Source organism: Colletotrichum fructicola (assembly GCF_000319635.2).
Source record: "Colletotrichum fructicola Nara gc5 chromosome Unknown KSG_Nara_v1_contig01, whole genome shotgun sequence".
In the NCBI taxonomy this organism is placed as follows: domain Eukaryota; kingdom Fungi; phylum Ascomycota; class Sordariomycetes; order Glomerellales; family Glomerellaceae; genus Colletotrichum; species Colletotrichum fructicola.
This window is the reverse complement of record NW_027094051.1, coordinates 552783-823226: the sequence shown is the minus strand read 5'-3', so window position 1 is coordinate 823226 and position 270444 is coordinate 552783. Positions and strand designations below refer to the sequence as shown.

At 52.3% G+C, this 270444-nt stretch overlaps 82 protein-coding genes across 82 annotated transcripts in view; 45 read left to right on the top strand and 37 right to left on the bottom strand.

Annotated features, from left to right (window-relative positions):
• Positions 1-749, bottom strand: part of CGGC5_v000249 (putative transporter) — a gene marked incomplete at both ends in the record, with an annotated part of 1697 nt that extends 948 nt beyond the window's left edge. Inside the window, 4 exons of the mRNA XM_032036806.1 lie at positions 1-94; positions 150-333; positions 384-470; positions 523-749. The exon at positions 1-94 is cut by the window's left edge and continues 296 nt beyond it. Of these exons, the coding sequence (XP_031884365.1) occupies positions 1-94; positions 150-333; positions 384-470; positions 523-749 (592 nt within the window). The remainder of the gene's footprint in view (positions 95-149; positions 334-383; positions 471-522) is intronic.
• A 2854-nt stretch (positions 750-3603) lies between these two features.
• Positions 3604-4933, bottom strand: yxjH-1 (Uncharacterized protein; the record flags this gene model as incomplete). The annotated part of the gene is made up of 3 exons (XM_032036804.1): positions 3604-4030; positions 4082-4223; positions 4273-4933. 3 exons carry the CDS (start codon positions 4931-4933, stop codon positions 3604-3606), a joined length of 1230 nt encoding a protein of 409 aa, XP_031884363.1.
• Positions 4934-6328: 1395 nt separating this feature from the next.
• CGGC5_v000247 (uncharacterized protein) lies at positions 6329-7586 on the bottom strand (the record flags this gene model as incomplete). The annotated part of the gene is made up of 4 exons (XM_032036803.1): positions 6329-6453; positions 6520-6975; positions 7044-7237; positions 7300-7586. 4 exons carry the CDS (start codon positions 7584-7586, stop codon positions 6329-6331), a joined length of 1062 nt encoding a protein of 353 aa, XP_031884362.1.
• Positions 7587-10568: 2982 nt separating this feature from the next.
• On the bottom strand, positions 10569-10822 carry CGGC5_v000246 (uncharacterized protein; the record flags this gene model as incomplete). The annotated part of the gene is made up of 2 exons (XM_066150649.1): positions 10569-10746; positions 10800-10822. The coding sequence occupies 2 exons, from the start codon at positions 10820-10822 to the stop codon at positions 10569-10571; spliced, it is 201 nt and encodes a 66-aa protein (XP_066009767.1).
• A 1299-nt stretch (positions 10823-12121) lies between these two features.
• Positions 12122-14613, top strand: CGGC5_v000245 (putative oligopeptide transporter; the record flags this gene model as incomplete). Its single annotated transcript, XM_032036802.1, has 5 exons — positions 12122-12455; positions 12514-12825; positions 12880-14064; positions 14119-14439; positions 14501-14613. The coding sequence occupies 5 exons, from the start codon at positions 12122-12124 to the stop codon at positions 14611-14613; spliced, it is 2265 nt and encodes a 754-aa protein (XP_031884361.1).
• A 1712-nt stretch (positions 14614-16325) lies between these two features.
• On the top strand, positions 16326-18428 carry freB-8 (Ferric/cupric reductase transmembrane component B; the record flags this gene model as incomplete). The annotated part of the gene is made up of 3 exons (XM_066150648.1): positions 16326-16810; positions 16862-17034; positions 17092-18428. 3 exons carry the CDS (start codon positions 16326-16328, stop codon positions 18426-18428), a joined length of 1995 nt encoding a protein of 664 aa, XP_066009669.1.
• A 379-nt stretch (positions 18429-18807) lies between these two features.
• Positions 18808-19159, bottom strand: CGGC5_v000243 (uncharacterized protein; the record flags this gene model as incomplete). The annotated part of the gene is made up of 3 exons (XM_066150647.1): positions 18808-18825; positions 18883-18904; positions 18954-19159. 3 exons carry the CDS (start codon positions 19157-19159, stop codon positions 18808-18810), a joined length of 246 nt encoding a protein of 81 aa, XP_066009766.1.
• Positions 19160-23690: 4531 nt separating this feature from the next.
• Positions 23691-24752, bottom strand: acdS-1 (1-aminocyclopropane-1-carboxylate deaminase; the record flags this gene model as incomplete). The annotated part of the gene is made up of 1 exon (XM_032036799.1): positions 23691-24752. One exon carries the CDS (start codon positions 24750-24752, stop codon positions 23691-23693), a length of 1062 nt encoding a protein of 353 aa, XP_031884358.1.
• A 1222-nt stretch (positions 24753-25974) lies between these two features.
• Positions 25975-27078, bottom strand: gloE-3 (2-oxoglutarate-dependent dioxygenase gloE; the record flags this gene model as incomplete). Its single annotated transcript, XM_032036798.1, has 3 exons — positions 25975-26637; positions 26691-26757; positions 26807-27078. The coding sequence occupies 3 exons, from the start codon at positions 27076-27078 to the stop codon at positions 25975-25977; spliced, it is 1002 nt and encodes a 333-aa protein (XP_031884357.1).
• A 1113-nt stretch (positions 27079-28191) lies between these two features.
• Positions 28192-29313, bottom strand: vrtI-1 (Oxidoreductase vrtI; the record flags this gene model as incomplete). The annotated part of the gene is made up of 3 exons (XM_032036796.1): positions 28192-28848; positions 28895-28961; positions 29039-29313. The coding sequence occupies 3 exons, from the start codon at positions 29311-29313 to the stop codon at positions 28192-28194; spliced, it is 999 nt and encodes a 332-aa protein (XP_031884216.1).
• Positions 29314-30272: 959 nt separating this feature from the next.
• Positions 30273-31654, bottom strand: apdF-8 (Aspyridones efflux protein apdF; the record flags this gene model as incomplete). Its single annotated transcript, XM_066150646.1, has 2 exons — positions 30273-30788; positions 30839-31654. 2 exons carry the CDS (start codon positions 31652-31654, stop codon positions 30273-30275), a joined length of 1332 nt encoding a protein of 443 aa, XP_066009884.1.
• Positions 31655-32598: 944 nt separating this feature from the next.
• Positions 32599-34005, top strand: carA (Carbapenam-3-carboxylate synthase; the record flags this gene model as incomplete). Its single annotated transcript, XM_032036794.1, has 1 exon — positions 32599-34005. The coding sequence occupies one exon, from the start codon at positions 32599-32601 to the stop codon at positions 34003-34005; it is 1407 nt and encodes a 468-aa protein (XP_031884220.1).
• A 4649-nt stretch (positions 34006-38654) lies between these two features.
• CGGC5_v000237 (uncharacterized protein) lies at positions 38655-39565 on the top strand (the record flags this gene model as incomplete). The annotated part of the gene is made up of 2 exons (XM_032036793.1): positions 38655-39389; positions 39512-39565. The coding sequence occupies 2 exons, from the start codon at positions 38655-38657 to the stop codon at positions 39563-39565; spliced, it is 789 nt and encodes a 262-aa protein (XP_031884221.1).
• Positions 39566-42482: 2917 nt separating this feature from the next.
• Positions 42483-44425, top strand: CGGC5_v000236 (uncharacterized protein; the record flags this gene model as incomplete). Its single annotated transcript, XM_032036791.2, has 5 exons — positions 42483-42561; positions 42632-42874; positions 43066-43296; positions 43544-43873; positions 43929-44425. The coding sequence occupies 5 exons, from the start codon at positions 42483-42485 to the stop codon at positions 44423-44425; spliced, it is 1380 nt and encodes a 459-aa protein (XP_031884219.2).
• Positions 44426-47098: 2673 nt separating this feature from the next.
• On the top strand, positions 47099-47533 carry CGGC5_v000235 (uncharacterized protein; the record flags this gene model as incomplete). The annotated part of the gene is made up of 2 exons (XM_032036790.1): positions 47099-47205; positions 47398-47533. The coding sequence occupies 2 exons, from the start codon at positions 47099-47101 to the stop codon at positions 47531-47533; spliced, it is 243 nt and encodes an 80-aa protein (XP_031884224.1).
• Positions 47534-48505: 972 nt separating this feature from the next.
• Positions 48506-49477, bottom strand: tcpN-1 (N-methyltransferase tcpN; the record flags this gene model as incomplete). Its single annotated transcript, XM_032036789.1, has 2 exons — positions 48506-48794; positions 48864-49477. The coding sequence occupies 2 exons, from the start codon at positions 49475-49477 to the stop codon at positions 48506-48508; spliced, it is 903 nt and encodes a 300-aa protein (XP_031884225.1).
• A 913-nt stretch (positions 49478-50390) lies between these two features.
• On the top strand, positions 50391-51738 carry CGGC5_v000233 (uncharacterized protein; the record flags this gene model as incomplete). The annotated part of the gene is made up of 2 exons (XM_032036788.1): positions 50391-50579; positions 50638-51738. 2 exons carry the CDS (start codon positions 50391-50393, stop codon positions 51736-51738), a joined length of 1290 nt encoding a protein of 429 aa, XP_031884222.1.
• A 1229-nt stretch (positions 51739-52967) lies between these two features.
• CGGC5_v000232 (uncharacterized protein) lies at positions 52968-53543 on the top strand (the record flags this gene model as incomplete). The annotated part of the gene is made up of 1 exon (XM_032036787.1): positions 52968-53543. The coding sequence occupies one exon, from the start codon at positions 52968-52970 to the stop codon at positions 53541-53543; it is 576 nt and encodes a 191-aa protein (XP_031884223.1).
• A 262-nt stretch (positions 53544-53805) lies between these two features.
• CGGC5_v000231 (uncharacterized protein) lies at positions 53806-54798 on the bottom strand (the record flags this gene model as incomplete). Its single annotated transcript, XM_032036785.1, has 2 exons — positions 53806-54280; positions 54332-54798. 2 exons carry the CDS (start codon positions 54796-54798, stop codon positions 53806-53808), a joined length of 942 nt encoding a protein of 313 aa, XP_031884083.1.
• A 3289-nt stretch (positions 54799-58087) lies between these two features.
• CGGC5_v000230 (uncharacterized protein) lies at positions 58088-60499 on the top strand (the record flags this gene model as incomplete). The annotated part of the gene is made up of 1 exon (XM_032036784.1): positions 58088-60499. The coding sequence occupies one exon, from the start codon at positions 58088-58090 to the stop codon at positions 60497-60499; it is 2412 nt and encodes an 803-aa protein (XP_031884082.1).
• An 806-nt stretch (positions 60500-61305) lies between these two features.
• CGGC5_v000229 (Cis-3-hydroxy-L-proline dehydratase) lies at positions 61306-62415 on the top strand (the record flags this gene model as incomplete). The annotated part of the gene is made up of 1 exon (XM_032036783.1): positions 61306-62415. The coding sequence occupies one exon, from the start codon at positions 61306-61308 to the stop codon at positions 62413-62415; it is 1110 nt and encodes a 369-aa protein (XP_031884085.1).
• A 4286-nt stretch (positions 62416-66701) lies between these two features.
• Positions 66702-67374, bottom strand: CGGC5_v000228 (Protein CAP22; the record flags this gene model as incomplete). The annotated part of the gene is made up of 2 exons (XM_032036781.1): positions 66702-67027; positions 67086-67374. 2 exons carry the CDS (start codon positions 67372-67374, stop codon positions 66702-66704), a joined length of 615 nt encoding a protein of 204 aa, XP_031884087.1.
• Positions 67375-72022: 4648 nt separating this feature from the next.
• On the bottom strand, positions 72023-72719 carry CGGC5_v000227 (uncharacterized protein; the record flags this gene model as incomplete). Its single annotated transcript, XM_032036780.1, has 4 exons — positions 72023-72174; positions 72229-72429; positions 72482-72547; positions 72602-72719. 4 exons carry the CDS (start codon positions 72717-72719, stop codon positions 72023-72025), a joined length of 537 nt encoding a protein of 178 aa, XP_031884086.1.
• A 1286-nt stretch (positions 72720-74005) lies between these two features.
• CGGC5_v000226 (uncharacterized protein) lies at positions 74006-74414 on the top strand (the record flags this gene model as incomplete). Its single annotated transcript, XM_032036779.2, has 3 exons — positions 74006-74040; positions 74100-74235; positions 74292-74414. 3 exons carry the CDS (start codon positions 74006-74008, stop codon positions 74412-74414), a joined length of 294 nt encoding a protein of 97 aa, XP_031884089.1.
• A 1888-nt stretch (positions 74415-76302) lies between these two features.
• On the top strand, positions 76303-77304 carry CGGC5_v000225 (putative 4-hydroxy-2-oxoglutarate aldolase; the record flags this gene model as incomplete). Its single annotated transcript, XM_032036778.1, has 1 exon — positions 76303-77304. One exon carries the CDS (start codon positions 76303-76305, stop codon positions 77302-77304), a length of 1002 nt encoding a protein of 333 aa, XP_031884088.1.
• Positions 77305-79235: 1931 nt separating this feature from the next.
• CGGC5_v000224 (putative transcriptional regulatory protein) lies at positions 79236-81236 on the top strand (the record flags this gene model as incomplete). The annotated part of the gene is made up of 6 exons (XM_032036777.1): positions 79236-79264; positions 79319-79343; positions 79399-80224; positions 80279-80495; positions 80546-80854; positions 80918-81236. 6 exons carry the CDS (start codon positions 79236-79238, stop codon positions 81234-81236), a joined length of 1725 nt encoding a protein of 574 aa, XP_031884091.1.
• Positions 81237-81335: 99 nt separating this feature from the next.
• Positions 81336-82601, bottom strand: CGGC5_v000223 (putative aminotransferase; the record flags this gene model as incomplete). The annotated part of the gene is made up of 1 exon (XM_032036776.1): positions 81336-82601. The coding sequence occupies one exon, from the start codon at positions 82599-82601 to the stop codon at positions 81336-81338; it is 1266 nt and encodes a 421-aa protein (XP_031884090.1).
• An 820-nt stretch (positions 82602-83421) lies between these two features.
• Positions 83422-85235, top strand: CGGC5_v000222 (putative amino-acid permease; the record flags this gene model as incomplete). Its single annotated transcript, XM_032036774.1, has 4 exons — positions 83422-83786; positions 83847-83997; positions 84052-84949; positions 85006-85235. The coding sequence occupies 4 exons, from the start codon at positions 83422-83424 to the stop codon at positions 85233-85235; spliced, it is 1644 nt and encodes a 547-aa protein (XP_031884230.1).
• A 259-nt stretch (positions 85236-85494) lies between these two features.
• On the bottom strand, positions 85495-87360 carry GIT2 (Glycerophosphodiester transporter GIT2; the record flags this gene model as incomplete). Its single annotated transcript, XM_032036773.1, has 6 exons — positions 85495-85790; positions 85848-85907; positions 85971-86331; positions 86390-86773; positions 86845-87114; positions 87205-87360. The coding sequence occupies 6 exons, from the start codon at positions 87358-87360 to the stop codon at positions 85495-85497; spliced, it is 1527 nt and encodes a 508-aa protein (XP_031884231.1).
• A 1943-nt stretch (positions 87361-89303) lies between these two features.
• On the bottom strand, positions 89304-90089 carry CGGC5_v000220 (uncharacterized protein; the record flags this gene model as incomplete). Its single annotated transcript, XM_032036772.1, has 2 exons — positions 89304-89944; positions 89999-90089. 2 exons carry the CDS (start codon positions 90087-90089, stop codon positions 89304-89306), a joined length of 732 nt encoding a protein of 243 aa, XP_031884236.1.
• Positions 90090-92744: 2655 nt separating this feature from the next.
• On the bottom strand, positions 92745-94537 carry CGGC5_v000219 (putative carboxypeptidase; the record flags this gene model as incomplete). Its single annotated transcript, XM_032036771.1, has 2 exons — positions 92745-92899; positions 93001-94537. The coding sequence occupies 2 exons, from the start codon at positions 94535-94537 to the stop codon at positions 92745-92747; spliced, it is 1692 nt and encodes a 563-aa protein (XP_031884237.1).
• Positions 94538-95417: 880 nt separating this feature from the next.
• Positions 95418-100428, bottom strand: CGGC5_v000218 (WSC domain-containing protein; the record flags this gene model as incomplete). Its single annotated transcript, XM_066150645.1, has 6 exons — positions 95418-96076; positions 96128-96182; positions 96230-96309; positions 96360-98853; positions 98907-100256; positions 100348-100428. The coding sequence occupies 6 exons, from the start codon at positions 100426-100428 to the stop codon at positions 95418-95420; spliced, it is 4719 nt and encodes a 1572-aa protein (XP_066009879.1).
• Positions 100429-104297: 3869 nt separating this feature from the next.
• Positions 104298-106519, top strand: CGGC5_v000217 (uncharacterized protein; the record flags this gene model as incomplete). The annotated part of the gene is made up of 2 exons (XM_032036769.2): positions 104298-105713; positions 105761-106519. 2 exons carry the CDS (start codon positions 104298-104300, stop codon positions 106517-106519), a joined length of 2175 nt encoding a protein of 724 aa, XP_031884239.2.
• A 1457-nt stretch (positions 106520-107976) lies between these two features.
• apdF-7 (Aspyridones efflux protein apdF) lies at positions 107977-109508 on the top strand (the record flags this gene model as incomplete). The annotated part of the gene is made up of 3 exons (XM_032036768.1): positions 107977-108223; positions 108326-108701; positions 108755-109508. 3 exons carry the CDS (start codon positions 107977-107979, stop codon positions 109506-109508), a joined length of 1377 nt encoding a protein of 458 aa, XP_031884232.1.
• A 1091-nt stretch (positions 109509-110599) lies between these two features.
• PRR1-0 (Pinoresinol reductase 1) lies at positions 110600-111652 on the top strand (the record flags this gene model as incomplete). The annotated part of the gene is made up of 3 exons (XM_032036767.1): positions 110600-110629; positions 110698-111126; positions 111200-111652. 3 exons carry the CDS (start codon positions 110600-110602, stop codon positions 111650-111652), a joined length of 912 nt encoding a protein of 303 aa, XP_031884233.1.
• A 537-nt stretch (positions 111653-112189) lies between these two features.
• SRT1 (NAD-dependent protein deacetylase SRT1) lies at positions 112190-113638 on the top strand (the record flags this gene model as incomplete). Its single annotated transcript, XM_032036766.1, has 4 exons — positions 112190-112337; positions 112412-112614; positions 112688-112760; positions 112818-113638. The coding sequence occupies 4 exons, from the start codon at positions 112190-112192 to the stop codon at positions 113636-113638; spliced, it is 1245 nt and encodes a 414-aa protein (XP_031884234.1).
• Positions 113639-116566: 2928 nt separating this feature from the next.
• On the top strand, positions 116567-117881 carry metE-0 (Methionine synthase; the record flags this gene model as incomplete). Its single annotated transcript, XM_032036763.1, has 4 exons — positions 116567-116816; positions 116879-117202; positions 117255-117470; positions 117523-117881. The coding sequence occupies 4 exons, from the start codon at positions 116567-116569 to the stop codon at positions 117879-117881; spliced, it is 1149 nt and encodes a 382-aa protein (XP_031884102.1).
• A 2915-nt stretch (positions 117882-120796) lies between these two features.
• CGGC5_v000212 (uncharacterized protein) lies at positions 120797-122072 on the bottom strand (the record flags this gene model as incomplete). The annotated part of the gene is made up of 5 exons (XM_032036762.2): positions 120797-120963; positions 121021-121083; positions 121299-121452; positions 121669-121754; positions 121814-122072. 5 exons carry the CDS (start codon positions 122070-122072, stop codon positions 120797-120799), a joined length of 729 nt encoding a protein of 242 aa, XP_031884101.2.
• An 880-nt stretch (positions 122073-122952) lies between these two features.
• Positions 122953-124981, bottom strand: CGGC5_v000211 (uncharacterized protein; the record flags this gene model as incomplete). Its single annotated transcript, XM_032036760.1, has 2 exons — positions 122953-124848; positions 124910-124981. 2 exons carry the CDS (start codon positions 124979-124981, stop codon positions 122953-122955), a joined length of 1968 nt encoding a protein of 655 aa, XP_031884164.1.
• A 3983-nt stretch (positions 124982-128964) lies between these two features.
• CGGC5_v000210 (Transposon Tf2-9 polyprotein) lies at positions 128965-133859 on the bottom strand (the record flags this gene model as incomplete). Its single annotated transcript, XM_066150644.1, has 3 exons — positions 128965-130110; positions 130609-132676; positions 132718-133859. The coding sequence occupies 3 exons, from the start codon at positions 133857-133859 to the stop codon at positions 128965-128967; spliced, it is 4356 nt and encodes a 1451-aa protein (XP_066009877.1).
• A 3945-nt stretch (positions 133860-137804) lies between these two features.
• On the bottom strand, positions 137805-138617 carry P4H3 (putative prolyl 4-hydroxylase 3; the record flags this gene model as incomplete). Its single annotated transcript, XM_032036759.1, has 2 exons — positions 137805-138345; positions 138397-138617. The coding sequence occupies 2 exons, from the start codon at positions 138615-138617 to the stop codon at positions 137805-137807; spliced, it is 762 nt and encodes a 253-aa protein (XP_031884096.1).
• Positions 138618-143023: 4406 nt separating this feature from the next.
• CGGC5_v000208 (Transcriptional regulatory protein moc3) lies at positions 143024-144687 on the top strand (the record flags this gene model as incomplete). Its single annotated transcript, XM_032036757.1, has 2 exons — positions 143024-143713; positions 143770-144687. The coding sequence occupies 2 exons, from the start codon at positions 143024-143026 to the stop codon at positions 144685-144687; spliced, it is 1608 nt and encodes a 535-aa protein (XP_031884100.1).
• Positions 144688-149908: 5221 nt separating this feature from the next.
• Positions 149909-150370, bottom strand: CGGC5_v000207 (Antigenic thaumatin-like protein; the record flags this gene model as incomplete). The annotated part of the gene is made up of 1 exon (XM_032036756.1): positions 149909-150370. One exon carries the CDS (start codon positions 150368-150370, stop codon positions 149909-149911), a length of 462 nt encoding a protein of 153 aa, XP_031884099.1.
• Positions 150371-151658: 1288 nt separating this feature from the next.
• On the bottom strand, positions 151659-152504 carry gtaG-1 (GATA zinc finger domain-containing protein 7; the record flags this gene model as incomplete). Its single annotated transcript, XM_032036755.1, has 2 exons — positions 151659-152147; positions 152289-152504. 2 exons carry the CDS (start codon positions 152502-152504, stop codon positions 151659-151661), a joined length of 705 nt encoding a protein of 234 aa, XP_031884165.1.
• A 1612-nt stretch (positions 152505-154116) lies between these two features.
• CGGC5_v000205 (putative feruloyl esterase) lies at positions 154117-155907 on the bottom strand (the record flags this gene model as incomplete). Its single annotated transcript, XM_032036754.1, has 2 exons — positions 154117-155372; positions 155490-155907. 2 exons carry the CDS (start codon positions 155905-155907, stop codon positions 154117-154119), a joined length of 1674 nt encoding a protein of 557 aa, XP_031884098.1.
• Positions 155908-162029: 6122 nt separating this feature from the next.
• Positions 162030-164034, top strand: vpl2-0 (Versatile peroxidase VPL2; the record flags this gene model as incomplete). The annotated part of the gene is made up of 2 exons (XM_032036751.1): positions 162030-163364; positions 163417-164034. 2 exons carry the CDS (start codon positions 162030-162032, stop codon positions 164032-164034), a joined length of 1953 nt encoding a protein of 650 aa, XP_031884251.1.
• A 601-nt stretch (positions 164035-164635) lies between these two features.
• On the top strand, positions 164636-165701 carry CGGC5_v000203 (uncharacterized protein; the record flags this gene model as incomplete). The annotated part of the gene is made up of 3 exons (XM_032036750.1): positions 164636-165353; positions 165416-165612; positions 165699-165701. The coding sequence occupies 3 exons, from the start codon at positions 164636-164638 to the stop codon at positions 165699-165701; spliced, it is 918 nt and encodes a 305-aa protein (XP_031884249.1).
• Positions 165702-167005: 1304 nt separating this feature from the next.
• Tf2-8-4 (Transposon Tf2-8 polyprotein) lies at positions 167006-170957 on the bottom strand (the record flags this gene model as incomplete). The annotated part of the gene is made up of 7 exons (XM_066150643.1): positions 167006-167058; positions 167117-167226; positions 167686-168680; positions 168808-168820; positions 168874-168988; positions 169043-169845; positions 170161-170957. 7 exons carry the CDS (start codon positions 170955-170957, stop codon positions 167006-167008), a joined length of 2886 nt encoding a protein of 961 aa, XP_066009651.1.
• A 1968-nt stretch (positions 170958-172925) lies between these two features.
• Positions 172926-174365, top strand: CGGC5_v000201 (uncharacterized protein; the record flags this gene model as incomplete). Its single annotated transcript, XM_032026512.1, has 1 exon — positions 172926-174365. The coding sequence occupies one exon, from the start codon at positions 172926-172928 to the stop codon at positions 174363-174365; it is 1440 nt and encodes a 479-aa protein (XP_031877085.1).
• A 4203-nt stretch (positions 174366-178568) lies between these two features.
• Positions 178569-179776, top strand: CGGC5_v000200 (Heterokaryon incompatibility protein 6, OR allele; the record flags this gene model as incomplete). Its single annotated transcript, XM_066150642.1, has 3 exons — positions 178569-178679; positions 178749-178798; positions 178966-179776. 3 exons carry the CDS (start codon positions 178569-178571, stop codon positions 179774-179776), a joined length of 972 nt encoding a protein of 323 aa, XP_066009865.1.
• Positions 179777-185988: 6212 nt separating this feature from the next.
• CGGC5_v000199 (Calcium-transporting ATPase 2) lies at positions 185989-189393 on the top strand (the record flags this gene model as incomplete). Its single annotated transcript, XM_032026507.1, has 2 exons — positions 185989-188472; positions 188524-189393. 2 exons carry the CDS (start codon positions 185989-185991, stop codon positions 189391-189393), a joined length of 3354 nt encoding a protein of 1117 aa, XP_031877046.1.
• A 491-nt stretch (positions 189394-189884) lies between these two features.
• On the bottom strand, positions 189885-190462 carry CGGC5_v000198 (uncharacterized protein; the record flags this gene model as incomplete). Its single annotated transcript, XM_032026506.2, has 2 exons — positions 189885-190023; positions 190080-190462. The coding sequence occupies 2 exons, from the start codon at positions 190460-190462 to the stop codon at positions 189885-189887; spliced, it is 522 nt and encodes a 173-aa protein (XP_031877026.2).
• A 766-nt stretch (positions 190463-191228) lies between these two features.
• CGGC5_v000197 (uncharacterized protein) lies at positions 191229-191898 on the top strand (the record flags this gene model as incomplete). The annotated part of the gene is made up of 3 exons (XM_032026505.1): positions 191229-191347; positions 191404-191676; positions 191739-191898. The coding sequence occupies 3 exons, from the start codon at positions 191229-191231 to the stop codon at positions 191896-191898; spliced, it is 552 nt and encodes a 183-aa protein (XP_031877055.1).
• Positions 191899-192069: 171 nt separating this feature from the next.
• Positions 192070-194901, bottom strand: CGGC5_v000196 (uncharacterized protein; the record flags this gene model as incomplete). Its single annotated transcript, XM_032026504.1, has 1 exon — positions 192070-194901. One exon carries the CDS (start codon positions 194899-194901, stop codon positions 192070-192072), a length of 2832 nt encoding a protein of 943 aa, XP_031877022.1.
• Positions 194902-196079: 1178 nt separating this feature from the next.
• On the top strand, positions 196080-196583 carry CGGC5_v000195 (uncharacterized protein; the record flags this gene model as incomplete). The annotated part of the gene is made up of 3 exons (XM_032026503.1): positions 196080-196246; positions 196320-196461; positions 196530-196583. 3 exons carry the CDS (start codon positions 196080-196082, stop codon positions 196581-196583), a joined length of 363 nt encoding a protein of 120 aa, XP_031877049.1.
• A 1935-nt stretch (positions 196584-198518) lies between these two features.
• Ari1-5 (Aristolochene synthase) lies at positions 198519-199612 on the top strand (the record flags this gene model as incomplete). Its single annotated transcript, XM_032026502.2, has 3 exons — positions 198519-198786; positions 198863-199136; positions 199195-199612. The coding sequence occupies 3 exons, from the start codon at positions 198519-198521 to the stop codon at positions 199610-199612; spliced, it is 960 nt and encodes a 319-aa protein (XP_031877023.2).
• A 1664-nt stretch (positions 199613-201276) lies between these two features.
• plyA-1 (putative pectate lyase A) lies at positions 201277-202542 on the top strand (the record flags this gene model as incomplete). The annotated part of the gene is made up of 6 exons (XM_032026501.1): positions 201277-201431; positions 201484-201659; positions 201709-201815; positions 201876-201994; positions 202044-202220; positions 202275-202542. The coding sequence occupies 6 exons, from the start codon at positions 201277-201279 to the stop codon at positions 202540-202542; spliced, it is 1002 nt and encodes a 333-aa protein (XP_031877056.1).
• Positions 202543-203302: 760 nt separating this feature from the next.
• On the bottom strand, positions 203303-204577 carry OCH1-1 (Initiation-specific alpha-1,6-mannosyltransferase; the record flags this gene model as incomplete). The annotated part of the gene is made up of 1 exon (XM_032026500.1): positions 203303-204577. One exon carries the CDS (start codon positions 204575-204577, stop codon positions 203303-203305), a length of 1275 nt encoding a protein of 424 aa, XP_031877024.1.
• A 1531-nt stretch (positions 204578-206108) lies between these two features.
• On the top strand, positions 206109-207626 carry CGGC5_v000191 (uncharacterized protein; the record flags this gene model as incomplete). Its single annotated transcript, XM_032026499.1, has 1 exon — positions 206109-207626. The coding sequence occupies one exon, from the start codon at positions 206109-206111 to the stop codon at positions 207624-207626; it is 1518 nt and encodes a 505-aa protein (XP_031877035.1).
• A 1245-nt stretch (positions 207627-208871) lies between these two features.
• CGGC5_v000190 (uncharacterized protein) lies at positions 208872-210278 on the top strand (the record flags this gene model as incomplete). The annotated part of the gene is made up of 1 exon (XM_032026498.1): positions 208872-210278. One exon carries the CDS (start codon positions 208872-208874, stop codon positions 210276-210278), a length of 1407 nt encoding a protein of 468 aa, XP_031877025.1.
• Positions 210279-213587: 3309 nt separating this feature from the next.
• Positions 213588-214914, bottom strand: ERG6-0 (Sterol 24-C-methyltransferase; the record flags this gene model as incomplete). Its single annotated transcript, XM_032026495.1, has 4 exons — positions 213588-214172; positions 214234-214555; positions 214616-214650; positions 214705-214914. The coding sequence occupies 4 exons, from the start codon at positions 214912-214914 to the stop codon at positions 213588-213590; spliced, it is 1152 nt and encodes a 383-aa protein (XP_031877066.1).
• Positions 214915-217940: 3026 nt separating this feature from the next.
• Positions 217941-220044, top strand: CGGC5_v000188 (General alpha-glucoside permease; the record flags this gene model as incomplete). The annotated part of the gene is made up of 4 exons (XM_032026494.1): positions 217941-217998; positions 218046-218081; positions 218149-218897; positions 218956-220044. 4 exons carry the CDS (start codon positions 217941-217943, stop codon positions 220042-220044), a joined length of 1932 nt encoding a protein of 643 aa, XP_031877059.1.
• Positions 220045-220509: 465 nt separating this feature from the next.
• On the top strand, positions 220510-223054 carry CGGC5_v000187 (uncharacterized protein; the record flags this gene model as incomplete). The annotated part of the gene is made up of 2 exons (XM_032026493.1): positions 220510-221431; positions 221481-223054. 2 exons carry the CDS (start codon positions 220510-220512, stop codon positions 223052-223054), a joined length of 2496 nt encoding a protein of 831 aa, XP_031877060.1.
• Positions 223055-224258: 1204 nt separating this feature from the next.
• Positions 224259-224918, top strand: CGGC5_v000186 (uncharacterized protein; the record flags this gene model as incomplete). The annotated part of the gene is made up of 2 exons (XM_032026492.1): positions 224259-224606; positions 224736-224918. 2 exons carry the CDS (start codon positions 224259-224261, stop codon positions 224916-224918), a joined length of 531 nt encoding a protein of 176 aa, XP_031877057.1.
• Positions 224919-226232: 1314 nt separating this feature from the next.
• CGGC5_v000185 (uncharacterized protein) lies at positions 226233-226475 on the bottom strand (the record flags this gene model as incomplete). The annotated part of the gene is made up of 1 exon (XM_032026491.1): positions 226233-226475. The coding sequence occupies one exon, from the start codon at positions 226473-226475 to the stop codon at positions 226233-226235; it is 243 nt and encodes an 80-aa protein (XP_031877058.1).
• Positions 226476-228483: 2008 nt separating this feature from the next.
• liz1-3 (Pantothenate transporter liz1) lies at positions 228484-230421 on the bottom strand (the record flags this gene model as incomplete). Its single annotated transcript, XM_066150641.1, has 8 exons — positions 228484-228577; positions 228635-228755; positions 228814-229116; positions 229198-229420; positions 229474-229562; positions 229611-229842; positions 229893-230163; positions 230213-230421. The coding sequence occupies 8 exons, from the start codon at positions 230419-230421 to the stop codon at positions 228484-228486; spliced, it is 1542 nt and encodes a 513-aa protein (XP_066009755.1).
• A 567-nt stretch (positions 230422-230988) lies between these two features.
• JLP1-0 (Alpha-ketoglutarate-dependent sulfonate dioxygenase) lies at positions 230989-232223 on the top strand (the record flags this gene model as incomplete). The annotated part of the gene is made up of 4 exons (XM_032026489.1): positions 230989-231075; positions 231131-231519; positions 231577-231651; positions 231701-232223. The coding sequence occupies 4 exons, from the start codon at positions 230989-230991 to the stop codon at positions 232221-232223; spliced, it is 1074 nt and encodes a 357-aa protein (XP_031877064.1).
• Positions 232224-232827: 604 nt separating this feature from the next.
• On the bottom strand, positions 232828-234692 carry CGGC5_v000182 (putative secreted lipase; the record flags this gene model as incomplete). The annotated part of the gene is made up of 3 exons (XM_032026488.1): positions 232828-233613; positions 233670-233931; positions 233989-234692. 3 exons carry the CDS (start codon positions 234690-234692, stop codon positions 232828-232830), a joined length of 1752 nt encoding a protein of 583 aa, XP_031877061.1.
• A 1072-nt stretch (positions 234693-235764) lies between these two features.
• dtxS3-1 (Aldo-keto reductase dtxS3) lies at positions 235765-237019 on the bottom strand (the record flags this gene model as incomplete). The annotated part of the gene is made up of 4 exons (XM_032026487.1): positions 235765-236096; positions 236159-236569; positions 236621-236798; positions 236855-237019. 4 exons carry the CDS (start codon positions 237017-237019, stop codon positions 235765-235767), a joined length of 1086 nt encoding a protein of 361 aa, XP_031877062.1.
• Positions 237020-243036: 6017 nt separating this feature from the next.
• On the top strand, positions 243037-243334 carry CGGC5_v000180 (uncharacterized protein; the record flags this gene model as incomplete). Its single annotated transcript, XM_032026483.2, has 2 exons — positions 243037-243183; positions 243245-243334. The coding sequence occupies 2 exons, from the start codon at positions 243037-243039 to the stop codon at positions 243332-243334; spliced, it is 237 nt and encodes a 78-aa protein (XP_031877033.2).
• Positions 243335-244939: 1605 nt separating this feature from the next.
• CGGC5_v000179 (putative MFS-type transporter) lies at positions 244940-246663 on the top strand (the record flags this gene model as incomplete). The annotated part of the gene is made up of 2 exons (XM_032026482.1): positions 244940-246416; positions 246467-246663. The coding sequence occupies 2 exons, from the start codon at positions 244940-244942 to the stop codon at positions 246661-246663; spliced, it is 1674 nt and encodes a 557-aa protein (XP_031877032.1).
• Positions 246664-247921: 1258 nt separating this feature from the next.
• Positions 247922-248323, top strand: yjgH-1 (RutC family protein YjgH; the record flags this gene model as incomplete). The annotated part of the gene is made up of 1 exon (XM_032026481.1): positions 247922-248323. The coding sequence occupies one exon, from the start codon at positions 247922-247924 to the stop codon at positions 248321-248323; it is 402 nt and encodes a 133-aa protein (XP_031877031.1).
• A 537-nt stretch (positions 248324-248860) lies between these two features.
• Positions 248861-249356, top strand: CGGC5_v000177 (putative cytochrome b5; the record flags this gene model as incomplete). Its single annotated transcript, XM_032026480.1, has 3 exons — positions 248861-248973; positions 249024-249159; positions 249210-249356. The coding sequence occupies 3 exons, from the start codon at positions 248861-248863 to the stop codon at positions 249354-249356; spliced, it is 396 nt and encodes a 131-aa protein (XP_031877030.1).
• A 614-nt stretch (positions 249357-249970) lies between these two features.
• aldA (Aldehyde dehydrogenase) lies at positions 249971-251597 on the top strand (the record flags this gene model as incomplete). The annotated part of the gene is made up of 3 exons (XM_032026479.1): positions 249971-250098; positions 250164-250559; positions 250616-251597. The coding sequence occupies 3 exons, from the start codon at positions 249971-249973 to the stop codon at positions 251595-251597; spliced, it is 1506 nt and encodes a 501-aa protein (XP_031877054.1).
• A 52-nt stretch (positions 251598-251649) lies between these two features.
• CGGC5_v000175 (uncharacterized protein) lies at positions 251650-253005 on the bottom strand (the record flags this gene model as incomplete). The annotated part of the gene is made up of 1 exon (XM_032026478.1): positions 251650-253005. The coding sequence occupies one exon, from the start codon at positions 253003-253005 to the stop codon at positions 251650-251652; it is 1356 nt and encodes a 451-aa protein (XP_031877029.1).
• Positions 253006-253542: 537 nt separating this feature from the next.
• Positions 253543-254893, top strand: Marc1 (Mitochondrial amidoxime-reducing component 1; the record flags this gene model as incomplete). The annotated part of the gene is made up of 3 exons (XM_032026477.1): positions 253543-253707; positions 253771-254794; positions 254847-254893. The coding sequence occupies 3 exons, from the start codon at positions 253543-253545 to the stop codon at positions 254891-254893; spliced, it is 1236 nt and encodes a 411-aa protein (XP_031877028.1).
• A 490-nt stretch (positions 254894-255383) lies between these two features.
• On the top strand, positions 255384-256232 carry asqE-1 (Short chain dehydrogenase asqE; the record flags this gene model as incomplete). The annotated part of the gene is made up of 1 exon (XM_032026476.2): positions 255384-256232. One exon carries the CDS (start codon positions 255384-255386, stop codon positions 256230-256232), a length of 849 nt encoding a protein of 282 aa, XP_031877027.2.
• A 465-nt stretch (positions 256233-256697) lies between these two features.
• Positions 256698-259427, top strand: bglK (putative beta-glucosidase K; the record flags this gene model as incomplete). Its single annotated transcript, XM_032026474.1, has 5 exons — positions 256698-256809; positions 256857-257463; positions 257511-258552; positions 258599-258990; positions 259046-259427. The coding sequence occupies 5 exons, from the start codon at positions 256698-256700 to the stop codon at positions 259425-259427; spliced, it is 2535 nt and encodes an 844-aa protein (XP_031877067.1).
• Positions 259428-259556: 129 nt separating this feature from the next.
• On the bottom strand, positions 259557-261968 carry CGGC5_v000171 (putative transcriptional regulatory protein; the record flags this gene model as incomplete). Its single annotated transcript, XM_066150640.1, has 4 exons — positions 259557-260628; positions 260682-261350; positions 261402-261805; positions 261888-261968. 4 exons carry the CDS (start codon positions 261966-261968, stop codon positions 259557-259559), a joined length of 2226 nt encoding a protein of 741 aa, XP_066009947.1.
• Positions 261969-262570: 602 nt separating this feature from the next.
• Positions 262571-264319, top strand: fmqE-0 (MFS transporter fmqE; the record flags this gene model as incomplete). The annotated part of the gene is made up of 5 exons (XM_032026470.2): positions 262571-262949; positions 262999-263105; positions 263160-263294; positions 263349-263722; positions 263785-264319. The coding sequence occupies 5 exons, from the start codon at positions 262571-262573 to the stop codon at positions 264317-264319; spliced, it is 1530 nt and encodes a 509-aa protein (XP_031877082.2).
• Positions 264320-265432: 1113 nt separating this feature from the next.
• On the top strand, positions 265433-268110 carry dymA-1 (Dynamin-A; the record flags this gene model as incomplete). The annotated part of the gene is made up of 6 exons (XM_032026469.1): positions 265433-265738; positions 265801-266076; positions 266129-266352; positions 266404-266527; positions 266585-267781; positions 267850-268110. The coding sequence occupies 6 exons, from the start codon at positions 265433-265435 to the stop codon at positions 268108-268110; spliced, it is 2388 nt and encodes a 795-aa protein (XP_031877083.1).
• Positions 268111-268248: 138 nt separating this feature from the next.
• On the bottom strand, positions 268249-269661 carry CGGC5_v000168 (O-methyltransferase; the record flags this gene model as incomplete). Its single annotated transcript, XM_032026468.1, has 5 exons — positions 268249-268565; positions 268617-269053; positions 269109-269232; positions 269285-269420; positions 269485-269661. The coding sequence occupies 5 exons, from the start codon at positions 269659-269661 to the stop codon at positions 268249-268251; spliced, it is 1191 nt and encodes a 396-aa protein (XP_031877084.1).
• Between the last annotated feature and the right edge of the window lie 783 nt (positions 269662-270444).

Genomic DNA, 270444 nt, shown 5'->3' with positions numbered 1-270444 from the left:
AGAAAGCTTGTGCGAGAACAAGGCCAGAGTAGAGGAGTGCGGTACGAAGGGCGAGTTCTCTGCGGGTATACCAACATGACATCAGATAGACAGCCTGCACCAGAGTCAGTACTAAAAGACCAGACAAGTGGTGACTTGTCATGACGTACCCCAGGAAATAGCGGTGCCTCTATGATTCCGAGAACGAACTGAACGGCGAACAGCTCGCCGGGGCTCGACACGCCTGCAGTGGCGGCTGAGACGCCGGACCAGAGAATTGCGCAAACTGGAAGGTAGACAGCTGGGCGAACTCTGGTGATGAGCATGTTTGAAGGCAGCTGCGCGAGCATGTATCTGAGAAGGGTCAGATAAGTTGGCGCGCTGCAGCCATGGTGTTCACTTACCCAACAGTGAGCAGGGCTACCGCGGTGCTGTAGTCAGTGTTTCCTAACTTAAGGGTAGCCTCAAAGTCATCATCAAGACGAGCCTGGCTATTTCTCAAAGTCAGTTTTTCGAAGATCTATACCGGAATATGGCCCATACGCGATGTTGGTCCGGTTCAGGTAGTTGAACATGTAGAGGATCCACAATTGAGGGAGCAAGGTCATGTCCAGCGTCCGGACGATCTTGCTTTGTTTTGCTTCCCAGTCGGGGATGCCCAGCGCTTCAACAGCGTTCCGCACACAAGCTCCTTTTCCGTTCTCGGATTGCTGAGTAGGTACGCTGTGGAGGTTGACAGCTTCGCTAGTGACTTTTTCTGAGGCTCCCATGACGTCTCGGGGATCTTGGCCCGCAGGCGGAGTTGGTGAGTTATCGTTGGCCATCGGAAAGCGCTACAAAGAACACAAACAAACAAGGACAAGACAGAGGGAGAGAGGGAGTAAATGGACGACCGAAAGCCATGAAAGTTGAGCAGTCCATCTTTGCTACCTTTTTAACCTCTCAAATTTTCCCCACACAACCCCAGATTGCCTCCGCACTCGTCTCCGCGTGGTCCATCTGCGTTGGAAGATTTCCATCTCAGATATGAGAATATTATTCGCTTTCAAAACATTGGCGCCTTTGCAGGATTGCTTGGTTTGGCTTGGGACTTTGCGGGGTTTTCCTTGGGTATTCTTGGTACCAACACCAAATTTTCATGGGCACGAAAATTGGGATGACATCACGGCATTGTGAGAACCTCCGTTGCATTCTCGCCCAGGAGTTGACAAGAGTTGGCAAAGGGGTTTGTGGACACGAGCGAGTCTGGGGTGCGGGGTGTTTGCATGGTGTTGTTTGGTCAGCCAAGAGACCAAGACTCTGAAGTCCCAACCAGGGATGATGCCAAGGGGGCAAGGAGCCTCATGTCAGCCGCTGACGTGTAAGGTGCGGTGAAAAGCATCTCCGCAAGAATCGCAATACACTGAATAAGGCACATACGCTGTCAAAAGCAATAAATAAGAGCGTTATCTGGGGATAACGGCAAGCGATGAATGTTTTCTGAGAATACGAATGTGACAGAATACATCTTATCAGAAGAAGCTCAACTTTCGCATTGTACCTACTGCATAAGAGGGAGATGCCCCTGTCCCCTGGCAACTCGCGCCCTCTTCACATATCTCATATGTGGCCAAAAAGGTTTCTCTGTGACCAAGGCCATCCCAGCCTTCGAATATTTCCTCGTGAGAGATACGGCAGTCAAAGAGGTGCGCCTACAGGCGGCAAACTGCGAAGAAGAAAACTTAGAAGGGGAGAAAGATCAGTAGCGTGTCTAGCTGAGGTTTCTTGTGGGTAATTGTTAAATGTTTTTGGGGCCGCTTTCCGTTGGGGCCTGGCGTGTTAGGTGTTAATATCTTTCCTCTTGGCCCTGGGGAAAGTTTCGATGATATCAAAAAGTTATCGGCCGTCTCTTGTCTAACACATAGACAAGGGACATTAGCGAGGAAATAGATATCGTGGATATCGTGTCTCTCTAATTAGATTATGAATTCCTCGGGCTCATAACTTGTCAGCTTAGGTAAGCGTTGGATACGGCACAGAGGAGCATCTGTGGCGCTAGTAGGTGCGGCCCTTCTTCGGAGTCGTGAACGTAGCTAGGTAGCTGCGTTCTTGAAGTCATATACATGTTAGTTGCAATAATTGTCACGGCCCGTCTAGCCACTTTAGAAAAGCCCTCTTGTATTGGTCTCAACTACCCTGACTTGTTCCCGATGTGCAACCGCGTGGACAGAATGCTTTCCTAGATTTTGGCGGGCACGACCAAGCCTGAAACAGCCCTCTCGTCGGCGCAACTGGACATCGTCGGACAAGTGGATGCATGATCGACGCATCCTTTAGGGGCATCCAACCGGGCACTGTGAGGCCATTAATATTTGTGTACTAAAACTTTACGGCTAGGGAAGCTATGACTTACGCATGAAGGCTGGCAGACACCAGGGGTAGACGAGCAGCAGCTAGCTCCAGAGCCGGGGTTGTTACCCTTGGGACGGCCAACGAGCTTGGGGTGCTCTGAGGAATCGGACTGCAGAACAGCGGGGTTGGCCAGCGCCATGGCGGCAAAGAGGGCAGTAAGAACGATCTTGGCGTGCATGTTTAGTATGACACAAAGTGATAATTAGATAGGTTTCTTGATGGATTGGATAGTGTGCGTGAAGAGCTGTTCTTGATGCAAATGAATACAGTCTCCCAGCTCGCTGTCTTTTATGTCTGCATCTCCGGCTTCCTCGGATGAAAATGATTCCCGCACTTGTCTTCAATTGTGCTTAAAGTCCATCAAAATCACGCATTTCGTTTCTGAAGTTGAATGCGAGTCTCTCGGGTCGACGATATCCACAAATACACAACGTTGTGGGTCACGGAGTTTCGTTGAGCAAGTCCGTCAATATAATTGAGTTTTGAAATTTCCCAGACGCGGGCATTCGTAGTGTGAATTATGGCTGATATTCTATTTTACTTTGGTTCGATCAGACTACAGTCTCTCTCTCCTGATACAAGGGACTTGTAAAGAAGCGATACGTTCGAATGGGCCAATCATCAGTCGTCCTCGAGCTTCTTGTCGTATGACTTCAAATTAAGTTCAATTTTCATATTAACTAAATTATGTATTCCATTGATAGACGAGTTTGGAAGCTGAAGCGCCGCTTGAATCGACTTCGGCACCAGATGGCACCGGAACGTCCCACATTCGGTCTCCGCGGAGAGCTGGGTTGCGGATCCACCAGTTGCAGTGCCGGTAGGCGTAGTTGCGCAGTTCAGAACCAGGGACAACAGCAATATTGTTGGAATCTTTGCTGCGTTTTGTGGTTGTTTGCAATGTACTACTCAATATAGTGGGGGCGCAGTTTGTCATCTTTTCCGACTTCTGGTTGGAGGGGCATACGGCACGACGATTCGCCCTTTGTGCGAACATTGCAACACATACACAAGTGTGAGATTAATGGCATAAGGTAGAGCTCAGACCCCTCATCGAAGTAACAGCCTCAAATAGCGTTGAGGCTTTTAAATATCATATCCTGAAATAAGGCTAAATCGACTTTTCAAACACGCTCGCAATATTCTACAGCTCATCAGTTCATGTTGAATGTCACAGTACCCCCAGCTCCACGATCCCGAAACACTCGCATACAATCGTCATGCCTTACCAAATCAAGGCTCGCCCCAAATCTCGTCGGCGATCTGCCTCACCAGAGATAGCTTCTTCTTCTCGCCCTCCAGGCTTAGAGGGTATCCGCTCTCATGGGTGCTGAAACCGCACTGAGGTGAGACGCAGATACGCTTGAGCGCCTCCTCCTTGGTCTCGCCGCTTCCCTTGGCGACAAACTCAGCCGCCTTGTACACGCGAGCCTTCATCTCCTCCTTGTCCTCCAAGGCGGGCACCTTGGTGCTGATGATGCCGACGACAACGTTCTTGTTTTTGGGGAGGAACTGCAGGGGCTCGAAGCCGCCCGCGCGCTCAGTGTCGTATTCAAGGTAGAAGGTGTTGACGTTGAGGTTCTCGAAAAGCTTCTTCGCGATGATGTCGTAGGCACCCTCGGCAAAATGGCGTCCGCCAATGAAGTTTCCACGGCACAAACTTCACCTCGTTAGTACTGGTACTGTCTTCTCGCTACTGAAGTGTACTCACTGGATGCCGGTGTGCATGTCTTCGGGGAGCTTGCTGATGCTGTCATTGTAGAGCTTGATGTAGGCGTCGAGAAGATCTTCGACGGTACCGTCGTTGTCCTTGTCCTCCTCCCACCCTTGGCGGAACTTTTGTGAACAGAAGTCTGGACGAAGTCAGTGCAAATCAACGTTTCTGAGATCCCGGTTACTTACAAGCCATGCCCGGGTCATCGAACTGAACGTTACGCAGGCCAGCCTTGTAAAGCACCGCGAGCTCGTCCTGGTAGACCTTGGCCACGTCCTGGAAGTACTCGGCATCGTTGGCGTATGCCTCCTTCGTGTAGGCTCGGCCTTGCTTGTAGCGCATATGAAACCACGCAGGCGTGATCATGGTCAGCTTGATGTTACCCCATTCCTCCTTGGGCAGTGCGGCCTGAACGAGTTGCAACTCGTGAAGGTTGGACTTGGACTTCGCGGCGGAGTGCGCCAGCTTGGCGCCGGCAATGACAGAGTCGCCAGGCATGACCTTGCGGTCCTTCTCGATGAGGCTCACGACGTCGGGGTGGTAGAGGCGGAACATGCTGGCCTCAGCGTCTTGAAGCCGGGTTGTGCCCTCGAATTCGTCCCACATGAGACCCCAGAAACGCGTGCGGTTGTACTCGCCCGAGGTGACACCCTTGATGCCTAGGTCGCGCTGGAGCTTGACAACCTCGGCGACAGACTCCTTCTCGACGGCGGGAAGGCCAGCCTCTTCTTCGGACATGCCCTGATCGCGGATCTTGCCCTCGCGGATGTCAAGGAGCTTCTGGGGTCGGAGGAGGGAGCCCATGTGCTCAGCCCTGAAGGGCGGTGCCTGGTGAAGCTTGGAAGACATGTTGGCGAGCTTCAAAATGAGACCGGTAATTTCTGAAAGATGTTGTCTCTTCTCTCTTCTCTCGTCGCGAATTGGCTCAAGGTGAAGAATTTGAAAGTCGTGATGTCTCGGTAGGTGGCCGACTAAACGCTCGAGGCGGGGCAGGGGATTTTAACGGCGGGGCAAATGAGGGGTCAACTCCTGACCGATAGCTGACGAAGGGTGCGAAGGTCCGATTGAGGAGGGCTCAGCTATGAGCTAGCCGGCCTTAGTCCAAAAGATAGCTCATGTCAGCCGGGAATGAACCCAATTCGAGAGGACCGAGGGGACATGGAGCTTCGCCCCAAAGATGGTGGTCCCAACTCCTGTCGGCAGGGCGCCACGCGCGTGGCTGGAAGAGCCGACATACTTCTGGGGTGCATTTGCCCCTCCTTGTTTTGTCCGAAGAATGCTCTTTTGCCCCTCATCCCCCACTCGCCCGGCACCAGCGCCGTTGCGTTGACGTCAACGGGATTGGCCGAGTCGGCAGTGGGACAGGGGAGTTGGGTAACGGCGGGCGCGGTCAAAGAAGAAGCGCGACAAGCCGGTGTTGTTGATGTTTCACATCGAACTTCCACCGGCAAAGCCGGCCGCGGGGTACGGTCTCCGGCCAGGCCCGGTATTGATCCGCAATTGCCGTTTCCAACCGGTGGGAGGCTCAGGAGACCATGAGGCATTGCAAAGTTATAATAGGCCGGAGAACTGAAATCAAACTGATCCGTTGCTTTGTTGTCCAATATCTCGACTTGGCCATGGCCACTGTCGATCACTGCCTGTGGGAATACGCAGAATTGGTAATTATGGCTCAAACGATTGGGTTTGGCAACGTCCAAAATTTGGAGCCCGCGGCAGAAAGCTTCCAGAAACACTGTGGGTTCGCCGGGCGGGGCAAATACTTGTCGGAGACAAAATTCATGCTGTCAAGTCTTATTCCTCCATGCCTATTCGCCGTGCATATCTGTCCCGGAATTTCGGATTTGCGGAGCGGACTTACAAATGAGGATCCACGCCATGGCACCAACCATTTTACAAACTTCTTAACTTTGGGATTGAATGAAAACAGCAGTATCCCCCCATTCACGATTCTGCGTAAGCTTTTCGAACTTTTGAAATGGCGTTTACCACGTGAGATGAGACTGAGGAACGAACATTTCAATATGAGTCCTAAGATTGAACCTGCCATGCGGGAAGTGATGATATCAGTTGCCAAAGAGGTTGCGAAATCAGACAATGCCATTTCATGTTGAAAGGACGAGCAGTACAAAAAATAGGGCTGAAAAGTAATACAAGATACGACCTCCCACAACAGGAACAATCTGGCCTGGAATCCTGCGCATATCACCTTCTTAACTATGTGTGTTACCAGGAACCGTCGCATCAAGCGTCCATAAGCGATCTAGCATCTGTCTTCTTCATTGCATCATATCCCGAAGCCTTCATCCCCCACTCAAAGCAATCCGCCCAATATCGCCCACCGTATGAGACGCCAGGCGGCGCTCCGCCTAATTCATCAAATGTCAGCAATGTCAACTCCAGTCATAATGAATTTTCTTGAGGCGGCCACTCACAAGCTTGATTTTCCGCCCAATCCATGTTGGAGACACACTGGTCAACCGTCATGTTTGCGACCTCGTCGTCCACTTTCCTGTTCTCCGGGCACGTTGATCCTTGATCGATGTTGCTCTTGATCCAGAAATGCACAAACCCGACATCATACAGCTTGGCTTTGCTATCAGGAGCCCAAATATCTCGGTTGTAATCGGTCCAGTAGTAGCCGACTTTCGTCTGGTCTTTGCCAAAATGATTGTCTTTATCTACCACGTACCTGACAGCCTCCTCACAGAAGCGCCGGGTGACATCCTTGTCAGGCTTGTATGATGGAGGAATTGGCTCGTTCCAGCAAAGTGATTTGCCATGTTCGAGTGTCGGAGCTCCAATATCGAACTCGAGATTGTAAGTCGCGACGCCGCAGCCGTCAATAACAAGGCGACCCTTCTCGTTCATCCAGAAGCCCTCCTCATGGCCTGGAATCGTGTCAGTTCGATGTTGCTCATGTTTTGATGGTTTGCGGGTGATGATCTGATGCACTCACATGAAGGTTCCGTGACAAATCTGTTGAAAGCTGCAGTACAGGTATCTTGGCAGCCTGAGCCGTCGCCCTTCGGTTGCCATTCCATGGTCACGTTTCTGGACTCCCCAACGATGGCCTCACCGCGCTGCCACTGTCCTATAAAGCCGCCCTTGTCGAGAGTATTGTTCGTAAATGCGCACATCTCATTTACGGTACTCCGCAATCGTCAGCATGACCTTTCTCAAGACAGGCAAGGCATTTTCGGTAGAAGACTCACGGCCACCAGTTGTAGAAGTATGACCAGTACGGAGCGGTACACTTGACCTTGAATTTGGGAGGGGCTTTTGCGCTTGATGATGCGGTCGAGTCCAGGTTCTCGTTCAGATTCTCATCCCTGGGAGTGATGTTGTTGAGGAAACGGAAGTGACGGGTGACTTCGTCCTTTGCTGGAGTGACTTGGAGGGTCTCGGAGGATCTTGTAGGGTCTTTCTCGGTTGGCAAGGCGATCCCGAGAGTGAAGAAAATAGTTGTGACAAGGCAGACGAGGTCCTTTGAGAGACGCATGATTGTTTGGTCTGTTGGTGATAGCTGCGTTCGGCAGGATGAAGAGAAATCTGGAGCTTCTCGATGTTGTACTTTGATTGATGCGCGTCTTGTTGTTGGCATAGAACATCAATGAGATATTGGGCCCTCTACCCCTCAAGTATTTATATACACTCGTATAATATGATACATACCATTGCCTGCCTCACGATGTGGCATGATGTTCAGAATATTTTCGCGAAAATGATATCAGTGTAACTTCACAGGCGCGTTGCAGTCAACAGAACATCACTTCAGAAGCAACAGAGAGCCTCATCGAGCCCTTGATCATCGTGAGTTCTGACGGTGAAGGTCCAATCGGAACACTTTTGAAGTAGCCGGAACGCGGTGAAACCCATTGTCCAACGTCACAACTTTCGGCTATTTTGCGAGACAATTTCACTTCTGCGTTCCATCATCGCTCGTACACAATCTCCTGATGCTATTTCTGAGGGATTTTGGTTACCCTTTAGAAGGCAAACATAAACCAGGTGATGAAAATTTGCCAGCTCAACAATGACGCCATTTGGGACTATTTCCCTTCCAAGACCGATTGGCATTGGTGTTTCAATAGAGTTAGTCGAATCATTTCGCCCCAACTCGTTTGCCCCATTGGTCAAACATACGGACCCAAGTTCTGACGGGCCGTGGCTGCGAACATAGCCGAGGCCGGGGGTGGATATCTGCGCCATCGGTATCCCGAGTGAAGGGTCGGTCGCCTTCCGAGCTTTCGACTTGGGTATTGGAATGAGTAAGCAATGCTTTGTTTTTGACAAACCAAGAGACCTTTTTTCCGTAGGTGGACTGTCTGCTCTTTGATGTGGCTCTGTAGTCCGACTGCTGTCCCAATGGCTTTGCCATCGTTAGCAGAAATTGCATGTTGGCTTTATGCCAATGTCGTGTCCGCCTGTTGTCCAACCGGCGCTGGACTGCACCAGGTCGTGCGCATCGCCACGTTTCTGATATCTCCAATCCAAATTATCACAACGGCGGTGATCATGATACACTGTCTCGGTGCAAAGTGACCATGGATACTTATTTCTGCCTGATATGGTTGGTGCCTCAAACAACTCGGGCTTTGATCTGTACCTTATCGATCGCATCTCTCTGTGCGATTCTTGTGATCTGGACGCAGAATTTGATGCGATTTACGCAAGTGAGAACCTATGTAGCGGTGCGATGAATAACACCATGAGCAACACCAGCGACTCGGTTTCTCTTCCGCCTCGTTCGAGAGTCACCATGCATATTTATGTGGGACGAACTATCGACAAACATTGTCAAGAACATTCAGAGCATAGCCTTTGTCGTCGTACAATCTCGGTCCGAATTTGACTGCTGATAGAGGATATCTGAACAGCTTCATGTTCTGAACGATATCCTGCTTGTCAGGGGCAAAACTCGAGTCCTGGTACAAGCCCCGTTGAAGATGCGGGTGGTGGCATCTAGATGTCGCCTGACCAAACAAATTTGACCGGCTGTTTCTCCGCTTTTCATCGATAGGGTTTCGGGCACCAGAATGTCATGCCATACAACAGATGGGTTCCGGAAGAGATGTGTATTCAGGTGGAGTGGCTATTGGTCTCTGTGCACATTAGTTTTGAAGGCAAGGCATACGCTGAATCCCATCTACATTACAGACATGAGCAACAATGCAAGCGCGCGAAGATAGATGAATAATATAATGAAGCGGGTAGTCAATCAGCAAGTCTCTTTCTGATATCAGAGCGATGGGCGTATGGGTTTAGTTGGAAGTGAAAGGTGCGAATGAGGAAAAGCTTATGATATCGGTTTGAGAACAAATGCTAGAGTGATCATCCATCTGGCAAGACACTCCCGCCACGGGTGGCGTGCAGCCTGTTTCGTTTTCCAAGACAAGCAATAGCAACTGATGATGCGATTTTTGGACATGCCATATCATTGCTGAAACCATCAAATGGGAGGAACAATGTTGGAAGTGATCAGAAGTGAAGAAAGTCAGCCCTTTTGCCACGGGTGGCGTGACGATTGTGATAAGATCTGAACCGACCCAATGGCGAACTCCCGAGATGCAGCCTATCGCTTCCCACCGGCTGGAACCGACCAACACTCCACTCAACATCCAAGACGGGCACCTGCAATATGCAGTGATCTATTGTCTCATGATGGGTGGTTCGTCTCATCCTGACGAGCCCAGCCAGCTCAAAGTTCGGGCAGGGCGTCTGACGGGCGAAGATGGTGGCCACCACTTCGCAAAGTTGCCTGCCCTGGCAGTAGACACTCAGATCGTTTACTTGGACCAACCAATTCGGATACGAATCACCGAGGCAGTCATGCATATCTCATTGTTCAAGCAGGCAGCCAGTCGAGTGCCCGCACATCGCCAAGACGTTGGGACTTTTGCAGATCTTGGATAACCATAACGGGCAAGGCTATCATCGCGACCAATCACCCCAGAGCAGAAGGCGAATCCAGATGCCGCTTGCTGACTCCCATCATGCCCAAAGGGACCTGCGCAAAAGCGAGCGGCTGAAGTGCAGGGCGCGCGCATCACCTACCCTTGCTGGTATGGAAGTCCGCATGTCACGAGCTCACCTGCACAGATGGCGGGCGCGTGTGGTGGTGTGGGTTTGTGTGTGCACTTTTTGATATGATCCCACCTGCCGAGGGAATTCGAAAAAAGCAAAGACATCCCCTCGTTGAGAGCAAATCCCCGGCCTTCCAGCGCGGGCCATATGGGCCGTCTTGGCGGCAATGTCGTCCAACCCGCGCTGTGACCCAACCAACACCCCTTGATCGGGGCAAACCGCGGGCCAACAACAAGCTTGTGGGCCTACCTCCAGATAAGGACGGAATGGTGCATTGGCTGCTGTTCTCGTTTGCCTGCCGTCAGATGGGGGCGGGATTCTGAAGGAAGCCCCGGCCTGGTGTTCAGGATGCGCACAAGCAGGGCATTTCCAACGAAACGGGAATAAGTGGGAATTGTCAGTTGATGGTCACTGTGTAAGCCCCAGGTTTGAGATAGAAACGCCCGTCGACCGTCGTCTGGAATCGAGATTTGCAGGGAGCCATCAGGCAGAACACAATGCGGTAGTAGCGCCATTTGTGGAAATGTTTGTCGGTCTCTGCATTCAACACGTCCAACAGATGGGTTCCAACACGGCTGCTGAGATCAGCCGGTGCTCGCAAAAGTGCCGCCGGGGGTGCGACCTGTACCTTGAGTAACGTTCGTTACTCATCTTATCCGCAATCGGCGCGTAGTATTGCTGTGGGGAATTCTCGGAACTCTCCCACTTGTCGGCCGTTCTCCGATTCCCGCGAAGGAAAACACAATGGCCAGCCGCAGACACTGAGCAGCAGCCGCAAACCGCGACAAGCCTTTGCCAACCGCTTCAAGAGATCCGGCCGAGAGGTTGCCCAGACGGGCGCGCTGCAAAAGAACCTCTGGTCGAACTTTTGATTCTCTTGGTAGGCAAGGGGGAAATGGAATGCCAACATGGCGTCGCAACGGCCGCCCTTCCAAGAGTGCTTGACATGTCTTGCCATTCTGCGCCGAGCTGTGGCACCGTCGAATGGCGAAGAGGCACTTCGCCGACAACCACCGCTCACTTGACGAGTTGGAGGGGGAGAACCACAATATATAGGCGGCTTGGCGGAGCACTTGGCGGCATGGCCAAGACGTCCGAGTCGGGGGTTGTCGCCGGGATATTGCAGCAGAAGCGGAGCCCTCCTCCGGGGCCACAGGTCCATCGACCTCTCCTGATAAGGAAGCTGGTTGACGCAGGTCGACGGGACCGACCAACCGCGACGGCGGACGGGAGGTCGACATCGCGCCGCCCAGCCCTCCATTCTCGAGCCGATTCTGTGATCCGGAAGGGTGGCCCCAGGACCTTTTGATCTGCGACGTTCGCGCCGCAGGGATGGGGACGGGTTGTTCGACAGAGACATGTCCCATCCCGATTCCGTGCCTCCTGACTGGTCGTGGGCAGAGAGTCAGGACACATCAGGTTATTGTTCTGCCAATCGATGAGGTGGTTCTTGGGAATTGAATCGACTCACAGATTACCCAGCAAATAAACTATTCGACAACTGGGGAACACATTGGCTCCCCCTCTGCTGATCGATAACGGCCTTGGCACGCCAGGGCCCTTTTGCTCCTGGGATTTCGGCCGGCCGTCCAGACTCGGTGATTCCCCAAACCACCTGCGGAATCTGGTAATCGCCATTACGATCGTTGGTTGTCGTCGACGCCCGCCATGGGTATCAGCCGCCACCCCCATGAGAGGCAAAAGTTCCATGGCCCTGGTACCCTAGAAGGGTCGGATGGTCAGTTGCTGCATGGCGGCGGTCCCCGGTATGCGTTCGGAGCTCCAACCGTGAATTCTTAAAAGAAACCCGCAGACCACCGCCACCGTCGAGGGCTTCCGCTTCTCTTTTGACATCAAGCCAGGTCTCTCTTTGCCTAGAGCCAGCCAGCACAGCCAGCCGGTGTGCCGACTTGAATCCGACAAGCACCAACCTCGACGAACCTCGTCAACATGGTGGCCACGAACCCCATCCCCGGGCCCATCCAGGCCGAGACGCAGATTCCATCTGTGGATCCTGCTCACGACCCCAACATCGTCACCGAGAAGATCCGTCACTCTGAGCAGATTGACGATCTCAAGAGCGAGCTCAGCGATGGCGACCAGATCACGGATCTCTTCAGCCCGTTTCCCGAGGTCAAGGGTATCGAGCCTGAGGAGAACCCCTTCACCATCCGTGCCGTTCTGACGGGTATCATCCTCGGTTCTCTCGTCAATGCCTCGAACGTGTACCTCGGTCTGAAGACCGGTTTCTCGTTCACCGCCACCATGTTCGGTGCCATCTTCGGTATGTCTTGCCGTGCAGGTGATGCAAAGAGACTACTCGACTGACACACAAACTCTAGGTTACGCCATCGTTCAAGTCCTGGCCAAGACGGTCCCTCACATGCCCATCCTCGGAGGCCGTTTCGGCCCCCAGGAGAACTCCATCATTCAGGCCTCTGCCACCGGTGCCGGTGGCATGTCCGGTCTTTTCGTCGCGGCTCTCCCGGCCATGTACCAGCTCAACCTCATGTCCGACAACCCCCGTGAGGACTTTGGCCGCATCTTGACCATCACCGTCGTCTGCGCCTTCTTTGGCCTGTTCGCTGCGGTGCCTCTTCGCAAGTTCTTCGTCATCAACGTTGCTCGCGAGTTGAACCTTGTTTTCCCCACACGTAAGTTGGACTCACTGTGCTGAACTCCCAAGCATCCGCTGACAAGAGCGACAGCGACTGCGACTGCCCTTACTATTCGTTCCATGCACGCCGTCGGCAGCGGTGCTGCGGACGCTGTCAAGAAGATCAAGACCCTGGGATACACCTTCGTTGGTGCTCTGGTTCACATTGTCGTGTCCCAATACGCGGATGGCATCCTCCACAACTGGCACATCTTCACCTGGTTCTACATCTGGAGCGGCTACAAGAACTGGGCCATGAACATCGAGAACTGGGGCTGGTACATCCAGATCACCCCCGCCTTCTTCGGCTCCGGCATGCTCGTCGGTCTGAACGCCGCCTGGTCCTGGTGGGGAGGAACTTTCTTCGCCTGGGGCTTCGTCGGTCCTCTCTTGGTCAAGTACGGCGAGGCCGTCGGTGTTGCCCGAGCTCCGGACGATCCCAAGTGGCACGACAGAGTCGCCTTCAACGGCATGACTATCAGCGACGAGCCGGGCTGGGTTCCTTCTCCCCGCTACTGGTTCTTGTGGCCCGGAGTCATGGTCCTGGTGTGCTACTCCATGGCTGAGTTCGTCCTCCACATCGGTGTCATCCTCGACGGTGCCAAGTTTGCCTTCCGATCCGGCGCGAGAAGCATCAACAACCGCCTCCAAGCCAAGGGAAAGTCGAACGAATTCCTTGCCAAGCATGCTGCCAAGGCTGATGCTGCTGATGGTCTTGTTGAGGACTTTGCTCCTCCCAGCCAGCAAGTCCCGGCCTGGGTTTGGGCTACTGGTACTCTTGTGTTCGTTGTTGTGGCCTGCATTGTCTGCCACATTCAGTTCCACATGAACGCTGGCCTCGCCATCCTTGCCTGTATCCTGGGTCTTCTTTTTGCTTTCCTCAGCATTCACGGAGGTGCCGTCACCGACTGCACTCCTTTGACTGCTTCTGCCAAGGCCTCTCAGCTGGTTTTCGGCGGTGTCACAAAGGGGCAAGGCCTTGAGATGCACAATGCACAGCGCATCAACCTCATTGCTGGTGGTATTGCCTCCGGCACTGCGGATGTGGCAACTGCTCTTGTCAGCGACTTCCGTGTTGGTTTCCTTCTTCGCACCCCGCCCCACTTGCAATTTTACGCACAGGCCATTGGTGCACTCGTTAGCGTGTTCTTAGCGCCGGGAGTGTTCGTACTGTTCATGGCTGCATACCCATGCATCTGGCATGAACTTGACGCAACAGAAGAATGCGCTTTTCTCGGTAAGTTTTCGCCCTCATTTTTTCTGCATTTTCAAGCTGACCCGGTAAACGCAGCACCTTCGGTTACGGCTTGGCGCGCCGTGGCGGAAGCTGTTACCCTTCCTCAACTTCCTATTACTCGTTCTTGTGGCATTTTCACGATCGTGATGGGTGTGGTGTGTGTCCTGCAAGCCGCCCTCAAGAACTTCTACCTTGTGGGCAACCGCACCAAGTACAGGGACTACCTTCCCAACTGGATGTCCATCGGTGTTGCCTGGGTTCTGGGACCCGATTCTGGCTATGCCAATGCCATTATGTTCGGAGCCATCACTGCTTGGTGGTGGCGCAAGTATTTCCCCAAGAACTTTGAAACTCACTGCTTCGCGGCTGCCGCAGGTAAGATAACTCCAAACACAAGTTACTCACGTGAAAAAAACAAGGCTGACTCTCAAATCAGGTCTGATTGCCGGAGAAGGCTTCGGTGGTGTGATCAACGCCGCGTTGGAGCTTGGTGGTGCCTCAGGCGCTTTTTACGGCACTGAGATCGCAATCCCCGGTGGAACATGGTAAACTCTGGCTCCTTAGGCCACTCCATAATACCATTCATAAACCACCTCAATAATATCTACGCTCTCTAATTCATTATTCATTCCAAACATGAACCTCGTGAAGTTGATCGATGTTCCGCTCGTAAGAGTGGGTCCCGGAGATCGTTCCGGACTCCAGCCGCTGTCTCCACCACCGGAGCGAATCTGGAAAGACCCGTCACTGCCGCCGCTGCCGTCTCCGGTGCCTTTTTTCCTATCCGCAACCTCCTTCCTGCCCGCGGCCTTCTTACTCGCCCGGAAGGAAGCCTCTCTCCTACCTCTTACCCTTCCAGCACTACATCGATTAGCCGCCGAAGGGTACCTCTCGAGAGCATAGATAAGCACAGATGGATGCACCAGGTCTTCTTCTCGTAGGGTCAACGGATGATCTCCAAAGTGTGAGAGTTGAGAGTCTCGCCGATGCTTGCAAAAGTGCTGAAAGGACAGGTTCTCTTCATACTCAAATGGTTTCATTGGATGTCATCAACCACACTTAAATGGAGAGGTCTTGGTCTCTGGCGGCCGGCGTCGATAACCAATTATCCAATTATTATCATGAGGTAGATATGGCTCAAAGGTAATGGGCGTATGATGATGCAAAGCGTCCTCGATATCGACTGTGAGCGGTATCCTCGCTGTCATATTAAGTTTGCTAGATGGGGTAGATATGCGGGCTGAGGTATACGGTGCAGCTTGCTTTCCTGACTCGGATACGACAGGCGAAGAGAGGTAAGTACCCGTGTTGACACTTTGGGAGGCTGTAAAATATCTGCAAAGTTTCTGCAAGTTTTTTACTAATCAATTTCTTTACTAATTTAACCACCTTGTTACATGAGCCAGACATTTATGTGATGTTGGAGGTTGGTTGCCTGGCTGTGGACGCGCGGCTGACGGCGCGCATTGAGGGTACATCTTCATCTGCACAAGTCACTCCTCATCACCTGAACTAGCCGAGAATCTCACCAAAAACCGATAGAAGGCTTTGAAGGACTTGGAGCGACATGCAGCTTCAAATTGTTTTGTTTTTCTTCCATCGGCCGTCAGCAAGGGGGTCGCAGAGCAAGACCTTGAACTTACTGCAACTCTGACTGCAAGTGAACAAAGCATGGCCTTGTCACATGGGTGCGTTCTTTCCACCTTCACCGGTTTCGATCTAAGCATGATCATTCTGCGTCTCCAAACGCCACGAATGAGCTGTTTATCTTGAAATGATGACAAGATACCGCCGAGAGCGAAGTTTGGTCTGCGGGGCGGATCGCGGAATATGGCACAAAAGTCCCTGAACCCTGCGAGCCGTCACCGTGGCCCCGGGTTCTAGCCGCTGCTTGTGGAATGATATTTAAAAGCGAAATTGATCGAGACCTTTGTTTTGAGGTATGAACCAATCATGCTGCGCGTATTACTGCTCAGGTGGCGGCGAAAACGAACGCAGTGTGAGAGAGTTTGAGCAGTTTTCCCGATCTAAAACCCACTAGACCTTAATCACCCAAATCCTAATAGCCAGCTCCGCATCAAATGCAACCTCCTCGTGTGATTCGCATTTGTATAACTAGGAAGCGGGTATCTGTTGATGCTGTATCAAACGGGACACCTGCAGCCTTGGCGATCTAGCTTTATCATCATCATCTACTATCTTCAACATCACCCATGAAGCTCCATTCGTTCGTCGTCCTTGTCGCGGCGGCCAGCCGTACGATGGGCGCCGGACAAGGCCTGGTCGGTTACGGCATCACCATGTACAAACCTCCTTGCGCTTTTGCATGTCGCGATGCAATCTCTGGTGCAACTTTGAACTGCTCGACCACCGGTTCAGACGATATGGGCGGCATGTCTGGAATGTCGATGAGCGGCATGGTGATGACAGACCCGAGCTGCTACGCTACCGACGACGCATTCCTGCAGACACTTGCTTGGTGTGTCTCGACTCGTTGCAAGAACATGCCCACCTGGAAGCTTGAGAAGTTCTGGCAAGAGAACGTGGCCGGCACAGAAGCCGTTCAGCCGGACCCGAAGGAGACATACCAACAGGCGCTGGAGAAGATCAGCGGTACTCCAACTGCTTTATACAACGCCACTGGGTCTCTGAATCAAACGAGCCTGGTATCTGAAGACCTTTGGTTTGCGGCTTACAATACCGATACGATCTTTGAAAATCAAGAAAGCCAGCAGGAAGGATTTGGGTGAGCAATACAACACTCCCTCAGACATGAATTGAGTCTAACAATATGCAGTCTGATTATACTCCTCTCAGGCGTCGTCATCCCCATCGCCGTCTCGCTCCTACGCTTCGTCCCCTTCCCGACAGCTTGGCGCACCAAGTTCAACGCGATGATCATCGACCCACCTCTATTTGGCCACCGTCATGACACACCCGTCTTCTTTGGAATTGCCCTCATGCCAAAGCGTGGACAAGCTCTCTTCATTTTATACTTCATAGTCATTAACACCGTACTATCGGCAGTCAACTATCAGTACGCCGACCCGAACACCTGGTATCCTGGCGACGGCTGGCGTTGGATGTGCATGTTGATATCCAACCGTCTTGGACTGCTAAGTTTCGCCAACCTGCCGCTGGTATTCCTGTACGCTGGTCGAAACAACCTCCTGCTTTGGGTTACAGACTGGTCCCACTCGACGTTTCTCTTGGTGCACCGATGGATAGCAGCCATAGCAACCCTGCAGGCTATCCTACATAGCATCATCTACCTGGATGTTTATATCAAGAACGGCACCCACGCCACCGAGTCCCGAGAACCATACTGGTACTGGGGTATCATTGCGACGTTGGGTCTGGTCGTCATGTTCCCGTCTTCGGTCATACCCATCCGCAGGAAGATCTATGAGGCGTTCCTCGCATGGCATATTGCCGTGGCTATTCTGATCATCGCGGGCTGTTACTGGCACATTGTCTTCGAGTTCAAACACCAATGGGGCTACGAGGTATGGATTATCGTGTGCATGGCGATCTGGGCTTTCGACCGCGTGTTTCGAGTCCTGCGACTCCTACGCCACGGCGTCAAGACGGCTGATATTACGGCCGTCGACTCAGAGTATGTTCGCGTTACCGTCTCAGGTGTCTCCGCATCTGGCGTTGCGTACCTATACTTCCCAACTCTTACTTGGCGCATATGGGAGAACCACCCCTTCTCAATTGCTTCCGGCATTTTGTCTTCAACTCGCTCCCGAATTGAAGTCGCCCAGCAAATTGACGGCGACATCGAAAAGATCTCCAACAGCAGCGATCGGGCCGCTGATAAGAGGTCTGCAGTCAGCCACCGTCCCGTCAGCTCGTCACAGACATCAGACAAGCCACCCGAGATGGGAATCACATTCTACATTCGGACTCAAACAGGTTTATCCTCACGTTTAAGCACTCGCAGCACAATCCCTGTGCTTGTCGAGTCTGGATACCCATCTCACGCGCCTCTGTTTGAATCACCACACAAAGCCCCAACGCTGGTTGCAATCGCTGGTGGGGTGGGAGTAATTGCTCTTCTGCCCAGTTTAGCCGGTCACCCTGGCCGCTCCAAGCTGTTTTGGGGATGTCGATCTCAGGCATTGGTGGATGATATAGAAGTCTCAGGCTCGCTGTGGAGGGTTGAGAAGGAGCTCTTCATTGGGAAGAGGATGAATGTGAGAGACGTGCTTGAGAGCGAGCTAAATGCCACGAGCGAAGTTTGCGTGATGGTTTGCGGGCCAGAGGGATTGAGCGACGAGGTTAGAACCGTCTTTTCGGAGGTTGTGCGCAAGGGGAATGGAGTCAAAGCAAGGCTCATCGTGGAGTCTTTTAGTTGGTAATATTGCAGAAGGCATCATTTGGAACTTTTGCGATTAAAGGTCCCAAAGCCATTTTGCCTTCAGATTGATACCCCAAAGGTTTACGTGCATCCAAACACCGCCGTAGTCCGTCTTTTCCCATTTGTAGAGTGACCCCAGTTGTGAATTCCTCGTATTTGGCCGGTCGGCATTCGGTATTGAATGTCCACGATGTGTCCTCGAATACAAAGTGTTTCGTTGCAGTGGAAGTGTTGATAGCCAGGTAGAGATCAGAATAGTCACTCGCCAATGAATAAAAGCTCTCGCGCCATGCATATGATCTAGGTTGTTGGATTTATTATAGTTAAGGTACTGTTTAGTTGGTATCATCTAATCCTCATTCCCTCATTGCTCTCGCTGTTTAATCGGTCCTGCGCCACTGTTTCTGGTCAGTCAAAGTCACTAGAGGTAAATGTTTGGAGTTCGTGGTTCATACCTTTGGTTTACTTAAGATAGCACTGCAGGGCACATCTGTCGCTACCCCAGTAGTTGGCGACGTGAACAAACTTGCCGCCCTCGTTTCTTCCGGCTCTAGCGCAAGGCAGATCGCAGTCTGAGTCCTTGTACGGGTCCTTGCCGCCGTTGAAGTCGTTGCAGTTGTGCCATGCGGCGACACTGAGCTTCTCGTACTTGCAAAGCGGGTTCTCGCTGATCAGCTCCAAGCCTTGGACGGCAGCGATGCCGGCGGCGAAAATGATAGTGGTGAACTTCATGGCGATTGTTGGTTGAAGGAGTTGTAGTCCGATGATAGGCGAATATTTCCACCTACAAAGAAGTCGGGGAATAAAAGTCGACTTTATATAGCATTCAGCGACGTCTCAGATCGAGCTGGCTGCTACGCATTATTGTGGAAGTTCACCGCTGGTAATAGATCACGAACGTTGATCAGCGCGCCTCGACCCGTCGATCAAACTCAAATAAAGTAAACCGGGATCCAATGACAAAGATGCTGGCATTTTGTCGCGAAGCCTCGTCCTGATAGGGACGAGACAGGGATCACGAGTCGTTAATAATATCCCGAGTGGAACTACATGGCGAATGGAGCCAATTGCCCCGTCGAACACGATATAAAATCAGCTTGGCTCTCCCGCATACCGATATCGAAAGCAGAAATAACGTGGTCCGACTAATAATAACATCAGGCGGTGGCAGACAGGAGGTTAACACTAGAATACGAAGAAGCACACGGGACCCGCTGTCGTTCAACTTTGGGTTTGCGATCAGAGAAAGCCTTTCAACGGAACCCAAAACAAAAGAAAAAAGGCCAAAGTAGGGCTCTACACATCACAGAAATTGGAGTTTTCGAAGCTCTGAGGGCTTGCTGTGCTGGACCAGTTCGTCCAATGGGTGGCCTTTCTTCCCAAACGATTGGGTAGATGGGAAGACAGGGACACAAAATATATCAGAGGACCTCTTAACGTTTCAAGTTAGTAATCCAGGCCACCCTTCAGGACCTCCAAACACCAACATGAGTCGTTTGCGCGACTTGTGTTCACTAAATGAATGTTTCGAGGACATGGACCCATCATTGCGGGGCCGATCCGAAGCGGGCTGAACATAAGAATGCCTCGCTCCCCCACCCCCATCCGGACCATAACCCAGACGAGAATCACCATATACATAGTAAGTGTGAACGTGCGGTGTCCGCCATTTTCCAAAGATTGACGCCGAGACGACAAATCTACCGCAGCTGAGCACCGTCGTCCAAGCAAAAATTATTATAAGCTGCAACAGGATTAGAGCCTGAAGTTGGGTTCTATCTGCAAGGTTCGATGATGGCTTTTCACCGTAGCTCCCGGTATGCTACACTTGACATTCGATTACGAGAGTGTCTCAGAGGCAGAAAAAAGCCAATTATTACTTTTATTGAGCGAGCGTATCAAGTTCAAGAATATCCCCAGGGTCCAAATCCACGCCTGACACTAGGCTTTGAAGACACTTCCTGCCAAACTCACAAATGGCGTGGTGTCTCTTGACTGCTTGATGAAACCACTCCATATCTGTTGCTTCGACTTTTGCGATAGATTTGATGTTGCTAACGCCGACAGCCAATAAACAAATAAGTCCAACATTAGGTCCGCAGATCTTTTGCAACTGACGTCCCAGTTTAACTTGTTGTCTCAACTCAGCGCGGGTGCGTTGATTGGTTGGCAGGCCTTTGCACTGCAAAATTTGGTCATAGTCGGCGCTGTCGACTCTCTGTCTCGCGGTTTCCATTCTCCTACGCTCAAGCATCTCTGCTATCTTAAGAAGTCCATAGAATTTGCATATTCTTATGTATCCGGAACCATGCTCGCAGTTGTCAACAAAGGTGCTAATTGTAGAGACAGACCGGTAGACATTGTCGCCCTCGGAGCTAAGATCGCAGAGCCCTGTCTGTAGACTGTCCAATTGGCCTCGTGAAGCAGCAACTTCCACCAATTTGCGTAACGTCTCCTTGCTCGTTATCTTCTGTAGCAAAGACTCCGCGGCACTTTTAAATGTTTCCGGTCCGTTGCCACGACGGTCGCGATTGGCCACTGCCTTTGATTGACGCTGGCTGCACGTTACCGAATCCATTCGATCAGTCTCGACGGTCTTTCGGCTTTTTTTGGACCGATTAAATAGGTCTGACGAGCTAGAATCATGTTGCCGGGACTTGGACACTTGACTCGGTTTCTCGGATGTCTCATGGAACGTAAAGTGTTCCCTATCTTCCCCATCCATGGAGGCCGGCTCCACTGACAATTGACTTTCGAGTTCGACTGCTTGTGTGATGCAGATCATGGCTCTGTTTAGAAGCTCTCTGGACTTTGGATGGTGACTTTCCAAACGCCCGAGCTCCGTTTTGAGTGTCGATAGAACATCTTGTGCCACCGTCTGAGAGCCTCTCGGGTCAGTCGATTTAGTCGAAAGGGAATGTTCGCCTTGCACATGTTGCAGAAGATCTAGCGTCCTGAACGAGCAGAATGGACAGAACACAAGCCCGTGCTTGTGCTCCAAGTGACTGCGCAAGTCCTCCAAGCTCATCTGCTGTTGGCGGCATATGTCGCATGCAGGATGGTCTTCTTCATGGTCTTCAAGAGCGTCTTCGTCAGGTTCTGATGCGCCGCAAAAAGTGCAAACGACCCAATTGTGCGTGAACCGCAAATGTGGCTGCATTCGTTCCTCTGGAAGGTGAGTTCCACACTCTGGACATCGACTCATTTTGTGTTTCTCGAACATGTGTCTCATGTCGAAGGATGTTTCGGACGGGCATAATGAGCACGTACGTATTTCGTGAATACCAGTAAGATGATTGTGAAGTAGTCCTTTCTCCAAGTATATTGTTTCACAGAAGACGCATTGATCCCAGGCGTGGTAAGGTGAAGAGGTAATGTGCGACCACAATTCTTCGATGGGCGTTTCCGAACCCCATGTTTCGCATTCGAGGCACCATGACAGACCATGTGAAGACCGAAGGTGACCTAACAGGCCACAGTGAAAGATGATCTCATCACAGGCATGGCATACTGAGTGTGGATGGGCCCTGATGATATGAAAGACTGGGTTATCGTTGTGACAGTCATCACACCAGTGGAGATGATGCTTGGCCTCCATATGGCCTGTGATGGCATCCACCTGTAAACCATGACAGAAAGGGCAGTTGTGGTATTTGCTCAGGTGATCTTCATCCTTTTGTGGGCTGAGGATCTTCTTGCAAAGCTGACAAGGTCGGAAACCGTGGACTTGGGTGCAATGGTTTTCAAGACTATCCAATGCAAGTCTGCTACCACATACGTCGCACATCGTCTCCCCATGCTCTTTGAGATGCCCATTCAAATCTCTGAGAAGCATGACCATGTTGCAGATGTCGCATTGCTCAAAGTCCACTGGAAGGGGACGAACAACCGCAAAGAAAGGAGGTTTGCTAGGGAAGAATGTTCGCGGGAACTTGTCGAAGTGACCCTGCGCCATGAGCTGAGACTCGCGATCCATGAGACAGTCCTTGGCCTGCTCCAAGTGATAGATTTGAGGCCAACGATTATGTGCGACTCCATTCTGCAGCCTTTTGTCTGGGTGAACTGCCAGCGCGGATCTTCTATAAGCCAGTTGGATGTCTCGGCTCTCAAACGGACACTGATCTGGTTCAAGCCCAAGAGCGTCAAAGGGGCTGAAAAGCATTATTTGCTTACTTGAGTTTTAGTTTTGAAACTTTGATTATCTTGGTGTCTTCTTACCTGGCTGTTTGAATCTCAGTCGCGAACACTACAGTTACGACTGACTCGTGAACTTCGAACCTTTGTTGCACTTCTAGAGAATGGAGCCTTGAGTAACTCAAGCAGCAAAGTTCTGCATACCATTTGTGTGATCATAAGAATTTTGAATGCTTCGAGAACTAGGTAAGGTAGGTCTAAGGGAAGCCAAATAGCATGAAAGTACTTGGAGTTATGTTTCTCAACTTCCTCGCCTCTCAACCTCCATCGAGCAAGGAACCGAGTCGGCAACTTAAGCACGGGCCACAACGGCTCTTTCAACCCTTGTGGCCCGTGCATACCTTGATTCTGGTTCTCACTTTTAAAGAATCAACAAGACTGGTTCCACGACTCTCCCAAGTTGATGTAGATCGGTACCTCAGTGACGAGACCTGCATAGATGCTCCGAGAATGATGCAAAAGTCCTTCGCTGAAGCTGCGGGCGCAAGCGAACTAAGCGTTACCGAGAACGAGGGTCTGAATCGCCCCATCAACAACGTGGCTGACGCCGATTGAGACGTAAATACCTCTCTTGTCCGAAAGTAGTGTTAGTGCCGAGGTCTTTGTTCAAAGACATAAGCTTCACCGTCCTGGAGCAAGTTCTCGTCTTCGGCGGGGAATAGCGGCATCCCACCAGCAGAACCGTCATTCGAACCCTGTAATGACGCCTTGCATCTCGTGAAAGTACAGAAAGCATGTTTCGATTGTGGGCTTGCCTAATGAGGGAAGGATTCGACGGCGGTCCGTCGGGTCCGGATAGGGTCCCGGGTAAGGGTGTAGGCTTCGGCGACGTCGCCGAGCAAGGGGTTGACTAACTGTGCAGTCTTCACTTAGACCTCTTTCATTAGCAATTTTGACACCTCGCGAAATTGACATTGGAAAGGTCGTGGAATTGATGTTCTACAGGCAGCATATCAGATTAACAGCCTTTTGTCGCAGAACGAGTTCCAAAGCGTGAATATTGGTCTTGCGAGTAGCTCAGAACTTCGGCCTGAGTTCCCTATGAATTGAGTGTTACCATATTGTTCCCCTAAATCATGTTGGGAAAGGCTGCCAAAGCAGCTTGCCCACCCGTGTGTACAAAAAGCACATTCTCTCCTTCAGCAAATTCCCCCAATTTGGCCTTGTCAAGAATCGCACCCAAAGCGCGTCCAGAGTAAATTGGATCCGCGACAATTCCCTCCGTCCGACCCAACAGTCTAACAGCTTCAGCTGTCGACTCACTCCAGCCCGAATGGGTGCCAGCGTTGTATCTGGTGTCCAGCACAACATCTTCAGGCTTCACAACTCCATCCGCAAGTCCAATGAGCCGAGCAGTTCTCTGAGCAATCTCGAGGATTGAAGCTTCAAGAACGCCCGCCGGCTTGTTGTACGTGTCGATACCAATGACCTTGCGCTCACGAGTCTTCTTGGCTGGGTCGTTGGACGAGGAAGACTGCAGGCGATCCGCAAGCTTGAAACCGGCCAGCATTCCACCGAGAGTCCCACCCGAAGCGACGGGAACGACCACAAAGTCAAAGAAGACGCCAAGGTTCTGCTCCTGCTCCACCACTTCGAAAGCCCAACGTGCAAAGCCCAAGCCGCCGTACAGATGAGATGAGGCACCGGAAGAGATGATGTACGGCTTTTGACCACTGGAACGAAGGCTAGCGGCGGCCTCCTCGAGAGTGACGCCTGGCGCAGTGTACTCCGCTCCAAGGATCTTGTTCACCTGCACGTTGCCGCTCACATCGTATGCCTCAGGGTTGGACTTCGGTGGGTTCTGGGGCACCAACACTGTTTTGAGACCCAGGCGGTTCGCAACGGCAACCACTTGTCGCATGTGATTGCTCTGCACCCCGCCAGTGGTGACGATGGTGTCGCATCCGTCATTCAAAGCGGAAGGAAACACGTACTCCAGCTTTCGGACCTTGTTGCCTCCTAATCCAATCCCAGATGAGCAGTCTTCCCGCTTAATCCAGACTTGAACCGGAGCGGGGCTGCTCTTTTCAACATTCCTGGACAGGCGCGGCAAGAGATGAAGAGGAGATGGGTGATCAAAGAGAAGAGGAACGCGCTCGAAAGACGCCAACGGCTCAGGTAAGTGGACCATGTTGAAGATTGCTATGAAGAAAATTTGGAATGAATTCTGAAGAGTTGGCTAATAGTCAAGAGACATGCGAGGAGAAACCTGAATCCAGAAAACGAGAAATGGAAGTCCAAGATATTCCTTCGTTATCCCATCAAATCACTCTCGGGTTACCAATTGCAGTGTAGGACGTACTCTTTCGTCGACGTTTCTTCGACGCCCTTCTTTTGTCATATGCTCCATGTCAACTGCATCGTAGCATGCAGATGACGAGATTGCCTCAACCTATGGCGCTGCGGATGATATGATTCAGGTTTGTGAGCGATCTTTTCTGACCTAGGCTCAGGCCGGTTACATTCGGCCTTGTGAAGCATCTGCCGACTTCTTTCGCCGTCTTGGTACTGCTCGGCCATTGAGTCTTATCCCACATGACTTGCATTAGGCGTGTCCGCAGTCGATCAAGGAGAACTTCGGCTTTCGTCCCGGCTCCGACGGGCTGAAGTCGCCAAGGGTTCGTGTCAGATTCAGCTTCCATCATAGGTAGGGCAAGGTGCGGTGCGGGAGATCCGGCTTATCATCCCCGGAGTCGCTTGTCTGCGATTCATGACGCTGCGTTGTCTGTCAACCACGGGGTCTGCCCCAAAAGGGATCACACGCATCTGGCATAATTAGCAAGGAGCTCAAGACACTAGCTCCATGCGAGCGCAAACCTTAATTTTTCTTCAGACTCTAGGCCGCTCCATGCACCGATGTGCAGATATCACATTTGATCGTGGGACGCTGAGGCTCCTCATCTGTCCTACCCTTGGACCCCAATGACCCCGGAACTAACGTGGTAACCATAGTGGGAGCTTATTTCCACATGATGCCTTTGCTAGCCGAACTGCGTAACGGTTCGGGCCGTTGAAACTAGAATGTGAGGGCTTCCTGCACAACCCCCTCCTGCTCTTGGCGATTCAAATGGAGTCAGAGTGGGAAAATTACATGCAGTTTATTTCAGCCAAGACGCAACTACTATGCTGGAACAATTGAAAACTCTTGTGAGACTACACACAGCCCCACCTTTTCTTCAACAGGATCAATGTTTTGCCCATTATTTGGAAGTGTCTCCGAAGAATTTCCCGAATGATATGATTTGATTACTCTCGCTCAAATTCGTGAGGATACACAAAGGACATATTCAGCCAATGATGATACTTCCAACTAAGCTAGTGACAAGGGAAGATTTGGCTTCTGCAAGGAGACATCAGATAGCCACTCCAAGATCCCTTTCCATTCCTCCAGTCGCAACAGAGTCCAAGCGCTGCTCCTGCAAAGTCTTGTTGAAGCTCTGGTACTTGCTGAGAAACCATTCCTCTGCCGTGACCGACTGCCCGTTTATGCCTTGAAAGACGACACTGTCGCCAGCCCGTAAGAAGTAGGCTGTAGAGTACCTATCCTGAGACATCTTATTACCGTGGGGCAGCACACGATGCATCGCCGACCGGAATCGTCGCTTGGACATGAAACGAAGCGTGTCGGCCACGTTGATGATAGCATGTCCTGGCTTTGGGGCCACGTACTCCCAGTCGTTGGTCGTGGGCGAAACAACCTGGAGGCCAGGCTGTTCGTTGAAGAGAAGGGTGAAAGACCCGACGTCAGTGTGGGCATTGTGGCCCCGAGCAGTCTTGTCCTGGAGCGCATCACTGACGGGATGATGCAAGAAGAAAAGCGTGCTCTTGGAAGTTATATCGTCCGGGTGATACTCCTCGAAACGCTCTTTTCCCTCTAGGCCCACTGCATCGGAGAGGCGCGTAAGCAACGTCTTCAACACGAAGTGGGCCGAGAGTTGGAACGTTTTGAACAAGTCAAAGTTCTCTGCCACCACGCCAGGGAGATGGCTGTGGTTAAGCAGATGAACACGACTGATCTGGTTCATAATTAGTGCCTTCTACTGGGACAAAGCTCTCATTCGAAACGTACCCTCAAAGCTTCAAAACCATCGCGTGTATTCTCGTTGACACCAGACTGCACGCCAGGTGGTTTGTAACTTGAATCGTCAGCATGGATGAGACAACTCGTAACGGAAGCGACCATACCCATGAGCGTCAGAGATGGTCTCGGTTCTCAATTTTTCCTCCAACGGCTGGTTGAACCATTGCTTCATGATCTGGCCAGCAGACTCGTAGTTCTTGAGCATGGAGCCAGATTCCCAGTCTCGAAGATCAAGGTAAAAGAAGCCATGATTCTCGCACGCAGACAGCAAGGTCGAAAGTGACTTTTCATTCTTGTTCACAAGAGAACGAAAGTTCAGCGTGTGGAGATTGGCTTGCTCCAGGCCAGAGTTGTTGTCGAGAGTTACAGCAGGCATGATGTTTGTTTGTAAGATACGGGTAATTGAAATTGAAGTAGTTTAGCGTGCGATCAGAGGATTGTGTGAAGCCGGCGTTGTGTATGCGTGAGTCTTTCTACCCTTCAAGACTTTAAATATCAGGTCTAAACAAACGTCAACTCAGGTTAGATGATTAAGAATTGTTGACAAAGCTGCACTATCTGGTTGGCGATTCGGTTAATGTTTATGAGTCTGAAGATGGCCGGAACTTCGCGAGTCATGATTATCCTTCATGTCAAGGTGGGGTGCAACTGCCAACTTCAACCTACCTAACTCAAAGTCATTCTAACCATGAGCTGCTCAAGCAATGTAACACTTCGGTTTCTCGGCGTACGATGACAAATCCACGATATTCTGAGAATATGTTCGTTTCTTTTGTGATCTGTGGTTACGTAGGCCCATGTACTTGGCAACATGGGGTCGCTCCTACCCTGAAGTTGATCGAGCCCAACAAGGCTCGCAATTATGATCCCGCAACAGAACAAGGTCTTCAGCAGCCAAGTAGAAGGTTGTATCAGCGGCTATGCAATTAAGTATCTCAAGGTACAATGTAACTATGCGCAACCTCGTCTGATCATTGCGTAACTAATGCTTGGCCTGTCCTTTCGGAGGTTGTATCGATCCCGGGACTCAAACTGCATCAACTCGATCGAGATTAGGCAAAAGTCTTGACAACTCACCATAGGGTCGTATCGGTGTGGCGATCTCATATCCTTGACTACGGTATTTTCTTCTGGTAACTTCCATATCCATTTTCCATGATGCCGCCATTGCCGCGTACAACGGCAACCCCAGATCGTCTCATGAGGAATTGAGTCCTGCTTGCGGCAAAGAAACCTTATGCATGAGGAAAGACTTGCATAACACATTTTCAAACTCAATTTTTCAAACTGAATATACAAATCTGGGTAGATCATGACTTGATGATGAGAATTGTGCTAGTGGCTTACGATTGTCATTACTAGTGGGGAATTGCAAGATGAAAGATGAAAGAAGGACTGTGTTTATTTCTGCGCAGATAGGTAATGACTGACTATCAAATCAAATGTGCGTTGCAATACCAGATGCCAAACAACCCGGCAGTGATTTAGTTTAGAACGATGCCCTCAGCTCCTGTGCCATTCCGCCAGACAGAACCGTTTGCTGTTTCTGGATAGCATGAGGCAACTCGTACATCTCATACTTCTTCAGATACCACTGCTTTGCATCTGACTCTTCTTCATTGCTGTCCTTGAACTCAGTCGAGTCCGTGGCCCGCAAGAAGTAAGAAATAGAGTAGCGATCCTCGTTCTGTACCCCTCCCAACGGCAGCACGCGGTGTAGGGCCGAACGAAACCGCTTTCTGGAAAGAAAGCGGAGTGTGTCACCGACGTTGACAATAGCGTGTCCGGGTCGCGGCTCGACATACGTCCAGGCTTCATCAGACGGAGAAAACACCTGCAGGCCCCACTGCGGAGCAAACAAGAGAGTGAGAGTACCGATATCTGTGTGCATATTCTGTCCAACGTTCTTGATGTCTTGACTTCCAGGAGGGTAGTGAAGGAAGTAAAGAGTGCTCTTGGATCGACTGTCATCACGGTGACTGGTGTCCAAACGAGCCTCACCCTTAAGCTCCAAGCCATCAGAGAGACAGTCAAGCAGGAGCTTGAGAATGAAATGGCAAGAAGCAGTGAATTGATCGAAAAGCCTGAGGTTGTCTTGAACAACCGAAGCAAGGGCCCAGCGGCCAGTTAGCTCGTGTCGTCCGATCTTACAAGTCAGTCACACGTTCCCCTTTCCTTCTGCGGATACGTACCTTAAGGGCCTCAAACCCATCATGATGTCCCTCAACGGAACCTGACTGGTTACCCAAGGCCTTGAATCTAGTTTCAGTTAGTCAATGCTGCTCTTGTTTTCTTCCACTCTGATAAAGGCTTATTCAGGAGTGTGGACAACTCACCCATGGGCAAGAGACACTGTGGGAGTCTTGAGCTTAACCTCAGTAGACTGTGAGAACCAGTTCTTGGTGACTTCGTCTATCTCCTTCAAGTCTTTCCAGAATTTCTCAGATCCGGTCGCTTGAAGGTCTAGGTAGAAGAAACCGTCTGTTTCACAAGCCTTGATCAAAGCTTCCAGGGAGTCATGGTCCTTGTCGAAGAGGCTTTCGAACTTGATAGTGCGCAAGTCGGCCTTGGGAACATCCCTGTACAACTCTGAGATTGAGGAAGAGCTCATTTTGACGCAAATTGGGTAATTGATTTGAAAAAGATTTTGAATGGAGTTGGGTTTCTGCGACGGATATCTCTTCCTCCGGAGGAATCCCTTCATATATGTGCCAGTGTCTGAGGCGCGTAACTTGGCCAGGCCTTCTTGGAAACATCAAGGGGCATCGACGACTCCTGTCAACTCCGGCAGTCAATCAAAAAGTCTTCCTCAGGACTTCAGAACTTGTGAACTTGAGTTGCCCTGTTCTGAGAGCGCACAAAGTCTACCGAGGCAACTCGACCGATCCTAGTTGCATTGGCCCTGGGAACGGCCTTTGAATGACTCGATGTCTACATGCAATACAACATCATTTCTGGCGACATTGCCCACCGGCATTCTATGGCGGCGAGAACAGAATCTCCAGGGGTCGAATCTTGTACGCGTAACTCTCACGATTTTCAGAGGTCGTAATAACCCCTGCTCATACCGCCACAGGTGCATATGGGCCGGGCCGCCGAATGCAACCATAACTTCGGGGGTTTTGTCCGCCCACCACCTCCCCAGCCCTGCTCTTCAGCAACCGAAATTTGCCAAGGGCATTTGCCAAGGGCAATGCAAATCGAAGGTTCCAATGGGGATCTGCCCGGAAGCTCGGCGCCAATCTCGTCGCAACCCGAGCAACATATGGCTCAATCTTCGTTCTCCGTCTCCTGCGGGTAAAACCTTGCGTCCGGAGATATGACCCTTGCCAATGAGTGGCAGGTACTGCTGGTTGTGTCAATGGCCTCATACTCATAACCGCTTATGCGCTGATCTGCAGTGAGGTGCCCATCTTCGGACTGAGCTCGGCGGAGGAGTATATCCTGGGCGCATTAGCCGCCGTTGGGAGAGAGAGACGACGTGGAAAGACAGATCACGAGTAAGGACAACCTTTCGCAATGCAATGGTTAGACTACGTAGATTCGACTAGGTTTGATACGTGTGTGCTTCTATTTGCGCAAGTGAGGCAAAGAGATGGCGCCATCTGAGATTGCAACCGCGAGCAGAACCAAAGTCCCTCCCATGAGAGCAGATCCCCCAAAGACTTGCGCGTACAGGAAGTCGCCATTGCCCCTCTCAATGAGTGCACCAGCCAGGGGAGGACCTGTCAAACAAGCAACGGAAACAACAGTGAACACCATTCCTGTTCTCATACCCATTTTCGTCAAGTCCGTTGTCAACCCAGAGCAGGCCGCCGGGAAAACGCTCTGAACCCCTCCAGCGAAAGATCCATAGATGATGCAGAACGCAAATAGCCGGCCCTCTGAGTTGACTGAAACCCAGCAATAGAGTAGGAGCCCCGAGAAGAACGTGGTCAAAATCAACGTTCTCATTGGTCCAATAAACTTGTCCGACAGCACAGCGAGAAGTATGCGTGCTGGTATACCGACTGCATTCATAACAAGCAGAAGTGTTAAAGAGGTCGTGGAGGAGACACCAATCACCGTTCGGCCGTACGTGGGGACCTGCAAGATGTTAGATTCCTGGTTAGATGCGGGGAGCGAAGTGTACTTACGTAGTAGAAAGCGAAGAAGATTGCCCAGAAGCTCAGAAACATACCAACGCAAAATAATGCGTAAGGAAGTTCTTTGAAACTTGACCATTCAACAATTGGTCCCAATTTCCTCGGGGGCAATCTCGTTCTAGCCAAAGCGAGAATGATGACTGTATTGAACAGCATCACGAATCCCATGACCCTGACCGTCCAGCCAAACCCAATCTTGGGCAGCAATTGTTGGGCAATCAGAGGAAAGAATATTCCACCACTGCCAGCACCTGAAGCGTTTATGGCAATAGCCATCGATCGTCTCTTGACGAAGTACGTCGCTAGAAGCGCAATCGTTGGGCAAAACGTCAGTCCATCGCCAAGCCCTGTGCAGATTCCTTGGGCGAGAAATAACTGCCAGTACTTTGTCGACAACGACGTCATGAACACTCCGAGAAGCTGAAGCAAGAGTCCGGCCACTAGAACCTTTCGGTAGTGCCCAGCGTCGGTGGCGCGTCCGGAGAAGGTGCCGACGAAAAAGATGAGGAAAATTTGAACGGAGCCGACCCAGGAGATTGCGGACGGAGAAACGCCTAGCGCAGAGACGTAGTAAGATTGGAAGAATCCGAAGGAATTGATGTATCCCCAGGAGTTGAACATGACCAGATGAGCGACAACAGTCTGAGACCACGCCTGGAAGCCTCCGTCTGGAGGAGGCCCCGGGTCGGACGCGTCGTGCTGTGCCGCATCATCGTGGCTTTCGGTGCTGTTGCTGTCGGGAATCGAGCTTGACAGGCTGTTGTCCACTTGTTGGAGAGGCTTTTCGTTTGCGGTGGCGGCGGTCATCGTTACGGTTGTCCAAAGATTCAGATAATACAGAAAGAATCGATAACTATTGCTAGACACATTGTCTGAAGCCAAACATCCAGAGAGCCAAAGTCGAGAAATACAGAGGTTACCCTGACGGGCGGCTCCGATCGAGGAAACTGCATTGGGAACTCAAAGGGCGCGATATTGACATGTTGCCACGGGCACTTCCAAGACCGCGTATACCCAATTTCCCCACCGGATGCAACTCAAGACATACAACGCACTGCCAACAAACCAAGCACCATTTGTAAGCTGGTCTCGCTTCGATTGCGACAACAAAAAATGTGATTGCACCATAGCTGAATCCTAGACAGATCAGCCGGCAGAAGGAATTGGGGTCCGCGACAATTGGAGCGAGTCATGTCAATACGCAATGCAATGAAACTCTCCTTTTGTTGATCACAACCACCGTCTACCAACCCCTGAACGGACATCAGACCTAGTACTATCCATGGATGCACATGTTTCAATCAGGCCTTGTAACTTAATTGAGTCTTGCTTCTGAGTTGGGAATGTAGCAGAGAGTTCTGGCGTGCCGAGCATGTAGTGCATCGATGCAAGAGTTGTCACACTCTTAGAAGGGGCATGTTGCGAGTTGTGCTTACTGCACAAGACTAAGCCTTGCCTGCGCTGTAACCCTACTGGATCTCTGCTGTGATAAGAAGCGCCGAAATACACTCTGTTGCTTGGCAATTCAATCCGTCGATGCTTCTGAATGATGCAACCGCTGCTGTACGAAATGGTTGGGTCCATGAAGTCTGCTTCTCCATGACATTCTACTTGGAATCGAGTATATGTATTTGACTCAACCATCAGTTGAAGTTCAACACCACAAAGCAGAACGTAGTTGTCACACGCATTCTAAGTCATATTATTGTTTTCTACTTGTCAAGCCTTCATATCAACTCCCCAGATTGAAGATGGCTGTCACATCTTCCAATGGTGCCTCAAGCTCAGATGCACAGCCCGTTCCATCTTGGATCTTGCTGAGCAACCTGGCGGTTGCATCTCTCGAAAAGTCACATCAGCATACCACTCACTCAGGTGTACGAGTCTACGGGCAGGGCACAGCTCTGACTTCCGGCGCATACACCTGGCTGGATGGTGATGCTTCTCCCAGACACTTTCACCAGTGGGCCACTTCCATAGAAGTCAAAGGCGATCTCGTTCGGTTTCAAACGGCAGCCATGAACAACCCACCTCTGTACGCCGTACAAAATACAACCACCCGGGCATGGGCTGTTGGCAGCAACCCTTTCATCTTGAATGTTGCGCGTTCGCAGTGGGGGATGCCCATTGGCTTCGTCGATCCCACCGTGATCAACCGCGACAGCACTACGAGTTTTCAGGGAGTATCTCAACTGCCTCCGCATACCCATTTCGAACTCAAGAAAGATGAAAGTGGCTGGCTTTTGAGCACGCAAGAGCGCAGAGACCCTCTATTCTCTGCCTTGAGCCCCAGAATCACGGACTACGACGAAGCCGGTTCCGCTTTTGTCTCCGCCGTGCAGAAGGCAGTCTCTGAGATCACCAAGTCCGACAAGGAGGTTGCCTCTCTCCTCTCGGGAGGTATTGACTCAGGCGCTGTCACTACCTTTGCTGTTCGTGCCGGCCTGAAGGTGACGGCCTATAGTGCCGGCTCACCATGGGGAAATGAGCATGAAGAGGCTCAAGAGCTCGCGGACTATCTGGGTATTCCCCTCGTCCGTCTTGAGCTTTCAGCAAAGGATCTCCTCGACGCGGTTCCCGAGACCATGCGAGCCTTGGGTACCGCAGAGAGAGAGCGAGTGGACATCCAGATCACTCTGACGGCCTTGATGCGCAGCGGTCTCATCAAGGAGAAGCACATCCTCACAGGCTACGGCAACGATCTCATGCTGATTGGTTTGCCACCCGACTCTACCGACGCCGACGTCTTGATTCGAGACATCATCACCGAGGTTGACCTTGCGCGTCACAGCGGCGAGTTCCAGGACTTTGTCGCCGGAACGTGGGGAAAGAAGCTCTCTCACGTGTACTGGCATCCGGATGTTGTTCAAACAGCCTTGGATATTCACCCGTCTTGTAAGGTTCATGGTGGTCGTGAGAAGGCGTTCTTCAGAGCTGCGATGGAACAGTTCATACCAAAGACTGCTGCTTGGCGCAAGAAGATCGGTATTCATGTCGGAGGTGGTATGCAGGGTGGCCTGGACGCTGTGTTTGGGGGGCTGGATGGGAAGGTTGAGGTGTATAACAGAATCTTCCGCGCACTTTCTGATCAGACTCTAGATGATCCGTTTGGGTCCATCGACCATCTTGCTCCTAGATCGGAAGAATCCGGAAAATGAGTCTAGATAGATCAAAGACTTGCATTCACTTAGAGATGACAGGATAGCAAATTAGAACATCGTGCAATGATTTAAATGCTTGCAATTCTGAGCTTCCAAGTTTTGTTAGTCTGTTCCATAGTCTCATCCCAGTAGGGGCCTAAATTCTGCCCGTTGAAACTCAAAGTTTCGGGGAAATAAATTGGCAAAAGCGCCAAGACCGATGCTTTAATGGCTGACCGACCTATTCAGAAATACATGTTAATTTAACCTGTTCATCATTCGAGCAATTCTTTTACTTGGCAAATTCTCCCCTTGGTGAATAGCGCCACGCTTGAGATGAAAACCTGCGAGCCCTATTGAGGTTGGGTATCGTCAACTTGTGTGTTGGACCTCAAAGTAGCGTCTGGACGGCCGAAAAGTAAAATAGATTGTGCAAACAGATCGACATATTCTCCGATCTGTTCTTAAGTCTAGGCAATATCTTAGAGTTTGGGTAGGGCTTGTAAAACATCCCACGCGGGCCGTGATGATGGGGGCATCTGCCAAGACGGCTTGAGTGGGCAGTTCCGCCATGATGGAGTCACCCGCAGAAACCACGGATGACTCCGAAAGTTAAATCGAAGAGCCTTTCTAATTGAACATAGGTAGGAAGTAGTACTCAAGTTAAGGTTATCGACTTCCTCCGATATTATTACCAGGCGGCTAGTCTACTATGCAGTATGAGCGATAGTTTATCTCTTGGAGGAGTACTTTTACCTGGGATTGGAGCTATCAACAACGAAGCACGGCCGACGGATGCAGTACGATATCTATTCGTAGGAATATACGATGAATCAGAGGTATGATGCTTTGATTCTAGTTAGCTTCGCTCATGATTCATGTTACATTCATGAATCCAGACGTTGCGATAAGACCAGAAATGAAATCCTTTGATGATTCTTCTAGCTAACCGGGAATAGAACTCCTGGCCTAACGGTTAATACAATCTTCTGTTGATATTATGATTTCTTCCCTAATATCTATGGTGGAGATGATTTGTACTGTTATCATCGCCGTCTTCGTCGTCCCCGTTAGTTTAGTCACCCCTCATATCAACCCCGTAACCCCATCATCATCCCATTTGTCGTTCATGCCTTTTACCCGCCCGAATAGCAAAATTCTCCAGGAACGGGGTTGGTCTCGCCAAAAATGACTCCATGTACACGTAAGGAATGCGCTGTACGTTTGTGTAAGGATATAAGCCTAACACGGTCATTAAACACATAAGGTACTCCACCTCAATTCCAACTCAACACCGCGAAGTTCGCAACTAGGCAGGGAGGTGACTATGGAGATTCATATTGAGAGATGTACCCGAGACTAACAAAAATGGGCAATTTGCACCCTTAAAATCATCTAGCAAAGTACTTTACCCTTTGAGAAGGTTGAGAAAGCTTCAGTCGACTAAGATCTAATAGAGGCCGTGTCACTCGAATACTCCCTTCCTAGGCGCTCCAAATAACTCGCCCGGCAATTAAGGTCTCCATATTCCCGGCCAGAACATCGATTTGAAAGCTCGTAACACGCACAGCAATTGCCTCCGAAAGGATTGGCTTACGGCCGAAGAAACCACGCAGCTTGCCCCTTGGTGGGGTGGCAGCTGCAGAAGCGATGTCAGAGAGATGGTGTTTGGTTCGGGTGACGCGGCGGCTACAAGACGGGGCCGAACCTGCGGCCAGTGAGAGAGACACGGTCCCGAACCCCGCATGTCATTCGGTGTCTGCGGCGTTGAGCGGTTTCGATATAGTAGGGGCTGCAGATGAGACGATGGTCTGCGGCAGGGTGAGTACGGATCCGCTGAGGCGTTGTGTGGCTGGTGCCCAGCAACATGTCGTGTCACCTGCTCAATGCCGGACACGAAAACTGAAATCTCAGAAAGCTTTTTATCATTTTGCGGGTTGAATTTCTCTTAAAAACATGAAGATGTGCAATGAGCGACGCGATGGGCAGAAAAAGCTTCTTTGGAGCTAAGCTTTTGGCAGTCAGTGCTCTTCCTTGACAGTTAATTAAGATGGCTTGGGCTTGGCCGTCTTGGCGAGAGGATCTCAACAACGACAACTTCACCCAATAACTCTGATCCCATCAGTGAGTCTCATAAAAACATGTATTGATGATAAGAAAAGGTGCCGATCTGAAGGAAAAAAGAAAGGTACTGTCTATTTCAGACATTGGTCATGATTGGCCTAAGTGAACGCTACGCACTGGTTCATCTGCACACGCCCACTATCAACTAATCCATCTCCAGTTGGGACAACATATCGAATTCGAATTTGTTGTTTTCTGAATATTCTCTTTTTTCCACGTCTTCCGTTCTCTCGGCCTGCCCGAAGACCAAACTTGCCATATCGCCGAATGTCTGCTGGTTGTATCTTCCGGATACTCATTGCCGACCGCCGAAAAGTAATGGAAATCCCCATGGCGTCATTCACCCCTTAGTACTCGGCCGATATGATCGGCCGGCAGCCGATTTGCGCGGATCAGAAAATCTTTTACCGGGGGCGGCGAGCATTTCCATTTATTTGTTCAAGAAGGATCCATCTTCATCCCATAAATTTTAAAAGCCTTTCATCTCCCACACTCTCCGTCGCATAAACCGCTGGAGCCTGCCCTCCTCCCCATGATTCATCCCTCCCCCTCCTTCCCGATTTTCCTCGCTTCCCCCTTCTCACCTGAAGGTAAAAGATTAAAGAGGCCCAATCTTACGGCTCAGGAGGGAGGCTGACTAGGACCACTGGGGGGCCGCGCTACGGTCGCAGGGTTTAGCGCCCTTGACCCTGCCGAGGATCCACGTTGTGGGCACGGGGGTGAGTTTCAATGTGTTCAGTTGATGATCGGACGAAAAGGGGAACTTGGAAGAATGAACAAACGAGAATTTGAGAGGCTGCCTGCGCACTCACTCACTCACCTTGTCCAACCAGCAGCCAGCGAGGAGCTCACCGATACGATCGGGCCTGGACCTGGAAGGCCATGTTCCCAACCTGCATGCCATAACTGGGACGAAAAAGTCGAGAACCGCTGGAGATGTGCGTTTTTATGACACGCGGTATTCCTGGTTAACAGCCAACGAAACGGAAGCCAGCGGAGTATGCCCCAGGCGAAGTCCGGTCTGAAGTTGATGATTGATGGTGCGCTGAGCGTCGGCAGATTCGTCGAGAGGCTGAAGAGGAGCAATTGTGGGAGTCGATCACAGATGGAACGAGGTTGCAGCACGGAAGGATCTCGTTCTATCTGAGATGCCGTCCGGCTTGTACATGCGTGTCTTTGGGATCGGGCAGATTACTCATTCGGCAGTACGGGTGAATTTGTATCGCCGGTGACCAGGGCGGCGCCCGGTCTGGATGCCGCATACGATGTGGTCGCCCGTTGCAGTTGACTGGCCATAGCAAACGGTGCCTGGGCAAGCCAGCGGGTACGAATAAGCGACTCACGTCACTCCTGAATGTGCGTCCCAAGGGAGAAACTTCTTGAAACAGACGATTACGGCAACCCAAATTTCCAGATGATGAACGTGGATGCAACAAACATGATCTGTCACCCGCACTGGCAGCATCTTCCCTTCACCGTCCGACCGTCCATTTACCTCCGTCAAGGAGTTCCCAGGCGTCAAATCTCCATCGCAAGGTCATCGAAGATGAGAAAGCCGAGGACCGACGATGGGATGGAGTAAGAAGTAGGCTCAGCCGGCGCGATGGGGACTTGGAGACGGACGAGGCATCGCGAAAAGGATGTGTTGGTGGGGGTCACTCGGCGGAGCCGCCTGAAAGATGCGTGATGGTACCGTTTCAGCGACCCCAGTCAGGAGTAGGACGGACAGGGATCATATCATGACGGACGCCTCGTGGGCGTCTGCGCAGGGACACCGACCAAAGACGGGCAAGACTCGGTCCAACAGGAGCCCACCTAGCCTCACTCAAATTAAACAACTGGGCGACTACAGCCAAAGACGGGAGCCCTGTCCGCGCCTGGGCCAATCGCTGGTATTCCCTCGGTCGGATGGTGTCCGGGGTTGTTGGTCTGCCATGTCCAATGTTCCAGGACCACGGATGGATCGCATCTGCGCGAGTCTGGGAGCAATTGGGGCGTCTGAGTCTCCAGAACTTCTTGGAAGGTTGTTGGACCACGCGGTGAGCAGCTCAACCCCTCGAGGGTGTGTGCCTGTCTTTCTTCTTTCGTGCCTGGTCAAGCGCTGGCCTGGGCTTTCCGTCCCTCGTCCGCTCCTCTCTATGAGTTCCTATCCCCTGAAAGCTTTTATCGCTACAAGCCGTCACGAATAGATTGGATCCCGATCCCTGGCTGGGTCCGGACTGGGCCGTCCATGACACCAGCGCAGTGACGACGACCGCTCGCATAGGGGTGCGATGGGTTTGCTCACCATCCATCCGTATAAGATCCTACTCATGCCACACCGGTTTTCTGCTCGTCTTTCTATCTGAACTCTGCGTCTCATTCCATCCGGTCAAATTCCATTCACGTTCATTCTTTCACACTCTCTTTACAGCTGTGCTAGCCACAAGCCACTCTTTTTGAGCTTTTTACAACATCGCAAGACAAATCCCAGTCTCTCACTCGCTTTTTTGAAACGACAACCTTCGCTTTCGTCGAGTTTATCAACACCGAAATCTTTCAAGATGCAGTCCAAGATCGTCACCGTTCTCTCTTTCGTCGCCGCCGTCTCGGCCCACGGCAAGGTCACCTCGCCCACTCCCCGTGTCGCTGGTGATGCCTTCAAGGAGGCTTGCGGCACCACCATGTGGAACACCGAGCAGTCCGACCCGTACGGCAACATCCAGGGCCTCGCCCAGCAGGCCGGCAGCAGCCTCGACGCCTCCAAGTGCGAGCTCGCCCTCTGCAAGGGTTACAAGTTCGCCGACAACACCAACATCCAGAGCTACTCCCCTGGTGAGACCGTCGACTTCAAGGTTGAGATCCGCGCTCCCCACACCGGTGTTGCCAATGTCTCCGTCGTCGACACCACCTCCAACTCCGTCATTGGCGAGCCCCTGATCTCCTTCACCAACTACGCCTCCACCAAGACCGGTGTCGCCGCCAACAACACCGCCTTCTCTGTCACTCTCCCCGACTCCCTCCCCTCCAACTGCGGCACCGCCGGCAACTGCGTTCTCCAGTGGTGGTGGGACTCTGCTGAGGCCGGCCAGACCTACATGTCTTGCGTCGACTTCACCTCCGGCTCCGGTTCCGGCTCCGGCTCTTCTGGCTCTACCACCCCCGCTGCTTCCGCGGCTCCCACCACCCTCGCCACCGTTGCTACTCCCAGCGCCACCCCCTCCACCCCGGCCTCTGGCAACTCTGGTGCCTCTGACGAGTCCGCTGCCACCCCCAGCGCCACTCCTTCCGCCCCTGCCGTAAGTCATTCCAATCCTTTAACGTCCCATATGTCCGAGGCTCTGCTCTTAGAGTTCGGATTGAAACCGTTAAGAAAGTTCAAAAGAGTTCGTTGTGCTGACCACGAAACCTTGACATACAGTCCTCCTGCAACAAGCGCCGCAGCTCGAAGCGGGCTCTTCGCAAGCGCTTCTAAACAGGAAAATAGAGTTTAGAGAGACGTCGGAGTCGCATCTGATACCCGGTCAGCCTTGAGACGAGATGACTTGGAAACCAGACCTGAAAGTTTCAAAAAGGGCTTGACCCCGCAATCTGGGATTTGCAATGTTCTTGTACAAAGTTCATACCATTCAATGTTCAATACTTATTCTTCGCCCAATACTTGACTGACACCTGTTGTCTACACACCGTAACGATGTGCGTCGTGACGTGAAACGTGATGTTCCGGTACATGAAGATCTTGGCTTATGCGGGGAATTTTGGACGAAAGGCACTCTCCGAGCAGTCCAACGGCCTCGCGAATGCTCGTATCCTTCGTCTGAAGGCAGGCCTTAGAAGGCGGTCTTATCGCGCAATTTGTCAGCTGAACATAATCATCACGCAATGTGTCTGGTCGAGAATAGCATCCCATCTTCCATCCCACCATCATTTGTTCACTGCACGTGTAGGAACTGAACCTTAGCAACTCATTAGATTGTCCAATGCACGACACCAAGTCCGAACTGCTCTAGTCGTCGTCTCTTTTCTGAACGACGTCGTCAACGGCAGCTAAGCCAGAAGAGTCCATCTCTTATGATGTTCAGCTAAGATCCTAGGATCGGCTCATCCACCCGTGAAGCGAACGATCATTTATCCACAAAGGCTGCAAATGTCTTCGCCAGTTGTAACCTCAGAGCCCAAGCAGACCCCTCCACCCCTGTAGCGATCCGCCAGCGCCCAGTGCTACGCTCACCAACTGCGTCGCATTCGTCAATCCGAGTCCTCCACCAAAAATTCATACCGATTGATGGCGACTCATAGCGGTGGCGGCGCACACGGCGGGAACGGAAGCAATTGCTGTCCCCGGTGCGCGCACCTTGAGCCCGTCACTGCGTCGTCCGAAACGAAACAACATCGGAGACTGCGGCGACGCAACCTTCCAAAGACCGGACGGCAGGCATCCCCTCGCTCCACATCCAGGCACAGCAGCGGCCGCCGATGCCGCAGGATAATCAGGACAGCCAGCAGCGACGTCCTTTGCAAACGCCGCGGGATCTGAATGGACTAGCTCATCGGCGTTCGGTCGTCGTCCCTTCATCTGCCCGTCGCGCCGAGTCAGCTGGCCCAGCCCTACAACATGGACTTTGGGCTGACGGACGTTTTTGCAACCGGATCAGCCGACACCCGCCTGGGCGGCGCACATGGGCGAGCTTACTTCGTCTGGAGGCAACGCCGCGATAACATCGGACGGTAGATCGGAAGCTGCGGACGACGGATTAAGATCGCAATTATTCGCCATCCATTTCAGCCAGGAGACTGTTGAGACCTGGCAACTCCATTTGAACCAGAGGTCGGCGCCTTTCTCAAGAAACGAAACGGAAACATGCCTTTAGGACGCCCTTGCTCATATCGCCGGCGGGATAGAGCATGAGTCAATGTCACCGAACAGCGATGACAAAGTTTGCCACAAGAAAGACCAGCTTGACGCTGTGAGCGCCAACGTTGCCCCTTCTGAACTCAACGTCGAGCAACTCGCCCGCCTAACCATTAACACCAAATCTCAAGCGACAGGGGCAAACTTCCCAGCCTGGAAGAACGAATACGCGGCTGTCGGCAATGTCTGCCTGCCTCTTCATTATGATGATCTTGAATAAGTTGTATTCACGGTACATGAAAAAAGTGTGTCGCGAGTCTGAACCATGGATCGGATTGAAAACCCGAGAGTCTGGACAAGAAACCCGGACGTCGATCAATCACGACATGGATCGACCGGACTTACTGCTTGTACTCCCGTGTTAACGACGACATTCTGTGACCTAATGCGGTCAAGGCATCTTTAGAAACATGCGGACGCGTCCGGACCGCTCGTTCGTCACCAGCAGGAAAGGAGTACATGCGGGTGCGTGGGCCCTCGACGCTACGAATTGCGTTTATCCTTCATCTGTCGCAGCAGTTGTTGCAGCATACGAGAGCATTGATGAGGGCCGTTGACATGACCTTACTTTCAAGCTCATCTCTGCGAAAGGTAACTTGGTGAAGCCAGGACAAGGAACATGTTCAATTCCCTTCCTATGCTCTAACATCTCAAGACCCTTTGACCCGCCTGGGGTACCAATCATCCGCAGGAAAGCGGATTCCGGCTGTTCGTTTCGCAGGTTTGCCTTCACGATTCCCGCCGGGCAGAATGGCGAAGTCTGGTGGTGGCGAGTCGGAGGGTCCCGCTCCATGGATCTTGATCGCAATCTGGCCGAGTGTCCAGCATCTCCACCCCTGGATGCATCAAGCAACAGGGATCTTCCGGCGTTGTGGCAGAGTGGTCTAATGCGCAAGACTAGAAATCTTGTTCCTTCGGGAGCGTCTGTTCGAATCAGGCCAACGTCGAATTCTTTTGCAGCTTCGGAGCAGCCGAATTTGTGGCAAGGATACTTTTTGCAACGGTTTTTTGCACCCCAATCGTCCCTAAAGTTTCAAGATTCTACACAGATTGAGAAGCCGAACATAGATACCTGTCTCTATGTATGAAAACCTGAGTTTCTTGAAGGAAGAAATTCTTTAGTGACGGAGCCAGCACCCTCGCTGTAAACCCGCATTTCGTCGTGACTTTGGTAGAATTGGCCAGTTAACTTACCGAATATTCATTCCTTCGGTGAAACATGTTTTACGGGGACGTTGTATTTCTGATGGCATTCACTGGTTGTTAGTACAATTGACCAAGACATGGCTTGTCTTCAAGTCAGAAGGGTGATTGTAAATTCCTGAGCCTGCCACAACATGGCAACCAGCCAACACAATGTCTCTCAATTACGGACAGACGAAGATTTAAGCCCGTAGTATCCCCACTAGCTTGATTCGCGAATCTGCGTTGAAGATCAAAGTTTCCTTAGCGCATGCTTCAGCTCGTTGCACTACACGCGATGGTATCAGCCGTGGCTTTTGCAGCATGCATTCTAAGCCTCCCGTTCGCGCATGCCACCAACGACGGTGTGTATGAAGGTACGTTTATTCCGGGTTTTAAGGGAGTGTGTAATAGTGAACTTGAATTATTGATCCTGTTTCCACAAAGACAATGAGCTCACGCAGCACTTCGGTAATGGCTTCCGCTCAAGCCGTATGCCGATTTTCAAGCGTCAAGCTACGGCCGGTGTCGAATCTCCTGTGCCCGTCTTGCAATTCGTCTTGACCATCATGGACTTCACTAGCTCCGTTCCTCCAGCCACTATTTCGGAAATATTTCCATCGGTCTCTTCGCGCAACACGATTATCTCTTCGTCAAACGCCTTCTCATCAGTGGCTTCTCCGACCACCGGTTCGGGGATACCTACGCCGATGGTTTCGAGCAGCAATGCTGTCACTTCATCAATATCTTCAGCGGCTGCTATTCGTCCATCTCAGCTGAGTCCGGAAACTGTTGTAGCCACTGCATCTCCTCAAACCCCCAGTTCTACAATGAACAACCCAGGACAACCATCATTTCAGACATCCAACGCCAATTCACAGGCCCCTATGGCATCGATATCTTCGACACAGCCCTCATCTCATCCAAGCACACCATTCTCGGTCGTAACGAGCTCCAGATCATCAAGTCCCTTGTTTTCGAACACCTCGTCGACTGCTTCTACAAGAATTGTAGACTCACAAACAAGTGCTCAGGCTCAAAGCTTCACATCAACCTCCACGTTGGGCATTGGATCCCTGAGCTTGAGCACAACCCCGACTACGCAGAATTCGGTGAATACATTCACAATCACCCGTTCTAGTGCGCCATCGTCTGCTCAAACACAGACCACCAGTTCGACGGCATTTCCTTCTGAATCTTCCGGTACTACATTTACTACAAGAACTTCACAAAGCACGAGTACAGCCAGTGAAACAGGAAGTAACACGGGCATTACTACAGAGTTCACCAGTTTTGATATCGCTACGAGAACATCGTCAACACAGACATTCATGACTAGTCCGACATCACTTCCCACAGCGATTACATCAACATCTTCCACGATAGGATCCTCCCTGACCGCTTCGTCAGCTGATAGCTCCACAAGTGAGCCTAGTACGGTCACTAGTAGTAGTGCGAGCGGCTCTTCTTCAACTTCCACCAGCACCAACAGTGGTCTGTCCACAGCCAGTACCAGTACTGCCTCGCCCACCACGACTACCAGCGTTGTCTCGTCCACATCAAGCACCCAGAGTACATCATCCTCCAGCACTAGCGGCACGTCAACGAGCACCAGTAGCATATCGAGCAGCTCTGGAATCAGTACCACATCGACCCAGTCAAGTACTACGGCCTCTAGTTCGACCACAGGTATGCCCTTCTCGATAGCACGCCATTCGGGTTGAAGAAAAGCTAACACGCGCAGCTCCTACTTCCACTATAATACCCGCCCAAAACGTATGCCTCAAAGTGACGAGCCCAGCGTCTCTACAGGGTTACAAAGTGACTCTTGGCACGAATCGCTTCGTTCTCAAAGCCGGGAATGACGCCACACCAGCTGCATTGTTCGACATAAACCTCACCACCGGCCAGGTCTTTGAGAGTACCGGCCAAACAGTTGCTCTAGCTGCGCCTTTCGCCATGGATACGAGGCCCCTGAATGGGTATTCGCCAGCTCAGGCCGCTGCACTTACGTTGGCTCCTCTAATCTGCCAAACGAGCTCTTCCGGCCTTATTTCTGGTGCAACGCTTGCCTGCTCAGCAACCGACAATGATGGGCAGAATGCCGCAACATACACCAGGTTCTTCTATATCACAACGGATGCCAATGGTACGATTCGAATGGCCATCGCTAGCCGAGTCTTCACCGCCACGCAAGTAGAGTTCACACTAGCGCCATATTCTGGCGTTGATTGTACTTGATTTCCGAGCAGGGGAGGCTTTCGGGATACAACAGTGACCACCGAAGGATCGGGGCGTCCATGGCCAGCTGACTGTTCATCTCCGCGCCAGATACATTGGCTGGAAAATCTGGTAAGGCTAGAGACGATGTTGTATAATGAAGGGTGATTCACGGAGAGAGACGTTGGCCCTTTGAGTAGCTATCATCCAAAGCCGGCCAGATAACTGCAACAGGGCTGTCACAGCGTTTATTTATCCTCGTTCTCTGTTGTTTGGAAACCACATATAACATACGCTGCTGTGTCACTGGTTTCAAGTTGCTCCCTTGATAAATGAGTCTCATAAAACAAGTGTGAAATACACAGAGCCATGTGGACAATGAGCCCAAACAGTCCGACATGGGTCAGAATTCTAAAGAAAAGTGTCGAAAGAAAACAGGCTGGTACTTGCTCCTATCTGGTATCTTCGAAAGAATAAGCAAAATAGGGGCTTTTTATGTTTACTTTGTCAAGTTACTTGGCTTCTTTTCTTTCCTGTCTGTAATTGAAACTAGAATGGGAGAATGCAGTTTCTAGGTAAAAGAGCCCCTTTAAAAAAGGTTTGACCATGTCTTTGCGACTTTTCAGGCTTGACTTCATGTCGTCCCTACTGAATACACTTGATACATTGTTCTTTCGGACTTGCATGACATCTAGGTGCGCTCAACCATCTCTACGCGCTTGCAATGCCCAGATGTCGTTGAGAACACAGCCAACCTTATATTTTTACCCCATACTCCCATGATAGTCTTCACGGGGGCATCAAGCAGTCGTGTCAGTGCTCTTAGAGTATCTCTTGCCTTCTGAGCAGACTGAGCCCTCGCCCTAAGTCTTTATCCCACGCTTGAAGGATCTTTTGTGTCCCTGAACATTTATACCAAGGCCCAATTACATCCTTTTCTTCCACTTCCACCTTATTGCAACTACAAATCTCCCTCTCCCCCTCACCTCCATATTCCATCTTCCACTCAACTTTGCATCATCAGGCTTCAACTCATCAGAGCTCACAGGCAGCGTCACCAACGGAACCACGCTGTCATCAACTGCGTAAGTAACCCGGCAATTTCCTTCCCGAATCTTCCCTCGCGCGATGATGATATTTTCTCATTCCAAATCCGAGGCTGCGTCAGCGGTCGGTGCGGACCTTCCATCATACAACTGACCTTGCGCTTTCTCCCCCACGATCTGATTTTCATCCCCAAAGAGTTCTTTCCACTGACGACCTTGAGATTTTAGGATCGATATCGTCCTCACCCGCGTCGATCGAGCGTTCCTGCCTCTTCGACAAACCTTTCGGCAACCGCGCCCCGAACTCCTGACCTGTTCGCTGCCGCCTATCGCAGCATCGCAAGGCAGCTCGGCGTAAATTGCCGGTACGATTGCTATGGTATGTTCTTCGTCATGTTCAACACTTTGGTCGCCGATTGCTGTGGTGATGACATCGTCGAGTGATGGTGGTCTGATCCATGCTTGGGAGGGCAGGATGATTGATCCCTCTCGTGTCTGAACAGCGCTTTCCTCTTTCATACAACTCCCATGCACATTTTTCTCGAAGTCTGGCTAACCAGGATGTGTCGTGTCACAGATTCTTACCATCACCTACCGCCTGTGGCAGGTCCTCTGGTCGCTCCTGCCAACCAGTACCACCCCGGCTCAGATGCGAGAAATGCTACCTCCCGACAGCTATTTGCACCGTAAGCACACTTGTTCTTCTTAAGATCTTACCAGGATGATTCTGTCATGATGACAACCCGGCAATGGTGCCCTGAAACCTGCTTGGTGGGCAGGATGATTGCATTCTCAGGTGTCTGAACAGTCACGCTTGCCCCGAACAACAGTCCCACCGTCTGGATCTCTGCAGCGTCTGACCATTTTCACAGAGCAAGTCTTCTGGATGCCATTGGGGCTGATCCTCATTGTCGAAGGCTGCCGTTTTGCCGATGAGCCCTTGATACCGCGACGTCTCAGGCGAATTCGAGGGCTCCATCCCATAACGCGCCGCGCCGTGACCCAGCTGCCATGGTGAGAAGGACCCAAGAAGCTTAGCTTGATCGACGGAAGTGCTCCCTAGGATAAAGTCGAAGCGTGATGGCGATTTCATAAACGGCAAAGGTTGCCGCATTTGCAACGGGTAAGTTGCCATTTCTCATCGTTCCCATTCCTGCCAAGCCTCTGTGGTGATGACAAACTTCTCGCGATGCTGATCGCTGGTGCGAAGCGACCATGATTTCTTTTCAAATTGTTCTGAAACTCTCCATCTCCCCTTCAGTTTACCAAATAAAACTGCTAAGAATACTGGACTAACATTCATCTTTACAGGTCTCGATTCCAAGTTCGTCTGCAACACCACCTTCGGGGTTGAGTAACACCTCTTACAACACTCTACCGCTTAGACACTTGGAAGATCGCGATGTGGGGCCCTGGATAGAAGAATATCATGGGTGGCTTGCGGGCTTGGCCAATCGTGCCCTCAGCACGTGCGCGATATATAACACGCGCCTAGCCGGATTGAGCCTCGAAAATTTTCGGCAACCTCCCTTCTGCATCACCTCCAAAATCTGGTCGAGAGTTGTCATGAGGCTCTCTCAGCGAAAGACCTGAGGAGCGGCCGGCAAGCTTGGTGTTCACCCAGGAGCGATGCGTCTGCTCGTTTGAGATGCGCTGTCATACTAACTGCAGCATCTCTGGCACCAGCCAAGTGGAAGGAACAGAACGCGTCGCCATCCAGTCTCGGCGGTTTGACGCGATAGCATCGCGGAACAGGTAAGCCCACTCCCCTCTCCATTTCTCACTTCACTTTCCTGCCTCGCGTGATGTTTTCTCAAATTTAATTAGACGTCGAGATCCAGCCTACATCTGGATCTTTGAGATCAAAACCTAGAGCCTGACACCTGGCCTCAACTCTCATTTGAATGAATTGTCGCACTCATGTCGAACCCAAACTGACATGACCAGTCACAGGACCGCCATTTTCATGGGCTCGATCAGGCAGCGGGCAGCCGGACTGCGGGTGCGGAGGATATTTCGAAGCAGAACAGATCAATTGACTTCAATCATCAACCCGATTTTCTTCGCTTGTGCTCCATCGTGATGCGAAATGAGTGTTACCCACGAGATGGTCCATCAACTACGCCAATCTCATTTATGCTCCCGTTGCACAGATGTGAACCACGCCGTCAACGATCGAAGCACACGCATCTTAGAAATGCTTGCCACTTCACTGCAACGTCGAGAAAGTCTGATCCTGTAGGAGTCGAAGTTCCACATGAAGAGGACGATCCTCTGTCGAGGTGTCCCTGCAGAGGCTGTTGAGGGACCCATGGTGCATCTTGAGCTTTGGCTTCTGGCATGAGCCCTGTGCGTTCTCGGCTTGAGCGATGGACCCTTGGTTTCACCTCGATAGCCGTTCGCTGGATTCTTCGACTTCATCATCCGCTGTTCTACGTCCCCGCCTCCCCTGTATCACAATCGAAGCTAACATCTTCGAACAGGTCCTCTGTCCACCCCATCTCTCCGCCAGGGACTACCCCGTGATCCATTTCCCCGGACGGAGCACCGCGCCATACGCGACTGGACCATCTTACCTTCAACATCAGATGACGGCGTGCACTGATACATCGCCAAGTCGAGACCTGCGGTGACGGCGCGGGGTCGAGTCTTGTTCGTCAGCATGAACATGGGACCACATTCTTGCCGTCATCAACCCCACGGTCCCCACCTCCGCTGAACCATCCCCCGCGGGGTAGGCGATCGCGAGCCACGCAGTCGAGACCGAAACGCCGGCGTGAGCTGCGGATAGTCTCTCCATTCTGGACAGGTCTGCGTGACGCAGCAGTATCTGGTGCCCAGGAGCCGTTCTTGTCATGACCCAGTCATGAACACAGTGCTGTTAGATCGCTCCGCAATGCACAGCCAACACAGATAGACAATATCCTGGCAAGCGCGCCGTGATCAAATGTTCTAGACCTGTGTTTACAAGCTACGTCCTACTTGTCAGCGTCTCCTCTCCGACTCATCTCGACCAAGGCTCGACATGCACCAGCATCTCTGTCCATCGTCTAGTTCAGGGATGCCGCGCCCAGACCCAACTGTAGTAAAACCCAAACTTGACCCCGCTCTCCTCCACATCACGACGTATCTCCTCTTGCAGCCTATCAATATCTTTCTCGGACTGCATTGTCTCCAGCCCGCCGTCCTCGAGCACGCAGAGCATCACCGGCCGGACCAGCTCTTTGGAGATCTTGAGCATCGGCTCGTGCAGCATGTCCCTGGTGCCGAAGGAGTTGAAAATCTTCTCGTCCACGTCCACAAACCCTGCGTCTTGGACGATGAGCGGCAGACGGGCGGGCATACTGCATGATAGTCAGTCAAACCAAAGTTTCTCTGGTATCGCAGAGCACATATTCGAGAGGGTGACGTACAAGGGATCACGTCCGACCTTCATGGACCACAACGTCCCAATCCTCATCCACTCGTCAAAAGCCTTGCTGGGCGGAATAACCCTCCACACAGAATCCCCCACCTCCTCCCAGTGCAAATAGCCACCCGGCCGCAGCAGCGCATACAAATGCTTCGCCACAACCGCCCAGTCATCCTTCTTCATCCCCAACGATATCAGCCTCACGTGCACCATATCAAACGTCCCGTGCATCTCCTGCGGAAACGGCTTCAGCGCGTTGTGCTGCATCATCGACATGTTCTTCGGCAGCTCCGACGCGGGCGGGAACTTGGTCGTGTCCATGTCGATGCCGCGCAGCTCCGCCGTCGAGGGCAGCTGCGCCGCCATGTCGCGCAGCCAGATGCCCGTGCCGGTCGCGAGCTCGGCGACCCGCGGCGCCGGGAGCTGACGCAGATGTGCGAGGATTTGGGGCGGGCAGAGGCCGCCGCAGAGAGGCAGCCAGATCTTGTGGTGGTTGTACTCGAGGCGCGCGCGCTCTTTGGCGACGTCGCCGCGGTTGAGGACGTAGATGCTGTCGTCGTCGGGGTTCCAGCGTTTGAGGCCGGAGTCGAAGTGCGGGCGGGAAACAGCGGCCATGGTTGCTTTGGTTTTGCTTCTATGTAGTTGCTAGTGTTACGTTTGCGCACCTTCGCCCGGGGAGCAAGCAAGCTTGCCTCTAGACTGAACTTATAATCGCTCACTCTGCCGGGTTCGCCCCGAAGCTGTCACCTCTCGGCGAGATTGAGTTGGAAGCTGATGAAGTCTCGCCCTATCTCACCCAGGATCACTTATCACCCCCGAGCTTCAACAGCTCCTTTGCCTTTCGGCATTCTCTCCCCAAGCCCACCATTGGCGGGAGCTGTCCGCCAAGATGGGATCTAGATTCAGGAGAGTTCAGCTCAAACCCGCTTCATATGGCTCGTGAACCCGACGAATCCGACAGTCTGGCGGGCTGGGAACTCTGATTCTGATTGAGTTTTGCGACGCGGGAAACATCCGGAGCTAAGGTGGGGGGCCCGGAGCGTGGTCGCCCGGTCGGCGCGGTCTAAAGCGGCCGAGTGGGGTTCGGAAGACGACCGGAGCTTGATGGGCTCGGAAGTCAGCCGCAGCTTGACGTGCCTTGGAGTCCTTCACGTGGATGGCTTTTGGGTGCCCGTGAAAACGGCGGGATTGGCATCGTCTGCCAAGGACCTAAGTCAGTTGATATTTGAAATGGACGAATCATGAGGCCCGATATTTGGAAAGCTGTTTCTTTGTGTCGTCAAGCTCGTAATGAGGTTGGCGGTGGCTTGGGCAAAACATTCCGAAGCCGGCTCCATGCCAAATTCGGCTCCCGATCAAGTTCTTTGAGATATGTCTCTGGGTCCAGACTAGCTTATCTAGCCATGATGACCAAATAAATACAGAGCCACTTGTCTCATCCAACGTAGCCATGTCGACCTTCAGCTTACCGTCGAGTATTGGCACGAAGCGAATTATTCGGGGTTGAGGGCTTCATCAGAGATTCACCATGCCCATCGTCGGAGAACATGCATTCTCACGGGCCAAGAACTACGCTTACCCCGAGGCCTTGATCGACTGCGTCAACCAGGGAGACAACGTCACCTACAACATCGACGCCAATGACTTTGACTGTAGCTACTTTGGCTTCTGCAGCTGTCCGCGGATGACGGCTGAGCCAGACATTGCCGGTCGGGGTGTAAGTCATTGATTCACTCCCACGCATCTCTTCTCCGTTGACCCCCATCGCGCACCAGGTCATCTTCGCTTTCGTCTTCACAGCCTTCGTGACCCTCTTAACAACAATATTCTGCCTCGTAATCGGCCGAACGAACGAAGAGCGCCAGACCATGAACCCGCTCGACCGCTTCTTCCGGAAACACGTCTCCGCCCCCGCGCGCAACCTCATGCACCGGCTGCACATGAACCCAGACCTGCAAGCCCTCGTCGCGTACGACCTCGTCAACACGCTGAGCGACCTGCAGCTCGTCACCGGCATGGCCATCCTCGTGGCCGGGATGAAGCAGCTCTTCGAGGGGACGATATCCACGTACCACTTCATGATCGTCACCGACCTCGCGTGGTTCTGCTCGAATACGCACCTCTTCTCGCTGCTGGTCATCACGAGCATGCGCGACAGCGTCAAGCGCACGCACCCGGAGCGCTACAACGAACAGAACATGGTCCTGCCGCGGCGGATGGCAAGGGCGTTACGGATATTTTTCATGGCCACCACGGTTGTGCTGCTGCTCTACGCTCTGTATGTTGGTGGTTACGCCGAAATATACGAGCCCGGTCAGTTCCGCTGTCCCATGAAGTGCTCGCTGGGGCTGCCCAAGGGCGGCGACCCGGCGAACCTCATGATCGTCAACATGGTGATGATGGGGTACTTTTACGGCGTCAGGATCTTCATGAGCTCGCGCACGGGGCGGATCTTCTGGATGGACCACGTGCGGAGCCGGCTCATCGACAACCAGACCCAGCAGTTCAACATACTGCAGCCCGAGGCGGTCTTCGTCGCGCGGTGGACGGAGAACACGGCGTGGCGGTGGTGCAAGGCGGCGTTCCGCGGGGTGTGGTACTTCTTCGCGTCCGAGGTCGAGACGATCGTCGGGCTGATGGCGTACTTCAGCTTCGGGATCCAGGCCGTGGTCGACGACCGGCGCATCGGGCACTCGGAGATGGAGCAGGACGAGAAGGACGAGGAGAACAGCCTGATGTTCAGCCAGCTGGTGCCCATCTTCCTGCTGATCATCCCCTTCATGGGGCTGTTTGAGTCGTACGCGCGACACTCGGTGGCGGACAGGGAACGGCGGTCGAAAGAGCTGGACGAGCTTGGTGCGTCGGACGGACTTTGACATGGGGGCACGGGTTGTTTGGATGGGGGGCAGCAAGAATGACGTATGATGAAAAGCGATTTCGGGTGCAGAAACTCTCAAGATACCAGGAAAGAAATGGAAAGGGCATTACACATTTAAGCCGAACATCGGATGAGAAGACAGTTTTGAGTTGGGCGACATGGAAGCATGTGCTTCGCTCAACAATGCGAGTGCGGCGCAAGGCGCGGTTCGGTTCATCGCGAGTCCCCTTCTCGTGCAGGGATGATGACGAAAGACGCAAACGAAGAATAATGGGTTGCCTCTTCCCGAGCTGACGGGCCTGTCGAAACATTTGACACATCGACCGCCATCAAAGACCATCATGCATGCATCGTCAAAAGGAAAGACCCGCGGCCACAGACATTCCCCAACGATGACCTGGATCTGCCAGTGATCGGTAGCCCAACGCCAAGAGAAGGCCTGTCAAGCCGCTCCTACAGGGCTCGAATTGCTGCCATTTGAGCCCTCCTTGGCCCGTCGACATGCGGGAGTGTCTGAACCCGTCCCCCCCCTAACGCAAGACATTTGCGGGAGCCCAATGAACAGGCTCAGTCAGTCAGTTTGCTCTCTTAGCCTTTGCCGCTAGTACCCCCATCATCACGCTCTCGGCATAGCGGTGGCTGAGCGAAGGGGGCGCTCTCCCGTGAGATCTCGACTAGCTCTGCGGGTGATTTGAGTGAGGTGATTTTGAAACGATGCCAACGGGTGGTGAGCCACCGCCATGAACATTTCAAGAGGAATAGCAGGATGATTCTCGTCACCATCTGGAACAGCATCATGCGGGCTTCTTAGGCAGCCACATTAAGCGAAGCCAGGGGGCGGCAAGCCGGGGGGAAGACAAACGAGAAACATGGAGCTCGCCCCACGATGTAAGCCCACGAGCTTGTTTGGAACCCATGTTTCTCCCCTCGACATAGGATGGTGAGAAAACTCCCGAGATCCCAACATCACGGGTGCATGCTGCATTCTGCACTCTCAGACCTCGCCGCACTGAGGACGCATTCCTTCATCATTGAACAACCCGTCGTCATCAACGCCTTCACCCGTGCTTGCGCAGGACACCCGCCCGGGACATAATAAGCCAGGCTCAACCTGTCCCACTGCCCCTGTCACCATCTCCGCTCTCTACCAATACAAGAGATACCCATCTCACACAAGCCAAACTACACCACATCACCTTCAACCTACCCCCTCTTCAACTACACACTATGCGTTACTCAATCCTCTTCGCCGCAGCCGGCGCCTCAGCTGCCTCGCTGGAGATCATGACGGCCCCCAACGCCGAGCACATCGGCTCGCCCGTCCGCCGCGACCTCGCCTCCTGCAACTCCGTCGCCACGGCCGTCCTCCCGCGCATCACCGACGCGGCCCCCACTCTCCCCGTCGACGTCGCCAACTACCTCGCCTTGTCGGCCTCCGTGACGGACCCCTGCTCCGACCCGACCATCACGGGCTCCATCGGTTCTGCCTACTCGACCTACGCCAAGTCTTTCACCTCGTGGAAGGATGCGCACATGAGCGACTTCCGCGCCGTCTGGCAGGCCTGCAGCGACGTCCAGGGCGTCGCGACCGTGTTGCCGCTGGGTACGGGCCAGTGCAGCTCGCTGGTTGCGGAGATTACCAGCGCCGGACCGGTAAACCCTGGCGGCGGCAGTGGAGGTGGACTTGGTAATGGTAATGGAAACGGAGGCGGCCGGTCTGGTAATGCGGCCGGGCCGAGGGAGACTGGTGCTGTTATGGCTGCTGCGGCTGTGGCTGGCTTTGTTGTTGCTGCTATCAACTAAGGGACAGATGTGGGGTTAGGTATGGATACATGATGGACATGGGCATGGACGACATTATACCAGCACCGGCGTTATGAATAGTTTATACAGTTTTAATACAGCTACTCGTTTCTGATTAAACGTTGTCTCGTTCACATTGCTCAATGACGGTGACATATCTGCCCTCCCCTGTTATATGTTTACAGTTGGTATCAAAGCTAGCCTGACAAGGCTAACACATTATCATTATTACCAAATATCTACATGAACACACCCTCCACCCTCACTGCAAGATGGCAAAATTCCACCCTTCCTTCGCGCTATGCAAACTCTGCAAATTCCGCTTCAACCAACACCTCAGCTCCGTCGTGCCCTCGCCCGTCGTGACGTTACCCCAGCCGGCGCCGGTGCACTGCGCCGTCTTGGAGCAGATGTCCATGCACTCGCCCATGCTGCTGGCCAGCATGTTGGACATGTCGATGGCCTCGTTGTCGCCCGAGTAGTCGACCCCGCAGACCCGCAGGAACCGCTTGTCCGAGCCGACGGGGCTGTAGAACGTGTTGGCGGCCTCGGGGCACAGGGCGTTGGGGCCGGTGGTTGCGGTTGGTGATGACGATGAAGTAGAGGACGTCTTGGTTGAAGTGGCGGGCGTCGTTGATACGCTTGACGCCGCGGAGGGGGATGATGCTGTTGGGCTGGACAGAGGTGTCGTCGGGGAAGCGGCGGCGACGCCAGTCGTTGGTGTAGGTGTCGCGGAACTAATATACAGTCAGCAAATTCATCTTCATCATCCATCAAAAAGGTCATACCTTGTCCGCGCCGCGCTCTCATCCGACTGATTCGCCTTTGACGCACCCAACCCCACGCCAACACCGACTCCAACACCCACGCCGAGCACCACGAGGATAATGAGGCACACAAGGAGCCAGAAAACCCACATCCTCAGCCCGCAGCACTTGCGGTTCCTCCTGTCCTGCCCGCGCGCCGCCCGCCTCTCCTGGTCGTACAGGCTCAGCCCGCGCTGGCGGCCGCCGCCCTTCTCGCTCGGCGGCGGGGTGCCCTCGCGGTAGAAGGTGTACTCCTCGTTGCCTCCCGGCGTCGGATCGTCGCCGGCCCAGTACACGGAGGGGATCGAGGCCTTGCCGAAGATGGAGCCCTTGCCGCTCCGGACGGTGGGCGCTTTGCGGGGCGACGGGACGATGCGCTTGGCCTTGATGTCGCGGGGGACGATGGGGACGGGCTCGTCGGGCGGCGGAGGGAAATTGAACCCGTTCATCTTTTCTTTTGTTGGTTGATTCTGTTCCAGCACTTGGGCAGCAATCGAAATGATCCTTCAAACTCTCTTTTTGGGCGTGTGTTTGCTGGCGTCCCAGCTGGCTGGGAAATTTTGGGTTTCTTCTTTCGCTATGCCAAACGTTCCAGCGCCACCATCATCTCGGTCCTCCCGGGATAACACGGATAGCAATCCCTCCTTCCTTTCTTCGTTAAGCCTCTGTCTTTTCGTTGATGCCTAACCAGAGCGTGTAAGACAGTTGATTTTGTGAAAAATAAGCGAGCGTGTGTTGTGTGAGTGCGACGTGGTTGTTCGCGTTGCTACCAAGCGAGTGCCGATCGTATGTGCGAAATCGTAATTTGGGGGCGGGAGACAGATGGACAGATGGTGTTTGGGGCCAGGCGCAGCAATGCGATTGCGCGCGTTCGCTGGGACTCTGCCGCGATACCTTTACAACCCAACAGTGTGCTGTCCCGTTCAACGTTCAGAAAACCAGTCCCCGGAGCGAAACGAGTGACGCCGGTGATGGGAAACGAACGACTGAATGAGTGAACGAATGGAAGGGGAATGAATGAATGGATGGGATTGCGGGGTGTGGGAGGCAGTAAAGCAAACGAAAAAGAGTGGACAGCGACTCGGACAGAGAGGAAGCACTGATAGAGAGTTTCAATCGCAACCCATGATCCCTTCTCCGTTCGGAACTCTCTTCCTGGCGTGGCCGTCTCCCCCCCTCGTCCCCTGGGGCCCTTCTTGTGTCATAACAGAGGGTTTTAAGACTCGTAGAGTGCTGAAAGTGGTGGTGCCCCTGTTGTGATAATTTCCCGCGCCTGGGGGATGATGTGACGGACTAAGCCGCTTTGGCACGTCCAAGCAATCGGCACCATGGAACGGCGTTGGGGGGTTCCGCAGGGATCATATCAGCAATGCGACTCTTCGAGGCCTGAAGGGGAAACTCTGGGTGCAGCATCCTTCGGTTGGTTTTGCTGTGCTGTTATTCAGGATGGAGCGGTTGAAGCAAAAAAAGACAGTTGGTTGGATGTTTCGTTCTCCAATTGATGTTCAACGGGGATCGACACTGATGACCCAAGACATGGAAGATCTGATTGTCGGTTTGCCATTTCTTCCCGCCTACCTCAACTGACAAGACAGATCTGGGCTTAAACAAGCGTGGCTCACCTGAAGAGATGCGATGTCACTCGACCAAACAAAAACCACCCAACCAACCAATTCGCTACCGAAGAGGAAGAACTCCCCCTGGAACGATACGTTCGGCGGGATGTTTTCCACGATAAGAAAGGTCCCATCTCCCGCTGACGAAAAAAAGGGTCTTAGCGCAAGGGTTGAGAAACTAGAGCAGCAGCCCGTTGCAGTCAACACAACGACGGCGCATGTGCGGCAAGCCACCCAGCCATTGGATTTGGGGGGGACGCCCCCGAGATTGAGAAAGGTGACGCTGGAGCGCGACGCGAAGGAATCGCCCTTTCGCGCAGGCGAGGGTTTGGGGTTCTGTTGGCGCCGGAGGTTTTGCCATCTGTTCCCCCTTCATCCTGGCCTTCTTTACGGAGAATCTTCTTACGGATGCAGACCCCCGAAGAATTGGCGAGTCGATTTCCCTTTCCCGTCGTCGCACGGGATGGGCCTTGCTGTGCATCCGGTCCAGACCCCAGTAGCTCGAACATCTGTTCTCCTTGGCCTTGCAACTGTGCGATTGCTGTGTCTGTGGGCATGTGAATGAGTAAGTGAGTGGAAGTGTGAGTGTGAATGATGCGCTTCGATCGCTTCCGCCTTCCCACCAACGGCTGCAGCGCTACACGTCGCACACAGATCCCGCGCCCGCCGCGCAACGCAACGCAACGCAAGCACGCTGGCCGCTGGAAAGGGTGGCGTTGCAAGCAAGAGCCTCACAGATATTGGTTGGCCGAGTCACTTGATCCAGGCTGCGGCAGGGTAAGGTGAGAAAGGAGCAGCGACCAAGGAACCAAACAATTGAGTCAGTATGAGAGGAGCAGGTTTTGTGGGAGCGAGTGCTTTTTAAGTGAGGAAGGGAGGGAATTACGCTGCGGCGTGGGTGTTTATGTTTGTGGCTAAGAAAAGATGGTCAAACCAGGCCAGCGCCTCGAGTTTACGACTCAGTGGGTGGGAACGTTCATCTCAACTTTTCGTCCCAACGGTGTCCCTGCGAAAGAAGTGTGCGAAAGAGATGAGCTGCCCAACCTGCCACACGTTCCTGGAGCTGTCCTAAGTCCTGACGGGATCCGCGTTCTCGGGGCTGTCTGTCTGTGTCTCTTCGAGCTAAGAGAGGCAGAGAAATTTGAAAATTCTGGCCCTGCTCAAGGCTAGAACACGGGAAGGGAAAAACAAGGAAAAACAACAACATCACCTTCCGTATTGGCGCCCGATAATCAAACTGTCAAAGCCCAAAGCAGCCATTCTCTCTCATTTGGCATTGCATTCCAAGGCCAGAGCCCTTGTCAATTGGGAGAGAAGAAAAAAAGCCCAGGCCAGCGGAGGGCAGAAAAGAATTCCCCGACGCAGGCCACGGCAGGCTGCAGGAAAGGAAGAAACATGCCAACGCGGGCGGCGCGCAAAACACGGTACAACCTTCCAGAAGGAAAACATCATCTGCCGGGCATAAACAAGAGAAACAAGCAGGTCTTTTTTCCCACGGGAAATGAGAGAAGCTGGACGGACGGGGGTGCATCGTTTACTCGTGTCGTCGCATCCAGGGAACATCTCTGCAAAAGGCCATCAAGTTCGTGCTGCCCATGCTTGCCCTCTTCCCTTCCCGCGGCCCGCCACCGGTTCCAGGCTGATCGCTGCAAGTCGGGCGTAAAGTGGTGTGGATCGTCTCCACGGATGACCCGGCATTCCGCCCATCGGGCACCAATTAAGCCAGCTCGAGGCCAGTCTGCTCGCCTTTCTGCGCATCCCTTGGGGATTGACGTCTTGCCTTTAAACATGACCGACGTCCCGGATGCGGATAGAGGTTGCATGCACTCCCGCAAGACCTTTCCTTGCTTTGTTGTTGTGGTTTGGCATTGAATTGCATTTTTCGGCGGTTTTCTTTTATTGTTGTGTTGATTGATTAAACGGCCTGTCCTTACCGTCTTCATTCACCTCGTCCCACACTGCACCACCCACCCACCCATCCAGAAAAAGAAGAAGTGTTTGAAGCCATCGTCACTTTGCAGCTCCCAAAGAAGAAGTCCGTTGTGGGGTTGCGAAGGGAATCAAAGTGTTACTCGACCTGAATCTGCGACTGCTGCGACTCTGAGCCGCGCTGCACTGCAACATGTCCTCCACCCGGAGCTCACGGCCCCACCCGCCGAAGGGCGCCGACAAAAAGGCCCCGCCCTCGGAGCCGACCTTCGCCGCGCCGAAGCCCGTCCGCCCTGCAAAGAGCCTGCTGCAGGCGCCGGCACCACAGTGGACCGACCGCCCGAGCCCGCCCGGCTACACCAGCTTTCCGCCACCACCAAGCCCGGCACCGGCCTCCGCTAAGGGAGGCTCACCAGCGCCGCGGGGATCGGCCACAGGGTCTTCTGCAGGAAACAACGGCACCCGCTCGAACGTCCGCAGTCCGGGGCCGAACGCGTTGACGAGCTTCCCTCCGCCGCCCCCGACACCGCCGCAGACCGATGAACCGAGCTACTTTCCTAAGGGCGCCGTTGCACCGGCCCCATCCAGCCAGCTGAAGAAGTCTACTTCCGCCTCTGCCACGACTACATCAAAGACGAAGAGCCAGACCACCGTGTCCCAGACAGAGCTGCGTCCAGGCCACTTCGACATCGACAACCTCGAAGAAACCCTCCAAAACCTCCGCTTCGCACCCTCGCCCATGCTCTCTACCATCTACTCCGTCCCGTCCACACCGCGAGAGGAGATTTCCACTCCCGATTTCACCGCCAGCACAACGTCCTGCTTCACCCCTCCCTCAACCAACCCAACCCCGGAACCAGTCGTCCTCACTCCCCGCGCACTCCCTCCTCAGGAACCGCTCACCTCGCCGACCCGTCCCCGCGCAAACTCCCGCAGAGCCACTCCCCCCAGCCGGAAGCGCGGCCGCGGCGTCGTCGCCTGCATCGACACCCCCGTCACCTTCCCCTCCACCTGGTACACCCACCCGACCGCCCCCGACTTCCCCATCTGCTCCCGCTGCTACGAAGACCATCTCCTCGGCACCCGCTTCGAGAACGACTTCCGCGGCAAGCTCTGCGAGGACAAGAAGACCCGCGCGTGCCGCTTCAGCAAGCCCCGCGTCAAGGACCACCTCCTCCAGCAGGCCCTCATCACCGGCCGCATCGACGACCTTACAGCCTACCTCCGCCTCCGCAGCGCCGTCCACGACTGCCGCGGCACCGCCGGCGTCCCCGGCTCCGAGGGCACCAAGTGGCTCCGCCCCAAGAACAACGCCGTCCCTAACATGGTCGTCTGCCGCGCCTGCTACGAAGACCACATCCAGCCCTTCCGCTGCGCCGCCAACTTCGAACCAGCCTCGCCACAGCCCGCCTCCGACGTCTGGGCCTGCGATCTCGCCATCCCCTACATCCGCAACATCTACAAGACCAAAGCCGCAGACGCCCACGACTGGAAGGGCTTCACCGCCGCCGCCTCTTCTCGCATGGCCATCACCCCCTGCGCCAAGCGCCAGAAGGTCGCCGTCGGCTCCCGCGAATGGTTCACCCCTTCCACCGGCAGCATGAAGGGCGTCCTCATCTGCGCCGCCTGCTACCACGACCACGTCCTGCTCTCCGGCGAAGAACACCGCTGGCGGCCCGCCGGCGACAACCTCGCCTCCCGCTACGGCAGCATGGTCCACTGCACCCTCGGCCACTTCAACATCGGCATCGCCATGTCCCGCGCCCAGGAGACCCGCGACTTCGCCATCTTCTGGAAAGCCCTCGACACCGCCGTCCACGCCGACTTCTGCTCCCCGGCCGGCATCCGCGACGGGACCTGGTACACCTTCCCCTCGCACCCGCCGTCCTTCTCCATCTGCGCCGCCTGCGTGGCCACCGTCGCGGAGCCCCTCGGCCTCGCCGCCTCCCTCGTGCCCACGTGCGGCGTCGCCCCGGGCACCACGCACCTCTGCGCGCTCAACCCGGCCGCCTCCCCGCGCTTCGCGGCCTACCTCGCCAAGCTGCTCGAGGGCTTCTTCATCGCCGACACGCGCCCGCTCGAGACCTACGCCCTCGAGTTCGCGAGCCTGCCGCTCTGCCCGCGCGACGAGGACGCCCAGAACCGGCGATGGTACGGCTGGAAGGAGTGCACCATCTGCCCGGCGTGCTACCACGAGTTCGCGCGCGGGACCGCGCTTGCGCCGCGCATGCAGCTGAAGGGGGAGACCGCGCCCGTGAGTTTGATGTGCGAGATGTACTCGCCGCGCATGCGCGCGCTTTACGTGGAGGCGTGCGCGAAGGGGGATCCCGCGGAGCTGTTGAAGACATCAAGAAAGAGGAGGGAGGTGTATGTTGAGACAGTACCTGTGATCCGCGAGGCGATTGATGAGGCGCAGATGGCGCTGGGGAGACGGCGGTTGTCGAATGTTGCAGGGTCGCCGACTGGGAGTGTGCATGATATCTCGATCAAGGGTGCGTTTTCAGGCACAAGTCAGCAGCCTGCGTCGCTTGCGGCTGGGTTGGTTTCTGGGTCGAAGGCGCTTGTTATTGAAAAGCTGGAGAAGAGATGGAGGGAGGTTGAATGAGGCGTTGGTAGGACTGTTACTGTTTTTCATTTGTAGTTTGTGTTTGCAGAGATACCACTTTTCGAACATTATACTTTTAAATAGACCAAAAACTTCACTTTAACATTTGGCCTGTCTCATCTCGCGATATTGCAGATAAATAGTATGAGGAATGTACTGCTCGTAAGAAAGATTATATTAAACATATAACCCTCAGTATAATGCCTAGAATTGCTATTCTAATTATGTAAATAATGATTAGTTCCAAAAGAATCTCCAAATACCTATCTATTCTAAGTGAGTCCCTATTGATCCTATGTTTCTATGGTGTTAATGCTCCATCCTAGCCCCCCAATGCCTAAGCGGGTCGTTTAGTTGTTATTCTTGCTAACGGGTTATAACACTTCTGCACGCGGTAACATCTAGTCAGTTCTCCGCGCCGTGACGAAGGTCCCCGAGCCGGTTCTCCGCGCTGAATCTCCAGTCCCCGCGCCGTGATAACGGGACGACTCCCGCGGGAGGACTCCCGGTCTAATGTTTCAGCGGTATCAGCTCTGGCCAGCAACTTCAAGAGGTAACGGACAGTGATCCGAGTCTATGACCAATCCATTGTAGGCCTGAAGCTTGTGACCACTCGGATTCGCATTCGCGTTTGGAGGACTTGCAGCCGATGTCGGTTTCATAGGACCGTGGCGACGTTGAAAATAGTAACTATAATATGCAAGACAACTTCATGCTCATATTATTTGTCTCCTGGTTGAGCATTCTCTCGCCATCCTCCCAACGACATAATCAAGAAAACATTCTTACTCCCACCGCCCGCAACCATGAAAATCACCGACATAACTGTATACAGCTACCATGCTAAGTACCAGTTTGGCACCTACACGATGTCTGGCGGCAGAGCTGAAACCGGCTACCCATCCATCGTGGTTCGCATGCGCGTCGACACAGGTGTCGAGGGGTGGTCGGAGAGTGCCCCTTTGGGTAGTGATTATCTCCCCAGCACTTTCACGGGAGAGCTCGCTGCACTGAAAGAGGTTGCTCCACACGTCCTCGGTTTAGACCCACGGTCACCTGCTTCAGTTGTGGAGAAAATGGACAGCATCATGCTCTCCGGCAACGCTGCCAAGGCCGTGATTGACTTTGCCTGCTGGGATATTTTTGGAAAGTCCGTCGGCTTGCCAACATACAACTTGCTCGGTGGGAAGCTCTGCGACTCGGTGCCCGCCTTCACTGTTGTCGGACTCGGCACCCCTGAGTCTGGTGCTAAGAAGGCGATTGCCGAGTATGAGAGAGGCGTGTGTGCCCTTCAACTGAAGGTCGGAGACGATCCGGTCAACGATGCTCGACGCGTTACGGCTATTCGCAAGGCAGTGCCTCCCGAAGTCGTTTGTTTCGCCGATGCCAACTGCGGCTGGAACTTGGAGCAGGCCCTGATCTACTCCCGTTCTTTGGGGGATGGTATCTGTGTTCCGCTAGAGCAGCCATGCCGTACCTTGGCTGATTGCGTGGAAATCGGGAAACGATCTGGGCTCCCTATCATTCTTGACGAGTGTGTCGTTACAATGGCAGACCTCGCGGCTGCGCATGCAGGCGGGGCCACTGGCATTAACTTGAAGCCGTCTCGAGTTGGTGGCTTTACAAAGGCCAGAGCCATGCGCGATGCAGCCGTTGCACTAGGCATCACTGTTACCGTTGACGATACATGGGGCTGCGCATTGCTGACGGCTCAAAACGTGGTTTTTGCCGCTGGCATACCGTCTGGCCGACTGCGCGCCGTAGATGCCTATGCCGAATGGACAGAACCGATGATTGCGGACTGCCCACGCATGGGGACCAACGGCCGTCTCGTGCCCACGAACCTGCCTGGAAATGGGTACGGACCCATCGAAATGGAGCTGCTGGGTCAGCCGCTTTTCGAAATCAAAGTTTAAGTCCTGTGCGGGTGATTGGCGATTTTGGCAAGGATGAGGGCTTCTAGTTTGCCTACAAGTCTAATATACGCCCTGTGCCGCTGAACATAAGCCTCTAAAAACAATTAGTGAAGTCTGATTTGTATCCAGTTCAGCCAGTAGCAATTCGGGGTCTACCAATGCATACTGCAGACTCGCTTTATGGCCTTGCTCCGTAGCTTCGCAACTTCGTAGCAGTAGAGATAACCTGATCGTTCGTCTAACAACACTGGTAATCATGTTTCCTGGCAGTTATATGATGGAAGAGTCAATGAAAAGTGACATATTGCAACGAGTGATGTCCACAGGAGATCCAAGGTCAAATGCCTTACGCATTTCCGTGGAAGAGAGCGTTGACAGCTGATTGAACTTGAAGGCAATTGAACGTATTGAACTGTCTTTGTAAACGTGTACGAGGAAGGCCCTTGATATAATTTGGCTTCATGATATTTTACTCCCATTCGATTTGTACACTGGCTATTGACAATGACCTCGTTCGATTGACGAGATATCCGAAACAGAATGCTAACGACAAATGTACAACATCACTTTGGGAATGTGATACTGGCGTTTTGTGCGTTTAGCTGGAGTACATTCATCATTCGTCACGAACCATATGTTAAAACTCATGCATACGATGCCTGTAACCTTTGACATGTATAACATAACTAGGAACCGAAACTGTGCTGGAACATTTAGACTTATGAAGGTATTCCAGTGGTTTGCGAAAGTTTTCAGACAAAGACAGATCAGTCGGGACCAAAATCTCTATGAGGCCCTTCCACGCGTGAGTCCCACGCCCGATGTTCAAACAAACAACCATTCCTATGGCCTACGAAGATGAGTTATCGGCGCAGCTCCAGGCCGCTGATCCTCCAGATGCTTTGTAGTCGTTGATGATACCGACAACAGCACCGTAAGACCCGGCCACTGTCATGAAGCTGCCCATGACAATCACAAACACGACCCAGGCGAATGTCAGTATCCACAGTGGCGTTCGCTTCCCATTCCAATTGTCGTAAAGCCACATTGCCCCCATCGGTTGCAGAGACATGAGAGTGCCCCCAAAGGCACCTACCAGGGATACCAACCCGCTAAATACCGGTATAGCACTCGCGACGATATATGAGAGAAGAGCATTCACTCCTGTGCAACCAATCCATACGGCCCAGTGAGTGACAGAGTTTCTTGTGAGATGCGGGGAACCACGCATGAACCGCAAGAACAGATATTTCCCCGTAAACTGGAAGATAGTTTAATCATAGCACCCACAATAATGGGTAGCAACTTACATGAATAAACATGGCTGAACTGACAGTCAGACCAGGCAATGCTAGCCCGTAGCAAATCTTCTTCATTAACGGACCAGCAGACCCAAGAACTGGCGATGTAACGTATGTTCCGCAGTGATAGTACACCACAATTCCAATTGTAATATAAAGAGCTGTCATAATCGACTGACAGACCATCACTGCTCGAGTATACATCCTGGGATCACGCATCTCCGCGACGATCTGGAAGAAAGCAGGAGTGCCGGCGAAGGAAAATATGATTGAAGATATAGCAGCGAAAGCTTCCGACGGGGTTGGGTTTGCGAACAGGACGTAATCGGAGACCCACGTGGTATTGATTTGTGGTGCGGCAGCGGGGCGGTCTTGCACGCCGACAGAAATCGTGAGAACCATCACTATTGCGACAAGTTAGCTTCAGTCACGTAACTCAGAAGGGACCAGGAGACTATGTCCTGTCACAACACTTACGGGCGCTGAGGATGCTGCTAAATCCGACCCACGCGAGCCAAGAAATGCGACCAAGGGTCTGAATGCTGCCGAAAACAAACCCGATGACGGAAGCAACGGCAACAAAGATAGCAGTGCAAGCACCATGTTTAGAAAGCGCGTTCAAACACGTCGAAAGCCCAATGAATGAGGCACCCGCCGTCAGCATCCAATCTTTGTCTTGTAAGCAGAGAACCTCGACGTTGGACTAGATAGGCTTTTAACTCACAGATAGCGAACAGCCACCCGAAAAATTCATATCCAAACTTGCCCATGAACATACGGCCAACGTCTTCAATGCCGTAAACAGTTGGGTGACGCAGTTTAAAGGCGCCAACGACGTAATTAGCCCATGTTATCATGGTAGCGACCACAATCACACAGATTGTTCCTGGTATGAGGCCAAGCACTGCAAAAACTTTGGGAATAGTCAAAACGCCCAGCCCAATCTGTGTCTTCAACATCACCACGATCGAACCTTTCCATCCCAGCTACGTTGGTGTCAGCGGGCCACTCAACTGTCATGTCAACAGGTCATGACTTACGGCGCGATAATTCGGACCGTCCTTGGTGATAGCACCGAAGACCTCATCCTGAACCTCTACATCCTGTAGGGTTCCACCCATCACAGATTCGCTCCGTGCACAGGGTTTCCCACCGTGTTTCTCTTCCAATACGTTTGACATAGTGACTCGACAGCGAGCTGTAACAAAGTAGCTGTAATGATCAAGAAGTTGAATGGCAGTGTGAGAGAGGGATGAGGTCGTTCGTTTCTTAAGTGCTGCATACAGGCTAACTAAGAACTCAGAAGTAACATTGGCATCGAACAGATAGCTGAGGGTCCTTCATATCTAACAGCATGACCCATCTGACCTGATCGCGGGGTGAAGGGAGCTAAAACACGGCGTGGGTCCCGAATCACTTCGCGTTGCCCAGGAGCAACAGGGACTCAGCAACTGTTTTCGGACGGCCGCAAGAGATGCAGTCACTCCTAGACAGTGAAATTGGTGCAACAACGCCACATATCCGTAGGCACACATCAGTAACGCTGACCTATCATTATCGGACCCCCGTCCGGTCTTGCAATCGGACACTTACCCGGTCCCATGCTCGAATCCCTGCCTGATCTAACCATGTATGCGACTCTGTCCCGGCTGTTCTGCTTATCTTTCTCGGTATTTAAAAGTTGCGGGGAATCTACTGGACATTTCGTTATCGGCTGGGTTGATGTTGCTACTATAAGTACTTTATGCGCATGGCGATGTCAAAGCCAGCTGGGTTATCTGATCCTTAGATAGCGCGTTCTTCACCGGAAGTCATACATATATGTGCCTTGTGGATATCCGAATGATATTAGATATTGCATTATAGAGAGCTAGAATGTGCCCGCCGACGCATATTTGTTACGGTCAGCTATCCGACAGTAGGGTCTGCTAACAGAAGCTGGGGATTGAGACGTAATAACAGTACACTTGGTCGTGGTCTGGGTCGTAGGTTGTAGGCTGTAGTAGATCGGTCTTCAGAGGCTAAGGTGATCAGTCTTAGACTCAACAAGTAATTCGCAGTGAAGGTAAGCTGAGAGTATCCGTGAGGATGAATACTAAGTTGATTGCTGAAGAGCTATGGAAGTCTGACCATGAGCCAGGCTCAGGTCATACTATATACAAGTTCTGCACAGTATCTCTTGTGGTGGCTATGTAGGATATCCGTGCTATCCAACATATCTATGGATAGCTGGGATAGCGGACATATCCAACATATCCATCTTTGCCCTGTATCCGTGCTGTTCCCGAAGTCACGTGACCTGTACCATAGTTCTTCCTTTCCCGATGGTTCCTGGTTACACCTGTGTTACTGCGTACATATGTTCTGCGTTAGCCGCCGAGATGCCAGGCGGGGCTGTTCCAACGTGTCATGCCTGTCGGGTCGTAACAGTTGATTTCGCGGCCTGAGAGCGTTCGCGAGCGTACTAAGTTGGCGCTGGGTTTGGGGCGCACAAGAGAAAGTTGACGAGCTTTGTAGGTGATGATGTGAAATTGGACGTTATAGATAATGTGCAAGAGTCGCTTGACTGCTCAACAAGTTATCTTATATACTTTTTCAACATCGTTTTGCGATTCACCGCATGTGGACCAAGACATAGATCATGAGGTTGCCGCTCGGTGAATAGATGATGGATCAAATGTCGGCATTGACTCAGCCCGAAAGACAGCACCGAGACCTTCTTCGGACGTTGGACACGGACGAGAAGAGACATCGATTCACCCGAGACACACTCAAAAAAATGATTCAAAAATTCGTTATCATTCCTCAGTGAACCGGGGAACAACCCCTGGTGAATCACCGAAACCATGTAAAATCATCAGAAGCGACAGTAAGTGCTAAGGTATAATCATAGCGCCACAACCCTAAACCCCCCCAAGAAAAAGAAAGAATCTTTCAAATAGATATCATCGTGAAGAACAAGTAACTCATGAAGAAACCCCCCATTTACAAGAACAGGGCGCCAACGGCAGCGGCACCAATCAGACCCAGACCCTTAGGCGAGACAACGCCGGCGGCGTTCGGGGTCTGCGTGGCGCTGCTGGAGCCGCCGTTGGTGGTGGTGGGGCTGCTGTTGCTGTTGCCGCTGCAGCTGCCGGACGACGTCGGCGAGGATCCACTGCCGCCGGCGGCGCCGGGCGTGATGGTGGTAGTCAGCTGCGAAGAAGCAGTGGGCCGGGTGGCCGTGACGGAGGGAGTGGTTGAGGCGTAGGACGCGGTGGAGGTGTACGTCGTGCTGGCGAAGCCGCAGGTCCTCAGGATGTCGTTGATGTCTATGATGTTCGTGTGAGCTGTCACTCTCTAAGGTTCAAAGACAGTGAAGTAACTTACCATCGAGGTCGTCGCGATCGGTGACGTTCTGGTCCATGCAGCTCGCGCAGAGGGCGGCGTAGGACGAGACGTTGATGCTGGAGTTGGTGCACACGCACTGCGCCTCGAGACGGTCCTCGGTCAGGTCGTCGGTGACCTGGTCGTCGTCGATCTCGCAGGTGCGGCCGAGCTCGTAGATAGGGTTGCAGACGGCGCGGCACTGGCTGGGGATGTCGTCGCTGTCGAGCTGGAGGTCGGCCTGGACGAAGGCGGCGGCGACGAGGGAGAGGGCGACGTGGGAGAAGTGCATTTGGGCGGTGTTGTTGGTGGTGCTGGGTGAGACCTTTGGTGTGTGGATGTGTGTAAGTGAGGCTTGCTTGAGATTATGAGACTGATGGTGATGAGATAGAACAGCCAGCAAGGGGCGGGATGATGCTTGATATATAACCTTATCCAAATTCTCCTAGGAAGCCTTCTCGAAACACAAACACAGGGGGGAAAGAAGAAAATCAAACAACACAGGCGGCAGAGCAATGTCTCGGGCAGCGACCGCCGCTCATCGTCACTTGGAGGCTTGGGTCTTGGTTGGTTTCTTGGCGTCGACGGTCTCCATCTTGGCCCATCCAGCGCCCTCCCACTCAAAATTGCAGCTATTCAAAAGTGGAGTTCCGATGAGCAAAGCCAAGAAACGCTCACAGATGCCCCAGCCTCAATCGACGACTCAGCATCCCGGCTGTGGTATACTAGGCAGTGATTCTGTTGTACCGGTAGTTCTCGCTGCGTGAAAGTGAAACCCACTGTAGAGAGTATTGTTATTCAGTAGAGAGTACAATTACCTAAGATAAACACGCGCTGTGCTTTCCCGTCAACCTTGTTGGGCCATGTTGCGGGTGCCCCGAATTTCGCGTTTCTTTTCAAGCTTGTTGCTGCCCACCCGAGAGCCCCGAATCCCCAGGAAAGCTTAATGCGATACACTGGACCCCCTGTTGTCCCCTTGCGGCAGCGATAGACATTACTGACACAGAGTGATCGGTATGTAGAGAACGGATACTGTCTTTTACAGTGTAGCACCCGTCTTTACAGCGCAGCACTCTGCGGAGGCCCAAAGAGGGAATGTGTCGCGTGCCACAGTCGGCAGCATTGTTTTCGCGGAGATGACCGGAACCTGAGCGCTCATGGCTGGGTAATGCCGGCTGGGTGCCGGACAGGGCCCCGGAGGGTTGACAGGAGGCGCCAAGACATTTTACATACTCTCTATTACAACGATACAAGATGGTCGAAAAATAGAATTCTTCCGCGCTGTTGTTTGGTAGACGGCAATTGCCCAGATACAGGAACACGCGTCCGCGACAATCGCATCGCCATCACCAGAAGCCAGAGGCCAGCAGCTCCAGCAACCCTTCATGAAGAAACATGTTTTGCGCCTGTCATCCAACCCAAAAAACCTAGGTTCGGCCCATCACTTGAGACGACAACCACTCGCCGCCGGCATATCCCCGCCAAGACCAGCAGAGCCACGGCGAACACGCATCTCTCTCGCCGTGGCCCAATCTCACAGCGGCCTTAGTGTCCGCCACGCACCGCCCGGGAAAAAAGATCTGATTGTGAGCTGTCCATGTTTCACACTGTCCTCTTGGCGCATGGGCGCGGAGATGGAGCAAGCCCTAGCGTTCTCTCGATTCTGGTTCGCTGTGCTGCGGAAAGCTTAGGTAAGGTGCTTCCCTGCGCGAGAGGGTTGTAAGACCCCACCCCACACAACTGATCACCCCCTATAACTGATCAGCTGAAAACGACGCGTCTACTAATAATAATACTACTACGTCTTTTGCGCCTACTATATTAACTATACTATAACATTATAAATTAATTCTTTTAAAAATACTAGTTAATTTAGTATATTAAGTTTTACTAAAAAGTATATTAAAAATACTAAAGAAGCTATATTAAGTAGTATAAATATTTAATAAGCTTTTTATAACTAAGGTATCTTATATATAACGCTCTATAGCTATCTTAGAAGTAGGGGAATATATAAAGAAGTTAAAGCTATATATTAATACTTTATGCTTACTTAAGAGGTATTTCTAATATTATAAGTTATTATATAAAGCTCTCTTAGTATTACCCTTACTTATAAATAAGTTACTAAGTTAATAAGTTATATTATTTATACTAGAGGTAATATATACCCCCTTAATAGGAGGTAAACAAAAGACTTCTTATATTAAAACTTTATTATTAAGATATTAAAAGTAAAAGCTATTAACTTTAAATATGTAAAAAATATTAATATTATTATAATTAAAGATCTATTTAAGATATTTAATCTATTAGAAGTAAAAGATATCTCTCTATCTTTACATTAGAATATAGATAAAACTAGTTTAATAGAGGGATTAAATAGAAACTATTTAGTATTAAGTAAGTTTTAAAGATAAACTATATATATTTAAGCTTTAAAAATCAAATATAGATAACTATATTTAAATATATCTTAGCTACTAGCTAAACTATATTACTATTAATAATTTTTATTAATTAGAGCGTTTAGTAGTAATAGTTCTTTTTAGAGATATCTAATTTTACTTCTTAGTAGTTTATTATATTAACTAATAAGTAGATATTTAATACTATAAGTCTTAAGTAACTAAAGAAAGTTTTATTTTATATATAGTAGTAAAATCTAAATATTTATAATCTAAATAGTTATTAGTTATTAATAGCTATAGGAGTTATATATTTAATAACTTTATATAGATATATGATTATAAATAGATTTATTTAGTTTATCTACCTACTTATAGCTTTTATATTACTTAGCTACTTAATATATTAATCTTCTTACTTTTTAAAAAAGTTTTCTATAGAACTATATATAATTATAGACTTTTATTTAACTTTATAACTACTAATTAAGAAGTCAAATTTCTTATATTACTATTTTTAAACTTATAATAATATATTTATAACTAAGAATATTTATACTAAGTAGCTAGCTATTAGGTTATAGCTTATTAATATTACTTAGCTATTAATAAGCTTATTTTTAATAGTCTTAATACTTATAGATATACTTAGAGTACTTTTATAAGATCTCTAGTTACTTAAAATATCTAAAATATTATTATAGTTTACTATTACTACTTTTACTAAGTTAGTAAACCTCTAAAAATATAAGTTAATACAAAAAAGCTATTAATATAAAGAGGAATAGGATTATATAATATATATATTAATCTTTACGAAAACTAATAAAATAATTAATAATAATAATATAAAGATCTTAATATTATAATAAGAGGTAGCTTATCTCTAAATACTTATTAACTAATATAAGCTATTATAATATACTAAAGTTAAGCTAAAACCTAATAAGAGGTTTATAATAGTATTATAGATTACAGAAGTTAAATAGAAAGCTATAGAGGTTATAAAATATAAAATAGTATAACGTGGTTGATAAGCGAGTCGATCAGACAAGCGAGTCGATCAGACAAGCGAGTCGATCACCTTAGCAAAATTATAGTAGGCTGCACGCGAAAATTTGGTAAGAAATTGTATGTACTTAACAATTTCTTACCAAATTTTCGCGTGCAGCCTACTATAATTTTGCTAAGGTGATCGACTCGCTTGTCTGATCGACTCGCTTGTCTGATCGACTCGCTTATCAACCACGTTACTTAGTAATATTATATATTAATTATTTAATATTATAAGAAAACTAAGTTACTTAATTTACTAGCTAATACTTTAAATTTCGTTTTGAAGGCCTTTTATAGTAGTTATAATAAATTAGAAGATATTAACGTTTAAAGTCGTGAGCCTGAAATTACCCGTTTTCAGCTGATCGGTTATAGGGGGTGATCGGTTGTGTGTGGGGTCTTACCGTGTGCCACCGGATGACGCCGGCCTACGGATGATCGACACCGCGTCCTGTCCCCGGGGGCTTTTGGCAAATCAACGCAACGGCTTGTTGCAGCGGATAGAGAATGTTCTTTCCAGGCCTTGCAATTGACTGGATTCTCCTGTTGCCCCTCCCCAAAATCACCCACAGCCTAGGGAGGCTGGAGAACAGCGTCGCAGCGGGGCGGGCAGGCGGACCTTTTTGTTGTGCCTCTTCTCCTCAGCTGGACCGGGTATGTGAAGCTTGACAGGAGGTGCGGATGCTAAATTTAGGACCTTCAGCATGCATTTTATGTCTTGGCACGCTGAAATTTGCACCAACATGTGGATTCCACTGCAAATAACACTCAACGAATTGACTTTCGGCAGGCAATGAAGAAGCTGCGACATATTTGTATTTTTTTTATCTTGTCATCTAGTGGAGTGAGAGGCGCGTGGAAACTTCTCCAAGTTCCAAAGAGCCTCGTGAGACTCGTCGATCGTGGTGCTGCAGGTCTGCTGATCTTCCCCGCCAGTCCACGCAACGCGCCAAGATGCTAGTCATCGCCTCGCCAGAAGCCGTTTCGTTGTACGCGCAATGTGACCTGCGGTCTATGATCTAGATCGTTGGTTCAGATTTTGAGTGAACTATTCTTAGCAAATTGACCGCTGTTTGGCTGTTTAACATTACTTTCAGCCTCGCGAACGTGGCTGTGATATCTTTCCCCTCGATAAATGGATCTTTAGAGCTTTTAATGATGGAAGATTCATTGGCTATGACACAGAGAAAGCCGGAACTAGGAGTCTGCTTTGACATTTGACTCGCGCACTTGTGGAGGTCACCTCTACTGCTGCCATATGTGAAGTACCATAACTGGTATTGGCTCAAACGGCTTCCCTGAATCAACTTAAACTACCGAGAGCCCTCGGTTCCACGTACCAACTAAAATAAGTGACTTCAAAGCAGTGTATCTTTTGCTGAGGTACGTCGGGCCGATCGTGTAAGTTGCTACGGATACAGAAAGATGTTGAGCTACTGTCTCCTGGCACCCACGAACCCAGCAGGTACGACCAGTTTAAGGGTACCAGAAGAAAGCCCAGGCATCACCGGGCTCGAACTCGCCGCCGGTATCCTGGGCGAAGTAGGTCGTTCCAAGCGTCCACAAGTGGGGGAGGACTGCAAAGGCCGCGTGCTTGTTGGAAACTCCAGCAGTTGGCGCAGGAACACCTAACATATTGTTAGTCAAGTAGTTATAATCGAGCCATTAGAACGAGGACATACCGGGGAAAGCAGCATCGACCATGATGTTGATGCGATTTTGGAGGTCAACCCAGGCCTGCATGATGTAGGCGTGCCCAGCGATGGTGATGGCCTGCGCAAAGGGGCGCGCGGCGGTGTGGAACTTGGGGTAGAAGTTGGCGCTGAAGCGCGCGTTGGGGGTGAGACCGCGGGTCTCAAGCTCAGAGTCGCGCTTGTCAACGGCTTTCAGATGTGTCAGCGACGTTACTGTGTGAAAGGAGAGGGTTGAGCTTACCGGCGTTGTCATCGAAGTGGATGGTAGTGCCGACAGACTCCTCGACGGCGTACTCGCGGGCAGGAACTACTGGGTTCTCAGCTCTGTTCATCTCTACAAAATATTGCAGATCCAACTTACGGGACTGGACATCAGTGATCTCTCTGGCGTTGTTCTGGCTGCTGGGCTCCGTTGGGAGGGCAGCAGCGTGGCCTCCGAGGAGAGCCACGATAGTGACGAGGGCTGAAGTAGGCTTCATGGTGGTCGGAAAGAGTGACTTTGAGTAGGAAAAGATTCACTCAAGCTGTTGGTCTGTTGGTCTGTTGGTATGCTGTGGATGAAGAAAGAAAGTCTCAGTGTCGTGGGTTCATCGCAGCTTTATAGTTCCAAGTCTTCAACCATTCTAACCATACTTACTTTTCGCAATATTGAGCGAATTTCTTCCGCATCTCCAACATCTAGATTCGAAATTCTGCCTTTGGGCTTCATGAAGATGAAGGCAATATCCCCAAAATCTCGTGTTGGCATTCTGCCTCATTTCTCCAGGCGACAGTTTCCAACTTGGGCCGTTGGGTTGAAGTTTGCGATGCTATTCAGAACGGCCATTCTCCGCGTGATACAGAGATGTCGTTCGAGACTCTGCGGAAGTGACGGACGTAGTCTTGTGCAGTGCCAGAAGGTGGCCGGTGAGTTTTGCGGCTAACTAGTTGAAGGATAGGATAATACTTCAAGCTTTGCAATAGTTCGAGATTTGAACTCTGCAAGATTTTGAACTAATGAGATTTTCGCAATATCGGTGAAGAAATATCCTTTGGCAAAGGGACCGTCAGTGCTGGAGAGTCCACTTAGTTCATCCCAATGTTATGCCGCAAGGCGGGCGCTCACAATCTGATACCAAACTCAATCGTATTTCATCATTCTGCCCACAAGAGACAGAAATCCCATATTTCTGAGGCAGATAAGTGAGTCGATTGGACGGAATATGAGTTCCGCAACTGGTGGAGGCAATCAGCCCGACGAAAAGTAGCACATGGGCACCTTGACCACCGGCTCGATCGGCCGGCGAACACCTGAGTCGCTAGTCGCAAAGTCAAGCTTTCTGTCGTTATTTATCTTGCTTTAGGCAACCCGATTTTAAGCTTTCCTGAATTCTGGCAATCTTTCTGGAACGTCTGTGTGAAGTTCGTCCAGACTAGGAAACTTCCTATTTTGACGACGTAGAATCAGCCTCAACCATCGCGGGTATCTCATCTCGGCCTCGTTATTAGTGGGAAAGCATCAGCTATTTGCTGCTCAATAGCAATATCAAGACGGAATTGCAAGAAGGACTTGTCCGAAGATGTTGATTTCGAGATGAAGGCCAGCGGTATGATTGATGGAATAGGAAAGTCATCAGTTTTCATCAAACATGATGAACACATCTGGTTTTTCTATAAAGCCAAAACGACCATCGAGCCTTCTTTTCATGAACCACTGAAAACGGAGTACTTCAGATTCTTCTTCTCGCCACTGAATAACCATCGTTCATCATTTACAATCTCAACCATGAAGCTCATTGCATCAATCACTCTCGCTATCTTGTAAGACCACATCGCCGCAATAAAGTCTAGACAATCGCTAACCATTTATGTTCTCAAAGGGCTCCCAGCGCTGTCTCGGCTTACATGTGCAACTGCTTCAACAGAGAGAGACCCAACATTCAGGTCGCTCTGCAATTCTGCGAGCCGGGCTCTGGCACGACTCGCTGCTGGGACAAGGCTACCAATAGCCAAGCGGTTAGTGACAACCATGCAGGCACCTTGACCTGACCAGACTCTGACGCCTTTAACAGTGTATCTTGAACAAGCCCATCACCCAGGCGGACTGCGACGCCCATTACTCTCCCAAAGGAGATTGGATTGCCAGCTGCCAGCACTGGACTGGTGGCTGCCCTAAGGGCATGACCCAGATGTGAGATGCCTCATTGATGACTTTCAACATCTCTGAATAAGCATCATAGGAGGTGAGGAGGGAGAGATTGAGTGGCTAGGGACTGTGCTCATTATCTGTTTGAACATTGGCAAATAAGAATTGATACTTATTCATCGACTGCGGACTTCAGTCTGTAGAAGTGTGACAACCATTATGATCGCGGATCACCGTGGATGAGATGAAGTAGTCTTCCACGAGTATAGACAAAGAATAGCCTTTTGATACCACACCGCCTCATGTATGCCAAAGATTGGGCGTGACCTCGACGACTATGTCTATGAAGGGAAACCCCCACGCATGTTCACGTGAGCAAACCTTCCTGCGGCCGAGGACCGTCTCGGCCACCAATGAACCCCGAGAACCGCTGCGCAGTGCCTTGTTCCTGACTGCCCAGACAGCAGCAAGGAAGATGGCTTGTCTGACTAGGAGGGCCGCCTACATATTCTAAAGGTCAATCAGAAGACGGGGCAAAGGTCATGTGGTGGGAGGAGGGGTGTTTGCGTCGGCCGGTGGCGACGGACACGCACAGGATGGCGCGGGATGCAGTGGCCGGGGGTGGAACGTCGAGCCCGGCCTTCTGGGCCGTGATTTGCGGGTTTCGGCACCTTCAACAGCCAATGTGTACCCCTGTTCGGTGCCTGTACTACGGCAGATCGCGAGAACCCGCTCCTTGAGCTTATGTATTGCTTCTCAGATTTGGAGAGAGCAAAGACGTACGGAGGAACGGATGACAACCCAAATTCAATGATTCGCTGGCTGATCTTGTGGAGTGGTAAATCAAAATCTCCCTTGGAGCCCGGGCGCTGGAAAAGGCGTGGGGGTCGCAGTCCGGGGAAGTTAGGCTACTGTGGGCCGCTCACCGCATTGAACAAAGCACAGTCGTGCTAGGCTCAAGACTACTGAAACTAAAATCAACCAAATAATGTCGGAGTGGCATTGTTTGTGCCAATCATTTGGTCCAACCAAGCTTCGTTTGGTGGCTTGTCTTGTCTTGCTGACGGGCCTGAGCGTTGGATGAATCCCGCGGCTCCGAAATGTCTTCCCCGACCGGCGGTCAACCCGGTCATCTATTCATTTCCTCAGCTACCAGAGTTTGGGAAGGATTGATCATCTCGGGCGCTGACATTGAAAGCCCAGCTGGCAGCAAGTTGTCCTATGTCTCTTGGAGAAGCCATTTGGATAGATTGGCGCTCGACAAGCACCACTTACATCGGACTAGTTTGCTTGACGCCCGGGACAAGTATCCCCGAAGGTACCACAAGCCAGTTCTCTCACAGACGATCTCTCCCCCTCGTGATGTCGTACCATGCGCAAATCGCCATGCAATCAACTCACCGCACACTTGGTACCCTTCCACACCATCCCGCTTGTGCATCCACGATCCACGCATCCAACCACTTGGTCGAATGCGGCAGGACAAGGCGTGGATGAGTAGCCACCCACACGCCGCGGCGCTGCCGCCCAGCCGTGCGTTGCGCCAAGTTTGGCAAAGCCGCATGTCGAACATCATGGGATCCCTGGCCATGGCTTGCACCATTGTGTTTATTCCTTAAACAGGATTCTTGTGACCCCGGCTCTGAGTCTTGATTCGTCGCTGGCAGTCCCTAGGTGCTGGTTGAAGACGTACCTCAACTAACGACACGCTTCACTTGCCGTACATCACCTTATGTCCGCTTGCTGTCCCCCTGAAGACTCATCTTGTACAGATTTCTCGACCATAAAGGCCGAATCCCCCAGACTTGTGTCTGCCTGGTTGGGCTGTGGTCAGCAACCTCAAAGTCTTGTCCGCCCACGAAGCTCGTCCACATAGAGAGATACTGTCTCATCATCAAGCTCACATCATACTTATCACGAGAATGTCAACAGAAACAATGGCCACGCCCCCAACTACAACATCATCCTACGGGGCGCCCAAGGCGCTGAGCGCCAGGCTTCCCGACGGCGTCTACGTGCCAACCCTGGCATTCTTCACTGACACCGAGGAGGTCGACACCAACACCCTCGAGCGTCACCTCGTCCGGCTCATCAACGCCGGTGTGGCAGGCATCGTGGTCCACGGCTCCAACGGCGAAGCCGTCCACCTCACACGCGAGGAGCGCAGCTCCATGATCCGCTGCGCCGCCGACACCATCCACCAAGAAGGCCACGACGTCAAGATCCCGCTCGTCGCCGGCTGCGGCGCCCAATCTACCCGCGAGACCCTCCAGCTCTGCAAAGACGCCCACAAAAGCGGCGCAACCCATGCGCTCGCGCTGCCGCCCAGCTACTACGGCACCCTCCTCGACGACGACAAGATCGTCCAGCACTTCTACGACGTCGCAGACGCGTCGCCGATCCCGCTGCTCATCTACAACTTCCCCGCCGCCGCCTCCGGCCGCGACCTGTCTTCAGACGTCATCGTCCGCATCGCGCAGCACCCCAACGTGGTCGGCGTCAAGCTCACCTGCGGAAACACGGGCAAGCTCGCGCGCGTGGCGGACGACGCGCCGGAAGGGTTCTTCGTTGCGGGCGGCAGCGCGGACTTCATCCTGCAGGGCCAGGTCGTGGGCGCCAACGGGACGATCGCGGGGCTGGCCAACATCGCGCCGCGCGCGTGCGCGCGCGTCATGGAGCTCGCGGCGGCCGGCCGGCTCGCCGAGGCGCGGCGGCTGCAGGCAGTCGTGGCGAAGGGGGACTGGGTGGCCATCCAGACGGGGTTTGTGGGTGTCAAGGCGGCGATCGGGCACTTTGAGCAGTATGGGGGCGCGCCGCGGAAGCCCTGCGTCAGGCCCTCAGATCAGGAGGTGAAGGGGATTGCGGAGGGGCTGAGCGAGCTGCGAAGAGTTGAGGCGGAACTGGAGGAGGAGGCGGCGAGGGCGGATGCCGCGCGGTGATTGATGGGTTGGGTTTCTACGGCTGACGTATCTCATAGCGTCGGGTTTAGAGATTGCCGCGCGCGGGATGGCATGATGAGCGAGGGCTGTGAGAGGAAGGGAGGCGAAAAGTGACAGCTGAGATGTGGTAGATGAAAGGTTGTCTTGCATGGAAATGGTTGCATGGCGTGGAGATGGGTTCATGGATTTGATGGGCCATTGGAGAGAGTGGAGGGGGAATCCGGATTGAAGGGAGAACTGCTTGATTGCGACATGAAGGAGGGGTGCTTGGGCATCGGGCAACGATGTGGCTAAGGTCGTCATACCGGACGTGACAGCAAGGCAAAATGGAGGGATTGTTGAAAGGACGGATTCTATGCATCGTGTTCACGGAAAAAACCCCAAGACCAGCTGGACTGGCTTGCGATTTCTACGATTGGCTGAGGTATGAGTTTTCATGATGGGTACAGAGCTGGGCCCGACCATCAGCTTCATATTCAGGCTGGCTGAAGGTTGTGAAAGTGGAGTGGGAAATCCATCTATCTTCTCATTACATAGGACCAACGCCAAGCATACCTTCAAACCTATGAATGGATGACCGCCGTCCGCCGGCCATGTCTACCCAAGCACCCGTGGATGGCTCGGTAGCCTTGTTGAAGCTCTTGAGTGCGAATGGAAGATCTTGAGAAAACAGCCACCAAGCCCCCCACGTCGCCGGTCTCGCCGACGAACTGATGCGGCATCAGTGTTGCCGTGTACTCCCATATGTGATCATCAGGTAGTCTGTAATACCATAATCCCCAGTTGTAGTGTGCTGCCTCCGAGGTCAAAGTACATCCCGCGCAGACTCGTTGAATGTTGGCTGTCTGGGCCGATCAGCGGCCAAAAGAGTAAAGCTTGACAGATTTGGTCGCTGTGAATACATCTCTACATGCATTGGGGTTGAATCGCCACTTTGTCTAGATGAAATACCACGTCAGGATCCGAGGAGGGGTGATCACTTGTGGGATCTTTCTAGAAGATGACAGACATAGATAGGCTCAACAGGGCACGTTTATCCACAGAAGATCAGCAGCAATGGGCGTCGTGGCACACTGTCAAACCCCGGACCCCAGATGACGATCACTAAAGTCAAACCCCGGCGGCCGGAGGCCTGAAATATGGCATACTGGATGCAGGGCTCGCTCATGCAGTGAGGAAAGTGTAGGAGACTATTCGTACCAATCTCAGGCTTTGCTTTACGTGATGGAGGCCACACCACTACAAGCTGATCCGTTGACGTGGTATGGGCTTTGCGGTAGGCGCACCTATGAGCCCTGCAGCTTGGGGATCAAGACGTAAAGATCAACGGCTGTGGGGGATTGTGATCCCCCAAATGCACCCCGCATTCACTGCCCGGAGGATTTTGCCGTTTTCCAACAGGGCTCTAGAATAATGTAGTTCTTGGTCGGAAGCGACAGCATGTGAAAGTCCTGCACGAAAAGTCATTGAAATGACTATTGGATTCATGTTCTTGCCAGCGGCCAATCAGGAGAATGTGAAGCCTTCATAGTAGTCGAACAATTTGCGCAGTCTAGCGAACAGCATTGTGCGCTGTTCACCGAGCTGTCTACAGTTCAGATAGTTTTGTTACAGACTCAAAGCCATGCTGCACGAAACTCGGACATTAGAGCATTAAAAAGTCGGATTCACCGAATGTAACCAATTCTTACCCAAATAAAAGCTAAGACCAGTTTGTTGTTATCTTGCCCGGGTAAAGCAGATGTTGAAGGGTAGAGCATACACGAGCGTTCGCCTATTAGTAGCGCTCTTTTGCGGTTTCTGCTATGAAAACTTCCAGCGCCTAACAAGGGTGACTAAGCGCTGTCAATGAGTCCCTAACAAGTTCATGCCGACAAACTCCTCACCTACAGACTACCTGTTTCCACGCACACGATGTCAGCCGTGTCGAGATGCCATCCGAGCCCGCAAAGAGAATATCGTGGGTTGGACTCCCGCTAAGGTCGCCTGAGACAAATCGCTGACACAGTTTCAGTTGCAAGAGATGCCAGTACCGAAAGGTGCCTGATGATCCTGGGATTGCTTTCAGGGGCCAATCTCGCTGACTTCGGCTAGTTGAAATGCTCCCGCACTGAGCCATGCCAGAATTGCGCCACCGCAAAGCAGACATGCGAATACCGCGAGATCGACCGTAAAAGACGGCCCGCTACGCATGAGTACGTTGTCAGTTTGGAGAACCGAGTGGCTTCACTCGAATCATTCATCCGCAGCTTGCAGACAGCGCCGGAGAAGGAGCGAGACGAGATGTTGCGGACAGTATCGTTCGGGGATCACCTGCAGGCTGGCGGCTCTCGTACAGTTGAAAACCCTCAGGTGACTCAACGCACATCAGAAGATGAAGGTCGGCGCAGTACCGCACACCTCCAGGTCGACCTCGAGGGCTCGCTGATCTATCACGGGGCGACAAGCATCTATCGAGCCAACGCGTATCGCCCAACGACCAGCAATACACTCGGTGCTTTCTCATCACATTCGTCACCGAACCTTGTATCCGAATCGACTTTCGAACATGTCGCAGAGCACTTCGGCATCAGTCTTCAAGACGAGCTAGTTTCAGACGCATTGCTCCAGTTCTTCAAGTGGCAGTACCCTCATTTCATGTTCATCTACCGCGAGGCATTCCTCAGGGATCATTTCGGCGAGAGATCCAACTGCAAATACTGGTCCTCGGCACTGCTTTTGTCTATATGTGCGCTGGGAACGTTGATGTCACCAGATAAACGACACCGTCAAGCAAGCGAGCAGTTCTTTTCCGCGGCCGAGAGCATCCTCATCGTTTCCGGCTTCACTAAGCCATCAATCGTCACGGTACAAGGCTTTCTATGTCTAGCGTTTTATGAGATAGGAAGAGGGAACCTCTCCAAAGGGTGGGGTTTCTCAGGTGAGCCCAGGTATGCCGCATCAGCCCGACCACTGGTGAGTTGACGTCATGTAGGAATTGCTTTCCGGATGGCGCAAGACCTCGGCTTCCAGAGAGACCCAAAGCACTGGATCTCTCATGATTCTTCACTAGTTACGGAGGAAGACATGGAGATTCGCAGACGCATATTCTGGGGATGTTACACGTCCGACAAACTCATCAGCTTGATTCTCGGGAGGCCGGTGTACCTCTTCTACGACGATGCTGAGGTCGAAACGACCGAGAGACTTCCGTAAGACATAACAATGGAGGGGTGAATACTGAAATACTAACATCGTTTAGAGACTTTCCAGAAATGGCGCCGTGGCTTCCCGCCGGCGTTGCCGCCTACGACGGCCGCTTCGCTGATATCAACCCACTACCGCTTGTGCCCTGCTTCAAGGAACAAATCCGCCTTTCCAAGATCATTGAGAAGATGTTGTCGAAGCTCTTCTCAACGAAATCAAACTTAGAAGGTCTTGGGAGGCAGGCATGTCTCGACAGCCTCAACTTTGAGCTGTGCAGCTGGTATGAAGCCTTGCCAGAGTGCGCGAAATGGAACAAGTGGGAACCTCCAAGCACTCCTTTGATTCCGAGTGTAGCTGCACTCCAGTGAGTTCCCCTGCTTTCCAATAGCTATCCAATTGTATCGATCACTCACGCAATCCGCTTCAGTTTGCTGTTTCACAGTGTGCGGATTGCTCTCAACTTTGATCACGCGGCGTCGGGTCACAGCGGAGCCATGATCGACAACGCACGCAAAGACTGCGTCTCTTCCGCGCAGGATATTACACATATTTCACGGAAATATCGGAGCCAATACGGACTGCTACACAGCCCGCTGATCATAATCTATGCGGTCATGCAAGCGGCTAGGACTCTGACATTGTTTGGCACGGCTGAGGAGGCACAGTACCTGGTTCATTCCTTGGATGAATGTTGTGCTGCTTGGGACTTGGCCGAGCAGGCTAGGAATAAGTTGACACAGATATAAGACTGATAGGTTGCCATTGGCTTACCAACACAGAGAACTTTGTTATCGTGAAAGAAGGATATTGCAATCCAAATCAATCCCAATCTGTCTAGACGTTTCTTACATAGGAAGGCTTGACTCGACGCCCGTCTTTAGTACGCTAATAAGCTTCTTGACATCTGACGAATTATTGTAGAAGCCAAATGACACTCTAATACCCAGACGGTACGGTGTGACAAGTACTCCATGATCCTTCAGCAGCTCCATCCACCGCGGGTCATGCAGATCGAGAATGTAGAGGTGAGGCGCGTGCTCCTTCCGGCTGGTAGGCCCGACAATCTTGATGCCAATATCCTTGCATCCTTCACGCAAAACATCTCCGAGGCTGTAGAGATGTTCTTGAACGCGCCTGGGGCCCATGGAATCGAGGTAAAACGTCAAGAACGCCTTGGCAGATGCCGCGGCAACCAAACTCAAGTTCAAGTGCTCGTACCGGCGGGCCGTGGGGTGGTACACCAGAGACTCGCTGGGAACCAGCAAGTCAGCGCGGACGTTGCTCACAGCTCCGTATCCGACAATCGGCGGCGTCGGATCCATCCCTGTGATTACCGCTGGATCAACGTAGAACGCGGCGAAGCCAGTGGGGTTGTTGAGGCCCTTGTGCAGACTAAACGCCGCTGCGGAAACGCCCAAAACCTTGACGTCGACTTCAGCGAAGCCAACCTGCTGCGTCAGGTCGGCGAGGACGTGAATGCCGCGAGGCCTGTAGGCCTTGCAGATGTCGGCGACGTCGTTCCAATGGCCGCTGTGGAACATGATGGAGCTGATGCCAATAGCGCGGGTGCGCTCGTCCACGTACGGAGCGAAAGTCGCCGCGTTCGCCGCAGTGACCTTACCGCTCCTCTCTGCCTCGGGTATCGTGGGCACCTGTCTGATTTCGAGGCCGGCGGTGCGCAGGGCCATCCAGCCGTACACATGGTTCGGGTGCTCCGAGTCGAGCACGACGACATTGTCGCCCGAGGTGAACTTGAGACTGCGGGCGAAGGAGTTCAGGCCCTCGGTGGTGTCGCGGGTGAAGGCGATGGAGGAGGGGTCGGCGTTGATGTAGCGGCCGACCAATTCGCGGGTCTCCTCGACGGCAGATTGCCATTGGGGCTTAGGGTGGGCGGAGTAGAGGCCCTCAGAAGAGAATTTGGTGATGGCGCCGTGGATGATGAGGTTTGAGGGGGGTTGATAGGAGGCGTTGAGGTATGTGATCTTGTCGTCTGCTACCAAGGGCACCAGGGACCGGAAGGTAGAGAAGTCGGCCTCCGTTGAGGGGGTTTGGAGGGACTTGGCCAACACCGGAACATCATCCGTGTGGTTGTCAACTGCACTTGGAGACATGTTGAGGAAAATAGAAGAGGGATGAAGGGGGTTCTCTGCGATGTTTCGGGATCTGGTGTCTTCTCCTCAGTTGGTCTCCTACCCCGGGCTTCAATGTCGGCTTCATCTCTCCTTTATCAGTTTCGTGTCCTCCTATATCGGCGAAACTACACGCACTACTTCGGAAACCACGAAGCATCATCATGCAGATACCCCGCGCGTGATGTTTCGCCGTTCTGGCTTACGCAGGCAATGGAGGCTCAAGTCCGTTGTTGGTGATGTTGTATCATCCAGGGCGCGCCCAAGTCAGAAGTGGGTCGTGCCTGGACTGATAGACGCTGATTTAGACACTTTTATCTAAGAGAGATGACTTGATACGCGCAGGATGATCAGACTAGCTTTGAATATTTCCCGGCTGCCACTGCATTCAACTAAATGCATCTGATGTTGTGACAGGGATATTCAGATCAACTGCGATACTGGAGACGGACTTTGACCTCCATTTGCGGGTCCGGGGTTGATAAGAACTCGCTGCCCCGCATGTTGGCGCGCAGCTCGTCCCATCATGGCTGAGTCTTAGTCTCGTGGCCTATCTTCACGGTGGAGACCGAGACTTCCCCGGATTTTGTCTCCGACGCGTTGGGCCATTGATCATTCCCTAGCTATCAACGTCTTTGGACCTCAGAACGAGATAAGCCAGATAGTATGAAAGTTCGCATCGACTCGACTCTGCATGGATTGTGTATAAGAACCACGGCCAGGGCATGACAGCGTCCAAGTCTTCAGACACTGTCTTTTCCATGTCACGTTCTTTTTCCATCTTCTTTTTGGCATCTTCATCATGAGCTCAGACAACGTCGCCAAGTTTGGCAAGAGAGCCAATGATGCTGAGCAAGACCCGTCGAACCTGAAGACTTCAATGTCCAATGCGGAAGGCTCCTCTGCGGAGACGGGCCAACTGAGAAGGGAGTTCAAAGAGCGGCATGTCTCCATGATTGCGGTCGCTGGCGCCATCGGCACCGGCCTCATCATTGGCTCTGGAACCGGTCTCGTCAGGGGCGGGCCCGCAAGTCTGCTGATTGCGTATACCATCATTGGAGCCGTGGTCTTCTTCATCATGACGGCCGTTGGCGAAATGGCGACGATGCTGCCCTCTGACAAGGGATTTGCTGGGTACGCTACCCGGTTTGTTGATCCAGCTCTTGGGTAAGTCATCTCTGGTATAGTATCTACATGCGTTATGAACGGACTTTGATGCGTGGCTAGGTACGCAACGGGATGGAACTACTTTTTGAAATACGCCATAGTTCTACCGAACAACCTCACAGCGGCTGGCATCATCATTCAATACTGGCGACCCGATCTCAACGTTTCAATCTTCGTGACGACTTTCACTGTCGCAATCATTGCGGTCAATGTGGGTTCTTCTTGGTTTTGATCCTCCTCAAAGCCAATCTGACATGAGCTTTAGGTCCTCCATGTGTCCTTCTTCGGCGAAGCGGAATTCTGGATGTCAACAGTCAAACTACTCGTCATAATCATGCTCATCCTCACCTGCTTCATCATCTCAATGGGCGGCCAACCTTCCGGCGAAGTAATCGGCTTCAAATACTGGCACAACCCGGGCGCCTTCGGATCTTACCTCGTCGACGGTCCCACGGGTCGCTTCCTCGGCTTCTGGGCGGCCATGGTCCAGGCCTGCTTCGCGTACACGGGAACGGAAGTAGTCGGCGTCGCTTTTGGCGAGGCTCCGAACCCACGTAAGACTATTCGAAAGGCCGTCCGCCAGACGCTCTGGCGCATCGTCTTCTTCTACATCATCGGCGCCCTCGTGTTGGGCATGTCTGTCCCGTATACCAACGACCTGCTTATCGGCGGCACGAAGAAGAGCACTGGCGCGGCCGCGAGCCCTTTTGTAATCGCGGTGCAGCTCGCCAACATTCCCGTCTTTCCTCACGTCGTCAATGGGTGTCTGCTCATCTTCGTCATCAGTGCGGCCAATTCGGATATCTACATCGGATCCCGCACCTTGTACGGACTTGCTCGGGACGGCCAGGCGCCTAGTATCTTCACCAAGACGACAGGAGCTGGAGTTCCCATCATCGGTGTTGCGGCCACGAGCGTCTTTACCGCGCTTGCGTACATGAACGCGGCCAAGAGCTCGTCCCAGGTATTCGGGTATCTGGTCAGCTTGGTGACTGTCTTCGGCACTTTGAACTGGGTCAGCGTTCTTGTAAGCTACATCCAGTTTACGAGAGGCATGCAAGCCCAGGGCATTCCCAGGAGCATCATGCCTTACCGAGGACCGCTGCAGCCCTATGGTTCTTATGCTGCTCTCCTCATAACGGTCCTCGTTGTTTTCTTCAATGGTAAGTGAGCTCTCTCGACCTGTGAAATGTGTATCAAACTGACGCAAATCTGCCAGGATACAATGCCTTCATTCCGAAGTTTACTGTGTCCACCTTCATGACGTCTTACATCGGAATCGCCATTTACGTTGTGAACATCATCAGCTACAAGCTGTACGCGAAAACCCAAAAGGTCGGTCTCGGCACAATGGACCTGCACAGCAACAGGCTTGAGGATGACGGGGCCAAGTATCCGAGCACATTAGAAAAGGCTGCTTCGTGGGTGATCCAAGTCACAAAGCGGTAACGACATATCTATATATAAATATTGTGATATTTAAGGACTTTTCTGTCAATTACACCGGGAATCATCGCATCGAGTGGTATCATTATGCGCTTCTGAATGCACGCTTCCCTTAACCAAAAATGACGATTCAAGCTTGAGACCAAGGCGCTCGGGTATTCATAACGCGAACGTTTGTCTCGACTCAATAATCGAGTTGATGTCCGGCACTTTTGCTTGCATCCATCCCCAGTCTCAAGACTTTGCGTACTTAGGTTCATGTCTAGGCAACCGTCTTCTCGCCCTTCACGGCAACACCCTCCGACGGGATATCGCTGTCGTGGGCGTTCTCGACACTCTCACCCTTCTTGAGACCGAGCTGGCGCGTGTCGTAGCCGTTCGCCTCCAGGTAGGCGCGGAAGCGGGCATCCTCGAGGGCAATGGTGTCTTGGCCGATGTGGGGCAAGCAAAAGAGGGCAAGGGCAGCGGACAGGACGCAAAGAGACGAAGAGACCCAGAAGGGGTACTGCGCAGTCGCGACCGCGTTGTCGCCGGCAGCGGCTTGGATGTAGGGGAAGACTGTCGTTTGAGTCAGTACACAAATCTGAGGCGATGCTGGCGGAAGATACCACTCACCCCAGGTGCCCACGAAGGCTCCGATCTTGCCAATAGCAGCGGCGATACCGTAGTACTTGCCTGTCTAGCTGTCAGTATGTCTTGATCAAGCATTGATGCAGCCCTTGCTTCGTGTTTACTTACCGCGAATGCCAGTTGCACATGTCTTGGCTGCTAAGAGACCGATATTGTTTCCGGGGCCGAACTCTCCAAGAGCCAGGAAAACACCGTAGACGACGACGAATCCACCGACCATGCCGGGCTGGGACAGGTTGAAGTAGTCACCAGCCATGATGAAACCGACGATAGCCTGGAGGAAGACGCCCAAAGCGAGGGCGTATCGGGGGCCGAGCCAGTCTGAGGCAGGGGCACCGAGCATCGTGCCGGGGATATAGAACAGGTTGATGACAGTGTTCCAGCCGAAGACGGTCGTGAGCGGGGCTGTGTCGCCGTAAATGTTGCTCAGGATGGTGGAAGAGTAGATGCCGAAAGAGTAGGCGGAGAACTACATTGCGTGATGTCAGCTTACGACAATCTCCTCATGCTCGAATATGTGCACTCACATCGTAGATGAACCAGATCAAGCTAACAACAAACAGGCGCCAGCCGTAGAAGCGGAGGGAGAGGAGGTACGGCGTCTTGGCGTGGCGCATCGAGTTCTTCTGGAACTCCTCGTTCTCCTTGACGAAGATGCGGAGGACGAACAGGAAGATGGGGAACACCACACCGATGCCCAAGCTGGTGCGCCAGATGGTGCTGTAGTGGCCGTTGTGGCATGCTGCCGCGACGACGTACGGGACGAATGCGCCAATGACGAAGCCCCAGTCAATCATCGAGTTCGTGAACAGGATGAAGAACATGTTGCGCTTGCCGGACTTGAGCTCTCCAGTCGACTCAGCGGCGCCGACACTGCCAGCCGGGTACTCGCCTCCAATTCCAATTCCGACCTGCCGAGCGCACGTTAGACGGGGTTTGCGAAGGACGGCGGGGGTGTCCATCGCAATGCGAAAGTACTTACGAAGAATCGCCACGCTGCCAAGATGTTGAACATGCCTATGTCGTCGCCCTTGTAGTAGGATCCGGCAGCGAGCGCAGTAAAAACGACGAGGATGATCGTGGAGACGAGCAGAGAGTTCGTGCGCGACCAGTGGTCAGCTAGCCAGCCGAACGCGAGCTGTCCGACGACTGTGCCGGCGAAAGCAATGTCGCCGACGTACTTCTTCGCGTTCGAGTTCTTGTACAGGTCGCCATACTGGAGCGCGAGAACCGTTGTCACGGAGCCAATGACCTATCGCATTCGAATAGGGTCAATTACATTGTCCCAATCGCTCACGAAGTGCGCGCAACTTGTGCGTGCGCGGCGGGGTGAAGTGCTCACGTTATTAATGTAGCCATCGGAAAACAGACCGGCGCCGCATGCGATGACGGGCACGATCGCCTCGCGGAATGGCTTGCGCGGGGTGGTGTCCTGGTCGACGACCTCCTGTGCCCTGAGCTCGGACTCGGAAGGCTCCTTCTTCAGGAAACCCAGCATAGTGTCGACTGGACGACTCTCGTCGCGATTGGCGTTTCGAGGACGGTCGGCAGTGAAGCAGGTCTCTGTTCGTCGCTGGCGAGATCACCGGCGATCAAGGCAAGACAAGCAGCAGTTTGGGGCAGAGACAGGATGACGAAGTCGCCTGGGGCGAGGCAGAAGGGGAGAGGAAGAGGCGCCAGACACGAAGCGGGACTCCCAAATACCTTATATATCGGACGATCACAAGCTCATTGGAAGAAACACAGCCAAAAAGTTCGATCTGCGCAGCTGTCGGGTGCGACGCTAGAGCCAACATGCATGCTGCCTCCCTCCCCCCACCAACGAGGTATCCTTCACCATCCAAAAGAGCTCCATCCCGAAAGGCGAAGGGCGTTTCCCCCGACGAGACGGGGCCGCTCGCGGCCGGCGGCCCTATGAGAAGCGGGAAAGCCGCGCGTGGCCCTTGTTCCCCCGCTGCAACATTATCGATGGGGTCACCGAACGGGTGGCTTACACCGATACCACGGGGCCTTACGAGTGGTTCGCTTTGCGAAATGGGGACTCCACAGCTGGGTTCTGTTCGAGTCGTGTTGGTGCTTCTGCGCCGGTTGGTGATAAGCCCGGAAATGCGGCATGAGGGGGGTGGTGTTCCGGTCTTGGTCGACTCTTGGGCAGACAGAAAGACGGGGGCAGGATGTGATAGGATCAGGTTTGGTGCGGATACACGTGTAGAACGTTAGTCCTTCTCTGTCATGCGACCTGATTGTGCAGTAGTTCAATGGTCTCTCTCATTTGGAGCTGGCTTTTAATACTTGCTCTGAGTGGTGTCCAATGGAAAATGTTTCGCCAATAGAGACAGCTCTTCTGAAAACAAATGACGTTCGAAGCATCCCTGAGAACCAGGCTAAGCTTTTTAGTATTTCTGGGCAGGGCGCGCCGCGCCGGGAGCCTTTGCTCGGCGCGGGCTTCGAGTCGTGCAGGGCTGGTGTACAAGGTACAAACACCACCACTCAACCGAGGATAAGTCGAGTGCGGGGGCCTGAAGCTCATGGAAGATTCTCGTCACATCGAACTTTCTTGGCGATTGCTCAAGTGTTATCTGACCTCGGCGATTTGGACAGAAGGATTGTGTCGAGTTCTGTTCGGTCGTAATGTTAGGAGAGAGAAACAATATTTTGACCCCAGCTGCTCGTTTCTACAGGGTGCCACAAACAATAACAAGTACCTGGATGAACCATCATGCGCAAGTCACGCATTCCCTTGCCTAACCCAGCGACCGCAACAGACGCAAGGCAGCGGCTGAAGTGTAACCTACCCTGCAGGATCGGCAGGGACGGCATTCTGAGTTTTTCAAGTCGCAGCCTCTGTGAAATGATAGGACCAATGAAAGTTTTTGAAAACTTCACAATGCCAGACAATCCCATCATCCATGTTGATGTCGTCCGATGACCTGGATCACCCACGTCGACCTGTGGAGCAGCCGAGGGAGCTAGATCGCCGGGGAGGCGCACCCGGGCGGGTGTCATCAGCTCTTGCGGCTCAAAATCCTGCATGAGAGCACGTGGGAATGAATTGGAATGTGCCGTATTGAGTAGAATGGATTGCGCGAACTGTGTGTTCGTTCCGTGATTTTGCATCACCGGGCCGGGGTTGTCGGGGCCAATGAGCGGCCGTCCGCAGCCCACGTGGGCGCCGGAGTGGACTTGTTGGCCCGAAAAGTTCGGCCTTCAGTTCCGGCCCGCAGCTTGCTACAATACATACGAGCTCGCTGAAACGTGCTGCTGGATATCAAGCCTTTCTGTTTATGAAGACAAAATCATTCTCTAGCTTGAATGATTAGCGGTAAGCTTCTAATTGTACAGGTATCTTCGATGGAATGTGTATTACAGCTAGTACATGTGCCCTTCTAGTACCTCGTCCACGTCCAAGTCCTCAACACTAGGCACCTCTCTCTCCCGATATCAACTATACCACTCTAGCAACTCCGGGATCGTATCAAACGTTTTACAGTCGTCCAGGCCATAAGCCATGTACCGCCAAGCCCATGGCTCAACTTCCCCATCGGGCCGGTTTCTTCGGCAGTAAACTATGTAGAAGAAGCTCTCAACACCGTGCCCAGATTCCCATCCAGCAGCAACTGCCCAACAGCCGTCAACTGTCAGCTCGTGAGGTTTCTTGACGGTGGCATCGATCGATTCATCCGTCTCAGGGCCCGCACCGGTCCAGAACATGGCCTGATACGTCCACTTGGTCTCTCCCATCCCGGGGCCAGTCAATGCACCCACGTACTCCGCAAGAATGCGAAGCTCCGGAGGAGCGCTGATGCTATCGCGAACTTCCTCAAGACACTTTGTTTTCAGAGCGCGCTCCAGACGGGAGAAATACAAATCTCGCTCATCGCTGGTCGGAAGAGACCACCCGCAACCGTCAAGATCGCAAAGCGGTGCGAGTTCATCGGACTTCGTGAGTATATCTTCTGGACTCGATATCAAAGTCCGGGCATCGGTCCGACCCAGGACGCTCGCAAAACAGTCTATTCTCATGTCTTCAGCTACATCTCCCCAATCTTCCAGATCCAGCTCAGCCTGCGTGGCAACTTGAACTAGATACTTGGGTCAGTCTGACTTCACGAAGACTGTTCTTGATGTCCACACACCGTAGACTTCAAGGGCGCGGCGATTGCGTTCGGCTATGTATGTACGATACGCATCAACTGCAGCCTTGACCTCATCGCGCGTTGAGTACATTTTCGGGACGACGTAGTGGAAACAATTTCACCCTGACGAAGAGGCACGAAGGTTTCCCCAAACGCATAGAATAATAGGATGATAATTGATTGTTATTGACGCAGCGGATTCAGGTGCGATCAGGCGCGCTTGGCAATGATGGGTTGCTTTGGTGAGGGGAACGTGATGAGTTGAGATTGAATCTCCTAGATTTTAAATGGGTCTCTTTCCGGTTTCTTGCATAAAGGGGCTACTGTAACTGCAATAGAGGGAGAAAACCAACTGACTACAATGTCCTGTTGGTCGTGGTTCCGTGGTTCAAGGTCAGGCAGTTAAGTTAGTACCTAATTTTGTTAAATTGTTTCTATTGACACCGCCTACTGAGAGGCATTTCAGGTTTCTCTACATCGTACGAGAGAAAAACAAGGCGATGTTATCGCTCGTGGGTAGCACCTCGCAGTTTCCCCGCCAACACTGGTAACTTGATGCCAAAATTGACTATACTGGGGGAAGACTCATTTGACGCTTGATCCGAGATGAAGCACTCCACCTCACGATGATTTGGACCTAGGCTCACGCATGCACGTTTGACGAGATGGGCGTTGAGAGAAGACCCGAAGTGGGTGTAGAGGTGTGGGATCATCACCTGACTTATGCTTTTCAGTGCTCTGGTGCATATAGCTAATGCAGAAACTTGGGATAACTGTAGAGATGGGGTCAGATTCACTGCAGTTTTAACCCTCCTGGAGCTCCCAGAAATACCCCATAATGATAGTATCCTATTGGTTAAATCAGAGCTGCCTTATCCTTTTTAGAGCTCTGATGCAGATAGCTAATGCAGAGACTGGGATTAGGTCGGAAGGGGGGTAGGTTCACTGCAATCTTAACCTCCCAAGAGGGGACTGATATGTTTCCGTACACCATTGTACCCTATGCAACCTGGAAATATGCGGTAAGTATCTTGCTGGCAACGAAGCCATCGTCAACGAGGCTGACAACAACAAGAGTATGGCGAGTTGGCGTCGGCGCGGGCATTTATTCCGGACCCTTAGGCACGTATACTGCGAAGCTACTGGACCGCGCACTGACTGAGTTGCTACTGTGAAAGCTCCTACTGGCTGGGCTCAAAACTTCCTCAACATACGCGGTAAATATAACGAAAACATCCTATGGATGATGTCTCGGATATATGACCAGATCGTGACACATGTCCAAGATTCCCTCGACTCAGGGTCAGCCACCGCAATTTTGAAATACTCAGAAAGTGTCAACATATGTTTTGATTTGGCACTCCTAGAGCGCTTAGATATACGGTATGGGTGCACATAATAGCTAGGTTTTCAATGTCTTTGGCTTGTGCTGAACTTGACGGCTTGGAGCCTGAAAAGCCCTGCGCGTATTTCTAGTATGCATAAACCCTGGGAAGGAGGCTTCCGTGATAATCACCAAGTGCTTCACATTCAAACATGGTGTGATAATATTGTCGAGACGACTAAGGTCCAACGCGTGGGGGACCAAGGTTTTTTACACAAGGAGCCTCGGTAATAAATGAGTAAGATCAGTTCAAAACCAGTCAACTATTACATTCTAGGGAAGCCCACAATGGGTTGGATACACGCATTCTCAGGAGGCCTGGCAGATCCCCGCCATGCATCAGTTGGCTTTTGTTTCCCAAAAGGAGACATGCATGCTCCAGTGGCTGGGCGGTTGAACTGCGGGCAAACGGTTCTTGGTCGACTTCACTGCAATTTTAACCCCTCCAGAGGGAGTCAATACATACTCCATTTGACACCATGCAGGAGTACGCCAAGATATCTGCCAGCACAGCGATGGTATCCATCCTATTGGCTTCAACGACCCTTTGGTTTTGTTACCCAGTTCTTTTAGTGGAGTTTTGCTGTCTGGGCGGATACTTCTGGCTAACCGGGCGGGTGTACGACGACGACAACAACAACGACGACGATAATAATAGGGACAGAGAGAGGGATAGGAATAGCGACGAAAATAATAGAAGTTAATCGAGATAAAATCAACTATAAGAGCTAATATAGGTAGTTATCCGCCCGGTTAGCTAGAAGTATCCGTCCGGATAGCAAGACTCTTTTAGTGTTCTAGAAAGATCAACGACCCGATAGTATCCGCCTGTTTTTCCGAGATGGAGACCTTCACAGCAATTCTAACCCACCCCAAGGGGACCAATAGCTACGTTCAATAACACCACCGCCAAGACAAGAGTTGTGCCGCGGGCGCGAAGGCCTCCTGACGCTTTTCTGGTATCCCAAATGCCTATGTGGGTAATGCATCTCTTAACATGATTCAAGTTAGAATACGGTGCGGTTAGGATAAGTATTAAGTTCGAATTCAAAAGCCTAAGCATCATTAATGAAGACCTAAGGCATGTAAGACCAATAGTCCTCCCTTGCGCAAAACTACCAGGAGTAGGCTTTTTTACTCACTTGAAACTAAGCCATTGGTGTTAATGTATGTTGCCATTGTTACTTGACTTAAACAGATATTCGCTTCATCATCATCTCTATTCACCCTACCCTTCTAGAGATCAATCATAGACAACCGCCCTCAAGACGGTATCGCATTCACCCTCAGATTGAAAAAACCTTAGATGCCTCCCTAGATGTCTGAACCAGATTCAACCACAACTATCCTCCTACAGGCGGTTTAAACCTCTGCAGCATCAAAGTTGCGGATCAAATCATAATAAAACCTCAAAATCTCCATGTGCGCAGAAATCTGGATCCTCTCATCAATCGTATGCGCATTCACCGTAGCCCCGTTGCGAATGGGCACGAAGCGGTACACATTAGGCGTCAGGTCTACACAAGTACCGCATGTCAGCAAAGTCTTCTCGCAGCTGAAGACCTCGGAGGTCTCCCAGACCAAGATTAGAAGGAAGAAAGCAAGAACCCAAACTTACTCAGATAATGTCTCGTATCAGTGTTTCCCGTCATCAGCTCTCCAACCGGCACAACCTTACCCCCATCAAACGCAAACGAGCTCTGCAGCGTGCCCGAGAATAAATCCCAGATCGGGCCCTTGGTCGGCGACACCGGCGCCACGAGCGTCTTCTGCGACGAGCTCAGGACCAAGGTGCCGTTGTAGTCAACCTCGTACATGACCTCAATACTGCCATTCTCGAGACCAACAGAGCCCGCGAGATCTCTCTTCTTTGTAGCAGCGTACCTCTCATACCCCTCGTCGCCCTCGAACGCCACAACCTTCACGCCGTACTTCTCCGCAATCCCAGAAATATACGAGACGACGTTGTGCTGGATCTCGGGGATGCTGTTCTGCGGCGCCACACGATAGTTCACGCCGACCTTGACAACCTCGGGCATGGCGTTGATCTTCTGCCCGGCCTGGAAGTAGTCCACGCTCTGCGAGGTCTGCAGGCGGTAGTGCGTCGGGCGGTCAATCTCGACCAACGTCTCCGCGAGCGCCTGCAGATCGCCGTCTTGCAGAAGCTTCGTGATCTCGGGCTGCGCGTCAGGGGAGTACCGCGCCTGGCAGACCATGTGCTCGTACAGCGGCGACTGCGTCGTCAGCTGCGGCGAGTACGGGTGCGCCTCGAGCGCGACGACCATCTCCGAGACGATGCCGATGCCCGTGTGCGGGAAGGGGACCGAGGAGTGGCCGCCCGTGACGTGCAGCTCGAGCCAGATGTCGACGTGGCCCTTCTCCATGACGGCGGGGAGGGCGTAGAGCGTCTTGGAGTCGAGCTGCTGCAGGCCCATGCCGCCCTCGTCGAGGATCAGCGCCATGCTGTTGTTGCCCCATTTCTGCTCGAGGTGCTTGGCGATGTAACCCGCGCCGCGCTGGCCGGAGCACTCCTCGTCGAAGCCCGAGGCGAGGATGATTGTGCGCTTGGGGACCCAGTCTGGGTTCGCAAGGAGGGTTTCGAGCGCCGAGAGGAGGGCCGTGAAGGAGTTCTTGTCGTCTGAGACGCCGCGGCCCCACATCCACTCACCGTCAAAGTGCGCGGCGAACGGGGGATAGGTCCATGTCGAGGCGTCGGCGACGGGGACAACGTCCTGGTGGGCCGCGAGGAGGAGGGGCTTGAGGTCAGGGGAGGAGCCCGGGATGGTGTAGACGAGGCCGAAGGTGTTTACTTTGACGAGTTCGGAGCGCGCGTGGACCGCTGGGTAGGTCTTGCGCATGACATCGTGGAGTTCGTAGAACACTTTCCAGCGCGGGTCGGTGTCAAAGTCGCCGAGATCGTCGTAGCAGATTGACGGGACGCGGACGAGAGCTGCATGGCGGGAGACTTGCTTGAGGATGGCGGCTTCGGAGGTGAAGAGCTCCTTTGCGGAAGGAAGACCGTCGGAGGGTGAGATCGGGGGCGGGAGATCGCAAGTGAAGGAGGAAGCTGAGGGGCTGGTGAGAGGATGTTGGTCGGAGGAGGCGACGACGGCCGCTGCCGCGGATAAGATGCTGACGAGGGTGTTGGAACGCATCGTGAAGCTGTTGTGGTCAACCGAAGGTGCTCCAACTCAATGCACTCAACTCCGGCTTTAAAATTGTCACCTTTCTTCGGCCCAAATCACGGAATAGAAGAAAGAGAACACAACCCCTCGCGGGAAGAGGTGTAGGAACGTCATTTTGTAAGCAGTCACACGCAGAGATCCCTGTGTTGCGTGATAGCCACCTCCATGCATCCTTCACCATTGACCAGTCAGTTTCTCAAGAGCTTCCCCATCCCCCGCTCGCCGAGATAGGAGCTCTTTCACCAGCGTGCAATCATTGTGGGGTTTCAACAGATAACGGCATAGAACCCCAGTATTTGCCGATATCCATGTTTCGGAGTCGGAGTCCACCCGACCGGTGCCGATACGGACATGTGGGCGAGTCAACGCCGCGGGCAACTTGCGACCTGCCTAATCAGAGAGCGGAGGCTGCCATTGGGTGTCGGGTATTTGAGGTGGGGGTTCACGAATCTATCGGCAATTCTGTCATCATGAATTCTGTAGGATCGAATGCTACACGCAAGTCAGTCGGTGAACTGCTGTGTTAACGCATGAGAAGATGTCGACGGTGTTTGGCTATTTTTCATTGACTTGCTTAGAGGTCTGGACAAAGTTAATTGACACCGGGGCCGTTCCGTGGACCGGATGCCGCAGGTACCGGAGTCAAGCCAAGACACGCGACCGGGGTATGGTTCACGCAGCATTTGAAAGGCGGACTGAATAAGAAATGAAGATGTAAATATGCAATGACTACATGGCACCCGCTTATCGGTATGCTCTGGGTATGTGCTAAGTGAGATTTTCTGAGATTATCCAAGGCGTTTCCATGCCACTATTACTCCATTAAGATTGAATGAGATTATGCCAACGATTAGGCAGTCTGCGTAACCACGGGGCCGCCGGTTGTCGGGAGTGCAACCGGCGTTGAAAGAGCGTACAAATCAAACATCTTGGCCCCACCGCAGTAGTTGGCGGTGTTTGTTGTGGTCGTGACGGTACCGTCGGTGGTGAAGGTACTAACACTGCCATAGCAGTAATTCTTGCAGGCCTTGGTCCCGACAAGGGAGGTGACAACGCCGCCCTGGAAGTCGAGACTCGAGCCGCCGTAGCACTCGTGGTGGTACTCCAAGAACAGGTACGGTAGCTTGGTTGTCGGTGTTGGGGCCTTACTATACACCGAGTTGGCGTGAGCGATGCAAAGCTCAGGCGTAACGCTCTGGTTGGCAAACAGCAGAGGAAGCGCGTGTCCGGTAGGCCGGTCCCTGAAGCAGCCAACATAGTAGTACCCGTCGGTTGCCGTGGCTGAGGCCGACGACGTCGAGCTACCACTTGACGAAGGGGAACTACTTGTGGTTGTTGATGCCGGCACAGATGGCACGAGGGAGCTGGATGGCGCTACAGACGATGATGAGATCGCCGAGCTGCTTGATGACGGGCTGGGACTCGCGGTGGACGATCGCGAGCTGAGAATTGCGGAGCTCGAAGAGGTGACAATTGAACTGGCGCCAACAGAGGCAGAGCTGGAACCGACTGAGGATGATTGAATAGTCGAGGCACTGGAGGACAAGGATGACTGCTCACCAGCAGCAGAAAGCTTGAAAAGATCAAGGCGGCTGGTTCCTCCGCAGTACTCAGACTATTCACCGTTAGAAGACATCTTGCGGCGGGGGAAAGTAGACTTACCTGGTTGCCGCGACAGAGCATATCGCACTCCTTCAGCGGAGCCGGGACCGATCCCGCGTTGGTTGCACTTCCGCACCAGCCTGATATCATTGTTAGAAAACGTCTAGTAAGCACGAGACACGAAACCTACACTCTTGGGCGTACTCAACACCCATGTACTGGAAGTTGCCCTTGGCGCAGAAGGCGGCGCAAGCCTTGGTTGTCATATCTGCCGAGCCGAAGGAAGCCCCTGACAAAGCGCGTCCGTTGACGCCTTCGGTCTGGCATCCCAGGAACTCGTAGTCGCCTGCTCGTGCAGCGTGCTGGGGTTGAGACGGTGCTTGGTTGGGGATTGTGTTGTTGTAAACCGAAAGGCGGAAGCCGGCACCACACAGACCGACGGAGGAACCCGCACAAGGCGAAGAACATTCGGCTTCTGAGGTTGACATCTTGGCAGCTTGCGCATCCCAGCCGCAGTAACATTCGCGGCCGTACTCGACACCAAAGTAGTTAAAGGCTCCACCACCTGGCGCACCAGTACTGCAGAATGCAGCGCACTTGGCCAAGCTCATATCGTCTGACGCAGAAGACGCCCCTTGGAAGAGTCTCTCGCCGTCAACAAGGTCTTTGAAGCACCCAGCGTATTGCCATTGTCCGCCGATGATAGCAGGCATCTGAGGATTGAGGGGTGACGCGACAAATGTTGCAGATGGGGTCGCACTGCTCGAAGTCGTGGAAGTGGGGGTGATTGTCGAGACGAAAGCCGTGCTGCTTGAGCTTGAGGCACCAGATGAAGCACTGGAGACCACTGACGATGACGTCGCAGATGCGCTGGAGACACCGCTGCTCGAGGATGTTAAAGAGCTGGTAACAGCCGAGGAGGATGCTGCAGAGGAGACTGGAGGGACGCTGCTAGCGGACGATGCCCTGGTGGAGGATCTCGTTGATGCTGGCAGCGATGAGCTAGCGCTGGGGTTCTTGAGAGACTGGTAGAAGCCAGCAATGTCGAATGATGTGATATCGGCGTACAAGCTCATGTGCCCGTTGTCGCCACCACATGCCTGAGTGTCATCTCCAGTGCAATCGAAAGTGCACAGATTGAGGGACTCGTCCTCGTACGTAGAGGGGTTCTTAATGCTGGAACCGCACCAACACTCTTGGTGGTACTGGACACCAGATAGGGCAAAACCTCTGTCGTTGCAGATCCCCTGGCACTGCTGCAGTGTGTTCGTTTTTTGCTGAGCAGCAGTGTTGACAGAGTTCTGAAGATTGCGGCCCAAATTGGTGGTATCCTTGAAGCATCCGACATATTGGTATTTGGCAGTGCCGTTGGAAAGAAGAGGCCCGACCTGCTTGCTGACAACGGTGCCTTCGAACACAATGTCGTGACGACCCGAAACTTCGCCGGTGGTTGAGTTAAGACCATCAGTGCTGAGTGTCCACGTGGCACGTAAAGCCTGGGCAGGGTGGTTCGGCTGAACAGGCGCGGCATGAATGCCAACGCTTCCAATGGAGCAGCTACCGCCGACAACTTGCGTTCCCTCAGTGAGCTCATTGTTAGGGTTCAAGGCGAAGAGCTGCGAGGTGGCGGGAGGCTTGGAAATGGTGATCGTGAGAGGGGCATCGCCCTTGTTGCAGACCCTGATTTGCTTGTCGACAAGGCCTCCTGCAACCACGTTTCCGTATGAGACAGTGTAGTTTGACAGCACAGTCCAGCCACCGGAGCCATTAGAAACCTCGAACGAAACTGCAGGCGGGTCGTTGACGGAAGCACTCAAAGTGAGCACAGCAGTCCCGCCGTTAGACCAGATGGTGATCTTTGACAAGTATGATCCAGGTGTCTCCCTCAAGAAGCGCAGGGCGACAGTCAGGCTCTTTCCGGACTCAAGAGTGGAACCAACGGTCGGGAAGTTTGTAGATGAGAAACCAGAGCCAAGCCCGCCATCACTGGTAAAGTTGGCGTAGTCGCTAGTGTTCGTCTGCCAGGCGAAGCCGGTGAACGTCAAGGTGCCGTTACCAACATTTTGAATGAGAGCAGATCCCGTGAGGCCGTCTAGGGCGTCACGGAGGACCAATCTACCGAAAGCAATATCCGATGGTGTGGCACTCAGGAAGGCGCCCTGCTTGACAACAGTGCCTTGGACAGACACTAGTACACTAGTAGCGTACTCGGCAGGAGGGCTGATGGAGAGCGTGACGGCGCTAGAAAGCACTCCAGGCACAATCGGGACGGCCGGGTTGGAGAGGTCCCAAGTGACGTTCAAGGAGAAAGATGCTCCTGCAGCGACCGCACCCTGGGGTAGAGTTGAATTGGAGCAAGTGAAAGTCGGGTCCGCAGCGGTGCAACCATTGACCTTGGTAAGAGCGACGTTGGCTTTGCAGTTGACAGTCACGCTGGCAGTGGAACCAGCTTCGAGAGACCCAAAATCCACTGGGCTAGTGCAGTTGACAGCAGGGTTGACGGGAGACCCCAGCGCCACAAGCCTGTTGTTGTTGACGTTCATGAACACACGACCATCACCAAAGACCGGACGTTGGAACTTGTTGCTACCTTGAGTGGAAGGCAGAGTGATGGGAACCATGACGCCGTCCTGAGGAACGGCACGGAAAGCTTGGAGGCCGACGTTGACATCTGCAACCCAGACCTTTCAGGTGTTAATCAAAGTCAGTGGACGTGAGCGGGTGAGGGGGATCTTACAATGCCAGTGCCAGGCTTGCCGTTGTCTGATGTAATGGTCATTTGTCCGACACCAACGCGACCAGCTCCGACGAAGGAAGCTGATTTGCCGGCAAGGGTGAATTGAGGCGCACCCTTCGCGTCGAAGCCAAGCTTGTACGCAACAAGCGGGCCACCAACAGTGGTCGCGTAGATGTAACCGCCCTCGCCAGGGTAGCTGCCGAATCCGCCGTACAATGAAAAGCCAAGCTCAATTGTCTGGATGATACCATCGCCGCCGTCAGCCGCCTGTCGAAAACCGCCGAGGTTGTCGGCGTTCATGATGTAGGCTCTGCCCTTCTTTCCAGCCGTAACGCACATGCGGTTGACGCCGGTGCCCTTGAAAACGGTTGGATCAAGGACGGCAAGTCCCGAAGAGCCGACATCGCGGTCACCGGCATCGAGACCAACGTAGTCATATGGCTGAAAGTAGTCAATCAGACTCAGCTTTCCGGTCGAAGCTACCTCCATCTTTACCGTGCACTCGTCGAGGGTGGACATGTAGACTCTGCCACTGGCGGGAACATTTCCGTTGGCATGTCCCTGACCGTTGCCTGCCACGAAATAGACGTTGTTGCCGATGACGGGCAAACCCATGCCACTCTGCCAAATACCTGCCTTGCCTCCCGTTTCGTTCGCGAGATCAATTGGTTGCGGCTTCGGAGCTCCAGGAGCGGCTTCCGTGGCCCACATGCTTACCGGGCCCACGCCGGGTGTCTTGCTGACAGAGACGAGATAGCCAGTGTAGTTCCAGCGACCGCAGTGAGAGCCGAATGCGGCAACGATGTGGCCGTTGAGCTCGGCCAGAGAGGGACGCTGCAGGGCCACACCACCGACGAAGTACTTGGCTGGGTCGTTATCGGCATTGATACCGTCAATCAGGACGGGGAATTTGTCGACGTCTTCGAGCGAGGGAATACGAATCGCGTACATCTTGTAGACACCGTTGGCTGTGCCGGAAGTGGTCCCATCTCGATAGCCCTTGGAGAAGACGTACATGATGCTTGTCGCGGGATCGATGATGGGGGTACCGGTGATGCCAACCCAGTTCGGGATGTCGCCGCAGTTGCTGTCGGCAGCGGAGAAGGGGGCCTGGAGAGTCCTCTGCTTCAGAATGTTTCCGGTCTTACTGTCGAAGATACGAATGATGTTCATCTCGGAGGCGGTGATGACGAGCTCGGTGCCGCCCTCGGGTGTGTAAACCAGCGGTTTGGCCAACCAGAACTCCTTGCTGTCAGGAGAAGTGAAAGTCCATAAATTTCTGAAGCTTGAAGAACCGGCAATGTTTGGGTCAAGGTTGTGGTTGGGGAGATAGCCCGATTGAGGCAAATCCTGCAATAGTATGTCGTCAGTCCACATCCCATGGTAGTCGGTACAACTCAAACACAGAACTTGGGACTTCGGAGGAGGGACCAGAACTTACAGCATCACGGTATGAATCGGTGGTGGCCAGCGAAGCAACCAGTACTGGCAACGAAGCCAGCACTCCGATGGACAACCTCATCCTGGCAGACTGAGAAGGGAAAGAAAGAGGGACGAAATATCTGCCTGGACACAGAAGAAAACCCAAGAGTTGACTTGAGAAAGTAAAGAGAGCGTGGCACTTGAGAAGGATATGATGAGGATCTGGGATCGCGCGAGATAATAAACAAAACCCATGATGGCCAAGATTGTGAGCCAAGAGCATGGCGCCCCTCAACACGCCAGATGGGGCACAGCCGCGGCCCTTCCGTCGCGGCCGACATCGACCTAGCCCATGGGTCGAACTAGAACTTCTCCATCGAAGCTAGGCGTAGGCGCAGAACATGCGCTTCATGCACGACCAAAGTGTTTGCTCGCATGGTTTTGGCGAGCTGGCAGTCGTGCGTGTGGAGGAAGGTTGTGAAGGGATGGTGCGCACGCCCAGGCTTGTTTGATTAGGGCGAGATATTGAAGACGCCCGAGACAATCCAGGGAAGGCGGGAAAGGCATGCCGAGCGTGAAAGCAGGGGAGCTTCTTCTCTCAGCTCTGGCACAGTATGTAGACCACAGGTCAGGGTCGGAGAGAATCGTCCAAAACAGCAACGAGCACAGGCGTAAGCCCAAAGCCCAGCGGAGCGAAGTCAAGAACCGGGAGCCGAGTGTTGTGCATCCGTAGCAAGGGAGGGACTGTGCCCTTGGGAGTTGGCGAGACATGGGGCATCCAGGCTGGCGGATGGAAGCCATGCGACGAGCCAGGGATGATGCACTGGTGGTGTGCTTCAACAAGCAAGGCGAAGCTGGCAGGCTGCCCAATGATTAGCCCAATGATCCATCACAAGGCGCATCTCATTCATGGAATGCCCGGAATGCGTGGCTGCACGGAGCCGGGGCCGGAGGCCACGATAGATGTGATTCAATTGCTTTGTTGTCTTAGCCGGCCAAGTATCTCTCCGACGCCCGGCAACTAGTCGCCACGAGTAGATTGGGTTGACATTGTTTGCCAGGCATGTTGGATCTGGGCAGGACGAGATCTGCCGTGGGGTGGGCACGTCGAAGACATGCAGAAGAAACAAAGTCGATTGAAGGGGCTCCGAAAAACGAAGCCAACACTAAGGTACGGACGGGAGGGTGGAACAAGCTCCGATGCGCAGGGAATGCAGCTTGGGGAAGAGATTGGGGGCGTCGGGCGCTAGTCTTGATGGAGTCAGGTGTTTACTTAAGCGAGCAGCATCACCTGCAGGCAAGCCCGTCTGCACTCTGCACGGAAGGAGCGCTCCAGCAATCGGGTGCACCTTCCTGTACCTGCACCTGCACCTGCCTGCTGCACGATGCAAGGGCGGAAGGCACACGGAAGGTGGGCTCGACCGAAGGCAGCTCGCCGCTAAAGCACGCAAAAAATACGGTTGAAAATATGGTTGTGTTAGTGGTCGTTCGCTGCACCGGGTCCTCCTGGCATTAATCCAAATCAGAGAATGATGACGTTGGGAAGACAGGGGTGTGGACTGTCGAAGCCATCGATGCTCGCAAACCCGACTATTGCATTCTGCGACTGAGGTCAGGTGCCATCGTGATCTGGCTAAGCAAGAAGGCAGGAGGGCAAGCACCTTCAGCTCGCCACTGCCATGTTCGAAGTGTGCTCTTTCCATCCTCGCTGAGTCTGGGGCGTCCCTTCCGTCGTTCTGGAGGTAGTCCTTCCATATGCAGAAGGGGCGGGGTGGCGGCCGTACCTGCGTCGCGATTGCAGAGGCAAGTGCCTGTCGGTTTCCTCTTTTCCCTCCCTCTTGCTGGATTGGGTGATGACAGCCTCCCTCCGTCTCCTCCTCCTTGGGCATCTTTTTTTGGTCTCGCTTCTCCTCCAACATGCATCTCGCCGCAGTCGACGAGAACAAACCGCATCCTTCCGTCTCCAGATGATGATCATCCTCACCACCCCTACTTATATTCGATGCCGATATTACCGATGCTCCCTCTGCTCGACGCCAAACTGAGGGACGCTTGCTTTTGAACATGTTCCACCACGACACAAGGATCGCGATAGATCCTAAACATTGGACTCACCACGCCGCATGGCCGAATTGCAATAACCTGCTCTCGTACGACTGCTTACTTGGCTTTCGCGTCCTCCGCCTCAACGCACCACACCTCCCGGTCTCCAAAGTCGATTTGGGCATTTGGGCCCAAGGCACGGCACGGCCGATTCTCTCCCTGCGTCTGGTGCCCGAGCTGCTGCAGTGCAAGGATATCCTGCACCAGACACCGGTCATCCCATCGCTTCGTCCAAACCAGCTCGTCGGGTCTCCTGTCATCCCATCTCTTCAGTCTTCCCTTGGCAATCGTCCACCACCATCACCGCCCGCGGTTTCCTCACACGTCTTCTTTGTTCGTCTTGCCCGATATCATCTTCAAGAGCCTCGAGAACTACCAACTGTTGGTTGGCCCCCACGATGAAAAAACAGATCGGCAATCAAATTCAGGCCACGGACCAACGATGCGGCATGTTGGGCACGGCGCGCCTGGGTAGCCGCCACTAACACACTTGACGGCGGTCGCGATGCCGATTCTAGACCATCGCTCTCTGGAGTCTGAGCACCATAAACAAAAACAGAGTTTCCCTCGTCATCGAAGGATGGACTACTTCATGGTTAAGCGCGGCCGAATTCTCTGTTTCCCTTGATTGCATCCCACGTGCACTCAACGAGGAAGACGTTGAGTGGCATGCTTTGCTTCAGCCCCCAAGATCCACAGTTCCGCCCTTGTCGGTCTCGAAGTCCGTTTTGGTAGGGATTGACGTGACCAACGTTCCTGTCCATTGGAGGCTTGTTGCATCGACAAACATCCGTCAGTAGGCTGCTGTTGGTTTGCGAAAGAAGGAGAAATTTTCTACTCGGAAACGCTAGCTAAGCGCCTAAAAATAGGAGATGGCGGGAAACGTTCCATCTGCCGGTACCCTAAAAAACTCTTCCTGTCGGCCTCCAGGTCTACCAGTCTAGCGCTATGCGCCAGTTGCCATCGATTCAGCGGCGTCTCTGCCCTTTTGGTCATTGTTTTGTCGGCGTTTGGTTCCATGACATACAACGTTAGCCCTTGTCCCCTATGGCTGCGATTTTGCCAGTTCCGATTTGGTTCTTCGATGGCTGACACAGGATCAGCTTGTGCCTGCACCACATCCACCTGTCGAACCGCCGACACGTCCATCACCGAGAATCAGCTCCGTGTGAGACGCGCGGGCCATCGGGAATTATCAGGACCCTGGTTCGTCGCCGTCTACACTCTTCAGGCGTTGCAGATTTCTCTAGGAGAGAGACAGTGGATCGAACCACCTGTATGCTCTCTCAGCGCCAGTCAATAGAGCATCTGTAACGCCAGCATATCCCCGCAAAAAGACGTTCGGCGGACCCGCGAGTCAGGGGGATCCGCATACAAAAGACCCCTTTTTGCAGTAGAATACGAGCAGGCTGAGGACTAGCGTCCTCGGCAATGCAGTCAATGCCTTGGATCCACTGGTCATGTTCAGAAAAAAGATGGAAGTTCTTCGTCTGCTGCGTTGGTTACGATCAGTCTTGCCCCCATCATCTTCAACGACCACATTATTGAGGGGCTTGCACCGACTGTCACTGATGCGCTGAAGAAGAAGCGCTGTCGCTCACCATTGTTGCCTGTCTCGGGAATCGCAAACGAGGTCAGGAAGGTGCGGTGATGCTGGCACGCCTTGGCCTCGTAGGGCTGCTGGCCAGCTGCGCCTCTGGTGCCTATGTTCAATGGCAAACGTGCGACGAAGTCTCATCCAGAAACGATCTTTTCGCCCCTACGAGCCTCGATGCGAAGTTAAGACAACTAGATGACGGAGATGAGCGACTATCATTTCGGGTAGGGCGATGGATCGAGGAGGAAGAATGCGAGGAAATCGCCCGAATGATGCCCGCAGCGGCTCTAGAAATCCAGATGCTGGGACGATCATCGGCCTTCAGCGCAAAGACTAATACGACATGCGCGAAGCTCAACTTTGCCAAAGGCTGGAAGTCGACCATGCGAAACCCGGCGAGTCTGTACGTCAACTTCGAAACCGATATTGGCCGCCTGCCTCCATTGTCGACATTCCATGCGACGCTGCATCTGCAGAGCAACGACTCCGAAGAGATCAGCTGCCGACAAGCAAACATGACTCCTACGCTCGATCCGACCACGATATCTGCAATTGGCTACACTACATGGGGCGTCTTCCTCTTCGTGTTTCTTGTCGGCGTCTTGCGCTCCGTCTACAGTGCCCCAGTGACGCTCGACGAGGAACAGCGTTCCATACGGACGGTCCTTCCGAACGTCGGCGATTGCTTGCAGTACATCCAATTTGTCTTCCTAACTGGTGGGCTCAGCCTCCGGTATCCCGGCTTCTACCAGCCTGTGGTCAGCAACTTGAATTGGTTCTCGCTTTTCGTGGTTGGCCCTGTTACACACGGGGTGACTTATGACAAAGTCCAGGATGGAATCTACGTTATGAATGGCACGTATGGCGGTACATTTGGTCTGGAGTTGATGACCCAAATTGCAGGTGCTCCCATGACGATGGATACCTGGATCAATATGGTTGTTCTCATGGTGATTGTTGCTCTCGGCTGCGCCGTGGTGATCGAGGTCGTGTGGCTCGTGAACCGTCACCGAAATTCCGATGGCGAGGTTTCTGAATCAACTGTCGGCTTGCGACACACTTTCAGCCGTGTCCTTCGAATCATACTGTCCTACTTCATGTTGCCCTTGGCGGCCCTCTCCTTTTATCAGCTGGACCACGCGTCGTTCTTGCCAGCATACCATACGTCACTCGCAGTGGCGCTCATTGTTGCCATGATGGGCGCGTTTATTTGGCTTCTCCGTCAAATTCCTACGCACAGTCTTGGCGTCTTGATTTTCGACAGCACGAAGCGGTATAGACGGATCGCGCCTACTGAGGACTTCCGACGACATGACGAGACCTTCATTCTCATTCTATTCGTTCTGGTTTTCGTCCGTGGCGCGGCCATCGGCGGGTTGCAGATCTCGGGCCCGGCGCAGCTGGCTGTCCTTGGCTCATGCGAACTTCTGCTCTTAGCGAGTATTGCCGGGTTCCAGGCCTATTCTACCTTTTCCATTGGCGCGATTGCGGCAACCATGCGCCTCTGCAGCTTAATATTCATGGTGTCGTTCCTGCCGGACCTTGCGGGACACGAGACGAAAAGCGCCATCGGCTACTTGCTTCTGGCACTGCATACCGGCATGCTTCTAGTGGGCTTCTTTGTCCCAGCGGTCTGCGACCTTATTGCACTGTGCAAGACGTGGTGGAAAGCTCCAAGGCCCGACGTACGTTGTCTGTTTACTTTTGCAATCTATCATCTGACAATATATAGGTATACGGACTCCGACAGCTTAGACGTCGTCAGGTATCGAGAACAAACCTTTCTACAATGTACGACGCCGACAGCTCCTACGGGTTGCCCTCTGAGCACGACGCATTCGGGGAACCTGCTGCTGGCTACCTTCACCCAACGTACCGCCCTGATAGTCCCAGCACATTGCGTCTGAATTCATCACCTACATCAAGTCGATACTATCGCCCTCCTCGCTCACCATCGCGTGGGACGTCCATCTCTTCTTCCGATTACTATCGAAGATCCGAAAGCATTGCGTCGCCAGCTTCGTCTGCTTACCCACCATCGAGGAGCACATCCGCATCCACCACCCTGGCAGAGAAGCGATCCATCCAGCGTTCCGAGTCCATCATGTCGCCGGGTAGGCTATCAGAGGAATCAATAGAAGAAGAGGATTCAGCCCATGAGCCTCAAACATCATCGACTAAGGCCGATGGAAGGCCACTCGGTCCACGATGGAGCGACTACTCATTCCGCGAAGCCGACCTATACTACGGCGCCCCTAGACCGGCGCCCGCCACACGAGCATCTGAAGAAATCCCCCGCCCTCCTGCTCTCAAGCCATCACTTCGATCTACTTCTGGTATTTGGGCCAAGTTCACTGGCCAGCCGAGTATAGAGCACGGATTTCAGGTCGTGAGACCACCCCGACCTGAGCAGGGCTTTGTTGTTGTCAGACCTAACAGGCCAAGCAACCTCAGCAGTAGCTCAAGCTCGAGCGATGGAGAGACGAGATGATATCAATCATATGAGGCGGCACACGAGAATCGTTGTTTACACAGACGGTTGACGTGACGTCAGTTTCCTAATATCCTGGGACAATGCATCGGAAGGGGCGCAACAGAGCAGAATAGCTCCAGATGAAATTCAGTACATATTTATAATCGAGCCGATAAACATATTAATCAGGCGTCTGCATTCCCAGTTACTTCAACCGTCGTCACTCAATTTACCTGCTTGCGCATCAGTGAGGATCTGCACGTCTCAATCCAAGGTTATCTATGGCCGCTGGGCAGCGCTCACCTTGCTGGAAGCAAGATGCAAAGTAAACATTTGGTACTTCCGATGGATGAGCTGAACTTACATACACGCACCTCTCGTCAATCGAATTTCGTCCCATCACCTCAATCCTTCTAACCCAATTTGGGATAAAATATCCAGCTGGGGCCATGATGTCGTGTCAGCCCATTTTTGGCAGGTTGTCAAGCAGCTGTGGCCATGGCATCCTGGGGCTCCATCTCAGTGGCGACCGGCGCGCGCGCGGCAGATCAGCATGGATGTGGACTGCCTAAACAGGCGCGGTCCCCGGCGACGGGGGTCCCATTGCTTTTGATGATCCTTCCCGCGGCTGTCCTGAGATGGAGATGCAGTGCGGAATGATGCCGGAACGGATTTGCTGATGAGAGTGGGCGATTAAGATGAGTCTCTGAACGTCTTTTGGCTGTGCTGAGAACGTTGACGTGCTGAACTTTGGATTCTTAACTTCTAGGATGACTTCGACCTCTCTCAACGAAGTGTAATGAATCCTTTGGACTCTTTTTATCGCTTCCAACATCGAGCCAACCCAGATCAGATCTGCCGCGGCTTGCGGATTCCATCGGGGGTTCCGATCTGAGCAATCAACATGGAAGGTTGCACTCGACGACCCTCTTGTCGACAGGGAATCGCCCATAAGAGAATCGGCTCACCCAATCCCCATCTCATCAGCCCATTGCCCATCGACTGAAAAAAATTCACAGCAATACCAAAACTTGGCTGGGGCCCAATTCCGTTTCCCCACAACCCGTTGATGTTTTGTTGGTGTGAAAGGGGGCCAGGCTAGGGACCACTGGGAAATCTTTCGACAACGCCATTTCTGCTTAAGTGAGCGCAGAAAACCGAAGCAACAGCGATCGCTCTCGGAAGTATTTTGCCAATGCCGAACGCGTTTTCCGATCTCTCTTGTGTCTCTGTTCCACTCCATGCATGCCAATCCTACCTAATCCTCAACACTGGCTCCCCTTTCAATCACTGAAACTTTTTTCACCTTTCACTTTGATCCTTCGCGCGTCCCTTGTGTCTCAGAACCCTCTATTTGGCGCTTTTATCGCGGCTATTGCGACTGCGACTCTTCGGAACCAGCAGCAGCACACAGAAACAAGGTTTCGGCGCTTGTTGCTCTAAGTCAGACCCGGCTCGGATGACCTGGCCCGGCAATGTCTTCGGCGCCGAATGAGAGCCCAAGGGGGCAGAATGAGAAGGACGCCGCCGCCGCCGCCACGGCACAAGATGCCTCCGTTGTCGTCGCTGACAACGGCAGCGCCAACGACAGCCCGCTGACGTCGTCTTCACAAACTTCACCACCAGCAGAAAAGCCCGCGGCCCCTGCTGGGCCGCCAAACGGTGGTCTGCAGGCATGGCTCCACATTCTCGGGTCGTTTCTGTTGTACTTCAACACATGGGGTAAGTCTGGGATGGACGGCCGCAATGCAACACCATCGTGAGCCGGCGGGCGCGCGTGCGCGCTTTCACGATGAACGAGCCCTGGCTAACACAACTTCCCAGGTCTGATATCCAGCTTCGGCGCCTTTCAGGCGTACTACGCGTCTGATATCTTGCGCGACAACACCGCATTCCAGATCTCGACCATTGGCTCTCTGCAGAACTTCCTGATGGTGTTTCTGGGCTTCATCATCGGGCCCATCTTCGACCTCGGCTACTCGCGCTACCTGCTCATCATCGGCTCGCTGCTCGTCCTCGTCGGACTCATTCTGCAAGCCTTCTGCCAAAATCTTTGGCAATTCCTCCTTTGCCAGGGCCTCATCATCGGCATCGGGACAGGCTGCCTCTCCACCCTCGGCGTCGCCCTCCCCTCGCAATGGTTCTCGACAAGACTGCCCCTGGCCAACGGCATCGCGGCCAACGGTAGCGGCGTAGGAGGGTAAGCATCACCATCCCCTTCCCACAAACCGCCTCAGCTAACGAACCTCCCAGCCTCGTCCTGCCCGCCCTCTTCCGCGCGATGCAGCCCAAGATCGGCTTCCGCTGGGCCGTCCTCGTCTTCGCCCTCATCTCCCTCGTGACCCTCGGCGTCTCCCTCCTCGTCATCAAGACCTCCTCCCTCAAGACGCCGCCCGCCCGCCGCCCCTGGATCGACCGCTCCGTCTTCCGCGACGCGCCCTTCCTCCTCTTCCTCGGCGCCTGCTGCCTCCTCTTCCTCGGCATGTACACCCCCTACGTCTACGTGCAGTCCTACGCCCTCGACAACGCCCTCTCCTCCCCGGACGTCGCCCTCTACCTCCTCTCCATCCTCAACGGCGCCTCCATCGTCGGCCGCATCGTGCCGAATTTCATCGTGCCCTACACCGGCATCCTCAACATGATCTGCGCCGCCGTCTTCGTCATGTCGATAGCTGCGTTCTGCTTCGCCGCGACGGACAGCCAGGGCAGCTTGATCGCGGTCACGGTCGTGTACGGCTTCTTCGCGGGCACGTTCTTCGCGCTGCAGCCGACGACGTTTGTGCGGCTGACGGCCGACAAGAGCTACATGGGCACGCGCTTCGGCATGGCTTTCACGGTCATGTCGGTGGCCATCTTGTTCGGGTCGCCCATTGCGGGCGCGCTGTCGAGGTCGCATGGGTATCTGAGCGGGTGGATCTGGAGCGGGTGCTGTCTGGCAGCGAGCGGGGTCACGATATTTGTTGCGAGGGGGGTTTCGGGCGGGTGGAAGGTGAATAAGGTGGTTTGAGTTGGCTTGTATTTGTCTGTAGTGTAATATCATATTCCTAGCGGGTGTTGAATTTTAATTCTATGCTTGAATCGTGAGCGACGACAGCATTTGAGAATGAGTTCTACTCTACCTTCAATAATGAACAGCCCAAATCTTCCCTTAAGCCATGTCTATCTCTGCCTTCGTGGATGAACAAACTGCCGGAAACGAAGCCGAGCACACCTTCCAAAAAGTTGAGTTGCCCGAGATCCATCCATCACCAGCCTCGCCCACGCCCACAGATAGAGATGCATAAGGCCACAATGTAGGAAGGAGGCTGTACCAATACCAAACACCGAAGCTACCTACCAAAGGCTACCTGGTCATATCCGTGACTACCCGGAGATCGATCTGCTTTCGGGCCGTGACCAGGGCCCCTGCCGCAGCCCGGCAGTTTTTACCAAGCAAGGCACGCCAACAACACAGCCCGGAACAGGCTCGGAACAACACCGTTCGATTCGATTTGGGATGTGACGACAGACCTGCCTCTGATGGTGCCTGTGGGGGCGCGGGCCATGCATAGCATCTTATCAGAGGGCATTGAAGGGGGCGGGTACGCCGTTCGGTGGGAGCCGCCGCTACCCTGACTCGTCCCAAGGCTCCGCAAGGTGTAACCCGGCCTGCGTTTCTTCAGCAGCTTCGATATCCCTCTCTAAGTTCTGGCTGATCTTTTGCCGGGGGAGGCATCCGTACCCGCGCTGCATGGAGCCAGGTTTTGCCTGGATGCGCAGAATGAAGCTTGTAACGGCCGTGTAAGGTTGCACTGGCAGGGCTGCGCGTCAAGCTTGATGGATGATGGCGCAAAGTTTCTAGAATATGGCGGGGGATGGTGGGAGGGATGTACTGTGTAGGTATGTTCCTGCCCCTCCCCTTTCCTTGTCGTCGTCGACTGCCGGGGAGGGAGTATATAAGGCGACCAGTCGAGGAACTTGAAGTGCGAGGAGGTCGCGTTCTCGGGAAGCTTGTTGTGACTTACACGTTCTGAATATCTATTGAAGAGGTCTTTTTATTACATTGAACTTGAAATCTTTAAGGTGACATTCAAACCAGTACTTTCATTCTTGTGAAAGATGTCGATCAAGACAGTCGCCGTCGTTGGTGTAAGCCAGACCCTCCCCCTCCCCCCTCTACCCCTCCGCTTCAACGCACTCACACCCGCCTCCCACAGGCTTCAGGCCTCGTCGGCCTCCGCGTCGTAAAGTCCCTCCAGGACCACGGCTTCACCGTCACAGCCATCTCGCGCACCTCCTCAACAGCGACGTTCCCCGCAGGCGTCGCCGTCCGCAAAGCCGACCTCGCCTCGGTCGAGTCGCTGACCGCCGCGCTCGCGGGCCAGGACGCCGTCGTCTCGGCCATCTCGACCGTCGCGGCCGTCGTCAAGGGCGCGCAAGACCCGCTCGTCGACGCCGCCGTCGCGGCCGGCGTGAAGCGCTTCATCCCGTCCGAGTACGGCCTCAACACGCGCAACCTCAAGGGCGAGATCCTCGGCGACTGGCTGATTGCCAAGACCGAGGCGGTGGACTACCTGATTGAGAAGGCGAAGGCGCACGAGGGGTTCACGTGGACTGGGATCGGCACGAGTCTGTTCTTTGACTGGGTGAGTTGTGCTCTTTTGCTGTCTTTGAGGGACGAGCTGGGCGGAATGGGATTTACTGACGATGGACGAGCAGAGCATCACGCGCGGCATCTACGGCATCGACCTCGCGAACAAGAGCATCGACATCTTCGACTCGGGCAACCAGAAGGTGTCGACGACGTCGCTGGTCTTCCTGGCCGAGGGCATCGCGGCAGTGCTGAAGCACCCCGACGAGACGGCCAACCAGTACATCAACATCATCGAGTTCGACGTGACGCAGAACCAGCTGCTCAAGCTCTTCGAGGAGGAGACCGGCGCCAAGTGGACGGTGAACCACAAGACCGCCGACGAGGTCAACGAGGAGGGCAAGAGGAAGCTGGCTGCCGGCGGACGGTTCCCGTTTGAGGAGTTCCTCATCAAGTACCACTTCGCCGACGTCCCTGGTCACTCTATTCCGGAAGAGGGCAAGGCGAATAAGGTGCTTGAGCTGCCGCAGAGTGACTTGAGGGAGTTTGTGAGGGGGTACATCAAGGAGAACAGCAAGTAAAATGACTGGTAATAATGAAGAAAGAGTGGTTTAGCAAAATATCAATATGTTAAAAGTCAGTCAAATATTGCATGTGTTGGTAATGATTTACTGTAAGTTCAAATCTACTTTACTCTAGGATTCAAGGCGGGTTTCGAGGTGTGGGTATTTGCAGTACATGTATGATTGTTGAGCACTAACAGACCGTTATCGTCAAGTGGGGCGACGTTCACCATGATTTCTCGCGCCAAGCCAAATCCATCGAGCAGTTTGAGTCCATGTTGTGAATTGGCGTGAGCAGGCTGCCGCTGCTGCCTAACCGCGATTTAGTTCCCTCTTTAGAAACAGATCACGTGGGGTATTGGTCTTGTCATCTACCAAATGTCTACGTTCTCCAAAGACATAAGTAGTGCCGTCGCAAATTGGTGGCTGACACAGATCCAGCATCTCATTCGCGCACATTCTCATCTTATCTCATACCTTCCGCTGAAAGCTTCTCTATACCTTTCATCGTTCCGCAACTCATTTGACACGCTCTCAGTTGAGCCCAATCCTACCATGGCGGACACCGCTCCCAAGGTTGCCGAAGAGGAACGCCGTGAGGCGCCGGAGTTAGTCGAGAAAAAGGCGAGACTGCTGGCCGAGAGAATCATGAAGAGCAAGCACTTCATTGCGTTCACAGGAGCCGGAATCTCCACGTCCGCTGGTCAGTCGATGATTGATGCGGTTCTATGGCGGAACAGCATCCTCCAAACGTCTTCTAACGAGACATTCATGTAGGAATACCGGACTTCAGAGGCCCTGAGGGCGCGTGGACGCTCAGAGCTCAAGGGAGACAACGGGTCGGGAAGACGACGAGCACACTGCAAGCAATCCCGACGCCCACTCACATGGCCTTGGTTGAGCTGCAGAACCGAGGGCTGTTGAAATACCTCGTCAGTCAGAATTGTGACGGGTTGCATAGGAGAAGCGGCATGTTGCCGGTAAGTTGCCTCATCGCAAATGTGAAATTTGCAGCAATAATCACTATGGACTGCTAAACAACGTTTGTAACAGGAGCGGATCTCTGAGCTGCATGGCAACAGCAACAGAGAGTACTGCAAAGATTGCGATAAAGAATATCTCCGCGGTACAAGACCTTTCATCTCACGAACGTGTTTTTGATAGCGTGGCTAATTATTCTCAGATTTCCGAGCTGTGTCGACATTCGAAAAGTCCATTCACGACCACCGCACAGGACGCAAGTGCGCGAGATGCGGCGGCGTCCTCCTCGACACCATCATCAACTTTGGTGAAAACCTCTGGGAGGAGCCTCTGTCACGTGCGCGAGAGAATGCAAGCAAGGCAGACCTATGTCTTGCGTTGGGGTCATCCCTGACTGTCAGCCCTGCAAATGAAATCCCGGAAACGGTCGGGAGAAAGAAGCGCAGCCGAGCTGCTGCCGGTGGACAGCTTGCAATCTGTAACCTCCAGAGCACGCCGATAGACGAGCTGGCGCAGCTGCGGGTGTGGTCCACCACGGACGATCTCATGATCCGTGTCATGAAGAATCTTGACATACCGATCCCGGTGTTCATACTCCGCCGCCGGCTGTCGATAGAGTTTCAGACGACCGGGGACGGAAGGCACCAAATTACCGCCTGCGGTGTTGATATTGACGGGACGCCGGTGACGTTTCTTCAATCGGTCAAGCTCGCGTACAACAGGCGCGTTGCACGATCTGAGCCCTTTGTCATCAACTTCCGCGGCGATATCGAAGTAGGGACGCAGTTTGAGCTGGAGCTTGAGTTCATGGGCCACTATGCAGAGCCAAACTTGATGGTTACGTACGATTACACGGGCAAGATGGATGAAAAGGTCCTGCATCTGCTTGAGTACAACCCGGCTACTGGAGAGTGGAAGACGAATAAGCTGGTTGAGGACGCGGCAACTGATGTTCAGCAAGGAAATGCCGGTGTTGCCGGAACATATGAGGATCACTCAATTATTGATCTCACATCAGATTGACACAATACATCCTGGTTGCTTCGGATCGATGGGCTTCAATGACAGCCAGCCTGTGCAGTTGAGACCCCCCCGTTTGATCGAGGACCTCGCTAGAGATGGTCGTTGGTTAGAGATCAGTCCTCAGGTACAGACTACCTTATTTGAGAAAATTATGACAAGCTGCTTGGAGCTATCCCAATGTTATTTGTTTCCATTGTGGCCCAGTCAACAGACTTTGTTCAAGGTCTGATAAACCGAGTTGCCCCAGACCCCGCCGCTCCGGAGGATGATGCCTGTTGTCTAAGAGCATGACGTTGTAGAATACCCATGAGTTATCCTTAGAGTCCCGCTCGATATCTTCTGAAAGCAATATGACCTCGAAAACATCCCCCCAGTCACTTTCAGTCATCTCTTCCAAACTATCCATCCGAAGTCTACCGCGAGGAGTTCCGTCTTTACCGCAAAAGTCGCTCTTTCCGCCGTGGAAATCGGAAATGCTGACCCGGAAATATACCGCCAAGGTACAAAATTGCAGAACAGGGTACGATGCAGTTTCGTTCGATGGATCAATGTCGGTTATTTGCCCAGACCTTTTCATGTCAATGCTGAACAGTGTCGAAAACTTGGGTTCGTAGCGATCGCAACCTGAAATCGGTACCCGGGAGTAGAATCCATCGGCTTTGTAGTGGTTCGACAATTTTCGGACTGCACCCGATATATCCCTCTTGTACCACGAGATCCAGTGTCGAGTCTCGTTCCAGGTGTAGCCTCGCATAGGTTCCCTCCAGATGGGGGGCTCCAATGTTATCTGATCATGCCAACCAGCCCAGGACCAGCTTGGAAACGCACTCCGACGACGTGAAAGATCCCCTCCAGAAGCACTTCTGAACAGCATGAAGCGCTCCAGCCGCCCTGCCGGAAGTCCTTCCACAATTTCTTGACCCAACTTGTCTTCGACACGCCGAATTATGCCAGCCAAGGCCCGGATAGTATCGCAAGGGTCGGAAAGTACTCGTGTAGTGTAATGCTCAAGTATGCAAGCGTAGTCGCGGAGGGGGTTCAGAAGTTCCATTGCCAGCTTTAGGTTTTTCGGCGCAGAAAGAATGTCACCATGTGCAGCCAAGACAGGATTGTGTGCTTGGTCGATGCAAAACTCAGAGACGTCGGCACGACGGCACCGAAAGAAGACTTCGTCTTCAAAGAAGTATAGGGCTCTGTGACTGAGGGAGGATTCTTGGAATCTTTGTACTATGTGTTAGTCTCGGTACATGTATGATTGATTGGGATTTGAGCTACTTACGTCCATCCCCTGGTCTGGTAGACAGTGGACTCCAGCATGCCATCCAAGTCCTTGAAAACAGTCATAGAGATATCTGGCTGTATCACCGTGGCCTGTCTTGGCATCCGACTACCTCCGATAAATCCAGGGAGACCAGAGTTGGCAGTGTGCCCAGATGCAGCCACTGCCGTCAGCCAGAATCGCTCGAATATGTTGTCCATCACACTGATGCCCTGAAGCAAGTCCTCCGGGTCGTCTTGTATTAGACAAAAGGCGTCAACCCAGATATATCGAATGTTCAGCCGCCGAGCAAGTTCGACAGTGTCTCTGATTGTCTCCGGAATCCGGAGTAACGGTTCCAAGGCTTGCTGCTTCAGGAACAGTGGAAGGTTTGCTCTTGTCATTCTGAAAGTGGAAACGCCGCCCCAGACATAGCTCAGGGCTATATAGGGCCGGATATCGTTAACCTCCACCAGACAAAGGTCATGTACATCGATCAAACGCAAGACTTCCAGCCCCGGATATGCTTCTGAGAATGATTTCGTCTCCTGCCCGCAAGTAGAGGCATGACCTGTCTCACAAGAAGAAATCCACTGACTGATGCGTTCAAAGTCGATGAACTGCTCGATTTTCGGCCGAAGCAAGACCCTTCCCTGGAATGTTTCAAGACTTTCCTCATTTCCCCCGGCGAAGCAAATGATGCATCTGCGACTGCCGTAAACGTAGAATGCACCGCTGGCAGCTGGTCCCAGATCTTCTGACCAACATATGAACACCTCCTGCCACTCATCGTTGAGGGCCGGGATTAATTCCAGATGTACGGCCTGCTTTACTATTTGACAAAACGGGCAGTCACTGGCGGTAATGCGCATGAGATTTCCCAGTGGGAAGGACGCCAAACGGTCCAAAAGAGGTTGTTTGCGGGCCAAACTTCGGAAGGGAATGTCTCTGCAGTACTTGCAAAGCGGCTGCATTATAAGATCCGTTGGGCCAATATTGACTCGTTCAAGACTCGCTCACATTGGCTCGCAAGACCATGATAATGGAGAGAAGGTTTTCAAATTCACTCCGCTCTTCAGTTGTGTAGTGATTGGACGGCTCAGCTAGCGTGTCGATTGTTGGCCAATTGAAAACGTGGATTGCAGCCATGAATGCGCTTAGATGGAGTCACAAAAATGCTCGGTACGAGGTGAGCCAGTGAACCTGATGAACAATCTTTGGCCTTGCAACTATACTCTAAGCAGCTGATACAGTGTCTGATGAACTAATGTAATGCACAAGGAAGAGGCCAAAGGTATATATGCAACAACTTTTAGAAGACACAGACAACTCAAGGGTCCATCGCAACTAATCCCCGAAAATGGTCCGGTCGTTGCGGATACCCCAAACTGAAATCCATCATCAGACGACGATCATAACCAATGAGGGTAATTGTGAGCCAATTCAAAGTCCCCAAAGTTGTCACATTTTAGCTTTCGGCCCCTCATCCCGGCACCACTGCCGCTGAAGATACGTGGCTAGAGCGGGGCGTCGGGCGAGTAAGCCACGGAGGCCACCTCCGACGACGCCAGATTGTCAAGACCATAAAGCTGACCGCTGGTAAACTCTCAATTTTGAACAAGAATTTATATTGAAAGTGGTCTCGAAAACATTGCCATTGAGCCGCGACCATGGGTATCCCTACGGAGCTAGTTGGCAGTCTCCCCCGACCGGAGGCGTTGCAAAAGACATACGCGGACTACGACGCTGGAAAAATCTTCAAAGGTCAACTCGAGAAGGCCCAGGATGCGGCTGTGAAAGACTCGATCGATCGGTTGAAACAAACAGGCGAGACCTTCGTCAGCGATGGTGAACAACGAGCAAGCTCTTTTGCGACGTATCCGATCACGGATACGTTGAACGGAACAGGTCTTGCTGAAGGTCAGAAACTACCTCACTACTTCCACCAACATAATGAGGAGACTTGAGCTGAAGCCAATTAGGACTTGCTGGAGATGGCCAATTGTTTGCCTACTTCAACGACGGCCACCACCGCCAACTTCCCCGTCTCACACAGGGCCCATTTACGTACAAGACCTATGCGTACGAAAACTTCAAAAAGTCACAGGCATTTTCCGGAGGTCATGAAATGAAGAGTGCTGTCATTGCACCGAGCATGCTTTACCTCTTGTATCCTCTGAAAGGCGACATTGAGGGTTACAACAGGGAGCAGTTCACTCATGATCTGGTGAAGGAGTGTGAGAAGGACATTCGGGGATGTTTTGCAGCTGGAGCCAAGAGAGTCTCAATCGACTTCACAGAGGGCCGTAAGTGAATTGAATACTGGTTGTGCAAGCTCAGGCGCTAACAACGGCTCAGGATTGGCGGCGAAGAAGGATCCCAGAAACCCCTGGACAAATGAGGATCTGCTTCAAACGTTCGTGGATCTTATCAATCAAGTCCTTGAGAAGTTCACTGCCGAAGAGCGGGCAAACATTGGGCTTCACACCTGCCCTGGTGGAGACTGCGATTCAGTCCACTCTGCTGACGTGCCGTATCATTCACTTCTCCCCTCACTTTTCAAGATCAACGCAGGTTTGTGACCTCAGCCTCAAGTACTCGCGCATTATCATACTGACATACAAAGGATACTTCCTGATACAACTATCCACTGAGAAGGACAAGCCAACAGTTTGGAAGGAAATTGGGCAGAATATTCGCAAGGATGCCGACGGCGTGAAACAGGTTGCCTTTATTGGCGTCACAAACCCGCTAGACCCTCGAGTTGAGACTGCGGAGGAAATTGCGGATGACTTGTGCGAAGCAGCGAAGTACATCCCGGTTGAGCAGCTTGGTGCCACGGATGATTGTGGTTTCAGCCCGTTCAGTATTGACCTTAAGCCAAATTACGTCAAGGGCCCGGACTTCGCGAGGGACATTGCCTTCAAGAAGATTGCGAATAGGGTCAAGGGAGCGAGGATTGCCTCCCAGAGACTGGGTATCTAGAACAATATCGAGCGATGGACTTCATGCCCCATAACATCGAGCCTATCACTTTCTTATCTCCGAGGCCTTTTCCTTTCAAAATACCGCAGTGTCGACACTCAAACAACGTGCCAATGATGGAGGACATGAAAATGTGCGCGCCAAAAGGTCAACTCTACTCCAACTAGGTACATACGGACAATATTGCACAGACGCCCGGTTCCTCAGGTCTCTGCTCCGGAAACCACAGCATTGTGATCCGTCACCTTCGATATATTACCCAAGGAACATACGGGAGATTCCGATGATGTAGAAAACATCTAAGTTGACGTTGTTGTTGTAACATGTGTGGCTTTTTGTCTCCGTGGAGGCGACGATAAATGATGCCTCAGGGTAGTTTGCCGAGTGTACTAAAAGCAGAGCAATTTTGCTTTCATAAACCTTTGGTCCCACGCTTGAATGATCCTTATATCTTCTTGCACTACGAGGCCCGAGAAACTTCAGACAACGAGCTTTTTAGACTCTGTCGAGATTCAAAGTAGCATCAATGACTGATGGCGAATCGATGGTTTTTGATGTTCTTTGGTGTAAATTAATGAAGGCGGCTTGACAGCAAAACATCGATCAGAGCACGACATCCTGTCAAGAGCCTGCCATTTGCAGCCCATGAGTCATACGGAGACGAATAGCCTCCAGACGACGACGATGCCGGATGCTGGAAGTTTAAGATGATATCTCACATATTGAAGTGTGTCTTGAATATCCGTATGTGTGCTAAGCTGTGTAGCCGCCGAGATACTCTAGGCATGAATACCTTTTGGACGCCCATGGTGTCACGGAAAGCGTTGGATCGCAATTGCGAGATGTATGAGAAGCTTCAAATAATACAGGCTTATATATGGCCTTCAATGAACATTCCATAAAGAATGGCAAGCTAAGCAGGTTGAACAGAGCACAAAGTTCTTCAAGCAGGAATCTCCGCAGCACAGTTGCACCACTTGCCGCCAACAAATATCCTATCAGCTACAGAGCCCAGGGGAAGTGCAGCTCCGAGTAGCGCCAAAATCCCAGAGCACCATACAAAACTCTTATGTATTTAGTCAATCGGCAGTGATTCACTAGGAACCAAGCCCAAATTCAAACGCTGGGTGAGCTTTGCACTATGCAGCAAGGTGGAGAGGCAAACTGCACCCGTCGATTATTTATGTGCGCCACAGCCAGAATGACGAACTCGAGTCACATGAGCTTAGACCTCTTTCTCACAGGATTCATGGTATTATAACGCAATACCTTGGAAGATTTGCGGAGCAGAGATGCGAGTACGTTGGTGTCGGAATCAAACGGGTTCAAACGGGTTCAAACGGGTTCAAACGGGTTCAAACGGGTAAACCTTTGACGATGGTCAATCGTTGAGTTGGCATCCAAGGTTCGGCTAAAATTTCACTGGATGTATTTGCTATGAGGTCTGAGATCCCACGACACATCGGTTCTTTTATCTATTTGAAAAGATTCAAGGTTACATTGTCGGTCTGTGACTACTTACAGCCACTGCATTAAGTATACCTTTATTACGTGTAGATCGCAATGCGTCTAAGTGCTGTGTCATCTGCTACATTCAATACCGAATGAGAAAACAGTCAGAATTTCTCTACGTAGTTGAAGCGTTGAAGCCAAGCCCTGGTGCGGAGGATATGCTGAAGATATCCGAGATGAACATGAATAATTAGCTTATACGCCGACTCGTTCAGCCGATATGAAGGTGGGCATTTGACAACAAATATGGAAGCTCGCCGGCCTTGAACAAATCTACATTGCCCTGAGCGTTCGAATGAATAAACGTAAGGGGCCAGAGCCGAGAAAAGATAAAGGACAGCCTGAGCAATTGATCCTAACTTTCCCATCATGAAGCACAAGACAGCAGTATATATGTTCATTCGAATGACCATAGTTGCTTCCCAGGCCCTGTGCACTCTCATAGACTGGGGAGTCCCATTCTGCTGTAAAGTCGAAATCTCAGGATCTTCAGAGCCTTTTTAAAGCAGCAGTATCAGTGTAAAGCACGCCATGCTCAATGTCTCTTGAGAGCATGGTTCAGTGTTCAAACGTTTTTTAGATATTGTAAAAGCCTGGGCCGCGATGAAGGACCGGTCGAGACTGAGAAGCTAATGTGGCTATATATTGTAGTGTTAGTATGTGGAAATATCTCTCACGGCACAATGACTGTCCAAAAGCGTAGCGTTTGCTGGCTGTGTAGGGCCTGATTCTTTCACAGGGTATTTTCAATTACACATATAAGAACATGTGGTTCAATCTGCTGGTGAAAACCTTACCACCTGCCACCCCTATCTCTTTCTATTTCCATCGTATTCTGCATATGAAGGCAAGGAAGATGGCAGAGAATAGATCTTGCGCATGACCTCACATTCTGTAGCACAGCAAGCTGGAATTGAGCCGTTGAACTAGTCTTCAAATGCGACGCTAGACGACATAGTAGCCTTGGAAGACGAGGTCCGGCTGACTATGTAATGGCTTTGGCCTGGAGAATCACGGACATTGGGACACACAATGTTCGCGCATTTCTCGCACGCTCTTTAGCAGCTGAATAAAACACTGCCACACAACACAGGCCGTCGTAGATCACTGAAACATACGTAGCAAGGTAGTCACGAGGGCTTCTGATGCCGATCTGTATTCATGTATACACTATGCCTCATCACTTCCTAACGACGGAGAGGGACAGCGGCATTGCCGTGCAGCCAAGCAAAGGAGAGATATTCCTCTTCGTCAGCGGAGGTTTATCTGTGGACGCAGACTGTTAGCATGAGATCACACCCAAAAAGCGTCAGGTCATGACGCAAAACGATTCCCCGTCCAAAAGCGCAAACAGAAATCAACTCACCAACAAGACACCCCCAGCCCTTGGCCCGCGGCGAAGCTCAAACCTCCTCCGTGGCTGAGAAGTACTCCGACTCACTAGGAGCACTGGTGCTGCCCTTGTCGTCGTCGTCAGTGTCCGAGTATGAGACGGTATCAGCCGAAGCGCTACGGGGGGTGGGCGCGGTGCGCTGGTGGGCGGTGTAAGTCTTGAGGACCATCTGGGTAGCTACATTCATACAATCAGTCATCAATGCCATATAAGTCTGGAACAGAAACAACGTACCAGCGACCAGAGCGGCGAGGTGATTCATGTACTGCTTCTTTGTGCTCGCTATCTTCTGAAGCACTGTAAAATTCAGATTATTAGCCGCGCTTTCAGCTTAAACGTCCATCCTCAAAATACAGCGTAGAGGGGTAAGGTATCAGAGCAACTTTTCAAGATCACATGAGTCGTGCCGGGGCAGAACTCATCAGACCTCTTCTATCTCTTGTATTTCTCATCATGTACCATTCGACCCAGGAAAAAAGCACGGAGGTTCTCGAAAATGAGGCGGTACTCACGCTGCTGGTTGCCGGGAGGAGCGGCAGCCTCCATCAGCCGGAGGGTTTCGATGCGGTTGACGTAATGGGAGCACCAGTCGAGGGTTTCGTCGATGAAAGGGAAGATGTCTGCCATTTTGGAGCTTGGTGCGGTGACTTGGAGAGGGTGGACGGTCTGTAAAGAGAAAGGGTCAGAATATTTGCCATAAAACTGAACATCATGAACGACGGAGCAAGTGCAGGAAAAGTTGTGCTCCAGAATTTTCGCTGTCGTGCCTAGGTACTCAGAAACAAGACGTCTCGCAGGGCGAGCCAAGTCTCACGAGCAAGGTAGTCGACGTGACGAGCCTGTGTGACCGGGGAGATGAATGTAAAATGAAGCAAAACGTACCTGAACGGGAATAATCTCAAAACGCGCGTGACGGACAACAGTCAAGCTCAGGAAAGCCAAGATGCCGATGTGATTTTGCGAGATTCCTGCGGTTGAGGAGCCAAAGCAAACGTCTGCTGTTCGACGGAGAAGCTGTCCTGTACACCAAGCCACTGAAAATAGATAGCAACCGGCAGAAACCACGACGCGCTCTCTGCGTAGAACTGGCCACTTTCTGAGCGGCGCTGTGGAGCCAGACGAAGGGCAGGCGGGAAAAAGCAGTCGAGCAAAGCAAGACCGGTTTCCGGGCGTGTGATGTCTGTGGGGAGGCGCTTGAACAGACCTGCGTTGGCGAGGGAGAGGTGGGAGGTTAGATACGGGGGAGAGGGCTGGGCGGTGGGGAGGAAGAGGTCGAGGAGGGACATTGACAAGGTGAACCGGGATGCGATGCAGCTGGTCACGTGGAGGGCAGGTTGCCAAGGACGATGTGATGGAAGCGCAGCTGAGGAAGATGCTTCGGCGGGAACTTGGAGGGTGGTGGCAGATTGTGCAATGCTTGTTGTTTCGCTTCGTTGTTGGCCACTTGACATTTTTGAGCTCACAGTCAAAGGGGGCCGTGGAAGGAAGCAGTAGCATTTGCTGGAAGGAGCTGGCCAAATGTAAACAAAGCAGCTTTTTGTCGTCGAGAAAAATTATCACTGAAAAGTTGGCATGGCGATCCAGTACTCACCAGGATCTTTGAATTTCTTGCCCTGAGTTGGTGGTGCTGGAACAGGCAAGTCTCGGAGCCGTGGAGTCGGCCTTGGCCCCACTCCGGTGCTGATGCCGGTCCCTGACCCGGACCTCCGGGCTGGGAGCTACCCAATCAAGTACAACGCTACAGCGTAATTTCGACAAAGGAAGGTAATCGGCCTTGGGTATGCCTCCTTAATAAGCTTCTACGCCACAACGATATGATATAGTAGAGTTTCAGACTTCCGAATCGAATACTGCTGTTGAGCATGATACCTTTGGAGTACAGACGCTCTTACATCATCAAAGGTTGGATAGTTTATCATCATTTGACTACATCACATGAGCTCTGGGTCAGGAGCAATGGGTGTTGTCTAAGCTACTTCGTTTTATTGAATAATATGATGCGACATGATATGAACATTTGCTCCATATCCCATATCCACATCTTGTCGTCTGAACATTATTTTCATAGAATTATACATTAAATACAACGCTGAATATCGGTCATGATATGGGTGAGGTGGCCCGGGTGTCCTTTTTCCATCCATACATCCATAAACATTACTCGCATCAAAGAAGGGCAGCAATGACGACACCGGCAGCGGCGGCGACCACACCGGAGCCGAGACGGCCGGCGGCGTTGGTGACCTGGACCGGAGGGGTGGTGGTCTTGCTAGGGCTAGGAGCGGGTGTGGTCTGAGCCGGGGGAGTGGTGACGGCCGGAGGAGGGGCGGGAGGGTTGCTAGCAGGAGGAGCGGGGTTGCTAGCAGGGGGTGCGGGGCTGCTGGCGGGGGGAGCAGGCGTAACAGCGGGAGGAGGGGGAGTGCCGGTAGGAGTAGGAGGAGGGGGAGTTCCGGCGGGAGGAGGAGTACCAGCAGGAGGAGGGGGAGGAGTGCCGGCAGGAGGAGTACCCGCGGGAGGGGGCGCAGGAGAGCTGGCAGGCGGAGCAGGAGGAGCAGGAGGCTGGCTGCTCGGAGCGGGCTTGACGGTGCTGAAGGTGTGAGGAGGAACGCTCTCGGTGACCGGGCAGATGGTGGTTGACACAGGGATCGTCTCGGTGGTGACGTGAGTCTCGCCAGGGCAGTTGGGAGTTCCAGGAGGGCACTTGGTGATGGTGTGAACCTGGGTAGTGTAGACAGTCGACGTAGTCCACGTTGTCGGGGGAGGTGGAGAGGGAGCAGGCGTGGAAGTCTCAGTCACGGGGCAGATGGTGGTCGAGACGGGGACGGTGACCGTCGTGATGGTGCCGGGGCAGTGGGGGACGTGAGGTGGGCACTTGGTGATGGTCTCGACGTGGGTGGTGTAGATGGTCGAGGTGGTCAACTTGTCGGTAGTCTTTGTGTGGTGGGGCTTGCTGGTGGTGTTGGCCCATGGGGTAGTCGTGGGAGGAGTGTAGGTAGGGACGGTGTGAGAGTGGTGGCTCTTGGTGCTGTGTCCCTTGGTGCTGCTGACCTCGGTGGAGGACTCGCAATCGGCGGAAGTAGAGGGCGTATGGATGGGCTTCGAGATGCTTACAGCAGTTGAAGTAGTATCGCAGTCCTCAGTGGAGGTGGTGGTTGGGGTATGGACGGGCTTCGTGCTGGTGATGAAGGTTGTGGTGGTGCAACTCTCAGTGGAGGTGGTCGTGGTGGTGCAGTCCTCCGTGGATACGGTCGTGGAGTTGTAAGACTTGCTGGTGCTCCAGGTCTTGGTAGTCCAGCTGCTGTGACCCTTGGTGCTGCTCAACTCGGTGGAGGTGGTGCAGTCCTCACTTGAGGTTGTCGTCGGGGTGTGGACCGGCTTGGTGCTGCTCACGAAGGTGGAAGTGGTGTCACAATCTTCGGAAGAAGTCGTGGGAGTGTGGACGGGCTTCGTGGAGCTGACCTCAGTGGAGGTAGTGCAGTCCTCAGTCGAAGTGGTAGTAGGAGTGTGGACAGGCTTGGTGCTGCTGACGGCTGTGGTCGAGGTCGTGCAGTCCTCGCTGGACGTGGTCGGGGTGTGGACAGGCTTCGAGCTGCTCACCTCGGAAGAAGTTGTTGGAGTGTGGACGGGCTTGCTGCTGCTAACAGCAGTAGAAGAAGTGGTATCACAGTCTGAGGTGGAGGACGAGCTGTGGACGTAGGTGCTGCTGACCGGCGTCGTGGAGGTGGTGCAGTCCTCAGAAGAAGTGCTGGTGGAGTGCTCCTTGGTGCTGCTCGGAGTAGGAGTAGGCGTGGGGGTGACATAGACGCTGGTTGATGTGGTGATGACGGGGTTGCTGGAGGTCGTGGGAGCGGAAGAGGTAGGGGCCGGGACGGTGTTGGTGATGCTATAGGTAATGCAAGAGCACGCCGAGGAGACAGCCTTGATGTCACCGCCACAGTTGTTGAAGTCAGTCGGGATGGCTGACGGGGCAGTGGTGGTGCCGTGGAGGAAGTCGACGCAGAAGGTCTTGGCCTCCTCCTCGAAGCGCTGGTCGATCAGGTTGCGGTAGCAGCCATCGTGCTCCTGGATTGTGTTAGTGAGTGTCACTGGATATGGAGGTCCTCACGTGACGGGGGAGACATACGCAGAAGGGGTACTCCCAAGCGTTGACGGACGCCAGGGCCATGGCGCCCAGTCCCATGTAGAGGCCGCGCATCTTGATTTGGTTTCGGATGTTATTGAAAGCGAATGACGGTGACTTTGAAAGTCTACCAGGTGAAAGCGAAAGTAGTATTGCCAAAAGGCTTGAAGCGACCGTGGGTGAGGAAGAAAGGGGGCAAGAACCAGAGTGCCGGAGCAGCGATGCGACCTTTATGAGAAGCCATGACTCCGGGGTGAGGTGGATGGGATGGGCCAAGTCGGGGTTGCGGCGGGCGGAAGCGATCCCATGCTTGATGCACCCATGGCCCCTTCATCCGCTCCATCCACGGTGACGGAGAGGCTAAGAATACGAGCTTGATGCTGGAGCCGCAGTCGCCTCGTGGTTGATGTCCCGTTGCCCATGAACCCAGCCAGCTGTGCAGCCTAACCCAGCCATCCATTGATGTACATGCATGCAGAATTAGGGTAGGGCACCTTGGGTTGCAGGCTGGGCCGCCGCATCATGGCATTGGTGGTGGAGGTAGGCGATGGTGGGTGTGGTGATGTTGCTTAGCTTCGGACCACTCACACCATATCGGCGGCACCTCATCGGCCAGTCGACGGGCAGCAGTCGGCCCTTGAAGTACATGGTGAGTCGGCGATGGCGCGCTCCGTCAGCTCGTACCGAGGGCTAGCGTGATGGGCTGTCATGGCCGCCATGGAGACGGGACAGACGGCGGAAGGCGGGTTGGGATGGGCTGGTTACTGTCAGTGATCTCACCGGTGGAGACAGACGTGAAGGGGGAGAGGCCGTACCGTGGACTGTAACGACGGGTTGACGCTAGAAGTGCGGAGGATCTTCAAGTGAGGAGTTGAGGTCCTCTTTTCCCGAGTCTATTGAAGGTGGCCCTGGTGGTTTTTCTCGTGTTGCTGCGATGATTGGACTGATGTTTCGACGTTTCTTGACGGATGGTGGCGCCGGGGTGTTACTGGGTCCGTAGAAGTCCCACCGATGCGGGCCCGTAAGGATGAGTCTAAGTTTTTTTCAATGTGTCCGGCCGTTTCTTTCTTTTCGCCGGGCTTCTTCCCTCTGCATGAATGAATGGGTTTGAACGTTGAGAAAAAAAATCGGAAAGAGCCTAGAAGACCAGATACCTCCTTCCCCCTGCCTTTGGGCGTCCCTTAGCGTGGTTTAGCCAGGGGTTGCCCAGCCGTCGAATGACAGTGACGGTCCAGCAGAGCCAATCAGCGGAAGCCAGAACCAGATTTAGGCAGGTGGATGTGGGCGGGCAGTTGCTGCCTCGCTGGGCAATTCGGGGTGACGATCCTTCCTGACAGCCATCGCGATCCTCTATCTCTCCGCACTTGAGGAAGGAACCTCTCGCCTTCCCTCTGCCTCTCCTTCCACTGCCAGCTGGCTGTCTCTTGCCGTGAATGAAAGGGTACGTACATGCAGAAGCAGATACGTATCGTCAAATTTTCCTCTTCCTCAAATGGAAGGCGCAGGAATTACCGCTCATTAGACTAGGTGAGAGGCAGGTGCTCCTTTGCAGGTTCCTGCCCAGCCTTCGTACGTCTTCTGTCGAGCTTCCATTTCCTGCCCGACTTTTCTCTGCTGACGACTTTCCTGCAATCTGACTTTGCACGACCACCAAGACTCATAAGATTTCAACGTCCCGTTTCCAACGAACGCCTGCTTCGATGCCAAGTCATCCTTCCCGTTTTGCAGAAGCGGTGCTTATGAACGGGCAATGACCACCGCGAGCACCAACGGTTCGCCCGGTCAGCGAATGTCTCCCATCATCCTTCAACACCATCAGGTGGCAGACGGCCTTCACCTCCGCCGCTAACACCAACCTGGACACGACAAAGACACACTCGCTTGCCTAAGAAAAGAAACAAAGCTTGAGGCTTTTTTTCACCCCTGTCAACCCATCTTCCCGTCGCCTGCTTTTCCTGTTCTAATCCAACCTGCAGCTCGCCGCCGCTTAGCTTCTCTTCCCCTCACGATGCATGATGCTGTTGCTGCCCGCCTCATCCCAGCGAGCCAGCAAGCTTGCGCGAGAAAAAGATCCCTTCGTACAGGGAAATGATGACCTACACCAATGAGGTAATGCCTGCGGATTTCCGCACACCCTCTCGATTCCTCACCAACCACCGGAACACTTCACCACACAGTTGGCTCTCACTGATTTTCTACACCCGGATTCTATCGGACTCACATCGTCGGCCACTTTTGCTGCTGGTCTGCCACGCTGACTCATGAGGCCAACGCACAACGCGACATGGCCGCATCGTCACATCGTCGCTTGATCTAAATCTCACGATGGATACGAGCACCGCTACGCCCCCCCGCCGGGGGCCGCGGCCGCGGGGTTTCCGCCCCATCGCAGGGCCTCACGTCGCATTGGCGCTGACCTTATTATTGTGGGCGCAAAAACAAGCTTCTTGACCTTAGACACACTGTCCCACGCAGATCAACCGAGACAATCGTCACCGACTCTGACTACAGAATTCTGCACAGCACTGGGTGATTTTGACCTTTTACGCCAGATCGTTGTCCGATCTTACCCATGCCACGGGTATCCATCCACTTTGGAGAGAAACGGCTCGCGCCTGGTGTTTTCAGCAATAACACTCTGATCTGAGCGTATCTAGCATCGAAGACTTTCATCAAATGCTTTACGAGCTCCGGTGCAGCGTTCAATCAAAAGATGCACGTGAGAAACCCTCATTTTATCCGTCAACACAACCCTTGCTGGCTATCGCCTGCAGAGTCTGACCTGATTACCCGAGTGGTCAGCTTCAGTGGTAGCTGGGCGAACAAGCCACTCCCACGCGCCGCCACCCCTCGCAACGTTGCCTCTCGCGCCCGACCACAGTGATGCGATGAGGTTTCTCAGTCCAGGACAACAACCATCACTGTCAACCACCATCTCATCGCAAGAAAATTCTGCCAGAAGCTGGCTTCCCGCAAGCTTCTTCTACGACATCAAGCATATTCAAACTCTGATCTTCTTAGTCCCCCATCCAGTTCATCCCGCCGTCTCTTCTGGAGGTCTTGGCTTCCTTCCTCTACACCACCAACCCGGGCCCGCCGGCAAATACGAGGCACAGCTGGGAAGCGACTCCTTCACGACAGCCATTGGTCAACAAAACCGGCCATCACGGCTAACTCGCGCCGAGGATCTTGTTCCTCGGATTGACTTTTCAATTGGCGACCAGAACAACGCCGTCCAAGTCAGACCACGCGCTTGGTATTAGCACATGACGTCAAAACCACTTATCCGCTTCCCCGTCCCCGCTTCACTGCGGTCTTTTCGCTAGGTCGGCTCGGTTTCCGGGGCCTGTTGTCCCTGAGCCAAGCCGGCCAATGATCGCCGAACCTTTCCATAGCAGGATCTCTCCCAGGGCACGCTGGTGAGGGGAGATAAACAAACAGACGGTGCGTTTCTTAGCACGACCCGATTGTTTGGGCTCCACATGGCTAGTCAACCGCCTTTCTTTGTTCGCCCTCATCGGCGATTTTCTTATCTGATTCGTGTTGAGCTAGTCAAATTTTGCTCGTTGTCTAGGCGTTGTGCAATACGATACTCCAAGCCTGGGCCTCAAGAGAAGGGTCTTGAGTTATGGTTTCGCCCACCATTTGCAATATCGCAGCTATCATGATTCATATCTTTGCTACTAAAATATACGGAGAACGTTAACAAGCCGACAAATGAATCTGCCGAAGAAGTTGTAGCGCTTAGTACCGATGCCCAGTCATGCAGCATCACACTGCCGGATGCTGGTGGCTTCGAAAGATCTTGCCGCCATGTTCGCAAGCCTTCATTCGTGTAAGGGGCTGGCCCCTAGGCTTGTTCAACGTAGAGGTGCCGTCGATTGACTATTCTAAGCTGAAGAAGGAGGAAAGGACTTTACAGGGATAGGCGCCTAGCAGCAGTGATGCAGACCGGGGCTAGGCGGTGTGCTACAGCAGAATAGTGGATCCGGCGGAGCCGGATCTCGGTAGCTGCTCCGGCAAAGCCGGAGATCTCGGCCGGGCTCTAGCCCGTTACATTACCTCCCCGCTCCCCTCCGGCGGCGCGTCCGTGGCGCTAGAGCTGGGTCTCCGTCGTGCTTCATCGCAGGGCCGTAACGTTGTTCGTAAGCCTCCATCGCTTCCGTCCCCTGGAGCGTCTCGATAGGCTCCCAGGTTCTCTCTGCGTATCCTTCCCACTTAACCAGCACTTCACGGCGTCTCCCACGCCCTCGACGCTTCCAGGCGGCGGCGTCGATACTCTCTACATTCCAGGTCTCCTCGCCTTCGTCATCTATAATTGGGGGCGGCTGCTCGTCGTCTAGCGTTTGCCCAGGTAAAGGGTCGTTACCTGCACGCTTCAGGGTATCCACGTGGAAGCGTGGGTATATAGCCGTTGGCACGTTAAGCTCTACCACGTATGGTGAGATAACCTTCGTAACGGTATACTTATGGTGCAACCAATCCAGTTTCTTGCATGGCCTAGGAGACCTGTAGTGGCCCATGTGAAGCCAGACTTTGTCGCCTGCTTCTAGTCTCTCCGTAGGCTGGCGCTTCCTGTTAGCCAGCTCCTCATAGCGTTGCTGCGTTGAGGCAAGGGTCGACCGTGCCATATCCATCACGTCCTGGAGCCTTGTTACCAACTTGCGTGCCAGGTCCTCGCGACGGCCCCCATGGTCTTCTGGGTCTGCCTCTTGAACCCGGACAGGCTCTGGGTGGTATCCGTGTTCTAAGAAGAAGCTGCTCATGCCTATAGCGCTGCTATCGCGGCTGCAGAGCGCTAGTTGAGCTGCTGGGAGGTTATTCGCCCAATCCTTCTGCGAGTAGGTAATGTAATTGCGTAGGTAGGCCTGGATCTCTTGGTTCATCCTTTCTGGGCCGCCATCAGTCTGTGGGTGATAGGCAGTACTGAGCCGCTGTTCTATTCCTAAAAGCTTGCAGAATTGCCGCCAGAAGCGGCTCGTCCAGTTGCTTCCTCTGTCGCTCACGATTGAAGTAGGGACGCCGTGGAAGCGGAAGTGGCAGCTCAGGAATCGTTCAGCGCAGGCTTCAGCTTCCATACTTTCCATAGCTTCAAGGGTTACGCCTTTTCCTAGCCGGTCGATAATTACCCAAAGGTATCGCTCACCCTTATCCGTAAGGGGAAGGTCGGTAATGAAATCCATAGCGAGGTCGCTTCGTATACGCTGCGGTATTGGTAGAGGTTTCAGAAGTCCTTTTCGATGCTCTCTCCAGATGTGGCTTCGCCCGCAGCCATCGCAATTGCGGCAGAAGCGTCGTACTAGCTGTGACTGGCCAGGCCAGTAGAAGCGCCTACTGACTAACGCGAGGGTATTATCTCTACCAGGGTGGCCACTAAGTACTGAGTCGTGGCTGCTTTGAACGATACGAGTACGTAGTGTGTTCGCCTCGCTATCTAGGTCTTCGCTACCTGGTACCCAGATCCGGTCTCTGAATAGTAGTCGGTTGCCATTATCGATCTCACACTCAGCAATCTGGACCTTTAGCTTGAGGCTAGGAGGGAAGCTTCTTTCTCGTTGTTTCACAGCATTATATGCCTGCTGGTAGACTTGGTCTTGCCCTTGGGTCTGGTCCCAGAGTTGCTGTAGTTCCTTATCGTCGGTGAACACAAGCACTGATGGGGCTGCCTCTACGCGTCGTGTACGCGTTGAGGTAAGGGCTACTTCGGGAAGAAGCTGGAGAATCCGGCCTTGTTCGCGCTCGTCCTCTAGAGACGTAGGTACGTCTTGTTCGCGTCTAGAGAGTGCGTCTGGCACTACTGCTTCACTTCCTGGCCGGTACTGTATCTCGAAGTTGTACTGAGACAGCTCCTCTGCCCATCGGCTTTGTCGTTCTGTGAGCCTCTGCTTTGTCATGAAGTACTTCAGGTTCTTATGATCAGATAGAACCTTGAACTTATTGACGCTCTGCAGTTCCGCTCTCCATGCTCGTAGGCAGCTAATAATAGCTAGCATCTCCTTATCGTGGATTGGGTAGTTGAACTGGGCGGCATTCAGCCGCTGCGAGTGGTATGCTACTGCGTGACGTCTCCCATGCTCATCTTCTTGTGACAGTACTCCTCCAAGGGCGAAGCCTGAGCAGTCAGCCTCAACGTAGGTTGTACGCTCAGGGTCTAGTTGATGTAGGATAGGCTTGGCTGCAAAGATCCTCTTAAGCTCCTGGAATGCTACTTCCTGCTCTTTACCCCAGTGGAATAGGACGCCCTTCTTTGTAAGAGATATAAGGGGTCCAGCAATCTCTGAGTATGCTGGGATGAAGATCCGATAGTAGTTTGCAAACCCTAGGAAGCTTCTAACTCCCTTAACCGTCTTTGGCGCAGCCCATTCCTTGATTGCCTTCAGCTTCTCAGGATCGCAGGAGATGCCTACTCCTGCGGTGATAATGAACCCTAGGTACTTGACTGTCTTCACAGAGAACGCACACTTATGAGGGTCTAGCCGGAGCCCTGCAAGAGCAAGCTTCCGTAGTACTAGCTTAACCTTTGCTTCGTGGTCTTGCCGTGAGCCGTTTGAGTAGATCAGTACGTCGTCCATATATGCCGTAGCGAAATCGTCTAGGTACTCTCGAAGCACTCCGTTGATATATCGTTGAAATGTAGCGGGGGCTCCTGTAAGCCCAAAGGGTACAACTAGCCATTCGAATAGCCCATATCTTGTCCTGAAGGCCGTCTTATGCTCCTCTCCTTCAGCAATTCGTATCTTATGGAACGCTGCAACCACATCCAGTTTCGTGAACCACTTAGCAGCACTAACAGTGCGTAGTGTCTCTTGGATTAAGGGGAGAGGGTATCGGTCGCGCTTAGTGAGTTCATTAAGGGCGCGGTAGTCAACACAAAAGCGTATCCCTCCCCCTGGTTTACGTACGAACAGTACTGGTGCTGATGCCTCTGAGCTGCTGGCGCGGATAAAGCCTTTATCCAGTAGGTCTCGTAGGGTCTTACGGAGGACGAGGAGTTCTTCTCGTGACATGCTATAGAGCGGCCCCCATGGTAGTACAGTCTCATTACCACTACTATCCTGTTTGATAGGGATCTTATGGTCGACCCCAGGACGATGTGGTGGAAGGTTGGCGGCTTCGTCAGGTTGGAACAGCTTGTGGAACTCAGCTAGTATAGCTGGCGGAAGGAGGGCCTTTAGATCTGCCTTCTCAGTCTTCTTCGTAAGGGCCTTCTGTATATCTGCTAGGCTGATGGCTCGGACTTCGTATCCTGCAGTTCGTTTGGTGTCTCGTTGTGCTCTCCTATAGAGTGCAGTGAAAGGAGCTCCTGGAAGGAGACGCGCGGCTCTGATCTCCCTTACTCGATCTGGTTCTTCTTCGCCTTTTAAGCGTAGGTCTACGCCACCCCTCCTATGCCGTATCCGTTGTGCAGCGGCATCGTATAGAATACGGTTCCTCTCCATCCAAGGCTTCCCTAGGAACAGGTCGTCACCAAGGCTACGTACGGTATATGCAAAGATCTTCTCATCATAACCACACAGCTCTAGGTTGAAGACAACTACACCTGTTGCTTTTGTAGCGCCTGTAGCGTCGCTAAAGCTGCCTAGCAGCCGCTCAGAGCGGTCTACTACCGGTAGGCGGAGCTTACGGGCGAGGTCGTGGTCGATAAGGGAGTATAGATCGCACCCAGTGTCTACTAGGGCGTCTGCTTGAGTGCCCTTGTGTATGCGGGTAGTGATCACTGCTGATTTGCTGCTCATGTGATGCTTGAACTGCTTCCATTCTGTAATGTCACTAGGCTTGGCCTCTAACGCCCGACTTCGCGTTAGAGTTACTCTTTTCCCGAGCTCTCTTCAGCTTCAGAGCTTCCTAGCTCCTCTATAGCATTACTATCGCTGCTCTCCTCTCGCCTCTTAGCTTTCTCAACCTTCTTGACCTTCTTAGGCCCTGAACGTCTTGGCTTAGGGCACCGTGTAGCAATATGGCCGATCTTATTGCAGTTATAGCATTTACGGTTATCTTTCTGGGGCCTTATGTTGTCTTCTGATGAGGAAGAGTCGCTGCGGTAGCGCTGTGACTTTGCGGCTCTTCTGGGCTCCTTAGTCCGGCTGACTCCAGCCATGAGGGTGTCCCCATCGGCATCTCGGTATCGTCGTCGTTCGTGACGTTCCTGGTAGGTCCTACTATCTAGCCCTGACCCTATTATCATAAGGACCCGGGCGTATTCTGGGTAGGTTTTCGGGGGATCGATTACACTAATTAGACGGTCCCGCAGAGTGGAGTTCAGGGCTCCTTTCAGATAGTTGATTCTGACTGCGTCTGCCCAGTGTCCTCCTCCACCTTCTGCTAACTCCTTCTCAAACTTTGGGAGGAATGTAGCAAAGCTTTCGTTTTCCTTCTGTCGGATAGTACGTAGCCTATCCAGTGCCCTGGCTTCTGCATTGGGATCTCCATAGCGAGTCTCAAGGTATTGCATAAACTGATCGGAGGATTCCGCTCCATCTGCTCCGCCTTGAGCGTAGTAGGGTGACGCCATGGTTTGAGCTGTGCCTTCCAGCCTTGCGTAGATGTATGCGAATATATCGGCATCACAGTCGAAAGCTTCCCTATCTCTTCGTATCTTTCCCTTCATCTCTAGGAACCAACGTTGGAAATCTTTACGTATGCCGCTAAACTTTGGTGGGTTTGGTATTTGATGTTTCCTCCGCCCTCTAGCTGCCATCGTTATACCGTCGCTCGTTGCCTGTATAGTTGTATCGGCTGTGGACGGGGTCGTTACGCTGCTCGCAAGCGGCGTAGGGGTTGCTCTATCCGTTGACATAAGCCCATTCAGAGCTGTCAAGAGCTGCGTCATCTGGGCCGTCTGCTGGGCCATCTGGTCCTGAAGAGGACGGACGCTTGCGTTGACCGCTTCGTTGATCCGGCGATCAATCTCAGCATTCATCGCGTCGTTTACGCTACCCTCTGGCGGATCCATCGTGCCGCTCTCGTGAGGTTCCATATAGCGTCTTCTCGTTGCGCTACCCTCTAGCGAATCGTCGTGTCGCTCTCGTGAGGTTCCGTATAGCGTCTTCTCGTTTGCACTACCCTCTAGCGAATCGTCATATCGCTCTCGTGAGGTTTCGTATAGCGTCTTTTGTTGTCGAGCTTAGAATATGTAAGGGGCTGGCCCCTAGGCTTGTTCAACGTAGAGGTGCCGTCGATTGACTATTCTAAGCTGAAGAAGGAGGAAAGGACTTTACAGGGATAGGCGCCTAGCAGCAGTGATGCAGACCGGGGCTAGGCGGTGTGCTACAGCAGAATAGTGGATCCGGCGGAGCCGGATCTCGGTAGCTGCTCCGGCAAAGCCGGAGATCTCGGCCGGGCTCTAGCCCGTTACAATTCGTCTCCCTTGTCTTCTCCTTCCTGATCTTTCTGAATACCCTAAAGCTGCCAGATGACAATACATCATCAGCTGAAGGCCCATGAATGTTAAAGATATCTCGATAGTCTCGTTGACAACCAGCTAATGATCTGAAGGCTTATGAATTGGTACTGAAGACGACGAGTCCCACGATGTCTGCGCCGCCCCTGCACTTGAAAACATGCGCCACCTGGGTTGTATTTAAACAATTCTCTTCGCGCCCGAGCTGAATTGCTTTTGCTTCCCACCTTTAGTAAGGTCCTTGGTCTTTTGAGTGATTCTACTATATAGCATGCTCTGCCTGTTCTGGAACTTCAAACAACAAATCCAGTTTGTTCTCTTCACAACGGGTGTTTTCTTTGAACCAAATAATTGAAGTCTTGACAAGGCGAGGGAACCAATGATTCCCAGAAGTCGCGACTGAGATACAGCTGTGAGTCGACATGTCTGGTGGCGATGTCCGTCAGGGCCACCACCTCGAGTGTATTCATATTATTAGATCCGGAGCCCTGGAACGCGTTCGCATACCCTTCAAAAATGCCTGAAACAAATTATGTTAATCTGTTCTTTCGGTTGAGGCCGGTTTGAATTCTCTGTAGAGCGACATCACTAACAGCGAGACGATTTGCTGCGCAAGATGACAGTCAGTGCTAATAGGAGTTTATATACGTTCCGGTCGCCTTCAAGAAGTCTCTGATTCGCTTACAGAGATGGAGTCGCGGCTAGAGTAAAGCTGGTACGATTCATTGTACTCGAACTAGAATATGATGACTACCTATGTCGGGTAAATGGTATTTAAACGACTGCGTTGTCTTCGCCTTGCTATGAGATAAAGAATTTAATGTGGAGAGCAGTACTTCAATTAGTTGATGGTCGGTGATCCCTTTCATATTGGACCCAAAGATGGCGGGTAGTATGACGATGCAGGTGCGCCACAGGCATGATGATATAGCACCTTCACATCGCCCCAACCCACCGTCGTCCCCAGCGGTTACAGATATAATATCCACGGGGATTTGAAAGTTGTTTCATTCCCTCCTCATGCGTTTGATCTGTATTTGCTGCCGTTGTACGCTCTTCTTCCATGTATCAACTTGCCAGAAGGATCTTTTGATTGAAGGACGGCTGCCACTATGCGAATATTGTGGTTTGCCACAAGATCATCTCGGCATCCCTCTACTGTATACTTGCAATTTTGCCTGTACTCCAATCTGACGGCTTGTAGTCTGCGCTATCTTCATAGATGTTGCTTGACTCACTGGGTTTCCTTTGAAGTTATTGCAACGGTGCCGTAAGAACTTCTATTTAAGTAGACGGAGATTAATTCATCAACAGGAAAGAAACCACCGCAAAATGGACGGTCTGGATCCCTTGGTTCAAGAGTGTAGACTATGAGGAGTTGATTGCTGAACCTGGGCACGAATTCCGATAACGGATTTACATGAAGCCAGGCACATTAAACTCAGGGTACTATACATTTAGCTGTTGTGCATCACTAGGATCCCCGGATGATTCTGAGCAAATACGTAACAAAAGGTGAAAATATTTCTCGGGGCCGACGGCATGTATGCCTAGACGAAACCACGGCGGAATGGTCTGGTTCATTATGAACTTGACTCATTCCTGTCTCGTTATTGTAAGCCGCTAAGGACAACTGAGGACTTCAATCTGCTTGCTCAAAATCACACCTCTCCATCACATCTTTTATGCTCCTCGCCCACGTTCTGCACGAGCCCACTGCAAGACACCAGGGGTTCAGCGTGCACCAACCCGTCAATATCAAGCTATTCGATGAGTGAAACTGCGGAAGGCTCTATGATTGTATACGAAGGTTGCTTCGTCTTTGGGAACTAATCAAGTAGTGCTGCCGCAATGTGGTCAAGGAATCTAAAGTCTGAATTGGCAATATGAGGGTTCGCTGGGCCAGTTTCCACGTGTTATCTGCTGCACCACATAACTACATGCATGGTTGCCCCTGAACAACGGAGGAGGAGTCGTGAGATATCGAAACCTACTAAATTTACCGGGTTAAATCGATGTCTGAGCTGACCAGCACTCGGCTGGGATGGCAACGCTGATACAGAAACCCGAAGAACTTCTTTATCTTCTAGACTTTTCATTCTCGTGGAAGTCAAAAGGAACACGATCACGCCGGCATTTCATATGATGAGTAGGCCAAAGCGCCTCGGGGACCTGGCCTGGATCCCACCATTCATTATCAAAGATTGAGCCGAGCGTATTTCTTATATATTGGATTGGTGTATGCTTTTTCAGAGCCCAAGAGCAATGAATCTCTGGGTGCATCACTATCTCAAATTGAGCTTTGCAGTCTGTTCTGAACTTCGACTTGCTTCCACCTGCAGCTGCACCCTCCAGCTTGACCCTCCTTGAATTGAAGGCTGCACACCATGACGCCGGTAGCCTTCGTCCTGCCCATGGAGCTACCAAATACTCTGACGGCGACGAAGATAAAGCTCTCATGGCTGTAATTGATATGCGTATTGCCTCGTCGTCGAGGCTTTATGCCACCCTTTCTCTGCGACCGTGTACAGAGGAAGGTGAGTGATCATTGTTTTTCGATTCACCTGCGAACAAGATTGGCCCTCCGTCAAAGGTCATCTACAAACTGCTAATTTATATCAATAGCTGTTTGTTTCAGACCTTATCAAGACCTTCAATTTCCATGACATATCTGGTTGTAGTTCTCGCAGCTTGAGAGGTTCCGTCTTCAACGTCACGAAGCATAAGCTACAGGTATAACATTAGCAACATCAGAAACGACAAAATTGTAAAGAACCAATGAGACGTCTATGGTAAGCTTGCTCTTTAATCGACGTAGAATGGGTAGAATACCTATGAAAATCATGACTGTCATTCAAGAAGCCGGTATCGCGAAAGGAGCAGGGCGTGACTCACTCCCACGGTCTTCACTGTAACCGTCAGATTATCTTCATCGTATTACTTATGGAAACGAAACTCCAACATGACTGGAAGCATTCGAGAGACATGTTCCGTTGTGGAGGGTCAACCTCGCGAGCTTCGGCGTGTAACATCATTTCCATATTCAATGCCAATTACGGACTGCAGGCTCTTCTAAATGAAATCCATTGTCCTGAGTGCAGGGTGATTTAAGAGGTGTATGCTGGGTCATATATTCCTTTCTTCAATGACACAGCATCTGAGTCTGGTTAGCTATTCTGTCTCTCTTTCACCCCCGGCAAGCTTCACTTGGGATCATTTCACCGCAGGCCATGTATTCTCATCGGAAGGTGCTATGTCAACAAAGTTGTTCACTAGACGCGATCCTACATTCCCTAGTTGACGGCGGTAGTAAGACCCCATATCTCATTGACAATAACTTGTTTAGTCTGCTTGTGCTGAAGCTTGACTTGCGGCGTCAGTTTTTGAACCCGATTTCTCGTGAACAGACCAACTATCATAACTACCACTGATATGTAAAATTGGCGGCTTCATGTTCCTTCATAATGTTTCTTAGCTGGGATGAACCAAGCATTAGCCTTAGCCATTAGTCCAGATGTTCAATCCCGTTTTGATGCCTCCTTCTGGAGGCAGTCCCGCATGAGTAGTTCTATCATCAAGCTTCCCAGAGTTGTCCCAGCTCTTCCAGAACAGTGCATTCCCCGCCACAGCCTTCACAGTCAAGGCTTCGGTATTGTCGCATTCGACGTAGTTACACCAGCTTTTATCCTCCAGAGTCCAGTTGATGTTGAGGTTCGGGAACTGTGTGCCGCACTTCTCGCAGGTCGCCTCTACGATAGCAAAGATGGTCGTCAAACGATGTGTCGTTGAGCCATTGTGGTAGTCATCAAGGGGATCCAGGTGAGGGTTGAAGCGCTGACCAGCGCTGTATCGAGTCAGCTGAAGAGACTCATGCATGTTCTCAGGTGTGTACCCCTGGATTTCCGACGCGCGCTTGATTATCCGCCGGACGATGGGGTCCTCGTCCGGGAGAAACGCGGTGCTGCTGGTTCGGTCCGAGTCGTATAGGTTCGAGTTCTCGGCGTCTACGTAAACCGCCGACCGTTCAAATAGAGGCTGTCTGTAGACGTGATCAGATATGTGCCCGACGACTGATACGGACGCAACCTACCCCAGTTGCAGCAAGTGGTTCCTCTCGGCCCATGAGAGGAAGCCCACCACGTATATTATCAGAGGATCATAGCTTAGGATCCGGATGGAGTATGTCTTCGGGAGCGGCTGGATAGCCAGTACCGAAGACATATGAGGAGACACCCTCGGCCATAAAAGAACAATCGCTGGGATCAGTGTCCCAAAGAACAGTAGACGGTTCCAAGAAAAGAGATTCACCATTTTGTACGTCTTATGGGCCAAAAAGGCTTAACCAGCGACACCACGTCCTGACAAAGGAATGAAAGCCCGAGGAACGCTGACAATGCAGGCACTTTGCGGGGGTTCTTCAAGGATATCACAGGCTGATGGCCCTAACTTTCGGTCCGGTAGCCCATTTTAACAGCGGAGACCGACCGTTGGGGTGGGTAAACACCGAAAGTCAAAGTTTGAGGGGGAAAACAAAAGATATTGGCCGGCGGGATCTGCTGATTAACAGTGTCGGCTTTCTCCATTCAGTTACGTTAGCGCTGCCTTCTTGGCCCCCAGGATCAGACGAATCTTGATAAATACCCATGCCGTCACGGTGCGGCAATGCCATTGCCCTAACTCATTAGAAGTCGCACCCGGGGCAAGAGCAAAGCAGTTCTCCTGCTATATCACGGCTGATCGACGAAACAACCATGAAGATCATCTCCAGATGGCTGAGCAGCACTCATCTCAGGCGAACAGCGTTGCACGGCTGATCTTTCCGATACGTGTTATGTCAGTGCGGATATCCATCATCGTTTGGCCTCATCACGCCACTCCCCCTTGGCCAGCCCAGGTCCCGGGAAACCTTATGCGCCGACTAGAAGCTGCAAACTTCTGGCCTGGCGTCTGTGCGTCTGGGGTTCATACGGGACATGTTCGGACCTGCATTTACTTCCGGTGGGATATCAGGATTTTGAGAAAAACGAGGCTGGGTCCCACACGCGCGGAAGCCGTGGACACTGGCGCGTTAATTGCCAAATTCGATGTGTCGGCATGATATTGCGATGGAGTTGGGGCTAGATGAATGTGGAGGCTGCCACGGCTATGAGGATCGCCCCAACACGACCCGGACCGTCCCAAACTTGTTGGAAAGCTTCAACGGGAGCGTCTCCCAGAAATATACTCGGGTGGGGGATCTTCGTCGAGACCCTGAAAATCGACAAGAAGTTATGCTTCGAGATTACTGAATGCCTAGGTTGGATCCATGCCATTATCAGGTTAAAGTTGGAGACGGCTGTCTGGAGATACCCCTGGCGATTCATCTCTGAACTTTGTTGGGTGACGGGCCGAGCTCCTCTCACGAAAGGATAGCCTTGGAGACAACTCCCCATAGGACCTGTGATGGAAATTATTGCCGGCAGCTAGATCTTGGTGTCGTGACCCCTGGGTGAATCCTTGGCACCTCCGCGGGATGTTGCACGAGGTGGGAGTTTTTCTGCATCATATCCGATGTTTATACTACGCATGGACTGCCAGACTAGATAGTCGGTATAATTCTTATTCTTGAAGTGTAAGACGGTTGACGACCACATTCTCGGCGAAAGAGTCCAAATTCAAATGAGGATATCGTGATCGTGATAACCGATTGCATGTAGTCCAGGTGTTCTAAGCGGTGAACAACAACGTGAAACATCATCGGCAGGCCTTGCCAATTTTCATGACGGCTCATTTGGTTGACAAGTTAGGTCTCGGTACTTCCAGCAAAGGATGACTCAAGATTCAAGCATCCCATCGCCTGGACGAATTGAGGATGGCCTGGGGATGCTGATTGCGCGTTTTATCAACTTTCGAGCTCCTCCAAGAAGCTTGGGTCTCGGGGCAATCCGACTTGGCTTCGTCTGACAGGTTGGCTCTAAACTATGACCAGTTGCCGGCTACCGATGGGAGTGTAGGATGCGATACTCGAGTACGGTAGTTCTTTTGGTGTGCGGCCTAGAACGCTCATAGGCACCCTTAAGCACAGCTTTTAAGCTTATCCTTGCCTGTATACTCAAATAGTCCCGCCTGATGGATCTGATATCGTCGGAGGCGTTCATATGCGAGGCTGGATCGGTCCGAAGTACATGTACACCTGATGATTAGAATATTCAGCTAGTGTCATTTAAGTCGCCGTGATCTCCCCGGTGCTCCGTCAGACCTCATACCCCCATTCCTCCAGTATCGACTCATCTTATATTGCACTTACTGTTGGAAAAAATATCAAAATGAAATTTGAAGCTGCCGTTGTCTTGTTCCTTGGTACCATCGCCCAAGCGGTCCCTCGGGCGATGGTGGTTAGTGAGGGCAACACCTATTTGCGGGATCTTGAGGTAAGACCAACAATTGCTCAATTACGAGTATATGTGAGACCGTAATAACTCTGGTCACAAACTTCAGATAAAGAACGAAATTGCCTCTGGCACGGGTGGCTCAGCTCCTGAATGGGTTGCTCGACCTAAAGGAGTGAAAATACCTCCATCCGGGCCTAGTAAGAAGCACAACTGAGGTATATGACTACCGTAACGCCCAATCCCTTATTATGTACTGAACTTCTTTGAATGCATCTTTTTATTCGATGTAGCAGGAGACGTACGACTAAGGACTCTAATGTTGCTCAACATTCATTTAAGCATCGGAACCGTTAGGTATTTATCGACAGGAAATTGCCAATCAAAGCCGTCACCTTGCTTCTCGAACCCCGAACCTCAGACAAGATCAAACCTCCATACTTTGGTCTTACTACTCGTCGGCCAAAATATAGGGCGGGACAATGAAGAGCGGTTCTCGGGCTTGTGTTGATGGGGGATTGGGCTTGGGAAAAGTTGCGGCAGTGTCTGTTTCTTCGGCGCAAGCTTCCCTCTCCTAAGGAGACGGACATTGCTGTTGAGACTTCATTCCATCACACTCGTTCTCACATGATTGAGCGTGGGCCTCTCGCCATTCTTTTGGGTTCAATGTTGGCTATGTAACTCTCGTGCAAAGAGCCCTTTTGCTCGACACAGTCAGACGATAAAGTGCACAAGAAAAGCAGATGGGAACTACCTCCATGCTTCCTATCTATGAAAGTTGCATGTAAAGCCCGGCGTCCTAAAGAGAAAACTCGTCAACGCGTATTCTCCTACACATCTTCAGGCAGAGGTCATAGGTGTCAAAACTCGCTCGGCAACCGATGGGGCCATACACATTCAGAAGCACAACTGCAGGACCAAGAAGATGGCGGTGTTCTATCGGTAGAACTTATTCCAATAATAGTCGAAGCACTTCGTTTTCCGGTGGTCACTTCGGTCTCCGTGGTTCGCAACTATAGGGCGTTACCGGAAGGCGCGTTCGGATGCTGTAGTCGTAATACAGAGTCCGCCAGATGAATTCCGACTGGTTTATCCGCTCAGGTCGAATTAGAACACCCCTTCTCCGAGCCAGATCAGACGACATGGAACCGTTTCCAACCAAGACGCCACAGCGCCACGGGTAGATTGCACGGGCTTCCCGTCTCTTTCACATGCATCAGCAAATGCATCAAGGAGGCTCATCAACCTTTCGCTTGGGAGCACCGGTTTTCTCTTCTGTGGCCAAGCAACGTTCGTCTTTTCCAATAAGCGAGAAAGGCAGAAGAAAATGAGGTTTGCCTCAAACGGATGACAGTTCGCTTGAGCTTTGGGCATTTTTCGGATCCGCATCTTGCCTTGGTGAAACGAAACACCCACCAGACCACTTCCCGGTGGGCGCTCGGCCGAGCGGGGGTGAGGAGGTCGATACCAAGACCGCCTGAGGTCCAGCCGCATCTTTCTATCCTTGAAACATTATTCTAGCAAGAAAACCGACAAAATGGAAAGGTCCAAGAGCACATGCGGCCCAAGATAGACTTAGTCCTGTCACACGATGACAGGGTGCACGGATGGATCAGCAATCTGCAGCGTGTGTCATGATATTTCCAGCCTGAAGAACTGATGTCTTGGATGTCGTCCCTGGCTGGCCTGTCCGCCCGGATCCGAACCCCAACATCTCCGCTGCAGGCCAGCCGTCAGCCGTACATGAGAGTTTTGCGCGATTATTTCTTGCCTGTTTCGAACAAATTTAGAAAGAGACTGCAAAGGGAAGCAGAAAATCATGAATCACATCAGGACTACTCCGTCCAATTGCGGAGGAAGATCGACCGCACCGACATTCTCATGCGCATCTAGTCGTCCTCGGACGCGTGTGCTCGAGCCGACGGGACGGACATTACCCGTCACGTAATGGCCTACCTGCGACAGGAGAGCACAGCTATTAGGGAGACAAACTGCCTACTTGCTAATTTAGCCCCCGTAAGTATGGCATGCATGGCATGACGGGCACTCGATCCCAGATTTGGTCCGTGTCATTACATGTCATGTTAGATTTTTGCCAAGGCCCTCTCGACCTTCACCGGCTCTTAATAACCCCTCCCCTCGAGGTCGACAAGCTCGAAAGCTTGCTCGAGTCAGCTACTGAATGACAGGGACTGCCCTTCAAATATCTTGAGTGTTCAGCCCATATTCCAGTACTAACCATCCCGCTGGAACCCGTCATTCTTGTTTCGTTTCTGCCAAACACAACAACACTTCTTCTGCTTATCACCAGAACACGGCTCACAATACTACGACGGCATCTTGACAACAATGGTTTATACAGGGAAGCCCTCCGGAGGGTGTAAGCTGTGCAGGATAAGGAAGGTGAAATGCGACGAGGCGAAGCCATTTTGCCAAAGATGCACCAAGTCGAAACGCCACTGTCCCGGCTACGGCGCCGTTGTCCGCGACCAGAGCAAGTCGGCCGACAAGCTCAAGAAGATGAGGTCCGGGAGCTCCGACAGCAACAGTGCTATCGATCCATCAATACCGATCAAGAGCGTTGAAGTAGATGACTGGTACTTGGATACGACGGCCATTACCACAAGGAGAGGTTCTACACCAAACTTCAGATTGGGCGACAAGCAAGGCGACCTGATGAGTGTGTTTGAGAAGGTACCAGGAGGGTTGATGGACTCGTTGGATGAACAAGCTTCATGTCTTTTCTTGTCTGAATTCGTCAATGTGCCCTTAACACCGACTGCACGCGGGTATTACGCCTTTTTACCACGATTCCTAGGCAGCGGGACGGTATCGGTATGCCTTTCGCAGGCGTTCAAGGCCACATCCATGGCGGCGTTAGCTATGAGGCAATCGAAGGGTATGAGAGGTACAGCACTGCTGCGCGCTCAGGAGCATCACATCAAGGCATTGAGGGCGGTCGGGCAGGCTATCGCGGACCCCAAGGAGATGAGAAGCGACCAGACGTTGGGCGCCGTGATTATGCTGGCATTCTATGAGGTAATTGATTGTCCGTGTCTCTGAGGTGAACGTCACTAACTTTTCAATCTGAATAGACATTGATGTCCCAGGACTCTATGAAAGAGTACATCAGTCATCTCAAGGGCGCCGCACGTATTGTGCAGATGCGCGGGCAGCAGTGCCTGGAAACAGTTGAAGGGAAAGAACTCTTTGCAATGACGAGAAACCAATGCCTCTCCGTGTCGAACATATTCAAAGAAGCCGAGATGTCCAGTTACTCGTGGCTGCTTTACAACGAGGCCATTCAGCAGAGCAATAAGCCGACAGTTGACATCAGTCTCATGGCCAGTCAGATTCAGCAGGCTGTCGACGGCATCATTGCCAAGGCCAGCTCACCGAGTCCCGAAGCGATTGAGAAAATGATGGAGCTGGTTGTAAAGGCACGACGATTGGAGGCAGAGTTTCGCAAAATCAACGACAACAACCCGAGTCCTACGTGGAAGGTCGAGACGGCGGAATATGTTTTCGATCGAACCGACGAAGAGCTCGATACGGAACCGACCTTCGAGGGACAAGTGTACAAGTTCTTCAACCTTCCGATGGCCGTATTGCACTTGGTCACTTGGTGTACTCATCTCAACTTGATCACGACCATGATGCGAGCATCGTCATGGCTCGCCTCGGCTGGAAAGGAAATGTTCGAGGACGATGACGAGTATGATGAGCTAAATCGGATAGCCACCACCCGGGTTGAGGATATCGTTGGGGCAGTTCCGTACTTCTGCAGTTGGAACGGGTACGGAGTCATCGTGTCACAGTTTCCCTGTGGTACCACCAAGCCTGATGACCCTCTGAAGGGAGAGGCTGGGCTCATCGTTATGTGGCCGGTGGCCATGGCCATGAAAAGCGAATGGGCAACAGCACGGCAGAGACGATACCTCAGAGGAAGGCTCCGGTACATCGCAGACGTATCCGGCATCAACCAGGCGCGGTTTTTTGTCAACGAAGTTTAACCACTTTTCTTTTGGCCGGGGTGCATCATTTGGGCTGGCATTTGGGTTGATTTTCACGGGCGCTAGATGAGATACCACTCAGCAAACGGCGCTGGGGTGACGGCTAATGTGAGCTTACGATCTCGAGTTCGACGGTCACGATTGTTACATGATTTAATGGACCACTTTGCGGTTAGGATAATTGATACGATTGACGAGCGCACACCACCAAACGTGCCTACTCACCCGTGAAGACATCGCCAAATCGACATTGGTTTCAGCGCAATCACCACGCAGGCGATTCCAAATGTGACGTCTACATATTCCGACATTCGGACTCGCATTGGCTGGGCTTTTCATACAGCATGCAGTTTCTGACAGCTGCATCAAGACATAAATTTAGCATCTTCACCCACAACGACGAAGTCTGCATTCTGCAATGTCCAGGCTTTCGCCGTCGGCGATAGGACGTCCTGCGATACCTAGTCCACGTTGGGCTAGCCGGCTTGGTCGATAGTTTCATCTCATCATCCCCCGAACCAGCTTGCGTTTCGGCCGTTCATTAGCTGCAGGGCTCCGAGGCTGTCCAAACTGTGATTAGAATCTGACTGAAAGGGGTCCGCAGCTCGTGAGTTGTGGCTGTGCAACGATGCTGCTAGCAGCATTACGGCGGCGGGAAGAGGGTAACTTGGTTTTCCGGATGTGATTAACGTGTTTATTTTCTTACTACGGGCAAATGATGGTATTCAATCGATTTCGAACGGCTATTTGGCTGCATATGTACCGTTGCTGAGTGAGAAATTCCGGATTTAAAATGTGGGAAAAATTAAACGGATACGAGCCACCTCCGGTTTCGCTTTCGCGAAGCAGTAGCTTTGGACAGTGAAGCTGCGTTATCGTTCAAAGATGCTTCCAGTGGGCGTCGATAGAATGCTTAAGTGAGCTGCTTCTACAGTCGTGTCTGCACTTCCATTCCAGACGAACCAAAGCACACCTCATCGTCAGACCACTTTCCCAGCACCGGCCGTTGGAAGGGCGGCACATCGCCGTTCGAGCCCGTCGGCGGGTCTATTCATCCCACAAACTCCGTGCGGCAGCAAGATCTATGTGACCTGGGAAATCGGAAAATTCATCCGTGTTCTCGTCTCCGGTCTTCAGCTATTCGAAGATGACGAGATCGGGCCTGGTCGCTAAGGAGAGAGGCTTTTAGGAAGTCGCATGGTTTGCCAGGGATACTAAGCGAGGTAATGCTAATTCAACATATATGCGATCTGATGTATATCACCCACAAATGGCAGCCTGGCTTGAACTCGTGACGTGATCTGGTCCGAACGTCGGTTAGGACGTGGAGCGAACGCGATAGCGAGGAGCACCCCAGGAGCGAACATCAACATTCTCGATGATTTCAACTTGATGACGCCGTCATTGAGATGCACGAAGAAGTATTTTACCCGACGTCTTGGAACCCGCGCTCAAGGCGCCGCCGGCGGGATATGCACAGATGGTTTCTAGCATTTTGTGCCAGGGGCCTTCGTTTGCGCCAAAGAGTTGCGATGAGCATTGCTTGGCTCCGAACCACCGAAACATGCTCGGATATCGTTCGCGTTCGAAGAAGAATCCCGAGATTCTCGCAAACAGTTTATTTGAAATGGTCTTTGAGACTTGAAGCATGCTGAATTCCTAGCTATCAAGCATTACTCATGTGCTGTAAACAACGGCTACCGTCATGTTCGGCGCGTTCGTTGGATATGATGTCGCAAAGGTTTGAGCTTCCATGTCTTTGGCGGCTTGATGATGCTGGCGCTTTTCACTGAGATTGTAACCTTTCTAAATGAGCTTCTATCAAGTGCATAGTTCACTCGGTCGCCTGTTGCCCGCTTGAACCTTCACTATACTCCATAGCAAGATGCTATCATGCATGATGGCCCATGGGAATTATGGAAGTAAATAGAAGAGGCAGATCAATTGATTTTATTGATTGTTGCCCCTGATATTGTCTGCGTAGGCTTTGTATTACTCTTCCCTATATTTCTGTTCGTATCCTGCCGATTTCTCCATCGGATACCGGATTATTTTGTGTGTTTGGGACCTAGGTTAATCGTATTGTTAGTTTGAATCTACACAATTCGTGGGACCGAGATGTCTGCGTCCTAGTACTCAAAAATCAGCTCACCTACTGATGGTCGTCGGCAATTGTGAAACGGGAAGACGAGTCGAGGTAGAACAACCGCAATAAATACTTTTCATTCCCTTTGGTAGTTACTGTGAACCATCAAACGCACATTTGACTGCATTGCCCCTGATCTGAACACACCTATAAAAAAGTGTAGGCGACTCTCCCCTGAGAAGATGAGACGCAGGGCAATCGTAAAACTTCATCCTCAGTGTCCAGTCACAGTCGGGCTTCTCAGCTTCTCAGCTTCTTTGGCTCTGAGGCCATTCTCCTCGCCTTGCCTCAACTTTAAAGTTAATCTCATCAGCTTCGTCTTTCGTGGTTTGAAGGAATGTGCGTGCGTATGCTAGACCGAACAAGTCAAGTATAATGCCTGGCGGCATCGGTGCAATGACAACAAATCATCAAATGATAAGAACTGCTACCTAAGGTGCAACAATGCGTGCAGCCCCTTGCTTTAACATAGTTCTGGTTGACCATACTATGCTGATAATGTGTCAATATTCTACTGGTATTTCAATTCAATGACGATGAAGCTTGTTAGACACCAGTTATGACCAAAGAGCTGTACTTCTTTTCATCGCCATAATAACGTCCGTCATCATCACTTGTTTCAGCCTATTCCGCTATTTAAAGCGTCTTACATGATGTATCCATCGTTAAAGGCCGTCTTGTCTACTTGCTTTATACTTCCCCGCGAAAGTTGAACAGAAGATGACTGGAAGTACGCATGCCGAGTACTTAGTCTCAGCTATATAGAGACCTGAGTATTGGATCGTTCCGTTGTTTGAGGTCAATCGACATCAATTTGGTTCCACCAGCCATCCTTCAACGTCACTAGTCAACAACTAATTGTCATAGCTCAGCCAGCCTTCAATCACCAAAACATTCCATATCCATGGATGGTTTCCGCTCAGTCACTAGGAGAGACAACGCTCTTTCCCTAGCTTATCCTCGACGATTTCATTCCCTTTTTAAACTTGGAAACTTGAGGGTATCATGGAGATTCTTCAAACAGATGCAAACATATGAAACCCATGTGGTAGACCGCCTGCTAGTAACGTCGCCAATTGTGTACGTGACTGGGATATCGCATAAACTTTTGTTCACGCGGCCTGAACAATTGAGGATCATCACACTCTACAGTCTGTCCTCGTCCGGCGAGTATTACGGCCCGTTGAAAGTTCCTCAGAATGCCAAATTCTCATTCAAACCCCATCTGACTCTAGGCAATGGCAGACTGCAGCGAGGGTGTCATGTTTACTTTCCTCGCCAAGACCAGTCACAAACTGGTTCTATTTGTTCCTCTGTAAAGATTCTGCTGACGTCAATACCTTCTGTTATCCTCAGCATTCCATGTTCCAAAGGCTGATGTAGCCGGTTTGACCTTAGGCGCATGACCATTCACAAGAATCAGCTATAAAAGAACAGAAATTTTCATCTTTTACTACTCGGCAAGCAATGGCTCTGGCCCACTCGCCTTCTGAATTGTAGAGTCTATCGTGGCGAGCTTCGCTGGGCTAGGAAATGGGCCCCTGTCAGGCGTATGTTACTAATGATGAAAAAGGGCACATTTGAGCTTTTCTACGGTGCTATTGCTCGCTATCCGTTATTGGTCTTTGCTTATTCCGCATGAATAGCATCCAGTGCGACCAAACTCTCCACAAAGAGCCCCTATTCCGCATGAACACCCGTCACGTAGGGGCCAGAGCCTCTTGCATACTGAATAAAATTTCTCGTGGCAAGAGCGACCCGGGGGATTTCCTCTGTGTGGAGAACTTCGAGAAGTATGAAGCCTCTCATCCCATTTATGCATTGACCACTATCCATACTGATAGCCTTCTACAATGGACACATTAATACGAATGTGCGTGTCTGGAATGTTACCATCGACGGCCAATAGGGGCAGTCTATGGGCTCAGCATTCGCGGATTCTCACATCCCCTTACGATCGAACCAGTCGCAGTGCAGCGAAGGGCTTCCATATTGACGCCGTCTCGCATTGACGAATCGGCATGCACCGCTCCGCGCATCTCGCGTCGTTCTCATCTATCTATACAGCGTTGAATAAATTTCATCCAGAGGCCTCTATTACAAATGATGTCTCCCAGCAGGATGATTGACATTTCCCGCGTACTACACCGACTAATCATGTGTATCTTCGAATAGTAAACCACCTCCGAGTCGCCAACTATTCTCAATTTTGTTCTCAAAGCACGATACATGCTTGCACCAAATCCAAATTATACAAATGTGGGTTACGCTCCAGAGCAGCAGTGAAAGCGTATCGAAAGGCGAAATCGCCAAATGACTCTGCGCACGCCGATCCCTACAGCGCAGTATTCCTTCGAGAGGGCTTGAGTATATGAAGCGGCCTCTATGTCCCAGACCGAGTTTCGCGGGCGCAGAATCTGGTCGTTGTTCGTATGAAATAACTTCGATAACTTGAGTTCACCTTGCGTCGGCTCTAAAGGACACCGGAGGCGAACACCCTGATCCATCTCATCCGCTTTGCTTATGTTAGTCTCTTGCATCACTCCCCTCCATCCCCTTCCATATATTCCCAAGTGGCACAACATAATACACCAACGAGGTGCCCCATACATCAACACCGTCGAGACGAGGCCGCCCAACAGGATCGTGTTGGAGAAACTCGGCGGTTGACCACTCAATTCCGATCGGGATAGAACATATCAACTGATGACTTTGAATCGGGCAATTTGCTGTGTGGCTGTTACTTGTCATGGGAACTTGGTGTATTTTATACTTCTGCACGCCCCGCATCTCTCGTGTATGGATGGACAGCGCTTCCCGTCCCGCCCCGGTCCCCACCACCGACACCGGTACCGACATCCCGACAGGCCGGCCCCGCTCCGTCTGCCCGATCCGGACATAAGGTATCACCCCGAAGCCTAGCACTTCTCTTCACATCACCATTGTTTAGCGCCAACGAAGGACCTCAAATCTCACGAAGCATTCGAACATTATGCATTACTATATCATCAATCCTCATTCTGCATACCCTCTTACTTCCATCACCATTCACTTTCTCTCTCTTCTACCCCTTCCCTAAGCCGCACAAAGCGTCAACGTCACATCCCCATCGCTCCCACAAACCTTCACCTGACTACCCCCCGGATTCGTCCCCGCCGCCCACACAATCTCGCCACACCCAGCCTTCCCCTTAACCGTGATCTTCTTCCCCGCGAACGCGTCCCCGAACACCGTGCTCAGATCATACCACACCTGGCTCCCGTCCAGGTTATACGCGAAATTCAGCTGCGCCGCGCCGGTGTACAGCCCGTCCCGCGCGTTCGTGACTTTCAGCGACTTGCCGCCGGTGGTCGCGTCCCGAACAAAGGTCTCGCCGTAGGAGCCGCCGTTGGGGGAGAGCGTGTTGGCGGCGGAGACGGAGCCGCCGACGGACCAGAGGGTGACTTCGGTCGGGCAGCGGTTGACGACGACGGCGCGGCCGAGGGCGTTGGCGCCGAGGGCGAGGGTGAGGGGGAGGAGGAGGGATGGGAGCTGCATTTTGGGTTTTGTGTGGATTGGTGGTTTTGAGAGGTTGAGGGTGTGATAATTGAGGTCGTAGAGGTGATGATGAGAACGGGAGGTGAGTTGTTGAAAGGTCCGTTGACTTATATACCTGGATCGTGGCAGAAATGACGACGGAAGAGACTTCAAGACATCGTCGGCTTCCTCGGGCGATATGCCCTACAGCCCCAGACCCAAGACAAAATACGAGCGGTCGATCCGTACTGTCATGACATTTCCCAAACAGGCTGACAAGCATCACTCCAACGCACACCGACAACACCACTTGTCTCCAGCGATCCAGACGATCACCCTCTCAAAATCGCCGAACCAAGACAAACCCACCCCCCCCCCCCCCAACAAACCACCCACGATGTCACGACACTCAGGACGAACACGAGGCTTAGTAGATGAAAAATGACGGTGTGGGATCGCCAGCACCTAAATCATCATAACCGCGTGACGAGCGGAATACGAGATTTCTGCGCCTGCATGCAACGTCGGCTGCGGAGCCGCTCAGCATTGGCATTGCCGTTTGTGGGCGCGCTTGATTTTCCCCTCCTCTCTCCCCGATGGGCTGACAAGATGGGTCAGATCTGCCGCGCCTTTCCCCGCATCTCCGGCGCGGCTCTCGGAGGCATCTGCAAGCTGTGCCTCTCATACTTATTCGTACCCGACGACTGCGAGAGGGGAGGGGCGGACGAAGCTAGCGCCGGGCGGGATGGGCAACTCTTCCTTTGTCGTGTCCGAAATAGCATCTTCTCAGCTTTCAGCTGAACACGGCATTTGACAGCATCAGAGACACTTGACGTTGAAAGTCAGACATGCATGGGACGGTTTAGCCCTTGCTTCAGCTGAGCTTTCTGCTGTTGGGCAAGGGACGAAATATGGCCCCCAACACATCTCGAAGAGAAGTGGTGAGCTGGGCGGGGTTCGTCCAGGAGCTTAGCGTGGACGCCAAGCATCGTACCACTCCAGGTAACGTTGCGGTGGTAAATTGGGGTACAAACATAATTGGTATTAGAAGGTAGAAAGATCAAGTTCTTGTCGGGTATATTCACGTTCCGTCGTCCCAGTTGCGCCGATTGCGCCAGCATTCCCAAATCCCCTTGCAAAGCCTTTTTCCAACACAAACGAACACACGAACGGTCCTCTCGGATCCCTCATCGCAGGGGGTATCTTACATGTAAATCTCATAATCCACAAGGCCTCCCGCAGCCATCACAATATGTAAAAAAGAAATCGTACTGCACACGTCTCACACGCCCACTTGGGCGATGGGTATTCAAGAAAAGTTGGGAGAACCAAAGGTCGGCATGGTGGAACCTTCTTTCTTGCGCTCTCTCTTTGCGTAAATCAGGCCGCAGACGTTGCAGAGGGTGCTTGGGCCGTCCGGGCCGGGCCGCCACTCGGGGGTGTCGACGCGGTGGCACTTGTGGCAGGAGAACTCAACCTTACGGCGGTTCTTGGTGCGGCCGGCGGTGCTCGCATAGTCGGGCATGGCCATGCCGGCCTGGCTGGTGGAAGGGCCGACTGCACCGAACTGCTCCTCCACGCTCTTTCGCTTGTGTTGGCCCGGATCATCCTTCCGGAGGGCCATGATCTGGCTGATATCGCGAGCGATGCCATGTGACAGCCTGGTCATGGCGCGTATGTCGCTGTCGCTGGGCAGAGCCTGGTCGTTGGTGGTGTCATAACCACCGTCGGGGCCGGGGCCATTGTAGCCGGCGAAGTTTTCCGTCAGGCGAAGCAGCTGCTTTGCGCCATGGCGAATCTGTGGGATGATTAAAATGTTAGAACGGAGTTGATGGGCTGATGGGAGATGGGGATGTTGTAGGACGATGGTGGAGGTGGGCAGGGTAGATAAGGATGATAAGCAGATAAGGCAGCAGCACAGGAAGTAGAAAGGACTCACGCGTTGATGGCTCTCGCCCTGCTTCAGGTGATTGAAGGAGAGGCGAGGAGGGGTTGCAGAGTCTGCTTTTCCATCGCTACTGAGGTCGCCGCGGGAGCCGGATGCCGCCGATGATGCCGGGTTGGGTTTGGGGATACCGGCGGCATCGCGGCCTCTGCGCGACGACTCAGATCTCGAGGGTGAAGCGGATCGTGAACTCTTGGGGCCGGAAGGCATCAATCGAGCCGGGGGCCCACGGGCGGGTCGAAAGCAGAGGCTTCGCACGTGGGGCCGCACGGTAATGGCGTGGGACGGAATTTTGAAGAATTGGATGGGGGAAATGATGGGAAAGTCGAAATGTCTGTATCTGAATCTGATCGATTCCGGCAGCGGCCAGGCCCGGCGTCCGTCACTCACTCACGGGGGGTGGGCTGCGCTGCGCGACGCTGCGACCGCTCGCGGTGGGCGGAGCGAGACGATCGATCGAACGGCGGCAGCAGATCAGAGGTCGGACGGCGATAGCGCCGGAGGATAAATGAAGTAAACGAATAAAGTGATGCAGCGGCCCTCTCGGCGGTTCTCTTGGAGTGCTGCACAGGCGCACACGGTGGCCAGGGATTGAATGCGGCCGGTGGAGGGTGAGTGGGAGTGGTGCTCGATCTTCGGACGTGAAGCAGGAGATCGAGATCGAGGTTTCTTCGAGCGAGCGCTCTTTTCTTTAAACGGGCTGGGAACGGGAACGGGAAAGTACCTGAACTCTGTGTGTGGCAGGAGGGGGAGGGGCGAGGGGGAGGGGGCGACTTCCTGCCTGTTCTTTTCCTTTGCCAAAATGACGGACATGGCGGCAGGTGCCAGGGAAGGGACCGGCCGGGCCTCAAAAGCTAGGAAGGACCTGTCCACTTACTCAGGCCGGTAATTGCCTCTGTTAGAGCAAGCCATGAAGAAATGCAACAGCTGCAGCCAAAATGCAGGCAGAAATGGAAGCAACGGCACACGCAGGTCCAGAGGCCACTATCAGGAGGGAGGAGCTACGGGCATCCATGAATCCCACTTGCCCATGGATGGCAGGGCAGGCACGGGAAATGCGAACATCAGCACAGAAGCGGGGAGCGGCATGCTCTGGACCCTGAAAACTGTGAACTGTGGGAAGGCACCACAGAAAGCCACAGGTGGCGACACCCCCAATCGTCCAATCGTGTCTCTGATTGAGGCCAACGGGGCCCGTCGGCTTCCCGCCAGTGGAGCGAATCCTCCTTCAAAGTCACGTTTTCCTGCAGGTTCGCGCAGTTGCAGGTGGCCCAAAGCTTATGTAACCACGAACTAGCGCCCTTCGCTTGAGACCTTGATTCTCCGCTTCGGGCTAAGCCAAGCCCCGCCCAAGCAGCCCAAGGCAAGATAACGGCTAACCGGCGGGGATGCTCCTTCTCTCGACGGGTGCCATTGGCGGAGCGAATTCCGGAGGAAAGGCTCCACCTGCTGCTTCCCGTCTTTCCATTCCCCGATGCTGTTTCCCGTGTGTCAACTTCGCCTGATTGTGGCTGTAGCAATTGCATGTTTTGCTGTTGCTGTTTGTCACCGGCAAGTGTCAAATGTGATACTCACAGCTGGAGGAGTCTTGGTGACTCGCAACTCCCTTCAGCCCAAGCCACGGCACTATCACGTTGCGCTACGGCCATTCCGCTGGCGCTATCAGAAGTTTAATCCCTCTTTTCTTTGCAATAGCAAATCTCCTCGGGGAGCAATATTCGGCATTATTCTCTCTGGACTTCATCTGAACCAATATGTATTATGCGATGTAACTACTTTTGATAATGAATTATATCCACTTCTAACGTCTCCCCATGTCCCTCTACAACTCATCCCGCCCCCAAGTGCTGTACCAACCGCCCTTCCTCTCACAACCCCACGACTCCCTCTTCGCCGGATTGCCGCCCTTGAACTTCGCTGCCGCCGGGTACGCACACAAAGGCCTCGTCGGCGCCTCGCTCTCGTTGCCCCCGCTCAGCCTAAACCCATCCAGCACCTCGGGAAACGCCCCCTCCTCCACCCACGCCCGCAGCGTCTCCAGCCCCTTGAGCGGGTAAAACGTCCCGTTGAGCCCGTAGCAGTGATACACCCCGGGCGCCTCAAAGTGCCGGTAGTACCGCCCCGCCCGGCCGTCCCTCTTCAGCACCTTGTCGTAGTAGTCCCGCGACGTCCGCATCGTCACGCACTCGTCCGCCAGCCCGTGCCAGCTAATCATCTTGCCCCCGCGCCGCTTGAACCCGCTCAGGTCCGGGTCGTTCGCCCCGATCAGCGCCTCGTACTCCCGCCGGCTCTGCGCGTACGCCGCCTCCAGCTCCGCATAGTCCATCCCCGCCACGTCGTACCCCGGGTCCTTGTGCACTAGGTTCCGGATCCACTCCACCGACATTCGGAAGGGGTGCCCCGTACATGGCGCCCCCGGCACGCTGCAGTTCACGTTCCCGAGCCCGAACCGCCCCGTAAACGGCGCCCCGATCGGATACCCCTTCTCCAACCACAAAGGCTTCCCGTTCTCGTCGTGCGGTCCCCTCCAAATCTCCCGCGCGATCTCCGCCGCCGCCGCAGACATCTCCATCACACTCCCACCACCACAATCCAGCTCCCGCCCAACCACGCTCGCCGGGTCAAAGTCGCAATTGTCCGGGTCCGCAATCACATTATCCCGCACCCCGTCAATCTCATCGCACGCCTCCACCGCGAACTGCGTCATCAGCACCATCTCGCACACGTGCGGGTACACGCCCATCCGGTTCATCACGAACTGCGGCCAGTACGTGCTCACGATCAGGCTCGGCTGGTTGACCGCCGGCGCGCCCGAGAGGATCCCGTCGTAGTCTTCCGGGTACCGCTGCGCCTCGATGATGCCCTGCCGCCCGCCCGTCGAGCAGCCCGCCCAGTACGCGTACGCGGGCGCCCGGCCGTAGTATTGGGTGATGACCGCTTTGGCGATCACCGTCATGTCGTGCACCGAGACGTGCGCGTAGTTCTCCAGCAGCCGCGAGTTGACCGTCCCGTCGGCGTTGAGCGCCCACGGCGCCTCTTCCCAGCTCGTGGTGTCGTGCCCCGCATCCGTCGCGGCGGCTACGCATTCCAGTCAGCCCTCAGCATTCTTTGCAAACCAACCCACGTGCAAACTCCCCAGAGACATGCCCGAATCACAGGAATTTAAAAGACACCCGAAAAGAAAAGGAGACTCACCCGCATACCCCTGCGCGACCCTCACCCCAAACGCCTCGCTGCCAAACTGCCCCGCCGAGTACCCTCCCCCGCCAACACCAACAAACCTCCCGTTCCAACTACCTGTCCCTTCACCAGCACCAGCCAGCGGCAGCCACACCTGCACCCGCGTCAGGTCCTCGAACCCCGCGTGGACGTACTCGACCGTGACGTTGCAGAAGCTGACGCCCGAACTCGGGATGGCTGCGCGGCCCTCGGGCGACGTGGGCGTGAAGCGCAGCCCACGGACGGGCGTCGCGAGGACCCTCACCAGGACAGCGTCCGGGAGGGGATGCTGCGGGAGGGCGAACGTTTCTGGGGCGCATCGTTCCGTTGCTGTCGCGGAGACATGTAACGCCGAAAGGGCTGTGAGGAGGGTTGGTATCCTCCAAGGCTTCATTTTCGCGGCAATGAGAGATGCAGGTCCTTTTTCTTGGGATTTTCTGGACTGCTCTGTTTCTGTATTTGGATCTCCTCTCTTTTCATTCAATTAGGCCGGGTTTCCCGGGGAGGCGACAGTCTCCCTCACACTGGTGTGTAGAAGGGCGGTGGTGCTCAGACGCTTCTTGGCCTGTGACAAAACCCGATTCTTCTTTCGGCTTTGATGCGTCGCGGAAAAAAACATCAGGCTCAGACGAAAGAACACGGGTTCGGGGATATCGAGGATCCCGTTTTCCCGCATGAAGTTCCCCTCCCAATGTTCGCTGCAAAGCGGATCGCCTGCCTTGATAAATATTTAGTGGCAAAGGCGAATGGTTGAAAATGAGATGGACTCGTGGTTAATTAGAGCCGGAAGGCAAACGGCATAGAGAAGTGTTGGCAATGCAGCTATGCGGGTGTTAGACTGCCTTTTAGCACCATCTTGATGTCGGATGTGTCTCTCTGGAAAAGCTAACCCCACATGGGTCACATGCGGAGGAGGCATGCACCCACGCCGGCGCGAAAATGCTAGCAGAGGCTTGATGCGAGGACACGTCAACAAGGCTGGACTAGAATATGCGACTGCTGCAAAATGTGTCGTTGCTTTCTTTCTTTTCTCGCCTCGATATGCAAACGGGGCGATACGGGATCCCGAGATCTCGAGATGCGGGTGAGTGTGTGGGGCAGCGGCCCGCGGTCCAGCCATCCCCGCCCACTCTTCTTTGCGCCAAGAAGAGAGGCGGTAATGCAAGTCTCGGCTGGCTTCTGCACTATGCCGTGGTCTCGCGTAACTGCGTCGTCATGCTTGAAAACCAGGCTTATGTGAGAAGTGAGGGCATCGACGAACAAGTTCAGGGACATGGCTTGGAAGGCGATGAAGAACGGGAAGAAGGAGTTGAATAAAGTCCGAGGCGGGAGGACCAAGAAAGGCCGTCGTTGGGATAGAGTATGCCTTAGTCACTCGGGCCATGACTTTGGAGGATTCTGGGGGATTGGGCTTCAGATTTCAACTGTCAACCCAGATCCTTCCGTCTATCCTGTGAAATATGAGCCATGGTGGTTTTTGGCAACCATGGGAGCGATTCTGTGACGTATCGGAGCACGGAGACAACGGAGAATTCGACGACGGCAGGTTCAATCTCCAAATTCCGGCCATTCACCTCCGGATATAGTGTGTATTCACACTCACGGCGCCGAACAAGTCACCGGTTGCTGAATACCTACCACAGACTCTGAAGGTGGGAATATGAAATTTCGAATGCACGTACCCAGACGACAAGGCATCCTAACCGTGCACCTCAAGCAGGAAGGTCCTCCATGGCTAGCAACACCCAGTATCTGCTCAGCAGCAGCGAGAACCGAGACCATTAAGTAGTCCGGCAAAGCCAAGTCCTCTCATAATCAATTTCAGTCATCATCACCGAATTCCATACCGGAAGCCGGCGTCAGTGGTGGAACCCGAACAAGGAACACATCCCAGCGCCACTTTTGAAATTCAACAGCCAGATCTAGAATTCCCTTGGCACTCTTACACAGTGGACCTCCAATTTACCGCCCGAATCTGCCGAACGGGTAGCAACTTACGCTGTTCAGCCTCCAAGCCTCGAAAATTGCTGACACCAGGTTTGATCATCTAAACTCTGAATGGCAGCGTTCAAGAAGAAAAGACCACGGCCAAGGCTAAGCCACGCAGCCAAGCTGTCGCGAAGCCTGTCACGGGGAAAAGGGACGGTAGTGGTGGTGGGCAGCTGCCAAGATACATTTTGCCTTTCGAGCTTGTTCATCTTGGCTTTTTTTCTTTCGTTCGAGATGGGTGACGACGTTATCCAGTCGTCTGGCACAAGACATGCATATTCTCCGACAACCAAGTCACACACACTACCACCACCGAAGTAAGAGAAGAGAGAAAAAGGCCCCCTTCTTCCCCCACGTGTTTCCAACCACAAGCCCGGTTTTTAAACAATAAGGCATGTGGATTGCGGAACCAGTTTGAAAGCGCCGCACATACTCACACGCATGTGTCCCGACGAGACAGCAAGCGGCGTCTGCGTTGGTACAGTACCTAGGCAGTCATCGTCGTCGTCTAATAAATGTCCCCGTGTCGCCGGGTTGTGGGATTATGGGCAGATGCGCCAGGGCTCAGGGGGGGAAGATGTCCACTAAGCGTGCTGTAAAGTAGGGGTTCATGCGACCTTTTTACCCGCAGATCCTCCTTGTTTCAGGAGGCTGAAACGGGTCGTTGGGTGCGCTGGTGGTGAGATCCCCCCCACCGAGCTGATGTGCTTCCGCCGCAGGACTCGCGGCAGGACCACGCGGTTTTGTGACATTCTGAAGTGATGCCGATGGGAGCACGAAGCCAGGTATGTCTGGTGATTTTTCAGGCTTGTGAAGAGAATGGGATAGGCATGGGATGGGATGTTGGACAGGACGAAAGCAGCATCAGCAACATATCCCACTGCGCATCACAGACTAATCAACACTGCATATGCAAATGGCGAACCACACAGCCGGGCCCTCCCAAAGTTCAACCCTCAAAAACCAAAAAGAATCCAGAGTATCTTTTATGATTTCCATCATCAGCCGAGTCGTTCGCAGATCCGTAAATCGGCCGCGTCGACTTGCTTCAAAACTCGTCGTCGTATGTGGCGGTGTACTGTACGGTAACAGAAAACGCCCGCCCAAACCCATCCATCAAATTGCGCACCCCGGTCGGGTCCAGCCCGTTTTAAGGAACGCGGCCCCGAAACCACACCCTTTTTTCTTTTACCTTACTCAATGGGTACCGGGACCCAGGAACCCAGACCACACCCAAAGAGTTGCGGAACGGGGGGCTCTAATTGGTGATTTGCCCAGGGCCACACAACTACCTATCTCCCCGTTCGTCGTCTTTGGGCAAAAGCCAAGATAACGTGGGACCTTGCATGAGCAGCCCCCTACTGAAACCCGAAATGAGATGACATGAGCCCATTCCCAAGCCCACGCGTGTCGAAGACGGCCACCCCAAGGGCAGTTTTGTGCGAACCCAGACGCGCGCTTCATGCTAAGTGAGGGGGAGGGGGAAAGGGGTGGTTCCTTGACCTTGCCTTGCCTTGCCTTTCCTCGACAGCATATCCCCCGGGACGCTGAGGCGGACGGCGCGGTGGTCCCCTCGATAAGGTGATTGCGCAGTTCATTTGTTGCGACGGGGCGGAGACCTCGGGGGACCTAGACAGACACAGGTTATGATTTTGACCGGGGTGATGGCGGAACCGGGGGGGGGGGCCCAATTTCGATGCTTCCCCAAGACTTGCTTTTGTGGTTTTTTATATGTATGGATGCCGCGCTGCTACTCTCCCGTGTAAGTCGAGGCGACTCTTGATCTGTTTTTAGTGTCGTCCACGGAGGAACAAAACGCCAACCCATTATTTCTTGATCCCGGTGATCGACATTACATACCCAACCAGTTCTTTTCTTGTCCATCGTTGAACAGTATTATTACGTTTTCTTCTTCTTACAAGCCGCCATGCCCGTCATCGATGCGAGGCTCCTCCAGGAGGGAGCTGTTGAGGTTGGAACGATGTTGATGAAGAGGAGTGTTGATCACACGGTGCTGGAGACGTTAGCAGTTGGTAAGTCGACGTGACACCCTGCCGGGTCTTCCATGATGTAGACTAACACGGTGACAGCTGCGACATGTATCTTTGGGGTTGGGGGCTTCATCTACTGGATCAACAGGAAATGAAGAACTACAGCGAGGGTCGATGTAAGTCCGACACAACCATCTCACATTTTACCTAGCCCGATATCTAACAACGCTCCATCAGGGTACAGATAATGGACATCGACACAAGTTCACTCCACTCAACATCCGACCTCACACGAAGCTGCACTGCAGGTTCGACGCAGTGCAGGTTCGACGACTCTACGACGCTAGGTGCAGGACACCAAACCACCGTAATACAATGGTCTTTCATGGCCGACGCCTACCGCAGGCACACAGCCTTTGCACCCATCATATCCTGCTCGGCTTCACATATCAGCGAAAAGCGTCTGCTTCATAGACTGCATGGAGAAGCGAGGACGGATACATCGGCGTATGAGCGTTTGCATGTAATAGACAAAAGACAGCCGCCAGCCAGCATAATTTGATACCCTCCCCAGAACCACAAACCGTGGTGAAAACTACTACCTTTCCATACACTTACACTCAAGCAGCTAGAAAACAACAGCTCAACAACTCCCCGCATTGTGAATCATCAGCTGTGTTTATAGTCCAAGCTAGGTGAACTCTCACGTGGGCTAGGATTGCTTGTGCGAATCAGGAACCGGTCTAACTCGTCAAGGCAACTAAGTAGGCACGACGTGGAAGGGTATGCGGTTTAGTCATGATGAGGGGATTACCTGACTAAGGTCCTTGTCATGGGTGGCATGCCGAACGACGGCCGCGATCCCAAAAATATCGCCGAAACGAAACCGGATCTGTGTTCCATCGGCAGCAGAAGTCAGACACGGCGGCATGGGGTTGCGGCCTGCTCGGAAACACATCGTGACAGCTGCGGGCGCGGCGATCGTCGCTGATGCCGTGGAGAAGGGATCTGCGCAGAGAGTTTGAGGCTCGTTCTGACGGTCGACGACACGGGACGTTGCTACATGTGTGACATGCCGAACCTCAACGGGCGGTTTGCTGGCCTTTTGGCCGAACACTCTCGGTAATGAGCCGGTAGACGATCGTCGCTAGCAGCTGCTGGAGCACAAACATTTCCCTTAGGACGGGCAATTCCTCGAGTCGCACAGTAGCTTGGGAATACCTGCGCTAATACGAGATTCACGAGTTTCACTACTTGTTTCTGGTATGAAGTCGCAGATTGTATATGCCCCTCGTGTAGTTTGCAGGTCGCGCATTGTCTTGCATTTTCCTCGGCCAGGAAGATAACCCCACAATGCTCTCCGGCAGAAACGTCTTTCATGGCAGCCGAATATAGCTGTCAACATCTAACTCAAAGGATCACGAATCGCATGCGTCAGGATGCAGTCGTAGTTATTCCACCGCGATGTGTTATTCCAACCTCAAGAGCTCTTGAAAAGAAATAAGCTTATTAGCGCTGTTTACCTAGGCCTATGGCGTCTTTGCTGATGACCATTTTGTTTCAGGTGAATTCGAATTAATCTGGGCGTTTTACGCCTAGGCAAAGCCAATTCGTACTAAACAGAACATCGGATCAGCCACAAACGGCTAATGTGCGAACGGTTCATTGCGCTAAGACAATTGCCCCTTTTCTTCATCGATCTGCTAGTCCGCAACCTTCCTAGGCGCATGTCTATTTTCATGGCAAGTCTGGGGATGTCTGTCAACAGTCAATCAGTCACTCAGATGGGGTTGGCAGGTGCGCAGACGTGATGTGAGCATCAATGGCAGCTGCCACCCGTCATGCACGAGTATTTGAGCAGCTCAACACCTCGTCATGGCCAAATAGTCTATCTACGATTACTAATGCTATGGGCAGTCCTTGAACAAGCTACAAGATGATCTGAAGACCAAAGAAACGATACATACACAAGAATGACAATACGAAGCTTTCCATAGGTTGGTGCAAGCCACCCACGGTTCTCGACGACGCCCCGCAGACTACGAGACCACGGTAGCTAGCAGCCACGAGCCCGATCGAGTTTCACGTATTACCCAAAAGGCGAGGCTGAGCAAGATCGCATCCGATACCCGGGATTCCAGGATTGCGTCCGGCTCAATGTAGCCGTAGCGCAACTAGTCGACCACCACACCGGCGCCATGGTCAAGGCCGGCGTCAACGTGCTTCAGGACCTTTTGAAGCAATCCGATGTTAGCACCGGTTCACGGCTCCCCAGCTCAATTTCGAGGAGACGGAGCGGTTTCGCATCTTGCGATCGGGTCTGGAAGGTGAAGTCTTTCGAACTACAACTCAGCATATAAGGGACCAGCAACTCCCGCAATCATGGGTCTTGGTTCTCTTCAGATCACATCGGCTTTGAGCTTGCGTCTCTCTACATTCGTTCATAATACCCAAGAGAAGTTCTCTCTCTTACACCTTCGCTTTTAATCACACGTTCGTTTCTTGATCATTCGCCAGCTGGTCTCGCCGTCTCATCATGCGCGTTTCCATCCTCACCGCAGCCCTCGTGGCAGCTCCCGTCTTGGGCTACCCCGGCATGAAGAACACCTTCGCCGAGATCGCGGCCCGCCAGGACAATTCCAACGGCGGCAAGTCGACCGAGATCATTGGCGATCTTGCGACGCTCGACGACTCGAAGCTCACCCCCGTTGGCAAGAACATCAAGCAGCTCCTCTCCGGTGCCGGCAATGCCGAGAGCGACGAGGCTTACCCTTCCGGCAAGAAGAGATCCGCCCCTATCCATCCCAGAGACTACGGTTACGGGGGTGGCGGCGGCGGCGGAGGTGGTGGTGGAGGCGGCGCTCCTCCGTCTGGTGGCGGCGGTTCCCCTCCAACTTCCGGAGGTCGCGCTCCTCCAGCTCCTGGCGGTGGCAAGCCTCCTGCTCCCGGTGGTGCCCCACCTTCGGTCCCGGGAGGTGGGTCATATGGCGCTCCTCCGGTTCCTGCAGGAGGCAAGCCGCCTGCTCCAGCCGGTAGTCCTTCTGCTCCCGGTGGCGCTCCTCCTCCAGCCCCAGCGGGAGGCAAGCCGCCAGCTCCAGGAGCCAGTAGTCCTCCTGCTCCCAACAATGGCGCGCTCCCAGCCAAAGACACACCAGCTTGCGCTGCCGACACCTGCTGCATCTGGAAGTACATCGCTGACGACCTCGCAACCACGTTCAGAGGTGAATCTGGCCGTTGCACCGACTTCGCTCGCGCTGCCATTCGCCTCGGTTTCCACGATGCTGCTGGTTGGTCCAAGGGAACCGGTAACCTCGGTGGCGCTGACGGCTCGATTGTGCTGTCCTCTTCTGAAGCCTCCCGTGTCGAGAACAAGGGTTTGGAAGAAATCATCGAGCAAACTAAGACATGGTACAACAAGTACAAGCAATACGGAATCAGCATGGCGGACCTCATCCAGTTCTCCGCAAACGCTGCTACTGTTGTGTGTCCCCTGGGTCCCCGCGTCAGAACCTTCATTGGAAGAAAGGATTCATCAGTTGCTGCTCCTCCCAACCTCCTTCCCGACGTCAACAGCCCAGCCGATGCCCTAATCGATCTTTTCAACAACAAAACTATCAGCTCGTACGGCCTCATTTCGCTCATCGGTGCGCACACGACCAGTCAACAACGCTTTGTCGACCCTTCGCGTTCTGGTGACCCCCAGGACAGCACCCCTGGTGTGTGGGATGTCAAGTTCTACTCCGAAACCATCGGTAACGCTCCTCCGCGCGTGTTCAAGTTCAACAGCGACGTTGCACTATCCAAGTACCCTAGCACAAGCGCCCAGTTTGCTGCTTTCGCCGGTCCTGGTGGCCAAGCTGCGTGGAACGCGGTAAGTTCATCTGCTGATACTTCTCTCATGGACGATCCTAACTTTGCATCAGGCCTACGCTCACGAATACGTCCGTCTTTCTCTTCTGGGCGTTTACAACATCAACGACTTGACGGAATGCACAAAGTCACTTCCCGCACGCTGGGCTCCGTCCGGTTTCACTGCCTCCGACCAGGGCAACGTCGACACTTGGGTCGCCAGCAAGGGTCCCGTTCCCAACATTCCCGATGAGATTAGAGGAGGCAAGCCCATCGGACCTCCCCCGCGTCCATCAGGCCCCGGAGCATCAGGCAACAGTCCTGCTCCTCCTACGCCGAAGGGTGGTGCTCTCGGCGGGCAGTACGGAAACGGTCCGTCTTCCCCGCCTAAAGGCAATGCTCCTACTGCGCCGAACGGCAACGGTCCGACCGTCCCGCCCAAGGGCAATGCACCCGGTGGACAGTACGGTGGGGGCGGTGCGCCTCCGAAGGACAACTCTCCCCCGGCAGGCAACGGCCCATCTGCTCCTCCGAAGGGCAACTCTCCCCCGGCCGGCAATGGTCCATCTGCCCCTCCCAAGGGTAATTCACCCGGTGGACAGTATGGCGGCGGCGGCGGCGGCGCACCTCCCAAAGGCAACTCTTCTCCCCCGTCCACCGGTGGTGGTGGCGGTGGTGGCTACGGTTACTAGGTGACATGCCCCAGGAAGAAGGAGAGACGTAGGAAAGGGGCAAATGCAGCGCATTTATGCCCACAATCAAAACCTAGGAGGAAAGTCCATCCATGAGGACAGAAAACAAGGTCGCGAAGTTGTCAGGATTAGTGGTGCTGCATGTAGAAAAGGTGACTTGACCGCGATGGGCGCGAATCAATATAATACCTAACAAAAGATGACGCAACTGGGGTCTCCATTTCCACCATAAGGTTGACATGACTGCATTCAAAGAAACTGGGCCAAATTTCGGTGGTAAAGTACAGTGAAGCATAGGCCCCAGATCGTGTAGACATTTCGCTGGTGCTTACGGTCTCGAGCATGGTGCCTTCAAAAAACGTCGGGTGATATTGTGAATGACCCTTGCATGGCATCGGTTCAGTTGGTGGGCTATGTTAGGGCGCTACACAACGTAAGCGGAACCACCAATCGTCTGGATGCCTAATTCTCAGTCGCTCGAAATGATGGAGCCTGAAGCTCGTACTGCAAGAAAACACATGAAGTGGTGCTACTTTCCACATCAGGATTGAAACCAGTCCATTCAAATACGCCTCAAGGGCAAAGGGTTTACATCATCATCATGGATATCTTACCCATTATTGAAAAGTCGCACATCCTACTCTTCTGCGAAAGGCCAGTAAAACGACTCGATAACATCCCCGACGGGATAACGAACCCAGTCTATCAACTCACAAATGGCATCGAGGATCGCCTCGTTCTAGATCCGTTGAGACACGACGACGCCTGCTGTGACAATCCAACGTGTCCCGCCACAGACAACGAGGACGACAGAATCTCTGGACCTCGATACTCCTGTCTGGACTGCGTCTCGGAACAAATCGACTTCTGCTCACAACGTGTCGTGCTTCCAGGTCAAGGAATCGCTCATAACCAAGACCATCGATTAGGTCAGATCTTGCCGACAATATGCGCGGTTTGTGAGGGGGTGACACCGCTCGAGTTGCACCCAGGCGACACCTTCCGAGGTCCATACAGAGAATACTCGGCATCAGGCGCGGCTCTCAAGCGGGTCGCGGAAGCTACGGCCTGTGGGTTCTGCTCGTTTGTATGGACTGCCCTGCTACAACATCCCTTGGACGACATTCAGTGGCCCCCAGATGAAGATACAAGAGTGACCATTCGGGTGAGACAGCCGTGGTCGAGTTGGCTGGAAATCGCAGTCGTTGCGGACATTGATGCAGAAGAAAGCGACTTTGAGCTTCATGGTGAACAGTTCACCAGAAAAAGCCAGAATGTTGGCAGCATGGAACGAGAGTTGCAAGTCGGACCACCGATGGGTAAGTCTCCTTGCTTGACATTGGAAGCGCTTGCTACCGAATTGGCTGACAACTCCGCCAAGAATGGTCTCATGAGATGGACATCAACCCCCTCACTGTAGATGAGCAGAGATTTAAACCCACAAGCCTTGCAAAGGTCCAACCTACTTCAGGTTCAGATGAGGCGTTGCTCCTGGCAAAGAAATGGCTAGACAACTGCTGTGAACGGCATACAATCTGCAACATACCAGGGCCAGCCTTCTTGCCAACCAGCGCTGCCGTAAGTGTAATCAAGTCAATTTTACCCCCCATACTTATTGACTTAGTGATCTTTTGCTAAGCTTTAATTATTAACTAACTTATAAGTAACTTATAGTAACTAAGTTAAATACTATAGTAAATAACGTTATTACTACTTCTTAATTAAATAATAAGTAAATAAAATTATAATACCCCTAGTAGCTTAAAGTAATTCTAAAGTATTATTAACCCCCTCTTTAGTTAGTTCTTATTTAACTAGAGGATTTTATAATATCTAATATTATTAAGAGCTTTTATAATAAGAAGTTTAACTTAGTAATATTACAATGTTACGGTCAGCTATCCGACAGTAGGGTCTGCTAACAGAAGCTGGGTGTAAGGGTCTAGGACAAGGTCGATGCCATTGGTCTAGCCTACTACTACGAGTACAATAAATCTTCTTGAAGAACAGGAAACAGAACCGTATCCTCCCTATTTCCTGGGCATTCTTATAACCTTGGCATTGACCTTGTCGATATTCCTGGAACCTTCTAGCGAATGCGCCATTGGATTTGGTGGGTCCAATGAGTCGTGGCTGAGGGTCTTGCCGAAGGCCGAACACCGGTCCATAGACCGTGACAATTACCCCCTCTCTCCCTCTGTAGGGCTCGGAAGAGAGTTTTTGAGTTCTTCATGTTTTGATAAGTATGTTTGCAGGGCGTCCGTCTCCATCAGTTCCGTGACCGGTTCCCATGTTGGCTTTTCGTATCCCGACCATTTTACTAGCACAGAAACCTTTCCCGTAGACTTATTGTGCTTGTGGCGAAGAATTTTGTCGACATAGTAAACCTCTTGTCCATTATCATCGACAATGGCTGGTAACTGTGGCTCGTGAACGATTTGTGATGGCAAGGGATCATTCGCTGACCTCCGAATGTTCAACACATGGAATACGTTATGAGGACCAGGAGGTGTATTCAACCGTACAGCGTGTGATCCGATTAACTCGGTTACCGTGTATTTGGCATTTTTCCAATCCATCTTTTTCGACGGCCTGTCGGTTTTCATGTTTCGAAGACTGAGCCAGACTTTGTCTCCAACTTTGTATTGTTCTGCGGGTTGCCTCGATCGATTGGCATATCGTTCGTAGTGTTCTTGGGCGTCAGCTATTAGAGCTTGCGCTACTTCAGAGGCTTGTCGGATCTTGGCAATAAAAGCCTCCCCTTTTGCAATAGGCGAGTCGGAGGTGGTACGAAGAGGCTCGTGTACTTCGATTGGGTCGATGTGGTAACCATGTGTGGCGAAGAAGGGACTCATTCCCGTTGCTCGTGAAGTTCGATTGTTTATGGCAATCATTGCAATAGCTAACAATTCTGGCCAATTGTCTTGGAAGTAGGTTGTATAGCATCGTAAGTAGCCTTCAAGCTCTTGGTTCATCCGTTCTGTGGCTCCGTCGGTCTCAGGGTGGTAGGCAGTTGAAAGCCGTCTTTGGATCTTCATCAACGCACAAATTCGTTGCCACATAAGTGAGGTAAACTGCGGACCTCTATCAGAAACGATGGCTCTGGGGAAACCATGATGCCGTATGAAACAGTCTCGCATTGCCTTGGCAACCGCTTCAGTGGTGATCTCTTTCATCGGTTCGAATATCGTGCTTTTGAACAGCCTATCAGTGACTACCATTATAGATGAATAGCCGTTGACGGTAGGTAGGTCTGTAATAAAGTCGACGGAGATTTCGGTCCACTGACGGTCTGGAATCGGTAGGGGTTTGAGTAGCCCTTGTCGTCGTTCTCTCCAAACTGCTTTGCTTCCGCAAATGTCGCAATTTCTTGTAAATTGGCGGACATCGTTAGACATCCCTGGCCAAGTGAATCGTCGGCTAATAATGGCTTTGAGGAGATCTCGTCCCGGGTGACCGGTAGCAGTCGAATCGTGAGATTGTTGGATAATTCGAGTACGCAGGGGCTCAAAATATGGAATCCAGATACGGTCCCTCCAACAAAGCCGTTTTCCATTATCGATAGAACACTCGGAGATTGATATCGGGAGCCCCCATTTGCTCGGGAACTGCCTGTCTGATCGTAAAACTGCCTGGCGGATAAGCCAGTACCGATTGTTGTTCTGGAGTGCTTGATCCCAGAGGTTACGTAGTTCTTCATCCATGAAAGGGCTTTCGGGTGGCTCTGACATGTCCGCGTTTTCGTCGGTAGTATAGTCTTTGTCGCCGCCAGACACCCATCCACTTGATATTTGCGTCTGGGGTTGTAGCGAGGTAATTGTTCTTGGAATCTGTACGGATCCGTCTTCTGCTACTTCGAGGAGCTGTTGGTAGCGTGCCCGTAGCCTCTCATCGTCGGCATCCTTCGGAAGGTCCTGGTCTCTGCGGGATAACGCGTCCGGAACTACTGCCTCTTTACCAGGCCTGTGAACGATTCTGAAGTTGTATCGTGATAGCTCTAATGCCCATCTGACTTGTCGCTCGGATAGTTGTTGTTTTTTCATAAAGTATTCGAGGTTCTTGTGATCCGATAGTACGGTGAATTCCCCAACGCTTCGTAGCATTCCAGACCATTGCTTTAGACATTCCACCACTGCCAAGAGTTCTTTGTCATGGATGAGGTAGTTTGACTCGGCGGAGGTATATCGTCTCGAATGGTAGGCTACTGGATGCCACTCATTAGTCTCGTTCAGTTGTGATAACTCTCCGCCCATAGCGTATCCGGATGAGTCTGGCTGCACGCGAGTTGGGCGTTCAGGGTCAAACTTCGCCAGGACGGGGGCCATTATTAATGCTGTCTTGAGCTTTTCGAATGCTTGTTGGCAATTATCGGTCCAGTGGTAGGGGACATCCTTTTTAGTGAGGTATGTTAATGGCGCAGCTGTTGTGGAAAAATCCGGAATGAAGTCTCGATAGTAGTTGGCGAATCCAAGGAATCCTCGTACGCCTCGAATAGTTGTTGGTGTTTCCCAGTGCTCAATAGCTTCGATTTTGTCTGGATCAACACTGATACCCGAGTCCACATCGACAATGTAGCCAAGGTACTTGACTCGTTTTTGTTCAAACTCGCACTTGTCGACATCCAGTTGCAGTCCGGCTTCTTGGAGCTTTTGTAACACCTTCAGGACTTTTTGTCGGTGATCATGTAGTGTCCCGTCCGTAAAAATTAAAATGTCGTCGATATAGGCAGAAACAAAGTCGTCTAGGTATTCTCTCAGAACATGGTTGATGTACCTCTGGAAGGTCGCTGGGGCACCAGTGAGGCCGAACGGAGTAACCAGCCATTCAAAAAGGCCATACCTAGTGCGGAACGCCGTCTTCCATTCATCCCCTTCGCGCATCCTGATTTTCCAAAATGCAGATGAGACATCCAGCTTGGTGAACCATTTTGCCTTTGAAAGCTGACGGAGAGTGTCTGCGATAAGGGGTATTGGGTATCGGTCTTTGCGGGTAATGGAATTTAGCTTACGGTAGTCCACACAGAACCGTAAACCACCTCCTGGCTTTCGTACGAAGAGTATAGGGGCAGCAGCAGGGGAGTTGCTGGCTCTGATGAAACCTTTATCCAGCAGATCCGTCAGGGTTTTCCGGAGAACTAGTAGCTCCTCCTTGGACATGCTGTAAATGGGCCCCCATGGTGGTTGCTTCTCGTTTCCGTGGTCGTCTTTCTCGAGCTGAATAGCGTGGTCAACACCAGGTCGGTGTGGTGGCAACCGGTCGGCTACTTCCTTCTTGAATAGATCGATCATATGGCGATAATGCGCTGGTAGTTTGGTTGCTGGATCGGTCGATTTTTTTTGGAACCTAGCAAGCGCTTTTTCGATATCTTTCATGGTAACCGAGAAGATCTGGATCGGTTTGTGGGATCGCCGAGAAGAACGTATTATCGTCGTGAGTGTGCTTGCAGCGACTGATCGGATCGTAGGGTCTGAGTCCCAGGTGGGGGAGTGCCGGATTGTAATGTACGTTCCGGTCGTTCCAACGTAAAGCTCGTTGTATCGGGGCCTGACTTGAACGTCTTGCTGGCGGGCCCAAGGGATACCGAGAATGACGTCTTCCGTTTGGTCTGGGATGACATAAGCAAAAACTCTCTGCTGCTTGTGTCCGTCGATATCGATATCAAAGTAGGCCACCTGTGTGATGGCTCGTTTTTGAACATGTGAGACTTGCAGAAGGTCTCTAGGGGTGATGTCGATAGTTGGGAGTCGAAGCTTTCTGGCCAGTTTCAAAGAAATAGACATGTAGCAGTGGCAACCATCGTCGTATAGGGCTCTGGTAAAATATGTTGTGTTGATTCCGATGTTCACATATAACCCTTCTTGGTCCATGCCGCCTTGATTCTGAAACTGATTCCATTCAGCTGTGACTCCCGCGCGTCCCTATTGATCTTCTTCGTTGTCTTCTTCGACTGCGGCTTCGGTAACTCTGTCTCTGTCCTTGGCGATGCTTCTGTAGTCAGATGTCTTCTGACCAGATGGGGGTACTGCTGCTGCCAACGGACAATAATCTATCCTGCAACCGTCTCTTCCACAACGGAGACACCTCCTCTCGATCCTTCGTTTCTCAAGCTCCGATTTATCGACCCACTTTGCTCGTTTTCCGAGAAGGGATTGGTCCTCTGGCCGCTGAGAGGGGTATCCGGTAATGTTCCTCTTTGGGTTGAATGTTCTAACTTGAACAGTATTCGTGGGCTCCCACTCCATCATGTCTCTCGTGGGAGCGGCATTGGGTTGCGAACGAGGCCACGTGGGCTTTTGCGGGGCGTTCGTTTTCTTCTCATAAGTCCATTCTCCAAACAACTCCATTTGATTGCTGATCTCCTCGCATTTCGTTGCGAATGCTTCATATAAGTCAAGTTGCGACTGGGAGCAGCCGATGAGGTGGGCTTTTAGCTTTGGGTGAAGAGCGTTTCGAAGGTAAGATATCTTGGCTGAGTCTTCCCATCCTTCGGCCTCCGCGTTGGCAATCTCTTTTTCGAACCGGGGGTAGAATGTGGTGAACGATTCGGTGTCCTTCTGCCGGATTGTGTGGAGAGCTTGAATAGCCTTGTCCTTTCGGTTCCTCTCGCCGTACAAAAGATCTAGTCGTCGAATCAAAGCCTGAGGCCTGGGGTATTCTTTTCCGAGTTCGAGTTCGTAGAAGGTGGTGATATTCGTTTTGGCTGATCCTTCTAAACGGGTGTATATATATCGCAACTGTGACTTCATGTTCCCAATCGCATCTGCGTCCTCCTCGATCTTGCCCTCCATCTCTAGCTTCCAACCGCGCCATTGCGACTTCAACCCATTGAACATCGGTGGGTGGGGAAGGCTATGGCGAGGTTTGCTGCTTTGTGTCTTCAGAACGTTGACAGGTGTTGGGCTGATGCCTTCGTTGGTCGCCATCTTGTCGATTCGTTGATGTGTTGAGATCTTCCGTAATAGTGTAACTCGTTCTGATTCCTACTGATTGGATAGTCGACGAGGTGCCCTGCGAAGCAGTGACCTTCTACCTGACGACTGAATGACTGTTGAACTGTCGACGAGGTGCCCTGCAAAGCAGTGACCTTCTACCTGACGACTGAATGACTGCTGAACTGTCGACGAGGTGCCCTGCAAAGCAGTGACCTTCTACCTGACGACTGAATGACTGCTGAACTGTCGACGAGGTGCCCTGCGAAGCAGTGACCTTCTACCTGACGACTGAATGACTGCTGAACTGTCGACGAGGTGCCCTGCGAAGCAGTGACCTTCTACCTGACGACTGACTAATTGTTGTCTGCGTCGACTACGGTGTCGCGTGGGCGTTCCGAAGTCTAAAGAAAAAGAATGGAAGAAGATTTATTGTAATGTAAGGGTCTAGGACAAGGTCGATGCCATTGGTCTAGCCTACTACTACGAGTACAATAAATCTTCTTGAAGAACAGGAAACAGAACCGTATCCTCCCTATTTCCTGGGCATTCTTATAACCTTGGCATTGACCTTGTCGATATTCCTGGAACCTTCTAGCGAATGCGCCATTGGATTTGGTGGGTCCAATGAGTCGTGGCTGAGGGTCTTGCCGAAGGCCGAACACCGGTCCATAGACCGTGACACTGGGGATTGAGACGTAATAACAGTACACTTGGTCGTGGTCTGGGTCGTAGGTTGTAGGCTGTAGTAGATCGGTCTTCAGAGGCTAAGGTGATCAGTCTTAGACTCAACAAGTAATTCGCAGTGAAGGTAAGCTGAGAGTATCCGTGAGGATGAATACTAAGTTGATTGCTGAAGAGCTATGGAAGTCTGACCATGAGCCAGGCTCAGGTCATACTATATACAAGTTCTGCACAGTATCTCTTGTGGTGGCTATGTGTTACGACCCGTTATGCATGGATAACAGTTAACCGACCCACTCGGGCGTCGGGCGGCTAGGACAGGACATTTGTACTCTGCAGGTTCACGGGAACAACAGGGACTCACTCAGGAACGGAAGAACTATGGTACAGGTCACGTGATGATAAGGAATGAGCATAGATAAGGGACCCACAATGAGCGCTCAGTGGAGACTAGAATGAGCGCTCATCCCACTCTAGAATGAGCGCTCATAGTGACAAGGGGCACAGCGCTCATGAACAAGCAGAACTGTTCATATAAGACTTATATATATAGTATGACCCTGAGCCTGGCTCATGGTCAGACTTCCATAGCTCTTCAGCAATCAACTTAGTATTCATCCTCACGGATACTCTCAGCTTACCTTCACTGCGAATTACTTGTTGAGTCTAAGACTGATCACCTTAGCCTCTGAAGACCGATCTACTACAGCCTACAACCTACGACCCAGACCACGACCAAGTGTACTGTTATTACGTCTCAATCCCCAGCTTCTGTTAGCAGACCCTACTGTCGGATAGCTGACCGTAACACTAATCTATAACTTCTTATTAGTTAGATCTATTTATAAATAAAATATTGAATCTAATAATTTGATTAAGGGGTAATAAATTACTTACTTAAGTAGTAGCAATAGTATTAACTTAGCTAATTAGCTTATATTACTTACTAAGTAACTTATACTTACGGCAGCGCTGTTGCTAACACGAGTACTAGATCTTAGCGGGGGCGATCAAGGCCGATTTTACCTCTAAGAAACTCAAGGCGAGAGCGGCGAGTACGCGGCTCTCAGCTATTGCTGGGGCTCCGGGGCGCCTGGACTCATTACCACGATAAAGAATCATCACTCTCATCTCGAAGGCATCGAAATCCACAGCTTGCCGAGTACAATTCGAGATGCAATCCATGCGGCCAGGAAGCTCGATCTACAATATCTTTGGGTAGACCGTCTATGCATCATACAGGACTCTGCGGAAGACTGGGCCCATGAAGCGGCGCTCATGTGTCAGGTCTACTCCGGTGCCACCCTCACTCTTAGTGCCGACGGGAGCAACTCTGCAACCCAGGGTCTCTTCCAAACCGACCAAGCCCTCTCGAAGCTTGATTATCGTACCTACACCGACCCCGACGGAGACGCCACTCCGATGGTGCTCATCAAGCCGCAACCTCACCCAACCGTGTCGGGTCGCGCGTTGGATTTGAGCCAGCCCATTGATTCAAGAGGGTGGACGATGCAGGAAAGACTGATGAGCCGACGCGTGCTGCATTTCACGAGTGACGAGATGGCATGGGAGTGCGATACCCTCACGGAGTGTGAGTGCCGTCGAGAGTCTGGCCCATCCAACCGGGAACTGTGCTTGGGCCGTAAACACGACATGCAAAGCATTTACGATACTTGGCGTCTAATTGTCCGGGCATACGCAAAGCGATCGTTGGCGCACGAGTCGGATAAAATGCCGGCTCTTCGAGGTCTCGTGGATAGATTCCAACGTTTGATGGCTCAGGCTTCAGATACTAGTCCGGACGAGTACGTAGCCGGACTCTGGAGAGGGGACTTGGTGGCTCAGTTGGCGTGGAAGCGACCCTCACCATCAGATCTGGAAGCTTTTATGAAAGCTACTAATCGAAGAAACGTTGACAGCATAGGAGATACAAACACGGAAGACATGGAAGCCTGGATGTCCGTGCTAAAAGAGCGCAACAAGCAAGGAGACTGGCATGAATCTGGGGGATACGTCGCTCCCACTTGGAGTTGGGCACACTTGAGGGGGCCAATCTCCTATCTCACCTGTCTTCCGAGCACACCATTTGTGCCTTACGCCAACGTCATCGAAGCTCAAAAGGTGCCTGTCATCCCAGATGAACCAACTGGCCAACTGTGCTCCGGATATATCACCTTGCATGGCCACATGGTCCACGGACTAGACTTCGACTCTGCGCAAGGTATATATGAAGACGGAACAGTCCAGGATATCTGCTTCTTGTCGCTAGAAAAGCATGATTATCGCTGGTCCATCGAGTTTGAGCCTGACGACGTTGCCGGACTTACTAGGAGGCACGGCTGCAACTTGACCGACGTCGTGGTTTTGCTTCTTGGAACAAAAGATTTCAAGTTGAGCGAAGGAGAGGAAGGGGTTGTCATTGGTGTGAGCAAGCCGGTGCAAATATCCAGACGCAAGCAAGATGCAACGGCGGACTTGCTGGAAGCCGGGGGTCAAAATTTGGATATCGCGAGGTCAATTCCTCACGAGCTCTCTGATTTGTTCCGCACAGATCTCGACATCGCACGGTGGTCTTCGTATCTTGTGTTGGTTGAGTCGTTGGAGGAGAAAGGCAAATATGAGCGAATTGGGTGTTTTGACGTATGGGGGCGGGAAGACACAGAAGTTCTTAGATCTCTCTTCGCCAAGTCAGAGGCTGGTCAAATAACGATTATCTGATGCTTGTCAAACTCTAGAAACACCTCTCGGGAACCTTCAAATGTGCCTCAGTTCAAGATAGTACGAAAACGTGAGGATAGAATTTGTCAAATTCGAATGATTGTAGGTACCTGCTCCGGTGGGTTTCTGGTGCTCGTCTCGCCTCCTGAAAGAGGGATTTCCCATTGTCCATGGAGAGCACATCTTTTGGTACCTATGACAAGTTTGGAGTTTCCTACAGTGCGCCACGATGAAGAAGGTCTAGTCTCGCCATCATTGTCTACAGCACTTCCGCGGAGAAGAAAATGAATTGTTGGCGGTCATTGCTGACCTGCTGCGCCATTAGACATATCGCATGCAGTTGAAGATCGCGTGGCCAATTAAAGCAGAGATAGTAGATGTAGATGGGCAGCCGATCGTCTTCTCATAAAGTACACACGATATGGAAAAATATTAATCCCAGCACATTTCATCACAGCAGGCAGCCGCACCCCGCAGCTTATCCCTTCCAGGATTTTATCGTTTATTGTGCTGTGAGTCCAATTCCTACTCCTGTGGTTTTTGCACACTCGTCCTGTCAAGTGTACCGACATTTTTGCATTTCTTCATTTTGTGGATAAGATCGCCTTGAAAGTTGGGCACGATGACGAGGACGTATCAATGACCTACACCCCTTAAGCAGAGACTGCAAGCCTCTGTCAATACGGCAGCCTCGGCGTCCGAACCTCTCCTTCAGGATAATGAACCCCGTTCAAAGCCGACCACAGGTGTGTCGGATACCTCAGTCGCAATGTCAAAGGGCGAAATGGCTAGCGATACTGTCTATTCAATGAGCCAAATTCATGAGCGTCTTCGTCCAGGGGAGATCAGATTATTACGTGTCTTCCCTTCAGGACCCGACGTGGAATCGATCGAAGGGTATCTTGTAGCGTTCACGCTGGGAGCTTCCCCTAAGTACACTGCAATATCTTACGCGTGGGGAGATCGCAAGGATATTTCGACTATACGCATAGATGGAAAGGCTACTCCCATTACAACCAGCTTATGGCATGCCCTGATGGGCTTGAAGAAACGCCATGAACCGGTCTGGATCTGGGCGGATGCCTTATCAATCAATCAGCGCGATATTGACGAGCTCAATACCCAGGTTCAATTTATGGATTCCATCTACCATCAAGCTCACACTGTGGCGATTTGCCTGGGGCCGCAATCGGAAAAAGACGACAGCAAACTGGCTTTCGAGTTCATGGAGAGCAACGCGGAATGGAAGCCCTCAAATGTCTTCTGCTCGATGTTGACAAGAGATCCAAGACGAATATCGTCTGTCGTTCGCTTGTTCGAAAGAAACTATTGGAGACGACTTTGGGTCATGCAGGAGGTCTTTCACGCCAAGAAAGCCGACGTTTACTGTGGTTCAGACTGTTTGGCACTAGATACCATCTTCGCCGCATGTAAAGCCTTCGAAAGCTTCTCTGATGACATCGAGAAGTTGTTTACTGCCGGGAAGGTGGCCCAGGCTTCGGAGAATCACTACTCCTACGCCCAAATGCTGACAACGCAAGGCCCGAACTCTTTGCTTCCCCCCTTCACACGCCTACGGGACGAACCTTCAAGTTTGGATATTCTACGCATCTGCAGGACCAAATTAACTGCGAGACCTCAAGATAAGATTCTTGGTGCCCTAAGCCTTCTACCAAGAGACATCAGGTCGATGTTTCGAACCGACTTCCATCTTACAACACAGGAGGTCTTCGCGGAAATTGTCGTCTGCGTCATTAAATCATCGAGGCGTTTGGATGTCATTTGTGAATCTATTCGGTACCCATTCCACCAGAATTCATTTGGTTTGCCAAGTTGGGTGCCAGACTGGTCTTATCCCCCTGACACACTGTCACTTGCTGCCACTCACCTTTTACATCGCCACCCGTTTCAGGCATGTCCAACCGGAATTACATTCGACCTTTCTGAAAAGCCGCCAGTGATCAGCGGAGATGAGTTGCGGATAAGCGGGATTCAAATCGGTACCATCGCGGCACGGGGTATGGCCGTTGGCACGCTCGGCAGACTTTCCGACTACCTCATGGCTTTCTTGGAGTGGAGGCACCTTCTACACGACGACAAACATTATACGCCAAGCGACACTGTAGCATTTTGCAGGACTCTGTGCCTAGGCGATGTCCCGGAAGATGTCTATCCCACATTGAATCGACAGTACGACTTGATAGGACCCTCAGAGGATTCTTTTTGGGTCGAGGGAGAATCTCCAGATACCGGATTGCGGCAAATGGACCAGTGGCAACAGGCCACCTTCGACCTTTTTGCTCACTTCCTAGAAGAACGATTGGGTAGACTACCCCTGGACGAAGAACTGCAGTCGCATCAGAAGAAGGGGCTTAAATTCCAAAGAGGACGTCAGTTCCTCCAAGATTACTTCGGAGACCGTTTGATGGGGCGATTTTTCTGCCTAATCGAGAGCGAAGACGATAAAAGGTACATGGGAATGGGTACAGGGTACATGGGTGTTGATGATTTGGTCGTTATTGCCGATGGATGCTCAACACCAATAATCATTCGACCTACAGACCAAGAGGGAAAGTATGAGTTAATTGGCGATATCTACGTAGATGGGTGTATGGAGGGGCGGCTTTCTCAGTTCCTTGATACCAAGCGGAAATTTGTTTTGCATTGAGTCCATCGCGCAACCAGTCACATAGATTTACATGTAGGCACACAAAATTATTCTTTGGAATGTACCATATCGTCATGCTGATGGTGTCTTCATAGTCGAAGCCAACAACGTCGAGTACCGGGGACATTCGTTTTACGAAGCGCCTTAGATTGGAGTACTGCCTGACATAAGGCTTGTCGGCTTCAGCAGCAATCTTGAAGCAAGGGCAAGTTAAATGCGAGGCCTGATTCGGCGAGGAAACTACAGCCAAGGTCTTTCCCCGGTATCCCTGCACATAATCAGTCAGTTTGTCTGGATGTTGACACTCGAGAGCCAGATCGAAGTGTCAGCTAGGTTTTCTTAAGAACGTTCGGTATTGCACAATACGCCTGAGACGAGAGCAGAACCTGGAATCGTCGATGATATAGACTATGAGTTGCGTTGATGTAGAGTAAGCGGGATCCTGGCCACGTACAACGGCTGCACGCTGATAAACTTGGAAATAGCTGGCTCACTTCCATCGCTTTTTTATGAGGCACTTTGCCAGGATCTCGAGGTTTTCCAGCGGTGCTCAGGCGGTGTTTGTATGTTGTATCGGTCAAGTCGCTGGAAGAAGGACAAAAGAGAATATAAGCTGATTGGATGCTGTAGCATCAGGGCTGGGAAGCCAGCAGTTATTGAATAACATACATTTGAATCGACAGACGTGAAATGTATTCAGCCCGTTGCTGAAGCATCCCGTATTTTCGCCAAGATCTCCTTTCTGAAACCATCAAGTAACACACAACCTGAAGCTCACCTTTGCTGCCATCTCCATTAGACCTTCCTGGCGACAGGAATGGGAGGGAGGCTACAGCATTGATTCATTATTGAATGACAGAGTACTTGTTGTAGATCTAGGATATCATCTTCCTGATAATTGATATTATCGTCCCTACAACGATATCACCGCTTTTTCTGCGTATTTGCCAGTGCTGGCACAATTCTTATCACAGGCCCGTTGCTGAGAGGTGATCTTCCACATTCTTTCATCCTAGCTTCCTCCACTAAGCTTTCCTTCTTTTTCCATTTCCTTCTCTTGAATTTCATATAGCGCCTAAGTACCTGTTTCGATCTAGGACGACCATACTATTGGTCCACCACTTACCCACCACGTGAACAAGCCCAGTTAGCGCCATAATCCTACCCGACTCATGTCGTCCTCATCGATGCCCAAAACCTCATCGTTAATTGCCCGCTTGGTATCAGCCAATCGGTATTCTTAATCTGTGTTACTAATGGGACCTCCCCGGCTGCAAAAGTCTAGCAAGGATCAACAATGACAGCCCGTATTTATGGGGACAGTAAATCCTGACTGAGGAGCTAAGATGATGGATAAGACTCCGCAAGCTGCTGCCTAAAACCACAGCTAAGGTTGAACTTTTCTATCTTCATTACGCCGGTGTCGTCTTAATTATCAGCTGCTAAGCAGTCAATTTGCCGTCTTGCATCGTCGGAGAACAGAATGTACGAGCAATTGCAGTTTGCTAAATCTGTTCGCAATAGAAATCACCAAAATGAACGACACTCGGCCTGAAAATTTCGAAACGATCTATGAATTCCTTGAGGAGGAGGAAGCAAGTGTAATGACAGAGGGCTTTCAAAGACCTCCACCAGCTGCTCAGCATGTAAGTGTTGCCCTACACGACGTATGCCCCCAAGAGCGATCTGAGCACAGCTATAATGTTGATCAAAAGAACAACAAACACAACAGCCGCAGCAGCAGCAGGCTCAACAAGGTCTTAAGGTGGCCCCAAAACGTCCATCCGCAAGAAGGGGGCCGTTTACTGTTGAATCCTCTAGGCCTAGACCTACTAGAGAAACCTCGGAACGAAATCCTTTTTCGCCCTACTTTCCAAGCGAAAGCATAACCAAAAGCATTTGTTACCATCCTCTCAACGCCGGGGTGCTTAGGCTTCTGGTGATATCTCCCTCTTCACAAGCTGGAGACAAGATTATGTGCCGGATGCGGTACGCCTACTTGAGCAACCAGCAGGAGCACACTGCTCTTTCTTATGCTTGGGGGGATCGTCGGGACACTGCGATGATTAGTCTCTCTGAAAGTCTTCCCATCTATCCGTACTATGCTGGGTCTCCTTATTCTGCTGCGTATCTGCAGGGACCTCCTCCACCGCACCCTTTTCCGCCGTACCCCACCGCGTCCACGGCCATTCGGGTAACTTCCAGCCTTCGAGATGCTTTATGTGCCCTTAGACATACGGATCGCGAAGTGGAGGTTTTGGTTGATGCACTGTCAATAAATCAATCTGACGATGACGAGCTGAGTAGCCAGGTCCAGATTAAGGACCGGATCTATGAGAGCGCCGCTCAAGTTGCAGTTTGGCTGGGTCCGTCATCAGACAACAGCACCTTAGCCATGGACACATTACGCGAGATCGGGGCCGATCCCAATTGGCAAGATCCTGGAACGAGAATCAGAACACTTGCAACGTCTTTGCCGAGAAACGCAATCTCCTCCATTGTGGACCTCTTTGAGAGAAACTACTGGAAAAGACTATGGATTGTCCAAGAAATATTTTATGCGCGAAGCGCTGTCCTCTATTGCGGAAAGGACTGCATCGAGTGGAAGGAAATCCGACAGGCAATGGCCCTGTTCAAAACGGCGGAATGGAGCCGAGTGATGAACGAACTCTACCCTCCTGGCAGTAGCCTAGCTCGAGGATCCCGGAGCCATTATTCATTCGCCCAAGTCTTGGCCACCTAGGGCCCACAAAGCCTTTTGCACCGGCAAGACCTGCAACAAGTTCCTGCGCCCATCGAAGTAATGCGTTACACACGGAGCAAGTTGTCAGCCAGACCACAAGACAAGGTGCTAGGTATCCTAAGCTTGCTCGGGGAGAGCATCAGAACATCGCTCCAGCCCGACTTCAAACTCGTTCCTAAAGAGGCTTTTGCGGAAGTGGTGACTTCGATCATCAACGACACCGGATCGCTTGATATAATTTGCGAGGCCATACGCTATCCTTTTCAACAGGACGCCTTTGAATTACCCAGCTGGGTTGCAGACTGGTCTCATACACCTGATACATCGTCACTCGCGTCAACAAATTTTGAACACCGTGGGCCGTTCAAAGCCTGCGGAGAATTGAAGTGGGAACCTGAAGAGACCAAAGACAGCCGAGCTATTTCGACAGGGCCGAGAGACGAGCTCTCAATTAGGATTAATCACTTGGGGCGTATTTCCACCAGGGGCATGAGTGTTGGCACTTTAGGGAGACTGACGAACTATCTCATGGCGTTCCTTGAGTGGCGACATTTGCTCATAGAAAAATTCGGGGTTGAAAAAGAGGATGTCCGTCAAGCGTTCTGCAGGACGCTATGCCTTGGAGATGTACCATCAAGAATCGATCTTGGTCATGGATCACGAGAGTTGAACGATGGAGAGTGGGCAGAGATGTCATATTTCTTATTCGCAACTTTTCTCGGAAAACGGTTGAGTAAGCTTCCGTTGGATGAAGACCTTCAACGGTACTCCGCACTTCCATTTGACATAACAGAGTCCAAAGCCCGCGAAGTAGTCCAACGGTACTTTGGGGATCGCATGATGGGCCGGTGTTTCTGTCTTGTAGGAGGTGACGAGTTTCCGCTGCAGATGGGAATGGGTACAGGTTACATGGGCGTTGGCGATCTCGTTGCCATAGCCCACCGTTGTTCCACTCCCGTCGTCTTGAGACCAAAAGATCAGGCCGGAAAATACGAATTCGTGGGGGATATTTACATAGATGGATACATGGACGGCGAGGTCCTTAGTGAGCCACGATTCGCAAAAGGCTCTACGGTCATCTTGTGTTGAAACAACCTGGCTGTTCACGAATTTTGTATTCACTAGAGACTTTTTGAACCGAATCCAGTCTCAAAACTCGGAATCGAAAACTTGGGATCTGTGCCAACTGACCCTCCCAAGGGCTTAACTATAGAATAATCGCTTGTATCTTCTTGCAATCTCAATTTTCGTGATGGAAATGTTTCAAAAGTCTGGACCTAATTATCCGAGCGTATGCTATCAAGTGCAAAACGATCGTTATGTCCTCGGAATCTCGGACTTTTTCTCAACAGCCCCCATCTCTAATGGTGCTAGAAGCCTGGAAGTGACAATTCTCTACCTCAAATATTTGTTATTCATGCCTCGTACATGAACAGTCTAGCGGCTTTCAGCAGTTTTGAATATCATTCAGCCTGGGGCAGTGTGATGAACAGATGCATTAGAGATGCTCTAGCATAGCGGGCGAAGCGACCGCGAATATGAGAATCAAGATATGACAAAAAGATCCACCGGCATAGCAAAGCCCCTACATTCTTGTCCTCCTCAAAAAGGTTGAATATTCTGACAATTACTCTACTGTCAAGTTAAGCACATGATCAGCATGCGAAAGTGAGCAACAGTGAAATAGAAATGTTGGCGGATGGGGATGGGAAAAGCTTACCATTGGCTGAACACGTCCTTTCCAATGAGAGTTGGCATGGGTTGGGGATTCCAACTTCAGTAGCCCAGCCAGGATCTTTGCGATTTTGCCTCAGACACCTTGAGATTGTTGACGGAACGGCTTGGACGAATCAGTTTTTTGACACGAATATCGGAGGAATACGCAGACGTAGGACCAATTTTCGCACTCGACCAGTCTCCTGCCGCAAGTGTCCCAACTGCGCCTCCATCTTGGCGCCACCAAGATGCAAGGCTCTCTCTCGGGCAACTGACATTTCGCACAAACGCGCCAAGCACGCAACAAAAGCACCGCGCGAAAAAGACGCAAGTACTTCATTCCAGACACTTAACGTCATTATGCAGTGAATTAAGAGGCAGTGCACATTTTGGAGGCGGGCAGTGCTGCAATCAGTGGGTCTTGGCATTCCCGGTACATCTCACGTGTACCGCCGTGAGTGGTGAGAGGATGGACTTTGCAACACCACAGCCCGAGTATTCGCAATTGTCAGAGAGAGAGGCCGCCGCTCAACAAGTCGATTAGCTTGGCGCTTGTTTGAGGCGACAATAAGCCTCCTTGGGCGAGATGTTGCCGTGCTGCCAACGCAAGACTCATGTGCCAAGACATCATGGGTCATGAAAAGGTTTTGCGACTTCTCTGACGTGTTGAGACAAAAGAACTAGAGCTCCAAGTGACAACTCCAGCCTCATAGTGACGACGACAAGGTGTGGCTGGTGAGGACGTTCGTCGTTGAGCACCCTTGTCATTGCGCAAGAGGACGACCGGTGAGGCAGATTGGAACATATGCAAACCTAAACTATGCCACAAATTTTCAAGCCCGAAAAATTAAATGCCGTTGAAGACGACCCGATGCTGCGGGCTGGTTACGTTGACGATTTCTTTGCTGAGGCAGTGTTGTCGAGCTTCGGTGAGTCGGTGATTACCTTCGTTGCGTGGGGAGACATGTGAAACAGATCGTCTCGTTTTCGCAACGAAAACGACAACGGTTGACGATCAGGGTGTAAAGCCACTGGCTTGATTTTGGGAATTTCAGATTTGAACAAGAAATATACGAGGACTAAAACCTGACACCCCTTGGTAAGCGCAACCAGTCTTCCAGAACCTCGGGTAGTTCAATACGAGACTTTTGCGGTCTATTCGAGTTGAAGAAAATATGGCCTGTCGAGAACCTGACAAAGAACCGCAAGCCACTCGTGAACTATTTGCCACGTGTGGCCGCAACGGTTCTCGCATTGAGGCGGAGTAGCTACATGCTCTGTATTTCCAACGATCGGTGTAAATTGACTTCGGGATGAGCTTCTGACCTTCGTAGGAACCGCTTTGAAGAGTCAGTGACGACATCGGGACTCATTTTGGGTTCAGTGAAGAGGATCACGGAAATGCCGATAATGCGGTTGTAGGTACACCATACATAGGCCGCACCGCAAAACAAAGTTCGAGGCAACATATCATAATTGCTGCGAATATGGCAAGGCACTTCATAGGGCACATTGAAACGGTCCGAAATGTCTCAGCACAAGACTGAAAATGATTTTGAAATGGATCAACGTGATGCATGCCAAGTGGGCGATGACTGCATTGGAATTTCTTGGTCCGTTCAATAGTCGGAGACTAAGAGTCTTCTCTAGCAACGGGTTCTTGGCCGTCAAGCAGTTCGAGAAAATTCGAGAACACAGATAGCAGGCATGAAAACTGAAAGAGGTCAATGGCATCCATATCGACTATGATCATGACCCCATGGAAGAGTTCTCTCCATTTTCATAGGTAGGTGGACACAGTCAGTGTTGGTTCAAACCTTCCACAGCTTCGAGGCCAATTGTCTGTTTCAGTTTTCCGGCAGGCAAGCTGTACCGTTTCGTTTCATCCTCGGCCAACTGCCATCAGGGAAGGAGCGGCAAGAGGAGATGAACGTTGCATCCTCGGACTTGATAAAAGGAAGGAAGCTCTCTCGTCAGACTGTGAAAGTGTCATTGGCCGACCCGACGGGCGGGTTCCCGCAACGGAAGGACGGACGTGCCACCCTTGCGGGGCACTGCTTACCTAAACAGGTCATTTGTGGAGGCGGCCTCCCTTGGCTGCGTTAAGCGAGCCAATGGGAAGCTGTTCAGGTGCAGTGTACAGCCACTCTTGGCGTTCACTAGCGCACCTCCCCGAGCTTGATTCGACTGTGACATTTGGATCGCGACTGCTCCCTTTCGAATTTTTTCTTGGCGCGTTGACTTGCTCTTTTTCACCTTCTTTTCCTCTGCTCCACCATCGCCAATTCTTTCCCTTTCACTTACCGCCATCACCACCAAAGCACGCCCGGTCATGCTACTCGAACCGAACGATCGGCTCAAAACGCATTGTTTCGACACAAACGAGCACCTCGGAAACACACAGGCCATTCATCCATCCATGCCACGAACCTCTCTGTCATGGAAACAAACGAGCCAACCTCCTCCATGTTGTCGAATACATGACGTCCCCAACGTCTAAACGGTAGACGGGCGTCATCCCGAGGAGGCTTTCTGTCACACCTCCTGTTTCTGCTTATGCCACCACTTTCCGTCCATACTACCCTCCAACCTTATGGTCGCCGTTGCCGACCGACTCGTCTCCGTGCATCTCCGCACCTTGCTGTCGGATGTGGCACCGGTCGGCCGCTTTCCTCATCGAAGCCGATGTGGTCTCCTCTCCGAGCCTGGTCGCTCTTGTCAGCACGGAAGCCACGGGAAACGCGCAAAATACCAAAGGAACGAGCCTACTCCATCGAAGAGCGCCCTCGACTCCTTGGTCATCTTGGCAAGCGCCAGACGACTGGCGTTGGCGCATCATCTCTGAACCAACGCCGGGCCACCGATCGGGATGGAGAACAGACCTTATCCAACGGCTTCATTCATACCCGCCGAATGGAACGCCGCCAAAGTCTTGGGGATTGCGAAAGAATGGGGCCGCCACCCCCAGTGTCGGACGCCATCTCCGGCTGCGGTCCTCGGTCTCGTCTACAAGTGTCTGGCCTGACTATCTCTCATCTCACCTATCTTCTCCGGAGAGAACGTGATAAGGACCCGGCACTTGCATCAACACAACCGCCAAGGGGGCCAAACATTAGACATTTGCACTCTCGGCCAGAGTTGCCAATGCGCTGTCAAATCTCCATTCCCCATCGAAATTTACCCCTTGTTTGTTTCCGACTCGCCATGAGCAATGGCGGTCCTAGGATGGCCCCGACTCGAGCTCTGCTTTTCCACTGAACAGAGCTCGCTTCTCGCTGCTCCATATTAAATTCCCTCATCAGGACCTTTTGCACTTTTCCTTTGCACAGCCTCAATGCCCAGACCGCTGGCGGTTACCTCCCTTCTCGCCATGCCCAGCCAATCTCTTGCCAATGATTTCGGCCAAGCCCAGGATGTGAGAATAATTGACCGGCACGTCATTCTATCTCTCCGGATCTCCTCAAATGGCTTTCCCTCCTTCCCCTCTCGATCCCGTGGGAAGACTTTTCCCAACCCACTGCTGCTCCGCCAAGACCGCCAGATGCTGCTGTGATAATCGTGAAGCGCGACTTTTTCTCTCCTGCAACCTATCAGTCCCTCACTTTGACCAATCCATTGCTTCCCTGTGGAGTCTCGGTTGACTTCATCTCCTCTTGATCTTGCCAAGAAAGGCAGTCGCTGAGAGCACTGCCACCCTCGATTGTTGGTCTTGAGATTCTAGGCGCCATCGCCAGCATATCTCAGACACTTCTGAAATCTCTTACCCCTTCGTCAATCATCATCAACTCTGTGATCGAACAAAACCATGGTGGCCGCACAGACTTGAGGGCCAAATACTGTTGTCTGCAACTCCAGACCTTGTTAGTTTGGAAGTGGATTTTTTGCCGCCGCCCAACCCCTCTGCTGCCTAGCACAGCCTTCTCATCTACGCCGTCGGACTCGCAGTAGGCTTACTTCGTGGTGCTCGACACATCGGTGTCATCTTGAGATTTTTAAACTCTCTTGAACGGGGCGAGGGCGCAGCTTGGCTCGCCAAGGCCTACGGGCAGTCTGTCTTTGCAAATTCGCGGTGCTCACCTGGTACGCCTCAGACTCTGCCACTTCTCGTTACCTTGATTGCACGCAACACCGTCGCCTCCTACACAGCCTTGTTGCACAACGCATCTAAATACCAATCTTTGTGTCACCAAGAGGCCTCTGAGGCAGCCGCTACTCTGTTCTCTTGCCTAATCTGAATCTTCAACTACACCTTCTCACAACCACCTGAACCTCAACTTGGAGAGCTTTCATTCATACCCGATCACTCATGAGAACATCTCGCATCAGCTTCAGAATATTCTGCATCGGTGCTAATGGCTTCCCTCGCACCTCCTCAGTTGCGCGTCGACACCCGCCATCCCCGTGGGGACAATGATCACGACGACGCGATAACACCATCCCCCATCTCGACACACTCAAATCCGTTCCTCACGCCGGCAGTCAGCTCCGCGACAAGTATGCACTCAAGCACAACAACAGTCGTCCCGGAGGACCCGGATACCGCACTCCGGCCCGACCCCGGCACCGAAGGCGACTTTGTTGTCGATAACAACCCGTTTGCATTTAGCCCTGGGCACCTCAACAAACTTTTGAACCCAAAATCTTTACCTGCATTTTTGGCCCTCGGCGGACTTCGTGGCATCGAAAAGGGCCTCCAAACAGACGTCAAGGCCGGTTTATCGCAGGATGAGGCTGCCGCCCGTAGTAGGGTCAGCTTTCAGGAGGCAACCGGCCACAAGGAGCCATCCTTCGCCACTGCCAGTGCTCAGCCCACCACCACGCACCAAGCTGACGGCAATGGTTTCACCGACCGTATCCGCGTCTACGGCAGGAACGTCCTCCCCCCGAAGAAGGCTACGCCTCTGTGGAAGCTGATGTGGAACGCTTATAATGACAAAGTAATCATTTTGCTGACCGTCGCTGCCGCGATTTCATTGGCACTCGGTCTTTACGAAACATTTGGTGCCGAACACGACCCCGACGAAGGCCAACCGGTCGACTGGATTGAGGGCGTGGCCATCATCGTTGCGATCTTGATCGTTACCCTAGTCGGGTCTCTTAATGATTGGCAAAAGGAGCGCGCCTTTGTCAAGCTTAATGCTAAAAAGGAGGATCGCGAGATCAAGGTCATTCGATCTGGCAAGTCCTACATGATTAACGTTGCAGAAGTCCTCGTTGGCGATGTCATCCACCTCGAACCCGGCGATCTCGTCCCAGTGGACGGCATCTTCATCAGCGGACACGACCTGAAGTGCGACGAGTCCTCGGCCACCGGCGAGTCTGATGCGCTCAAGAAGACTGGCGGCGATGCGGTGTTCAACGCGATGCAGTCCGGCAACGCGCCCAAGGACCTGGACCCCTTCATCATCTCCGGCGCCAAGGTTCTCGAGGGTGTCGGCACCTTTGTCTGCACCTCTGTCGGTACCAACTCGAGCTTCGGAAAGATCATGATGTCGGTTCGCACCGAAACCGAGTCTACGCCTTTGCAGAAGAAGCTCGAGGGCCTTGCTCTGGCTATTGCCAAGCTCGGTAGCACCGCTGCTCTCTTCCTCTTCGTAGTCCTTCTGATTCGCTTCCTGGCCGGCCTGCCCAACGACAGCCGTCCCGGGGCCGAGAAGGCATCGTCGTTTATGGATATCCTGATTGTTGCCATCACGATTATTGTCGTGGCTGTTCCGGAGGGTCTTCCCCTGGCTGTCACCCTTGCCTTGGCATTTGCGACTACCCGGCTTCTGAAGGAGAACAACCTTGTGCGCGTTCTGCGGGCTTGCGAGACGATGGGTAATGCGACCACGATTTGCTCCGACAAGACCGGTACCTTGACGACGAACAAGATGACGGTTGTTGCCGGCACCTTTGGTTCTGCCAGCTTCTCCAGGTCCTCTGATGGAGAGAAGGCTAGCTCTGCAGTCGCTTTCGCGCAGTCTCTCCCTACCGCCACCAAAAAGCTCATCGTCCAGTCTGTCGCGATCAACTCTACCGCCTTCGAGGGCGAGGAGGACGGCCAAGCTACTTTCATCGGCTCAAAAACCGAGACCGCCCTGCTTCAGTTTGCGAAAGACCACCTTGGTATGCAGGCTCTGGCCGAGACCCGCGCCAACGAGGAGGTGGCGCAGATGATGCCGTTCGACTCTAGCAAGAAGTGCATGGGTGCTGTTATCAAGCTGCCTGGCAACGAGGGCTACAGACTGGTTGTCAAGGGTGCTTCTGAGATTCTCTTGGGATACTGCAGCCAGAAGCTCGACGTTTCCGATCTTTCCATCTCGGCTTTGGAGCAGTCTGACCGCCAGTCCCTCGAGGCGACGATCGAGTCTTACGCCAAGCAGTCTCTCCGTACCATCGCTCTGATCTACCAGGACTTCCCCCAATGGCCCCCTCACGGTGTCAATGCCACCTCTGAAGGCCACGTTGACCTCGGCGACGTCCTTCACAACCTTGTATTCGTCGGCGTTGTTGGTATTCAGGATCCTGTCCGCCCTGGTGTTCCCGAGGCCGTGACTAAGGCGAAGCACGCCGGTGTCGTTGTCCGCATGGTTACTGGTGACAATGCCGTTACTGCCAGGGCTATTGCTACCGAGTGTGGCATCTTCACTGAGGGTGGTCTCATTATGGAAGGCCCGGTCTTCCGGACTCTCTCTCCTGAGGCCATGGATGAGGCTCTGCCCCGTCTGCAGGTCCTAGCTCGCTCCTCGCCCGAAGACAAGCGCATCCTGGTCACCCGCCTCAAGGCTCTGGGCGAAACGGTTGCTGTGACTGGCGACGGTACTAACGATGCGCCGGCGCTGAAGGCTGCGGACGTGGGCTTCTCGATGGGTATCTCTGGTACGGAGGTTGCTAAGGAGGCCTCGGCTATTGTGCTTATGGACGATAACTTCACTTCCATCGTCACGGCCCTCAAGTGGGGTCGCGCGGTGAACGACGCCGTCCAGAAGTTCCTTCAGGTATGCAACTTTCTCCCCTCATCAACCTGACTTACTAACATGTCTCTTTAGTTCCAAATCACGGTCAACATCACCGCCGTCCTCCTCGCCTTCATCACAGCCGTCTCCTCCCCCAACATGGAATCCGTCCTCACCGCAGTCCAGCTCCTCTGGGTCAACCTCATCATGGACACCTTCGCCGCCCTCGCCCTCGCCACGGACCCTCCCACCGAAAAGATCCTCGACCGCCTCCCGCAGGGCAAGAAGGCGCCCCTCATCACCATCAACATGTGGAAGATGATCATCGGCCAGGCCATCTTCCAGCTCACCGCCACCCTGATCCTGCACTTCGCCGGCAACGCCATCTTCGGCTACGACTCCGCCAACGAGGACCAGCAGCTCGAGCTCGACTCCATGATCTTCAACACCTTCGTGTGGATGCAGATCTTCAACGAGTTCAACAATAGACGCCTCGACAACCGCTTCAACATCTTCGAGGGCGTGCACCGCAACTACTTCTTCATCGTCATCAACTGCATCATGGTCGGCGCCCAGGTCGCCATTATCTACGTCGGCGGCAAGGCCTTCCGCATCACCCCCGGCGGCATCAGCGCCGAGCACTGGGGCGTGTCCGTCGTCATCGCGTTCCTCTCGCTCCCCATGGCCGTCCTCATCCGTCTGTTCCCGGATCCCTGGTTCGAGAAGATTGCCAAGACCGTCGGACGCCCCGTGGTCATTGTCTACCGCGCCCTGGCCAGAGTCTTCTCCCGCATTGGATCCGTCTTCCGTCGCAAGAAGAATGTTGATGCCGAGTCTTCGTCCACCGAGGACAACGGCGTCGTCTCCGGCGACGAGTCCAAGGCGATCGCAGCACCAGAGATCATCATCTCCACGCAACCCGAGGACACCCCCGACAACCGCGACGTCGAGAAGGGCCGCTGATCCCGCCTCGCCGTTCCTTCCTATCTACCACTACTCCTGCATGCACCCGTTTTTGCTTTCGGCACGATTCCCCCTTCATGTTACGTCTCTTTAGTTACGATACCTATTTTCTTACGTGTGTATACTTTTTTCCCTTGGTGCGACGATTGAACGACCGGCACTATTATACATATGGGCGGCGGGCGGTTCCTAAACCAAGAACCAACTATTCTTGTTTTTCGGCAGCGGCGTTTTTACAAGTGCGGTTCGGATACGACTCCAGTGTGGATTTTTTTTTTTTGGGGTTACGGCACCTGGACGAAAAACTGTCATTACGGCATTAGAGAGCGACAACATACATCATCTGCTTGCATTTTCAGGATACGGCTTTCATAGATAGGACACGATATGTGTGTCATGTGCGATACGACTTCCATCATGAGCGAAATACAATACTTATGAATCTATTTCTACAAAGCTTCCTTTCATGAATCGTGATTATACGCCACACCTCATGACGAGCTGCATGGGATATCGGTAGGCGAGTCCGTAGTCGACACAGTGAGGTTATACACACTCAGACTCTCAGAATGCGGCTCCAACCTCGGCGTCCCCTGCGCATCCTTCAAAATCGTAAAGCTCGCGCTGCCACTATTCCCTCGTCAGCCCCCTCCCTCCCCATCATCATAGTGGAAACTCAAACTTACTACGCCTGCGAGCAGTTGCCCCCAACATACGTCGTCTGTATCACAATCTCCGCCACGAACGTCTTGCTCTCCGCCGTCTCGCCGGCCACGCTCGCCCCGCGAATCAGGTGCCACCACGACTTGTCCCCCGCCGGCGGCAGCAGGCTCTGCTTGACCCCCAGCATGGCCGCGTACCCGGAGAAGGTGCGCCCCGCGATGATCAGCTGCCCCGTGGCGGGCCAGAAGTCCGTGAAAGTCGTGGTCGCGGCTTTGTCCTCGGAGGCGAGGTAGTACGCCTCGACGAAGGGGGCGAAGGCGGCGTCGACGTTGGCGGCGGGCTTATAGGGTGCCATGTCGACGGCGGCGACGAGGGGGAGGAGGGGGAGGAGGGTTGAGGGCTTCATTGCGGTGGTGGTAAGCCTGGAGATGAGGTTTCGGTGTGTGTGAGAGCTATGCTTCTCACGAGAATGACGACATCTTGAGCTGGGGCTAAAACGCGATTTATGAAATCCCATCGTCCGCCTTACGAGGCCACGCACAAACCCTTTGGCAGGGCACACCCGTCCCGATCGATCAATCTTTCTCAGAACCGTCCATCGGCGCCCCCGTCCATCCGGACGGCCCGGGGCAGCAAGGACGAAATAGGGGTCGCGGCGAGCTCGGCGGTTGACCTCGGGAAGATAGGCCCTGTAAACCTTCGTCCCATGTCCGACAAGGCCACCCCGGCCGCGCGTGACACCGGTTTTTGCGAGGATATATCTGGGGCGCGTTCGTGCGGCCCGGCGAACGGAGAGGAACATGGCCTGGGCTGTTGTTTATTTTACTTTTTTAGGTTATGGGGTTGTGGTATCGCGTTCAGCCGAGAAAAGGGGCGGTCGGCGAGTGGATGAGTTTGTGGGGGATGTTCGCTCTCGGTAGTCGGCGAGGATGAGTTGTGCGCGTCCTTTTATAGATGCTGGGTATGTGAGGCTCGGTAGTCTAGTAGTCAGTCTGAAACTTTACAAGCACGGCGATTGCGGGTTGGTTAGTCGTTGCTTTTGAGGTTTCTTTTTGGATATAAAGATCCCACCGGCTTCAGCTCAACTACCCTCCGCAGTCGTTCAGCCACAACACAACCGTTGAATATCGCAATCTCAGCCACGCTCGTTTCCGATCACAGAATCTCTAAAGATGTATCTGATCATTGCTCTCCCCGCCCTCCTCGCCGCGCGCTTCGTCGCGGCGATCGACTTCACCGATTATGACCCGCAGCCCGGCGTCCAGCCCGAGTTCAAGGACTTCCTCAACGCGTGAGTACAACTCAATCTCTCAAACATGTTTAATGCCCTCTAACAAGACGACATAGTCTCGTTACCCCGGCAGAGGACCCCACCGCCACCACAGCCTACACGGACTTCTTCACGGCAGACGGCATGCAGACCACGCTGAGCATCCACTGCGTCGGCGCCGACGCCATCACCAAGTGCAAGCAGCGCTTCCTGCCCACCGACGGCAGCATGTCGCTGACGCACTTCCCCAACACGACCTTTATCGCGGACAACAACGCCACCGCGACGGTGTACGAGGCGCATGGACGCATTGAGAATAACTTCAAGGCGGGGAACTGCTCGCAGATCTAGTAAGTCCACCCAAGAGGACGATTGTGGGGGAGAAGAGGTTTGGCTGACGAGTTTGGTGCAGCTATAAGACGCAGTACACTGTGCTCAAGACGGTCCAGTCTGTCGACGCGGCGCCGAACTTGTCGACGAAACCTGAGCAGCAGGTGTACTGGTACCATGATTACTTTGTCAACCCGACGGGTGTGCCGTCAGATATCCCTTGCGATAGCCAGAAGGCGTAGAGTTAGAGAGAATGAGATTGGAAAGGTATATTGCTATGTAGATCATGTTGAATGACCATTGATGTACGCATTATGTCCATGTCCGTCGGCCAATTGCGGTCCCTATAAGTGTGCTCAGCTTGCCTGTCCAATCCTACCAAATCGAGATCAGGAGTTACTCCTGCCCGTCCTTCATTTGTATATCACACTGTCAGCGGCAAATCTAGCTTTATCCGCCTGATAACTAGCCCGTAGCCATGCGTCGTTGGCGTCGCCGAGCGCCTGTCTCGCGGCATTAAGCCCTTGCTTGGCCAGTCCCACCTCTTTCTCAGGGCCAGCGTCGTCGGCAGCTTTACGGGCCTTTTTGGCAGCCGATGCTGCATCTTCTGCAGCGCTCTTTGCCAGGTCAGCCGCTTCTCGTGAACTACTCACTGACTTCGTCTCTGTAGAGCCATTGGCATTATGAGAAGCCCGCTTGGAATCCGCTGCTGCTCTGCAAGCGCATGCGCTGGAGCGATCAGCCGCTTCCTGGGCCGAATCTGCAGCAACTGTGGCTTCGGACGCCAGGTACCGAGCCCGCATGGCGTCGTTCCGGGTCTGCAGGCAGACTTTGAGCCATTTTGTAGGACTCGCAGAATCCCACACGGCGGACGGCAACTGCACCACCGTCTCCTTGTAGAGACAGTCCTTGGCAGGGCTGGAACTGCAGAGAACCGCTCTAAGCATCCCGCCACCCCGACCAGATAGAAGCGCAACGGAAGGCGGCCGCTCTGCAGCCACCACCATGACAGACAGATGACCCAGATCAACAAGTGTGAAGAGTCTCTGCCCTCTTTTGAGCCGGGCTTTGACTCCATCTAGATCCTCTGCTTGCTCGATCCACGCGGGTCTGCCTTTCTCCAGGGTTCTGGTCTCGCTGTCCACGCCGTCCTCAACTGTGAGAATATGCGACGCGAGCGGGTCGTACTTGAATATATCGGCAGACGATTTGTATCCAAGGATCTTCTCTTCCAACTCTTTCATGGGAATGACACCCTCGATCCCAACCAGGCCAGGGCTGCACTTTTGGACCTTGAAAGTGCTGAACATGCTTCGTGCGGCCGCGGGTATCAACAATGTGCAAGCGCATCCAATGCAAGCAGCGACTGCCACTATTTTGCTCAACATGCGGATTGCAAAGTCTGAAGGACTAAAGTCGTCTGATAGAGAGCCTGTGCTGCTGGAGCTGCGAGAGCTGCTGGAACTGCCAGAATTTACGCCGGCAACAGCGGCCATGGTAATGCTCATACTAATGACGATCAACATGGAGCTCATGGCAGCTTTCCGCAGAAGAGTGACGAGCCCGGTCACGGCCGATGGGTGGTTTTCGACGCGCAAGGCGGGGAGAGAGTCCCATTGTATCTTGACGGCGCGGCAGTTGTCAATGAAGACCGTATGGTCCTCGTCCGCCACGCCCACGACGTCGCACAGGGGCGTGATTTGGTGAACGCGTGCGCCAAAGGCATCCTGTCCGCAAAGACTGGCCCAAATGATGTGGTTGGACGCATCCGATGGAACGGATCCTGGAAGCCTCGGTTGTGGAAGCAAGCTTATCATGCGGTCAATGATTTTGTCGCTGTCGTTCTTGAGAGAGAGGTGGGACAGAATCTGGAACAGGGTGGGACTGTCCGTGCTGCCCGGCTTTCTCCCGACGCGAAAACGGAGAAGACCCATTGCGGCGTAGCCCATGTCCGAAAGCGAGTTCTGGTTCCCGGTGTTGCGGGAGTTGAGGGCGTCGAAGATGAGTGGGAGAACCTCAAGGGTGCTGAGCACGACTTGGCCAGAAAAGTATTCGGCCAACAACCGTGCCGAGCTGCCGCCCTCATGAGATGCTCGAGCATCGTTTTCGCTCCAGTAACTCGCTGTCATATCTACCTTGTATAGAGATTCCACCGGTGGTCCGTCTGGAAACTTCTCTCTGTCATAGTCTCGCGGAGAGAAAAGAATTGAGTTGCCGGGAGCCAAGAGTCCCTCAACAAACGTCCACATTCGCTTGCCCCACTCCGTCTTGGACTCCGAGGAGGAAGAATCCCCAGGGTAGATGACGGCCACTTGAGCTGAGCCACGAACGACGTCGCATAGGGTCCAAATTTGGTGGTCGGTAATTGCGATTCCCTCATTCTCAGAGATGGTACCGCTCTTCACTTTTTGCTTGATGTGCCGGGTGAAACACCAATCGTCCAGGTAGATTGCCGTAAGTCCTTCTTTCTCTGCGAGTCGTTGGGCGGTGTCGAGGTACTGAAGCTCATCTTGTTTTGTCTTCGATCCAACATGGCTGACGAACAAGTACTTTGGTCGTTTGTTAACCGTGTTCATGTCCGTTGGGGTCCATGTTCCGTCTTCTTCTTTGAGCAGGAGCTTCGATGGATACGTCCGACGTGCTAGCACATCGAGATGGGACAAGCCATCGTCCCCTGAAGGCACGGAATGCCTTCTCCCACCGTCGGGGTCATTGACGTTATACTTTCCATTGAACTCGAGGTATGGGTCGTAAATGTCTTTTGGGTCCCACGCTGCCCAACATAGCGAGTTAGGGACGAAGTTGAAAAAGAGCAGAGGGATCGCAGTCAACAAGCTCCTCAGGGCGGCTAAGATTGGAGCCAAGATAGTTCTTCGGGGATTATCCAGTGGTACCATGGCCCATTGTACGACGGAGCGCGTCGTCATGTCATGGGGCACAAGCGTCTTCCTCATCCAGTCAGGGGCTACTGCGGCATTCTCTGCGTATCGATCCGTCACCTGAACTGACATTCTCGCGCGTGATCGGGTGACGAGAGGTGTACCTCTCCCGGCCGGGTCATTCTGGACAGTCCTTTGCGGATTCAAATTCTCGTCATTGGCCATGGTGGTAAAGCTCGGACTGCTCTCGCTGGCAACACGGGATGGTTGAGGATTCGTGGTCTTCTCCCCGTTCTCGGCGGGCTGAGACCGAGCGTTGTGATCATTCCGATCTGGCTCTTGAACGAGCGTCTCATCGCTCGCCATTGAAACTTGGCAATTATGAGTGTCCTGGGGTGAAGATGGTGATGCGAGCAAAAAATGAACAAACACGCTAGATCAGCCGAAAGGTTCCGATATCTAATTGTATGGTGATATAAGTCAGTTGGCAGGTGAGCTAGATGCGTCTTGCACAATATGTATGTGATGCAGACTTCTTATATCTTCGAAGTTGCTTCTTGCCTCTAGGGCAAAATCATCGAATTACTCTCGTGGGAAAAGGAGGCTATGGTGTTCGAATTGGAAATAGACATTTGCACGCCCAGAGATATCCAGCCCATGACAGGTATACTTCATCTATGTAACTATTTCCAGCATGAGGTGTCTTGAAGCGATATTCGCTCCTCAAGTTGTTTCTGATTTACAAAGGAATGCAATATGACGGAGGGATGTAGGGCGGAGAATTGCAGCACACAATTTCTGCCTGGAAATCTCCAGGTCAGCACCCAAACCTCACCAATGGTATCGCAACCCCACCCACCATGAGCAAAAGCACAATCCATACAATGTTTTAGAGTCGAAAACGATTGGCAGCCCTACTACGCCCAGAGATGCGTGGGGGCCAATCTATGCAGGGAGGATCGCACCGTAAAGCTAAGGCATATGATTCGTTGGCATCGCCCCCAACGCTCGGGATCCTTCGCCTCGACTCGGGACCGAGAGCTTTGCGGCGTTGGAATGGACGTGGTTCTAGACCCACGAGAGATTCAGATCCGTGGATAAAAAGCTGTCTTGGCTAGCTGTAAGTGTAGAAGGATCTGTTCCTGCGCCACCTTCTACCCCGTCGACAGTTGAGTCGCTGTGGCGTTTGCGACGCCGCAGATATGAATGCTCTGGTGGCAGGGCATTCACAGCGAAGCAGCTAGGGGGTTCAAATCAGAGGCTGAGTGGTTGCTATACTAGTTTCCAAGTGATGACGTATCTTGGCATCAAACCTCCAGGCAGACTTGTTCACAGAGACGTGTGGCGCCAAGGTGGCTGGCCCAATCCACCACCCTGCCTTGTAAAGATATCTGCTTCCCAGCGAATCTGTCTTCACCTTTCAGCCACTATACAACTCTCCATAGAAGTATGTTGCTTGTTGGCTAGCCGAAAGCCACCGTCACTCGATACCTACGCAACATCCAGCTAGGGGTGCCGCGAAACCATTTCCTGCCCTGATCGCCATGCGACCTGTTGCTAACAACAAACAAGATGGTGTTATTGAGCACAATTCCTGGCCGACGTCGAATGACTGGGAACGTTACAAACAAACTATAATCAATCTTTACAAGAACAGCCAGATGAAAGTTTTGATTGCAGAGATGAAAGCCAGGCACAACTTCAGAGCCACGTACGTGCCAACTTGCACCCAAAAAGGAATCCATCTATGCAACGGCCCTAGCTAATAATAAAGACTCTTACAGGAAACGGATGTACGAAACTCGTTTGTGGAAGTGGGGCGTCGTAAAGAATATGAAAAAGGTCGACAAAATGAAAGTCATCAAATCGATTCAGAAGAGCTCGGCAAGCGTTGGCGAGATCAGTGCGGGGGATTGGTCGAAAGTTGTGAGATGCCACAAAACTGAAATGAAAGAGTACGAAGCCATATTTCGAGAAAACATGGCGTCATTTAGTTCAACGGAACAACCCCGAGAAACCACTCAAGCCACGACTGCTTTTTCGGATAAAACCCCGCCGAGCTCCAGCCTGCAGCTTCATATTCCAACAGCCATCAATCTTCAGAGTCAAGCTTCGAGCGCAATTATTCAGAGCGTTCGGCAGTGTTGCAGTGAGCAGCTGAAGAGCAGGTCGGTGCTTGACGTATTTGAGCCTTGGACAGCCAACATTCCCGGACATCCTAGACGCTATTGGTAAGACATCAAGCACGCCATCTACATCATCAAGTCGCAATCCACAAGCGTTTGCGGTATTAAGTTATGGGAGAGCGCAGACGAGATGGTGCTCCACGGGATCTCATACGACTCATTCGACTTTGTCTGGGAACTGTTCGCTGTGCTGTCTCCTGCCAACACGACAGCATGCCCGGAACTTCGCCAAGCGTCTTTGAGATACCTGAGGGCTCTAACAGCCACGAAATTACATCCTACCCACCCGGTTACAAAGATGTGCGGCTTACTATTACAAAACAGCCATGATTTCCAACTCTGCGAGATCGGGCTACTCGAGGCGTGGAACATATTCGGTTCACGCTTGGGATACGAACACCAGACAGCATGCCGTCTTCAAAGAATGCTGGTCAGCACAGCTAGGCGACTTGGTAATCAAACGGAGGCAGAGCGCCGGGCTAGAGCACTCTACAACCATGCATGTACATCGCGTATGGATTCATATCTGTCGCGATCGTGCGCCCGAAGCCTCTCGCACGTTCTAATCAGCTCATATCAATACGACGAGGCCAGAGAAGTCTGCAAGTCAATAGTGGACTCTTTGCAGTCTCCGGCAGGTTCAGCCATGGACGATGAGCGCGCTATTCAGGCCATGGAGGATTTGGCCGATATTGAACTGAGGCTTGGCAACATCGGTCAAAGTTTATGGTATACTTAGCGAGCAAACGATGCTGGACGCAGGCTATGGCCAGGCTCCGTCGCGTCGGCTCAAATGGAGGAGAAACTGGGATGGGACATATACGCACCCAAGATACCGGTTGTCTGTTGACATGGAACGGAAGACGGACTTGAAAGTTATGTCATCAAGCTCGGCAGGGACCATGGCGACGACTAGGAGGATCGGGGTGATAGGGAAATCCAGGCAGTCAACGTAGTGGTAGAGGAAATCTGTTTCGTTGATTGGAGCGGACTTTTCGGTGACAGTCAGTAATAAATGTATGATGATCCTAGTTTATTGCAGGGCTGGTGGCTTCACCGCAAACTGATGAAAGCTGGAATGGGTCGTGTTTGCTATGATTTCCAACGCTTCGCATCCATGCGATGCGAGCTAGTCTTTTACCCGTTCAACGGGTCGTTGCACGTCAAATACGGCAATGTTGGCGCGATCGACTATGAAATCAGGCGCACAACGCCAGAAGTCTTGGTATACCGCTACTGATTCAACAGCCAACATTGCTGATAGTAGCCAACTTGTTTGCGCAAGCCACCAACCCCCGTCATACCCAACAGTTGAGAAGCAAACATCATGCGCACTAGTTTCTTCATTGTTTCTAAAGCCTTTCAAACATTGGGATCGAGCACCAATGGTGACGCTGCCCATGTCAAGAGGCCCGTTGTGTCACTGATTGAGGCTAGTCATTGGCTTTCGAACATGGTGATTGGCTCCATCAGCGGGTGTCGACATGAAGGATGCGAACTCAGGGCATTTACCAGCAACGTTGCCATATAATTCCGGGTAACCGGGCGAACAATGACGCCCGAGTTTTGAGATAACGTGCTATTCGCCTGCTTGTGGCCACCGAGACTTTTGAGAGAATCAACGAGCCTTGCAGAATTCGTGTTCATGCATACAAACCTTGACGAACACGGCTAGTCCAAGGTATAAAGGCTACGTTCCCGAATTCAGAGATCGCTCTTGCCCAGGTTAGGTCTGAACAAAACAGCTTTCTCTCCTTTCCTTCTCAAACGGTCTTGTAAAAGAAATCCGTTCACAAAATGCTCATTCTTGAGGCATGTGCAAATGACCAGACTAACCGGCCGCCTCGGTCGCATATGGTCGGACGTCCTCACCCTCATGAACTCAGCGTGACGATGCTTGTCAACAACTACTTCCTGCAAAATTGGCCCTTTCCCGACGAGCGTTCCCGACTCAAGTTTGTAGCTGAAGGCTTGCCGACATGGCACTGCTGCCAGTATCCTACCTCTCTGAATGACCGAGTGGTCGTCGCGTCTCGATTTACGGTGATGCTATTTCTGGTTGACGGTAAGCCTGCGTAACGCTCGAGAGGGAACTATCCCAGCACTGAAGCATTGAACCATCATTCTGATGACAACCTCAGACCTGCTCGAGCATATGTCGCTGCAAGACGGCTCATCATATAACGAGCGACTCATTTCCATCGTCAAAGGAGAAACCTTGCCTGCAGAGGACTCTCCCATCGAGAAGATTGTTCTCGAAATTTGGCAACAGATGAGGGCCATTGACAAGCCCCTCTCAGATGATGTTGAAGTGCCCACCTTTGAATTTTGGCGCTCCCAGAATGCCGAAGCTCGGCTAGCGAAGAAGAGCATTGCAGAGTACCTGGAGTATCGAGAGCTTGACGTTGCTTCGCAGTGAGTCTTATTGCATGGTACCTTGCGATCATTAATACATGGCTAATGATCCCTAAAGGCTCCTTCTGGCTTTGCAACGCTTCTCACAGGGCATCACCGTCACGAAGGAAGAACTAGCCTCCGTGTCTGAAATCGAGCTAAACTACACGCATCACATCTCTGTCATTAACGACATTTTGAGTTGGGACAAGGAATACCGTGCGTCCAAAGACATCAACGCCGAAGGATCCATCGTGTCCAACATTGTGCAGGTTTTAGCCAACGAAACAGGCTTGGACTACGATGGGTCGAAACGAGTTTTGTGGACCATGTGTCGTGAATGGGAACGAAACCATGCGGATCTTGTTGCCAAGAGGCTGGAAGAAGGATGTTCTGATTCTTTGAAGGAGTACCTGGAGGGAATCGAGTTGCAGATGTGTGGTAACGAGCTGTGGAGTCGGACTACCTTCCGGTACAATGCCCCCGGCTTGAATTAGGCTCGAAGAAAGCACAATCTTCATCCGAAGTGGGAGATAACATCGGTTATGCATGCCTTTAAGGTTGCTTCATAGAGCTGTTGTGGGATCAAGAGGACCATCGGAAAAGACGAATCCACGAACCAGGGACGCAGATGCAAGTCTAGTCAGGTACACTCAATTTATGCCGCTCATTCGAAAGCCCCCTTTGGTCAGGTATACTGTGCCTGTCATTTTTCCCTCTTTCCTGAAGCTTATCCGACAACGTCTACTTCTTTAGCTGGATAGTCTACAAGCATTGAGTCTTGCCAAGAAAGCGCCAAGGTTGTACCGCAGGCCCATCGGCAGTGAGAGCCGAGATAACTAGGTCGACATGAGCTTATTCTCAACGTCACGAGGCCATTCAGTGCGATGGAGACGAAGCAAAAAGAAAAAACGCGAATGGCTGTTGGGAATAAATGGGCCGCATCGGTGAAAAGAATCAACAGTTGTGGACTTCTACAACAAACCCATTTGTCACAGGCCTGATGGCGTCCGCTCAGTCCCTGATCTTGCTTTCTTCAGGAATGGGTGATTGGAAGTGCCTGTCCATGAAATGCATCGCCCAATCGGCTACACTCCTCAAGGACGACATAAAGATCGCCCGCTTATCTTACATTTATTGCTAGCCAAGTTCTACGGACTGAGCTATCCGAGCCCAGGACGACGTGGCATTGACAGCCGTTGAGACTGGCATTTGTGACAGATGCTTCGATATACTCACAATGCCGTTTGCCACATGAACCTCAGAAGGTACAACGAGGTTCTTGCCTTGGTCATCTTGTCACTTTTCCCCACGGCGGGAAAAACTTGTCCGTCGGTATCCCGTCCACAGAGACCGTAGCCCAAGAGAATAGGTCATTTTCCGTCGTCAGCTCGACAGTGGAATACCAATTCTACCCAATGAAAGGTTTTTGTTGGACTATGAGTTTCTCATTGTGGTATAGACACCCTGTACCCCGGATAGTGCCGGTACCTGCACCCCCCAATCGAGGCGAAATGCTGATTTGAGGAAATTTCTCCAACGTCAACCCCGGACCACCCCATCTCTCCATTGAGATCTCTTAACATGACACAGTCATTTCCCCACCAAATAAACAAGGTGGTAACAAAACAAAAGCTTGTTGACAAGCTTCTTTTTAGGTATTTGGTCGACCCGCTCGGCATGACGGCGTTAGGCTGAGTAAACCCTCCCGTTCTAGCAGCTTATCATCCACGGAGCAGGGGTTCCTTCGACCGATGCTGTCAGGCAAGTGGAGGAAACATTTTGAGGGGCTATTCGAGATTTGATGAGCCCGCGCGCTACCATTCGCGGAACGAGAAGGTTCGTCGCTTCCGTCTTGCAATGTTACCCTCTAATTCCATGAGCCTCACCATTCCCCAGAGAGTGGAAATACTTCCAGCCAGTCAACGAAGTCATGTCGCAATCACCAGGGTGTGTAATGCGATGCCGTGATCAGAAGACCCCTGTTATGTAGACGGAAAAGGGCCCGATCGTGAACTGCGAAGATCGTGTATATAAAGGGACGGCTGGTAGCATGAAACATATTTCACGTCTTTCATAATATTAAGCTCTTCAAAGTGGTTCTAGACCCCCTTGGCATCCTTGGCCTCGTCTTCAATCCACCCTTGACACTAAAGCAACCATGAAGTTCACTTCTGCTTTGGCGACGCTATTCGCCAGCGTCGCAGTCGCAACGCCTACTCCCACCGTCGACAATGTCGCCGACAAGCCCCACCTTGTCAAGCGAGCATCAATCTCCGACAAGGCGACTCTAGGCTATGCCACTCTTAATGGAGGGTGAGTATTACCAGGAATGCAAATTAACTTGGCACTGCTAACAGCTACGAAGGACTTCCGGTGGTGCTGGAGGAACGGTCACCACTGTATCATCTCTCGCCGAGTTCACCGCCGCTGTGAACGAGAAAGACACGGCTGCCAAGATTGTCGTTGTCAAGGGCGTCATCAAGGGTACCGCCAACGTCCGCATCGGTAGCAACAAGTCTGTCATTGGCCTCCCTGGAGCTGGTAAGCCATATCAAGAGCTATTATTAAACATAGTTGCTGATAAGTTCAGGTTTTGATGGCATCGGGCTGCACGCTCGTCGTCAGAGCAACATCATTGTACGCAACATCAAGTCAACCAACGTCCTTGCCTCGACTGGCGACGGTCTCAAGATTGAGGTGAGCCAATTGAGCCTGTGTTGGTGGTAACACACGGACTAATTCCTGGTCAACACATAGCAAAGCACAAACGTCTGGGTTGATCACTGCGAGTTCTCCAGTGCTCTGGTCTCTGACAAGGACTACTATGACGGCCTCGTGGATGCTTCTCACGCCGCTGACTACATGACCATCTCCTAGTAAGTTGACATTCATCCAAAAGAGAGGAAGTAGACTAACGTTCTCAAGCACCTACTTCCACGACCACTGGAAGACTTCTCTGGTTGGCCACAGCGAGAACAACGGAGACGAGGACAAGGGTCATCTCCGCATCACCTACGCCCACAACTACTGGGCCAACTTCGGCTCCCGTGGCCCGTCTCTGCGCTTCGGCACTGGTCACATCTACAACTCCTACTATCTCAAGTATGCCTCCACTCCTCCTCAGTGCATCTTAGAATCAGTACTGACAGCAAGCAGCGGAAACTCTGGCATCAACACCCGTCAAGGCGCGCAGGTCCTCATTCAGAGCAACGTTTTCAAGAACGTCTCGGTTCCCATCACCACTCAAGACTCTGATATTGTCGGCTACGCTGTGGCCATTGACAACGATCTCGGCGGTGCTGCCAACACTGCTCCCGTCGGTACGATGAACGCCAACTCGCCCGGATACTCTTACAGCCTTCTCGGCTCTGCCAATGTCGTTGCCACTGTGCCGGGACAGGCCGGCCAGAAGTTGACTTTCTAAAGGGAGATGATGACTCCATACTTACCCGAGGCTGTGTCAGAGATAGCAAGAGGGAGACTGTACATAGGGGATTTGCTATGAAATATTCATGGCTACGTGAACGCTGCGCATAAACTTCGTATATAGCTTACATGTACATATTTTATCAACTTATCATTTAAACCCTGTACACAATCCGCCTTTCCGACGCTTCACGGGCCGGTCAATTGACACTCCGTTTCAGTTCTGAGCCACATAGGCGTCCATCACTTCATAACCAAGTGATTCTGGCAAGACACTTATGAGAATTAATTGCAGCATTCATGGTTATTTGATCTTATGATATCATAATTATTCCAGCGATGCTTCACGGCATCGCGACAAGTGCCAAGATTCTCTGCCAAAGGTATGTACAGGTGTTCGAAGGGTATCTTCGCGCGTGCTTCCATGTGTATCATCCTCAGCTGTATATCTGTCTATCCATGCCAGTATTCATGTTTCCCATCAAGCAGAAGGAGACCATTTGCTCACTCCGAAGAGCCCCCAGGGCTGCAAAGCAACTAGAATCGGACTATGCCAATGTCGCTCAAGGCATCCGCCGGGTGGCGAGCGCCGTCAATCGCGTAAATAAAAACTGCTTGACAATCATCGCGCTTCGTGTCTGCCGCAGCCAAGTTGTGATGCTGAATTACGCATCTCGGCGCGGCGAATGTTTTGTGGCGTCGTCTATGTCGGACGTATCAATCGAAACTTTTAAGTCGAGAAAACCGCGACCGCTACTTCACTTCAACTTTAGTTCCTCTTGGTTTGCGGGGGGCTGAAGAGCTTGTTGCGGAGGGAACTGTAGCGGCTGTTCGATCGGCTTTTGCTCGCTCTGCTTCTGCTGGAACTTCTGTAGGTTCTCGTGCTCCTCGACCTTCTGCTTTTGTTCATCAGGAGAGAGAGCGTTGAAGGCGGCAGTGTCTTGATCCCACTTCATGACGCACTCGATGTTCCAGTTGCAGCGTTCGACCTCGCCGAAGATGGGATGCCTGAAGCGTGGGTGGCGGCTGGGCCAGTTCGATGCGTGATAATGATGCTTGACAAGCGCACCTCTGGAGTTGTGGTTGCCAGAGTCGGAGTGGCCCTGGCCGGCAGCGAAGGATTCAACGTCGCGGACCAGGATGCCACTGACCACCTTGGACTCGTCAATGTCGTGGAAGGTGTCCCATGTAATGGGTCCTTGGCGAGATCTCGAAGACATGACTTCCAGAACTGCTTTGGTGAAAGCAGAAGGGCCGGTACCACTGATGACCTCGTCAAAGTCGAGTTGGATCTCGGAGATAGAGACTCCTTGGGTCTTGGCGACGTCGGTGAGCCATGCCATGATGTTCTCAACCAGCTTCAGCATGACTGGATGACGAGGGCGAGACATGAAAGTCCATTGGCAGAACGACATCGACTTCTTGCCGAGAATTGGGTGGTCCTTGAAATGAGGTTGATCAATCTCAACACCGATGACTAGGTCAAGATCCTCCTCCTTGTATCTCTCCGGAATCCATCTGCTGACAGGACGGAGATCCTCGACGTCAATGTCGGCGTAGACGCCGCCCTCCGCGTACATGATCATGTACCGCAGTAAGTCCGCCTTGATGATAGTTGCGTTGACATGACGGTACATGTCGACAATGTCTGGGCGATCGAGGCCTTCAGGGCCGTAGTGCTCCTCAACATACTCCATGTCGTTAGTGTCGGTGAGGACTTCATAACGGAAGCCGGGGTTCTTGTCCGTCCATGTTCTGGCTGTAAGTATCTGCTCGCCCTCGAAGGAGAACGGCGCAACTTTCCAACTTTGCCAAATCTTCTTGGGGAAGCCTCGTGTTGACCTTGTGCCGCTGCGCTTCGACAGGTGGACCGGCTTGGGCACTGAACCGATCATGTCGACGTTGAGAATCAGGAGGATAAGGCAAACGCAAGCGATGTACAAGGGAATGCATCGCCGCAACTGAGTTGGAACCCTATTCCGGAAGATGTTTGCCTTGGAGCCTGTTGGGCTCAATGGACTCAATGGACTCATGATGGGCGACGACATGTGGACTGCAGTCGTCCAAAGCTCGAAGTCTGGTGGAGGTGTTCAACCAAAGAAGCTTTAAGACCAAGCTTTTGGCGAAGATGCGACGAGCATAAGAGAAGAACAAGGAACAGCAGGATGCATGTCGAAATTTGAGGAGCTCCCAACATGCAGGCACACGACCATAGGTATTCCTAGTGGCCGAGGCGGGGATTGCCCTACTCTCTTCCGACCACCCCCAATCCCCCACTCGCCTATCAATGGCGCATCATTATCACAGGCCGGGATACAAGGGCCAAGAAGTGGGAGGAAGGGCCGAGGTCGCCTGGCTGAAGTCGCATCGTGTTCATCCTTACTATCCAACGAGTGACAATTCGCCATCCTGTGTGACGCCACCGCCGCCGCTGCAGTTGTCTAATTAAGTTCGTCGTTGCTTCTTTTTGTCTGTCTTCACAATACGAGAAACACTAGAGAGGTGTGCTCAACGGTGCTCGCTCTCATTCGCCTTGGCAAAAGAACCCCGAACAGCCACCACCTCTAGCAGCGGAGAGTAAAAAGAACGGTGGATCGAAGCCATCTAGATTGCGGGGAGGAAATGAGGGCCACTCGTTTGTGGCCACCCGCATTTGGCGCCATAATAGCGCCGGGACGTTGAGCTTGTTCGAGCGTCTATTGGGTCGATCCTTGACCACCGCCGCATGCCGGCACCAACGGCTACGATAGTCAGGGGAGCAAGGCGCGGTGAAGCTTCCCAATCAGGAGGGAGGGCAGCAAATTTCTCACAACTCAGAGGATTCAAACCGGCCGAGTCCTTGAGTCGGGCGAGGTCATTCACATGTCCGGATCACACTACCCAGCTGAGCCGAGTAATGCTACGTTGCCCCACGATGGCCCTACCAGGGACGCCCGGTCTAGTCGCAACCGACGAATGGCATCTACGTCAGAGTGAGGGAAATCTGGTGATTTTCATCTTACGCCAGCTAAAATAATCAAATTCGTTGTTGGTCAAAGTTTGGCTCTCCGCACTTTTACCCCGGTCTATCCCCCGCATATTGGACCAGGGCCCCCCAGACGCCTGATTGCCCAACCGTCTTAGACTCAACCCGCCACCCCGCATCCTTCACGTTATTGACCTCGGAATCTTCTTCATTGTTCAGCTGGTCTTTGAGTTTTGTTTTGGCTCGTGAAACTCTGGACGAACAACCCGTTGACAACGAACTGATTCATGTGGACTTTATCAGGCCAATTGACACAAGGATCTACGCCAAGCCGGACGATCGCCGTGTAAGTGCAGTTCTGCTTCCACAACTGCCGATGTGCCCGTGCAAGATTCGTGGATACTGAAAAGAGCTGTGCCTTCTTTTCCCAAATCAAGTCTTCCGCCGGACAGGCAAGGGTTGAAGCACTCTTCCTGCACCATCACCCCCTCGGGCGGCAGCACACGACCGTAAACACGCATCGTTGACAACTTGAGGCTGAAACCATCGTCCTCGCATCACTTTGCTGTCAGCATCTGCCACATCAGCCTTTCGTGAAGATGTCTCCGAGAAACGAGGGCATTCTTGACAGCACGGACTGGGACGAAGTCAAACCATCGTGGTGCGACAAGTCCAAATGGCTCTCGGAAGAGTCAGATTGGAAGCCGGCCACACTTATTCGGACAAGACGACCATCGCGGCTCAACCTGTCAAGTCTTGGCACCTTTTTCTGGCCCATCAAAGATACCAAACAGTCAGAAACATTGCGGCCGACCGCATATCTTGACGGGCTTCGAGGCTTCGCTGCCTTCCTGGTTTACATCCATCACAACCAACTGTGGGCTCATGAGCCACACGTTCAGAATCGCATCTTCGAGAATTCCTTCGGTTATGAGAACAAGTTCCACTTCATCGCCTTCCCCGGAATCAGGCACTTCTTCACCGGCGGCCACTTCGCAGTGTCCGTTTTCTTCGTCATTTCGGGCTACGTCCTGTCCGCAAAGCCTCTCAGTCTCATACAAGCTGGAGACCACGCAAAGCTTGCTGAAAATGTTGGCTCAGCCCTCTTCAGAAGATGGCTTCGGCTCTATCTTCCCCTGTTGGCCACGACGTTCATCTTCATGAGCTTTCTCCACATGTTCGACATCTGGGTCGACAACATTGACCGGATGTCAACCTGGAGAGAGGACGTCTGGGCATGGTACTGCGAGGCAAAGAACTTCAGTTTCGTGTTCACGGCTGGCGGTGGCCCTTTCTTCAGTTGGAACCCTCACTTGTGGTCCATTCCGGTCGAGATGAAGGGGTCTGTCATTATTTACACCGCACTTCTCGCGTTTTCACGCTGCACCAGAAACGCAAGACTATGGTGCGAAGCTGGCCTGGCTTTCTATTTCATGTACATCGCCGACGGGTGGTACGGAGCCATGTTTGTCGCGGGCATGATGCTTTGCGACCTCGACTTGCTGGCAAAGAAGGATGAGCTACCCGCAATCTTCGACAAGCTTAAGGGAGCCAAGACGTTCATCTACTATCACCTGTTCGTCATTTCGATGTACCTCGGAGGAGTACCGTCGTACACCGGCGATGTCAACAGGATGCGCGAAAATCGCGGATGGTACTACCTGTCTCTGTTGAAGCCACAGGCTGTCTTCGACTACAAGTGGTTCTACCTGTTCTGGGCGGCAACCTTGCTAGTCGCCTGCGTCCCTCGTATCTGGTGGCTGCGGCGCTTCTTCGAGACACGATTTTGCCAATATCTCGGCCGCATCTCTTTCGCTCTTTACCTCGTTCACGGACCTGTCCTTGGAACACTGGGCGACCGAATCTACACTGCTGTGGGTTGGCACAAGGACTCCGAGAGGCAACACCTCGCGCAGTTGGTCGACAAATTCCCGCTCCCGATGGCTGGGCCGCTCGGGTTGGAGCCGGCCTTCGTGCTACCACATCTGATCCTTCTCCCGCTCACCTTGTGGTTAGCAGAGATGGTAACGAGGCTGATTGATGAACCAAGCGTCAAGTTTGCGCAGTGGCTGTACAAGAAAACTCTTCCAGCACCAGCACCATCAACCAAGGCTTGATTGAACGGTGCGGATTCCGGCGTTATGGCACATGTTTTACTAGCTAGTTGATCGGAGAGGCTGAGGCAACAACGGACACCGGCAGTTAGGAAATAGCTAATGATCAGTGTACACCAATTAATTCACTTGCCCGCTATTATTGGACTTCATCGTCTCGAAACTAAAAGTCGCAAGGGCGCAGCCGCTCCTAGCTTGGTACAGCATAACGTCATTGGATGATTGGATTGGTCGCACTCCAAACCATCGAGTGAATCCCGCCTTCTAGTCGAACTCTAAGACGTCCAATGTGCAGGCACAGCGTGCTCGCCACGCGGGCCGATGGGCTGAACAAGCGCTGACGCCTCCGAGACCGCTTCGCAGTAAAAGTCTCGCCTCGATAATCTTTTTCTGATGATGGGCTGAACATCCCGCCAACCCACAGTTCTTTGACAGGCAGACAGCTCTTCTGCTTGAGCTGCACACCTTAATTTCCCGCATGTGCAGCCTTCCATCGACGTGCAGCCGTATCACACCCAATGACGCTGCAAGGACGGATGGATTCCTATTTTGGGTAATGGTGTGGGATGTTCGTGAGGGGGACTGATTGCGACTTGACCAGGGGCGTCTTGCTGTTCACCGAGGCTCTCACATGCTCACATGCTTGAAGCAGCGAGCTGCTTGCTGGACTTGAGCGAATCACCGCTTCAATTCGGGACGCTTATCTCAGGAACACCTCCATCAGCATACAGAGTTTCCGCTCGTCCAGTTCGCCATGTTACCTGACCCTCCCGTGCTAGCAAAGTGGGTGGTTGGGGGTGGACCAACCGGGGATACAAGCTCTCGAGTGAGGGGAAACCCCAACGTCCAAGGTCGTATTCATTTTTTGCTTGCCCACCGATCTACATCACGCGGCACACCTCTCTCCGAGAGCTTCCCCGTCCTTTTCCCACTAGCTTAATCACAAAGTCCATGTATCCCCGTCCCCCACATTCCTTGGAGCTCTTGTTCTGTGATGCAATCATGAACCGCGGGGAAGAAACTGGGACCCAACAAACATTGTGGAGAGACAAAGCATCACTTGTGCCGTAAACCCGGGAACCTTCTTCTCCGTACGTACCACGCAGTCAAGCCCGAGTCAAAGAACTAGAATCGGCAACAGGAAGCTATTCGATTGCAATTGACGCGCTGCAACCCGAGCACCCTGAATGCTGCAAGTCACAGCCAAATGAGCATCCGACCCTCGGCGTGAGCGGACAGCCCCTCGCGATGCTAGCTCGCGACTTCAAGCGTGTCGTCCTCATTGTTGGGCCTTTCCTCTTCCTTGTCTACATTGGCATTCGATGTCTCGACTTTAGGGACTCTTCATCAGGTTTTAACACCTGGTTCGATCACATCTTTGCGCCGAACTGGAGGCAAGCCGATGAGCTCAAACCTCACTCCCGGCCGGCCCCATCGGCTGCCGCACCTCCACCTGCCCCGGAGGACACAGAGCCCCCTATCGCGGTCCCTCCAACGGTCTTACCACCGACGCCGCCTTCGGATTCTATCCCAATTGCCACGGAGCGGACACATCATGAGGTCTTCTCAATATCTACCTTCGACAAGAGGTTCTTCCCCATACACTTCGGCGACGAAGATGCCATTAATCCCAACATCTTGCCCCATCCTACTCTCGATAACACATACATCATTGTTGCGCAGAGGCGCAAGACGCACGATGACAAGACAGCAGAACATTTTGAGCTTGTCTGCAATGCTGTCTTCACCATGGAAGGCCTCTCCTGCGTGGAGGCACCAACGACGCTTCCAATCGCTGCCACCAAGAGTGGCGATGACAAATGTCCCCCCAAACTGGCCTACATCGCCATGAACATTGGGCCTCACGATGCCCGTGTCTTCCACGGTCCGAAGGCACCATTCATTACCTTTGGCTCCAACTCGCTCTACTGTTGCTTCGGACAATTCATGCAAGATTTCCGGACGCTGGGCAACTGGGGCTTCCAGATGTCACTGGATCAGGGCTTCAGCACTGGCACTGAGCTACAGCGCCCACCGCCTTGGGGGACCATGGAAAAGAATTGGTTCCCATTCTGGGATGAGGATGGTGCCGTGTACGTGCACCACGATGTGGCGCCAAAGAGAGTGTTCTCGAAGCTCAACCTCGACGGCTCTGTGGGGCCGGACCTGGCGCTTCTAGCCCCCGGAGATGAGGCATGTTTGGAGAGATACATGCCGAAGCTGCCGCCGGACTTGGAGTCCATACATCAGGCGACCAACTCCCTGAGCATCACGTTCTGCAAACGGATGGACGTGAACTGCAAGCCTACCAGCGACAACACATTCATCTTCACGATCTTTCAGCACAAGACTTTCTATCACTTTCACAGCGAGTACGAACCGTACATCATGGTCTTCCGGCAAAAAGCACCCTTCGAAGTCTTTGCTGTCTCGAAGAAACCCATATGGATTCACGGTCGGGAGAAGAAGGACACTGGGGCGTCTGACATGTTTTATGTAACGTCGATAAGCTGGAAGACGAAGGGACAAAGGTATCATGGATACATGGACGACACTCTTTTCCTGGCCTTCGGTATCGAAGACAAGATGGCTGGTGGTATTGACGTTACCGCCGAGGATTTAATATCAGAGCTTGGGACATGTTTGGAGACCTGATATCCCCATGGTAAGCGTGTTGGACGGAGTACGGATACCAATTTCAGCGTAGACAAATGATTACTGCTTATCATAAAGAAGCATCATAATTCCCCTTGAACTTATTTGTGCTTGTAAACGTGTTTTTGCGTGCCTCTTCAGTGGATGTCTGTAGTTTCAAAGCCGTATGCATGTCTTTCCTCTGGCTAGAGCTTAATAGAGACGATCCCGAGCACACTAGATATAAGGTGATCCAATTGTATGGAAATAACGTTCAGTGTTCCATCACTGAGCTTAAATGTGCACCCGTAACCAATACAAGTCACCGTTCGTCCGGATTCGAGACTTCTCGTGGCGGTGTTGTTCTTCTGAGACATTGCCAAAGGCGGAAAAGCCCATATGTTGTCTCAGTCCCTGAAAGAAAGCATTTTGCTGGGTCGTGATACCGACCTTATGGTACTGGACAACTGACAGGCATCATGACAGACAGAATACGCGAATGATTAGAGACAATAAAACATGCTTGATGGACCTATTCACCGCAATGTTTGCTCCATAGACTTTTTTTCCGACGTGAAACTCTAGTTACAGAGATATCTACAACATCAGTGACATCAACATTCCAATGAGCCACGGTGAACCAGCCACTCTCTACAACGTACCCGCCCCCTCCACCCATTCAGAATGAAGAACTGCCGAACTGCATCCGGACAACCAAGACCATATGGCCGCATCGGGCATCCGGGTTCTCGAATCCAACGTAGATCGGGCCATCGGGAACAACGCAAGGATAAGCCACACGAACGTCACCGACCGCCGCTAGGGGCCTGGTTCCGCCGGAAGCGGTCTTCTACGCCAAGCAATTCCAATTACGGGCGGAGAACCAGCTCCGTGGAGGCGCCTCGAAAGCCAACAAAGTCGGCCGCATGTCTCTGCCTTGTTCACGAGGAATTTCCCCAGACAATTGTTTGAATTCGTCCTTTCGCCGAGCGAGCCGAGCGAAGACGTGCTGAGACGACGCCTCCATAAAACCCTTTCGTAGTCGAAAACCCTTTTGCTGTCACCTCATGCATTACTATCCTCCAGGCGTCAGGATGATCAAACCGGATCATTCAATCACCTTCGCGAATCTCGCGTCGGTAAACTTTACCCTACTCGAACATACATACCCGACCGCGCCAGATGTAAAGATGAGACAAGATATCACCAGCAATACGCTCGAGATGAGAGACGGCGAACAAATCATGTCATGGAACAAGGGGTGCTATTTCGGCAAGAGTGGGCAAGATGATGTGGCACTCTGTTGGCAGGATATGGAGGCATTGCAGTCATTCTGCGTCGGCATCGAGTCGCCTGAAAGGGGTTTCTTCAAACCCATCCAGTCACACTACAAGACGAAATACAACGACGGCACCACGAATTCGGCTTGGATGTTCCCATCAGATGATCCCGCTGTTGACTACACATATCCCAGTACTCTGAATTACCACATCACGGTATCAAGTATAGCGTTGAAGGATCAACTGCACTTGAATGTCACGATCGTGGACAAATCAGCGGCAGCAAGGGCCGACGAAAAGAAATGAAAGCGTAAGTCAAAGGTCTTGAGCTTGGTGGGTTTGAACACTGGACTGACCGTGCCTTCAACAGGGAACCGGATGATATAGTCACGAAGACGGCCGGAAACTCATTCGTGGAGTTGATGTAACATATCATACTGGTGTATTTTGTATTTGAAGGAGGGATCTTCAAAGGGGCGTCATATGAAAAGCTGTTTTAGGGGATCTTCCGATCTTATGCTATTTTATAAGCGACACTTGTAAAGCACGTCTTTCTCAAATCTTCAGGGTCGAAATGATTCATCAGCCTTTAAATGGCCGTTTACATCTGTTGATCACCATCAACATTATTCCCGTCACTTGTGTATCTCACCCATTAGCACGCACTTTCCTAGGATTTCATGATTCCTGTATCACATTCGAAGCAATAGAATAGGTTGCTTGAATGTTGAAGGCAACAATGATTGATCCATCAGACGATTTGGTATATGATTCAGCACTATGAACTTCTATCCCTTGTCAAATCAGAGTGTTATGATGAGGTATTGAATGTCAAACGAACTTTAGCTTACTATAATGATGGCCCAGTGCTACTGGAGTTTCGTAACACACGTCTCTCAACGACCCTCTAACCGAGACCATCGCGAAGAAATTCTCAATAACGCGGGCCATAGCAACATAGTAGAAGGACGTCGAATCTGTAGAGAATAGACTGAGTAAGGCAGTTGTACGGCCAACTCTTTTTGGTCACACTAGTTATTGTTGTGGTCTTGAGTTTGAGGTTGAGGTTCTTTGGCGTATTTTCAGCATTTAAATCCAAGAACAGCCCCGGCCACAGATGATTGGAATACCCTTTCTAATCTTCGGTGAGTGATGGAGTTGATTTGACGGAGCCAGCATGCCTTGGTTGAAGACGGCAGAATTATACATCAACGAAGGCATATATGAATCCAGTGCCCAATCAAAGGGCTTGTCACCCTCAGCAAATACAATGAAAGTGGCATTAGTACTTGGAAAAACGTTTTGAGGGGGTTTTCGTAGACAATCCAGCTTATAGACATGACATACACTGTTAATCTGAATGTGTTACCTCCATGCTAAAACGTGATCATTCGGCACCGAAACAACCGGGGATCCTAACGTCTCTCATCGGCCTCAAATCCACCATTCCACATGCTGAAGATTTGAATGTTGCTTCAGTGGACCTGAACCCTTGAACCCTTGCTTATGCAGGGATTGTGGACCTCCGAACGGGGCGTGGTACGGTTAGCCCTAACGAAGGCGTCCAACCGGGGCCTCTAATTCACGAGATCCACAGACTGCACCAAGTGCTCGAATCATGAACCCGCCGGCGACAGAACCCTTCAACAATCCCAGATGGTTTCGTGGTGTAGTTGGTTATCACGTCAGTCTAACATTCTGGATCGTCACCTCGACGGCTCCCAGTGTTCCACTGAAGGTCTCCGGTTCAAGTCCGGGCGAAATCAATCATTGGGCGAATGGTTTAGTGGTATAATACTCGCTTAGCATGTGAGTGGTCCAGGGTTCGATTCCCTGTTCGTCCAATTTTTGCTTCTGTGGTTTGTGTGAAGTGTTTTGGCTCGTTGGTGAAATCGTGGTGAATTTTGTGGAAGTTCCGGGTCTCTGGCTGACACCCAGGAGGCTAGTGGAAAGTTTTATCCCAATTATATACAAATTATCAGCACTGCTTGCGTTGTCTATCCTTGCCCTTTCCTAACAGTGTTTGCAGAGGGTATGTGGGTGAACGTTGTCACTCCGTCTTGTCCGACTTCCGCCCAACCATCAGATACATTGGCGAAAAGATCTTCCCTCTCCCGCCAAAAACCAACGCATCAGCTGCGCGGATCAAACTGTCTGACGTCTTCGTCATACCAGGCGGCGCGAATCTCAACGTTTCCATAACACTCAAGAACCCATGCGTGGCCATCCTCCCCAATCCCGTCATGCGGAACGTATACAGCAAGTCTCCCATCGTCTGCGCGTGCCGCCAGCTTCCGGCGTCGAGGGGCCAGTACCACGGGCTTGGGTCCGGTCTATCTGCCATATCCTCGTTCTCAAGAATCTCGAAGCCAGCGGCTTCGAAGGCGCGCAGGGCCTCAGACGCCTTAACCATGTTGGCGATGCCGTTGCCCTGCTCGATCTCGATGCGCGTCTTGCGATGGGAGAGATTATCATTATCGTAGGCTTCGGTCATAACCCATTCGTAGACGCCGAAGACGCCCCCGGGCTTGAGGACGCGGTGGATCTCTGAGTAGACGGCTTGGAGGGATGGGGCGTGGACCGTGGCTTCGATGGCATAGACGGCGTCGAATGTGTTGTCTTCGAATGGGATATTCTAGATCATTGGCGTCAGGGAAAGTTTTGCGGAAGAATTCCTTGACGCAGGGTGGCTTTACCATGAAGTCGGCCTGGACGAATTGCACGTTCTTATCCATGAGCTCCTTCTTTGTATACCTCGTGGCCCTCTCCACCTGGTACTCGTTGATGTTAAGTCCAGTGATATACGCCCCCGTGAACTTGGCAATCTCGCGGGCTGGGCCACCCACGCCGCAACCAACATCCAGAACCTTCATCCCCTTCTTGATGTCGATCATATGCGCGAGATAGTGCTCATGCCTGGCGGTACCCTGCTTGAAGCTCTCGGCAATAGCAGGTCTGCAGAAGTGAAAGCTTTGGCCAAAGCCATATTCATAGAAGTCGGTAACTAGATTATAATATCTGACAGTTTGATATTCAGAATATGTCAGGATATCGAGTAGAGTTACGGCATCGACTTACTGCCTCGTGAGTGAATCATATTCTGCGGCTCGGGCCTGGAGAGACGCGAGTCAGAGGAAAAGTTCGGCAGGGCGGTTTGTTCAACTTACCTCTCTATCCTCTTTCGTCTCCTTCTGAGCGTTGAGCTTGTTGTCCCAATGCCTGAAGTAGTCTTCTGTGGCAGCCTTCTGAGCTTCGTGGTCCTTTTTCAACATTGCTGACATGCCAACGTTGCCTTTCGACGTTCCCTTGTGAAGGATCTGCTCAAAAGTAGCATCTCTAGCAAGAAGCACTTGGCCCAGTTCTGATCGTTCCACCATATTAGGGGAGGATGGAGTTGGCGTTGGAAAAAAGGAATGTAGAAAGTCTAAGGAGTCGGCAGAGCAATGAACGCGATTCCGAGGGTTAGTATATCAGATCATGCTCAAGCATCTTGGAGAGATAGTTGTTTTCTTTTATAACTGCTTCGATAGCACCTCACTCTTCTTTCAACAGACAATAGCATCGATGGTTGACAGCCAAGTAGGGGGAACGAATACGTGATAACGATAAGGAAACCAGCCATGAGCGCTGTATCCGAATACGAATGCGCTCTCAAACAGCGGCGCAGCATTGTGACCCTCACCTAGCACAATGTGATTGGCTTATTTCTCAAAAACGGAAGGAAAGTGGATAATGGAAATGATGAAATCCATCGTTGCGACTGCTCTCAGGTCCGCCATCGTAAACGCGAGGCAACCTCACACATCCTTCCAAGTTTTCTCTCATAACCTAGCCCGCGAGATTGCTCAATTGTGCTCGTCGAGCTTTCGGTCATTGACTCTGGACCCGCTTTTCTCGACCTGAAGTGGGAACGGCCTCGGAATTAGGAGTGCGCCCTTGGCCGGCTGAGTGAATCCGAATACGAAGGGAACAATACTCGAGAATACCCATTGAGATTTGTCCATTTCCACGCGATAAACACGATAGTAAAGTTGGAGGCAATTTTATGGCGTTTTCTGCAAAGCCTTCGCAGAGCAAGTAAACACATTCATCTCATGTGCGCAACCTGACTCAACCAAATGTGCCAAAGACCTGCCCCCTGTTCATCCAAGACATCTGAGGGTTTGAGCCTGAGAAGTGTTGGATGAACATGCAGGATAATAAGCCGCACAAGAAAGAATCATCAATAGGTTGATATGTCGTGCAATATGTAGTTGGCAAGTTGATGGGTGATTCGTTGAGCAATTTGAGTGCTTACGTCGTACGAAGCAACGATCTGATCAAGATCAACGATGCACTTGAGGTGTCACGGAGATCACTGCTCCACGAATTACATTTGAGCTCACAAGATCCGACGTGTGATTAAGAACCGGTCTTCGGCTAGGTGGCATAGTCGGTGAGCCCAGGGCTACCATGATCTCCCCGGCGGAAGAAACATCTTGCGATAACAATTGGCGACCAGACTCAACGCCATCAATGACTAAGCATTTCAATTTGACGCACACCAAATCCGAGGGTGTGGCTTGCCTTCCATGCTCGTCGATCAGCCGGTCTAAAGCCGGTTCCCGAGACCGCCTCCACCAGGTGGTCTCCTCCGAAGCGGAGGCGCAGAATCCACGGCGGACGGCACGTGGGTCTCGGAAGTTTTCAGAGAGATTCTGCAGCCAGTTAAGTGTAACACTTCGAGAAGGCCCGGCAGTCGACTCCGTGCCCTTGAAGCATGCCTGTCTCTGAACACCATACAACAACGATACCAACCGCCCATGGCGCGATTCGTCGACAAACATCGTGTCATATGACTTGGAGCCAGGAACAGTTTAAGCGCTGCTTCGCACCAACATGAACGACTGCCCACTTGGCGGCGGCAAACACCAAAGACAGGGCCGGGGCTAGCCAGGAGACGATGAACGGAACCGAAGCTTGGCACCGGCGCGGGGTTGGTTAGCCTGGGCGCGGAGGACCAAGGCCGAGTGCGGGGAAGAGATGCTGCAGCAAACATGAATGACGACGAGGCGGGTGCACATGACCGGTGGGAAAGGGGAGTTCTATCTGGTATCACAAACTTCTGCCTCGCTTCATTCTCGAGCAGGTCTCCCCGATCAGACCTAAATTAAGGGGGGAAAGCCCCGTGGGGAAAGAAAAGCAGTCATGCCCAAGGCAATCCCACGATGATGCCCAGCGCAATAACATCTTATCGGTGCGACCGACTCGTGTCTAAACAATGATCTACCCCTCGTGACTTGCCGGAGGCTTCTTTAAACTTTCAACGACATGGAACTTCAACAGTCTGGGGCTTGCGTCGGAGGACGGCACTCAAGCTCGCCAGCCCCAACTGCTATTGAACTCTCAACGTTGCGCCTGCCTATCCGTACGGACCAATCGCTTGAATTGTTCGGGCCAAATCTGTTTGTCTCTGCATATTCCTCGATGTAGCTGCGGAGATACTCGATACCTCACGGGGGGCACAGATGTCTTGGGTAAATCGTGATGACAGGCACCTGCATCAACATACGAACTAAGAAAAGAAGCCGGCCCCCGAAAACAAAGTAGGCCGGTCGATCTGTCAGATCTCAACGCCTTGGACGAATAAACAGGTTACAGGAAAGGGGAGGGGAGCTGCCAGGAAAAAACCGGCGGCACCAACCAACAGCTGCTGCAACAGTTCGACCCCAGAGAACCCACAAGCATCGTCCCATCTAAACCAAGCCAACCAGCAGAGCATGCAGGGGGCCCTAGTTTCAGCGACGTCAGGCGAAAACCCCCAATTGGCCAATCCGGGAACCGAAATCTCGCAGAAACTCTCGCGCCAATAGCCGGTGGGTGGAAGCACCGAACATTCTCTCAGCCGTGATTGGGGAGAGACACGGTTGACATGGTTCGCGTCTTCTAGCCTCAGAGGCCTTACCCGGCGAGGAAAAGCTCCCAGGCCAAAAGCAGCGCCAGGCACGCCACATGGCGCAGGGATGTCCGCGGTGTCGCCGGCCACACGGTCGTGGAGTCCAGAACTGTGATGCATGTCTCGCCTTTCTCCAGTGGGTTTGCTGGCGCGCCCCATTGTACGAGCAACCATTTTCTTGGGATTTTTTCCTTTCCTTCTAACACCAGTGGATCGGCAGACGACATCCCTTCCTCCATCCTTCTGAAGCGGCGAGTCTTTCCCGTCCTGCTCAACCCATACTACAGCACACGGAACCCCAGACCAGCCCATCCGTCTTCTTCCCCGCGCGAGCCAATGGGTCGTGGAGAAAGTGGAGTTGCGTCGTCCTAGTGCCCGGGGACTCTTGCGTGGGTTAGGGTGCCAGGCAGGGCTGCCGGACGGGTTTCTTCTTCTTTTGCATTGAACAACTTAAGACACAAGTGGCCCATGAGGTCAACATCCTCTCCAGCTTCCACGCCACCTTCGAATAGATTTGAGCGAGCCAGTGAGAGGCCGCAAAACCTCCAACACCAACCCGGTCGCCTCCTGAAGGGAGCATCACCATCATCCCTTGGCAGCGGGCAGCAGGTTGGTTTACATTCCAGGAGGATTTAAGACGACCGGGTGTCCCAACTCAAACCGCGATTTGATACAGTCAGCTCCAACAGCTTCATCGCGATCGAAGCAGAGCAAGCTCGAATACATCTAGCTTGCCATCGCATCCATATCAACCAGCTCAACTCTCCAGTAGATCGAGCCCGGAACTTCCTTCACTTCTACTTCGCCCAGCGCGAACATCTTTTCACCAAACTTGACACAATGGTCGGCTTCACCTCCTCCGCGCCCAAGGCCGTCGATGCCGAGCTCAAGCCCCCGGCCTCGATGGGCGGCGGCGCCAACATGGCCGGAGTAGCCTCCGAAGCCGCCGCGGCGACCGAGGCCGAGCACAACATGGGTCTTCTGCAGTCCATCAAGCTGTACCCCAAGGCCGTCGCGTGGTCCATCTTCTTCAGCACCTGCGTTGTCATGGAGGGCTTCGACAAGACCCTGCTCAACAACCTCTACGCCTATCCCGTCTTCCAGAAGAAGTTCGGCGAGCTCCAGCCCGACGGCACGTACCAGCTCACCTCGGCCTGGCAGTCCGGCCTCAGCAACGGCGCGCTGGTCGGCGAGATCTCGGGCCTGTTCATTAACGGTATCATTGCTGAGCGGTTCGGCTACCGCAAGACCATGATTGGTGGTCTGCTCGGCGTAACGGCATTCGTCTTCATCATCTTCTTCGCGCAGTCGCTGCCTCAGCTTCTGGTGGGAGAGATTCTTATTGGTGTGCCGTGGGGTATTTTCCAGACTATCACCGTCACTTATGCTTCTGAAGTTTGCCCCACACATCTGCGAGCTTACTTGGTATGTTTAATCTTCAGTTTGCGACGAAGGTTACTCAAGCTAATATCTCTCTAACCAGACTACCTACGTGAACCTCTGCTGGGTCATGGGCCAGCTGATCGCCAGTGGTGTTCTTCGTGCCATGGTCGAGCGAACCGACGAATGGGGCTATCGCATCCCTTTTGCGCTGCAATGGATGTGGCCCATTCCACTCATTACCGGCATCTTCTTCGCTCCCGAGTCGCCCTGGTGGCTCGTCCGCAAAGAGCGCCTCGAGGATGCCAAAGCAGCTCTCCTTCGCCTCACCTCCCGCAACTCGCAGCAAGACTTCAACCCCGACGAGACCATCTCCATGATGGTGCACACCAACGAGATGGAAAAGGCAGTTCAGGCCGGCACCACCTACGCTGACTGCTTCAAGGGCGTCGACCTCCGCCGTACCGAAATCGTCTGCGGTACCTGGACCGTCCAGACGCTGTGCGGCGCCACGTTCATGGGCTTCTCCACCTACTTCTTCCAGCAAGCCGGCATGGCCGTCGAGAACTCCTTCAGCATGTCCCTGGGCCAGTACGCCATCGGCGCCGTCGGTACGATCCTCTCGTGGGTCCTGATGAAGCACTTCGGCCGTCGCACACTCTACCTCGGCGGCCAGCTCGCCATGACCGTCATCCTCGCGACCATCGGCTTCGCCTCGCTCGCAGGGCGCTCCAACATCGGCGCACAGTGGGCCATCGGCAGCCTGCTGCTCGTGTACACCTTCTTCTACGACTGCACCGTTGGCCCCGTCTGCTACTCCCTGGTCGCAGAGCTGAGCTCCACGCGTCTCAAGACCAAGACGGTCGTTCTCGCGCGCAACCTCTACAACGTCACGGGCATCATCACCAACATCCTCACGCCCAACATGCTGAACCCGTCGGCGTGGAACTGGGGCGCCAAAAGCGGCTTCTTCTGGGCCGCCAGCTGCTTCCTGTGCTTCGTGTGGTCGTACTTCCGCCTGCCCGAGCCGCGCGGCAGGACGTACGCCGAGCTGGATATCCTGTTTGAGCAGCGCGTGTCGGCGAGGAAGTTCAGCAAGACGCAGGTCAGCACGCTGCGAGGTCACGAAAGCGATGGGATTTCTGAGAAGGAGGCGGGCGTCACGGAGCTTGAGAAGAGGCCCTCTTCATGAGTGAGGCCGATGTGGGTTGGTTTTTGCTGGAGTTTTGCTCAGATATACCACTTGGATTGCTTTTATTTTCAGGTTGGAAATGATACTGGCGTTTCTGTTAGATCAATTGGAACAATTGGAGTATTTACCTTGCAAAAGAACGTTGACATACATCCTTGACAATATTTTTGTTCCTGCCGTGATGCATTCTCAGGGGCATCGCCCGCGCTTAGCAAGATACTCCCAAAGTGGATTCTCCAGCCTGATACCTGTGATTGGCCGGGGAAAGCGACCCCTGTATCCCGGAACATCTGGACCCCGAGGACCGGAAAAGTTTCGGTTTGCCGATGTTCACCCACGATCTCTCACTCTCACTCTCACTATCACCCACTCACCCACTCACCCACTCACCCACTCACCCACTCACACGCGCCGCCATTGCGGCTCTCTCCTCAGTCGACGGCCTCTCTCCCCTCACAACACCAGATGCGACGGGTCAATGTAGGCCACAACGTCTTTCGATGGCGTCGTCCGGCCAGAGGCTTCGCCTTTACGCCGGGTCGAAACAGGATTATTCATCCAGCGTTTGCTCACCGCCCTAAGGCATGGGCGGAGCCGAAGCGGGAGCCGCAGCGCGCCGCAACGCCGTTGCCCAAGGTCGAGCAGAAGGTGGCACCCGAGGCGCCTGAGAACAAGGAGCTCACGAAGGAACAACTTCTGCAGTTCGTGGCACACCAAGAAGCCCGAGAGCAAGAAGCCAAGCGAAGGCAGAGGGCTCGTAGAACCAAGGCCAAGGTGACTTGGGTGGCCGTCCGACGGAACGCTCCTGCCTGGGCCACGAGGCGCTTCGAGATCAGACAATGGGGAGCCGAGGTTTTCCGTGCTAAAATGATGGCCAGAGAAGAGGCACTGGCAATAGCCGCGCCGGATGTATGGAAGGACGCCGCGGAAGCACGGCAGGAGATCTCCAAGCAAGACGTCCGGAAGGCCGCTAGGGAAGCGGCGAGGAAAGCGGCCAGGAAAGCCTCCAGTCGAGCGGGATACAAAGCCCGTCAGGACCGCAAGGAACGCAGGGCTCGCAATGAACATCGCAATGAACTCAGGGCACGCAGGAAACTCATTGCAGCCACAGGGGCGAGGCCACCAGTCAGCAGTCGGATCAGAGCAGGGCAGTTGAGGACGGCCCCCGAAGATATTCGTCGAAGGAATAGCATTAGGACCTGGAAAGACATCGTTGGTGCAGACATCGAAGCCGAGAACCCACGTGGGTCGTCGAAGCCATTAACTCGCCTCGAGGTCAGAAATATTCAGCCTTTCGACGGGTTCGTCACAAAAACCGACTATGAGGTCGTCAGCGACTGGAATACCCGCCGAAGACCCGGAGAGCCGTTGTTATTACGTGTACCAGGTAGTGATGTTGACCTCCGACCATCATGTCAATAGCTGACCAAGCATAGGTCGTGCGCCTCTGTTCAGTCCGCCGCCTACGCCGCCTACAGTGCCTCCTGATGGCCTGCAGGATCGGCAACCAAAAGTGGTAAAGAATAACAGCCTCTTGACGCAGATGCTTCTGGCTGCCCGTTACATGGCCCGCTACCAGGGAAAGCGCATATCGTTGGACGACGTGGACATAATAGCGACCAGGAGCGTCCTGGAACACCTTATTTTCTTTTGTACCAACGTCGAAACGAGACTCGTCCGCCTCAACCTGTACATGGTAGGCCGCTCACTGCACGTGATGCGACCTCCCACGGAGGGTACAGACAGCGGAGCTGTACCCATTGCCGGTTTTGGCAGGAACTACGAAAAGGCCGTGACGGTACTCCCGCCCAGCCTACAAGACTCCCCTGACCACTTGCGTAACATCAAGTACAAAATTGGCGACGTTACCTGCCTGGTTCAGACTCAGGTTGATGCTTATTGCGGCGAGGATGCGGGTTATCTGGGCAAGACGACCTACAAGAAGACTTATGATAATGGCGACATCGTTATTGAAACGGCGGGTGCGGGATACGCAGAACCGCCGCGAGACGGCATGGCCGAGATCAAGACTCAATCGCGTTTTAAACCAGAAGAAGAGCAGAAGCAGAGGCAGGCAGAGGACTTCCGACAGGCTTGGCTTGGCCGCGTGACACACATGATCACCGCCCGCCAAATCTACGGTGTATTCGATGAAGCAGAGGTGGTGTCAACCGCGGGTTATTGGCGAGATTGGGAGGACGCCAATCAACTGGCTCTCCGAAGAATGGTGACGTTGTTGAAAGAGATGCGAAGACGGGTTAAGAAAACCGGGGTTCGAAATTGTGTCGTCCTCCTGAGGCGTGGCCTTAATATGAACAACACCATACTGTTTTACGAAACGGTGGACCAGGAGCCGACCGCGCCAGATGAGCTGATCTCGGAGTTCTTCGGTGGAAAGAAACCCCCCCGAGCCACCCCTGAGGCCTGGAAAGAGAAGCAGCGGGCTCGCCGCCGACAGAGATCTACCGGGCTCAATAACGATAAGCGAACGTTGGCTTTGCAGAAGAAGCTGAAGATGATCCATCAAACGTTTCGGAAGTATGTCTCTAGCCCGAACGAAGTATTGGCTGCTCCCGCAGACCACAGGAAACCAGCTGTTGCCCAAACTCGCCAGTCTAAACCCACCACGGACACGTCAAAAACGGATGCGGACAAGAAGTCGGGGACTGTCGCGGGCAAGAAAGTGCCGCAGTCTCAACAGAACGGAAAGCCGGCCCCAAAGAAGACGGAATCGACGCCAGCCAACGGACCGGCCGGCGGGCAGATGAATGCGGTGACAACGACGTCCGGAAAGGCTAAAAGGCCATCCGTCCCGATTAAGGCGGATTGGGGGCAGCGCAACGTCGCCTTGGCTGAGAAGAAGACTCGACAGGCTGATGCGGCTAAGATGGCTAAGGCCAAGCCCGCAGCCCGGGCGTTCAAGCCGCAGGCACCGAGGCCGAAACCAGCGGCGGACGACGGCTGGGGAGCCGCTTTCGGCCCGGTCCCGGGGGCCGGCCGCAGACGCTGAAGCAAAGGCGGGCCGGTCCTGATGCCACGCCGTATCTCATCTGTATCTAAAGCTAAAGCTAAAGCATTGTAAAATACATCCTATCCATTGGAAGATAACCCTTGCCAAGCTGTGACACCACGTTTTGCAAGTTACTGCGAAGGAGCGGAGGATGTGGCTGAAGCCGACGTCTGCCTTCTTAGCCCCCAAGCGAAGGATCATCTGCCAAGGGTGCACAGAGGGGGCTGATAGCCGCTGCCTGGTGGGCGCCTCCGCAGTGATGCAGGGCTGAAATTGCTCAACGGGAGCGGGTCGGAGGCTCCCCTGAAAATGAAATGACATTTGCCGACAATACACTAAGAACAGCTGCTGCCTTCACAGCAAATTTTTGAAGCCCGTTGCCCGTGACTCATATGCGGCTAACCAAGAACTAAGATCACTGATGTTGCCTGCCAATAGCGCGAGCTAACGTTCAACAGCGCCCGATGGAGCTTCAGCTAGATTAAGCTTAAACAGGTTGAGGGTGTCATCCACAGCTGGTGGTGGTGTGGGCGCTTGTTCGGGGGCTCAGACGATTGGGTTGCTTGTTACTCTCTCACTCAACTCGAACCAACCAACCAACCGTAGGACTCTTCTATTTTTGTCCGCCAAAAAAGTCCTGGTTTTGGAAGATCATGGGTATGAACCGGCGGCAATAGTCGCATCTTCATTGCCAACAGGACAACCTCTTTGTCCAGCAGGCAGGGTTCCTCTGGTCCAACACTACCCTGAACACGGAACCAACAGCTGTAATACTTGCTGCGATGCTCATCGTCTCACCAACCAACGACAACATGCATACCCAGCCTCGCACAGGTCGTAGCAAACATTTCACGCCCCTTACACCCGCCCGCCCATCCAGGCAGAAACAAACAAGAACGGCACTCGCCAAAAATACCCCAAGATCCCATATCCTGCGTGCCTACCTGAAGGCTAGCAAGCCTCCCCTGTCGTGAGACAGCGATCCCCTTCCTCCACCCCAAACTCGCAAAGCTCCGCCCCTACCCACCACGTCCAACACCAAACACCCCTCTTCCACCAAGAATTCCATCTCGCTTGGCCGCATTCCTATATAAAGCCATTTCCCAACCCCATACCACCGCCGCCAGCTCGCTCTGCTTCGCGTCCTCCCCTCTCTCGCAGCAAAAAAACCCCTCCCGACGTCCTCGAAAACCACCGCGCAGACATGACCCAATACGCCGGCCAACCCGGCGCCGCCGCCCCGGCCGCCAGCGGCTCCTTCAAAGACCGCAACTGCCCCAACATGCGCGGCTGCTGGTCCTTCTCCTGGGAGGCCTACTCGCTCAAGACGTCCGACAAGCAGGCCCTGCTGCGCCGCATCTGCATGTACATCATCCTCGGCATCCGCACCGCGCTGTCCATCCTCAGCATCGTGCGCGACATCATCGCCGGCCGCGTCGTCAGCTGGATCATCGGCATCATCCTCGCCGTGCTGGGCTTCTTCTTCATCGCGTGGTGTCTGGCCGTCATCGGGCAGGCGGAGGGGCGGCGGAAGGTGTTTGGGATCATGCTGGTGAGTTATTTGCCCCCCCCCCCCCCTCGCCCGGTCCTCTGTTTGGGCGGGTTTTTGCTTGGTCCGGCAGGGTGTGCCGGCTTGGCCCATGTTTGGGAATTTTGTGGCTGATTGCGATTTGTCGTACAGGGGCGCTTGCATTTCGATATTTTCCTGCTCGTCACCGCATTCATCCACGCCGCGCTTCTGGTCGGCAGCTTCTTCGGACTCGGCAGCGGGGCCGGGTATGCGACTTGGCTCATTATGTGGCTGCTGATTTTCGGCGTTGCCTGGATCTGCACCTGGCCTGCGGAGCCTGAGAGCTACGCCTGAGCGTATGGGACGAGCGTTTTTCGAACTTCGTCAGTTGTTTGGAAAATGAATTATCGGTTGCATTTGAGATGCTACGAGTTGGGATACGTGAGAGGCGGGCGACGGAAGTTTGTGAGTGGGTCGCAGCGACCATATACTTTGTGTGATGGTTTCGCCAGCGATGGACTTGGGATTTGAAGTTTGAGATACCCCTTTCGATGTGGATGTGGATGGATTCGTCAGAAATAGTTGCATTCTATGGAATCAATCTGCTGAATACGAAATTGTCTGCTACGTTTGCATCGACCCCTTTCACTTCCCGTGCAGTGAGTGCATATGAAGCATTAATGAAAATCTCGCCCAGCCTGGCATACACTGGTCTTCGGGTACCGTCCACATATGGATGGTAGGAAGCACTGTTCCGGAGGCTGCCCGACTTTACCTCTTTAACAGGTATAGACGACTTTTACACACCAAACAAAACAAATCCCATCCGAAGGCCTGGGTTCGAGGACGGGAAGCCGGCGCCGGCAGTCTACTAGCTCGTTCGGGGAAAACCCGCGTCGACCCGATTTCGCCAGCACCCGGGCGGGTCCGAGTCGGAGCGAGCTCCGGCGAACACCTGGAGGAGGTGGAGTAGCCTTCCCACTTGCCGGTGCTGCCGAGCAGGTGCCGAATGTCCTTGACTGCGTCACAAGTAACGCAGGACGTGTTTGGACGACCAAGATAATGTATTATTCAACTGGCATGGTGCTTTAGACACAGGTTCTCTAGAAGTAGTCGACGGTCGCCACCGGGGAAACCGCCAACTAGAGGCCAAGTAGCAGAAGATTATGATCTGGGAGTTAAGACTACGGCCAACCGCATTCAACGGGCTCCTCATAAGCCCCCTCAATTACCCAGCTCTGGCAACAAGATTGTTTTCAGTGCGATAATGCGTTGTTTGATCGGCGCTGTCGTGGAACTCCATTGGAGACGGCTGGGTGGCGAGCGAAGTCGGTGCCGACAGTCGCGGAATTGAAGGTCGGAGAAACACGAAATTGAAACTCAAACTACGGGTGGAGAGATTGGAACTTGCAATCCTACAATCATAATAACAACTTGCGACGACAAACAACGGACAATATGGTACAACCACGGCGACAGGCTGCATTTGGGGGTATAAACTCTTTCTAAATTCGCATTTCGGGAGTATCGCATGCAATCGTACAAACTAAGACCAAGTTGTAACAAGACAGACCGACCGACCCAAAAAAAAAGTACCCGACGAAAAGGGGGAAGAGGGAAAAAAAGGGGACGAGATTCCAGAACGTGGGCTACAGTCGCGCTCTGTGCTTACGACTTGTAGCCCAGACGCTCCAGGAGAGACTGTCCCGCGGGCGCGCCGCCCTGTCCTCTCCTCAAGCCGGCGTCGACACCCTTCACGTAGTCGAGCACGCGCAGGTGCTCCTTCTTGAGCTCCTCGAAGTCGTGGGAGAGCTGCTCGTGCCAGGGGTACAGGACGAAGACCTGGAAGCCGAGCGCGGAGGAGGCGACGAGGAAGTTGGTGAGGGAGATGGCGCGGGTGATGAGGACCATTTTGACGGTTTTCTTATGTGTTCTTTATGTGTATTTCTTATGTATATTGTTTATTGTGTAATTTTTCGAGATCGTCGGGTTCTAGGAAGAGACAGGAGTCAGCGCCGGAAAAGATCGCGGGGCATCTTGGCCCGAACGAAAAGCCGAATGCGAGAATGCGCCGTGCCGGAAACTCACCTTGGACGTGTAGTGTATTCGGTGTTCTGGAACCTGGTCTATACGCAGTCGGTCTGTCACAGAAGGAAATGTAGAAAGAAAAGACGGTAGAGAGGGAAAGGTGAGGTGTGTAGGAGGGAAAGAGGAAGAAAGGGAAAATTACGGGTTGGAGAGAGGGAAGGAGGATTACGACAAGGAAAGGCGTAGAAATTATTCACGAAGAGGGAACCCGGGGATGATACCTGAAAGACCTATTTAGGAAGTCCCCCAGCCGATTACCTCACCGACAGCGGCCCGGCGGCAAAGTGGGACCCCGAAGGCTTTCGAGGCCGCTCGGACTTGGGATACAGGTGTCTCTGTCCCTGTTGTACAAAGGCAACGGAGGGCCCAGCCATACCAGTGTTCGGATACGACGTCTTACGTGGGGGTGCAGAGGTGCCCGAATTCCTGCCAATTTTCGTCTTGTACTCTACCTCGGGCAGCGCGCGGGGTGAGGTGACCCAGCCAGAGCGAGCTGTCACCTGTCTGCAGCAGAGGCTCGGCAACCCACGTTGTTTTGCTGCGCGCTGCCGTAAACAGAGCGAGAGTCAAGAGGGTGCAGTAGGTCCTTTGGGCGTTGCTGGCGCAGCAAATAGGAAGCGGGCGTTGGAGGGAGAGCCCCCGAGAAAGGAGGGATGATTCAAGGCCGATGGGGAACAGTGGCGTGACTTTTATGGGGAACCCTTTGGTCGGTCCTTCGACCACCACCCCTGGCGCCAACGGCATCGCGGGAGCTGAGGAGAGCACACGACTAAGGGATTAGAGCTAGAGAATGTCCCGGGGTGGAGCTGGACGGCCGGGGATGGGGTGAAGCAACGGACGACGCCGGTCTTCTTATTCCTCGACTTGATCATGTTCAAAAGGATGGCCTCGTGATTCCTCTCTCCATTGTCGGATTACTTTAGCTTACATCTCGCTGCCTTATGGTCGTCGTCGTGTCTCTGGGCAAGGTTACATTGGGTTTGCGCCTGAGGGGGCCATAGAATGGGGCAGAGGAGAGAGCGTGTGCTCTACATGCAGGGGAGGAATGACGCATGTGACAGAAGACAAACACTCCCACTCGCGGCGAAGGAAAATTTTGCCGCATAGGCCACCCCCGTGAGCAATCTCACTACTAATATTTGGCAAATTCTGTGTAGATGATTGATGTAGTGTCTGGGTTTGGTAACGCCGAATGAGCCTGTATCCGAATTGTGCAGGGCCGTGAGGACACGATGACGGTGCCCAGAGGTTTTCCCAGCAGCTGTCCCCGCGTGTTATTCTACTTACCCGGTTGCCCGCGGAAAGTTCAGTGGTCCGCTGTAACATCCCAAGTTAAAACATCCTTTTCCATTGCGCATACTTGATGATTATTCGGGGACCAAGAGCTGGAGTAAACCTGACCAGGAACTGGTCCGGCACTTTTGGTCCATGGCCGCCTCTGCCCCGCCTCCCAATCGCCCGGTTCGACACCGGTAGCGGCAGCTAGAGCGGGTCTTGTCAATCGGCTCTGCCACGTGTTGATGGAGCATCGCTGCTCCGAAAGCTGCCGATTGATCGGACCCGCCTTCCGACAATTGTCTTGTTTTCTCACGCCGTCCATGTTCGCCGTCTCATGCAACCGTAAAGTTTGTCACGTTGTGCCACTGAACATCTCATGACGCTGGCAGATTCAATTTGGTATCCTGTTTAAACTTCGTATTGACTTTGTCGTTCAACACTGTGCCTAAATGATCGCAGGCTTTCGGTACGGCTCCCCGACCGGAGATGTTTCGGGTTTGGCCGGTTCAGCCGGTTTCCATAGCCAGCACAATGAACCACCGGATCCATTCGCTTAAGGTCGCAGTCCGTCTGCGACGTTCTCATTCTGCGAGTCATTGTCGTCGACAGTCTCACCGTCAAGCTCATATAGATGAGGATTTCGCTTTCTAGACGAAAGCCAGTCAATATTCAGAGTTCTCGACAACCTAAATCGATCAACTTACAGGTCTCTTTTGTACAAATAATCTAGCAGGTACATTCCGATGACCGCAAGACCACCGAAAAGAATGAGGACCTGATATCCGTATTTGTACTTCGGCGCATCATATGTTGGGAATAACACCACTGGGTTCCGAAATTAGCATGTGCTTTGACACGAAAGCATACGAAAGGGACAGCTTACCAGGCATCCAGGCGCTGAAGGTATACGTAAAGATGTTTCCTGTGGCAACAAGAAGTTGTCGCAGGTTAGCGTTCCACTGCGTGATCTCATGCCCATAGCTGATCACCACCGGCTGTGCTGCTCCGCCCGTGTAACTCAGGTAAAAGGCCGCAAGAAGTGCTGCTTTGGGCACGTTCCATATCGACAATATGATGTTTGACACCAAGACGAGCACTTGCACGAAGACTACGGTTAGGACGCGATTGCCTGTCGCATCCGAGAGCCATCCTACCGAAAAGGCCGCTACGATCTGGATCGCGTTTCCTGTAGTACCCAGTCAGATACACGATCTCCAGAAGACAACATTCCAGGGGCTATGATGGGCTACTTCTCTATATTGCTTACCAATTGTCGGGAGAACGTTCGTCTGGACAACCGAGTAGCCCTCAGACTTCAGATAGAGATTGAAGTATCCAGTACCAGACCCAGCTTCAGCAACCATGAGATAGGGCAGGATAAAAGCCCAAAGCTGCCAAGATGTATAGATGTCTTTGACGGCCTTGAATGTGAGTTTCGATGGCGGCTTGCGACCCATCTTCTTGGTTCTTTCCAGTCCATACTCGCGGTCCTGCCACCACAGTGTCAGCAGAGGACGGTCACGGTTTGCAATGAAAGACTCACCTCTTTCTTCAGATAGAATGCTCGCGTATTGTGCGGCAAGTCTGGGAGGGCGAAGAATCCGTACAGGGCAATGGGTATCGAGATAACCCCTTCCGTCTGTTAGTAAAAGGTTCCAACCATTCAAGCGACTCTCTCACCATCCATGACGAATAGCCAGCGCCAACCCGACAGGCCTGCAGCCCCGTTCATGCCAGTGTACAACCCAGCCTGCAAGTACCCGCTGAACATTCCAGCGATCGCAGCCGTCTGCTCAAAAAGGGCCATGCGCTTCGCGAGCTGGGTCTTTCCGTACCAACTCCCCAAGATACTCGCAAAACCTGGGAAGCTGCACGATTCGAGAAGCCCAATGCAGAAACGCAATGCGTACAGCTAAGAGAGCGGTCAGGATACAAACCATAGAGGAAGGGTAGATGACGTACAGTTTCGACGTTTTTAGCACTAGCCATGACCATTGTCAAGGCCGACCACGCCAGCTCGCAGGCGGGAATCCATATCGACGGGCGCACCCACTTCAACTGGATCATCTGCGCGGGTATAGTACCCAGGATGATGCCGATATTGAAATATGTGTTGAGGAAATTTCTCTCATTTCCATACAGACCCAATTCTTCTTGCATGCCGCTTACGAATGCATTGCTGTAGTTCGTCTGGTCTAGGTACTTGATGAAATATCCCAGCAAAACATACGAACTCGTTACGTCAGTCGTATTTCTTCCGGTTGGCATTGAGAACGGCTCACAATAGGAAGCTGTCGAGCTTTTGAATGTACTTCCTCTCTCGGGGGTCATCACCCCAGATCTTCCGCGCAACATTTGAAAATATTCCGCGGGACGGTTGGCGGCTCTGAGCGTCCTCCTGTGCATCTGCCGATACCACTGTGTCTTGCTTGCCGTCGCTAGACATTGCTTCGCCTGAAAAGGTTTGATACTGGTACGATGGAGGCGCCATGCTGACTGGATGTTCAAAGTCGGCATTTCATATATGCGTTCACGGGGCAAGGCCGATGGCCGACATACAAAAGGGAAAGACTGCATCTCGATAGCACGCCACTTTTGGTTTCTATGGTGAGTTGAATGGCAGCGGGATAAGAGTACACAATTATTCCCTACGATCACGACGCTACCGTGGGGGTCACGCTGCAGGCGGGACCTGCGACCGACAGCCCGGGGGAAGGCCGGCAATCGACCGAGCGAGGCCCTATTTGTAAGAACCCTCGGGAATAATCATGAAAACAAGATAACATTAGATCTATCGTGTAGAATATCTTTCTCGGAGGTTTTTCATGCGCGCGGCCTGTGGAGAATGATAAGATCAGTGTGGGAGATGGGATCTTTGGCCAATGTGAGAGTTGCAGAGGGCATGACGAATCTGCGAGGATGATGTCGCGACAAGCGACACGAGATGGCGTGCTTGCAACGTTTCCTCGGAGAACTTCACCCGCTCGCGTTTTTAAGACGGTTTGCCGATATTGAGGAGTGATGTCTCCAGTAAATTTCCATTATATCGATTTTGACCATGGCAACGCAAGTGCAGACTGCGACTGAACAACTTCGGAAACTGCAATTACGTGCAGAAACCTCGATCGACTACGAAAAGGAGAAGGTATGCAGAAAGATTATGCTATCGTCTTCGGATTGTTTACTGACACTATCGACAGTACAAATATGAAAGCTACCTCCCCCATTTTACACCCGGCACTCAACCGCCTCTTGAGGAGTTTGAACACGTTGATGTCGGGCTGAGAGCAGATCCTGAGAAGAAGAGCCTTCTCTCGGCCCACGGCGTGACACATGAAGAGATTACCCCGGCAATGGGGACCGAGATTCATGGGATTCAGCTGAGTCAATTGAACCCCGCGCAACTAGATGAACTCGCCCTCCTCGCCGCCGAGCGGGGTGTTGTTCTCTTCCGGGACCAAGACTTTGCCGACATTGGACCCGATAGGCAGAGACAGTACGGACAGCACTTTGGCCCTCTTCATGTTCACCAGATGGGTGGTCAAATCAAGGATTACCCCGAGCTTCTCCCCGTGTACCGGGACTTTACGTGAGTCAGTCACGATTCCCCAATTACAGACACCCCGCTGAGGAGCGTCGAACACAGTGCAGGTGCAGTAGACAACGAGATTAAAGACAATGTTACAAGTGTAAAGTGGCACAGTGACATGAGCTATGAGATGTAAGTCACGACCATGTAGAGACACAAGTCTGGTACTGATGGTTTCAAGCAACGGCATGGGCACAACAACGTTCCTTCCGCTGAGCACCCCGCGATCTGGAGGTGACACCCTGTACCTCTCGACCACAGCAGCCTACTACGCGTTGTCAGACACCTATCGCACACTGCTGCACGGCTTGAAAGCCGTTCACTCCGGTTTCTCGCAAGCGTCCGTGCATGATCATCGAGACCGCTACATCAGAGAGCCAATCGAGACAGTCCACCCCGTTGTGCGAACACATCCCGTCACAAAACAGCTTTCTCTATATGTCAACAGATTGTACACCAAGAGGATTGTTGGGATGAAGCAAGAAGAGAGCACTTCCTTGCTGAACTTCTTGTTTGATCACATTGAGAGAGGGCAGGACTGGCACTCGAGGGTGCACTGGAAGCCCGGAACGGTCGTGGTTTACGACAACAGAAACACCCAGCACTCTGCACTCAGAGACTTCCGGGTGGAGGAGGGCACGACGAAGCGGCATATGCTGAGAATCACACCTCAGGCTGAGCGACCGTACTTTGCAGAGCCTTAGGTCCTGCTACAGCTCGTAGTGGTTGTTTGTAGTCTACGATAGTCACTATTTTTGGCCACATTTCCTGAACCGGTATGCAGATAGTACATGTGATAGGCAGAATTCCCAGCAAGATGACAGGGAATAGCGAACAACAAGAAAGCAGAATTTTCAACCTACCCCTCTTCAACCATGGGTGAAAGTGACTCCAGATAGGTGAAACTTAATTGGAGGACATTGCTTAGAATTTGATGGAAACCAAGAAGCTGGTAACTGTACCGCTTGACCGCACGTTTAGCTTTTTTGATGGATTACATGGGACGTGTTTGAACTCGTCGAAACTTTCACGGAAGGATGGAAACGCATGGATAGTAGACATGGTCCCATCATAGACGTCATGCTCAGTCACGGGACGGACCATCAGATGAAGGGACTCATCTGGGTTATAGTAGATCGTTCACCACGGCAAAGTTTTGTAACACAAAGGATGACTAGTAGAAGACGGCGTTCAATTAGATTATGGACACCTTAGGCTGGTAGGTATCAAACCCCCGCAACGGATCCAGCAGCCCAGCTCGATGTTCACCGCGCACCCGGCATTCTCATTTTCATCCATCACATGCTTCTAGAAGCGCAGACTTTGTACGTTGTTCAACAGGAAATTGAAGCTGTCTTGACGGAAGTCATCATCGATCAAGTCAGCGTTGTTCGCCATCACATGCAACAACTTTCCACCATCCTTCCACTTTGGCCAGTCAATGAGCTTGACACTCGCCACTCCAGTGCCGCCTTTGGAGTCGTTCGGATCCTGATTATAGGCAAAGTTGAAATAATATGCTCGTGTAGCTGAGGCGGCGTAATTTGGCTTGATGCCGTAGAACGTCTGAAGGAGGTCCGACCCGTGGAAGGTGCCCAGAACTGGCGTACCGTAGTCATAACTGGAGATATAGCTCCAATTCGGGACATCGGGTTGCACAGTTGTGGAAATGTTGAGCACTGCTCTTCGCGTGAGAGTGAAGACGGAGTCTCCAAGAATAGCCGCCATGCGCTTGAATTGTGGGTAGATATTATTGAAGCCGGCAGTACGGAAGGGAGATCCTGCAGAAGGACGATTCTTGTAAGTGGCGACGAGACCTTTTACTTGTTGAGGTGATGCATTATTGAAGAACAGAGTTTGGAAGTATTCTTCCACCTCCGAAGTTGTGGAGATGTTCGGCGTGAAGAGGGCGAAAAGAGTGCCTTCATCTTCTTGATCTCCAATGATGAACGGCACTTTGGGGAGTTTGCCTGAGGTTGCAAAAAGCTCAGGGCTGGAAACGATACTTTTGCCGTCGGGTCTCGGGAGATATGATAGTGCAATCGAGCTGTAGCTCAAGAGGCCGGGAACCGAGTTTGCCGCTTTTCTCATATCCTGTGGCGTTCGTTGTCAGATAATGCACGTACGAAAAGGCCGAAGGGTTGGCTTACATCATAAGGGAGATCTCGTAGACATTTGAGGCGATCCGCTGCCGTGTCGCAGCCGGCCGTAGACACAACCTGGTCATAGATCTTCTGTGCCTTGGGCGAATCCATCGGGTCTATAGGTACAGCTGAGCCGGAGTTCATGATTGCACCGCGGAAGAGCGCCTTTCCGTTGCGGGTGATATTGCCGTTATTCAGAGTAAGCTGACTGAAAACCGAAATAGCCCCGGCCGATTCTCCCCAGATGGTGACTTTGTCTGGGTCTCCGCTATGAAATTGGTTGTTAGTATTTCTCAATAGCTTATGGGAGGCTAAGACTGCTTACCCAAAGCTGGCGATGTTGTCTTGGACCCACTCGAGACCCATTCTTTGGTCAAGCAGCCCAGCATTGGAGCTTCCCTCCATCATGAGGTCCTTTCCAGGCATGAAACCGAACGCTCCAACTCTGTAGTTGACAGCTACGAAGACGATTGGCTTCCCTGTAGACATGGATTCTGCTACGAGACCGGCCCCATTGTACATTGATGTGCTCCCCAGCTCGAAGCCTCCTCCGAAGATCCAGAACATCACCGGGAGCTTATCCTTCTCCGTTGTCCCAGCTGGCCGTTGCACATTGATCGTGAGACAATCTTCTTGTCCAACGGCGAGGTTCTTGATGATGGGCAAGTTCAGCACCTTATCGAGAACATCTGGCGGGATAAGAGGTGAGCCGAAGTTGGTGTTCAGGGCGAACTGCGGGCAAGATTCGGGCTGTTCTGTGGTAGCGTCGACGTTGCCCAAGGCTTCGGTGATGCGGACGGGAGGCTTGAATCGCAACTCCCCAATGGGAGGTTTTGCGACGGGAATTCCATTGAATGATTCGACCTCGCCGGCTTTTGCTCCGAGGAATCCTTTTGATGTGCCTTTGATGTTGGCTTGTGGCGTTTTGATCGTGACTTGTGGAGTCCCTCCTTTTGCCTGCGGCGCTGCTTGCGGCGCTGCCCAAGCCAAGGAGATTAGAGAGACGAAGGCCAGCGTCCTGGGAAACATCATTAAGAAGCGATGGTGAAGAAGAAAGAATTTGGCGAACACCGGAGAAGTCTGTTCTCGCGACCTCTTTCAGGAGTTGTGGTCAGACCTAGGGGTTGAGAAGGGTCCGGGCCACGACACCTGCATATATCAACGTTAGAGCCATGCACCGCCATGTCGTCTTCGGCAATCATGGAAAGAACGCAATGATATCATATGACAGAAACCTAGAGATCTCAATCGCCTACGCTTGAGTTTGCCCAGGTAGCTTAATGTCGGATGAACCAGGTAGCGTGCGACGTGAGATGGCGGTGACTTCGGAAACTGCTGGGGAAGTCTTCGCATCGCATGGCCGAAAAGAGAAGTGTTCCTAATTTTTGACACCCGTCAAGGTCGTGGGCGCTAATGAAAGCCGTTCAACAAGTTCCACGGGGAGGGGTTCTAGAGCTATCCCATGTGTCCCGACCGTGCCGTGGTGTTGGCCCGACCGAAATCCTTCCGTCCCTCGGCAACCAGTGCGCAATATGATGGGCCGGCAGGTGTCATGCGCCCGCGCATTCAGATGGAGGGCGGGAAAGGGTAACGAAAAGAGCAACTTTGTCAATGCTTTCGCCGAATACGGAATGTGGCCCAGGGAAGGACGCGGGGTCCAAGAGAGAGGATGGAATCGGGGAATCAGTCCATGAATCGGCCAACATCGACGTCAGGCCGTGATGGCTGTGAAGTTGCTGTCCATTACATACGGAAATGAAGCCTGTTCTGTGACGGACAGTGTTGCGAGGCAGACTGGGAGATCAGACGAAAAACGCCTCATCCAATCCGAGGACCAATTCTCAACCCTCCTATTTCGTAATCGGCTTGGTGAACATGGTAGGATCCCAGAGGGAAGGATGCAGAAGCTTGGATGCATTTCTAAAGCTTCAGCCAGGTCAGGGTTCGAGTCAAATTACGCAACATTCAGGAAGATTCTTGTCGACTCCGATTGCTTCCCTGTGCTACACGAACGGTGCGGCTCGTGAGAACGCGTTGAATAGATCCGATTGGAGGAATTTGCTTCTTACTGCTAGCAAGACCCTGCTTCGATTAGACTTCATTACATGTGACCAGCAATGGCCTTGGGCTGGTACAGTTCCTCTAGATATTTTTCTTCCTCTTCGGTGAGAACCTTCCCGTCCGCCGTAATGGCCTGGTCGATTCTCTCGACGCTGCTGAAGCCAATGATGGGGCTGGTAACCCGCTTGTTGATCCATGCTAGAGCCACGTGCGCCATGGGCCACTGGCGCTTCTCCGAGACCTCAATAACTCTCTTGATGATTGTGAGATCCGGTTCGACCGTCCCGTGGGATCCGGGCTGTCCCTCCTTCTCGCCCTTGCTTCGCGAGGTGGAGCCGAAGTCTGCGGGAGGTCTCGCGAGATGACCGCGGCCTGGTGTCAAGTATGGTTAGCCATGCCTCGTATGCTTCGTTTACTGCCCGAGGTTCACTTACATAGCGGAGCCCACGGAATAAGTCCTACGCCGGTATCGTCACAGAATCGGTTCATCTCCCGCTCTTCCTCGCGGTACAGAAGATTGTAGTGGTTCTGCATTGAGACAAACTTGGTCCAGTTGTTCTTTTCCGCGACGAACTGCATCTGGGCGAATTGGGTTCCCCACATGCTGCTTGCACCGATGTATCGAACCTTTCCAGACTGAACCAAGTCATGCAAAGCCTTCATTGTTTCCTCGACGGGTGTCCGGGGGTCGAATCGGTGAATTTGCAACAGATCGATGTACGGAGTATCAAGCCGCTTGAGCGAGGCTTCGACTTGGTTGAAGATGGCACCTCGGGAGAGACCAAACTGGTTCTGGTAATCCTTCACCTTATTGAACTCATCGCGGAAGTTGAATTGCCGAGCCTCTGATCATTCAATTAGAAATCTGTCTCGAATCGCGATCTCGAATGACGTACCAGGTTCCTCGCCGACCGCAAAGAAACACTTTGTCAGAATAACGACCTTCTCCCGGAGGATGTTGTACTTCTTGAGCGCCTTGCCAATGGTGACCTCGGAAGCACCGTTGGAGTACACGTTGGCTGTATCCCAAGTGTTGAGGCCTCGATCGTAGGCAGCCTTGAGCAGCGGGAGCGCCTGAAAGCTCCTGTTAGTACAACCTGACCACGCAATTGGTTTTGCATCGCACGCACGTCGTCCTCGCCCAGAGCCCACGGAATCGTACGCGGGTCGCCAAAGCTCATGCAGCCAAAGATGGGAACTGAAACACGAAGTCCGGACTTTCCGAGTTGGCGGTACTCGACTTTAGTGCTCTCGAGCGACTCCTTCAAACGCGCGGGAAGCTGCTTGTTGGCCATGATTGCTGTATCTCTTGTATCTCAAAGGTCAGGATCTGCGTAATGTAGCGTTCGGTTACTGATACCAGTCAGCACTTAATCTTATCGGAGGAGCAGATCTGCCGAGCGGGGAGACGTCGAACATATATCTTGTCCATCCCATTCTCAACGTCATTAGAGCCCGATCGCGCCATCAAGAGGGGTCACAGCGCGGGTAGTGGACGGCACCGAAATGGCGAACAGCTACCCCGCATTGCGCTGATCAGTGTCTCTCTGCCCCTCAAATGTGGGAATTTGCTAGCTGTTGATGCGTATCGCTGACATCAAATCGCATTATTGATCGTAGTTAGCGCCGATTGACCTGTAACTGCCACTGTCATGATGCGAGTTGAGAATTACCTTGATAGATGATTGGTAATGGCTTCAAGGAGACTGGGTTCGTTATGGAGATTGGAGCTGTTAAGTCCGACCATGCGTCTTTCGGATTCACCGGTAGTTGAAGTGACTTTCCTCAATGTTTCAAAGCGGCGAATTCACAAGCGCTCGATTTCCCGTCTGATAACACGCATTTCAGATGTGTATCAAGAATCCGGCACGGAATTTCTCATGCCTCCAATATACCTAGCAAGGTAACCAAATGAATAAAGGACTGGGAATATTCTACCTATTGAGCGGGATTAGAATGTGCCTTAAACACTATTTAACTGAAGCATTCGTCAAAGGTGCCAACAAAAGGGCCTGCTCCACTGGGATCGTTGTTGGGTTCGCAAGCACCTCGGGCACTACAAGTGCCTCTTCCGTTATTACACGCGGCGCCAGCGTTGACCTTCGCGTTTTGGTTACCCCCGCCGAGGATGAAGTCGTCAACTTGAGATCGTCCGCCGCCGGTTAGACATTCCTTGAAAGTCCCCACGAAAGGTCCAGCGCCGCTTGGGTCGTTATTTGGCTCGCATCGCCCGCCCTTGCAAAAGCCACGGCCATTATTACAACTTTCTGCCTGATGATTAGCTCATGAAACAATATCGCTCCTGTCGAAAAGAAATCTTACGAGCAAAGACAGGGCTCATCACCAGAGCCAACAAGGCGATTGCTGAGGTGAATCTCATTTTGACCGAGAGAGAGCTCAGTGAACGGCAACTACCGACACAGAATTATTGGAGTCAGAAAGTATGATGAGGTACAAGAGGAAAGGCTATGTTCGACTGAAGACCAGCTTCTGCTTGGCGATGAAAGAGATGGGTTGCTGAAGATTACGGGGGCACATTCATAGAGTGTTCGAGAGAGGCTGTGACTTATTTAATTGGACTTGAAAGCTGGAAATCCATGAAAAGCTACCCTGTGACCGCTAGTCACAGAAAAAGATCACATCCAAACACATAACGCCCAGGTAATGGCTGATCCGACGGCATGTTTAAGGTTTGCTGGGATATTCAGGACTGTCATTGAAATTTGTTGCGCTGTCAAAAGTCTCACCACGCTGATTTGAGACCCTTAGACGTGAGTGGGAACGGCGTAGTCCGGGGTTTTCCACGCGACGTCAATCCTCAGTCTCATAGGCTTAAGACGCCATGCTATGATCCGACGGAGCTGCAGTGTTTGAATGGTCATTGGCTGGTTCGATTTAGACTTGAATGAAAGCTCGCGTGGTTCAATTAGCGCCGTGTCTATTATCATGGATTGGCCGTTTCAGCGATCAGGGGCTGCGACTGCTTCAGAACTGCAACACACGGATAGCTCCGCGGTGGAGATGCTTAACAGCGATGATCACCTTGTTGTACCATGTGAGAATCAAATCGTAACATAATCAACTCTAGGGCATTCACTGGCGCTGCTCTAACTGGGCTGAGTCTAAAAGCATAGAACGTGAGAATTACCACCAAAGCCAGATCTCTACGTAACTCGAGAATACTTGTGTCAGATAATTAGCCAGCAACTTTCTGTAAAGAGAGCGCTCGCCATGGGGATTCTGCGATAATGATTTTATAATAACGGCGACGTGAGCAACAGCAATGGCGACAGGGGCTGTCTCATGGATATTATCTTCTTTTCCCTCTTTTGAGCAATACCCAATCAGCACAGGTGATAGCTGATGTAGGTAGTTTCCCATCGGACTGGCTGAAAGTATCTGCCCGGGTAAGAAGACATCTTTGTGGATTCTACCAGAGTATTTGTTGATTGAAATTGGCACTATTGCCGGTCAAGGGAATGCGGCGGAAGAATTCACGCTGCCCTTATCTCAATTCGAATTTGGCCGCAGAGAAATGTGGAATGCACTGCTTAAATACCTAATCAAAAAGGAACGCTGACATGCGTTGCTTTGCTTCCTCATCTTTCCAGTCAATCAAAGTTCGTTCCTTCGATTCTGCCATCTTGATTTGTACCAACGGCTCCATTGCTGCCCGTTCCTCGTCCGTCAGAAGATGTAACCTCGTCTCCCAGAGTTTCTCATGCGGGACTTCATGGTCCCTGGCACCGAAGAATAACTCATCTAGATACTTCCAGTAGATGCTGTCAAAAGCCCAGCTGTTTCTAGCGGCATAGTTCAACCAAAATCGGCCCGTCTTCCAGCTATCCCGCATGTAAGTCGAAAGGTGAAAGGAACCTGGACCCATCTCACCCTCCACATCTTCCAATGCTGATAACCATATTCCTAACCGTGTCTCATAAATGTGAGCCCATTCTTCAATGCCGTCTTTCCATTCCTCAGGCCACTCGAGCAATAACCACCAAGGACAATCCAAGACGAAGTGAGTTGGCGCGGCATATGTAAACTCCCAGTCAATTACACCATGAACCATTTCGCTTTCATTCATCAGGACAGTCGATGGCCGGAAATGATCATTCCAAAGGCGGAAAGAGCCTGACCGAGGGGGCATCGCGAACCTCGATCGATCGGCGACAGAACGGGCTGACCAGTCATCCTCAGCAAACCCGAAGTTGGAAAGTTGGCCTTGCTTGGCTCGTCTGCGGAATAATTGTCGCGCAACGTATTTGCAACGGCAGTCATCTTCCGACGACACAATTTCATTGTGCTGAAATAGAAGTGTCGCGATGTGCATGTCAGCCAAAGCCACGTACCAATCATCAACTGATTGGTACGTGGAACCTGGAGATGGCAGCACTGATTCGGGAACGTTAGAGAGCTGCACCATACTGGACATATTGAGAGTGATGGGCCGCGCTAATACAGCACATGATCCAGGTGTCGTGCCGACCAGAGAGCCGAGAAGAGGAAATGCGGGCTGTGCGATCTGGAGCACACAACGGGCCATATCCAGATAGAACATTTTGAGTCTTTCTTCTGAGATTTCAGAAGATAAGATCGGCATCTCGCTTTCATCTGGTCGTTGAGCCCACATTAACTCACACATACTCGCCCTGGCACCGTAATCCTGGATGATACTAAACGCCCCTACCTCAGGGTCCATTCCATAATGATAGACTCTGGGAACAGATAACTGAGACTGCCTCGAGAGACGCTCGGTCGTAGCAGCTTCCAAGAAGAGCTTTTCTGCGGCGAAAGTCGTTTGATCCGTGAGAGGTAAACGCACCACAACCCTGAGAGGAGAGCCCCTGAATCGAATTGGGTATGAGACATGTGAGCCGCCGACGTATATTGGAAAGACTATCATTGCGCACTCTTCGAAGACACGCTCGACGAAAGCTGTGATTTGGCGATATCGGGACTGCGAACTAGCTTCTCTCACCGCTTCGTCCCAACCGTCGTCCTTCCGGTCCCATGCATCGTTGTCGGAGTTTTGCCGAGCACGCATTTTCGCGTTGTGCACTGTCAGAAAGAATTCGCTCAGAGTTGATATGTCGTCCTGCCGGGGGGCGGGGGACGTGGGGAGGGGAGGGCTTGAACAAACAAAAAAAATATCAGAGGCAGAGAAACTATGCAAATCAGGTAAAGCCTTTTATTTGCTCACCAGAAACTGGTAAAATGCGGTGACCAGCTGACCTACACTTGTCATCCACCTGCTGCGGTGAGGCACAGTCCTTAGCGACAACCATTTGACAGCCCCCACCCATCGGCACCCTTATGTAAGGCTTGGTGGGTTAAGTAGACTGTTCATCCGTTCCAACCAATACCGCAGCTGTAGCTTCATTCATTGGGGCCTGCCACGTTGTTCAGCAATGAATTGGGAGTTTTTTGGGGAGAGGAAACAAGAGCGAAGCAAGAGGGGGAAAACGCCCGCTTTTTCATCAGCATAACCCTGAACACTAGCTTTCACTATCTCCAGCCTGGTCTGAATCACCGCAGCCGTAATAGGGTGGAGGAGAAAGCAAAAGGAAACCCTTGTGAAAACCATCACCTCCAACGAGACATCAAAGCGGTTTGCATAGGTAAAACTCGATTATGTCGGAGATCGGCCAAGGGAAACCATAATTGATGTGCACTTTTGTTTTGGTAAACACCCATTTCAGAACATGAATCTCTTCGGTTCTTCGTATTTTCCACCGAAAACAGTGGTCAGAAAGTGAAAGACATGTCTGAAATTGTAGAATGAGAATACAAGTTTGAGCCATCAATTGGACGGAAGCTTACTCGAGGCACATTCAATTTCTAAGAAGTGTGTTCATGAACAAGCCATCTTTCATAAGATGCCTATACCGAGATGGCCGTTTCGTGAAGAAGCAAGGACACGATATAATTCTGCGAATAGATCGGCCTTTTGATGCTTCAAATCACAACAGTCTCAAATCAAGCGTATATTGCTTTTCAAGACGACCAGACAACATATTATCATACGTTGAATTCAACGCTTTCTTCAAGTGAGATCCTCTCTTCGTGCTCTGATAGGCGAATAGTCCAAATTTGCTAAAGTTTATAGTATGTCATCAAGCAAGGGTGATAAGCAGCATAGGAAGACCGATTCGGACGACAATTTCGAACACCAAACTGTCTTGTATGACAAGTCCATGAGAAAGGGTGATATGCACCATGACAAAAAGCAAGATAAAGGCAAGAAAAGACAGGATGATAATTTAGTCAAGTCGAAAGAAATAATGATGAACACTCACCGCGCTGCCATTGCACGGAGATAAGATGCTCAGAATTGGGGAAAGGATGAACGAGATGAAAAAGACGCGAAGGAGAAGGCGTAAATTCCGAATGGAAGCTTTACGTCTGCTCCTAATTGCCTGATTGACCTTTGCGACGACACCCAGGAAGTCTCTTTGACCAATAGAGCATTACACTCATTACCATCATTTGAGCCCGGACTTAGCAGTCAATTAGATTTCAAATGAGTCGTTCCTTATTCAGTTAGAACAAATTCACATTTTTCAGAGGTGCCATACTGAGCGTCGTTTAACAATGGGCCCAGTAGAATGCGGCATGTCAATTATAGATTTACTTTGATTTGCTAGCAAGCGGGTGGTTCCGACGCAGTTGCTACACCCGAGACGGGTGCCAAATAACGCGGTGGGCTGGGTGGTCACTAGTCACTTCCAACATAACATGGAAGCGGGTTGAGATCAAAGTCGACTGTGGCGGATGCGGCACAGAGCAGAGGCATATCCAATTTTAGTCATCTCCTGATTTTGCTAACGCTGTTTAGGAAGGTCCCGGTGAATTTGATGATGACAATTTCCCGGAAGCGAGCCTTTTGAGCCACTCGCAATGGGCCATTGTCTTGGTACGGAGACTTCGGTTGGCGTTAACGCTTGCTCTGTATACAGGCTCTGTGTGGCTGTGCCTGGAATACGAAGTTATTGTCGAAATGCTCCCGCGGGGGAGGGGGTATTTAGAGACACTATTGCCGTCCCACTTTTGACTTCCTCATTTGAATGGGAAAGAGTCTTCCAAAACCTGCCAGCACTCGACTTCTTACAACCATGACACTCGCACCCACTTCAACTGTCGCCTTAGCGTCAACCACAGAAGTTGGAAAAGATGCCCTCACAACTCCGTTCAGGTATCCTTGGGACTGCGCTACTATTCGGGAGGCTGCATCGTGGATTCACGTAGACGGGAAGACAAAAGGGACCACTGATATAGCGTTTTCAAATCTGGCTAATCCGCGCATCTCAGCATGCCAGCCATCCCAGTGGAAGAAAAACTACGGACGCAGGCAATTGAACTTCAGTCCTGCAGTGTGTCCAAGTGGCTGGGTAACACATCTCCTGGCTACAAAAACTATATCTTCTACCACACTATCCACGGCATATTGCTGTCTGAGGTTGGCGCTATCACCGTCTTGGCATCCCCATAGGTCGCCTGAAGTTACTAACAATGATAAGCAATTACCGACCAGTCACAAATATCTCAGACATACTGCCAATCGAGACCATGTATCCGGTATGCTTGGGGTACTTCGACAGCTCCTATGACACATATGGCAATCGCACGGCTACATATTCAAACGGATCAACCACAGTATATACCGAAGGATATGATCTTCATCCTGCATGGCACATCACATGGCAAGAGTCCGACACCTCTACACTGTCTCCGCCGCCACCAAGTCTGTCAACGACGTTGGATACTTGGGTGCCCGGCGAAGCGATTGCTACGACAAGCACAGCATACCGACCTGAAGGTAATCGTGGTCTTACTGAGTTTTTGGTTCTGGTTACAGTCATTCCTTCAGTTATAGGAATCATGCTGTGCGGTTGCTGTGTGTGGTGTTGTGTGTCGAGTCGCAGAGACAAGCGGAAGAAGACTGGTGTTTACGCCGAGCCATTGCCTACGGTTAGGCGCACACAGGCTGAAGTCGAAGAAAAGTAGGTATTTTGACGATTCTTTCTGGGTTTTCGGTACACAGCAGATGTCATGTTCATTATGGCATTGGGCAAGTAGTATGATATACGGTATGGGATATCTTTGAGTGAACCTTCCATCTGGCTTATCAGGACTGTGAACTCTATTGCTAGCAATCAAGCACCCACTTGCTCTAATGCCTTTGAACCATCTGACATGGAATACAAAGCCAATGTTTCAGCTTCTAATGATTCAGCGCTGGTATGGCAGTCAAGCGGGCCGATCTCACTGATGCCTTGTGGTGGTGGTAACGTGCTCCGTGTTCCGGGGGACTACCGGGGCGTCGATGGGATAGACCCATCCCCACGGATGTCGTGGGGCCATACCAGGCCGTCGAGTCCAGGCCGATGTGGACCCAAGAATTCAGGGCCGGAGGCGGTCCGCGGGGTCTGGGCCTCAGGCTTGTAGCTCCGTGAGACGAAACAAGGTTAAGGGCGATTCCGAGTAGATTATAATTGTCAAAATTCAGCCGAGAAACTTTCCGTCTAGAAGCAAATAAGGTTCGCGTGAGGTTGCAATTCTCCCATTGCCAACTTGGTTATCGGGCACCGCGATGAGGGCTACTGCAGCTTACTTCGGTAGCTTGATAGCGCTAGCTTCGTCCCGCGCATCCCATGCACAACTCGGGCGATGAAGTTGACTATCTCGGCCTGAACGCCGGTAGTCACTGTTCAGCTAGACGTAGTGGAGATTCTCGAACGAGAACTTATCAGAACGGTACATTGGTCACAACGGGGCTCATGCGGGGAAGAGCGCCGTTCCTGCGCTTTTTACCCTAGAAGAATTCTATCTCTAGCTTCTATACGTGGCCATCCTTGGCTCCCGGATAGCTAATACTAAAGATTACGATTCCTGGGCAGTGACTTTTGCAGTCGTCTCGTGCGACTCATGCTGGGGCGACTGACCAGGTGGTGCTGGCCCATCTTTTTCCCCCGATCGGTCTAGCGTACGCATGGATGAGACCTCTTGATAAAGGCACAGAACCCAGTATACGCAACCCAGAACATGATATGCAGGAATCCTGCATTCGACGACCACTCATTCGGCAGTTTTGAATTAGCCATGATCCTCGGAGATTCTCGTGATATATCGTCAGCTCGCTGCACACAATTGCGCTGAATCAGGCCGAGAAGCTACAAACTCTTTTTTGTTCATTTTACATCTCAACAGCTGTCATGTCACAGCCAATGTCTTCCTTTGAGGTTCCTGGAACGGTTCAACTCGTTGACACCCAGGGTGTTCTTGATGTGAAGCACGGAAGTGGCCAACCCAACATCGTACTTGTTCCTCAGCCGAGCAACGACCCCAATGATCCGCTCGCGTGGACTCAGAAGCGCAAGACATTCAACATCATTTGGGTGATGATTTGGTGCTTCTTCATTGCCGCCATCGTTTCCGGTCTTTCGCCCGCCTATCTGCAAATACAAGCCGACACGGGAATATCAGTCGCCAACCTGAGTACGGGCAATGGCCTGATGTACCTCTTCCTTGGATGGGGAACACTGATCACCCAAAACTTCGCTTTGGTCTATGGCCGACGACCTAGTCTCGTTTTCTCCATTGTCTTGACGACCTTCGTCACTCTTTGGTCCGCATACACGAAGTCGAGCGCCGAGTTCTACATCAACAGAATCATTCTCGGCGTTGTCTCCTCCCCGATGGAGACCCTTATCGAGGTCATCATTGATGACCTCTTCTTCGTTCACCAAAGGGGGTTCTACATGGGAATCTACAGCTGGACGCTATGGTGCGGTGCTTTTCTCTGCCCCGTGGCTTCAGGATTTGTGGCTGGAGCCCTGGGGTGGCGATGGATTCAATACATCCTGTCCATTTTGGGTGGCGCGCTCAGCGTCTCAACGTTTCTCTTCTTTGAGGAGACGATGTTCTACCGACCGAGTGTTCACCCGGAGATCATTGGCACGGCAGGGCTCAAAGCTGACGCTGTTGACACTGAGGGAGGAGTTTTGAGTGATCGGGACGTGAACGAGACCAAAAAGCCCCAGCCTGACGAGATTGGAGTCGCGACGATAAACTCTAGTATCGACGTTAACGAGCCACAGACATACAGCTCTGTTACCGATAGGCCGTTCTGGTCGAAGTTGAAGCTCTGGGGATACCAGGACTCTCGCAAGCCAAGCAACTTCAAACGAACCCTTCTGCCTTTTCATCTGCTGCGGTTTCCGACTGTCCTTTTCGCGGGTCTCCTAGTCGGCGGCATTCTGTCATGGTATAATGTTGTCGGCGGGTCCCTTGCCCTCATACTCGGCAATCCTCCGTACAACTTCGGCTCGAACGTTATCGGTCTCTTCTACCTGGCTGCTGTCATCGGGGTCTCCATTGGCTGTGCCATCTCTGGTTGGGCAAGCGATGCGTTGTCGGTGATCATGGCGCGTAGACATGGCGGCGTGATGGAACCGGAACATCGGCTCTGGCTGGGCATCGTGGCACTCATTGCCCATCCCATCGGATGCATTCTTTACGGAGTCGGGGCATCGTTAGGAATTCATTGGGTTGGCATTGCCTTTGGACTGGGAATCATCTCAGTCACGCTACCCTTAGGCACTAGTCTGGCTTTCACATACGTTCTGGATAGCTTCAAGGAAGTTGCTGGAGAAGGATTTGTATCTGTTATTATGATTCGTAATACTATGGGTAAGTCTCTCACGCTTTCGATCGGCAGCACAGAAGCTAACGTACTTTAGGCTTTGCCTTTAGCTACGCTGTCGTACCAATGATTGAGAATATTGGCCTCAGAAATGCGTTCATCCTGACGGCTGCACTTGGTGTGGCTCTGTGGGCTTTGTGTGTGGTCATGATCTTCATCGGCAAGCCGCTGAGGAGAAATGCTGCATCACAATACTGGAAGCTAGTCGAGAAGCACGGAGCTAATGCTCATTGAATACCGCAGTCTAGAGTAAATTCGTTTTTAATAACACGTAGAACATCCTCCAAAGAACTCTTTGTCCCAGCAGGTGGTAGGTAGTACGCTCTCAGTATCCCTAGCATACTCGTAGACTCTGCATCGAAGTTGGGTAGGCTTGTACCACCACTAGCATTCCAAATTGCGATTGGCCAGCGGCCTCAACAGCCGAGATAGACTCTTCACTTTTGACTTCTGTGATAGTTGTCAGATCTTTGATATGGGGTGTGGAAACTTTGGGTGACAACGCGATCGCTGTGAATACAAGGTTCATATCATCTAACTTATTTTCTCGGTTACATGATTTGGACATTTTGTCCACGGAAGAAGGCTCAATTTACTCCGCAATCATTTGGAGACGGCACGGTCACAGGTCTGGTCAGCATTTCCTCAAGACGGCGGCCACCGCCGAGGAGGAGGGGCTATCAGAATTGGATCACTTCTATCAGGAAATTTAACGAAAATGTTGAACCCCAGCTGACGGTATCAAAAGACCCATCATACATCAAGCGCTGATAACCATGCTCCGTAGATAGAACTTGGAGAGTGACAACTTCCACTATCATGACCATTTGGTCGTATCTTTCGACGAATGTAGGTTGTTGTCAACGGGGAGGCTCTCCTATTCCGGTTGTAAGATATCCATCCGAAGCTCCACATCAAAATTGGCATGCCGATCGTCTTAATCTGTCTATTTGCAGGATGGAGCTACATGCGGCTCCGATCTTGGCAACCCACTTGTGTGCATGCTTGCGCGGAGCCGGGCATAGCAGTTCAATACTCACCCTCAAACACCCCGCATTATGGCGCTATACCCGGTCCAGTAACAACATGGACCACTTCCTGGACCTGGACATCATGACGGACTGACAACAGTCAAGATCGACCCGCAGTTATCCATCCCTCCACGTTCAGATAGGAGCCAAGGAAGCGGCCCGGGTGGGGAGTATTCAAATGACGCCACCAGGTTAGCAATTAGATCGACCACACTGCTGCCTACGACCTGATGGGCCCTGTCAACCCCGCATAAGTTGGCTGTGCTTCAACACGTGGTAGTCTGACATCGGTCGACGCGGTTATCGAGAGCTTGGCACCACACGCGTAGATAAGTAGGCGCAGTAGATATGACTTCAGATAGTCTCCATCACTGGCCACGATCCGCAAACCAAGTCACCTCCGAAAGCCCACCACGAATCAATTTCTTTCAACTCTGCAACGACAATCTGAATCCTGAAACATGGCATCGGCACAGTTCTTCAACTATCCCGGTACCGAATCCAATGCGGAGCAATATCATTACTCTCAAGCTGTGAAGCTGGGCAACATTGTCCGCACATCCGGTCAAGGCGGGTGGGATGAAAACGGCGCCATCACCCCAGACCTTGAGAAGCAGATCGCCATTGCTTTCGACAACGTTCTCAAGGCCCTTAAGGCCGCCGACCCTCGGCTGACCTTCAACGACATCCATGCAATCCGCTCGTATCATCTCGACATGGATTCGAGTTTCGATGTTATGACGGCGCTTTTCAAGAAGCTCTTCCCCAATCACCGACCTATTTGGACTTGTATCCAAATTGGCAAGCTTGGGCTAGAGGGCATGCAGGTGGAGATCGAGGTTGAGGCTCTCATTCCTTCTTGAAGCTTCGAAGGACATGCTGGTTAATTGGCAAGGATAATGGTATTAAACAACATGCAATATGAAAGATCACTGAGGTACTTCCATGACTCACTTAGTGTTTATTTTGCTTTTTTACGATACATTGCAGCTGTGATGCAAGCTTTGACACAGGCTTTGGCATCACCAGCTTAACCACATGGACCATGCGCAAGGCGTCCAATAGACAGCCCATGATTGTGGTTTCTGGAAGGCGTGTGAGGTGACTTGTGTCAATTCCTGCTCTCGGTGTTCCCAAACTTTAGGTATTCCGCAACGAACCAGAAGAGTCTCTAAAAGGGTACACAGAGGATAGGAAACTATAAAGCGGGCCAATCTATATCTTGAGTAGCAATGTCATTCGTATCTACTTCATTCTGGCGCCGGCCGAAGCCGTTGCCATGTTTGCGCCCACTATCTATAACATGTAGTCCCCCCTTTGATTCAGGCCTTCAACTTCTCAAGACTGTCTTCAGCTGATCTTTACAAGCGAATTTCATCTCTCTTTCAAATCTTACCAACATGTCCAAAACCTTCACGCTCCAGGATGTTGCTCAGCGGTCAACCGATCGCACTGGCCTTATTGTTGTCAGTAAGAAGGTTTACGACGTAACAGAGTATTTGACCGAGCATCCGTATGTGTTCCAGCGCTCTTTCACACCAAATTGTCATATCTAACTTTCAGCGGTGGTGGCGACGACATTTTAGTTGAGGTTCTTGGCCAGGATGCCACTGAAGCCTTTCACGAAGTTGGACACAGCGAAGCTGCTAGGGAGAAACTCGAGTCACTTCTGGTTGGGAAATTGAAAGATGAACCTCAGGTAAGCCTACTGTCAACGAAATCTGGATATTTTGCTCAACTTCTTCCTAGATGCAAGACTCCAAGGTCAAGTCTGTTGGAGCTGCCTCATCCTGGCGACTGCAGCGGAGTACGATGGACTTGGCTATTGTATTCCTCCTGCTGTCAGTCTCGGCAGCCTTCTTCCGATTCAAAACGGCGCCAGCCAATGATTCTTGATGTAGGATATGCCCAAGCTAGAGGTCAATCAACCTTATCATGTCCGCTCATCCATGTGCGCCATGACTGTGCCATGTTCGACGCCCCACTAAAATGGTCCAAATTGTTACCCAATTCGGAAAGCTGAGGTTGGAGCTCAAGCCGCACGCCCTGCATCAACCCCGCACCAGCCGACCCCTCCGCCGGAGCTCAAGAACCAGGTCTCCAGGATGTTAGAGCTACCCTGGGCATGTCTTGCGGAATGCGGGGGAGCTCTGTAGGCTGTTTTGGGGAGGCCTTTTGGTAGCTCGTCTCAAATTGCCCATCTTTTTTCTACAACAGGAGAATAGTTTGCCATGTAGCGTAGGGCATGCGGGTCTGTGATAACGACTGGCTCGATGGTCAACTATGTTGCCCAAATGGGTTCAATGACAAATAAGTATTCGATTTGTGAGCAATTGATTGTCACTGTGTCTGAGAACGCTCGATATGGCGGGGTCTTCGGGGTGTCTTAAGATGCGCAAGCTGCTCTGCGGGCTTTCTGCGCGTCTTCCTCCCACGTTTTATTTTCGGCACTGCCGTCACTGATACCGGATCACCTCGTATACCACATCTTCATTTCCAAACTCTTCAACATGTCGGCACCTACAATAGATCTCACTGCGCCAAACGGCACGAAGATCAACCTGCCCACTGGTCTTTTCATCAACAATGAGTTTGTGAAGGCCTCGTCTGGCTCTAAAATCACTGCCATCAACCCGAGGTACGTTCATTTTGACGAACCAGGTCTCCATATCGATGATGCCGTCAGCTAAACGAATCATGCAGCGATGAGTCCGAAATCGTCTCTGTCGAAGCCGCATCCCCAGAAGACGTCGACAAGGCCGTAAAGGCTGCACGTGCCGCCCTCTATGGTCCCGGCTGGGGCGACATCTCCAACACCGAGCGAGGCCAACTGATCTTCAAGCTGGCAGATCTTGTTGAAGAACACCAAGAAACCATTGCGACTCTGGAGACTTGGAATGGCGGAAAGCCCTTCAGCGTGGCTGTCGGTGAGGACCTCGCTGAGACGATCGCCACCTTGAGATACTACGCTGGATGGGCCGACAAGATCCACGGCGAGACAATCCCAACAACACCACAGAAGTTCGCTTATACACTCAAGCAGCCAATTGGTGTTTGCGGTCAAATCATTCCCTGGAACTACCCAGTGATGATGGCGGCGTAAGTTGAAATCCTCAAAGCTCTCCGGAATTACCTTGCTCACTAGGATTTTGCAGCTGGAAGCTCGGCCCTGCTTTGGCTTGTGGTAATACTGTGGTTCTCAAGCCTGCCGAGCAGACTCCTCTTTCTATTCTTTACTTCGCTACCCTGATCGAAAAGGCCGGGTTCCCGCCTGGTGTTATCAACATTGTGAACGGATTCGGAAGAGAGGCCGGAAACGCCCTCGTCTCCCACGAGGACGTCGATAAGATCGCCTTCACAGGTTCCACTGCAACTGGTCGTCAGATTATGAAGGGGGCTAGCGTCAACCTCAAGAACATCACCTTAGAGACCGGTGGCAAGTCACCCCTTGTGGTCTTCAAGGACGCGGACCTCGACCAAGCCGCCAAGTGGGGACATGTCGGCATCATGAGCAATCAAGGCCAGATTTGCACTTCGACGTCCAGAATTCTTGTTCAACAGGAGGTTTATGAGGAGTATGTCGCACGATTCAAGCAGATCTGTCTCGAGAACAAGGTTGGCGACCCCTTCAAGGACGACACTTTCCAAGGTCCTCAGATTACCAAGGCCCAGTACGACAAGGTCTTGGGATATATCCAGTCGGGTAAGGATGAAGGTGCCAAGCTAGTTACGGGCGGTGTTCCCCACAAGAATGTTGGTGATGGTAAGGGCTTTTTCATTGAGCCTACTGTTTTCATTGATGTGAAAAAGGATATGAGAATCTTCCAAGAGGAGGTCTTCGGACCTTTCGTTGCCATCACGCCCTTCAAGACGGAAGAAGAAGCCATTTTGCTGGCTAACAACACGTCTTACGGTCTTGGTGCGGCGTTGTTCACCCGCGACATTGAGCGCGGCCATCGGGTAGCAGCTCGCCTGGAGTCCGGCATGGTGTGGATCAACAGCTCGAATGACTCTGACATTCGCGTTCCTTTTGGTGGTGTCAAGCAAAGTGGTGTCGGTCGCGAATTGGGAGAGGCAGGCCTCGCAGCCTACACACAAACGAAGGCTGTGCACTTGAATATGGGAACGGTTCTGTAGAGTAGCGACATTTGGGTATATTTTAGTGTGTATGGACGAACATAATACCATTTCATAGTACAATCGCATCAACTCCAAGTTCCGAAAACATTTCAAACCACGAAACCTCCTCCCGATCAGCCTTCCAAATCCCAGTGAGAACATCAGACACAGAATGAAACGAAGCGAATCGTATCTCATCACGGATGACCTGAACCAAACCCAACACCGCCTTTCGATGCCTTGGTGAGGACACATGGGCACCAGCCACCAGAAGTGGGAAGATGACACAATTGAGCACCTTGGACGGTTGCTTGATGTCTAGAATGCACTCCAAACACGGAAGAACGTGCTGCTGCACAAGGGAATGAGAGACTGGTAGGCCGCATATGGCTCGGTACATGTAGATGAGTGCCGTGTGTTGAAAGACCCGAATAAGTGTGAAAGCGTCGTTGGCCACCGTCTCAGTTTCGGTATCGCTCTCTGCTGCGTCGGTGATTCTGGCATACACCGGCGATAGGGCAGTCTCGAAGTCCCTCACGGTTGACATGGACAGTTGCTCTGATTCTTTGTTCAAAGCGTCTAGATACCATGCCAGGCGAGATATCTGCTGGAAGACTGATGCCAATGAAGACCTGCCGAGGATATCTCTCCCCCACCAAACAGCTCGGGTATCTATCGTTTCCCAGATCTCTGCCTTGAAGGCAGGCTGGCCTCCCTTAAGCATGACTGATGTGAGGTCCGTAGACGCAAATTCCGAAAGGAGCATATGTATCGACTCGTGGCTGGTTTCTAGGACGGTGTTGATGCCTCCCAAGCTGTCGACGATTGCCCGTACACCACCATGGTGGCTCGTGGTCGATGCGGAAGCTTGTGCGCACTCTAGATACCCGTCGTGGAAGTAGAGCAGTAGTACTGCCAGAAGCAGTGTCATCAGCGACTCCTTGTCGATCTTGGCTATCTGCGTGTCGCCCAGCTCGCCTCTCAAAGCCGCCAGGCATTCCAGCCGCTTCATGCGGAGTAGGTTACGGCTATTACGCCCGTCTTGAAGCACCCGGTGGGCGTCGGCAATGACACATGTCGCCAGAAGCACGACTCGATGTTCGAGAGCCTGCAGAATCGGCGCGGCACAGGGCTCTGGTGCGGTTGTGAACATTGGCCATAGGCGGTGATGGAAGTAGTCGAGTGCGCGTCTCTCGTCGGCGGCCAATGATGAAGCTAGTTGCACATCTCGGGTCGTGATCTGGTAGATGGCCGGGGCCTTGATGGTCGGACGGGTGCACCACTTCAGTCTCCGGACGCTGAAATCGCAATCAGCGCCAATCTTGGCGCATCGAACGCAAGTCGGCTTGGTGAGATCGCACTTGATGCGTCTTTTCTTGCAGGGCCAGCAGGAGCCTTCGACGACTCTGACGCGGTTGGTGACCATGATGCGATGGCTTGATCGAATTGGGAGTCGGATCTCCTTATGTTCAGATGACAGATGGAGAGCTGAATTGAAGAATCATGCAGAAAGAGGGTCCGATAAGGAACACAGAGATCTGACGTTGGTCGTTATCAGTGTCGAGAAACCCGCTCCGCAAGCCCGCCCCTCTCACCGATAGGCGATAAAGGGTTCGGCACCTGGGGGAGATGTGCGGGGAAAGGTGTGAGGATGCGTTGGATCCGGGCCGGGGTGTCTGGCCGTGAATTTGTCTGCCCGCAGGATTTGGTCCATCTTCTTTCCATAATGGGTCTAGTTGGTGTGAATTGACATTTTCTAGTCGCGACTCCGCACGTTCTACGGAGTCTGAATGACAAGTCGAGGCTTAGTTTAGGGTCTACCCCTGCATGGATTTGCGACAGCTAGGCACAACTACACAATAAAACTGTCGTGAAGTCCGTCTAGCGAAAGCGACTGGCGATCATTGACTTTGCCACAGTCCAGTGAAACAAAGCTCTGATCATCAGGGCAGAGAGAAAAGTCATGGGCACCAACACCAACATCACGGACATACCGATAGCCTTTCTACCCGCGATCACGACGAACGCCGCTGTTGTTGTCGCTGCAGCGCTGATTGCGACTCTGTTCATCAGCAGCCAACTACTACAGTACAACTCAACGTCAAGAGACTCATTAGAGATCACACAGGTATCAGGCTGACCCGGAACTCGGAATTTCTTCAGTCTATGCATGCTGACGAATACTGAGTAGCTGTACTGTTACCCCGTCAAAGGTCTCAGAGGATGCACTCTGCAACAAGCTCACCTAGGAAAATATGGGTTCGTAGGGGACCGAACATTTTCTCTGCAGAGAGTCCGTCGTGATGGTGATAACGATGAGAACAAGAGATACGAGACCATGTTGGCCGGGTATTACCTGCAACTTGCACTGTTCCAAGCGACAGTAGAATTCGACGGAAGAAGCGAAAATTCAAGCAGAGGCGAAGTTGTAGTAAGATGGTATGGCGGCGATACCGACTTTGGCACAGCTGCAAGAGAGGCTGGGGTCAACACCAAGGACGAGATTCGATTTCCTCTCACGCCCTCCACCCAAGGCTGTGATGAATATAGCATCAGCTTGCATGCCAGCGACGCGAAAGCATACGATATGGGCGATGAGTTGTCATCCTGGTTCTCGGAACGGCTTGGCTTTGAAACCAGGTTGGCCTATATTGGCAACGGATCACGACCAGTCCTCGGCTCAATGGCACCTCACAGCAAAGGCGGACTGAAAAGGGCTCGGCTCCTGCAACGTATCCAGTCACTTGTACCATTCCTTTCTCTCCCAGAAGAGCGATTGGTCTTCAATGATCTGGCTCATTATCTTGTGGTTACCGAAGAGTCCAACGACCAGGTCACATCTCGATTAGACGGGGACTATCGAATGGACATCACCAAGTTTCGACCAAACATCGTCGTGAAAGGTGCATCGGGCCCTTTCGTGGAAGACTTCTGGGGCGAATTGACGTTCGGCGGAGGAGTTCAAATGCCGCTGACAGCCAACTGCTACCGGTGTCAGAGTATCACAGTAGACTTTGCTACTGGGAAGACGGCAACCGATGATCGTGGTATGGCTTGGAAGAAGTTGAACAAGGACCGACGAGTTGATAAGGGCGCCAAGTATAGTCCGGTATTCGGAAGATATGGGTACTGTTTCGGTTCTTCAGTTGGCAAGAGTGTGAAAGTCGGAGAAAGTGTCAAGGTTACTCATGTCAACGCTGCGAGAACCACATTTGGTATGTTTAGGCACGGAGTGAGGTTGAAGTTGCGCTAATGACTGCTTTTTAGATTGGCCGCACCTAACCACCTTCGGTCTCAACCAGACGAAAAAGTAGATTTCGCAAGATCGGTTACAAAAAGAAATATCAAGACTACTGGAGCCAGGCAACTGATAAGCCGTTATTGATCACTAGTATTTTGAAGAAAAGATCTCGACTGAAAAGCTTTGTTTGAGTTGTAATAGCTAGTATATCGTGTCGTCCGGGGCGTCACATGACTGACCTTCAAGCCGATAGAAGTCACGAATCGGAAAGATGCCGACCGATGGGAAAGTCAGAGTTCCCAACAATGCCACTCTCCAAAATCCCGTTTCATGGTAGTCTGTGAGTCTTGCGAGCCTCGGACGTACCTGATGCCCGAGCCGAAACTCAAACATTACCTAGCGGGAACTCAGAAGTGATCGAAGCGCAATCATCATCTGAAGTTTGTTGCTATTTGTAATCCCCATTAACGCTCTCATCGGGACCAGTACATAATCAAGGTCGTTGCCATTCTGGGCGCAATTGGAGAAGCAAGCATCCCATCTTTCTCTGTTATCTCGAAATCATGGATCTCAATCTCATTATGTCGGAATCGACCACCACAACCCAACCGTGGTCTCTGGCCGGGAAAACAGCGATTATCACAGGAGGTTCGCGAGGAATAGGACGAGGGATCGCGATACACTTTGCGCGAAAGGGCATTGCCAACATTGCCATCACTTTTGTCTCGAATCAGGCAGCCGCGGAGGAGACCCTGAAAGCCTGTCGCGAGCTCGGCGCTCAGCGGACGTGTATGATCCAAGCCAACATGGTCGACCATGATATTGGTCAGCGAGTTATCAATGAAGCCCTTTCTGGATTGGAGGCGAAGACCATCGACATCCTGGTCAATAACGCAATCTTGGGAAACGCCGATAGACCTAAAGCGGTGACCGAGACGACACCCGAAGACTTCGCTGAGATGATGCACGCCAACGTGTTTACCCCTGTCAGCTTGACCGTCGCGTTCATGCCCCACGCTCCAGCGTATGGCGGACGAGTCATCAACATCTCTAGTATCGCTGGCAAGCAAGGAAATAGGGACCCAATCATGACCTACGGCGCAAGCAAGGCTGCCCTGGAGAGCTTTACAAGGTCCTTTGCAGAGCAGTATTCCGCGCAAAAGGGCATGACGTTCAATAGCGTCAGCGTTGGCCCGACGGCGACTGACGCCTTCGAGAATGCTAAGAAGACCTTCCCTGCAGATTTTCTCGATCAACAGGTCAAAGATATCACAGCTGCAACTAGGATTGGCGAGCCGGAGGATATCGCGTACATTGTTGGCTTTTTGGCGAGTGAGGAGGGTCGCTGGGTGAATGGTGCTGCTGTGAGTGCGAATGGTGGTCACAAGAGTGTGCTGGCAGCTTTCGGCTAGAGAAAAAGCGAGGAAACCTGTGCGACAAGAGACGATGAATACAGATATCAAAATTTCTTTCTTATCGATCGCTTGGCACGGGATCACATTTCCTTGTGGTCGGAGGCTAGAAAACGTTGTGCATTGCAAGTGTTTCTTGTTCCATCGTGTGCGACAATAAGCCAGCCAGCCATCCGCCATCGAGAGAACTCCGCCAATTTAACAGGAGGGCTGATGAACACCTCTCAGGGGGCATGCCGCCGGGATGCGACCTTCTGGGGACCTAATTTAGTTTGCTCCACTGGACCATCTGCACAATGGCGACATCCGGGATCCTCTCCGGCCGACATCCGAGGCGCAGGATATGTCATCTCATGTCCGGAATCTCCTTGCCAGCATCACTACGTGGAATGATGTATGTCTTCCTCGTACTCAAGGCTTATCTGTAATTCAAACGGTTTGTGAAGGACCTCAGTCTGGTGCACAATGGGTGCTGAACGGAATGATTCTGCCATGGAGGCAACCCCGCGGAAGCTGGTCAACATCGAACATGTCCTGGAGAACGCCACTCTTGCCGAAAAGATCTCGCTGCTAGCAGGTAGGTCTTCCCCTGCAATCTAGGGACATCAATTGACAGACTCGTAGGTTCCGACTTTTGGCACTCCACACCTCTTTCACAGTACAACGTCCCGGCTGTCAAATGCACCGATGGGCCCAACGGCGTCCGGGGCTCCAGGTTCTTCAACCCCGTGCCGGCCCTGTGCATACCCTGCGGAAGCGGCTTAGGAGCAACCTGGAATTCTGAACTGATTGAACAGGCCGGCAAACTATTGTCCAAAGAATGTGAAGCCAAAGGAGCTCACGTCTGGCTTGGCCCAACAGTAAACATCATCCGGTCGCCACTGAATGGCCGCGGCTTTGAATCCTTCTCAGAAGACCCGCATCTCAGCGGAATCCTTGCGGGTTCCATTATCAAAGGCGTTCAATCACAAGGAACCCTCGCCGCTCTCAAGCACTTCGTGGCGAATGATCAAGAAACGGAAAAGATGTCGGTCGATGTTTGCATATCTGACAGAGCTCTACGTGAGATCTATCTCATGCCCTTCCAAATCGCACTGCGAGATAGCAATCCAAGAGTTGTCATGTCGTCCTATAACAAAGTTCAGGGATTGCATGTCTCAGAAAGTTCGAAGATTCTACAAGACATCTTGAGGAAAGAGTGGAGATTTGACGGGCTTATCATGAGCGATTGGTACTAACCGCCTCTGTCCTTTCGTATGCACTGGCTGATCTTTTTAGGTACGGTACTTACTCTTGCGAAGCCGCCTTGAATGCCGGTGTCGACATTGAAATGCCTGGACCTAGCAGATATCGCGAGAAGGAGGCCCTTTCTGCGGTTTTCTCGGGCAAGGTTGCGCAACATACTATCGATGAACGCGCCAGGAAGGTCTTGGAGTTCGTCAACGATGCGGCTTTGGCAAGAGTTGGAAAGGAAGAGACCACTCGGGATGTGCCTGAGGATCGAAATCTCAATCGACGCCTAGCTGGCGAAAGCATTGTGTTGTTGAAGAATGAGGAGAACATCTTGCCGTTGACAGCAGAACAATGCGATGAAGTGGCTGTGATTGGACCCAATGCAGAGATCCCGGCTGCATGTGGTGGTGGAAGTGCTAGTCTGCGGCCCTACTATACCAGCTCTGTCCTGCAGGGTATCCGAGGGTCACTACCACCAAACGCGAAGGTCCATCATGAACCTGGCGTCTATGAACACATCTTACTGCCTCCCTTCACTGCAGAACATGTCTTTAACGACGCAGGTCTCCCAGGGGTTACTATCGAGATGTTTAATGAACCGCATAACACGGCTAGCCGGAAGCCATTCGATCACGTCACAATACCCGACACAACGTATCAACTCATGGACTACAGACATCCTGACAAGGCGGAAACGTTCTTCATGTCCATGCGAGCGCATTTCACTCCCGAACACACCGGACCGTATGAATTCGGTCTCGCATCATACGGAGAAAGCAATTTGTACATCAACGACGAACTTGTCATCGACAATTCAACTGAACAGACACCAGGAGGGATGTTCTTTGGTAAAGGATCTGCAGAAAGGCGAGCTGTCTACGAGATGACAGCCGGGGAGCGCTATGTCCTGCGGGTGGAGGCGGGAAGTGCCTCGACATCAAAGGTAACTGGTGGCTCGTTGCTAGCGATTCCAGGTGGGGCTTGCAGACTTGGTGGGTGTCGGAAAATCGATCGTAAAGAAGGCATCCGGAGAGCAGTCGAGCTGGCTAAGAGATGCAAATACACTGTGGTTGTAGCTGGTCTCAACGTGAGTTAGATCTGAAGTTCGACAAACCAAGCTCACACACGCGCAGGCCGATCTAGAAAAGGAAGGTAAGGACAGAAGAAACATGGACTTGCCTCCTCATGTCGACAAGCTCATTTCTGCTGTCTTGAAAGCCCAGCCAGACGCCATCATCGTCACACAAGCAGGCAACCCCATCCGGATGCCCTGGAGGCACTCGGCGAAGTCAATGATTCACAGCTGGTATGGCGGCAACGAAGCCGGGAATGCTGTCGCAGATGTCCTCTTCGGGCGCATCAACCCGAGCGGGAAGCTACCTATGACATTCCCTGACCGTTTGGAAGACAACCCTGCCTTCCTTAGCTTTGGCAGTGACAACGGGAAAGTGCATTACTCCGAGGGCGTGTTCGTCGGATATCGATGGTATGAGACGCGTCGTATCATGCCTGCATTCCCTTTCGGGTGAGTTGGTACCTCGTATCCGGTTAAAAGTTGAGCTGACAGAAACTTCATAAAGCCACGGACTGAGCTACACAACTTTCGACATTTCAGGGATTCAAGTCAGCCCATCCCATGTCCAATTCAGCATACAAAACACCGGCAAGAGGGCGGGCGCTGAGGTTATTCAAATGTACATCCGCTACTTCGCCGTCTCTCAAGATTCAAAATTCGCCCGGCCGCGACAAGAGCTCAAGGGCTTTAAGAAAATCTATCTTGAGCCGGGTGAGCGGAAACTTGCAACGATTCCCATCGACAAATACAGTACGGCCGTCTGGGATGAGAAGAGGAACAGCTGGTGTTGTGAGAAAGGGGACTACCTTGTTAATGTGGTGTCCGCGACTGAAGGATTGATGGGTTCCTTCAAGATTGAGAAGAGCATTTTCTGGAACGGTCTCTGATCTTCACGCAAATCATAGCAAATCGAGTTCAGACAAGAGCATAATGAGACGGGATATATAGATTTCGTGCTTGAAAAGTACTTCATGATGGCAAGACCTTCGGTATGTGACTAAAAACAGCCCTGAATCTCAGAAGCACCCAGGATCGGCCATATTCCAGTCGGTCTGGAGCGGCATGAATGAGTCCAAGAACAGGTCTGGTTGGCATTCATCATAACTTGGCTCAAATCCCAGTGTCATGGAAACGTCATACGCCGCAGTGTTGCCTCCAAATCCAGCAGGCGGGAACCCCAACGAATTCCCTGTCATATCTTGCGGCATTGCCATGTAGGACTGAGCGCCGTCGGGCTTGGAGATGTCGGGCATCCCGAAGGCATGTGGATGGGCCATATCATGCTGATCTCTCGTCTCCCGACTGTTGTCCAGGTATGGCTGCACATCATCTTCGCCATCTTGTTGAAACTTAAGCTTTCGTATTTCGTCCGTCACGCTGTATTTGGAGTACACTTCACGTGAGCCCCTGCCGGTACTATCCGGCACAGAAGCAGCCTCGCCGATATTTTCATGGGGCTTTTCTAAGTCCCAGTCGGACCTCATTGGGCTAGAGTCACCAGAGTCCCGTTCAGCATCGTGGATCAGATCCGATATACCACCTCGAAGCAACTTAGTCGTTGGGTAAACTTCGGAGGGAGTCTCAAGGATATCCGAGCAAGCTTGAAGCTTGGCCAACAATACCGCTCTCGGTAAGCGTGAGAACTCTGGGGACCCGAGGCGGGAGATGACGCGTGCGGAATGGAAGGCGCACATCGCAAGGGACGGGTCAGTAATGAAGATGTCCTTGCCCATTTCTGTTACTGTAGCCATGATGTCCGACACAGCTAGCGCGTGCTCAAGACAGCGATCTCTGCAATAAGCGGCAAATTCTGGTGATAGACTTTGCAGGTCTTCAAAAGGGAGCCCTTCCCGGAAGCCGGGGATAGTAAATCGGTACATATCGCACTGGCATTGGTGCCACCACGCATGAAACATGACAAATGATGTTCTTTGCGGAGTATATGCGCGAAGGAAGAGGTTCTTCTTGTCGAAGTGATAGTGTTGTGGTAATAAACGGCGTAAGTTATCGAGCTCATCAGCAAAACCTTTCAACTGCTCGATGCATTCTGGAAGTGGTTTTCGACGGTGTGTTATCGTGTGAGAGAGTCTTGAAACTGGTGTTAGCTAAGGTACATGTCCAGCGAAAATGGAGAGCATCACCTCTGGATACGATCTCGGATATCAAGAACCCGAATGTTGTACGCCATGAGCCCTAAATCAGACGTAGTAGATATCTCAGGGGGTGATAACGGCTCTGTCATAACGGGGATATCCAGAGTGAAAGACCTCTCATTGCATGGTAGTTGCAGGTGTATGGTCTCTTTGGAACATCCAGTAAACTCAGCTCGCCCACTGGAGTAGAGTGTGTCGAGTGTGAAAATGGCCCACATGAGACGTCTGCGACGTTCTTGCATCAGAAATCCATGGCGGCCGTCCTCATAGTTTAATCTCATCATATAGGCCAGCCGGGCTGCAAGGCATGCGGATATCAGCATCTTACTGAAACGGCGGGCCATGATGTGATCCAGAGTTGTAAGCATGAGTGCTTCAATGTCCGATAGGGAGGGCTCGCTCAGTCGCATGAAGAGTTGCATCTCTGCTTCCTGTATCCATCTAGTCGCTTGTTGCAGACGACCTTGATCTCCTGAGGCAAGATACCGTGCTGTAAGACCACACATGGCCTTCAAGAGTCGAGGGTTGTGAGTGTCCTGTGCCCAACTTTGGCAGAATGTGGCCTTATGGATAAAGCCATAGCAGGGGATAGGATAGACCAAGTCGAAAAAGGCGTCAATGTGCTGTTTGATGATCGACTTATTTACATTCAACTCACTGTGGAAAATGTCAGCGTACGCCGGGCTTCTCTGGAGGGTTTTTACGTACAAGCCGGGGGACGGTGCTTGCGACGGCGCGATCGAGGTACCTCGTGCTGATGAAGACGCTCTACGTGTACTGCCCTCATTGACAGACTCGTCAGCCGATGCTGTGACTGGCTGCCGGTGGGATTTCGGCGATGTGGACTTGGCAGTCAGATCTGGATATTGACAAGGAGTGCCTCTTTGGGAGCACCTCCTGCATGATGGCTGCGTTCCACAGCATTTTGTTTTCTTATCTCGACATTGGATGCATGCTCTGCGGACGCGCCTCTTCTCCAGCCTCAAGTGGCTCGGATCCGCCTGTCCAGCTGACCCTTCATCTTCAAGAGATGCATCGGGGACTGAGAAAGAGCAGTGAAATTTGAGTCTGCGACAGTTTTCGCATCCCCCAGGTGAGCCGTCACATCGGACCTGATCGGATGCGGGTTAGGAACGGTGACCCTCTTCCGAAGCGGAGCACCTCCGATCCGAGGCCGAAAATAAAAAAACTTACCTTTCGGTTCCGGCACTGGAAACAAATCTGCAGGCCCTTTCGGGGTCGCCCGGACGCTCGATATGGAGCAGCCGCCTCCATGCTTTTCTTACCCGCAGCTTCTGCCAAAAATATATGTGAAAGATGCATGAGATCGGGTGATAGGGTTGGGAAGTCGGGGGGGAAATGAGTTCGCGCTCTGTTCCGCCCGAGTTCCGTGATGTTGTTTGCTGCTTTGCCTCCCCCCGAGTTCCGGCCCCCGGAGCTACCCTAGTTCAACGCCAAAAACCCAGCCGGACGGTCACCCGCCAGAAGATTTTCGTTCTGGGCTCAGCTCCTCCACAATTTCCCTCCAGGAAATGTCTCCCCAGTGCCTAGCGCCTTGAATGGCTTCTTCCCCAGTGGGTTTCCCCAAGTTGGGGAAATCTCCCGTCTCCGCCATGCCATGTGTTGGTTTGCCATCAGTCCGCAGGTCGAACGAGTTTTATTGTTTGCTAGTGGAGGCCAAACCTCTGGATCCTTGAGCTCAACCCCACCTTGCAAGGAAGAGAGGCCTAGCTTAATACCAACCAACAAGGCACACGGTTCAGCGCCGCGAACGCGTTCAAGTACTTAAAGATCCGCGATGCATTATCTCCTTCCCCCAGTCTACTCTGTCGGCCGCGGCGTGGATCCCCTCAATCTGATCCAAGAGTTCCTCCATCATGGCGCCAAATAGGATTCTCAAGCACTTCAATCGGACTCTCGCGGTCGCATTCACCGTAGTCGCCATCTCGACCTTCAACTATGGCTTCGACAACGCGGGCTACTCCACGACGCAGGCAATGGACGCCTTCCAGAAGCAGTTTGGCGACCAGGATCCGACAACCGGAAAGTGGAAGATTCCTCCTACTTGGTTATCGTTGTTCAACAGTCTCAACTACATCGGGTTCGCCGCTGGCGTCATCATCGGCAGTCTCGTCAGTGCCCGTTGGGGTCGTCGCTGGTGCATGTTTGGCATGAGTGCCTGGGCAGTAATTCCGGCAACGATCGCTTTGACTTCATCCACCAGAGAGCAAATAATGGCCGCACGTATTCTCAACTGTAAGGCAGCGTTTGAATCTTGATTAAGCGTGACTCTAACATCTCCAAGACATCTACGTTGGGATGGAGTTGGCAGTGGTGCCAGTTTACCAATCAGAAATCGTGCCATCCGAGATTCGAGGATTCGCTGTTGGGTCCTACCAGTTTAGTCTTATGGTGAGAGATAGCCGCTGTTAGCGAGAATTTACTCGGACTAACTGATATTACTAGTTCGGGACTTTGATCGTCAACTCAGTCTGCAGAGGCACCAGCACACTGGAAGGAAACCCGTCTTGGAGGATCCCAATGGGACTCTTCTACGTGATTCCAGTCATAGTGATGTGCCTCATCTTTTTCATCCCTGAGGTAATTCCCAGATCTTCAACTCTAGGTTGTACAAAGACTAACCTTTTGGAAAAGTCGCCGCGATGGCTCTTGACCCAGGACAGAGTTGAAGAAGCCCACGCATCGCTCAAGAAACTCCGAGTCGGTACGATCACGGACGTCGAAATCGACGAACAGTTTGCTGCTTTACAGTACGCTCTGAAACAGGAGGTCGAACAAGGGAAATACTGGGAGTTGTTCAAAGGCGTCAACTTGAAGAGGACTGCCGTGGTCATGGTTATGAACTTCTTCCAACAAGCTACTGGTCAGGCGTTCGCATCGACCTATGGAGCAATCTTCATCAAGGATATCGGAACCGTCAATCCTTTCACCATGACCATTGTCAACGCAATTGTCAATCTGGTCATGGTGTTCATTGGTCTTTACCTAACTGATCGCGTAGGAAGACGGTATGTGTCGTCCCTTTCCTCCTTGAAATATGGTGGACAAACGTTGACGAGCATAATTATAGGCCTCTCCTTCTCATCGGCGCTGTCTTGCAGTTTGCAGCCATCGTGACCATGGGCTCCCTCGGCACAGTTTCGGATCCATCATTTGCCGTCAAGACAGGCATTGTGGCGATGCTGACCGTCTTCGCGGCGTCCTATGTCTTGGCATGGGCACCCCTCAACTATGTCGTGTCGACCGAGATCCCTGCCCTGCGCCTCCGCGACGCCTCCCAGAGAACAGCCTCGATGGTCAATGTCTTGGCCAACTTCCTCGTCAACTTCAGCATTCCCCACCTACTTTACACTCCAGGCGCCGGACTTGGTTCCAAGGTCGGATTCATCTTCGCAGGCATCCTTGTTCTTGCGTTTGTCTTTACATGGTTCTGCATCCCGGAGTGCAAGGGCAAGTCACTCGAGCAGATTGACCGGATGTTCAACGAGGGCGTCCCGCTGCGCAAGTTTGGCAAGTACAAGCCGGAGGACATGTACCAGGCGTCTACGGAGGATGGGGAGAAAGCTGGCATGATCGTCACGGCGCTGCACGAGGAGAAGGCGTGAAACATCTGAGCCGCTGGGGCTTCTGGATGTGACCATTTTGATCTTGGGGCTGGTTCAAGGAGGCTTGCTCGTATTCATGTTTAGAGTCGTAGGTCACTTACAGCTACTGCAACTACTCCTTGCGCCTTGATATAGCCCCTGTTTGTGCATGGATGCAGGGTCAATATTTCCAGTTATGACGGGTGTATCGGACTCATCGTATGCCGGGTATTGCTTTTTGAGATGTCGTTGTGCAGTTGATATCACTTCATTGGACGAAAGCTTGTTCGTTGGAGAGGACGCATCAGGGAAGACCGTCAGGAGGCTGTTGGTTGCCTACGACTGTCCAGGTTTCGGTTCGCCCCTGTCCACCATCGGTCGACGTGCCATGACTGGACATGGCCTCCGTGCAGCGACCTGCCATCTGCGGCCGGGCCCGTTACTGGCGTTAAAGGTCGCTGTTTATTGAGTGCATGCGAGTCGGCGTGGCCGAGGCCAAGAAGGCTCAGCCCGTTTCGCGACCATTCCCTCGGGTCCGATTGAACTGATAAGCGTGCGGGCAAATCGCATCCGCACATGGATTTGGGCCGGGTCCCTGGCCAAATCTGCTACCAGCAGCCGCAACTGGAGCAGATTGGGGAACTCCTGCATACAACCAACCGAACCTCAATTGGCGTGGGTGCCTTGTATGGTGTGTTGCAGCAACCAATAGCGCTATTCTGTCTGGTTTCAAGCCCAGGCATCTTAGATCCAGAAGTTCATGACGCGATTCAGCAAGAAAGGAGAAGTCGGACGACATTTGCATCTACTTTGGTTGGCAAGGCAGATTTGACTTCGTATGTGAATGTGTTCAAACTGCACGCTTGTCGCTAGTGTTCTCGACAAGCGACTCAAGGCGCTTATGATTTGGGTTTGACTTTGTCGCCCTCCTCTCTTGCTGCTTCACATGGACCCGATAGCTACTATTATAAATGATGTTTCCTGCTACACACGAAATTATACCACTCAAAATATGTCAGTGTTTCTCATTCATATCAAGTCTCCCATTCATTGAACTTTTTTTGGAATTGATTTCCAATCTTCGTTACCTAGTCACACTTCCTTTTCAATTTCATTTCATTTCTTTTTCACGACATGGCCGAAGTGGCATTTCCGTCTCCCGGGCTCTTTCAGTCAGAGCACGGGGGCACAGGACTGGAGTCGCCTACGTCGAAAGGCTATTGGGATGCCCCTAGCGACAGGTCCGATGCCGAATCTGTCGTAGATGAACACTTCGACTCAGTGGCATCCGCTCCCGGTCTCGACGATCACCAGAGTCAAGGAACTCAGGATAAGACCATAACCGAGAATCCTTTTGACAGCAAGGACAGCAAAATTCTGTTTGATGCTATAGACAGACTGCAGTCATGCGGAGTCAGCCAGGAACTTGCGATTCCTCAGGTATTCCATCGCCCATCGTCCAGTCGTCTAGATTCAAGCATCACTGATCACAGCCACCATAGCTTATCATTGCTGGGGGCCAATCAGCAGGAAAGTCGTCACTACTCCAGAGTCTGACAGATATACCCTTCCCAGTAGGCAAGGGGTGCTGTACTCGCTTTGCAACGAGGATAGTCTCCCGTAGGACGGCTCCCGGTACTGTCAGCACGGTCAGGATTACCATTGCAGAGCCCGAGGTTCCTGATCGGTTCGGATATCCCGAGGACCACTCTTACAGGGACTATGTCTACATGACGGACCGCCTTGGAATCGATGATTTCCAAAAGGTCATGGACGAGGTAAGTGACGCTGCCCTAAAGAATAAATTTGACAAAGCTCATTTCGTTACAGATCTCAACCCAGTACATGGGCATTCGTCGGGGGAAAGGCAAAGGGATGAAGAACTTTGCCACTCAGGTTCTTCGCATCGAGCTTTCGGGGCCTTCCCGGTCCCATTTCAGTATTCTCGATGTACCCGGGCTCATATCAAATGCCCATGCTGTAAACAAGTACGAGATGGAAGCAGTCAACAAGATGATTGACGATTACATGAGACAGCCTGCCAACATTGTTATGTAAGCTACACTTGTCCAGTCGTAAGAGACACTCAACTAACCTTGCAAAAGCTGTGTTGCCGACGCAGTAACCGATCTAGCTCGCCAAGAGATCTTCATGAAGACTGCCGTGGTAGAGAAGAAAAGACTCGTCGGAGTTTTCACAAAGTGCGATATGCTGCACGATGCAAGTGAGGTGAACATATTCACAAACCCGTGGAACCTTGATTTCTGTTACTAACACTCTGCCTAGATTGTCGATATCGCCAATGGTACTGGCGAATACGCCGACAAGTCTATGCAGGACGGCTGGTTTGTAGTAAGAAATCGATCGGCCAAGGATGGTGATGACTTCAATCTCCAAGAAGCAGAGCGTCAGCTATTTGACCAGCCTCCTTGGAACAATATCGACCCAAGTCGTCGCGGGTCTCAGATGCTTAAGAAACACCTGGGGAATCTTCTTTGCGCCCGAATTCGCGACAACTTTCCCACCATCCGAGACACGATTTCGAGGCTTCTTTCGGAAGCCGAGGGCTCAAGGCAGAGCCTCGGAGACCCCAGACCAACCCACAATCTCCGCCAACAATACCTTAGAGACGTTCTTCAAAGGTATGGAGAGATAGCTGACAAGGCGCTGTACTACCCTGGCTTCCTCGACGATGAAATGATGAGAGTGAGAGCTATGACGCGCAGTGCCAACGAGGAGTTTACCCAGGCGATGAAAGATCGCGGCCATGCGTACAACTTTCAAGATGCAGATGTTGACCCGGTCAAGCAACTTACGGACATCATGTCGCATCACTACTCTTCTCAAAGTCAGGCATCCCCACCTACTGAGCAGCCGGTCACCCCTCCTTCGACACCTCCGAAGAAGGGACGGGAGCGACAGAGTCACAATATTCAGGAACAATCTGCAACATCTTTCACTCAGGAGGTTCGATCTCAGCTCAAAATTTGGCAAACGACTGAACTCCCTGGCCTCGTCAACACAGAAGTCATCAAAGTTTTGTTCATGAAACAATCGGAGAAGTGGGAGCACATCGCCGAGGAACACATTGATTTGGTAGGAAGACATGTTGAGTATGCAGCTGATAAGATCTTAAGGGCTGTGTGTTCTCCCAGTGACGGCTGTGAGATCATCCAGAAAGAGCTGTCGGCAGTGATCGGCCAGTTCCAGCGACAAGCGAAAGAAAAGGCTCTGTCGGAGTTGAAGGAGCACTGTCGTCGCGAAAGGCAGTCTCATCTCCAAACAACAGACATCAGATTCCAGCAAAATCTCCAGGCTCTGCGCAGCTCGCGGTTGTTGAACACCCTTGGCTCTATGCCCATACGAGAGGGAACTCTTGTGGAACCTGTCGCCCATCTTCACGCACTCTTCCGCCATATCCACCACTCAGCAGAAGATAACATGATTAATGACGTCCATGATGTCGTCAAGGTATACTACCAAGTATGTTTTCACTCCATATTCCTTGACGATTGCATGCGTTTTGGTTTCCGGCCTAACAATCACCGTAGATCTCCTTGTGCAACTTCATAGAGCATGTTACCAGTAACATTACCGAGAATTTCATCTCACATGAGACAGGACCTCTCAGAGGTCTGTCGACTAAATGGATGTTCACATTAACGGAAGAAGAGGTTCAGAAGCTGGCACGGGAGGACGAGCATATTGTTCAACAGCGCACTGAGCTCGAAGGAATCATTGAGAAGCTGAGGAATGCTGACGATATTGTGGAAACTGCTCGTAATCAGACGAGTGGTTTGGGCGACATCTAAGCGCAAAGGATTGAGAACAAACTTCTACGAAACGATTTGTAAGATTAGGTTTCCATCATAATGTACTGTCACTATCGACTCTCATAGTTCTCTTCTTGTCTTTCGTAGTCATGAAAATTCGTGAAACTGAGCGCTGGACTAAGCCGTTATCTCAACCTCAATGATGCTATGCGCCGCCGAAGGCAATTTCCAAATTCTCACCACACTGAATCCAACTGATGCGAGAAGATGCCGCCAATCCTTCTCGGATCTCTCTCTTCCTGATACCATAGCCATCATTTGAATGTCGAAAGCGGTAGCCTGAGGGTTTGCAGGGCCTTCCACGTCTATGTGGTCATGTATGAGTAACCGGCTGTATCCTGGAGTCATCGCATCCTTTTGCATCTCAAGTATCTTCCGAGCCGGTTCATCAGACCAATCATGAAGTATGGAGTGCATTAGGTATGCCCGTGCACCTGATAGCTTGTCAGTCCGGGTATACCTACTAAAGCAATAACGAGACAAACCTTTGATGGGCTGCGGCTTAAAGAAATCGTAAGCCACCTTGTTCACGCCAGATGGAAGTTCCGCCTTTTCTATCACGGATCCCAAGTCCTCCAGGTACACTCGGGAAGCTTTCTCGGGGTAAAGGGCGTGGAACTTCAGGATGTCGTGGCCAGTGCTACCCCCGATGTCAACTAGCAATGGTGTGTCGGGATTTGTGTCGAGAAGCGATTCTGCGGGGAAGATATCGGTCCACGCGGGCTGTTGTGCCGCAATGCTTTGTTGTATGATGCTGAACTCTTCCTCCTCCTTGGGATGAGCTTGGTAGTATGACCAGAGGTCTCCATCCCACCCATGGGCGTATTGAAATCCTGAGTGTCTAGAGTCTTCGGGGTTCTTGTACCCGGTTGCTTCGAAGAACTTTGGCAATTTTGCGTAGATTGGCAGGATGAGATTGTAGCTGAGGGTATGGTAAGTCTAAAGCCTTTCACGCATACGGCGTTCTTCGATCATACTAGCTACTGAAGAGCCCATTGAACACAGGTGCTGTGATAGCGACGCCAAATTGCGTGGGCTTGAATGTGCCAAGCGATGGTTCTTCTAGAAGATGGTTTGCTGCCAGAAGACGGAGAAGTCGGTCTAATTATGCCAGTGAGCGCGGCAAAAGAAGTTCATGCAGGATCAAACTCACAAAGCAACGCAGGATCGTATTTGCCTCCGATAATCTCCGCCGCTTGCGCGCTCGTAAGTGGTCCGTTTCCGTGCTCGTTCCACCTCTCAAATAACTCCAGATCCTTCACCGTTCTGATAGCAGCCCCAAGAGCTGGCTATCAAAAGAGCAGTCGTTAGGCGTGCATATCATAAAACTTGGTCTGGAATTGAAGCGCCTACTTGAGTCATGTTGAGTCTCACAGCAGTGTCCCAAGGCGACTCGAGTCGGACCAACAGAGCCTGTGCTGCCAAGAGAGCTTTCATCCGACCGCCCTCGTTGCTGAAAGAAGAAGAGTTCACATGTTCTATGCTGCTGACGAAGGAATCGACAATAATTTCATGGTCGCTGGTTTCCATGTCTCGCTCGGAAGATGTTGACAATGTTGGAAGCTCAGCTAAGGAACTTTCGGCCGTGATGTCTCGGATGCCCCAAGAAGGAAACTTCCTAAAAGAAAGTCGTGTGTGAATGAGATGCTGGAGGCTTCAGACCTTTATTGTATTCTGAACGTAGTTGCAGAGAGGTGTATATTGAAGATGGAACGTTGATCAAACAAGCCCGGGGATAAGGCTCAGTTTTGACCACGATGTGGTTGCAAGGATTAGCCCTTGGGATGAGGGTGCAGTAGTCAGACCAGTGTCAGCAATATCACTTCTTGGCGTACATGAGACTCTTTGGTGACTGGCCAGCTTTCATGCGCATCAGCAACCAGAGATACCAGAAATATCGTTTGTGAACCATGGCTCGTGAGTACATTTGCGCATTTTGGCCAATAGTATCCATGCGTTAAGGTGCATACTCATGAAGCCAGCTAACGGGCATGAGGCTCGACAACGTAAAAATCGTTTCCTAAAGAACGTTCAGAATTTGTCTCCATGAGGTGCATCGTTGATTCTGTGTCATTTAGCGCTGCAATGGCTACTCTCAGATCGGCCCAGAAATGCAAGATTGAAAACTTCGTCATCTGTCGAATTTGATTGACAGCTGTCATCTGAACTCCAGGAGCTGTCTGGCTGATTGGCCCATCATGTCACACTGACTACTTGAGACTCGGACCTCACCGACTGCCCGAGGAACGCGTCTGAGAGGACCGTTTCAATATCTCTCTGAACTCGTCGAAGCTCATGGGATATTTCTCGTCA